Below are 288,358 nucleotides of genomic sequence, written 5' to 3'. Positions count from 1 at the left end.
TTGTCACCACTAGAGCCCAAAGCAGCACTTCTTTTGTCAGCACCATGTTATTAATCAGAAAGGCAGCGATGGGCTCTCCTGGAGTGGGAGCCAGGACTGGGAAGCCTGTAGGGGCTGGCCCTGTGGGTCCTGTCCCTGCAGGACAGCAGGAGGCAGGAGGGCCAGGAGACCAGCAGGGGGCCAGGGTCAGGGCTCAGCAGGAGGTGTGTGCCGTGCACATGGGAAGGAACCTCTAGTCAGCAGGAAACTCTGCCAGCTTTCTCATTCCCATCCATATGCCCCTCCCCTATGTTCCTATAGAGCGCCCCAAACAATGACAAAACTTCTGCCGGCTTGAAAACTGTCGGCTCTAATTGAGACCTTTGGTCTGGCTTGCATGGCATCTCTTAAACCCTGAGTGGATCAAGGGAAGGGCATAATAATATTCAGCCACCCATTCTATCGAGTTCTGCCTCAGAGCACACACATTAGCCTGACCTGACGTATTGTTTTCTTTTTGTTGTCCTTGTCACCTGTTTTTGGACTTTCCTATCAAGCTTGGCATGGCAATCACTCCATGTTTGAGCTCTATTTTTCAAGCCATCCAGCATTTTATTTCTCTATTGGAGTGGTGGAGAAGCTGGGAAATGTAACATCAGCCAGTGAAGAGTGGGAGGTGGAACCTGGGACATCTTTGGTTTGCGTTTGCATAATCTTGGTAGAAATGGTGCTGTTGTCTATCTTGAGACATGTTTTTCCCACTCGAGTGGTTTCTTCCCAAGTCAGGGCAAGACTTTCCGCTTCTGTCATTCTCCTCTTCTCTTGTGCTGTCCCCACCTCTCCCCTCCACGCCCTCTGGATCCTTCCATGGCCCAGGAAGTCCTCCAGATGTTGTGTGTTCCACAAATAGCCAACCTGTGGCTCATTCAAGGAATGCTGAAATTCAATGTCATCTGCCCGGCACCTTCTTTTTTTGCCATGAATGAATGAATTGCTTCACAGTTTAAACTTAATTTGAACTTGTATTTGAAAATACATTTAAGTCAATTTTTTGTCCTTTGTATTGAGTTTCTACCTGAAAAATATACTCATCCCTTTTCACACTGTTGACAGTTTTGTGTGGTTTTACTTTTCCCCTTTCTCAGATTTCCTGGTTATTTTTGTCCAAGCGTGGAACCATAAAAACAGTGTAGAATTAGAAATCAGGCTGTCTGCACGTTAGTCCCAGCCTTGCCCCTGACTGGTGGGCCAGCCCTGAGGACGTCATCACTCCCTCCAGGCAGCCTCAGTTTCTCCAGGCTCCCGTAATTCGAGGTTGTACACGAAAGAGCTTTAAAAAGATGTCATGCAGATGTCTCTCTCCCTCTATTTTTCCTTTTCTTTCTTTTTTTTTTTCTTTTTTTGGTTTAATTCTCTACTGTGTTATTTTCCTTTGCTTTCTCTAATGTTCTTCTTTCCCTCCTCAAAACTGGCATTTTAAAAACTGTTACTGTTGAAATGAGTACTTGCCTTTTAAAAATCTTCAAGTTGCTAAGCAGCATCTACTCCCCCCTTGCCCCTTTTATGCAGCCTGGTTGCCATAGTATCAGCTGAGCATGGTAACAAGAAGCAAAGAGCAATCACTTTTCGCTAAATAGGGTTGGGCAGACAGATAAACATGCTGAAATGTTTCCTTACAACCCATCGTGAACAAGGGGAGAGACTGCTCTATAGTACACAACTCGGATTCTTTCATCAGTTACTTCCTTAATTTCCTGTTCACTTATAGCTGTTCCCCTCACCTGCCGCTGGGCTCAGGCATGTCACACCACCCTTGGCACGATGCTTCCTAAAAAAGCTTTGAAGGGGATGCTGCTTCTAAGCCCTTATTTGTAGCTATTCAGGGCTAAATGCAGACTCAGATCCTTCTTAGATAGTTGCTAAACATAGAACATTGAGCGTGAATCAGTATTCTGACTAAAGGTACCAGTGTCATAGCAGGTTTGGAGAAATCATAAATAAACATCATCAGAGTGACATCAAAGGGTGGTGCTCTTAAATGGAAAGGATGAAGAGAGACAGGAAAATACTGGAAATTTAGCATGTATATGAGAAACGTAGACCCCAGACTCCTGAACTTCAATGCAAGGCCCACAAAGTCAGACACTTGATTACCAAGTTTATGTATTGAAACCCTGAGTGGCAAGTGGGAAGTAAGTTTCCCCCTTGGGCCCACCTGCTCCTGGATGGTCCACAGGTACAACTTGACTGGTTGTCAAGACATTGGGACATTTCTCCATTGGTTGGTGCTACCCCCTGCTGCCCAGCCACCCGTGTTCCAGCCCCCAGGACCCCAGGGTCTCCCCACAACATAGTATCTAAGTGGTCATGGCCATCACAGCAAGGGAGCTCCAGAATCCTGCTCTGACTCGGAGTCCGGCCACTGTTCTGACTGGTCAGACTTCCGATCGTACTCGTGGTGAAATATTTTGAATATCACCTCATAAAGCTACCCCCATGTACTCAATCCTTTTTCTAAATCTTACTTCTATTTTTCCTGAGAAAGCAAAATGTGCCCTTCTGGATTAAGCCATCAGCGGAGTGCGCCGCCTTCTACAAACGCTCAGCTGCCTTTGGGATGATGTTCCCTTTGAACATGGGTCACAGGATTCAGATGAACAAGCACCTTGCTCTCACACTTAGCTGCTCTGTGCAATAACATGCAATTGCCAGGCAGCCGGTTAGAACAGGAAGCGCTCTCCCCTGCTCCAAGGTGCCATGCATGTGGGTCCCCTGAGCTGATCCCCTACAGCTTAAAACACACATGGCTTAGAAGGACTTTGAAGAAGGGTTTCCAGGCAAAAGAAGGGTTATCCCCAGACTCACCCACATCAATCAATTTCTCCATCAAAGTGGAAAGAATTTTCCTTTCTTCAGTATTTTTTCCAGGACCTTTCTTATTCTGTGTTTGATAGTGACTGTTCCTTTTCCTTCCTTTTCGAAGCCATTTAAGGGTTAATCACATGCTTTGTCATAAGAATCTTAGAGCCTAGGAAAGGAGCAGAAGAGATTTCCAATCTTTGCTTTGGTCAGGCAGGACCCCCAAGTATCACAGATGAATGATGTCCCTCCAGCACCTCTCAGAAGGAACTTTGGCTACTGCATTCAGCCACCTGAGCCCAGGGTCTCTGACCCTTGTTCTAGGAATGCATGTTGAAGCCCACTTTTCTTTTTCTGGACTCCAGTGGAAGCAGAGGTTAGCTGTCGGAGGCCCTGCAAATCTGTCCTTCTGAGTGCTGACTAGGAAGGCTCTGGCACATTCCAGGAGTCCAAGTTCAAATGAGAAAGGTCCCCCACTCCAGGCGTGAGCAATGCCACCACACCACACGATCCTTTGCATGTTGACTCCCTGGCCCCTTGCGTACAACCATGTCTGTGACTTCTCCCTCCCCCTTTCCAGATTCTATAGACTTCCACACAATCCTTAACTTGACTGTGCCCAGAAAGCCATTGGTTAATGCTTCCCAGGGCTTTGGCTGTTTTGCTGGCCAAGTTATCTCTGGATTGAGTTCCAGTGGTATGCTGATAAATGTTTTATAACTGGTTCTCTGGAGGGAAAATAAAAAGCAAAAACCAGAAAATAAAAGCCGTGATTTGTGGCATCTGCCAATTTTTATGGTGTCCGTACACCATGGCCAATTTTAAATCCCAACATGGAGTCACCAGATGCTGAACTGGGAAGAGTCGTGAGAGTTGTGCACTGTTGGTTCTTGTGAGCTGGTGGAGCTGGCTCTGTCACACCACTGAAGCAAGTCCTTCAGGAGAGTGTGACTGGCAATCTTCCTGTATCTGGTTCCCACTTAACATCTAATTTTGTCCAGTGTACCAATCCTTTAAGCCAGTTGTTTCCAAATGGTTTTTGAGCAAATGTCTTTCTTTATGTTTACATAAATGAATGGAGTACATAAAAACAACAGTGGCCTGACTGGGAAATTGAGGAAGGTTCTAGACCCCACACTGTCCTAGAGTTGTGGAGAGCTCTAGGTATCACTGCTTTAGGGTTTCTTCCTCTGCTCTTTGATGGTCTGAAACATTCCAGAATTCTAAGGGACACAGGACATAGTACTTAACCCATGGTGGTTTTGTTGAACTTTGGGGGATAGTCAAAACCAGCTCTACTATTGGTTCTATTTCACTTGGAACTATTTGTCAAACCCATTGCTTTCAGCTGGAAGGGGCTGTTGGAAGTGCTATTTATCACCCGCCCAATAGTGACCTCATGATCTATAGGACAGGCCATTACAGTGGGAGCCATTACTACCAGGATGGCTAATTTAAGTGTTTGTCTAAAGCTCTGAATGTCCTCTGGCTTCAGCTGTCTACCAAAGCCTGAGAGCTATGAGTCACACCACTTAGCTGGCTGCAGGTTTTCAGGCCTGATTTCTTCTCCGTGAATACCTTTCTCTGTCTCTTGTTTTTCTCTCTGTGTTTGGTCCAATATTATTTTGTGTTACCACAGAGAGCCCTAAAAGATTCTTTTGTCTATTTCCTGTCCAGTAGAGTGCTTCCATTTTTATTAATCTGTTTTATGATGTAAATCACGGTTTAATGGAGATGCACCATTCAATCTTAATGGACTCGTGATTTTTATCTGATGAATTCCTTTCATTTTGAGGGGAGAAATAGCTTGGGATTTCCTGAGGTTTCAACAATCAAGTTATTAATATACAAATAAAACAGAAATTATAATGCAGGAGAGAAGACAGAAGTTGCAGAAGTTTCTCCCAATCTACGAAACCATCACTGGCCATCACTGCTGTGTGTTGAATCCACAGGTTCTTCTGCTTACAGGTTCTTCTGCTCTGAGCTCTGAGACCAGTTATAACTGGGACCCGTAAGTGTTCCGACTGTCTTCAGGCTAAATGTGACAGAAGCAGCAGCACCAGGCTCCCATGCTGTGAAGAGGCAGGCACACAAGTGGAAAATCTTAAAGGGCTTTTCTTCACGCTAATAGTGGGAAGTGCTGATAGTTGGATTTCAGACATCAAACTGGGTTAGGACATGGGACTAGGAAACAGCTTGTTTGAATGGATGGCTCTTATTACAGTCTCCACAATCACTCGGGCAGGTGATGGTTCCTGCCATTTGTATGTAAGGCCAACCTTGTTGGTCCATCGGGGAAAGCCAGCCTTCCTCACCTTCCCATCACTGCTGGGCTTCCTCATTAAGACATCCTAAAGGGCTTGTCGCTGAGCCTATCCAAAGTGAAACTACACGAGTTCAGTTTTTGTTCTTCGCTCCATATCTCAATGTGTAGTTCCTACTATTCGTGAGATTACCCGGACCAAAACTGTGGAGTCCTGTTGGATCTCTTCTCTCTGTCTGCTATCCATTTAGTTATCAAGTTCTATCCACTTTCTCTTCAATTTTCCTTCACAATTCTCTCTCTTTCTAGCTCCAACATGATTGTCCTAATTCAGACTATGTTAATTTTTGCCTCGTATGAAGGAATGTTTCATTCACAGAATGCTTCCAATAACTCTCAGCTAAACGGAGGGGTTGCAGTAGAATACTCCTCCTACCTGGCATTCTCTCAGTTAATGGTGCTTTTTATCTTCCATTTATACTCTAGACTCCAGGGAAAGTTCTGAAACATAGTAAAATGGATGGTGTCCCACTTGTAGATTATACATTGCACCAGCCATGTTCCCTCATCTGGCCTGTGTTTCATGCCCCCCACACTTTCTAATCTGTCCTCTCAGGCCCTTTCTTTGCTCCTCCCGTGTCCCTCCCAATCTATGAACCAGTGTGACCCAGCCCTACAAAATTCCCATTTCAATCGGACCCATTTCAGAGAATCATGTAGGGTCACATTCTCACCTAAAAGTAGAATATTATTATTGTTTTTCACTTTTCTTTTCCCCCCTCGATGTTCTGCTTCGGTCAACCACAGGGCCTGCAAAGTCTGGAAACTACATTTCCCAGAAGACCTCCCAGAAGTTTCCTGCTTAGATTCTTCCAATAAGAAAATCTCAAATGAGATTCAGAGGCAGAAGAGAAATGAACAGAAGCGTTGTTCCTGTGGCGGCCACAGGCAGGATTGGAGGGTTGTGCAGATTCCCTGAGTGAGATTTGACCAGGAGTTCCGGGAGTCCTTTTGCAGATCACCTGTGCCGTTGTTGCAGTCACCTCAGATCACTGATGGAAGTTTCTTGCAATTCTGGAAAGTCCTAGTTTCCTAAATTCTTTTTTTGTTAATTTCTATTTTTTATCATAAATTGACAAAGTATAATTGTAAGTTTCCTTTTAAAAAAGGAAGCTCCCACTCATCTTTGTTCCTTTAGCTCCCCCAAAGGTTTTGTGAACTTTGAACTCCCTCTGTTAAATCTTTTTTACTGGAAATATCTGCAGTTGCTTCTATTTTTCCCACCAAACCTTGAGTATCACAAATGATTTAACTGGTGACTTGGAAATATGCTGAAGTTAAGCCTCAAGTTCAAAGTCACCGAGATGCAGCCTTTTTGTTCCACTTCTGCCTCAGTTCCTGAGTTGTATTTTGAACACTTTGCAAGAATTAAATCCCTATGGTTGATCCCAGCCCACTTGGCCAAGACCCTGGTATCTTTCCTAAATTTTGCTGGCCCGCCACGTAAGGACTTAACTCTCACCCTTTGTCACTTTACCTCATGAAGTTGTACTCTGAATTGGATAACCTTAATGGCACTGCCCGGCTGCCATCACCCAATTTTGATATTCACTTCTTCCTGGAAATTTCTGCTCTTGTTCTTTACTCATGCATTGGTTCTAATTTGCTTTTGAGCTCCAATCAACATTGATTAACAATTGAGTTCTTGCCCCACCTTCCCACGTGACAAATCATAGGCCACATTTGCTACTGTGCCACAGGTCCCACCTCATCCCTGTTTTGTCCTGGTCTCCTGCCTTCTACTGTTAGTCTGGATGTGAAGTCCCAGCACGCTCCTCAGTTAAGCCTATCATAGTTACAGCATTAAGCTCATAAAATATCAATTGAAAGGATAGCATTTTTCTAACCTATCATTCTACTCCAAGTCCTTGTTGTAGCTAGCTTCAAGTTGGGGTATAACTTAGAAAAGGAAGTTACTAGAGTCATAATGCATAGGTGTTTTTTATTTGACATGGAACCTTACTCTGGTCAGAACCACTCATGACAGAGCTTCAAATTCTCAATGTTACCTGCACTTTTCTTGCTACATACACTGTTAATTCCTGGTAACTTGTTTTACTTTGTCCTGATATCCACCATTTCTAAGAGCTTATTTGCTGCCCCAAAGAATCTCTTAGTCCATATTTCAAGGGTCAGGCTTATGTTCGTCCTCTGCTTTTCAGTCAGCCCTCTCAAATTTCTATGTGATGCTGAAAGACTTCTTTCTTTTCCCTGCCATTCTCTGTCCTTTTCCTCTCTGGAAAATTTTTTGTAACCACATGTGTACATTTGGTACCACAGACTCTTCTTTAAGAGGTAATTTATGTAAAACTAACCCATGTGTATTTTGAATGCCAATGTTATAAGTCCACGTAATCACAATTTCAGGATCTGTTTCAGCCAGAAAACTGAGAAATCAATCTTTGGTATGCCCACACAAGCCTTGTGCCCACATTCAGAAGGGACCACTGAGTGGGAAAAGTCACAGCAGCAATTGTTTTCTCTGCCTCTACTCTTTAATATTTCTGCTAAAAATTAGATACGGACATGCTACCTATTCTTCTTGAAAATATTTTAAAAGAGATTCCACCCACCTATCACATGGTTCTGCAGCGTGAGTCATGAGCACCATAATGCCACAACAGGCAGACTCTAACACATTTGCTCACAGACCTCCTGGCTGGAGAGATCAGCCTCTCGCCTGGTCGTGAATCACTGGCCCTGTGGCAGCGTGACGATGCTTTTCCTCATCAGCATCTGACTTCATTTTAGGGTTTCATCCTTTCCCCCTCTCTCTTGCCATCAAGTCTTGCTTCAGTTTCCTAAATCCAAATGCCTGTTTTCCAACGAGGGTTTCCATGACAACTTCCATCTGTGGCATTGTTGACTCCGTTTCTCCATTTGGTCTCGCCTTCGTGGTACTGAGCTCTTCTTTCCATGTTAGACCTGAATGTTCCTGGTTCCCTTTCCAGCCTCTGTGCTCTCACATTGTACCTGACTTTGACTCCAGCCTCTCTGAGCAGTTTCCATACTGAGTTTTGTTCTCAGATAAACCAGAGAGGATCAAAATCAAAATCATGTTTTTAAACAGCAGCCTACCTCAGAAGACCAAGAGCCTCCTGCCTGTTGTAAAAAGAGGTAGTCATTATGTCCTTCCGTGGCAAACAAGGATTAGATAAGAAAGAATGAAGAGAAATTCACCTTCTTCCAACAATAAAAATATACACATACAAAGTCACCTTTCAGAATAATTCTGCATGTTTAATTGAGAACTCATTTAATCCTCATTTCTTTTTTTATTTAAACACACATGTCTTTTTTATAGGTATATTCCTTTACTTAGAAATATCTATCAGTCATTCACTCCTTAGTGCAAAGTGACTTTATCTCCCATTGACAAACCAGCAGTTCTACATAAAGGCGGAAGATTGAGGAGAAGTGGAGGTGAGGGTCAGGGAGGTGGAAAACTGAGAACCAAGAAGGGAGACAATTCTGTAGGGAGATGTTCTAAAAACATAAAGATCTTAGAGCCTGAGGAAATAAGACAGCACTTTGTAAGAGCTGGGGTACTGTTGACAAAAGAAGGGAGGAGGGCAGAATTTGCAGAGTTCTTCAGTACATTGGTGGACACACTGACCACTGTGAAGCCTCAGCCTTTTGCCCTTCACATGTGCTGGTGAGTTATGATGCCTGTGTTTGTGCTGTATGTCACCAGAGGCAACTTAAGTCTCTGTACAGTACATATTATAAAAGGAATAGTGGACACACCAATGCAGATACCTCATACTCTACTTAGGACACGGATCGTGTTCCTTCCACTTTCCCATCTTCTCCCCTCTTCTCCACTTTAATCTTTTAATAAATAGGGCTCATCAGTAACCATTCCCATGAGGTTCTGTTGGGTGCCTTACCAGCCAGAGGTATGTGCTTAAAGACATGAACATAAACAGGAGAAATAGACACATAGTCTGCATAGTCATATGGGATAAATAGAAATTGTGAAATCTTTAAATATTGGAGAGAGTAAAGGTTCTGGACTTCACACAATCTGAGCGTGGTTCTCTTATCCTGTCTCCCATCTGTCCAGATGAACTTGAGGAAGTTATTTAACCTCTTGGAGGTTGAGATGACCCAAGAAAAAGGAGAATTAATAAAAATAAAATAATTTCCCTCTTGAAGTTAAGATTATGAGATACGGTTGGTAAAGTGGGAGAGTATTAAGCCAAATTAAATTTCAATAAAAGTTATTTTTAATATATAAATGGTGAAGAAAATGAAGATATTTTTAGTTCTCTAAATCTTTTGTCTAGAAAACTTTCTATCAATATTCATCCAACAATTGAGTGACTAATACGTCCCACCAGTGTAAAACTTGCTATCATTTCTTTCTGTGGATTCCAGTTGAGTATATGACTTAGACTTATTTTGAAACCAAATCATTGGGACAGAGTCATACTTACTAGATTTGTGGTATTTGTGCTTTTGTTGGCTGGTTTGGCATTCTGTGCTTGCTCGTTGTATTTGAAAAACTAATTGTGACTCATCAGGTAGTCCAAATTGTCTTGAGAGTCCTCAAACCCATTCATTTCAATGCCATCAATATTTATGTGCCACTTCCTGTGTGTGCAGTGAGTAGCACCAGACATGAGGAGGCCGGGCATGGTTGAGGAAGAATAAAACACTGCTCCATTTCAAGGAACAGTAAATATGGATGAGAGCCAAAGCATTGAGCAGATGACTAAGGGAAAACAATGAAGTGAATACAATGAGCAAGTGCCATAAGAAATGCGGGGAGAAATGTTCATTCCGGCTGGAGAAATCAATTGGTGGATAAGGCAAATTTCCTACCTAGCCTTGAAGAACAAGAAGGATCTGACCTGAGAAAATAGAAAGAGAGAGACCTGTGTATATAAGTAAGGCAAATTCTGGGAAACAATGAATTTGGCTAAAGTTGTAGCTTTGGAAGTACACATTCACCATGTTTTATAGCTGGAGGGGATCCTAGAATCCAATCCACCTATTTTAATGGTATATGTTCAACTAAGTTATAAGAGGTATGTTGAGAAAGCCATGGTGGATTGATTCATGGAGAGCATGGGATGTCGTGTGAAAGGTCTGGACTTCCCTTCATGGGTGATGGATATGTTCTGGAGTTTTTGAGTTGTAGAACTGAGTGTATTTGTAGCTCTTATTTCTGTTTGGGATCTTTCTATAGCAGTGGTTAGTTCTCAAATCTGGACAAATCCCTCAAGGGCTTGTTAAAATACTGATTCCAGAGTTTCTGATTCAAGAGGTCTAAGTGGGACCCAGGAATCTGCATTTCTAACAGGCTTCCTTCCAGGTGGCGCTGGTGCTCTGTGGTCCTGCTGCTGGTCTCAACTCTGATGCCCATTCCAATCCTCTGAGGAGCTTGAGGGCTGTGCCCCACCCAGAGCAGTTGACCCAGAATCCCTGAAAATGGGAAATAGCTAGATGTAATTTTGGAAAGCTCCAAGGCGATACCCTAGGTCAGCACTTTTCGTGTTTTCTTGTGTGTAGGAATTGTGTCAAGATGCAGATTCCTTTTTGCAGTTTTTGGCTGGGGCTGGGTTTGAACCCGCCACCTCCGGCATATGAGGCTGGCGCCTTACTCCTTTGAGCCATAGGTGCCGCCCAGATGCAGATTCCTTTTTAATAGATCTGGGTTGAAGCCTGAGAAGATGCGTTTCTAATGAGCTCCCAGCAGATGCCAATGATGTTGGTCCATGAACCACATTTTAGCAAGGCTCTAAAAATTCCATAGTTTTCCTTTTTTCCTTCCTTCCTTCTTTCCTTCCTTCCTTCCTCCCTCCCTCCATGCTTCCAGTCCTTCCTTCCTTCTCACTTTTATTTCCAAGTTTCCATGCAGTGGTTGACTGAATCTGTTACTCTCTGCCCCTGATGCAATGTAACAGCACACCATCCCTGAATCCTGATTTGAGTTATACCTAAGTGTTGCTTCTTGGCCTTTTGGCTAAGAATAAGTGAATTATGCCTAAAAGCACACCACAGACTGAGTGAAGCACTTGGAATTTGGTCAGCCACAGAGCTGACCTGGAGAGGGGATGCCGGTTATCACTGCTCAGTGACAGCCACAGCCTAATGCAGCACAGGTAAGTATGCCATCAACAGCCCAGGTCCGGACACATCCTTCTGTCCCTGCCACCAACTGCTGCCTCCCACCCACTGTCCCCACAGCTCTCCCCCACATGCTCCTAAGCTACACTGGCCCAACTTCTCTTAGCAAGTTACTTTTTTTCTTTTTGTGCACAAATTATTCTTTGTTATAAGCATGATTCCCAGAGAGACAGAGAGAGAGATTAAGAAGCTTTCTGATATTTCTACTAATCATGAAGGAGATTGAAAGCTGGGAGTAAGGAAAGGGAGAAAGAGACCTAAAAACTAAGTGGAAAATACCATTCAAAATGAGGATTCCCGACATGCCCCCTGGTAAGACCTGCACTCCTGTCCCTTCCCTTAAATGTTTCTTCCCTTGTCTTGTGGGGACAGAGCAGATGATGGGGAGAAGAGGGTCTTTTCACCCTTTTATTTTCTTCTATGAATTGGTTTGAAGTGCTCTTGGCTAGAAAACTATACTCAGCGTACTAAAACCGCAAACATTCCAAGGTTGTAGGGTGAATCTCCTTCTCTTACAACCTTGGGTAGATCAACATTAAGATACCCAAATTATTTCAATTAAAAGAAGATATGTGAGTACAAGCTGCACTGGGCTGTCATTGAACAAAGAAAGAAAACAATAATTGTTTTTGCTAAGCTGTGTTTATAGGAACAAAAACCTCTGGAAGAGCTTAGCCCTTGAAATTCTTCCTGAGACCTTATGACATTACCACTTAGGAGAGGAGAACTGATAATTTATTTACAAATTATATGTGGGGTAAGGAAATTTTTGCGAGAATTCCAGGAGCAACTTCCAAATGGACATGAATGCAGATTCGTGCAGAGGCTGCCGGAATTCAGGCCAATTGTGATTTTCTGTGATACTCACAAATTTGGGTCACTCTCTCAATTAGTTTAGCTCCTCGTCTGTGGTGAGTACAGAAACAAAAGCTACTCGGAGCCCTTGAGGGCTGGCAGAGCCTCTTCAAATACCCTTCTAAAGAGACAGGGCTGTAAATTAAAAACAGGCTTTCAGAATAAGCACAGCAGGGCAGCACACTGGGCGCTTCCAGAGCCAGGGCACACCCTGCCCCTCTTTCCCAGTTCTAGGTGTTTGAAACTTTAGTACCCTTGACTGTTAGAATCCTCCTCTGTAAGCCTGATTCTCCCAGGAGGAATCAATCATTCTGAAATACAGTGGAGCTTTCTCCTGTTCCAGATACAAGCTTTCACAAGCCTCTATGCTTCCTTCTGTGAGTCATAATCAACCTTCCCGTTGTGGTGGACAGAATGAGTGGTCAGGGGACAGCCAAGCATTTGACATATGCAGTTGGATCAGGACTTTCTTCTTGGACGTCATCTTAGACACAGAGTGGTGTGTAGTAATCAGGACAGTTCTCTCAGAACTAAATCCAAACTCTGTCCAGTTTGTCTCAGGCATTTCTGCTACCAGAGCAAACTTACATACAGATCCTCTGTTGTGCTTTAAACTGTGTGTGTGTGTTTTTAAGGAGCTAATTCTGTTGTGCAGTTACCATCCAGAGGAACCACTTTTGTGAATTATATTTAGGTGTGTGTATGTTTCTCCACTCACAGCAATTATGAATCATACCCATCTCTGTCTCACTATGTAACTCTACTCTTACAAGAAGGGTGACCAACCTGTGCCTCATGTGGAGGCCCCTACCCATCTATGCCCTGCCTAGCCAGATGGTCTCTGCTGTTCCCCATTTGTGTTGGCCTTTCTGTGGGGAAGAGAGGAAGTAACCAACTGTTCCTCATTTGCCTGCCTAGGACTTTTCTAGTTTTAACACATTAAATGTGAGTTGTATTTAACTCACACTAGTTTTGAACCTAGGGGCACATGAAGCATGCAGAACTGATGGATAGACAGGAAGGTCCATCGTACCTTCTTGCTATGAAACCACTGCTCATCGTTTTTGCTGTCAATCAACATGTCTCCCCCTCTCTCCTGTGGCCCTGCTCCTGCCGGCCCACCCAAGCATGCCACACCCATATGTGCTTGACTATGTTCTCAGATTAACGTAACTTCCAATTGCATGTTTCCCCTTGAATGTTTGCCTGGTGGATTTTGGATAAAATCAATACATCCATGAGAAAACATATAGCAATGTGACCTTGTTGCACGTACTTAGGGGGATGATTCAGAAGTCATCATCCAGGACCACCCAAGGACCACTCCAAATAAAACTAAATACTTGTGGAACGACAAAAGTTTCAATTCTCAGAAACAAAATTCATTAAGTATATCGTGAGTCACATACAACTCATGGGGTGTGTGGTGTAAAAATTGTTTCTGGAATCAAGTGAGTTGCATGTAACTCACTCACAGAAAACAATACAAAATAATAAATTTTTCATTACATTAGAAAGGATCCTTTTATTTTTGAAGTTTTTATTCTATTTTCCTAAGGAAACATTGAGGCCCTGAAAGGGGGAAATGTCCTGGCTTTAGTCTCCTCCAAAGCTAGAGTTCATATTCAGTTAGGGAAAGTTCACCAGAGTTCATATTCAGTTGGAGAAAGCTAGTCACATGGCCCCACCTAGCTGCAAGAGAGGCTGGGAAATACCATCTTTGGTTGTGCAGCCACTTTCCAGCCACAATTCTAGATAGGAATTGCTCTTCCACAGCTAGCATTTCTAGACTTCTACAATGTGTAGGACACCTGTCCAGGGCAATGAGAATTAAGAGGCAATTAAGATACACCCCTTGCCCTCAAAAACCTGTCTTAAACATTGCAAGATGGTTAACATTTCCATGCTGCTCTTCCCTGGCTTAAAGCAATAAGATTCATTCTTTTAGCTTGTCTTCATTGATTGATGTATGAGCTAATGAATACAGGGTTAAAGGAAAACAAAATCAGCTAAAAACCAAATTCAAAGCTGAGAGGGATCTTGGAGGTCATCCATATAAAAAAATTTTGACCAATATAAAAAAACATGAGACCTAGAGAATTTAAATGACTTGCCCAAATTCTTCTAGATAATTAGTGACAGAACCAGGTTAGAATTAAAATTCTGCTCCTTTAACCTCTTAGTCCTAAATACTTCCCAATATATGAGGATCTTTCTGAAAACTTATAACATGTAAAAGTCTTTGGGCTAAACATTTTTTTAATATGTGTTTAGACCAATGGGGTTTGTGGGGAATGGAATTTCCCAATGTGGTGCTATTTGCAGATAACCCAGTCAGCATTTACCATTGTACATGTGAGAAATACAGGCATCATTGCTTTGTGGGAAATGATGGTGCCTCTTTGAAGTACTCTCTTCCACCCACCCACTCAGTGAGTTTCACTGCATTATCCAAAGTATAGTGCCCTGGCATCAGCCTACCTCACAGCAACCTTGAACTCCTGGGCTCAAGTCATCTTCCTACTTCAGCCTTCTGAGTAGCCTTCTGGGATTACAGGTGCCTACCACAATGCCAACTAATTTTTCTATTTTTAGTAGAGATGGGGTTTTTCTCTTGCTCAGGCTGGCCTTGAGCTCAGGAACTCAAGGGATCCTCTGGCTTCAGCCTTCCAGAGTGCTAGGATTACAGGTGTGAGCCAACATGCCCATTTGGAGTATTATTTTTATATCCACCTTGGATTCTCCCTGCATTCAGCAACACCTCAGCTGACATGCCCAAAATCTGTCAACTTCACCTCAGGCAATAATATCTATCAGGTTTAATTTGTTCTGCTGGAAGTCTGATGAGCTTTAAGAACTTTGAACAATGTTTTGTTTCAACATACGGTGCTCTCTACACTGCACCCAAAGCCACTGGTTATTGGTTTAACCTGAATTTAAAAGCTAATTATTGAGATCCTTCCCAGAAAGCCCAAGTGCATTGGTCCAAATGGCCAAGTCAGTCTGATCCGTCAGCTCTGGCTGAAGAGGTAATGTCAGAGATATGAAGGGGACGCAGGGGCCTCTGAGAGTGAATACTATCCTGCCATGCAAGTCCCTGGACAAGGGGCACACCCTGTCTGTAAGGTCACATCTTCCTTTGTGGAGATTCTGTTCATGAAGTGTGCCTGACCTGAAATCTTTTACCTCCAGAAACTCCCAGGCTAGTCTGTACTGCTCAGATACACACTACCCTGTGAGGCTAGAACTCAGCCTATTCCTGAAGATTCTCCAGCTCCATCCTGGAAAAATGAAAGTATCGTAGATAGGTCAGAATCAAGTGAAGGAAAACAGTTTGCCAATATTTTAGGAAAACTTCTTGAGGGTAAAGGCCATGTCTTACTTACCTTTTTATTCCTAATGCCCAGATTGGAGATGTTCAATGAATTCCATTTCTTATCCCATTGAGTCCAGCAGGTGAAACCTCGGAGAAGCTTAGTGTACGGTTCTGAAACTAAGAACAAGTTATAAATAACCTCACAATTCCCAAGATACTCTTGCCAGACAGCAGGTCTGCTTTGTACCGGAGCACATGGAAGGACATTGCAGTTGAGCTTCTAGACTAGGCTAGTTTGGGGACCTGGGTGTAAACACACATACTCTGTGCACATACACACACACCCCACATGCACACACACCACACACATACCCTGTACGCACACACACCCCCCACATGCACACACACCACACACATACCCTGTACGCACACACACCCCCCACATGCACACACACCACACACATACCCCGTATGCACACACACACCCCCCACAAGCACACACACCACACACATACCCCGTATGCACACACACATACCCCACATGCACATACACCACACACATACCCCATATGCACACACGCACCCCCACATGCACACACACCACACACATACCCTGTATGCACACACACACCCCCCACATGCACACACACCCCCTACATACCCCGTATGCACACACACACCCCTCACATGCACATACACCACACACATACCCCGTATGCACACACACACCCCCACATGCACACACACCACACACATACCCCGTATGCACACACACACACCCCATATGCACACACCTCACCATGCACACACATACCCCCCACATCCACACACCACACACCCCACACACACACCACCACACACGCACACACACAAGCCCAAGAGTGGCTCATAAACAACTGAGAAAGGCTGAGAACTCCGTAGCCAATATCCCAGCCTATAGATGTGTGTGCTCCCAGTTTATGTGGCTGAGTTAAAATTCCCTGGAGAGTCTCAGGTACTCCTGCAGTCTAAAATTCACATCCTCAGCTGTTTGACTGGAAGAAACAGTGCTGAATGGGAAGACTAATTTCTTAATATATAAATACAATAAAGTTTTCCTACTGTCTTAGACTTGGTATTTTAGCTACAACTAAGTATTTACCTATGTTTCTCCAGAAAGCTACCAAGACACACATTTATCTTCCCTGGACATATTTTAGATGGTGCTGAAATGGCCAAGTATCTCCTAAGTTGACAAAAAATCCATTCCATGTGACTGGAATCGGGCCCACCACAATTTTCACCAAAAGCTAAAATACCTTGTATGTGTATCAAAAACAGTTGGAAAGAGCTGGCTATATTTTTCTGCACCAGCATCGTAAGACTAATGGCATTCCAGTCAACTAGCAGCCTCGTTCTCTTTGGTGTGTATCACCCGAAGGGCCCAATGTAAGCTGGCCCCCAAAACCTGTCCCTTCCCCTGATTCTAAATCTGGACATAGAGTTTTTGTTCTTGTCCTTTTCACATGCAGATTCCCGAAGACTTCATCCTACTGTGCATTCAACCATTCAGCAACCTCAGCAAGTTAAGCAGAGACTTACTTGAGCTTACAAGTTGTGGGATGTTGTGTTGGGCATTAGAAATTCAAAGATGAGGGTGGCGCCTGTGGCTCAAGGAGTAGGGCGCTGGTCCCATATGCCGGAGGTGGTAGGTTCAGGCCCAGCCCCGGCCAAAAAAAAAAAAAAAAAAAAAGAAATTCAAAGATGAATAAGAAAGACATGACCTTGATATTCAAAGAGCTCCCCTTAATGTCCAGAGAATAAGACAAATATGTCACCAGATTTTATTTGTATTGGAAGAAAGATAGAGCTCATTTAGGATGGCATGCAGGACTGCCCTGCTGCACACTCCCAAGGAGGCAAGTGTACAATGTTCCATGGGACTGGCGGCCCCTAGAATACAATGTCAATAACACCTGGGAGATGGCACCATGGCTGCTCTGGGAGGGAACCCAGAAACACTTTCTGGAGGTTGGGTCGCTTGAATTAAGCCTTGAAACAATGAGGAGGTAGACAAAACTTTGGAGGATATTGCAGAGTATAACCCAGGCAAAGGAATAGAAATATAGAATTATCAATAAGTAAGACTTTATTTAGTGAATTTAGTGAAAAAGAGGAAGTGAGGTGGGGGAAAAGGCCTGCACACACCAAGCAGGCTGTGTTTTGCACGCCACGTGAAGGCATTTGAAATGCATCTGGTTAGCAATGCATCTTTAACAGGCTTTAACTGTGGGAGTGACTTACATATTTTTTTTATTTATTTTTATTTATTTCTTTTTCTTTTTTTTTTTCAGTTTTTGGCCAGGCCTGGGTTTGAACCTGCCACCTCTGGCATATAGGGCCGGTGCCCTACTTCTTTGAGCCATAGGCACTGCCCTGTGACTTATATTTTTGAAAGTACATTTTGGAATCAGCGTGGAAAAGGGACTTGTGTAGGGAGGAAACGAGAGATGGGCATGCTGGAGAACAAGGTCATTAGTTAGGAGGCTATTGGAATGGCTCAGTAGAAAAGCAAAGGAAATTGGAGTTAGGGTGATGAGCTGAACATTGAGTTAAAACATTGAGGAGGTGAAATTCATAGGTCTGTATGACCAGTAAAATGTGTAAACTAAGCAAAGGGATTGAAAACCCTACAGGTGAATGAAAAATCCTTAACCAAAATGGAAGACCAAGAATGAAAGAGCCAGGAGTTTTTGAATGTATTGAGTGGTGAATTGGGACCACCAGGGCTACAGACACGAGCCTGGAGCAGAGGAGAGAGGTCTGGGCCCCAGAAAGTGATTTAGAACCATCAGTGTTTAGGACATGGTAGATGATATTCTCCTAAATTCTTTCTCTCTTCCCTCCTCTTCACTCTAAAATAACCTCTAATGAACTTTCCTGATGGTTTCACTTTTTCAAAGCCATCACTGGGAATCTTTTCAGTCCTAGCTGTCAGATTGAATTACCACTTACACAGCCTTTCGCTTGATTATTACAACCCCAAGTCCCTTCCTGAGGTTTCTCTCTCTCTCTCTCTCTGTATGTTTTCCTGATTGCTTCTAGTGAAGTAGTTGAATAGACTTTCTCCTGGGCTCTGGCCCAACAAAATGCAGTGAAAAGATCCCAAGTCTAACTCCCTGTGCTCTTCTCCTTTGGAGCATGTGGTCTTGTGAAGATGATTAGACTTCTCTGAACCTCATTTTACTTCGCTTTACAAGCAACACTAATAAAAATCTAAGAAAGATATTTTTTGAAGTTTGCAAGAGATAAAATGTAATAGTGTTTAGCATACCTACGACATCATAAGTCCTCCGCAAACATTAAACATATTTGTTCAATTCATACATCATAATCTATTACAGTTGGAAGAAAATGGAGAGGTATATCACCTAATCCTATTTAATTAAAGAAAGGAGAAGTGGGCTCCAGAGGATAAAAATGATTTGATCAAGGTCAGTGACAACTTTGGGCTCCACATTCTCATTGCTGATATATCACCACAACCTCATTGCACTCTCTGTGGGCATTCTGAAGGTGAAGGTTGGGTTTGTTATCTGTCACACCATAATGAATTACCACAACAGGTAGCTATTGTCTCATAATTTCTTTATGTAAGAAATCTCAGCATGCCTTAAGGTTGCCAATAGAATTTATCTCCTTACAGTTGTAGGACTGAAGTGTCTATGTTCTTGCTGGTTATTAGCTGGGACCACTCTCAGGAGCGAAAGGTCACTCATCCTTGATGCCTTTCATGGGTTCTCCATAACATGGCAGCTGACTTCTTCAAGGGAGTGTGTCAGGGGAAGTTTAGGGAGTGACATTCCATCACCTTTGCCATATTCTATGGGCTGCCAGCAAGTCCAAGTGCCACAATGCTCAAGGGGCTGGATCATATGGGATGTGACATCAGTTAAGAGACCATGGAGCCATCTTAGGATTCTGCCCTCTGCAGATGCCATGGTGGGTTTTATTGTGACAGTGTCATAGAGCAAATTCTCATTGGCCTTTAGCCTCCTCTGACTATAACCCAGCACCCTGCATTGCATTCAGAAAGGCTGGCTCTTCAAAGGCTTTGCAGCGACTGAGGGAACAGACCAAGGTGTCCTCAGGAGGACCTGTCAGGGCCACGGTGATTCTGGTACCAGAGGGGGAAGGAAGGGTTAGTGTACCTGTGTGTGCATGTATGTGTATGTAGGTGTACACACATGTCAAGTGTCGGGGGGAGTCCTCCCTGGAAGCTCATCAAGTGACTCTGCCTGCCATGCTGGCATTTTCTGAAGTGGCTTTTTCCTGAATGGTTGGTACACTCTGTGACATGAGTCACACTGCCTCTTTATTAAAAATCCATCTTCTCCAGCTGACGCAAAGCAAATATTTACCCATATCTGCCTCAGATCCCAGCTTTGGCAAAAGTCTGTGCTTCTCCATGGCGCTATCCACACCCCCAGGTATGGCCAGAAGAAGGAGACATTCTGCTTTTCCTCAGTTTCTCTAGGGACGACTGAACAACCGGAAGGCGCTGCTTTCTCTGCCTCTAGGCCCCCACCTGGAGCGAACCCTGCCCACTGCCACCTGAGGGGCCTTCTGGGAGCTCTGCTTTCACAGCGCCACTTGCTTGCTCGGAGTTCTTCAGTAGCTCCTCCCGCCTCCAGCCTAACACACCAGACTATCCTTTAAGGACAGCCAAGCTCCACTCCCCCTGCCTGCTGCAGTTCCCCACTGCTACTCAACAGCCATGCCCTGGCCAACCCAGGTGTGTTATGCCAACACCACTGTCCCCTCCCCACCCCACCGCAGTGCTCTCTTTACACTGCCCTCCACCATGTCTTCTAAAGCCCACCAGAAATCTCACTGCCTCCCTGATCAGGCCATGATGAGCATAATCTGCCCCAACTTTGACCTTGTCTTAGCACTTTCTAACGGAACCTTAAGTGCCTTTGTTGCGTCCTGTCTTACATTATTATTTGATTATTTCTTGAGAGTATATCTTGCCTCTCTGGTGAGATTATAAATCTGTCAAAAAATGTTCATATTTTCCCACTTTCTCTTTCTCTTTCTCTCCCTCCTTTTCTTCCGTGGTGTTTAAAATTGGGACTTTGGGCCTTCAGGGGCCTGAATTTAAATCTCAGCTCCATCACTTTTTACCTGTGCAAAGCCTCCATGGAATTCATTTTTCTTGTGCTTATGTAAGGATAATCACTACCTCATGTTATTGGTGAGAGAAGTCAATGAAGTAACACAGGTATAGAAATTGCTATGTGTAAACTATGTCCCCAGCACATGGACCATATGCAATAAATGACAGATATTATAGAATCCTTCATTTCACAATAATGACCATTTTTGTTCAGTCCAGGAAGAAATAGTTGAGCACCTTCCCGTGAGCCCAGGAGTGTGATTAGGTGATGGAGAAAGACCGATATGAAAAATGATCAGCCCCTTATGGACCATAGCAGCTACTAAGACTTTAGAGTCTGCAGACTGTGGGACCAAAAGCCCTGAAAGAGATCAAAACAGATAGTAATTGTTTTTAAAAATTGACAAGAATACATTAAAAATGATTTCATTTAAAGCAGCCTTTTGTGGGTGCCATGTGCCCCGTAGCCATTGGCAGTCCCGGCTAACATGGCATAGGGCTCCTGGTACCGGTTCCCCCAACTTCTGTTACTTGCTTTGCTTTTGACAGACAGTGAAAACGGGGGCTGCCACTGCAAAACAGGTGACCAGATGGTGCTGCTTTGAAAAGTTGTTAATGAGATGAAGACGGATGCCTTCCCGGGCTGCTGCAGGTGTGTGGGGGCTGGGGGATGATCACCTTCAATGTCCCCTTACTCTCCCCCGAGCCCTTCAGCTCTCCCCACACACCCATGCTGCGTGTTTTTCCGAGATCAGGGAACTGTCTCGTGATTCAAGTGCCTTCTAAACCTCCGGCAGGCACTCACTAAGGCTGTCACTAAGGTTGGTATTGCAGGAAGTGCCTAATAAATAGGGGCTGTGTTGAGCGGCCCCTTCTTTTGACAGAAGATCCCTGAACCCCATAGAACTTGCCCCAGTTGAAGGGGGTCAGCCATCCTGACAATATTCTTCTGCCCTTGAAGTTAAAAATGGGGCCAGGGAAAATTATCTGAAAGCTGAAATGCAAATGTTTATCTGGTTGTTTTGCGCAGATATGGACTTTCAGAGGAACTTGGGGCTCTTTCCTTCACCTTTAGTGGATGCTTCATAAAACAGGAAAACCTTCCCCATGAACCCCTATCACAGCGAAACTGTAAGTGGTAGCATGCATTGGTTTTCCCTTTCATGGAACGCAGAGTGCCTTGATTATTGACTTGAAATATCATATTAGGAAAAAGGAGACGGGCCCACTGAACCAAGAAGCCTGCTGCTGGTTATCATGGAGGAGAAAGCAAATCCTCCCACAAAAATTGCTGAGTGCCCCACAGTGGGGCTGCCATGCTTCTCCCGGCATTTGGTCATGTTCTGTTTAGAGCCCTCGTCTGGACTGATTACTTTGTGCTCTAAGTTACCTATAGGCTTGCCGAATTCAGGACCTTGTTTCCAAGGCACTTAGCACAGAGCTTTCAGCCCTTGCACCCAGAGGACAGAGAAGAGTGAAAGGTAATTCTGTACCGAGACAGACCCCAGCCCTGTGTCACTAATGAGAAGATATTTTCAGTTTTAGCTGCTTTCCCACCCATCTCTGATCCATACTTGGGTCCGGCTGGATTGGAGGAACTTGGGACCAACGGTCCTGACCCTCACGCAGGTACTGTTTCTAATGGCTCTCCCTCACCCCAGACTTCTCCAAGAAGTCTCCTGTAAGAGTTTAATGAACCAAGTGTATGGTGACCCATGATCATACTAATGTACACAGCTATGATTTAATAAAAAAATTAAAAAAAAATGAGTACATAGGGAAAAAAAAGAGTTTAATGGGAAAACAGGGACTGGCAAATGGCTCAACTCTTGATAAGATTCAGCAATAGTAGTAACCTCTATCTATGGTTCCTTTCCTTGTTCCCAGCACTGGGCTAAGAACTTTACACACATTGATTTGTAAAGGCACCTCAGGGAAGCATCTTTATCACCTGAAGTTACAAGGAAACAAGGCCCAGTGATGTTAAATTACATACCCAAGAGCACACAGCCAGAAAATAAGATAGCTGGAACATCAATCCCTATCTCCTAATCCCAGAGTCTTAAGTCTCAGGTACCATACAATATTGCTCTACAGGTGTTTTAAAAAGTCTCCCCAAATGTTTATTCTTATTTTGTCTTGTCATTCCTCTATTTCCCACAAAGTTTCGATTCCTTTGTGTTCTCTTTCCTGCTTAACCCTCTGTCTTAGTCTGCTCGGCTACTATATCAGAAACACCACAGGCTGGGCGGCCTCTCACGGTTCTGGAGGCTAGGAAGTCAAAGATCAAGACACTGGCAGGTGTGTATTTGGAGAGAGCTCTCTTGAGAAGTCCTGAAGTCAGCAAGCCTTTAGGTAACTTACAGCACATGCATTTCCCTTCAGATGCTTCTGTTTGAAGCTTCATCAAGCATCAAGCATCTCACATGGTGCAAGAGGCCAGGAAGCTCCTGGGGTCTCTTACAAAGGCATAACTCTCAGCCCTCATGACCCGATCACTTCCCCAAGTCCTACCTCCAAATAAGATCATGTTTGGTATTATGAACATATGAATTTTGAGGGGACACAGACAGTCTATCCACCCTCCCATCTAACCAAAGATTAGCTGATTATTAATTAGTTTATTCCCTAAGTTTTGGCACACTAGGTGCTGGAAGTCTGTTAGATGGGGGGTGGGGGGTCTTTATGCCTTCCTCTTCAGGCCAGCACAGGCAGCCTCGCTGGTCAGTAGTTCACTTGGTGAGTTTGAGTGTCAAGGAGTGGGACTTTGCCACAGCTGTGTAGCTCAGGCTCCACCATCATAACCTGGTGATCACATTTAGCAGCACAAAAAGTGGGACCTCCTCTGGAATCGGATGCACTTGGCTATGACGTGTGCAGCAGCAGCAGTGGAGCCCATATGCCAAACATGTGAACCAAACCTTGTCTAACTCCAGTTTACAGGAAATGTAGGTGTTAGAGAACCCAGGTAAATGTCATCTATCTGAATGTGCAAATAATCAAATCCAGAAGGCGGAGCCCTCCCTAGATCCCTGCTAGTCTCTTCTGCTTATCAGTAACATGAAAATAAACATTCAGGTTAGGAGATGGGGGTGGGAGGCTTTTCGAGATTAAAAGGAGAATGAAGAAATACCTGTATAACAACCAGATGCAATTTGTGGATGTTGATTGGATATTGCTTGGAAGAAATGAGTCATAAAATACCTTAGAGGGACAATTGGGAAATTTTGAATATGGAACAGGGATTATATGATATGCAAGTCTTATTAATTTTTTACATGCAGGAAGGGTATTGCGATTACATAGAAAAATGTTAGTTTGGGGAGATGTTTCTCTGTCTTCAGTAGTAAAATGTTACGATGTCTGAAATTTTTTTTTAATTTTTATTATTTTAAATTTTCTGATAAGGGCAGTGGGAGTGAGAGGAGAGTGGAGAGAGGAAAGAAGAATGAGGGAAGGAGAAAAGGATGCTGGTGGAAGGGGATGAGACCAGGAGGCTCAGCCTGCCTAGGGGGAAAAAAGAGAAGGGGGAAAGGAAAACACAATAGGAGGCCAGACTGTGGGAAGGGGGCTGGGCTTAGGCCCACGATGTCTGAAATTTAAATACGTGTACTACATTGAAAAAGAAAGTATTGGTGGCAAAATGTTAACATTTTTGACTTCTAGGTGATGGGCACACGGTTCATCATACTATACTATGGTAACCATAATACACCTAATGAAATGGAAAATTACAATCTTGGTTTGGCAGTGTAAACGCAATGTAGTGATTTATTAGACCTATTTATGGGGTGATTGCCCTAAGTACAATGGCCAGTAGGTGTGTTGTGAATGTGCCAGACTCACGTGGGGGAGGCCTTGAGATTCCCAAACCTGATGTCCAAGAGCACCTGGAGAGCTGCTGTAAGTGGAGTAGAAAGAATCTTCTGGGTGACACACTCCAGCTTAGAAGTGCACAGAGGGTCGTGGCCTGAGACTTTGAGAACACCCACAACCAGACACCTCCACTGGCCAGGTTCCAGACGCTGTTCTGCCCAAGCCGCCTCCACATTCAGCACCTCTCGGGCTTTCCCCTGAGGCCGGCCTATCATGTCTCTGCCTTCCACAGAGGCTGGATCTGTCACAGGGTGTGAGTCACTCGGCACCTCTCTCCCTTAACCTTTCCAAGCCCACTCCGTGTGCTGATCTTTTCCGCAGTTTTGCTGGTCCTTTCTTCCAGCTTTTCTTGTTGAATTCTGGTATGACTCTTATCTTGTTTTGACCTCACCAAGGATTTTATCATGACGTATACTATGGTTCTCTTTTTACCACTTATTTTTCCCTAGTGCTACCTGCTTCTCTGTAGAGGACTGGTGATACGCAGGCGTGTTCACACATGTGCTCGCGCACGCACTGACACACACCCCTTTAGTGCACGTCACGTCAAGTTTGAATTTGTTCACGTACTAAGTGATGCTTCGGAAAATGCTTGGTGGAAAGTGAATTGTTCTTTCAAACCAGACCATATATTTAGGATTTGGACATGTTTGTGGATTTCGTTTTTGTTTGTAGTAACAGTATTTTCCTCCCAGTGGGAAGAGTAGCTCAAATTCACCTTCCCCTATTGCCGAATTCTCCACTTACTTCCCTTATGTTCCATTCCGCTTTGTTTGGGGTAATTTCAGTTTTGTGCCATTCTTCTCTTGTTGGAGCCTATAATGCCTCTTCTAAATTGAAATTCTTCCTTCGGGGAGCCAAGAACTCCAATGCTTCTAAATTTACATCTGGGTAACAGATTTGCTACAAAGTTGGACTACTGGGGAACAAATTCAATGTTTCAGAAATTTTACAAAGAGTTGCATTCCTCAAGGTCTCATCCAGTGAGCGCCATCATTGGAGACAGATGGTCTACTTTAAGTATAATCAGGAAGTTTCAGAAACATGACATAATGTTTATCTCTCCTAAGATTTTTCTCTTTGGTTTGGCTTCTGTGAAATACTCCCTATGCCCATCTCTCTTCTCTCTCTCTCTCTTTCTCTCTCGTTGGCAGATTCTTACAAAAATAATGTCTAGAAAGGCTTTTGCATTGTCTTTTTATAAAAAGAATATATTTGCTTCTAATAATATATATTGGCTATACTTCAACATTTTTAGATTATAAAGCTGTTTCTTTTTCTCTTATGAAAAATAATATGCTTGATTTTGAGCAACTATATAGGCCACAAGCTCTCTGAAAAGAGATAATTATAAAAGAAGACCCCAAAGGTAATAATTTTGACCCAGAGTTGTGATCAAAGTTGTCCTTTATCCCTGTCCTACATCTGACATTTAGATGCAAGCTCTCGCTGCAGGGAGTCTCAGGAACCTGCTTCTAGGATGTCAGCAAAGGATGGCATTTCATAAGGACGGCTCTGACTACATGATGTATGTTCAGTAATTTACAAAAAAATAAAAAATCTGAAATGCAGATCAATTTTAAGCCATATTCATAAGAGTGGGAAAAGGCCTCCCCACCAAACTGCCAATTCCTTTTGAGAAAGTATTTATTTAGAGGAGATGATACGTGTTAGAATTCTTTCAATTGCTTTCTATGCTGAATATTCTTTATTTAAAAGCAGCACACATCTTTTTTTTTTTCTCCTGTCTTAAAAATGTCAAATGTATTATGCCTACAATATGTTTGGCGTGGGGTCCATGAATGAATACTACAATTTGCACACATACACTTTGTCACTCTGCTCTTCTGTTCTATAGGATCACATAATAATGTAGTTCAAAGTCCGCAAAGCTCTCCGGGTGGAAGGAAGGCCAGGGAAGGAGAAGACTGTGCTTTGTCTGAATGTAAACTCCTCTGGAGCACAGAATGACTCACATGCTTTGTGATGTGAGTCATTTCCATGCAAAACTGAAGTTGTTGCAACTACAGCCCCTGTGGCTGTTTGTTTGTTCAGGAGGCAGATGGGAAGCAGAGACTTCTGCATGACCTGGAGAGTTTGACTGAGGGTATGTGGAGTGTTCTCTCCAACAGAAGAGGCCACAGCCAGCTTACCGGTTCTGCTTGGGTTTTATTTCTCAGAGTCTTCAATTCCCTAAAAGAAGACACTGCTAATATGTTTTACCTAAGGAATTGAACCAGAAAAAGACAAGGGGTTAATTAGCCAAAAAAAAAGGAAGAAAATTGACTAGCAGTGAGTAGATTGTTGATAGAGAGGGAAGCAAGGAAGAAAAACAAATGGAGTAAAAACCCCCAGGATCTTAGCTTTCTCATTTAATGGGCATTGGTGCATATAGCTGGACTTATTTATTAATAACTGTCTATAAATAAAATAATAGAAAGTGGTTGACCTAAGAGGAAAGTTTAATAAAGGTAAGGTATTATTAATAATTCTGTATTTCTTTCACTCACTAATTAGTAGTACTTAATTTCCAACAAAGAATTAAACTTAGCTTGTCATGGTGTTATTGACATAATACAGACACCTCTGATTTCTCAATTGTAGATAGAATCATCAAATGCTCAATTGGAAAGGTTTGTCTAAACAATTCCCACCTGGGTCGTATATGTGACTGTGTTTGGAACTACTGTGAAAACTCAATAGTCCTCAGGCCTTTGTTACCCCAAATCAGAGCAGACAGGGCCAGACTCACCTCCACATACCCTGGTGTCCACCTCTACGCTCCCCTCCTCGCTACACAAGCCCCTTTGAGACTGACTTGGAATCGTCTGACTCAGCATGGGTCATGCCCAGCTCCACCTGCGTGCCCTGTGCCGTCAGCTCCATACGTGTCTGCTCTCAGCCTCATTGCCACCACGGCAGCCCTATCTCCAACCAACAATTTGGAGGGATATTCCCCAGGGACTCACTGTGGACTTTTCCCAAGGGGAAAGCTGGGATATAGCTAGTGCCCCAAGAAATAGGGACAACCATGAAGCTTCCGATTGGTTGATATTCATCATGAAACATCAGAGCTATTCCTCAGGAAAAACCAGAAGGTGATAAATCTTGTCTTTGGTCCTTCTATTTCCCAAGAAGCACCAATCCCATCCTCTTAGGACCTTCTCTTCCCACCCAGTTGCTAGGTCCAGATTGATGCTGTCAATTAACTCAGTAATGTAGTGTTAGTCCGTGTCACCCCAGGTTGTGCCCCCCCAGTTATTTCTGTATTGGTTCCTTAAAAAAAAAAAGAATCTTTATCCCCCAAAGAAATATTTCTTTTGTTGTAAAATTGTGTCGACATAGTCAACATTGAGGGAGACACTAGAGCAGCTTCCCCAGGGCTTTTATGATCTCAGAGAAGCAGCCATTGATTTGTCCCTACTCCAGACACAAGGTCAATCTGTCATGCCATACAGTCATTCGCTAACTGAAGTCTTAGCACCTCAGGCAATATGACAGAAGTGATTGACAGACCTTCCTGTGATTCATACCTCCCCAATCCCTTAATGTTTCAGTGCTGTTTAGCTCCCAAGGAAGGGAGTAAGCCATGCAAAACTGCATGTGGCTCTCCAGAAAGGCAGCAAGGAGGCAGGTAGAACAGGCCCCGGCTACTGGTGAAATGAACAGCATGTACACTCAAGTGAACGCACCGGCCTTTCTTCCACTCCCAGATAATGTTTTATTGATGGCTAAGATTTGGCTTTAGCATGGGGATTTCCACATAATTTTACAATGCAGCTGTTTCTTAGTATTCATTCTATAATAACTATGATTGATACTAAGTAACCCCTTGAATATTTTTGCTTTGTTTCTTTACTCTGTATTTGTAAAGTAGATTGGGAATGACTTATTTGGGGGAAGCTCAATGATTGCTACTGGGGAAGGGAGTTTAATTGACTATTAACATGGAACATGTAAAGGACATGCATGAGCTAAGTGAGGCTGAGTGGCAGGGCCTCAACTCCAGCAGCTTCTACCAGGACTGTCCTTCCGTGAGGAGGAGCCTGAGCTGCAGCCAGATAACTGACAGCACCTTCTCTTCTGCTAAGACAGCGCTTCTAAACCTGTGGGTTGCACAGCATTAGGAAGGTTGAGAACCACTGTGCCAAGAGAACCATTACCTTATTACACCAGAAATTACGCATTAAAAACCATAAAGCTCCTCTGTGTGACTCTATAGGATACTTATAATTAGTTTTGGTGCTACCACCACAAAACAGGCTGAGGATGAGGGGGAAATAGGGACACATAAGAAGGTTATGGGATAGGACTGGAGAGGAGGAAATTAGACGTAGGGTATAGGGAGAATTCTGAAATAGAACTCTGGAGTTCACATAACAACTGTGGTACTCAATATGGGAATTTCTGTGTATCTCTGGATTCTCTCCCCTTATAGGCAATAGTAGAATTCTACTTCCTTCACCAGTTTCAAGTTCCTCTCTGTAACTTGCTTTAGCAATTATATGAAGAATGTGGTATGTATTTCATGTCTTGGAAGAAGCTTTAAGAAATAATACATGCCCTCTCCCTCCACTCTAGCAACATTTGAGAGAATGGCTGCTCCCTCAGCCTGGATACCTGAGTGAGGGACATGTGGAATGACTCAGACATTAGCTTTAAACATCTGAGATTCAGGGGATACTTGTTATTGCAGTGTAACCTGACTGGGCCTGACTGATACAATGCAGAGGAACAGACAGAAGCTGAGAAAAGGCCAAAAGAAAACTTGGTAAGAAAGAAAGTTAAATAATTAAAAATGAAGAAAAAGGCTCATCACCTGTAGCTCAAGCAGCTAGGGCTCCAGCCACATACACAGGAGCTAGCAGGTTTGAATCCACCCCAGGCCCGCCAAACAACAATGATGATAACTATAACCAAAAAAAAGAATAACCGGGCCTTGTGGCAGGAGCCTGTAGTCCCAGCTACTTGGGAGGCTGAGGCAAGAGAATCACCTAAGCCCAAGAGTTGGAGGTTGCTGTGAGCTGTGATACCACGGCACTTTACCCAGGGTAACAGCTTGAGACTCCGTCTCAAAAAAAAAAAAAAGAGAGAAGAGAGATCATAGAGGATATAGGGAAAGGAAGGAGTGAAAAGGCAATGTAAGAAAGCAGAGCATGAAGAGAAGAAAGAGAAAAGTGACCAGGGAGAAAAAACAGAGGTGACCAAAAGCATAGTTGCCCAGTATATCTGCAGTGATACAATATATTATTGATATAATAACTTGTCATGTGAGTGTGTGGGTTTTGATATTAATTGTGTACTTTATTTATTTCATAAATAGTCGTTAGCTGGTATGCCTTCAGTTATGTTTCAATCTGTATATTTGAGGCTATCCTTATTTTTCCATGGAGAGAAACTAAAAGATACGAGCATTGGATGGTGTTTGTAACTGGCTAGTTGTGAAATAATAGTTTGTTGCACATGAGAGCCTGACAAATTATCTGAGCTCTTCAGACCATGCCCTGAGGTGCTGCACACCTTCTACTTGGCTCTCTCAGTGGCTACCACTGAAACAAGACAAGGTAGACCAAGCTATTGATCTACCTTGATCCTCACCTGAGCAGTTTCATTGATAGCTGATGTATATAGCAGGCTACAATAAAAGATTTTATTTGCAGGAAACCTTCTACTTTCTGTCTGGCAACAGTGGATCTAATCCACCATGAACAAGATACCCCAAGACTTCCCTAATGTTCCATCCAAACATGAGGTATAAAATTAACCTGTTCATTCAGAATGAAATGATGTTTGCATCTTACAAATACGATTTATGAGTGTAAAATGAATGCAGAAGGATTGCTGTTGCCCAGAAATCTGACCTTGGCCTTCAGGATGGTCACAGAATGGCCTTCTGAAATACCTATGGAGAGGGTTCTATAGATATAGGACCCCTAGTAGGAGTAATTGAGTTAGAAAATTTGCTTGAAGCTCTAATTTCTAGAAACCCATTTCCCTGTTCAGATTTCAAAGCCACATTCTAGAGTTTTCCTCATAACAGGTGGATAATCATCCCTTCAGCCCAAAGCCAATAATAGCCACACATGGTGTCCAGGATGTGTCTGTCCCCTGGGGGTCAGGACCAGTCACACAGAAATCACAGGAGTTATTGATGTCTAAAGATGGACAAGACCAAAAAGAAAATACATGGGATACCTCTGGCTTGGATATTCCCTTTTCTCAAGCAACATTGTCCATTGTCAGTTCAAAAGGTACCTTCCTTTGGGGCTATCTGCAAACAAGCTCCGACAGTTCTGGCCATGCTGCGGACTGTGGCAGACCCCTCTTTGTTTGGTTTACTTTGGTAGGAATCAGGTAGAATCCAACAGTATCTAAGAGAGAGTATTTGATGCCCAATTGCATTGGAAAGAAGACATAATGGCAGTTATCTAAACAGAACAGGGACAGGAACAGCATCTGGAACTTGGAAGTGCAAATGAGCTAACATGGTTGGCTTTCTTGGACCTTTGATTGCTGGGAAAGTAAGCAAGTTGCAGGGAGTTGAGAAGTAGCAGACAATATTTATGGGGCTGAATGCACCATCCGTCCACTTTATATCATCCCAGACTTAGATGCTGAGAGAAATGTTTTTTTGTCTGTGGATTTGTGAAATTTCTAAACTCAAAAATGCATGAAGTTCATATTGGCAGTTGTCCTTATCTCTATTTTTTTGACCATCTTTCCCCACCCAGCACTGTAATTTTGGTTAAGTACAAAGCAAGCCTACCAGTGGCTGGGAATGGTCCCATTTTGACAACTTGGAATGATTTTCCCCCCACTAACTAAATAAAGAAATGCTCATATGTAACCAATTCTTTGGTTTGTAACTAAAATAATCTACTTCATACTCATTTTTCATTTTACAGTATCTGATACTGTAAAAATATAATAGAGCCAATGAAAACTATAGCTTCTTCAACCTTAATATCTAGAGAGGAAAGAAACAACATTATAACCAGCATCCATTTAGGTAATCAAGGACGGATGGCATTGTGCTAGCACAGTGAAAATACAAGTCATGGGTCACCTGGTGTCCAGAGCTTGTTTTCATGAGGAAGAAGACAAGAGAGGTGCCTGATGATGAAGACAGAGGTGATCAAATGGGTCCCAGAGATCAGAGGCAGAACAAAGGGCAGGATCCACGGTGAGTGGGCCAGGGGAGAGGTGGACAGGGAGGACTGAGGACCTGCAGCTCTGGACAGTGGAGGGGGAGGACAAGGAATGGTGGCGGAGGCAAGTGCAGGTCAGGGTGCTCAGTCTAAACCGCCAACACTCAGGGTTGCCCTTGGAAAGAACCGGAGCCACGTGGCTGAGGATACAGGTTGAGAGTGCTGAGCAACTGGTTACATAAGAGGAGAAAAATAACGAAGCAGCTTCAGTTCCTGGCAAATACATTCCTTTATTGTCAGTATTCAGTGGAGATCTCTGCGAAGGAAACATTTTTTTTTAAGGTGGAGCCTTTTTATATCATTAGAAAATGTTCTGAGCTGAGACAATTCTGCCCCGGAAACCTGTGAAGGAGGTTCTCTGTGTTTCCTATTCCTCCAGTTTGGTAAGGACTGGAGAATTAAAACAACTCTTGGTTATGTGACATTCATGGCACCTCCATCCAAACCGCTAGAACGTACGATGCCAAGAATGAGCCCATATGTCAACTCTGCCCTTTGGCTGACAGTGACGTGTCGGTGCAAGTTCATTCCTTGTAACAAATGCATCACTCTAGTGGGGCTGTTGAGAGTGGGGGAGGCTGTTGTGCATGGGAGTAGGGGTTAAATGGGAAATGTTTGTGCCTTCAGCTTTATTTTTCAGTGAACTTAAAACTGCCCTAAATAATAAAGTCTATTTTAAAAGAAAGAAAAACCATGTTCACACAGACTAAATGATGGCATTGTACAAAAGTTTGTGGAAAATTTGGGGATGTTTATGAAGAGGTATGTCTTATATTTTCAGAGTTAGTAAGCGTTGTCCATTGGATGTGATGGACTCCAAAATGACATTCTGCATAATGGTTGCTATTATTAAAAGTAAAAGTTGGCTAATTAGTTCTATTCTTTGTAAGAATACATGTGTATGCACATATGCATTAAATACACACATTTCCCATTCCAAAGCAAACTAACAACGCCTAGACAGGAGGAAAGGCTCCATTCGGACTTCCCATACAATATGTTTGCTGAGGCCAAGATCCACTGTGGCTGTGGCTGTTTATCTCGCAGGTACAGGGCTTTGCCAAAGAACCCTGTGGGTGTAAAACAGGGGGTAGGAGGCGACAGGGCAAGAGTCAGCCCTGGCAGGCATCGAGGGGATGTAATAGGATGCTTCCCAAGGCACCTTCTCATGAGTGATTAAATGAGGATGTGCTGGTGCTTCAGAGGGAGGTTTAATGCCCTGTCTTAAGTGAAGTGTTCCTGCAGACAATTCCATCTGCTTCCTTGTATGCTGTGCACGATTAGTAAATATTTAATGTCAACTCTGCGTCTTCCTTGGGTTCACTAAGTCCTTCTCTGCTTGCTAAGGGAGCAGCCCCAGTACTTCCCGTGAAAGCAGACTCTGCCTCCTTGAGCTATGGCTTCACAAGCAGCCACCTTGGGGTGGCTCCGAGCCCTCTAGGAGCAGATATGCTCCCCACATAAAACCCATGACACCAAAGTCAGCCATGGGCTAAGAGCGTTGCCTCCTTTTCTGCCTCCTCTTCACAACAGCTGCACCGGCTAATTCTCCATTTAACAGAAGAGGAGGATGAGGTTTGGAGAAGGTCAGTTGCCCAAGGACAAACAACTAGACACTTGCAGAGCAGAGGCTGAGACCTACAGGTTTCTAAGTCCAAGTACGTGGGTCTCTATTATGGACAAAGGACTCTTTCACCTCTGTAAGCCATTGCTTCCTTCCAATGGCATCATTAGTCTTTTTGGCTCCCATATTTGGAAGTTATTTTCTAAGAGAATAGATGCCTTTCCTGTCTATCTCTGCGGAGGTGTTGTTCTCCCACAAGTGAAATTAGGAAATCTATCTAAATGATTGGCTTTAAATACACCACCATAGTCACACACCAGCTCTCCATGAACAAAGTTACTTGGGAGTCTGGGCCAGCAATTTTTTTAGATTTAATTTTTAATTAAAATCATAACTGTATGTATCTATGGGATACAATGTGATGATTTGATATATAATGTGGAATGCTTAAATCAAACTGATTAACATATCCATTTAGAGCATGTTTTCTGATTGTACTTTGGCACTGTGCAGCTGCTTGCAGCAACAGGTATTTTGTTTGTTTGTTGTCATGGAAATAGTTGACAGTCTCATAACCCAAAGTAGAGAAATGTTCAAATCCACAGTAATCAGTCATCCGATGCTCACTGCTGGTAGGGAGTTACACGGGGCAAAGAATAAAAGGAATCAGCAAGCTTTTTACTCGCCCACCACACTTTTGTGTTAAGTGATCTACCCAGAAATGCCATTTGTTCTTTAGAGTTACTCATGCTGAGATTCCTCCTTACTTCTTGGAGCTGAAAAACTGAATTTGACAAGATAAAGAGTATGAACCCCGAGGCTTCATGATGTAGGAGTAAGATGATCTATGTCTCAGTTGCAAAATCAATTCTTACAAATTTATAGACCTACAGTTAGTGGCTGAAATCCACATGGTCTCTTCAAGTGATCCTGATACTTGGAAACTTTTCCAAAAGAAAAAAAATACATTTATTTTACAAAGGCCAAAAGAGTGAATTTTCAGGAAGTCAGAGTTACCATGTTTGTAGCAGTTAACCAAGCCTTAAAAACTGTCGGGCAAATGTTTAACTACAAGTGGTGATTCTCTTAATGTGGCTCTGCCCCCACCCCTAGGGGCAGTCTTGACCAATAATTGGAGCTGTTTATTTGCCTCCCCTGACAAAGCTACAAATTATTAACACTGGGGAAAAGAAGGCCTATTCAATCAATAGTGCTGGGAAAATTGAACAGCCACATGCAGAAAAAAAGAAACAGGATCCACATCTCTCACCATGCACAAAAGTTAATTCAACATGAATAAGAGACTTTAAATGTAAGGCACAAAACCATAAGAATTTAAGAAAAAAATTGTAGGAAAAAACTCTTCTAGATATGGCCCTAAGCAAAAATTAATGAATAACAATCAAAGACAAATCAGCAATAGCGAAAATAAATAAGTGGGACTTGATTAAATTTGAAAGCTTTTGCACAGCTAAGAAAATAATCAATACAGCAAATAGACAACCTATAGAATATGAGAAAATATTTGCAATGTGTGCATCCAATAATGGGCTTCTATCCAGAATCGATAAAGAACTTAAGAAAATCATCAAGAAAAAAAATCAAACAACCCTGTTAAAAAGTGGGCAAAAGACAAACAGAAGCTTTTTAAAAGGAGATAGACCAATAGCCAAAAACACATGAAAAATGCTCAAACATCAGTAGTCATCAGGGAAATGCAAATTATAAAAGCACAATGAGATATCACCTCACCCTAGTTAGAATGACTTTTAACAAAGTCCAAAACCAACAGATGCTGGCATGGATACAGAGAGAAAGAAATGCTTACACACTTTTGGTGTAACTGAAAATTAATACTACTTCTATGGAAAACAATGCAGAGATTCCTTGAAGAACTAAAAGTAGGCCTTCTATTTGATTCAGCAATCCCACTACTGGGTATTTGTACAAAGAAAAATAAATCATTTTATCAAAAAGACACTCGCATGTGAATGTTTATTTCAGCAAAATTTACAATTACAAAGATGGAATCAATCCCAATACCTAGCAATTCATGACTAGATTAATGAAATGTGGCATTTGTATACATGGAGTACTACTCAGCCATAAGAAGAATGAATTAACGTCTTTTGAAACAATTTAGATGAAATTGGAGACAATTATCGTAAGTGAAGTATCTAATGAATGGAAAAACAAATACCACACGTACTCACTATTAAATTGGAATTAACCAAGGAGCACACATGTGCACAGAGGAAAGTAAAACTCAGTAGAAATCAAGCAGGGGAAGTGGATAGGAAGGGATGGCAAAGACCTATCTAATGGGTACAATGAATACTATTTGGACGATAAGCACACTTTTAGCAGTGATTCAAGAATTAAAAAGGGATTCATGTAACCAAAAGCATTTGTACCCCCTTAATATTTTTAAATGAAAATTTAAAAAACTATAGTCCAAGAAAGATGACTTTGGTTATGGGGCTACCCAAGGTCTTTAGTGTTATTTCTGGGTAGGCCCAGGGAAGTAGAGGTATATCTGGACTATTCAGGACTCTAAGCCTGCCCCTGACATGATAGGAACTCTTTAATTAGGGTTTTGGGTAAAGAAACCAGATTAAACTGTGTTTACATGATTCTTCCATCAAACCATTAAAAGAACCAACTATAAAGAGTTAAAATGTAAAGATATATACCCTCAACAAAGAACAATGGATAAAAGAAACCTAATTTTGTAAGTTGGAAAGCAGGTGGATGAATGGTCACTGACTTGGCAGATCCCAGAAAGCTGAAATCTAAGCCAACAGTGGGTGAAGCCAGGAAGCAACCTGAATTGTGCTTCAGAAAATCAGGAATGATGCTGCTAGGTGCTTTTCAAAGTGAGGATAAAGAGCAGGCTGAAAATAGGAAAATTGTTTGAAGGTCTGTTTAAAAGGCAGCAAAATCCTATTTAAATTAGTTCTCCCACTCTACACAACCCCATGATCATGCTTCCTTCCCTGGGGCAACCCTGGCACATGACTAAAAAGTGTATTTCTTGGAGTGGGTAAAAATAAGAAATTCTAGCATAGGAAAACACCATACATAGCTAAAGCAGAAGGAGTGTGTTCAATGATTACAGGTTATATTTCACAATCAGTTTGGAAGGGGGAGAAAGGAGGTTATAATTTGTAGTTATTGCCAATTGCAGTGGTGTAAACACTCTCACCAAAGCTAATTTCAAACTAACAGTATAAAGTCTCTTGCTATAGAGTTGGGAAGAGATAATTACAATCAGTTCTTTGTGAACATGGGTTTGCTGTCTCCAGGACCAGAGTTTGCAAAAAATAGAGACATTAAACAAAAGTTTACACACCAACTTGTGAGATAATCTCCACCTTCCTCCCCTTTCTCTATTTGATCTCCATGTTCAGGCAGCCAGGATAGTACCTTCTAGCAGTAGACTGGAAAGTTTATCCCTAAAGAATCTGACTGCTTAGAAGTAGATAAGGGAGACCTGGAAATATTTATAGTCATGAGTAGCCACATGAAACATTCATCCAGATTACTCCATAGTGAATTTCACCTAGCAACAAGCCCACCCCACAAAGATCTTTCAAGGCACATTATGAACCCACTCAGATGTAAATAGACAGTCAAGGATGACTGATAATTTCAGGAAATCTACCAACTTGAAAGTTAGAGATGAAAAAAGAGAGAGAGAGAAATTTGATATAAAAAATGATAATTACGTATCTCAAGAATGGAAGAAAACGTATCCAATGTACTCAGCCCTACTATGAAACTAATTTATGACTTTCATATGAAAGCTATAACCCAGTTATAACCTAAGAATATGGGGAAGGGGGAGAGGGAGGAGAGGGAGGGTAGAGGGTGAGTGGAGGAAGGGTGATTGGTGGGATTGCGCCTACGGTGCATCTTACAAGGGTACATGTGAAATCTAGTAAATGTAGAATATAAATGTCTTAACACAATAACTAAGAAAATGACAGGAAGGCTATGTTAACCAGTGTGATGAAAATATGTCAAATGGTCTATAAAAACAGTGTATGGTGCCCCATGATAGCATTAATGTACACAGCTATGATTTAATAAAAACAACAACAAAAAAAACATAAAAAACGGTATACAAAGAGAAAAGCACTTCAAAAAGATTGACAATTATCTCTACATTCATGAAACAAGAAGGAATCTTTTCAAAGGAACATTCCCGATGTAGAAAGGAATCTTAGAAAGTAAGAAGGTATACAGGGAAAAAAAGTCTCAATAGATGAGTTGGAAGATAAAGTTCAGAACACCTTGTAGGGTTGGAAAAAAGCAAATAAACCAACAATGTTAAAAGAATATTTTAAAAATAGAATGCTAATCCAGCAGTGTCAAAATCAAATGATGGGTGTTTCTTAGTGAAAGAGAAAACAAAGATGAGAAAAATATACAAGATATGATAACCATAAAATTTTAAAAACTGAAGCACATGAGTTTCCACATTAAAACTATACCAAGTGTGAACACAATGAGTAGAGAAGGCCCAAGACCAAGAACATCATTCTTAAATCTCAGAATACTAGAGATAAAGAAAGAACTTCATAATGCTTTCAGAAAGTAAAAACAAATGGCCAAGATATGGCATTGGACTTTGCAATACCAAACTGGAAAACAGAGCAATAATCAGCACATGCCTCCAAAATTCTGAAGGGTATATAATTTTTAATTTATTATTCTATGCTAAACCGGAGAATAAAATAAAGACATTGTCAGATACTCAAGATCCAAAAATTTTCTTCTCTTATACCCTTTCTCTAGAAGCTATTGGAGAAGAAGATCCTCTAAAACAGTGGTTCTCAACCTTCCTAATGCCGCAGTGTATTTTCATTGTTAAAAAGGGGTTGCAACCCACAGGTTGAGAACTGCTGCTCTAAAACAAGGGAGCGTATCGACAAAAAGATGTTGGGTCCAGCAAACAAGTAACTGAATACAAAAGCATCCAAGGGAATCCCTCAGGACAATGACGAAGAAAGATCCTAGGATGACACCTAGATAATGTTAACTCCAGATTGGAGCAGGAAGGCAGAAGGCTCTGGAGAAATATCTCAAAAACAAGAGTAAAAAGAAGAAGAAGAATCAACAGTGGGCCAGCTATGGCTGCTACAGGGAGATTTACAGAATGGCAAAGAGTTTGGGGATTAATAAGTAACTGGTACACAGGAAATACTGCAATTCCCCTCGTAAGGGAAGGGAAGAGGAGGGGAGGGAAGGGAAGGGAAACCAGTCACTAACTTCTGGCACATAAAAATTACAGTATAAGAAAGGAAATATAATAATAATGCAGTACATGGCTCACTATGAACAGTGTTTTCCAATCTTATAGCAAGTAAAATACTGAAAAGCATCCCAATAAGCATCATAATGTAATTATATAGGACAGATGTGTGGAAAGGAGCTCATGCATGTGTGTAGGGTGTAAGTGTGTTCTGGGAAAGGGTGCAGAACCTAAATTCGAGTCTTCTATAATGATTTGAAAGGCCAGGGGTGGTGGCTCACACCTGTAATCCTAGCACTCTAGGAGGCTGAGGTGGGAGAATCCCTTGAGCTCGGGAGCTCAAGACCAGCCTAAGCAAGACCCAGTCTCTACTAAAATAGAAAAATTAGCCACGTGTCATGGTGGGCGCCTGTAGTCCCAGCTATTGGGGAGGCTGAGGCAAGAAGATGGCTTGAGCCTAGAAGTTTATGGTTGCTGTGAGCTAGGTTGATACCATGGCACTCTAGCCTGGGCAACAAAGTGAAACAATGTTTGAAAAAAAAAAAAAGAATTGAAAAACTAAGAAAAAACACTGTGAGTAAATTATTTGGATAAATGTAGACATAAACCAAAGAAATAGCTAAAAGCTGAGGTAGCTGGGCCATAGGAGAAGATATTGTTGGGATTATTTAAAAGGATCCTTGTAGAACAATTTTTATTTTTAAGCCATGAACACATATAATTTTGATTAAAAAGAAAGAAAAAGATATTTAGGAAACAAACCAAAAAACCTTTCACAAGGCTACAATTACCTGTGAATGCCTAAATATTTTCTGAAATGATTAGAGCGAAGGATAATATAACTCCAGGAGGAAGCAAACCTTACTGTGCTCTACCCAGCCCCTGAGGCCTGGCGTCCATTTATTTGTAAGGAGGAAGGAACAGAGTGGGCAAAAACATGACCATGCCCACCTTACCACGACATTTCCTAACATTTGATACTTTTTCAGTGAGCTGCCTTTCTGACAATTTGTGCCTAGAAATTTCTCCAATGTGCTACCATCATTCCCGGACATGCTCTATGAGGGAGAGCCTCGCCAACCTCTTCCAACCATCAGTTCTAAGTCTGTATCATTCACTAGATGTTGACTCTATGAACTGAGTTCCATGTAGTAAATGTTTCTGTAGGGTAAATCCTCTTTGCCAGGCTGTGCAGTGTGCTCAGGAATGAAAGGTATTCCTTCCTTCCTTCATTCATTCAGCATTTGTGTCTAATAAGTCTAGAAGCTACAGAAACTTGGTAAGTGAAAGAGACACAAAGTCTAAGCATCACGTCATAAAAGGGAATTAGATGTGTCAAAAAAATTAGTCTGGAGATGGACTGACCCTTCTGAGTCTCATAAAAATCTTGGATAAGGCTTTTGGCTTTCACGAGAGGATTTAAGCCCATTTTTTGCCTGCTTGATTATTTAAGCAGGTGGATTAACACCCACACCACAGAAGAGGGAGTGATTAGATCTGTCTGGATGTAGCAGGGAAGGCAACACAAGAGAACAACAGCAAAGAGAAGTTAGTGTTGTTCTACTTTTATCCTTCCTGCCTAGAAGAGTATCTGGCACATGGCTGGTACTAAGGAAATAGTTCTTGAATGGATAAATGGTGGAAGAATGGATGGAGAGATGAATGGGTAGATAAGCCGGCCAAACTGAAAATCGCTTTGGCTGAAAGGGGATTCTAAGACTACATGGACCAGTGCTGGGGATCGGCGCTAGAGACTGCATAAATAAACTAGATTTATTTAAGAGGGTGATTCTAAAACTTTTTTGATTCCAAAAAATAAGACTTCTTTCTTTCCTTCCTCCTAGGCCATGTGATCTATTCTTCATATGAAAGTGTGAGTGATTGTAAATTGGTTTCATAGTAGTACTGAGCACACTGGATATTTTTTCTTCCATTCTTGAGATACTTTACTAAGAAACAGGAGGGGAGGGGGGAAGTCAGATTGAGGGAGGGTGAATGGTGGGATCACACTTATGGTGCATAATGCAAGGGTACTTGTCGGATTTATTAAGTATAGAGTATAAATGTCTTAACACAATAATTAAGTAAATGAGATGAGGTTTATATTAACCAGTGTGATGTAGACGCTCCTAATTCTGTATGAAGTCAGAACATTGCACCCCATACATGCATTAATGTATACATGATCTATGCATTTATGATTTAATAAATAAAAACAAGTCTTTTGGACAGACCTGATTCTATGGCTCCAGTGCAATCAGGGCAGGAGTATCCCAGCCCCTTAGCTTCCATAGCACAATTTCAAGATAAACCCAGACTCCCAGGGGCCACACTTTGTAAAAGGGCTCATTTTTAGAACTTTTTGTTTCCTTGGTTTCGATTTCAGGGAAACAAGAGACTAATCACACACATGGACTTTGGGATTTCTTTAGCTATTTTTACTTGAGTTGGAAATATTATTTTCCATTCTCTCATTCTAGGTTCTTCTTGCCAATGTCTAGTGTACATATATTTTTTAGATCCAGGTTTTTAATCATTTTTCTGTCCCAAACCAAGTCCATTCAATCTCACCCTTGTGCCAAAGTCATTACATTTGGTGGGAAGAAAGTTATTTTCTTAGGTTTAAGAAACACTATTGCTGTTAGGGGGAAGATCTCTGTGATACCATTAACCGTAGGGTGAAAGGGCTCTCCACAATTAAATGACTATCTCCCAAGCCGGTCATGTGATTTAAGATGGGTTGTAAGGAAATTCCCTATGAACTCACCTTGCTGAGCCGGCTACTTACATGTTTGCTATGAAAGGCAAGAAGTCCCTCTAATAACTCAGACTGCTCTCATGGAGAGGAATCATTGCCACAAGGTAATTGTAAATATATGTCCACCACAACAGGATGCCTCCTGCTTCATAGGGAATGTCAGACATGGCTGGCCTAATTTCTCTGTTTTTAACTGCATCTAGTTCGCACTTACCTCTATGAAGATTCAGTGTGGAAAATGATAGTGCTAATTTAAATAGCTTGATGATGAGGCACTTAAACAGATACATGCAAAATTAGGCAGGTGAGCTCACAAATTTGCTTAGAAATCGCATGGCTGCTCCTCTGCTTTCTTAGAGCTGAGCTAATCATATTTAGTGCCATTGGCGTTTCACACTTAAAGATCAACTCCTTGGGATGAGACTAAGGAATCTGCACTTTCCAAACTTGATCAGCATGGGTGCAGCCAGGGATGTGCTGGCTTTGCAGACTGCTGAAAAAGGATTTGTCTTATTTCCCTAAACAATAGTTTTTCCAACCCATTTTTTTCTGACACCACAGTTTAGGCAAATATGAAAAGAGTTATTTCTCACTTCACTTTCAACCGAGAGGGATAATACCATGTAAAATTCTGTCTGAGATTGAAGACGGAACTTTCTGTGATTTGTTGAAAATGTTTGTTGGTTCTTAACTCCTCAAATAGAGGTCTGTGGACAATAGCATGGGCATCACCTGGGAACTTTTAGACATGAGGAATTGAAAGGCCCATCCCAGATGTCCTGAAGAATTTTAATTTCTTTTAAAAGAAAGCCTCAGGTGATTCATACATGTAAGTTTGAGAAGCACTGGTTTGGATGTTGTCTTTTGGTGAAGTCAGTGCAAACTGGTTTTCAGTGGCACTGAGAGGAACAGTAATCCAGTTGGACTTTATATGCCTTTGCTGCTAGGAACCCAGTGTATTCTTTTGCCCACCACCTTCAGAGCAGCAGTTCTCAATCTATGGGTTATAACTCACAGGAACTGTATTAAAGGGCCACAGCATTAGGCAGGGTGAGAACCATTGCTTTAGAGGCTGGTGGGCCTGTGGCTTGTTTCTCATTGTTTATCCGTTGTAATTGTAATTTCAACTTCTTTTGCAGCTAAACTATAGCCTGCTACTGGGGGTGAGGAAAGTCCATGCCATGTCAGACTTCGAGTCTGAAATTCCCAAAGTGTGTTGAAATTTCCAACTATTCTAATGGCTGTTTTGAATCTTGGGCTCAAATCGTTTAAGGAAAACTTGTACAAACAACTCTGAGTTTTCACGATGATTAATACTATGATCATAATAATTTTATGAATGAGCAAGTTTAAGCATCACCTTGAAAGTGTCAAAAATACCCATTTGTAATAGAGTAGCATACTCCAGATGATAATAAATTATCCCATTACGCTGCTAGAATATAAACAGTTCTGCTCCATGGGAACTTGAGAGCAGCTGGTGAGTGAGTGCTTGCCATGTCTTTGGTTGACTCAAGCTATGCAAATTACCTGGAATTGGTGGGCACACTTGCATGGTGTTTGGAATCCTTTTTTGGATACACTATAAGACAGATTTAAAAAAAAAAATAAAAATAAAAACTCTATATTTTAACATGGGGATACAAGGTCTGAAGAGTACATCCAACTTAAATCTACATCAAACCAACTCTAAGAAAAGAAAGATGCTGGAGGAGAATAAGAAACAGACTGCTTACCAGATTCCAACCTTGCATAAATGGAAATGTTAGGTGCAGAAGCAGCGCTCGTAGAATGCTCCTATGTGGAGAGCTGAGTGTATTTTGTACTTAACACCTGCTATTTTTAACATGTGCATTCATATGTGTAGGTTTCTTTTGTCTCATGACTGCAATTCCTGCTGCTTACAGCAAAGGGAAGTTATAAAAATATGAAGCGTGGGTTCTAAAGTCCTGGGTTGATGGGTGTATAAAGTTCCTCGCTGTGTCTTCCCTGTCCTCAAGAGGAAATCAGTATAGTCATTAAGAAAGGGGAAAAAACCATTGTGTACCGCACCCTCTCCACCCCCTGGTTAGAGCTGCCACACTCATCTACGCATGCTGCTCACAGAATGTGAGGCCACAAAAGATAATAATTTTTACCAATTTATCTGTTAAGATACAACATAAAATACTGTTTTTTTTATACCCAGCTGAGATCTGGGCAATGAGAGAAGACTTTGGGGGTGGAGAGCATGGGAGAGTCAGAGGAATGGGGAGGAATGATGGCAAAAAACAAAGGTCTTGAGAGTCTTTGGCTTTCTAGGTGTCAGATTCTGACACTTAGAGAAGAGGAAGGGCCCAACTGAGGTACAAGAAAAAGCCATTTCCTTTTTCTTGTACCACATCCACCCTGAGTGCAGAGTGATAATATTTATAGGCCACCATCACTACCACCACTGACCATCAATACCACCATCATCATCACCACCATCACTGCAGCCATGACCATCACCACCATCACCACCATTGCCACCACCATCACCATCATCACCTCCACCAACACCACCACCACCACCATTGCCACCAACATAATCATCACCACCATCACCGCAGCCATGACCATTACTACCACCACCACCACCACCACCACCATTGCCACCACCATCATCATCACCACCACCATAACCACTACCATCACCACCCTCACTATCACCACCACCATCATCACCTCCACCAACACCATCACCACCATGACCACTATCACCATCATCACCACAGCCATGACCATTACTACCACCACCACTACTACCATCATCACCACCACCCTAACCACTACCATCACCACCCTCACTATCACCACCACCACCATCACCACCACCATTGCCACCAACATCATCATCACCACCATTACCGCAGCCATGACCATTACTACCATCACCACCATCGCCACCACCACCATCATCACCTCTACCACCACCATCATCACCTCCACCAACACCACCACCACCATGACCACTATCACCAGCATGACCACTATCACCATCATCACCACCATCATCGCCACCACCATAACCACTACCATCACCACCCTCACTATCACCACCACCATCATCACCTCCACCAACACCACCACCACCATGACCACTATCACCATCATCACCACCATCATTGCCACCACTATCATCATTGCTACCACCATCATCATCACCACCATCATTGCCACCACTATCATCATTGCTACCACCATCATCACCATCGTCACCATCACCACCATCACCACTATTACCACCACCATCACCATCATCACCATCACAAAGATCAAGAAAAGCACCACCATCAACAAAAAATGTGCTTCATACCTAAGATTGGAGGGTACACAAAGCAATAAGCAGAAAGGGCATTGCACATCCAGGGTGAAGTGTCTCACTTGAAGGATAATAATACTTGATCTGGCTCCATTCCCTACTTTGCATCTCCAGGCTATGGTATTCATGAGATGGAACAAGAGGACAAATGGAGTCCAGATACCATCTATTGAAACTTGTAAATGGTAAAAAGAGAAATATAGTAGCTAAAGGAGCCACCTTCCTCCCTGGAGTGGGAAACGACTTGCCCTCCTCCAGGGCTTGAAGGGGGATTGCCTTCATCTGCTGGGGTGGGGCAGGGTGGAAGCCCGTCCATGCACAGGACTTGCCGAATCTGAGAATCTGACCTGCAGAACTTGCCGAATCTGAGTAACTGACCTGCAAAACTCCACAGGCTGCCAGGCCAGGTATGTGCCCCTTCTCCAGGCCTCACATTTTGATCTCAGGATTTTGCAAAACTTTACCACCTGAGCAGATGGCAGGAGGAGGGATGTAGTCTCAGGGAACCCAGTTTCTGTAAGTCTCTACCTGGGTGATTTGGGGTGGCCAACTTTAGACAAAAGTGCCCTTCTTCCTCCCCAGAGTATTTGCACATGCTTGCACACTGTCACCAGCATCCTGTGTCCTCTGTCTGCAGGTCTGGTTGGACTCCCACATTGTTCTCAGGAAATTCCCATTTGCTCAACTGGTCACTAAACGTGCAAGTAACTTCTGAGGCCAAGGAGGGAAAAGGCTTTGTGGTGCAATGTTTCAAATAAGCAGGGATTCGGAAGTGTGGGACCCAGTGCCCTGCTGCTCCACACGTTCAGGGAAGCTCTCTAGTCACATCTTACACTGCCAACAAATGCCAACAAAGGCTGGTAGTATCGCCTTCATTTAGAATGCCCGTCACCATCACCACCACCACCACACACAGACACACACACATACACAGTTGCACACACAGATGCACACATCCCTTTCCCATGCTCAGCCATTTCTACTCATCTACTAGGAACCAGAATCGTACCCACTTTTACCCTATCCATAAAGAATCTGTTGAAATCCTAATCCCAGCATCTCAGAATGTAACTTTATTTGGAAATAAGGTGATGTCACATGTAATTAGTTACAGTAAGATGAAGTTATAAGGGTAGGAATGGACTCTTAATCAAATATGACTGGAGTTCTTAGAAGACAAGGAAAGTTTGGACAAAAAGAGAGACACAGGGAGAAGATGCCCTTTCGCCTCAGATGCAGCTATCAGGATTCGCATCCACAAGCCAAGAAGTGCCCGGGGCTGCCAGCAGCTGGAAGGCAGGGAAGGCTCCTCCCCTAGAGGCTTGGGGGAGGCATGGCCCCGCTGACACCTTGGTCTCAGAATTCCTGCCTCCAGAACTGTGAGAATCAATTTCTATTGTTTAAGCAGCTCAGTTTGTGGTACTTTGTTACAACAGCCCTGGTACTAGTACAGTAACCACTCCCAAAACCTCCTATCACAGTTCCTTGGATATATTTTCTAGAGGCACCGTTGGCTTTGGCATAGTAGGGACTCGTGTGCATTATGGTTCTTTAGGGGGCCACAACCCTGCGTATTCACTGGTATCTCCTAGCACAGTGCCTGGCACACAGGGCTACTTAGCAGACATGGAAGGAGCAGGTGGATGAATGAGGGGACAACTGCGAAGATTCGGGCTAAAAGACAAACATTTTCATACTTAAGTACAAGTCTGGGTGAGGCAGTAGCCATCGTACAAGGGAGATTGTAGCACAACGTAGATCTTGCTACCCTGTGAGAGCATAAGAGGAGCCTTTGAAAAAAGTCACGCATTAATTTTCAGATCCTCCCTCTTTTAGAAAGAGCCAAATGTGGACAAATGTTCACCATTAAAAAGCAGGTGATTAATCTTCCCTGTTTCTAAATAATACCAAGGAGGGAGAATACCTCTTGGTTCTAGGGAAACCAGTTCTGATTTCACCCCTGATCTAATTCCTGTACATCAATGACCAGGTCTTCTAAGCTGCATAGAAGGGTCAGGTGGGGGCCTCCTGGGAGGTGGAATTAGGCAGTTCGCATTAAGTTCCCACACTTAGAAAAAGAAAACAATCTCTATTTCCAAAACAACTGTAAGGGGCTCTGCAAAAATATAGCCTGAGGGGAATGTGAAGAAATGAATGTTTTTATAGTAATCGGTTAAAAGGGGAAATGTCACCTTAATTTACTTGAGGCTTTGCTATTACATTTCATCTTTACCTGTGACACAGTTAAACTCTATTATCTAAAAGCACTGACCCAGGATGAGCTACTTTTTCTCAAAAAAAAAAAAAAAAAAAAAAAAAACCTTTCTGACATCATTTTTTCAACGTCTTTTGTGAGTCCTTCAGTTTAGAATTAATTATTCAGAAGAAGGGAGAGTGAATCAGAATTTCAGTTGGAAGGTTTGGAGCATCCACGGTTTGAAAGCATATTCACATTGTAGTATGGATTCATTCCTAGAAAAACAATTTAAATCTTTTAATAGTACAAATTATGCAGTGTAAAGAGTGGCAAATCCTCATTAATAGGAGCCCACAACAGATAGGCATCTTCTAAGGATCAGGAACTCCCTGGAATCTAGGACATGCCCCCCTACCCGGGTCTGCTGTTTCAGAATCTTAAGCTTGAACACAGTATATTTTTATGCATGTTAAAAAGAGGCTTGTGCTTCAGAGACTATACCACCTTGTCTAATCTTCTTATTTTTTCTTCTTATAATTCATACCAGTGACATACAGAGCAACGTTGCAACTCCTTTTGCAGCTAAACTATATCACCAGCACCACCATAACCACCTGTGGGTAGGAAGAGTCTTAAAGTCTCTTCCCAAACCTGAAGCTGTGACTTCTGACTCTGAGTAGACAGACATACTCCATCATTGAACTTGTGCTGGCTTCCTCTGTGGCTACTCTATCAGTGTTTTCAGATAAGTAAACGAAAAGCCTTTCTGATCTTAGAGAATAGTTGCCATCCAAACCCAAGGTAACAGTTGCAGTGTTTGTTAGACATCTAACAGGAGTGGGGAGAACTTTGTGTCAGTTTCTTTGGACTATAAAAATGGTACCTGTGGCTCAGTGAGTAAGGCGCCAGCCCCATATACCGAGGGTGGCGGGTTCAAACCCAGCCCCGGCTGAACTGCAACCAAAAAATAGCCGGGCGTTGTGGCGGGTGCCTGTAGTCCCAGCTGCTCGGGAGGCTGAGGCAGGAGAATCGCGGAAGCCCAAGAGCTAGAGGTTGCTGTGAGTCCTGTGTACATCATGGCACTCTACTGAAGGCGGTAAAGTGAAACTCTGTCTCTACAAAAAAAAAAAAAAAAAAATGGTACCCCACTTTAGTTAGAAACAATAGTAGGGGCAGTTATGGTAATGTGTTTTTTTAACTTAGGAGATGTATTATATGGGTTGTTTTCTTCCGAATTAAACAAATTATCAGATATGACATGAATATTATGAATTCAAAAAAGTCCTCTTAAAGAATCGATTAGTATATCCATGCTCTTATAGGGGTGAATCCTTTTCATCATAACCTTAGTACAGGTGTGGATGAGACGGGTAGATAAAGCATAGGACAGCCACTAAGGGAGTGGACATAGTTCTTTCCCATTCTGGACATTTCTGATTGGTATCATGGAAAGGAGAAAAACTCAACCATTGTCCTAAAGGTTTCACTGTCCTAAAGGTCTTGTTCTACCCTGATTTTCCCCCACTGGGCTCTGTTTCTCGTGACAATGTTGAGATAAGAGAAATACCTGAGTGTTATGCAATACAGAATACGTGCTCTATAATATTTGCCAATCTAATGAATCAGTTAATATTACAATATTAGGCGGCTACCAGCCTCTATTAAGAATAGTAATTGATAGGATAAAATAGCAAAGGGTCATCCAATTTAAAATTCCAGAAATTGAGGCCAAAACTGAAATGGCAGAATAAATCAAACAATATACCCCTAGTTTAAAAATATAGATAAATTCAATTGCTGTAAGAATTGCCTTTTGATTACACGAATTTACCTACATGCTCTGAAATATTGTCTTACCATTGTCCAAACATGGAAAGATAAACTAATGCATTATTTTAAACAAAGACAAAAGGCAGGTCTGAGAAATGAAAATTAGAAAGTAAAATTGTTATAGGAAAACATAAACAGTAAAGTGGATAATACATTAAAGGGGAAAAAACTAATGCATTATAGAGGGAAAAAATTAATTTTCTTTATTTTTAAAAGTCACAATTTTATGTCACAATTTTCCAAAGAATAAAATTAATCTCAAAATGGGCTTTTATATTATACTTTCATTTTTCAAAAAAATATATCAGCTCATTTAACATATTTAGATAGGTCACAGCTTAATTTTATATTTAACCATAAAGCTAAGGATTCTACTAAAGAACCTCATTCTAAGCCATGGTCTTAGAAGAAATATTTTTCCTAGACTTCGGAGTTCTTTGTGCCCCAATGAGTACAGACCATTTTGAAAATAGAAAATGAGGTCAGAGGACCGAGCACGATTCACCCTGTCTCAGAAAGGATCTGTATTAGCTTGTATTATATGTCTCTTATGTGAAATTGTCAAGTTTAAAACCTATGTGAAATTGTCAAGTTTAAAACTGATTAATTACTTGCCACATTAGCACACATCGTGGCAGGAAATAAAAAAGGTTTCAAGTTTTTGTCTGCACGTGTTGTAATTTAGAAAAAGAAAGTGGTCCCGAAGTTTTAAAAGATCAGTTCCTAACCTCATCAAACCCAGTTAATTCGCAAACTAACTTTCATTTCCCTTGTGGCTCCCCAGAAGTGCCAACAAATGAAGAACAATGAAGAAAGAACAGACATTATGTAAACAAAAAAGAAATACTATATGTGATATTGCATTTCTTTTTGACTTTATTTTTTTCTTATAGAACTTATTTCTTTTATGTAAGTTTTAACTTTGTCCACTTTCCTGTACCCCCTGCTAGAAATTCAGCTCCATGAGGGTAAGGAATTTTGTTATATTTTCTGACACGTCCACAGAGCTTAAACAATGCCTGGAACATAGTGGGCACTTTATAAGTATTTGCTGAATCAAATAAGCATAACAAAGAGCTCTGGATATCATGTAAACACATGACCACTCAGAGTCCTAATTTGCTATTGACATTATTTATAATAGGATAAACAAGAGTTCAGACAAGACCACCTAATTATAATAATAGCTAGAAACAATAAATTTAATAACATTCCTACAGCATTTGTACAATTTACAAAGTGCTTTCTCATGCCTTGTCTCATTAGACCTCCCCGTGGGGAGCCTTTCCCAGTCTGGCCATGTCAGGGGTTACTGACATGGGGGGTTACTGAAGCTTAGACAGGTTAAATGATTTGTCTCAAATCACCAAAGGCAGAAGGTGCTGGAGCCCAGCCCTGAAGCCATGTCCTTTAAAGGCAAAGTTCATCTACTCTCCCCTCTGCCCATGACATCTCATTTCACCATTCCTTTCTGGCTTGTCCAGGGTGTGCCCAGAGCTGCCTGACACAGACCATCCCTGTCGATGGCCATTTCTGCAACCCATAACTTTGTACTGACTTCTCCAGGTCATCTCCATAAGCTAGGATAGCCCTACTATGTTCTTGGAGTTCTTAACAGATGCTAGTTTGCTAAATGAGATGACCAAGCTAATATCTCAGGTGGTTTTCTTTCCTTTCATTCATGTCCTCCAATAGTTGATTGGAAAAAAAAAATGTATTGCAATAGTGCATCAGACACTCTCCTGGACACTGGAATATGGTGGTGACCACAAAGGGTGTGAAAGACTTACAGCTTCATTTCCACCCACCAGTGTTTGGTCTCTTTCCCCAAGGTACTCACCCAGAGGTAAATTGAGTTGGAGATTTCACAAAGGCACGATTTCTCTGATCTCATAGCTTTTCTGAGAAAACTCAAGCTGGCTAGAGTCAAACATTTTACTGTATTTTGAAAGCATTTCATGTCCCTAAATGGCATGATGAATTCAAAATGACCATGTAATTTTCTTTTGTACTTAAAGATCTCCATCATTCCTGAGGTTTATGGCTGTGGTGAGAAGGTCAGGTTGGAAAGTGTACACTCCTTCTGGGCCCTGCCCTCCCACTTATGGCTGGGCCTCCTTCTCAAACCTCACATAATGCGTGTGCTTAAAAGGGACTCCCTGTTTCCCTTGGCTGCTGATGGAGCAGCTACCTGGGAGGTTATTTCCCTACCATGTTGCCACGTTGCTGGATGTGGCCCTTCAGCACGGAGCTCACAATGGTGCATTCAATTTCATGACTTCAATCCAATGTGATTTCTTCAATTTAGTACATTTTGGAAAAGAATCCAATTGCTAATAAAAAAGCATCTGGTCATTCTTTATTTACATTGCAACCTCATCCAAACAATAACCACCATAATGCACTAGAACTCCAATCCCAAAGTTCTCATAATTTTGACAGTGGCTGTTCTGGTCACTCTGACACTGCACATCGTAGGGTTATCCTGACCCCTTTCATTTGGGATACTTGTCTGTGACGAGGATGTCATTTTCCTGACTTGCCTGAATTCATTCTAAATCCTATGGCCTGAGAGACAATTAAGTCCTATGCAGGTTTGTGACAGTACTGTAAGCATGTGTGAATGATAAGAACAATTACCACTCCCATTTACCAAGAACTAACTATTGTACAGTCATTTTGGAGGTGCTGCACATGTGCCATCTCATTTAAAAAAACTACTAATACTAACTATGGAAGACAATTATCCCCAGACTTAAGTAACTTGCCTGAAGTTGTGCAATGAAATTACTGGAATTCAAATGTAGGTTTGTTTTGATCTCAAGTCTTTCTCTACCCCAACCCTAGGATTTTCTCCAGAGTTCAAACAAGACCACCTAATTATAATAATAGCTAGTGCACAGCACTTCCTGTGAGCCAGAAACTACTAGTGCTTATATATTATCTTGTTAAATAAGGTAGGAGTTAGGATTATAGTTAGGGAAACGAAGGCATAGAATGGTTAAGAATCTTATCCAAAGTCACACTACTTTTAAGTTAAAGAATTAAATTTGAAATCAAACAGCTTTGGGCCAGAGTCTTGGCTGATAACCACTATGTTATATTAGCTTCTCAGCTTATCAAATACCTTTGAAGGCAGGTATTTGCAAAATGATCAGTTATAATTTGGGGGAACTACCTAAGTATATTTGTGGGTATGTACAATACACTGCACACACATGTTGGCATACTTCTTCCACTTTTCTTGAAATCCTCAAATCATTTAACACTGAAACCTTCCAAGCCAAATAGATCCCATCTGCCTACAGAGAATACACCTAGAACTCCCCTCTTTTTCCTGCCCAACAAATCTACACAGATTCCTTTGTAATCTATCTGGGTTGGCTTGGCCAAGAAAGAAGAGTGGACCTATGTAAAATTTATTTTTATTCTGCCACTTTACTTTCATTAGTTCATTTTAAGATGAGTTCATTTCTGTGGCATCCACCAGCATCATAGACAGTAGATCAGAAGGCAACTGGGGTGACTCAGGCACAGAGTGCTCAGTGGGGACTCTAAACAGTTCTGCTCTTGTTCCGGGGTCCTCTTCCCCCTTGCCCTGGGCACCGTTCTATTTCCTCTATGTTGTTCTCCAGGTAAAGTGCTAACAATCTATTTAGGGCACAGCTCTGATTTGGATGTCAAATAAAACTGATTGATTTTATGATTCTGTAAAGGTCACCTGAAAAGGTGAAATGATTTCTGCTGCAGAAGAGCACCCATAAATTCAAGTTATTTGTGACAAGGTTGGTCCCACCACAGGAAGATGGATTCTTGGATTTTTGTCTAAGATCTAGAAAATTTTCCATTGGACTTGCCTTAGGACCTCCTGCTCTTTATGTCTGGAGGAAGCTTATATATATGAAGACAGCATGGTTACATGAGAGTTTAGTGTCAATTTATCCTAAAGTAAAACTGTAAGAACAGAAAATTAAATTACCACTCTATTCCTTTATTATTCCTTTGGCAAAATAAAAGGACATCTCTCACACCTGTTGGTGACCTCATCACCAATGGGTAAGAGCCTTGAACATAAAGCATCCAAATGGCTCAGAAGGTCAGCGTGTGGCTAGAAGTCTCCCATCTCTTACAGCCCTCCCAAAGCTCCATAAGGGGAGGGAGCTTTTTTCTTTGATGCTCGGCATTGTGCCCCAAAAGTTCTTGGCACAGAGTAGAAGTTAAAAATAAAATGTCAAGTGAATACATGAGTGTTGTGATTGATACATCTTAAATTTATGGGTCTCATCAAATCTCCTGGAGATTCTTGGCCCATAAAATGGAAGAAGGGAGCAATGGGAAATGAGTAAATATGGTAGAAAAGTCAGGGAGGAAAGGGATGTGTTGTGTGCATGTGTGTGTACAAGCATCTGTAAAAATAATCTAACAAGGATGTAGGGGGCATGGTGTACACTCATCTAAGCAAGAAGACCACTAATCCACTGAATGTGTTTCCTTATCATTCCAAGTTTCTTCCAACAACTACCAATCAAAGGTAAGACACTGCAGGAAGCTGGAAGTTCCTTAAAATACCTCTCACCTCCATAAACTGGCTACTTTATAGCTTGCCTCTGGAATATCTGCCCCTCCTATCTCTACCCAGCTATAGCAGCTTTGCCCTACAACGCTTAACAGAAACCTCAGTTCCTCCAAGAATCTTATCTGACCCCCGCCCCCAGTTGATTTAAGGACACACTTGTGTGTTTCTACAGGACTCTCTAAATTCTTCCTGCACCATAAAAATTTACCACAGTCTGCTGAAATAGTCTTTTTTCATCATTTATCTCGCTCGTTTGTAGGTGCTTTACAGATAAGAGCCAAATGCTGCTCGTTGTTGTACCTACAGAGCTTTGCCCAAAGTGCCCGTAATAAAGTAAATCTTTCAAGGTTGCTTTTCTCTATTCTAGGGAAAACACAAAGAAAAGGGATATTTTTCTTAGGCAGAATGAACAAGTTGTCCTTAATATAACTGCATGTGGAAGGATGCTGGTGTATGGGCAGGGAGGTAGGAAAGAAGATACAGCCTTCAGGAGGGAATGGGTTCAACTTCCCAACTCTGCAGCCATGACTTGTCCGTTCATTTTGGCTTCCTCCTGGTCCCATGGAAGAGTTGACCCTTCCCTTGCCTAAGGTTGCCTATATTCTCTACCTCCACTATCTCCCTCCCTCAACCCAGTCAGAACAAAGGAATATAAATGATGCCAACCTATTAAGATGAAGAAAAACAGGACAAGAATCTAAGTGGATGAGAAATGTCAACCAAGTTTGGAAGATGGAAAGAGGATGGATAAACTGTCAAATGGTAGTTGATGCAGTAGAGGAGAAGAGCTGAAAGCTCTATGTCTGCACAGGGAAACGCTAACAACAGGCAGATCAATCTGAGCGGCAAGCCCTAACCCAAATCCAGAGATTGGAGGCATGAGATGCCTCGAAAGGCAGGCTCATAGAATATGGTTGAAAACAGAGCTGGCTGGAAGAGCAGACTCCTAGGTCGCCTCTGCACACTTCTCAGCCAATTAATTATCCCTCTTACTCAGCATCAGAAGATTTATTTTGGGGAAAAATTAAAGCAGAGTCTTTAGACTGGGAAACACTAGACCAGTGGTGAGAGGTGGTGAGTCACTGCCTTGGAAACAAGAGGACTCAGAAAAAGTCCACAAAATGACAAAAGCATCTTCAGTCTGTTCTCCTACTTGGCTCACAGATTCCGAGCAACCAGATCCAGGTCCCTAGGCAGGAAGGAGACTAGAATTCTTCTGTTGAGAAAATAATTTCCTGTGACAACCATGAAGGTATACCTCAGATTTCTTCCAAAAAAATCTGCAGAGAGCAAGGTCCCAGTGAGGCCACATGTCCCTGGAATGCATTCAGCCAATGACCAAACACTTCGGTGATAGGGGACTCTTCCAACAGACAACATTTGGGAAGCCACAGGGATTTCCCAGCAGCCTGGCCAAGACACTCTCAACACTACACTGTGATTGTGAGTACTTCCTTTCCTTCCTTCCTTCCTCCCTCCCTCCCTCCCTCCCTCCCTCCCTTCCTTCCTTCCTTCCTTCCTTCCTTCCTTCTTCCCTTCCTTCTTCTCATAGGTGCCAGACCTCATTGTAGTCAGAGGCTCTTTCTGCCTATCTACTCCTTCTCCCTCCACCCTTGCTAGGTGTCTCCCCACAAATCTCTTCTACATCTAATCTTGACCTGAAGTCTTCTTCTAAGAGGACCTGAACTGACCAAGTAGTATTAAAAGTAATCTGAGAAAAGAGGTGCTATGGTGTTTGGGTGGTGAGGGTCTGGCACTAATCCATTCACCACCTGGATGGCAGAAAAGACCCCATCCTGAGTAGAGCATGGAGCACAGATAGTCCCTGAAATGAGGTGGTGGTCCAACTGCTGAAGATTTCTACTGGTGGTGACCTGGAAAAATGTCCCAGGAGAAGTGAATATTCTTTGCTAGTGCAAGGATTCTAGATAATTAGATATTTTAAAACTGAGTGAGGAACAATGCCCATCACCATAATGTATTGACACTCTACAGTAGGATGATTAGAAGCTGCAGGGAATAAATACATTGTTGGAGGCTAAGCGTGAGAGCCGGAGGGACTCTCTCAGTAGCTTAAAAAGAGGTACTTATCTTCCTCCATTGGAAGAGCAGACACAGCTAAGGAGCAGACTCAGGAGCTGATAGAGTGCAGTCTCCATCAATGTCTCAGTGCACAGCATGGACCTGACAGAGCTGCAGTCTTCCAGGGAAGTTTCAGTGCACAGCTGAGCCAGGCTTATAATGTTCAAATCAGAGCTCTGGACAATCTGAAACCGTGAAACATGGGATGGCGGGAATATGTGTATGAATGCCTGTCCAGATATTGGCTCTGGATTCCCCGAATACATAGAACCTTCTGAGGTGGCCCTTGCATCCCTAGTAAAAGATGCTACTTCTGCCATGCTGGAAGATGCTAAGGAAGCTTTTCTTCTGCAAGGCAACACATATCTCCTTCCTCTTCTGTCTGCCAGCAGAGAGCTGAAGTTAAAGCCCCCTGTGTAACATGGGGACATGCTGGGCCTGATAAGGTAAGGAAGACATTACTCACCAAAGAAGCTAAAAGAATTAACAGGCATACATTGAGAGGAGCCAGCAGAGTACTCTAGGGTTAGACTTTGAGGGTGATTGATCAAGGAGGCCCAAATATAACTCTTGATAAGCAAGAACACATAACTTGAGGGCACTTTCTTGAAACACATAATTAAATACTTTGGCCAGAGTCCTAGGGCTTGGGGAAAACTCACTGCTACAGCAGCCTGTTTATGCTTGGTTCACAGTGAGTAAAGTGGAAATGCCTTCATTTGGCTGGAAGATGGTAGAGGAAGGCATAAAAGATTGAGAAGTATCATCTTGCTCGTGTGAGGACCAAAATCACTCCTAAGGATTATACTCTCATAGGGAGTTCAGAGGATGTAGCACCCAACTAGACCTTCAGCAATTCACCAGCAAGGGGTAAAGAGCACCATTAAGAAGCACAGCTTGTGCCGAATAAGAATTTGTAAATACTGGGGTGGCACCTGTGGCTCAAGGAGTAGGGCGCCGGCGCCATATGCTGGAGGTGGCAGGTTCAAACCTGGCCCCAGCCAAAAACTGCAACAACAATAACAAAAAAGAATTTGTAAATACTTTAAGGGGAAAAGACCCAAAGAATGGAAGGCTAACCTCAAGATGTTTCTCTTCAGTCAGAGATCTTGATCCCTCAAGTCCTGAACACTTTAGTAGTCGTGTGACTACTCCTCCCAGCAGAATTTTTTATGTGTGTTTCATGGTTTTTCAATAACACTTTGCAAAAGGAGTAGTCTGCATAGAGCTACTTTGCAGCTACCAGCAATGGACATCCTTCCAAACAACTGTTTTAGTATCACTGTCAATATGAACCAATAGTCAAGGATTCGTAGACAACAGAGAAAACTCCCTAACTTGGAAGGCAGAGGTAAAGCAAATAATGGGGGACATGCAGAAAGGGATGTATGAAGCAGGGACTAAAACCTTATCATGGAAACAAAAGAAGCTATTGCAGCCATGAAAGAAAATAGGATACCCCAAAATGGAATGCCTGAAGAAGAAGTAGAAGGTTTTGACTTTGGAAATTATCATAAGATGAATCAATAACTCTATAGAAGTTACAGAAGATAAAGTCCAGGATAAAGTAGAACAAAATGTCAAAAAATAAAAGTTAAATAGAAGAGAAAAAAGTAAGAAAATAGGACATCAATTCATTAGGTTCAATGTTCTAGGAAGAAGAAATGGAGAAAAGTGGGAGAAGAAAATTATTAGCAAAATAGTATTTTTCCAAAATGAGAAGAAATGTGCTTTTAGAAAATGCCTGTCAAACACCGTAAATGAAAATATAAACAAGACACGTCATAATTAAACTTTAAGATGCTAGGGGTAAAAACATAATCTCAACAAATTCCAGAAAGATCAAATGTGCCACATATGAAAGGTCAAGAATTAGAATGATACCAGAATTCCCAATTACAATATTGAGAGCTAGCAGGAAATGGAAAAATATCTTCAAATTTCTGGTAGAAAATGATTTTTCACCTAAAATTCTCTTAGACAAGCTATCAGTTAAGTCTGAGTGTAGCCTGCATCTATTTCCAGACACCTGAGATGTCAAAAATTTACCTGCTACGTATGTGTCTTAGAAAAGCTACTGGAGATGTTATACGACCAACATGACAGAGCAAACCAAGGAAGAAAAATACAGAGAATCTGGAAGACAGGGGATGAATATAACATTTTTTTAAAAAAGCACTGGGAATAAATCCACAGGATTCTGGCAAAGAAAATGCCAGAAAGATAGCCCTTTAGCATGAGGAGAGCGCAACTAGGGTAGATTTGATCAAGAGGCCAGATGGAGGATGACAGTAAGAATGGCTTCAATGACAGTCATAACTATGAAAAGGGAATTGATTTATTTGCATGTGACTATATGCAGTGAGGAAAGTTTGCAGAATAATTAATGATCAGCACGGGGAAATATAATGAAAAAAGCTGTACAAGAAAGAAAAAGCAGTAATAGTGTATTTTGTGGCTCAACATGAATAATAATTACATGGTAAACATTGAATATTTAAGTAAAAAATTGTTATTCCCAACCATTTTGTGAAAATAGAGAAGAAATATGTCTGCGGGCCTGTAGGATTTCTCCAAGAGTGCTTCAATCTTCTCTTTCAGAATCAGAACATCAGTAGAAATATCTAAAATGAGTAGAAATGTCAAAAATGAATACAACTGAGAGAAACAATGGTAGATATCAAAATAGCTAAAAAAAAAAAAAAAAAGCAAAGAAAAAGAAAGAAATGAAAGGGCGGTGCCTGTGGCTCAACAGAGTAGGACGCCGGCCCCATGTGCTGGAGGTGGTGGGTTCAAACCCAGCCCTGGCCAAAAACTGCAAAAAGAGAGAGAGAGAGAAAAGAAAGAAAGAGAGAAAGAGGAGGGAGGGAGATAGGGAGGGAAGGAAGGAAGGAAAGAAAAAGAAAGCAAGCTAGATATGTTTCTGAAGAGAAGGTTTTGGAAGTTTGACTTTGTAAAATTTAGCACACATGCATTTATTGCTTTGATAAAAATAATCAAAAACCTGATCACTTACACGGCCAGGGAGAACCAGGACTAATTCACACGTGTGTAAGCGCATGCCAGGATCTCCCATCTCAAAACACATAACACAAGCCACCCTTTACATTTTGGTCTTGGCAACTACTACGTCATTTCCTTCTCTTTGCAGACCAGCTTCCTTAGTGATGATTGCTCACTGTCTCCCCTTCTCGCTGGCTGCTGATTTATCCACCTGCCATTGTTACTGACCTCTTTGTTGCTCAGCTCCATGAATTCTCTTCTCTTATTTGATAATGTTAAATCATCTTGTCTTTTGGTTTACCTAGCATGATTTCTACTCCTCTGTGTTTCCCCTCTGGCCACTCTTTGTCATTTATTCACACCTCCTCCAAAAGTTTTGCTTTTTCTATTTGACATGAAGATATCCTCAGACAAGCACAGTGAGGCTGCAGCAAGCTCATTTCCGTGGTAGCATGGCAGGGGCCAGTGGGTTAGTGGGGGCGGGGGGGTTCCCATTCCATTTCCCTAACCCAGGTTCCCCTCTGGACTATGTTCTGGAGCTGATCTTTTAGCAAAATGTTTGATCCCTGTCTTCTTGGACTTAAACAAGAGATTTGCTCACTGTCATACAAGATGAGGTTACCAAGTTCCCTTGAACTATACCCTGAATCTCTGGGCTTTGTGGTCACTCTTCTGCCCAGCCCCACCTCCTGAGAATTCTGCCAGGCCAGAAAACCCAGTCCCTGCTTGTCCTGGCAGAGAAACAGCATGTGTGTGTGCTGGCCCTAAGGAGGGCAGGAACATGGCATGTCAAGGGGACAAGAAGTCTAGGGAGCCTGCAGAAAGAGGCGTGGGGGACAGTGACCAAGGATGGTGCTGGGACAATGGGCAGGGGGTGGAGTACACAGGGCCTTTTGTTCAGGTTACAGATTTTTGTCTTGAAAACCAGTAAAAACCTATGGAATTGTAAGGAGCATGGACTATTTGTGATCATATTTCTATTAAAAAATGAGTTTGGATATGTACAGAGAATACATAAGGTGTGTGTGGGTGAAAACCATTTATAGAGGGTGCAGATGAAATATTGCTGCAGTTGGATTAAGGAGGTGATGGTGGAGACGATGCATTTGAGCAAAGAGGTTTAGGAGGTGAAATCAAAAAGACCTGGTAAAGGCTTAGTTAGGGGTCCCGAGGGAGGGACATCAGAGATGATCCCCAGCTTTCTGCTTTGTGTCCTGCACAAATACAGCACATACTACTGGAAGAGAACCAAATTTGAGGGAGAAGCTACCAGTTTCTGAGCTTGAGATCTGTTTGAAACTACTAAGTGATGATTTTTAAGATACACAATTCTGAAACACGTAAGAGTGGTCTGAGTTGATAGATAAATGGGGACAATCTTCTCTGAGCAGCTTAAAACAACACAGATCTATTACCTTATAATTCTGGAGGGTAGGAGTCCAAAATGGGTTTCACTTGACTATGACGAAGGTGCTGGCAGAGCTCCCTTCCCTGGGGGCTCTAAGGGAATCATTCCCTTGCAGTTCCCAGCTTAGAGGTCACGTGCATTCCACACTCCTTGGCCCCTTCTTCCATGTTGCCAGTGCCACAGTGTAGCATCTTCCGATCTCTCTCCCCTCGCTGGCTTCTCTCTCTGACTTCTACTTGCTTTGACACATCTAGGGCCTTCATCTCCTGACTTCCCTCTCATAAGGACCTTGTACTTACATTGAACCCCTCCAGATAATCCCCCAATTGAAAGATTCTTAGTTCAATCGTATCTTCCAAGTCCCTTTTCCTATATGAGGTAACATTCTTCTGGGTTCGCAGGTTAGGATGTGGACATCTCTGGTGACTGTTGTTCTGTCACAGGTGTAGGGACATAATTCTGCGAATGCTTATTGAAGAAGAATGGACTGACTAGGGAGACTTTGGGCCACCTTCCCTTTGAGAGAGGAAGGTATTGTGCTTTTGATATGTTAGAAGAGTTGACTTAGGTTAACTCATTTTTGAGCATTTTTTAAACCTTCCATATGGAAATAAAGATTTAGTGAATTTTAGGCAATAACCAAGCAGCAGGCTACAGGGACACCCATCAAGTTTGTGTTGGTGGTGGTGCTTGTTATTGTACAGAACCCATGACCCTTCTAAGAGCACCCTGAATTCCTTCTTGGGAATTATTCACCTTTCTTGTGTATTCAGTCTTGGCGAGGAAACTGGGCTATCTTGGGAAGGGGGAAACAGGAACAAACCTTCTTTTTAAATTACACCAAGTATAGATATGTTTAGTGCTATATCTGGAGAATAATTAAACCCACGATTTTTATGATGTCAATAAAAATGTTTGAGTTAACTACCAAAGATTAAAAGTATGTACAGTTTACCAAGCAATTACCACATAGGTAAGTTGAGCATGAATGCAGGGGTATCAAAGGTTAAAGAACAGAGCTCTGTTATCAATTCTAATACCTTTTCAACAAGAAATCAAGGCTATCTTAAGCTACATGTGGCTCTGAGACATTTTTCCAATTGGATTGTCTCTTCTGCCTTCAGTACCTTTGATCTTTTTGTGTGTTTCTCATTTCAGCTGTTTAGTCTCCTTTCTATTGTAATATTTAGTAGTTATTGCAGCAAATTCTCTCATAGTAATTACTCAAAATTCAGCAGTCTCAAGCTCAAGTTATCTCTGTTTCCATGACACAGAACTTAAGAAGAGTTCTTCTGTTTCCCATCAAATTCCCTCCCCTTCCTGCCTGAGATGTGGACCTATTGGGAGGATGCAGTTTGGCAAATGCCTTCTCACCATCCTACTGATCTCTCCCTCTCTCTTCCTCTGAGCCCTGTCAAGCTGCCATCAGACCGTGCCAAATGCCCAGCTACCCATTTGCATTTTTCCTAAGCCCATAGTGGTGAGCACCTGTGTCCCACTGTTGGGCAATTTCACTCTCACAGTTGGGCACATCTCCGAAGGCACTTTGGCCAGCTCTGACAGGGAGGTAAAATGTGCATTCTCCAGCACGCCTTTACTTTTTCCACTTTAACTTTTCACTTAATGATAATTTTCAGTCCTTTGCCGAGGTGGATGGCATGTGTTTACCTGCCTTCTGATACCAATAAGAAGGAGAATTGATGATCCTACCTCCTTCTGCATTACCAATCTTTTCTCAGCTGCTGAATTGCACAAACATGCTTCCAGGCCCGTGAGCTGATTGGGCTGTATAGGAATGAGGCATGGGGATATGAAGCCAAATCCCCAGTCTCTGTGCTTCATCTTGATGTCTTGGTCTCATCATGCTGATGAGAGAGTGAAACTAAGATGCTTTCAATCGAGCTGGTGGTTTCAGAGATGGGTATAAAATATAACAATGTAAGTGACCATTAGGAACCATCAGGTCCAAACCACACAATTTAAGAATGTGGACACTGATGCTCATCATGTGGAAGTGTCTTTCCCACAGCTAGTTAGGGAGAGGAAAGGCTATTCTCACATTTATCCCACTGCCAGGCACTGTTTCTCTTTCCTACAAGATGAAGTATCCACTTAGGAAAATTTAAAGTGTTGAGTATAGGTTTGCTCTCATTACACAGATCTGCCTCATGTTTTGGTAAGATGTGAGAATAATCATATTTCTCTTTTTGAAAACAATTTACAAAGGGGTGGCACCTGTGGCTCAAAGGAGTAGGGTGCTGGCCCCATATATCAGAGGTGGTGGGTTCAAACCCAGCCCTGGCCAAAAACTGCAAAAAAAAAAAAAAAAAATATATATATATATATATATATATGTGTGTGTGTGTGTATTTACAAAGAAAGAAAAATAAAAGAAACGTAAAAACAGAGCTTCACTTGACCTTGAGTGGCCTTACTGCTTCCTGGCTTCCTGAGAGCATGGGGAGGTATGGTAAGTTTGATTCTTGCTATTCTTCCCCGAGCAGTGATTTCCAGCTTTCGTCCCGATGGTCTCCAACACAACCCCTCAATCTCTTTCCTGCATTTCCATTTCATGCCTGAAACTATTCTCTCACCACCAATCACCAGTGACCATCAACCTCCAAATCCCATGGCTCCCCGTGCTTGTTGCTTTTTCTACCTTGTTTCTGCCCTTGGCATTAATGACTATTCCTCCTTCTCTTCCCCGAGTCAGACACTCATTAATTCTTTGGTATGTTCCTTTTTAAAAAGAATTTAAAATTTTTTAAATTATAGAATTCCTGAGAATTAGAGAAAAGGACCAAAGTGTGACTTATATTCCCATGTTTCTAATGAAATAACAATTATTCCCTTGCTATATTTCCTTTTGGGCTATTTACATGTTTCACATAACTTATCTCAATTATTTTGTGTATTTCTGCACATTTTCATGCTTTTAATTGTTTCATAGTATTCAATAGCATGTTCATATGTTAATTTATAATGACATTTGATATCTGTAATAAGAAACAAAGTCCATATCCATGATACCCTGAATTATTCTAAAATTTCTAAATTGAGAGTTAAGTATAAAGTATGATGACCTGAAGTTGCCCTGCAATAAATAATTCAGTTCACTGAATAAATAATAACTTAAGTTTCATAGTAGAAATATTTATTAAACCTGGAATAACTTAGAATGGGAATCAGGTTTTTCCAGACAAACCCTGTCATTCCTACAGTGGGCTGCAACTTGCACCCCCCAAGGTGTCCATGGCCTAATCCTTGGGATTTGTGACTGTGTTACCTTACATAGGAAAAGGGAGTTGGAAGATGCAAGTAAGGATCTTAGATCAGGAGATTATCTAGAGTCATCTGTTGGGGCCTCAATATAACTCTCTTTACAAGGGTCCTTATAAGATGGAGATAAGAGAGTGTGAAAGGTAATTGAAAGGTGAGGTTGGCATGACATGGTTCGGAGATGGAAATTGCTGTAAGCCAAGAAATGTGGGCAGCCCCTCAGAGCTGGAAAAGACAGGGGGCGGTGCCTGTGGCTCAAGGAGTAGGGCGCTGGATCCATATACCGGGGGTGGTGGGTTCAAGTCCGGCCCCGGCCAAAACTGCAAAAAAAAAAAAAGACAGGGTAAGAGATTCTCCCAGAACCTCCAGCAGGAATGCAGATTCTCCAACACCTTGATTTTAGCCTATGTAGTGCATTTGAACTGACCTCCAGACTACAAGATAATAAGGTATATATGTTGTAAGCCACTAAATTTGTGGTGATTTCTTATAGCATCCACAGGAAACTGATACAATCTCACTGAAGGCCAAGGCTCTGGGACATCCTCAGAAAGTGCCTCCAGCTCTGCTCCAGGGGCCCTGAGTTACCCTCAGAACTCCGCCTCCCTCTGGTCATTTCTGTTCTCATGATACTCCAATAATAGCATTTAAAACGATTACTCTGTATCATGACATAGGCATTGATAGTCTGATTACATACCAAAAAATAAGGAGTGGTATTCCACATTTGTCACTTCCAGTGCTCAAAAAGTATTACCAGGTTAAGACAACATATTACAACTGGATCCTAAGGGCTCCCTCAGTGACTCTGTTTTGTAGGGACCCAGTGGCTTCCACTGACTTATTTCAATTAAAATGGAATTCTATCACCAAAAGATTTCACATACTGTGCATTTTTTTTCTACAAAGGATGAGATTCTTAAGGACCCTAAGGACCCTTAAGGACCCAATTTTAACTAACAAGTGAAGACTTAGAAAGTGCAGACAAATGGAAATGTACAAACTATGTTCTTTGTGGCACGTAGGCAAGGGTATGGAATTTTTATTTTTCCAGTCAAGATCCAGTGCTATTGTTTTTCTGTTTATAAAAAACATAAATTCCCATTACCCCCCAAAATGAAGGTTAGTACAAATTAATGGACAGAGATATAAAATAAATATCACCTTAAATTCACCACTGAGATTTTGTTTTTATTTGGTTTGTATTCTTCTATGATTTTGCCTGACTAGCAAGTAACTCAAAGGCTTTTTTTCTGTGCCACAGAGGAGAAAAAAGAAACAGAGAAGCTAAAAGATTCAAAAATAAGAGTGGCCACTCCCATTTGTGCTGTGGCACCAAATACAAGGGAAAGAGCCCAGAGTCGTGAGGTATGCGCTCTGACACAATTAGGAGGCCAGACCTGTCTGGTGCCTTCTGCCATTGGGAACCCTGAAACTATGCAGAAGAAAAAAAGAAAGAAAGAGAGAGAGAGAGAGAAAAAAGGAAAGGAAGGAAGGAAGGAAGGGAGGGAGGGAGGGAGGAAGGAAGGAAGGAAGGAAGAATGTCTTCCTTTAAATGCACAGAAGACTGAAATATTAGACCCTAACCCACAGAGAATTGATGTAGCCCTTGATTTACTAGAAAAATTTCTGCTGGGGAACATTTTTCTTCATCACCACCACTGACAGATTCATGCTTAGAACAAGGCTGTTTTAGGTTTCAGAGGGAATATGTTTCCCTAAATTCACCCACAGAGTAATTGTCTTTAAAATGAAGCCAAGAAAGGTGAGAGGAGACTTAGGAGGCACTTAGGTTGACAAATGTCCCAGCTGCAGCCATTATTAAGGAGACGGAGTGACTCTGTCTCCTATTCAGACCATGGTGCTCCCCTCTGTGTGGGGGGTGGGAGGGTGCTCGTCATCCCTGTTCAAGACACCACACCAGATGCTTCCCAAATAGCATTCCCTGAGTGGGCATGAGGGCACCCCAGAGTGGTACAATTATGAACAAATATCAAGAATTATCCCTACTCCTGGGGCTGTAATCATAATCATCATCTCTGATCCTCCCAGCCCCCGGCACTTCCGTTTGGATCACAGACCCCACAGCTGCCACGCCTGCCTCCTAAAATGTGCATACCTTGTCCTCAGCCTGGCCTACGGCAGCTTTCTGAATCAACCGGATGAATGAACCCAGTATCTGCACAGGATTGACGCACGTACACTCTCCCTGGAGCGCCGACCCCATGAAACTGAGTCAAAAGAAATGAGAGGCAAGGAGAACCCTTAGCTTTGAGACTTTCTTTTTCACTCAGCCCACCCTGATTTCCCTCTTAGGCCAAGAGGGCCTGAGGCTTTCTCAACATCAAGTTTAATCTCCTTATCCTGACATCTGAGTTCTCCATTACCTGACCCTTATCAATCTCTTCTGGCTCATCTCCCACCATCCCACCACCCTGTCCACTTCCCTCAACCCAACCTCAGTACTTCCTTAGTTCCTGAAATTTCTGAAAGAACCATGCCCTTCTGGACCTCCACACCTTTGCCCACACACACTCCTCTGTCACTCTGGGACTCTTTATCCCCATAAAGACCATCTTGTCCTTTAAACAACTCACGTATCCCTTGGCCAGAAGGTCTTCAGTCTCTGCAAGATTGGTGGTCCCCTGCTCTTCTTGTATTTACTGGTCAAAATCACCCTCCACTGAACTCTGCGATTATCTAGTTGCCTGGGTCAATCCCTCAGTGTTGGGGCATGGGGTCCTGCTTCCCGTCTTCTCAATGTGCTCAACACACACTGGAACTCAATAAGTGTCTACCTCAAAGATGTAGGAAGGAAGGAGGGAGAGAGGGGAAAAGTTAGGTAGTTTGAGGTGGAAGAAATTGCATTTTAGCTTTGTTTCCATGAAAGTGAATGTTTTGGTAGAAGAACCCAAATAGTTCCTTGTTTCTGTTGGGAAGGAAACATATACATATGTGTGTATGTATGTGCATGTCCATGTGGGTGTGTGTGTGTGTCTGCATGTACATCCATATATGTCTAAGTCTGCACAAGTGTGTGTGCATATACATGCGTGCACGCGTATGTGACTAAATTCCTGTATAGGCATGCGCACACCTGTGTGCTCGTGTAAACGCATGCCTATGTGCGCACATGTAAATGTGTATGCAGGTATGTAGACTTTATACCTTGGTACACATATGTATGTGTATGGACATGACCCTATTCTGGTCTTTCTGGGTCATCTATGAACCTATGTCCAGAACCCACGGTGCACATAAATACAATTAGTATGATCACTACTAAAAAGGACAGATAAGGACTTTTAACCAATTTTCAGCAAACGGTTATTGATGTTTACTTTTAGAGCCACATGCACAGCATGTGCAGCTGGTGACACTGCTGGGCCACCTGCTACCTCCCACTGTCTCAGTCATGCCTGATTACAAAGACCAGGGAGAAAAGCACCAGCTCGCTCAGCCTGTATGCTCCTTCACACTCGGTCTGGGTTGGGCAGAGGAGCTCAGACCACCAAGGTCAGCAGCGTGCGAGAGGGCCTGGGGCGAGGGCCGCCTGCCGCAGCAGACCCCTGGCGGAGCGTCCATGTGCTCTGCTAGCGTGAGGGAAAGCAGGTTCCAACTGGCCACAGTGGGTGACAGGATCTGAAGCTTGGCCCTTCCACACAGCCCGTGCCCCTACCCATGCATGCTCACAGTGCTCAGTCGATTTTCCAGGTCCCTTATTCTGTGTGAATGAATTTTTAAGAAAAAGCAATCAGCAGCAGTGATCCAAAAACACGTCCTGAAGACCAGGCCATTTATACTCCCTTCCTTTGGAATGGCACCTCATAGTTTGTTTGATGTCTTGAGCGGGGCATTTTGTTTGCTCTCTACACAACGGGAGGGTGGGAGACAAAATATTTCCTCTCTCTGTTTTTTAAACAAAAGAAGAAAGCAAGATGGGAAGTAAAGTTAATTTCCCAGAATTATCCATACTAAGCCTTGAAAAGCCATACAGACCAATATTGCCTATAAACAAAAGTGAAAACCAGTAGGAAAACAATGGACTTGTAGGCAGAAGGTCTGTAAGGCTGTGCACACGTGTCTAAGTGATTCTCAGCTGGTCCTTTGCTTTCCCTGGAGCTGCTAGTCTCAGGGGTAAAATGGAAATGCTGCCTTTGGCATAGCCCAGGAGACCGTGCGTACAGAGGAAGACTGAGAGTTCCACGGTACTAACTCCTGTAAGGGACGGCTACCACCACGGGGGCTGCTTCTCCTCCGCTGTGCTCTCTGCTCCGCTGTGCTCTCTACTCTGACAGGACTTGAGGCTGTCGCTGGGTTTACACTATCCCTAGACTATCTCAGCCCCTAACATTCATACATCAGGAACTGATAGCTTTTCTTATAACTGATTATCTGTTAGCTAAATTTAATTCCAGACAATACCATTTAAAGTTTTAATGAAAGAATGAGCACTTTCATTAAAAATAAGTCAACTGAAATTGAAAAAAAGAAACTGAATTCATTTACTTGGAGGTCCATGCCTGTAATGAAGTCACACTATTGTGGATGCAACAGCAGGACGATTAGCTCTGATAAAAGTGCTGTCGCCAGCACCCTAAGTATGAACATCTTTCAGTTTACATGAGGGTTGTGTCGCAAAAATTCACTCATTTGTGGGTTGTTAGAAGAATTTGAAACTCAAGTTACACAGCAAAACATGTTATCCACACTGGCCCAGCCTCTCCATGACCGGAATCACAGTGTGGGCAAAATGTAAGCATAACAATTCTTCTGTGTATTGCATTCTTGTGGGCTAGCATGGCTATTTATTCACCACATCTATGGCCAACATAGTCACAACTGATAACTCAGGAGGCTGCGAGTAGACACCAGATGTTTTCAGAACGGTAGAGGAAGATGTCTCTCAGCCCACGGGGACAGGCTGGAGAAGGGGGTCCCTCTGCAGCTGCACTGGGTTCTGGGCATGTGACCAGAGGGCTTACCCACCCTGCATCTGCCATGGCCTTTCAAAGTAAAAGAAGGAAACATTTGGTCCACACATCGGGGCTCAGTGTAGGACACGTCTATATATAACAGTCACAATTTCGGTGTTTGTAGGTCAGAGAGTGACTGTGCAGCATTTCCTGTCTTCCACTTGCCACTGTAGGTGTGTACGCCAGGCAGTCTCCATAGGACCTGACACAAAGAACTTACTCCACGATGATTGGCCCTGTTACTATGGCAGCTCCCTTGGCTTTTAGAGGTTAACATTCAAATCCTCAAATGGAAGAAAACAGTACAAGAAAATAACACCCACAGATACTGAGGCAGAAACGATATTAAAGATCATTCATTCAGGAAAAAGAGAGAGAGAAAGAGTTTCGAAACCTTCCCTATGAATGCTTTTGCACATATGTCCCAGCTATTTAATTTAGCTGTGGTCTGACCTCACCTCTACCCAAGTATTACCTTCGTCAGTAGGATGGAACTGATTTATCTCTAGAGGAGATAAGATGAGACCTGATCCACCTGGCAGGTGTCAAATGCAAACAATCAGAGGCAGCATGAGACTGCATAATTGGAACGGGGAGGCTGGACTAACAGCGGAGCTTAAGAAAACAAGGACTGCTCCAAGGATGAAGCCAGGTGGAAAGCAGAGGGAATTGAGCCCCTTAGTATAGACAGGGGGTGCCTGAGAATAGTTGAATCTGAACCGTCCGTGGGTGCCTGGGTGAGCTGCCCCATTCACTCCCATGGCTTGACAACCAAGAAACGCAGGATCCAGAGAAGAGACTGGGCAGAGGCTCAGCAGGTCATGAGCTGAACGGAGTTTGCATCTTGATTTTACCACTTCTTTCCCTGGCAGTTATAGGTAGAGGCTACCTCAGGCAGATCCAGCTGTGTTAAGGAGTGAGTCCCTTCTACCTGCTTGGCCTTTTTCCTGTTAACCCAGCCTCCTTCCGTGCACATGCTCTCTGACTGTTGACTTATTCCTCTTAGCATGCACTCCTGCTGTGATCAGCTCCAGGTTTTATTTCTTATTTTTTTTGAGACAGGGTCTCACTTGGTCTCACTCTGTCACCCTGGGTAGAGTGCCATGGTGTCATCATAGCTCACAGCAACCTCAAACTCTTGGGCTCAAGTGATCCTTTCCCTCAGCCTCCTGAGTACCTGGGACCACAGGCGCCACCACAAAGCCTGGTTAGTTTTTCTATTTTTAGAAGAAATGGAGGCTTACTCTTGCTCAGGCTGGTCTCAGAATCCTGAGCTTAGGCAATCCACCTGCCCTGGTGTTCTAGGATTATAGGTGTGAGCCACCACACCCCACCCAGCTCCAGGTTTCAATGCTGCAACTCACCTTCACTTCAAAATGAAGCTGCTTGCAACAGTCCTATCTACCTATATCTATCTATCTATCTATCTATCTATCTATCTATCTATCTATCTATCTATCTATCTATCTATCTATCTACACTGAAGATTTAATTGCCCAGTCTACAGGCACCGCTCAGGAGGTTTCATCTGGGGCTCTCAGCTGCCACTGTGACTCACCCTTTCCCTCTGTCTTTGGCCTCTTTCCCACTTTGCTGCCCACCCTGATGATTTGCCTGTTTCTCCTTCCCACAAGCAAATCATGCCTTCTCCATATGTCTTGAGAGCAGCCTTCCACTGTATCCACACGTCCACTGGTCACTCATTTCTCACCCGCATTTGTTTTCATTGCAGTCATTTCTGCAATGTGTCCTGGTGGCCTCCTTAACTTCAACCCGCATTGATAAAATTTTCCAGTGTTCAGAAGTGTCCTTGTCCTTTCCCACCTCCCAGACATGCTCCCCAAAGCTTAGATAATCCACCAAGTCACAAGCAATATTTTGTTTCTAAACTGTAAATTTATTTTGTTCCCTGTCCCACTCCAACCCCAGTTGTCCACACTTTAGTAAATGGTCTGGGCTGTAAGCTAGGACTTGCTGTGGCTACACGCTTTCTCCCACAACCAACATCTAGTCGTCAGAAGACAGAACAGGGCTACCTTCAAATATACCCACTTCTTGTGATTCCTCTGCCACCATCAAAGTTTCGGCCATCCTGACTTCCTCCCTGGACAATTGCCACAGGCTGGTGTGTCTGCTGTCTGCAATCTGTTGCATACCTACCTGCAATCTGTTCCCTACCTCACAGATGCCCTGTCACCTCACTGTTTATTGCCTTTAACTGTCTTCCTAGAGCATCTCCAATGAACTTCAAAACCTCTTGTCTTGGATGTGATCTGATTCCTGATGAATCCTCCAAGGTCGTTTTGGGTCACTCCCTTCTCTCTTGCTATGCTGAAGCCTCACTGGTCATTTAGCGTCCAGAGTAGGTTAAGCTCCTCACCCATCTCGGGGCATAATGTTACTCGGAACATTGTTCCAGAACATTCTTCTGTCTGCAACATTCTTTATCCTACTCTGTGTATAAGTGGAAATTGCTCAGCTTTCAGATCTTTCCTTCAATGATAGCTCCTTAGAGAGGTCTTCTCCAAACAAGCTTTCCAAAATCCATTCCTGGGACCCAGAATTCTCAATGCCAGCCCTGTATTTCTTTCATAGAGCTAATACAAATTATTTTTATTTTGTTCTTTAAAATTGTTCGACTTTCAACGTACACCCCATTCCTATCCCTTTGGAGTGAGAGGATGAGACCCTTCCATTTGCATCACCTGTATACACTCATTGCCTATTTCCATGCCTGGTTCATGGGTAGGCCCCTGAACTCATTGCTACGTAGGAAAATGAATTATACTTGTTAAACACATCAGTGATCTCCAGAAATTATAAAGCATGGGTAGATGCCTTCAGCACACAAGGCCTTTGTCCACCCATCCAGCCCCTTCTCCCAGAATCTCTCTATATAATCCTGGGACCATAGCCATTTCAATCACTAGGAAACCTCGAAACAGAGCATCCTCTGCCAGGGTTTTACTTCTGGAATGTGCTGCCTGTGCCTGTGCTCCTTGAAAACTCAGGCATCTGTGACTTCCAGGACCCCCCAGGCTACCTCAAGGGGTGCCAGCTCACATGCTCAGGACCCCCATATTTACTCCACTATGTCACTTCCCTCTTTTTTTTTTTTAATTTTTTTTTTTTTTTTTTTTGTAGAGACAGAGTCTCACCTTACCGCCTTCAGTAGAGTGCCATGATGTACACAGGACTCACAGCAACCTCTAGCTCTTGGGCTTCCGCGATTCTCCTGCCTCAGCCTCCCGAGCAGCTGGGATTACAGGCGCCCGCCACAACGCCCGGCTATTTTTTTTTTTGGTTGCAGTTCAGCCGGGGCCGGGTTTGAACCCGCCACCCTCGGTATATGGGGCCGGCGGCCCCACTCACTGAGCCACAGGCGCCGCCCTCACTTCCCTCTTTTTAGAACTATGTGTCTCTCCCCAGCCCTGCTCTCTTTTGAACTGCAGTGCCTCAAGGACATATTACTTGCCACTGTATGGGCAGAATCATAGCACATAATTTGTGCTCAGAAAAAATTTACCAAATAAATGAAACAATGACTCAATATGCTTCTCTGTAAGACTCTTAGAATAACTGTCTTGGATAACTCATTTTTAGTCTTACTACAATCAATATGTTGATAATTTTAGGCTAGAAATTCAATACAGATACAGCATATAGGGTGAATTAACGTGATGTAAGCCATGATACTAAAATTATACATAATAGCATAATCATACCTGGTATCAGATAATTAGATGTGATAAGTGACTTTAAAAGGTTTTAGGTGCATTTCCACTAATGGTTGATTCTTTGTAATCTTGGACATTTTTAATATTGTCCATTGACGTGCAACTTGGTGATGATCCATTTTAATTACCAGAGCCTGGCATTTCACAGCATGCTGCTTCTCTCACTAATTCGACAGCAAGTGTTGCTTTATGCATTTGTTACACTGGACAGCACCAGCTCAAGGTAACAGGAGAAGAATCTCCCCGGACTTTCATCATCCCATCAAGACAAATAGGTGCCAGTGACTATGTTCATGTTCGCCTGGAGAACATTAGTTTTCAGATAATTTTGGCCTTCATCTTTCCCTTGCCATGTCCCATATCTAGCCCATAAGCAATAAGAAATATAAGTGACTTTTGTGTCTTGTAAGGTTGAAACTCCACCCCCTGGGATATCCTTCTGTGGACATGACAGAAAACCTTATAGGCTGAGAAATTTCAATGGAAATAAACATCTTTACATATATCCTGGAATCACCAACAATCTCTATAGGGGCATGTTAAATTGCACTACACTTGAAGTATCATAGAAGGTATTCTGGGGATTATAAGACTCTACCACCCTTCAACTTCTTGTTGCCACTTAAAATTATTTAGCACTCCTGTGCTATTCAGGAAGCAGAATCCAATCTAAATGGTTGATAACATTTTAAGGAAAGAGCTACTGTTTACAGAGGCGTGGGCAGGGTAAAGGCGACCTCTAAGGGGTAGGCAGAGATCAGCAGCAGTAAAAGGCCATTATCACCTTTAGGCCTGAAGGAGGCTAGCCTGAACGTTGGGCTTGAGCCTTGGAGGAGGGCAAGGGTAGGGGCCCCATGACAACACCTGCAGGTATGGAGGGTCCCAGTGACTGCCTGTGGCTCAGCGGGTAGGGCGCCGGTCCCATATGCCGGAGGTGGCGGGTTCAAACCCAGCCCCGGCCAAACTAAAAAAAAAAACAAGAAGTAAAAGGAAAATACTTCCTCCCAGGCTTCCAGGTGATTCAGTCCATAGAGGATCAACTTCCTTGACTGGGTACAGAAGGGTGGACATGAGGGAGAGATAAAAGGAGAATAACCAACTAAGATCTATAGTTCTAACGACTAGAGAGCCCCTGTACACGTCCCCCTCAACCTTCCCATTTCCAAGGTGTCTTTTGCCACCATATGGTTCTGAAGATCCATCTTCCAGAACAGACAGCCTAGAAAGATACAATTTAAATTGAACACCCCTCTAATATCCCTTTTGTGATCTTTGTTATTCAGATTGTTTATGTAGACCAAGGGTCACCAATTACTTTGCCCCTAGAGCTAGATTCTGGAATGCCAGGAAATTGCTTTCAGTGATACTTCAAATTAAAAAGCAGAGTCACAGAACCTCAAAAGACATTGATTATTCAGCCTGCTACTTGTCAGGGGAGGTCAGATGCCTCCCGTATTAACTCTTCTTTCTGTAAACTCAGCTAAATGTTTTTCTCCAGTTTGAGTAACAAATGCGCTTTATTTCTTAGGTAGATAAAACTGTCTTAATATTGTGCTTCTACTTTTATTTAAAAATTTTTATTCTTTGTGTGCACAATTATTCTGTCTTACATTCTATCCTGTCCCTAAATCAGAACAAACTGAAGAATGAATTCATAATCTCTGCCACAGCTTCACATTTTTGTAAATGAGACTATCCATTACACATCTTTGGTTAAAAGATGATGTCTGGTTCCTAGTTATTGAGTTTCTATGTTTATTTTATTTGTGCGTCAAACTTGTCTTTATGTTTATTCATTTTCCAAGAAAAGTATTGATAGTCTCTTGAAAGTTTTGTGCTGCAGCCGGTTTTCTTTTCATTTGCCTGAAGATCATTTTTCATTTGTTCGAGCAGTTTTTGATTAGCTGTTTTTTTCTAGACGGTTGGGCTCATTTTCTATGCTTTCTTTCTAGTATTTAATTCTCTTGATAAAAATCGCATGAACAATATGTTTGCATTCTTTGATCTGCAAATGCACCACTACTTTATTTGAAGTATTCATAATTCCCCTAATTTTGATTGCAGTAATGTAATGTTTCTCTAGAGAATACTATTATTGGGTATTTGGATTATGTTAAGATCCAATTAAACTAGTTAAGGTTATTAACTACTTAAACATTTGCATGATTTTTTAAATTCTTAGTTGATCCCCCCAACTATGGCTGTGCATTGAGCCCCTACTTCTATTCTGAATACAAATGTTGAGCAAGTTCAGGAAGATTTCAGTATAAACAAGACTCCCAAAGTCATGTCTCCTGTCCAGGCCACTCTTATGAACCCCAGGCACACATGTGGTTGCCTTCCTTGGGGGCATCTAAAAGGCACCTATGACAGTTAGTGTGTGTGTCGTCTTGAATGGGCCATGAGATGCCCAGGTATTTGGTCATACATTATTCTGAAGGTAATTTTTCATAAGATTAACAGTTAAATTGGTACACTGAGCAAAACGAATTGCCCTCTATAATGTGGGTGGTTTTTATCCCATCTGTGGAAGTCCTGAATAGCACTCTCAAGTTATAGAAACGTCTGCCTGCCTGCAAACTGGAACACTGGCTGACTCTTCTCTTGCCTTCAGACTCAAGCTGAAACTCTGGCTCTTGCTGGGTCTCAGGCCTGTTGGTCCTCAGGCTGGAATGACACCATGGGCTTTCCTAAGTCTCCAGCCTGCCAACTTACCCTGCAGGTGTTGGCTGGGACTTGCCCACCTCCATAACCCTATGGGCCAGTTCCTTCTAGTAAACCTCTGTGTCTGTATACACATTCTACTAATTCTGGTTTCTCTGGTGCATCTAATAAGCATCTCAGACTTAATGTGTCTTTAGCTGCACCCTTGAATCCCTCCAGTGACCTTCTCCTCCCATTGTCTTCTCTCTCTCAGCAAACAGCAATCCTTCCAGGTGCTCGGGCCAAAACCCTTGGAACCACCATTGGCTTCTTTCTTCCTATTGCCCTCCCCAGAAACCCTTCAGAAAGACTTACTGGCTCTACCTTCAGAGCACATGCAGAACCTGCACTTTCTACCGTCTCTACTGCCACCACCCTGACCCAAGCCACCATTGTCTCATGCCCATGGCAGTCACCAAGAACCTCCTAACTGACATCCTGCTCGTCACCTCTCATGTGTTGTGTCAACGTGTGAGTCTTATCAGTCACTCCTCTTCTCAAAAACCCTCCCGTGGCTTTTCAGGTGACTCAGAGTATAAGCAGAAGACCTCCCAGATGGCTCATCCCACTGCCTTCCTGACCCATCCACTTCCAGCCTCCTCCCCACCTTGCTCCAGCACACTGGTCACACTGTCTCCTTGCTCTGTGTCCTTTTGCCTCTGGCCTTTGAATGTTCTGTTCTCTCTTCCTAAATAGTCATTCTCCAGACATCTGGTAGCTGGATCCCTCTGTCTTTCATGTCTCTACTCAAGTACAACCTTGTCAGATAAGCTGCCCTCAACCACCCTTTGGAAAAGATCTCAGTGACGAGGTCTATATATCTCATATCCCAGCAGCCGTCAGCACCCCTCACAGTACACATGTATGTGCTCTCTTTAAGGTCTCCCCCACTAAACAGAAGCTCTGTAAGGGCAAAGATTTTGTCTGTCGCACCCCTGCTGGATCCCCAGCGTCAAGATCCACACCTGACACAAAGTCAGAATGAAAATATTTGTTAAAAGAATGAATAAACATGCACATAGATAGCCATTATTAATGCAAAACGTGTAATTGCTAGGCAAGTCATAAATATAAATGCTGTGGGTGTAGAGAGGATAGATTATCTCTTGTTAGAGAGACCAAGATAGGCCCAACCCTGGAAACATCTGACCCACATCTCAATGGATGGGAAATCTGAGGCACAGGGGTTGAAGGCTCAGGCTTCCATTCAGACCTGTATGCAAGTCCTGACTGTGCCATTTACAAGTTTGGTGACTTTTGGTGTCTCCCTAATTTGAACTTGAGCAGTTTTCCCACATCATAGGGTTGTTATATCAGTCAAGGTTTGATCAAGAAGCAGACTCGCTGCATATGATCAAACATAGGGAGTCACAGCAGTTAGACCTTCATGCAATTGTGGGAGCAGTGGGGCAAAATCTGCAGGCTGTAGGCCCTGAACCTGATGTTAAGCCTTAAATGTGGAACCTTTGGGTCTGCCAGACTGCCAAGTGGGAAGGAATCTGGATGTGATTCAAAGCAAGGACAGATGAGATCCTTCACTGATGAGCTGGAGCCCTGAGAAATCAACTAGAACCTGCATCTGTCCATCACTACCTCTGGCCTCAAGGCTACTGGCTACCCACGGGAGAAGTGGGGACCTTTCAGCACAGAGCTCTGCGTGCACCTTCTTCAGGCCTTGGAGAAGATCTTTTGGGATCTGGAATAGCCAGGAGTTGGGATGCTAAGCCACACCACCCAGGCCAACCGGCAGATCAGCTTCAACGTGTGCAATCTCCCACGGCACCTGGAGCCTTGCACCAGCCTACAGCCTTTGGCAGCCAGCTCACTTTCACGTCAAACGTCTCCTGTGTCCAGTACCAGCCCAGAACCGTACAAGGAAAAGAATCTGAAGAAACATAGTTCCAGCTTAGCTAAGTTGACATACCATAATTGTAAGAATTTCTACTCATAATATTTACATTTGATAAGTTATCACTCTGTGTAGAATATTATTAGACACCAGACAACCACAAACCCTCTAGGATGACATTTTAGGATTTTTAAGAAATTTTAGCCACATCTCTTTAAAATCTCAATTTACTTAATCCCTCAAACATTCCTTGGATTTGAATATTTTATTTCATATTCAACCCCCAGAGCCATGATTTTCCACCTTTTTAATCTCATGGCACACTTGAACCTATAGACAAACTCCTGTGGTATACTTAATTTAGGTTAAAAAAAAAAATAAAAAGAGTAAAAAAGGAATATATTTACTGTGCTTTGAACTTCTTTCAAAAAAGGTTTAATTAATGATCTTTAAAAAATTTTGAGGAACACCCAAGATCCTGTCATGCTGTGGTACACTAGTTGAAAATCACTGGCCTACAGACACCCCTCAAAGATGAATGAAGGAATCACAGCACATGTCTGAAACTGCTGTGAGCTGAGGAAGCACAGGGCTCTGCCCTTCTGTTCCTGGAAACACCTTCCAGTTGCTTCATAGGGAGGTGGACCAAATAGCCTTTGGGGGAACCCAGGCTGTCTGGCTTTCTCTCCAAGGTCCTTCAGTATACACTTTCACTTATTTCCCTATAAACCCAGCCTCTGTTTACCAAAGTTCATTTCTCACCAAACATCTCTACCCTCTTTTTTCTACTATGACCTCAGACTGTCTTCTCCCTCTGAGATTATTTCCCTCTCTCTCACTCATTAACCTAATGGACCAGAAAGAGAGAGAGGAAAAAAAAAAAAAAAAAACAACTTTCTTCGAAAGCCCCTTCTTCCTTGGAACCCTTGAGTGATGAGCTTTTAATGATCTATCACTTTCTTCTCAGTAAAATGAGAGGGGGTTGGTAGTAGGAGTCTGCCCGTAAGAAGCAAAGTGAAACTTCAAAAGACCATTTTATCTTTAGAAATGCATAAGCCCTCCCTTCTGATTCTCGTCTGAGTTTGCAATTATTTCTCTTTTTTCCCTCATATCACATAACAAAGCAATCACACTTAGAACATAGAATCTCACATGCTTGACTGTGTTTTCTGTTGTGAAGAATCCTAATTTCTCTTCTCATGCTATTTAGAAAATACTTTGAGACATGCACCTTGCTAGCTAGCTAAGTGGGAACATAGATGGAAGAATAAATGGACTGTGTGGATGGAGGGATGGGTAGATGGAGTATTGTCAGAGAGGAAGAGGCTATTTGAAATCATTTTACTTATCATTCCTTTCTAATGATTCCTTTTTAATGATTCTTTTAAACGATTATTTTCCTTTTTAATGATTCCTCTTTTCCAAATTTCAAAAGCATTGTCTGAGAAGAAAAATTTATTTGTTAAATAAAATTCCTTGTTATGCAACAGCAGTTTATATTTTTAATCATTGCCCATTCATAGACACAGTAAAATATTTTTGAATTTGCATTGCATTAAAATTATGTTTTGTACTGTAAGTTACTATAAATTTGAATATTTTATCAAAACTGATCCCCTGTGCCTTTATAATATAAAATTGTTTCTACAACTTTTAATGATTTTAATAACGAGAACCTTAAGAATCATAGGCTGGACATGATGATTCATGTCTGTAATCTCAGCATTTTTGGAGGCTGACGCTGGAGGATCACTTGATGCCAGGAGTTTCAGACCAGTCTGGGCAACATAGCAAGATGCTGTCTCTAAAAAAAAAAAAAAATAGCCAGGTATAGTGGCACACAGCTGTAGTTCTAGCCACTCAGGAGGCTGAGGCAGGAGGATCCTTTACATGCAGGAGTTAAGGCTGTAGTAAGATATGGTGATGTCACTGCACTCTAGCCAGGGTGGCAGAGCAAGACCCCATCTCAAAAATAAATAAATAAATAATTTAATTAAAGTCTTTGGGGCTTTATTCATGGACATGTTGAAATTATAATATTCAGAAAGTTCTATAACTAGTTCTATCTAGTTATCAATCATCAATGGTTTAAACCACTCTTTTGTATATAGAAAACTCACTGAGGCTGTAAGAGTATAACCTAGATGCTTAATCACAGGAACAAAAACTTGAACTTAGACTTTATAAATCCTATTGCTTTCTACTATGACACAGGGGGAAATGTATGGTCTAAGCAACTTGCATTTGAAATAGTCTCATTTGATCAAACACCATTTAAGTGTTAATGCTAGAATACAAATGATGTGATTAGTGAGTTGCTAGATTTATTTTTTCTTCAATATCAAATCATATTACACCTATGAGATTATGGTCTTATATTTAAATCACAGCTTGAGACTGGATATTTGCAGCTGAAAGCTTTTAATGAAATATTGTTGGGGCGGAGACAAGACGGCTGACTGAAGCCAGCTTTCCACAGAGGCTCCCATCCAGAAGGAGAGTTAAAGGACAGAAATTTAGCAAGTGACCTGGTGGATTAGAGCTGCGCCAAGAGAGAAGGTTGAAGAACGCACATCAACCCCACTGAAGCGAACTGCGACCCCAAGGATACAAACAAAAGGTACAAAATCCATCACCAAGTGGATGGGAGTCCCCTCCCCCATGAGAATGGCTCGGAGTGCCCACAAACAAATGAGCAGAGTTCAAAGTTCATCCCACTACACTGCACAGGAGAGACCTACCTCCCCTACTAGGGTGCCACAGCGTTCTCCTGACAAGCATAAAACTATATAAAACTGTATATATTCTCTACCTGCAACTCTGAGCTCCCAGCACTCCCCTCCACTCTCATTCTGAGGTCTGGAGGCCTATCCCCCAGGAGTCCAGATTCTTGGGTGATTTCTTGAGGGGTGTGGACAGTGCCTAAACTGCAGCTGGTCAGTGCTGACTCTGGGGTACGGGAGTGAGGAGAGGATGGTGGGCTGAGAGGGAACCACACCAGAGCAGCGGTGCTCCAAGGCGCAGAGCAGCAGCCATCTTTTAGCAACAATAGGGCTCACTCCCGGATATTCTGAAGACACACCCCCTGTCTCCCTGGGCAACCAGAGGAGGCCGGGCATCTACTCAGGTGGCAACCACCACGGAACAGATCTGGGATAGAAATGCAGGCCCTGTGAGTAAAGGGTTTGCCTGAGGCGGTACCGGCCTGGGTGGAGCGCGGGGACTAGAAACACACACGCACAGCCGTGAAGTTCCTCTGGCTAACCCAGAGGACCACTTTATTGAGCCTAAGACCCACCCGGCCCTCATGGGATCATCAGCCTATAGACAAAGGAAGACAGGAGGCTAGAACTGACAAGTAACCGAATACAAACCTGCAGGAGCAAAGACAGGGCCTGAGGTGCAGGCTCTGGGAACTCAAAACAGCTTCTCTTCTGCAGGGGAATTTAGCAGGGACAGAAACAAATTCCCGCAAAATTGTTCTGTTCTGTTCTGTTAGTAACATCAATCAGGGGCGGTGCTAGAACTGAGTGAACACACCCCAGCCTCCATCAAGCGCCGGAGGTTGTCAGGCCTCACCTCACCCTGCAATATAGAGGCAAAGCGCAGCGGCCTGGCTGAGCAGAAATAGATTTCCTTGTGATTCAGGCAGGTGCAAACCCCTGGAGTATCTATTCACTACAGGCAACTGGGTCAAAGTCCTGTGGGGCTATCAGTGACTGGATGTGACAGAGGTGCAAGGTAGGGAAGGAGGCATCAACCTTCCCAGACTGATCTATTTGCTGGGTGGGTCCTCCTGACTCCACGAAGCACTGAAGCAAGCCATATCAGAGTAGTCACCACACTCCTGTGATCCAGTTGCCAGAGACCTTTTAAACTATCCCACCTGAGACAGGTGCTGACTGAGACAATTGATTTGGACTTTTTGAACTGAGCCAGTCGCCCAAGGACTATTCAGGTGGTGCCTGGGTGTGTGGTTGTAGAAAGGTTTGATTTTCCTTTTCCAATTGTTGCCTGTGGGGGACAGGGTGACTTAATTGCTGGTATTTCTCCACAGCTGAGACTTCAACCCAGAGTAACTGTTTCACTAGGGTTGAACAGAGACCAGCTGAAAACAAGACAGAACCACTTAGCCCCACCACACCAAACAGGTCCCCAGTTTCTCAGGCCATAGCACTGTATGGATCCTCGACAAAGCTCCAAGGGAAATATCAAATGGTGTAAAACAATCATGGGGCGGAATCAGCAGAAAAACTCTGGTAACATGAATAACCAGAATAGATCAACCCCCTCTGCCCCGAAAGAAAGATATGGCAGATGTAACTGAAGATTCCATTCATAAACAACTGGCCACAATGTCAGAAATCGAATTCAGAATTTGGATTGCAAACAACTTTAATAAAGTGGAGGAAAATTTGGAATTAGAAATTCGAGGAGCAATTCAAAAGTTGGAATTAGGAATTCGAGGAGAAATTCAAAAGTTTTCTCAAGAATTTAACAAATTTAAAGACAAAACCACCAAAGATTTAGACACACTGAAGGAAGGATAAGAATGGTCACTTCATATTTGTTAAGAGTAATACTCAATATGATGAGATTTCAATTATTAATATCTATGCACCCAACCAGAATGCACCTCAATTTATAAGACAAACTCTAACAGACATGAGCAACTTGATTTCCTCCAGCTCCATAATAGTTGGAGATTTCAACACTCCTTTGGCAGTGTTGGATCGATCCTCCAATAAGAAGCTAAACAAAGAAATTTTAGATTTAAACCTAACCATCCAACATTTGGATTTAGAAGACATCTACAGAACATTTCATCCCAACAAAACTGAATACACATACTTCTCATCTGCCCAGGGAACATACTCCAAAATCGATCACATCTTAGGTCACAAGTCTAACCTCAGTAAATTTAAAGGAATAGAAATTATTCCTTGCATCTTCTTGGACCACCATGGAATAAAAGTTGAGCTCAGTAACAACAGGAATCTGCATACTCATACACAAACATGGAAGTTAAATAACCTTATGCTGAATGATAGCTGGGTCAGAGATGAGATTAAGAAGGAAATTGCCAAATTTTTGGAACAAAATGACAATGAAGACACAAATTATCAGAACCTCTGGGATACCGCAAAGGCAGTCCTAAGAGGGAAATTTATAGCACTGCAAGCCTTCCTCAAGAGAACAGAAAGAGAGGAAGTTAACAACTTAATGGGACATCTCACGCAACTGGAAAAGGAAGAACATTCCAAACCCAAACCCAGTAGAAGAAAAGAAATAACCAAAATTAGAGCAGAATTAAATGAAATTGAAAACAAAAGAATTATACAACAGATCAATAAATCAAAAAGTTGGTTTTTGGAAAAGGTCAATAAAATAGATAAACCTTTGGCTAACCTAACCAGGAAAAAAAAAAAGAATAAAATCTCTAATCTCATCAATCAGAAATGACACAGATGAAATAACAACAGACTCCTCAGAAAGTCAAAAAATCCTTAGTGAATATTACCAGAAACTTTATTCTCAGAAATATGAAAATCTGAAGGAAATTGATTTCCAATACTTGGAAGCATGTCACCTTTGAAGACTTAGCCAGAATCAAGTGGAAATGTTGAACAGGCCAATATCAAGTTCTGAAATAGCATCAACCATACAAAATCTCCCTAAAAAGAAAAGCCCGGGACCAGATGGCTTCACGTCAGAATTCTACCAAACCTTTAAAGAGGAACTAGTACCTATATTACTCAACCTGTTCTAAAATGTAGAAAAAGAAGGAAGACAACCCAACATGTTCTATGAAGCAAACATCACCCTGATCCCCAAACCAGGAAAAGACCCAACAAGAAAAGAAAATTATAGACCAATATCACTAATGAATATAGATGCAAAAATATTCAACAAGATCCTAACAAACAGAATCCAGCAACACATCAAACAAATTATACATCATGACCAAGTTGGTTTTATCCCAGGGTCCCAAGGCTGGTTCAATATACGTAAATCTGTAAGTATAATTCAGCACGTAAACAAATTAAAAACAAAAACCATATGATTCTCTCAATCGATGCAGAAAAAGCTTTTGATAATATCCAGCATCCCTTCATGATCAGAACACTTAAGAAATTGGTATAGAAGGGACATTTCTTAAACTGATAGAGGCCATCTACAGCAAACCCACAGCCAATATCCTATTGAATGGAGTTAAATTGAAATCATTTCCACTCAGATCAGGAACCAGACAAGGCTGCCCATTGTCTCCACTGCTCTTTAACATTGTAATGGAAGTTTTAACCACTGCAATTAGGGAAAAAAAGGCGATCAAGAGTATCCATATAGGGTCAGAAGAGATCAAACTTTCGCTCTTCACAGATGATATGATTGTATATCTGGAAAACACCAGGGATTCTACTACAAAACTCTTAGAAGTGATCAAGGAATACAGCAGCATCTCAGGTTACAAAATCAACATTCATAAATTGGTAGCCTTTATATATACCAACAATAGTTAATTTGAAAAAACAGTTAAGGACTCTATTCCATTCACAGTAGTGCCAAAGAAGATGAAATATTTGGGAGTTTATCTAACAAAGGACATGAAAGATCTCTATAAAGAGAACTGTGAAACTCTAAAAAAGAAATAGCTGAAAATGTTAACAAATGGAAAAACATACCTGCTCATGGCTGGGAAGAATCAACATTGTGAAAATGTCCATGCTACCCAAAGCAATATACAGTTTTAATGCAATCCCTATTAAAGCTCCACTGTCATACTTTAAAGATGTTGAAAAAATAATACTTTGTTTTATATGGAATCAGAAAAAACCTTGAATAGCCAAGACATTACTCAGAAATAAAAACAAAGCAGGAAGAATTACGCTACCAGACTTCAGATTATACTATAAGTCGATAGTGATCAGAACAGCATGGTACTGGCACAAAAACAGAGAAGTAGATGTCTGGAACAGAATAGAGAACCAGTGATGAATCCAGGTGCTTACCATTATATGATCTTTGACAAGACAATTAAAAACATTCAGTGGGGAAAAGACTCCCTATTTAACAAATGGTGTTGGGTGAACTGGCTGGCAACCTGTAGAAGACTGAAAGTGGACCCACACTTTTCACCATTAACTAAGATAGACTCTCATTGGATTAAAGATTTAAACTTAAGACATGAAACTGTAAAAATACTAGAAAAGAGTGCAGGGAAAACCCTTGAAGAAATCGGTCTGGGCGAGTATTTTATGAGGAGGACCCCCAGGGCAATTGAAGCAGCTTCAAAAATACACTACTGGGACCTGATCAAACTAAAAAGCTTCTGCACAGCCAAGAACACAGTAAGTAAAGCAAGCAAACAGCCCTCAGAATGGGAGAAGATATTTGCAGGTTATGTCTCCGACAAAGGTTTAATAACTAGAATTCACAGAGAACTCAAACATACAAGCAAGAAAAGAATAAGTGATCCCATCGCAGGCTGGACAAGGGACTTGACAAACTTCTCTGAAGAAGACAGGTGCATGGCCTACAGACATATGAAAAAATGCTCATCATCTTTAATCATCAGAAACATGCAAATCAAAACTACTTTGAGATATCATCTAACTCCACTAAGATTAGCCCATATCACAAAATCCCAAGACCAGAGATGTTGGCGTGGATGTGGAGAAAAGGGAACATTTCTGCACTGCTGGTGGGAATGCAAATTAATACATTCCTTTTGGAAAGATTTTGGAGAACACTTAGAGATCTAAAAATAGATCTGCCATTCAATCCTATAATTCCTCTACTAGGCATATACCCAGAAAAAATCACATTATTACAAAGATATTTGTACCAGAATGTTTATTGCAGCCCAATTCATAATTGCTAAGTTATGGAAAAAGCCTAAGTGCCCATCGATCCACGAATGGATTAATAAATTGTGGTATATGTACACCATGGAATATTATGCAGCCTTAAAGAAAGATGGAGCCTTTACCTCTTTCATGTTTACATGGATGGAGCTGGAACATATTCTTCTTAGTAAAGTATCTCAAGAATGGAAGAAAAAGTATCCAATGTACTCATCCCTACTATGAGACTAATTTATGGCTTTCACGTGAAAGCTATAACCCAGTTATAACCTAAGAATAGGGGGAAGGTGGAAAGGGAGGGGAGGGAGGGGGAGGTGGGCGGAGGGAGGGTGATTAGTGGGATTACACCTGCGGTGCATCTTACAAGGGTATATGTGAAACTGAGTAAATGTAGAATGTAAATGTCTTAACACAATAACTAAGAAAATGCCAGGAAGGCTATGTTAACCAGTGTGATGAAAATGTGTCAAACGGTCTATAAAACCAGTGTATGGTGCCCCATGATCACATTAATGTACACAGCTATGATTTAATAAAAAAAAAGAAATATGTTAATAGTTTTAGATGGGATAAACGTATTGTGGTTATATATTTTTAGAGTTCTCTTTTAGGTATACATATGGAAATGTTTGCAGATGAAATTATCTGGTTTCTTGGTTTTACTTCAAAATACCATTGTGTTAGGAGGTAAATAGATGAAACAGGACTACCCTTATGTACTGTTTACTGAATCTAGGGCTTATTATGCTATTCCAACTACTTCTGTTAAGGCTTGAATTTTTCCATTAAAAAAGTTAACTTAAAAAATAAAAACACCTGTCCCTGTAGCATTAAGGTGATGAGTTTAGGTGTTGGAGTCAAAATGAACCAGATTTTAATTCCATATCGCCATTTACTAACATTCCATCCTATAAAATGGGTATAAAGCACTTACCACCCAGAGTTGAAAAAATTAAATGAGATAATACATGTAAAGCCCTTCAAACAGCCCTTAACACATTTTCAGTGACTCAAAATTTACCTAATTACCATTACATTCTCCTGATTTCAAGCTATGCCTCATCTTTATGACTTTCTGTTCCCTTCTTCACCTACTGCAGTGCCTATAAAACAAGTATTAAATGAAAGAAGTGAGTACCATTATCCTCGATTTTGAAATAGAATACAGATTTAAAAAGGCAAGAAATGCTCTCGACTGTAAAGATGAACTCGTTACCAAAATCAAAGCAGCCTGTGTCCTACACTAGCTGCCGTGTGGGCCCACCCGCCAGCAGGTTTGGCCCAGGTGATACATTGTCTGTGGCTGCCTGCACATTTTGTTTGTTGCCAAAGCAATTGTTCAGTGTTGCCTCCCTTCCTCTTCCTGTTCTGGGCTTCTTTTCCTTCCTCGGTTTTCCTTTTACCTCTAATTTTTTTGTCCTTCCTTTAGGCAGAAGTGTCATGGTGACAGGAACGGGTAGACCAGAGGGATTTGTCTCCCAGGGCTCTGCTGGACATGGGACAGCTGCATTGTGCCATTAATCAGAATTAAGGGTCTAGCACTTTATTCAGAATATAGACCACTTGCAAATGAAAAGATCAAGACTCATTGCTTTACAGATGACATTTTTGAAGGTCATCAGAATTTTGGCAGTTCCCATTTTAAACACTGTGTACATGTACAGATGTAGAAACAAATCCTAGGATTGTTAATTCACATATACATTAGTGAGAGCAAATGGGTTAATAATCCTGTGAATAGAGGCCAAAGTCTTCAGAATGGTCTGTGGTCTGGATATGGTCTGGATACCACTGGCTGTCACCTCCACCCCTACATTGTTACTAGTCTGGTTTGTTTCTTAGCACTTTCTTTTCCATCTCTCTGTGCTCCAGGCAAGCATGCCCCGACTCCAGGGCCTTTGCTCTTGCTGATTCCTTCACCTTAAAAACAGTCCTCTCTTCTTTTCCTCCTTCCCCACCCCACATGAATTTAACTGTGTTTTTCTCCTGTGTGGGTGTGTAGTTGTTTATTCTTTCCATATTAGTATTGAGCACACTGGATGCTTGCTTTTCTGTTCTTATGGTACTTGACTATGAAGAACGTGTTTCAACTCCATCCAGGTAAATACATAAGATGTAAAAAAATAAAAAATAATATGACCTCTCAGGTATCCCTGTGGCTTCTTTCCCTATTTCCTTTCAGCATTTGATTAAATACAATCTTGGTGGCACCTCCCCTGGCAACAGATAGATACTGCAAACCATGACCTAACTGCATTCTTTTTTTTTTTTTTTTTTTGCAGTTTTTGGCAGGGCTGGGTTTGAACCCGCCATCTCCAGCATATGGGGAAGGGCGCCCTATTCCTTTCAGCTACAGGCGCCACCCCCTAACTGCATTCTTTATCCCTTTTTACTGCTTTGTTATTCTACAGAATGTTTATTATCTTCTAACACATGACATTACCTATTTAGTTAATTATCACTCTCCCTCTACCTCACAAAAGCATGTGCTGGTAGCTAGTCAAGTCTTTGATAGATTCTCAGTGCCTCAAACACAGCCTGGCAAATGGTCAGTATTGAATTAATCTCTGGTTAATTGAATGAATGATGAATGAATGAATGAAAAGGGAGGGTGAGTACTGAAAGAAACGCAAACCTTGTGATTGCAAGGTTTAGTTTATTTATTTTTAACTGGCAAAAGCATCTGTTTAACTGATTACACGGCATCTTTCTTCTAAGTCCCAGCTGTCTGTCCGAAGACCTGATTTATCCCTGACACTAGCAGTAGTGACACATATATTCTTTCTGGGACAAAACTGCCATGTGATCTCCTCGAGGCCACAGCATAAGGTCACCTTCTCAATGCAGTGAGCCCCACTTTCACATGAAGGACACACAGCTGGGCTGAGGGCTGGGGTTTGTCATCAGGTCCCAGAGCTTGTCTATAGAGAGCTTTAAGGTCTGGACTTGAATTTGGTGTCTTGGTTGCTTATTCAATGTCTTAAGAAAAGACTCATGTATAATAATGAATTATCCATTTAAAATATTTTATAAAATACATTCAAAAGAACCCAATTTTATTCATGTAAGTACATACAAGCAACTGGAGCTGTTAGCAAAACATAATATTATGAAGAACTCCTGGCTTTGTTTCCTTAAATACATAAAGTTTATTTTTGTAGAAGCATTTATTTGCGTGAATTATTTCAATGTAGTGTTTCAGCAAGAAAAAAAAAAACCTATACCTTCTTAAGAATGTTGAAAAGATTTTTAGATTATGTAGCAGTTAAACGATGTATCAACTTAGTTAAGAATCTTTTCTTTTAGGGCGGCGCCTGTGGCTCAAAGTGGTAGGGCACCAGTCCCATATGCCGAAGGTGGCAGGTTCAAACCCAGCACCGGCCAAAAAACCCACAAAAAAAAAAAAAAAAGAATCTTTTCTTTTAAAGTGGGCTGCTATCCAAGCCATTTCAACCTGACTCACCAAACTTCCTGAGGTGCTGGGTCCCCAAGTCAATGCAGTTGTTTATAAAGCAATTCAGCAGTTTCTGCAGAGCAATGTTCTGCATAGAGGGCACATGCCAGAAGCAGAGTGTTCCCCTTGAACTTCTTCCCTGGTGTCCCTCCCTAACAGTAAGTGGAAATCTGTAAGTCCTGCACTTTACAACAGAGTATCTTTTTTAAAAACCCTAAATAGGACGCTTCTGTTGGACTACAACTTACATCAATTTTTCCTTGTAAGAAGAAAACTCTCATTCAGAATAAGATCTGTCAGAACATGACAGCTGTTTTTTGTTGAATGTAGAATTAAGTAAACAGTTAAGACAGTTGAGCTTTTACTAAGATGATTTAATAAAGCTCATTAATGTCGTTGATTACATAGCTGACCCAAATAGAATACAAAATTCAACTCTGGGAAGCAGTAATACATCATCAAAATATATTGCAGTATTAAATGCACCAGATAAAAAGGTCAAGACATCAATTTTAATTTTAAATTTAACCAAATATGTTAAAGCAAAAGACTCATAAAGGGAAAAATAGTAGAAATGCTGGGAAATGTTTATCATTTCTTTTCCTTTGTTTTCTAACCCCTGTAAAGTGCTCAGCCTCTCTCATTAGGAAAGTATGAATAGCTTCACAATTATGAAAAAAACCCAAAACACTGAGTTTTTTTTAGATTATAGATCAAAGCTATTAAATCAATCAATGTAAAATCCAATGAGCAGTGAGAAGAGCTTTAGCTCTCAGTAAATATCCCCTTGTCTCTGTCAGCCGTATCCACAGTAATGAATCAGCAAGAAAGCATTTGACCCAGCAAAATTCACTGCCATGTCTGAATCGTGACTGATACAGTTCTCATCCTCAGAGTGCAAGCCACTTAGATATTTCCTATTTTCTACTTTCATGCCCAATTCTTTCAATCTCTGGAGATCCATGTCATGACTGAGGACATCATACAATCTACCCGATAAGTATGTCACTCATTTTTCAGCTATTAAGATCTCTTAGCTCCCCTTCAGCTTTATGGGAGCAGAAGGGAAAAGGGATTCTATTTTACTTTTGATTTCAGCAGCCCCTAAGTGTTGGTATTTGGACCTTGGTTGTGAAACTTGTAAAATGTGAGAATTAAACTGTGTGTTGTAATAATAAAAACAATGGGCATTTATTATTTATTGCGTTCTGAGCACTAACTCCTTTAATCCTCTCAGCAATCCTATTTCCTCATGGCAGAGATGAGGAAATTTCAGAGACAGGGGAAAGGCACAGACTAATGGTGAGAAAGAGGGGATTTGAACTTGAGAACCAACTGGAGTTTGCTCAAGCATGGTAATAAGGTGCCTCTTCAATAGTAATAATCTTAATAATAGTGTAATATTACGCCAATGTAACAAAGCTTAAAGAGAATGGGGAAAGCACAGCGATATGGGTCCAGCTTAACCTATGCACCAAACTAGTAGTATGACATTGAGCGAGTTATTTAACTTGCCTAAGCCTCAGTTTCCTCATCTGTAAAGTAGATTTACAGGTACAGGTTCACCTTCCTTAAGTGCCTTTTGTCACTCTTGTGGGTCCCCTTTGCCCTCTACTCACCACTTTCTCCCTAGCCCTTTAGACCCGCTTCTTCCCTCCCCTGCATGCAGTCCACTGCAAAGCTTAATTCACTACATAGCCAAAGTGCTCGTGAAAACCAGCAAATGGTCAAGGTTGTGCTGTACCACACTATAATGGATATTAAAACCCGGCAATCAATGAGAGTGAGGTCAGGGAATAGACTTAAATGAGCAGAGAAGTATTGCTTGTTGAACTTGTTTTCCTGCAGATTTTCATTTCCCAAAATGCATTTTTTACAAATGTTAATAGGAGCTTCCAAAAAAGATTAAGTTTAGAGATTAATAAAATTAAACATTTGTTTCTTGCAGGACTTCTTGGAGCCTTTACTATGCTAATGTGAAATGTGAATCTCCAAGTGGACAATGTAGTATGTGATGATTCCTAAGTAAACAGAAAGGGAATTCCTTCCCCACCCCAGATCATCTTTTGAGACCAGTATTTAGCAGGAAAAACTATGAGAAAGGCTTGGACTGGGGTTGTACCAACTTATGAATGTAGGAAATTGATGATTGAGAACTGTCTCTGTGACTTACAGAGATGGGCAACATACCTCTGATTCCTTTGTAGATGTGGAATTCGAGCCTTTTGTGGAATCTGCAGCTTGGCCCAGTTTGTACAATAGAACTGGGTTGTTCCTAGAACTCTAGAAGTAGAATCTGATTCATGGATTGATCACATGGATCTCCTGGGGCATAGAAACCCTAGTCACTAGTCTTGACCTTATTGGTGGCAGGGGAGAGAAGTCTCAGGGGTAGATGCATGTGGGTCAGGGACATGAGGAAGATTGGAGAAAATAATGACAAGACTAGAAAAGGGCCAGAGGAGTCACACAAAGTTTAGCCACAGATGGTAAACCTGTGACCAGGCCCTAAGAGTATCTGTCTACCTGCCCCAATCTGAAGATACTAACGGGGCAGATGTGTATGGTTGAGCAGGTTGTGAACTCTACAACTCCACAGGTGCATAGACTTCAAGGATGTTGACTGTAGCATGGTGGGTAGGGCCTGCATAACATTCTGGAGATTTGCCACGTGCAACTTCCACAGTCACGTACAATGGCCCTGGACACGAACTTGAGCAAACTAAGTAGACTAAGAATGTGTTCTTCCAAAGTATTATTTTGGTCACTGACTGGTTTTTACACCAAGTGGAGTTCTTAGAGACAGGGGCAAAGTGGCCATCCAACCTGCTAAAAAAGATGTCAGAAATGAATTCAAAATCCCATAAAGATATGATTTTGGAAGATGAATGATCTTTTCCTTTATAATATTTCAGAGATTTATCTCTCTTTCTATGTTTCCAGAACAATCTCACCCTACATTGCTTTTTCCCATGTAAACAAGAGAACCCAGGAAAATTTCACTTACCAGGTCCTGCCAAATCGTGTTACTAGAATATGAACCTTTGCTCAACTTTCAGGATTAGAGTGTGAGCATTTGTCCCACGAAGAGGCCTAAATTTTACGTAGAATTCACCTCAGCCACGAGGTTCTTTAGAGACCCATGATTAAGTCTTCAACCTGGTATGGCTCAGTTTCTCCACTTATGAAATGAAAGTAAAGAAAGGGACCTTCTACACTAAGTAAAAAGTGACAAATTATTGTCAAGTGCCACTCAGTAAAGAGTGTGCAGTTAATGCTTTATAATAATCTTTCTACTATTACAGACTTATGGATAAATTAGGCAGCACTTTTGTCTCCTTTGAGAACAATGACAGAATCCTTATGTGGGTGTCAGTCTAATTAAGGCAATAATATTTATTAGTTGATTCAAGATGAAAAGTGTGTACTTGTCGCCTGTTAGATAAAATTTTCGGTTTTCTAAAAGTTTGGAAATCTTTCTGCGTGCCTGTTTTCAATATTACAAAGTTCTTTTAAAAAGAAAAAGACATTGTTTTCTAACCCAAAGATAATTTCTTTATTGTATTTAAACATGAAACCTTGAGAAGGGAGAATTTCTTAAAGTGTGGTCCAAAGTATTAGCTCAGTGATGTTATATAACTCAAAGTATGTATATATAAAGCAAAGTTATAAATGCTTAATTATGTTAAAAATAACTTTAAAATAGATTAAAAATATCATCTGTGTTTCTTAGTCAGGGATCCAGCAAACTGAGAACTTTTAAAATGACTTTGGGAACATGATGACGGTTAATGTGTGATGGAAGCTTATCAAGGAAGTCTGTCTTTGAGGCCATAGCTTGTGGTTTTGAAAGCTGAGAGCCCGATTTGTCAAAGGGTAATATGTACTATTCATTAACAGTGAGTTTTTTCTGTCAATATATATAAGTTTTAATAATGATAGATAATACAATTTAAATGATTCTATACAACTGTGATTTTATCAATGTTAATTACTTAATTTGAGACCAAAGCCAATATTGAAATTTCTAAGTGGAAAAGTATCATTCATATTCCTGGTACAGAAAGAATTTCTGGCTGCTATGATCCAATGACTTGAGCCCGTGGAATTTTTGTGTGTAGGGGAGGAGAAGGTGGCTGGGAGAGAGAGGCAGGGATTGGGTGGGGGGTCGAGGCATTGTGTAATATGTGATGCACAATCACCATGCAAATCTTTATTGGCATTTTGGGGAACTACAGACTTCCAGAAAGGTGAAATCTTTCTGTCTTTCATAAAAGCCCAGTACGGTGTTACTGTCTATTTGCTTGCCTTCAAACAAGGGGCTAGAACCTCAATGAAGAGAAAGATTTCTTCCAGCCTGGGATCTGTGATTATAACTCACCATTGTCTCAGGATTAGACTGCTTTGCAAAATAAAATTATTGCATTTGTAAATGACCAGGCTTGTTGGAGAGGCTGGCAGTTCCCCAGGCTGGGGACATGAAGGATGTGTGTGGGCCTGAGCTCAGGAGACGCAAGGGTTCAGATAAAGCTGTAGCAAAAATTGGAGCAGGTAGAAAAAGAACAATTTCCATTTTCTTTTTCTGCAGAAGAGGGACTTGCTAACAGAGTTCAAGATTAGAATGACTCAGTGAATATTTAAGTATGATTCTTTCTTTCCTTTTTCATTAAGCCTTTTAAATGCGGAGATCTCTAGAGCTATGTGGCTTGAGATTGTAGAAAAAGAATGCAGTGACAGGGGACCGAAATGATGTGAGGTGATGACATCAGCATCAGAATGCTGTTGCTAAGGTGAGCCTGTTTTTCTCTCTAATCCAGCTGGAAGGGGAAATAATTGCCCATTTCTGGTAAAGAATGTATCCATGGCATGATCCCTTTTCGGTAGCAGATAAAACAAAGCCAGATGCTTTCTTTTTACACAAATTATTCTTAAAATAAAGATAAAAATTTTGTTATAAAACATAACACATGTCCTTAGGAGAATGGTCATCAGAACATTTTATGTAAGTTTGAAATTTGAATGTATCAAGAATATATAGCAAGATGTAAACAGATGTCAGAAGGAGGTAGTTTGATGTATCTACCTGAAAAGAGGCAGAAGTATTTTACATTTGGTGAAAAAGGAGATAGGGAAATACCTGGAGGTGAAAAAGAATGATCTGGAATTGTAGTTATTGACAAAGGAAAGGCAGCGAAGGGAGTCCCGGAAAGGAGCGCCATGCCGTGGTCTGAGTCAGCACTTCCTGCAGGCAATGCTTGGGACAGCCCAACACAAGGACGAGGAAGCATGACAGGGACTCAGTGTCAAACTCGTGGCCAGAGCAGTGGAGGGCAGAAGTCCCTCCTGCATGAATGTCTTCTGGAGTTGCTCTTGGGTTTGTATCTTCTGCTTGGAACATGCTCGTCCAAGGATCCTGGGACATGTTCCATCACCTCTGCAAATCTCTGCTCAAAGGGCCCATTCTTAGGGTGCCTGTCCTTGGCTGTGTAACTGAAGCCACTACTGTTCCCTCCCAACTCAGGCCAATGGATGGCCTGGTACCCTTCACCAGGCCCTACTTTCCCTTTCTCTTTTTTGTCTTATCTTAGCACCTAACACCTTCCAATTTGCCGGATAACTTTTCTGTTCTATTTAGAGCCAGTGTGGTATCCTGGTGAAGAATATTCTGAAGCTGGCCTCCCTGGAGCAAATAGACTCTACTCTCTACAGGCTGGGTGACCCTGGGGAGGTCATTTAATCACTCAGATGATTTTTTTAGTTGGTACAATTAGGATGACAACAGCCTCATATATTTTACAGTAGTATTACTGTAGTAATACCACTTATAGTAACGCTATGCACACGTTTCATAGATGGCTCTCTCTGACCTCAGTGCAGTGTGAGCTCACCAGAAGCACTTGCTATGAGTAGCATTTGGTGGAAGAAAGAAATGAGCATCACATTTTCCAGAAATTGATGCTTTCACAGGGACCTAGAATAGGGTTAATGTTTGAATGGGTAGTTATGCCCATAGGTCACTATGCGCCCTCTGCTGGTCAGGAAACCCTGGGCAAATAGTCTCCAAGGCATATATATGAGGAGAAAGTCTGCTGCAATGGACAATCTGGTCTGGCCAAGAGGTGCTGGAGCCACAGGTCCTCCAGGGTAACTGTGGTCCCCAGAAAGAAATGGAAGGTAGCGTTGAGATGTGGCAAACACCTTACAGGCTATTGGCACAGCTGAGGACCTTGGTAAAGTCAGAAAATACACCATCAAATAAAAGACATTGAGTTGAATGAAGTAGGGACATGGTCCAAAGAACAGTTCATCCAGGCTGGTGTTACCCCTGTGCGTCCCCCAGAATACCAGATGCTTTGGATGTTTTTTCAAATAAAAGGGAATTTGGTAAATTCTCCAACATAGGAGACCCCCCTCTTGGAGATTTACAATGCCCAGCCCCAGAATCGAAGCTCCGAGAAGTACTTTGGTAAAAGCAACATTTCCTTAGTAATTTCAATAGTTTCCAAACTTACCTGGCCATGAAACATTTTCTTAGGAACACTCTGAGATGAGTGTCCCAGCATCTTGGTTTGGGCACCTCCAAGTAATTCTTTGAGCTTCCAGTGATCAAGTCTGATCTGTATCTTGTTCATCCTTCAGTGGTGAATGTCTCAGTTGGGACCAAAACACAGCAAGTATTTGCTAAATCCGAACCCTATGAGTGAAAAAGTGGATCTAGGTAGGTTGGCAATCCCAGAAGAAACAAAGAGATGGAGATGGGAATGAGAGCCCTGGAAAGTCCTTCCCTAAGGAGGATCATATTGTAGTAAATGCAAACCAGTTGCATTTATTTTTAAATACAAACTTGTCATCGCGGCTGTGATCATACACACGCCACTCTCCACCTATTTTCCCAGACCCATTTCGGACTCTCGCTCAGAGATGACGACATCTTCTCTAGTCAACAGGCTCACAGACGCCTGCTGTGACAGAGACCCACCCACGATCTCACTGAAATCTTTTTTCTGGAACCCACCCACTTCTGAGCCCTCTGGAGAAGAGTTTATTCCCATCTGTTAAAGACCCTCTGTAGGAATCTGGGCTGCCTATGAAGCATCAGAGAAATATATCACCCGACCCTGCCACGGCACATGCTGTCTGGCAGCACCGAGGATGCACACTCAGTTGGTGGGTCTGACTTCTTCATGTTCCCTGGTTTCCAAATGTTTGGTTTCCATTGCCCCTAGAAAGCCCTTGGGAGAGTCTACTCCAACTTAGATGCCAGGCCATCGGTCTCAAACACAATTTCCTACTCGTCCTGTTACCATATTTTCCATATTTTAGTTCTCCCCAGCTTTGTTCATTTATTTAACAAGTATTTATTGTCAAGACATGAAGATCCCAGCCTGGGGGATGGGAGGGTCTACATACTCATGGAGGAACAGACAAGCAACAGTAAATATAAAGTCGATCATGCATTTGACAGAGGGTAGTAGGTGCCCCGAGAAAGAAGGAAAACGCCCAGGGAGAGGAGCTTATCTCCCCCATCTGAGTGGAGTGTCCCTGGGCCTCTGCTGGGCTCAGTCCCTCAGTCAGAAGAGGGGAAGAAGGTTGTGGATGGAAAACCTTTCAATGGCCCCAAGAGAAGGAGACAGTGCTACCCACTTGCAGCGCCTCAGGTTCAGAGGGTCTCTTCTCTGTGGGAAATGCCACTTCCACATAAGGAGGTGGAGGAAGTCTGAGAATACCCAGCCCCCACTGGAGAGAGGGGTTGAGTTCTACCGAGCACAGCAGTTGACACGAGGGGCGCAGGGTGACCCCCCAGCCAGCCCAGGAAGAGAGCAGAGATGTGCTGCAGAAGGGGCCTGTGGTCTTTCTGCAGAGGCATGACAGAGAAAAGCTTGACATTGCTCCATCTCAGCATTGCACAGTTCACCATTCTGAAAGGTGAGCAGTCACTGGCAAGGTCCCCTGCCTGTGGACAGCCGGCCGGCGGGTCAGCATTCTTCTGGCCTCGTCCTGTTCTTCTCTTTTGGCCCACAGGCATCTGCAACTCTGGAGAACCAGGGGTTGTGCCCACACCCCAGAGGCTTGTGACCACAGCTTAAGGGCTGAGCACGTCCAGTAACCTCTTACCTGACCTTCTCACTGCAACCTCAGATGCCTGTGGGCCTAAGAGGTGTGATGCAACCAACTGTCACACCAGCAAAAACAACAAGACATTGAAGTTGGCCAACCTGCTGGGATGTTTGGCTTCCCAACTCTACTCGCAGGCCCCCTGGAAGCTCTAGAGAACTTGCAGGGCTCCAGGGGCTATTTGTCCCATTTTCCAGAGAGACATGGCAGGCCCAGCATGTGTCAGACACTGCGCAAACCAGCGCAAGGTGGTTCACAGTTTCAATAGTCACAGCTTTAGAAGAACCACTCTATATTCCTTTCCATGATTTCACATATCTTTGCAAAGTGGGATTTTTGACAGTTGCTAAGATGAGAAGCAAGCACTACACAAAACCATCATGGGAGAGGAGATGGGAACGGTGGCTCAGCTCTGATTTCAAGCTTTCAGAGTTGCATGCAGTGATCACCAGCCACATAGAATCCATTAATAACTCCGTGGCATTACGCATGACATAGAAATGATATTTTTTCTTTCAAACGTTTTGTATTAACTTTTCAGACAATTATTAAGTTGTTAAAACACAAAAACTAAGATATTGGATGTAACTATTTAATAAATGGGACAATCAGGTATTTCTTTTGGCTTAGGAGCACAGTGAAAAAAAAATTACTGAACAAGAGTGTCCTGAACCAAGAAAGTTTGAAAATCTCTACCTCAGTTCATTACCACTTTTTTTTGGCGTGCAGTAACCATTTTTCATTGACATCTCACTGAGGTTCTAGAACCTGAGAATGATGTTGGTGTTGCTGAGGATAATAGCAGTAGCAGTCACAGGAGTGTTTAGCATACACCAAGCACTACCATGCGTCATGTTCAAGGCTAAAGATTTCTCAGACATTATTTCATTTGCACGCTTTGTTCAATTTACTTAATTCTATTTTTCTTAACCCCAAAAACATTAGTCCCAATTTCTCCCAGAGACTTCTGCCCCTAGAACTGTTGAGAAAATTTAGAAACTAGTCAATATTTCTTGCGATAAATTTAATAGAAAACGTGGTAACTTTTTTTTCTGAATATTATAAAACCAATTTTCCATTCCCTGTGCATTTTTAACAACACACACTTTTTTAAAAAAAAATTACCAATCTCTTCTAAATTATGTAAATTTTCTCCATAATCCTAAATAGAAATCAATCAGCCAAAATTAATTTAGCACTAGTCCATGCTATGCATTGTGGAGAATAAGAGAAGACTTTAATAGGTGGTCTCTACCCTCGGGGGCTTACGTGGAACATGTAGAAGAGAATAAAGGCCAGTAGATACTGAAGACCTGTGTAAGGAGGAACAGGCTAGGGACCTACTGAGAGACACACATCCTAAGACTGAATTGTCACAGAGCAGGTGCGTTGCAACTTGCCTTGCTGGCTCATGTCTCCGTTCCTATAAACAACTTTCCCCTCCTTGGTAAGGCCCAGGCTATCTCTTCTGGCAAGTGAAACGTTTCCATCTATTTGAAGACACCTATCATTTTTAACTCAAAAGGAGACTTTATTTATCAGGAAATCACTACCACTTTAAACATCATCAAAGATTAGTTTTCCCTCTGCCTGTGAACTTACTAACTTTGATACGCCCATAGCTGCATTGTGCCTTAGAATTTTTATACTCTTTCTCCTTTCCTTTCTCCAGTCCAACTTTAAATATATTTTATATACACACACATATCATGACCCTTGGTCTCTCTGGTTTCACGATCAATTTTTTGCTTAACACTAGCATCTGTCCTTGTCAACTTAATTACTAGTGCCATTTTCAAGTTTACCTGTTTAACCATTCAATAATTATTCAATAAATGCCTGGTGCTATGGACCAGAAAGACATGGCCACTTCTCTCACAGAGACCAGTGAGCTACATAAAAAAGGAAGACATGTTTGCTATGTACTGGGATCATCACTACAGTGACTGAAATGTCAAGGTTCTATGGCTGTAAAGGTGGTCTGGGAAGGCTTCCTGGAGGAGGTGATGTGTACCTTGAACATTGCTGGACGGAAAGATGTTAGATGAGTGTGAAAGGAATTGAAGATGTTTCATGCAGAAATTCAGACTCTAAATCAGAAAGAATATGACACATTCCAGACAATCAAAGTAGTTTAATAATGCTAAATGTAAAGTAGGAGGGAAGTGACGTCAAGAGGAGGGTGCGAGAATTTACTCACCTGATGTTCACAATGCAAGGGTACATTTCAAAACAACTAAGAGTCTAGTATAAATGTCTTACCACAAAAAATAAGGGAGGTGATATGTTAATCAGTTTGATTTAAGCATTTCACATTGTATATCAAATCACCACATTGTATCCCATAAATGTATACAGCATATGATTTAATAAAATGACAGAATGCAGTTATGATTTTAATAAAATCACAGTTATGATTTAATAAAAATTAAGTTAAAAAAAGAATTAGGCAGGAAAGATAAGGGGGAGACATGGAGTGACTTTATATAGGTAATGGCATAGTAATATGTGGTTTTGTAGAAGATCATTTTGGCTAAGGTGTGGTGAGTGGAGGGAACGGTGAGAGATGACATTGGATACAAAGAAATGAGCATTAGGCAAAAAGTGCTGGTCTTGGATTAGGGATACAGTGGTGAAGAGGGAGAGGAGTGGATGGGTTGGAGAGACAGGCTTTATAGGACCTGGAAGTATCTGGATGATGGCAAGGAGAGAGGGTTAGGCATCAAAGGTGGTGGTTCCATCCATCAAAGTAGGAAACGTAAGGGAAATAGTGGTTTCCATTTCCAGATTAGAAAACAGAATACAAATTATTTTTGTTTAGCACAAGGTAAAAATGAGTTCTCTCTAGGATGTTAAAGAGAAGAGTTGGGCCTGGAGGTCAAGAGAAAGGGACAGAATTATAGACCTTCAATCTGGGAACCTGCGGAAGCTAACTGACAAATCTATTGAACAAATCCAAAGGAGTTTTTTTATTGTAAACTCCACCCCCAACCCCCGGCATCTCCTTGGCTTTGGACACACTGATCATCTCCTTGATAAGTGTCACATGTTTGGTTTCTCAAATGTTCTCCTTTCTGTTCAGCATGTCACAACCTTGACAAAAGTTAAACTTCTTTCCAGAGTTTCAAGGCTCTTCTGTTGAGCAAAAAAAAAAAAAAAAGAAAGAAAAGAAAAGAAGGAAAGGAGAAGGAAGAGCAAGGGGAAGAGAAAGAAGAGGAAAAAGAGAAGAAGAGGAGGAAAGGCGAGTCCAGTGTGGACCTGCAGTACATCGTACAAATCAATCAATCCATTTATCATATCCAGGTATTTGTCATCAGGCAGACACATACTCAGCTGCCGGAGAGGTGAAGGTCACTTATGATGCTCACAAGTTGGTTCAGAAGGTAGACCCAAAATAAACGATTAACCAAATTAATCTACAAACATCCTCATTTTAAGTGTTACGAGGTGAGCCACATCTATGAAAAGTTGGGTACTCAAGGAGTAGTCTGCATGCGCAGGGTGCAGGTACCACCTGGGAGCTTGTTAGGAAAGCAGAATCTCAGCCTCCAACTAAGAACTACTGAGACTGGACCTGCGTTTTAACAAGATCCCTGGGGGATTGCCTGCACGTTAACAATGCAAGCACACTGGTCTAGAATTCACAGGGCTACCAGAGAAAACAACAGGAGACAGACCTGAGCCCATCTTGGGGAAATGGCCTCTGATCAAGCTGGAAAGGCTGACGGGGGACAGATGGTACAGAACCTTGCAGGCCATATTGAGGACTCTTATCTTTTTCATAAGAGCATCCCCAAATATTTAAAGGTTGTAGTAGTCAACTAACGGTGGCTACCATGACAAAGTGCCACCGAGTGAGTTGCTTACACACAGACACTTACTTTCTCACAGTTCTAGAGGCTACAAGTCACAAGTGGAAGGTCAAGGTGCCACATGGTCAGATTCTGGTGAGGGCTTCCTGGCTTGCAGAGGGCTGGTTTCTAGTTGTGTCTTCATGTGGTAAAGAGAGAGAAAGAGATTCTTTCTGGTGTCTCTTCTTATAAGATGCAGATCTGATCATGAAGGTCCCATCCTCATGACTTTTTCTAAACACCCCCCCCCCAAGGCCTTGTCTCCTAATGCCATCACATTTAGGGTTAGAACTTGAGCATGTACATTTTAGGGAAACACAATTCCAACCTTTGATAAACCAAAGCTTTTGCCAAAAGCGTGTGGAAATCAGGATTCTGTTCTTGAATTCATGTTCTAGCTGAAGTTTAGAAAGGGTTGGAAGGGGTCAAAATGTATTCCTGAGACTCTAGGAGGCTATTTCAATAGCCATGGTGAAAGACACTGAAGGCTTAGACAAAGCTGTTGGTACAGAGGGAGCAAAGTAAAATATTTCTAAATATTTAGGTGTTAAATTTGACAGATTAGATAATGGATTTCAGATGGTGGTTGGAGAGGAGGGCCTGGATTGACCGCCAGGTTTTTGGCTTGTGTAACTAGATGAAAATATTATCAATTCTTGAGATAGAAATCCAGAAATTGGCACGTTTTCCCATGGCATCTTGCTAAATGCAAATACCAGTAAAAGTGGACAGCTACCATTAGTGAGCATTTATTATGTGCCAGCCAGCTACTGTATAGATGTTTGGGGTGCATTACCTTAATTAACATGTGACATAAGCGTTGCCTTCTGAGATGGAAAGATCGACTCATGCAAGCTAGTTACACAAGACTACATTGTTTAGGGCTTCAAATGGCTCAGTACAATGAACAATGCAGGGTGCTTTCAATGGAGAACATCAGAGAAAATAACACAGCCAGGAAAGGCAAGACAGAAAAGCAAGAGAATGTGAGCTGAGGTCTGAAGCATGAGTGGGGCAGAAATAAGCATGACATCGTCCAGAAATTCACTCAGGAAAACAGTGGAGGAGCAGTTGAGTGGAGAGGGAGAGCTCAGATTATGAAGAGCCTTGAAAGACTATAAATTTTATAGAGAGAAAGACTTGAATGTGGAAACAACATGACTTTACATGACTTAGGAAAACCGGTCTGGCAACAGGGGAGCTGGAGGATGAGGAGGCTTGAGTCTCAGAGGCCATCTTACCACATTTGTGTTATAACAAGGTCAGAGTTTTGGACTGGCTGGGAGGGAAAATCAGAAAGATAGTTTCATTGGGTTAGAATGGGGGAGCGTGTCAAAAATGACTCAAGTTTTAGGATTGAGATTCAGGGAATGGGAGTTTCAGAGTCAGAAACAGCAGGAGATGAGGAGTAGAGAACCAAATTTGTGATTACCTGTTTACATGCTGTATCATATGTGCATTAAGGATATTAATATTTTAAAATAATTTTCTGTCAATTTGACCACAGAACTAATTTAAATTTCCAGAAAAAATTACAGTAGACGAAAGCCCGCACATTGATGATAGATTCACGTGGGGAGGAAAAAGAGTTTTATAAGTATAAAACCAAGAGGAATAAATATTCTCTTGAAGACCATGGCCTACATGGCCGTTTTTAAAGATGCAATTGGCAAAATAAAAAGAAACCATTGCAGGAGGCTGCCCTGTTACTTTGTTACAGATGCATTTTTATAACAGTTACTTACAACAAGAGTGCATTGCCTTCAACCTGGAGGATGAATAGGGGCTTTGTTCTGCCTTGGTCTAGTCATGTAACCATCACGCTCAATTTTTTTTTAATTGAAAATGTTTTGTTTAGTCGAAGGAAAATGTATACTTATTGTGTTTTCTAAATACCATATGTTTTGATTCTTGTTTTGAAAGCAGGCAAAGACACTGCTGACAGGGAAAAAAATAAGTAACTCTTAACTAACCTTTCTATTTTCTTTCTCTGGCTTATTTTAGAGAACTCCCCTAGCTCCTGGAGCATGTTTTGTGGAGTGGCACCTCATAGTGGCCCTCAGATCCTGGGCCATGTGTATTCACCAGTGAACACCTTTCTCTAATCATTGCTTCATAAACGACAATGTGAACCAAAGCACAGCATTTATCGAATGACATCTAAGTCTCTAAGACGGTTAGGGCACACCTAATCCTCCTGTGGGTGCCTGCCAAGAGCAGAAAGGGGTATAGTATAGATATCAATTTTATTGTTCAGCATTCCCTAATTGAAGTCCCGAGTGGTCTGAAAACTTAGATGGAAGACAAATGGGCTACAGTAATTAACCACTGCCATAACAGATGTTCTATAAGGAAGTGTGTGTGCTAGTGGTAGAAGCATGTTTTGATTTTGAACATGCACTTAGGCCAGCTCATTCTCCCTCGATAATGGAAATCATATGTAAACGTTTTAAAGGTACTAATTTCCATGGCAGACACTGTATTGTTTTTTATTAAAAAAAAAAAAATACACACACACACGCTTTGTCAAACAGTACGACGATTTCAGTTTCCTGTACAACCTGGATGTCTTTTGGAATCTGTGGAGTTTTGTATTTTCAGAAGTGTTTACGCCGCAGCTGCTGGCTCTGAGCTGGCTGTCTTGAAGGGTGTTTCTCGCGCTACCCCTCTCTCTGGTCTGCCAATTATGTGCCACTTTGTACTGGTGCTCTGATTGCTTTCTTCTGAGAGGGAAATTCCTCTTTCATCAGTATGGATGCACTGTTTTCACACACTGCAAGTGCTGTGTTGCTGTGTCAGTCATCCTATTAGGGCGGGTTTCAGACCAGAAGGGCTGACGAACTGGCTGCGGATTGGCTGGCCCCGCGTGGGCGGGGTTTGCTGGGAGGCAGGGCTGCAGCTTACAGCAACAGAGTTTAGACTGTCTTTGCTTCATCATCTGAAGGTAAAATTTTCCAGACACGGCAGGCGGCTTCCAGAGTACAATAAACAGGGAATAGGAACTATTTACATGGACATTTCTTCCTCATGATGTAGTGGAGAAGCCTCGGCCACTTGATTCTGCCCAAAGCTCCTGGGGTTACTGTAACTGAGAAGGACAGGCAGAGCTAAACAAGGTAGGAGAATCATCATCACCCCCCCCCCTTTTTTTGAATGTTTAAAGAGTTTGCTGCAGTATGCTGCATTCCATGTGTGTTGCTGAGAGCAGCCAGGGAAACTGGATTCCACTAATTCAGACGGAATACTTGCGGGGGACCCTGGAGTTTTACGTAACGTTCTGATTTCAGAAAAGGACATGGCAAAGCTTGAATCTATGCCGCCTGTTTGGGGTGAGGCATCAAATCGAGTTTTTAGTCAAAGCATAGATTCATTTATCATTCCGAAAAACGTTTGAATTCTCAGGAGCATTCTGATTTTCTTCTTACTGAAAATTGTCATCCTGACACAGTTAGCTCCCAAACAGATGAAGTTTATATGCATTCTGTTATTTGGAAACAGATTTGCAATTAAGAATAAATAATAATAAAAAAAACTTCATGGTAAATAATTATCAATTAAATGTTTAGCCAAACATATGTCAATTCATAAAAAATAAGGGACTTCTCTAGCTCTATAATACTATGGCTTTAATTGAGTTTCAAAAACACCTTCTTAACAGCCTAGCGAGAGGCAGCTTTCTGGCAAGTTTTTGATACTGTAGGTCAATGTTTACATTTCTTTTTCTGGCATGTCTCAGCCTTTGTTTCCAGCTTAAAAGTGGAACCATTATATTCAAAAGTAAAGCTGGGTTAATAATGCTTACTGCAATTATCTGATCTTTATGCATTTTTAATGAGAACACACAGCCAGCAGAATAATTTAATGAGGGCAGGCTAGCTTTTAAAGCTGTGTTTTCACTATGCCGAACCATATCAACTTTCTTGCTGAGAAACAGCAATGAGAAATGATGGAGAAGATTTATTTTTAACACACTTGGCCCAGGAGAAGCAAAGGATATATTTGCTAAAGAATTCTTTCTGCCCTTTTCCGCTTTAAATTTCTGCCAGGCATGAGGAAACTGTGCTTTTTTGTTAGGCCTCGGAAGCATGTGTTTACAATAAATGTGTAACATTTTTAGAATAGTTAGCAAGCGCTGAAGCCAAGCAGAAAATCTGACTTGCCTAACCAGCACCACCTTCAAACATTACTGTTCCTTTAAAAGACAAAGGTGAAGTGTTAAAGTATCTGTTAATTGGGTGATCTGTGCATTTGGGGGACAATCTGGCAAAAAAAAAATATGCAGAAGGACATTTTTATAATCTTTGGATACGAGGAAGTTTCTTCAGCAGTCTTGCTTGTCTTATGTAGAACAGTAGAAGCAAGCACTCATGTAAATAAGGGCAATGCCACGTAGATTCTTCTAGACTCACTGTTTTACTTTCAAGGAGAAGTGCAGGACACTAGCCCAGAACTTCTGACGTCACCCCCCAACTATTTCTGCTGTGTGTTCCTTTATTCGGGCTTGTGGAGAGAAATATTTCTTTATGTCCTGGCCGAGAACATTCTAACTCCCTGTTGGCAGGACTTGAGTTATGTCTTCATATTTTGTCCTGTCCTTTGTCAACCCTACAACCATCCCCCTCATAAATAGGGCATCTTTTCCTACCTGCCTCGTGGTGGGCTGGTCAGCACAGGTTTTCTGCAGAGCTCTGGCTGGGCTGGCAGGAAGCATGCTTAAAGATCAGATAACTACAATAAGCATCATTTTTTTTTCCTGACCTGACTTCCCCTTGGTGCACCCCACACTGCCACGTGTGTGGACAGACCCCAAGACCCCATTCCTAGGCCCCTCAGAGCCATTATTTAGGATCCAGGTTGTGCAACCAAGTTCATGGCTGGTTTTGATGATCGGAACATCTGTTTTCACAGAAAAAGCACCATACCCTGGTGCAGATGGCCCCAAGGAAGTAGAACACCGCAGGCTGTGAATCCCACGTCACAGGTGGCAACCTTGGGCTTGGCGATCAGGGGAAGGTTAATAATTACTAAAGAGCCTTTTAAGAAAAAGAGAAATTTTGGTTAGAACACAGGGAAGTTCTCACAAGTTCCCAAAGGTAGTCTTTACCCTCCTTCCGACTCCTTATATAGCCTTGAGCAAGAGCCTACTTCAATTTTCTATCTCTTAATAGAGTTGAATAATACTTGTTACACTTCCCTTCATAAATTAGCATTTTGAGAGACCTTGACCTTGTACTAAAAAAAAAAAAAAAGTTGTTTGTCTCTTGGCACAGTGAGCTATTTAAAGTACAAAGGGATAAAACCTCAGGATTTAAGAAACTGTTGGCGAATGCCTTAGGGTATTAAGGTACAGATGTATATATGTGTGTGTGTATATATACAAACACACACACACACACACACACACAGAGAGAACCCTTCATTCTACTTTGTGCTCCTGCACATTTTCTAGGGATATTCATCCTTAGATCCACAACGAAAATTTCCAAGGAAATCAGAACCTTGCTGTTTGCATTTTCCCCGTCCATCCCGTCTAATACATTAAAAGCTGTGCAAACCAGACTATTCTAGACACAAGCTTTGCAGTGCCCAAAGCACTGAGTGTTGTTTTCCCCTTGACTTTTGTGTTAAATTTGTGAAAGGGCAGTGAATAAGAGAGGACACGAGAGCAAAAGAGAAAAATATGCTTGTGAAATACACTGGTGATGTAGCATTACTGGTTAACAGCCTGCCTTCTCTCAGCTAGTTGTTTTAATTTGCTGTTGCTATGGTGAAAACAAATCAATATCACATGGCTACCAGCCAGTCCCGCGCTCCGGGAGCGCTACAGAAATTCAAGATCAGGTACTCGAGATTCCAAGCAAGAATTGGGAAAAGAGAATTTCGATCATAAGCTTCCGAGAATTCCTTCTGTAGAATGAGTAGATTCAATCTGTCTTGCATTTTCTCTTCCTTTCTTCCTTCACTTTCTTACCAATAACAAGAAAAAGAGGTAGGAAGACAGGCATGTCGATGTGTTTACATTTCCAAAATAACAAAACTCATTATCAACATAGAAGTAGATTCATGGCCTTGCAGGGGGTAAAAGATTCAGATTAATGAAAAGATGGTGCAACTCCAAGACATGTTGGTAGTTGAAATCACGCTTTGGGAGTCTTTGACATCTCCAGGTATAGCTGCGTGTCAGAACCGGCTGGGTCATGCCAGGCAGAGAATCCCAGGAACTTCAGGAAGCAGGTGGGCAGTGGAGATGGTGTCTTGTAGAAAGCTTGGGAGGCATGGGCATCAAAGTCGGCAAGCAGTAAAATCAAGATAGAGCTGTAGGTGAGGAGTCAGGCCAGGTGAGCACAGAACCCCAGGGGCAGCAGAACAGGAGAGGACATTTTGCTCTTTTCACAAAATCTGCCCAAGGCACAGCCTAAAGGCCTAGCAAGGAAAAGAGGAAATGACAAAGGCAGAGAGAAGTAGAGGTGTCCCAAGCCCAGGCATCCTTTCTGGGATGGCCGACTGAACCGAACAGGCAATGGATGTCCACTGCCCTGGGAGCCAGGAACTTGATATTTCAAGCTTTGGTTTCTCTCGGAAGAATGAGGCGGGAAGACATAGCCATGCTTTGCAAATTAGTTACGATACTATGTTTTTTTCCTCCAGTTTTTTACTGGGTGTAATTTTTGTTTTTCTTTCTAAAAAACGTTCACAAACTGTGCGTTGCAGCTGCAGTAATATTCATAGTAAGGAGTCAGAGGCGCCGTATGGTGAGGTCTGCCTGGGGCCTGCGCCTCCACCGCACAGTGCTGTTTATGGAGACCGGTCTCTGTCTCCAGGGCTGAGAGTAAAAACAGGTGTGAAAGGTAAGGCCCCAGGGATTCCTTTGTGAGGCTGATGGACAATATTTCAGCCAGCCTGTTCCTCTCACTATGGCCGAAACATTCAGTAATAAAACTGCAGTCACCAATTTACCTTAGCATTTTCACAAAGAATGCATTGTCTAAGTTCTTGTAGGTAGCACGTTCCATCAATCAGTCAACAAGTGTTTATTAAACACCTCTGGGGTTCTCTGGCTTTTGTTACTGCGTTAGAATACCAACTCCGTAACCTAATACCTATCCGTCTCTCTGTGTGTGTGTGTGTGTGTGTGTGTGTGTGTGTGTGTGTGTGTTGGTGGGTGCCTGTACACAAATGATGCAAACTTGTAAACTTCAAAGACTGCAAATAATAACTTTATTGGCCAATATTGATTTAATATTGTTCACCGTCAGACACTAATTTTAGGCTTCAGACAGTTTTGGTGTTTGGGGGGAGTGAGCAAGAGAAGGAATTTTGAGTTTTAGATATCTTTATTTACGTACTTTCTTCACTTCTGTTACACTGCTCAGGATAAATGCTGCTTAAATAACATTTAAAGACATAAGACGAGAAACAGACAGATGAGCATGCTGCAAAAACATCCAAAATATAAGGCTCCGGAGAGCAATCAGAGTCTCAGCAAACACAGTAGCAGTCTCGAAGTGCTTGGGGAACAGGATGCGTCTAGAGAGCCTTGACCCTCAGTGTAGGGCAGGAAATCTAACAGCCCCTCCACGCTTCAGAGCTGCCAGGTGATCATCCTCTTGGTGACATGCCACCTCTGCATCTCCCAGTCCCCACCGCCAGCAAGGAAACCTGAGACTCTGGGGATTGGATTATGCTTTCCCTCTTTTTTTTTCTTAAAAGCAGAGTTACTTTACAAAATTCGATTTTCCTTTTTAAACACTAAGTTTTGGGGGGTGTTTTGCTTGTTTGTTTGTTTGTTTTGCTCTAACATCCCAGTTAGTGTGTATGCTACCGACAAGCTGGGGGTGGTTAGGGCCCCAGTTTCGGGGAGAGCTGAAAGAAGCTTTTTGGCATGAGGACGTCAAAAGAATTCTTTTCAGTTATGGGTCTTGGCAGGCAGATGGGCAGGTCGGAGGTTTCGCGCATGGCAGGCAAGCTGGTTATTGTAGAAGAGCCTGAGGCCGGGGAGTGGGGAGTAAGTGACTTCAGAGGAAAAAGGAAGGCTGCAAAACCCTCAACCAGCTTCTGACCCCGCCGCGCAGTTTGCAATCCACAACAGCTAGGAGGCAAGGCATTTGCAAACAAGATAACAGCAGTTAAACACACAAAGGTCTTCAGGAGGAGAATTAGCATATGTGTCGTTTCTTACACTTTCCAAAGGGCTTTCAGAGGCATTACCTCAATTAACAGTTCAAATGCAGAGTTTAAAAGCAGGAGCCTAAAGTTAGGGCACTCTGGCAAGGGTGCCTTAGGGAAAGCTCCTTGAGGAGAGGAGTTATCAACTGGGTTTTTACCACTTTTATTCATCTATTTTTTTCCAGTGCTTAATTGACTTGAATTTTGAAAAGGAAAAACTTTCAGAGGCCCCTGGTGTATAGATATGTGTCACTATCTCTTGTCCCCAAGCACTTTCTAAGACAGCACGTGCATTTGCTATCTACGTTGAGGCCCGCAGGTGCCAGGGTGGAGCAGGAAGAGAGGTGGGTGAGCTCCACTTTCTCAGCTCAGGTTCAAAGGCATCAGAGACACACCCCAGCCCACTCACAAAGCAGCAAGTTGCTTCTAGAACACAGCATTCCCTAATGGTTATAAATGGTCTGCAGGCCTGGGGAAAACCAAAGTCAACAATGAAACCAAAAATTCATGGTGTTTTCTTTTTCCCATGAAAGCATCTCGTTGAGTTCTCTTGAGCCTGCTAGAAGGAGAGAAAGAAATTAGTATCCTAGGAGCATCTGTTCTAAAGTAGGTGCTTTCCATGTATTATTTCATGCAGTCTGAACCTAAGAAGAGCAAAAGAGCCCCACAAAGTTAACCGCATCCCCAGCTGGCTGACAAAAGCAGAAGGCCCCCAAAGCTCACAGCACCCCGAGATCCCTCAGCTAATACGTAGCTGAGCTAATTTTGAAACCCAGGCCCATCAGAGCCCCCAAGCCCTAGGGGTAGGTGGCATTTTGTTTTCATCTGAATAAGTAAAATTGGGAAAATAAAAATCATCCATACCAGAAAGAATAAAATCTCCTACTAGAGGTAAATCAATGTTAGTGCTCTCAAAGGTACTTTACACAATTTATCTTATAATACTGAGTGTTGGAGTAATAGTGACCTCTTACATGTATATATATCACTTCAGATTTTGTGGGTATTATCTCTTTTAATAGTCACGAAATCCCTTTTTTGTCCCTGCTTTATAAATGAAATGAAAACTCAATTTGAGTGAGGTTAAGTAATGTGCTAAAAGTCTCATTAGCCAAAATGGGGAAAAGTTAGTCCTCAAACCTATGAGAATCTGTGCACGTGACATTTGACGAAATCACGCTGCGGCCCAACTTGGAATTTTCTCAAAATGGATGTTGCATAGTTGAGTAGAGCCCAGCCCCAAGCAATTTTAGGAAGACAGTAATAATTTTTAATTAAGATATTGAGTTATTCTAAAAATCCATACATTTCTGGCATCCTAGATGCATACTTCACTTAATCAAACGTTGAGTACTGGCGAAGCATATATTCTATAAATGACTTACTACTTGAAATTTTAAATGTTCTGAGAGTTCAGGAGCTCCATTTGGGCTAGTGTCATAGATAGGGCTTCTTGAAGGAAGAGCTACCTCCTCCACCTGCCTCCTCTGGATCTGAATGGATGTATTTTGTCTAGATTAGTGTTTCTCGTGGGGTCTGTCCACACCCCAGGCCAAGGGCAAGATTATTCACTAGGTAAGAAAATAGCTGAACTTTTACATCTTACGTATTATTCAGCTCATCATTTTAAAATGTCAATTTTCCTGCATGTTTGGTAATGTATGTAATGTACTAGCAGCATTGTATGAGTTCTAACTCCTATAAAGAAGCAACTGTCCTTATAATGGTTGTTTCTCCTAAATTTATATATATATGTATTTTTTTTTTCTTATAGGAACATATGATCAAAAGAGATTGGAGAAGCCATAGGGCAAAATCTCAGGATGGAGGGACAGTGTGATGTGGGGTAGGGGCCAGGGAGGAGCCTCCACTTTGGAGAATAAGAATGCCATGTTAGGGAGTGTAAGAAATCAGGTCAGCTGGGGGGCCCGGTGGAGTTCAATTTCACTACCTATAATGTCAAGTCTAATCCCCAGGTGTGAGGATCCAATTGGGACCTGGCAGATAGGGTCAGGGATTATGTAACTAGTGATGCCACTGGCCAAAAAACTTTTGCAATAGTCCGGGCATAATGTGCAAAAGGGTTAGATTAGCATGGTCATGTGAGGGCAGAGGAGAAAGGACAAATCCGAGAGGCATCTTGAAGGAAAAATAGCAGAAACTAGCAAGAACTTAGAGAGGTCAAACTGACATCAGAGTTTCTAGCAGGAGGGATATCTGGTACCCTGACACGAATTGGGGTAGACAAAGAGAGGGGCCTATAAAAGGGAACAGAGTTGAAGGAGAGAAGAAGGGAGGGAGATGATTGAGTTTTTAGTTTTGAGAATGGTGTTTTTGCCTAATGATGGGACATCTAAGTGGAGATATCACGCAGTTATTTGGGGATACTTTGATAATGTGGAAATGCAGAATAGCCCAGACACCAGAGTATAAATATGAGCTTGGGACACAACTGTGGTGGAAGCCATCCTTGACCCCCTTGATGCTCACGCCTCATGGAAGAAACAGGCTGGTAACCAAGGGTGAGCCTCGGGGGAAACAGCCAGGGGCCTGGAAGAGAATAGTGGCCAGCAAAAAATCAGAAAAATAACTACCTCCTACAGAAGCAAAACAAGTTTTTAAAAAGTAAATAGTCGGTATTTATTTTTATTTTATTTTATTTTAATTTTTTTGGAGACAGAGTCCCACTCTATGCCCTGAGCAGAATGCAATGGCATCATAGGTCACTGGAACCTCAGACTCGGAAGCCGCTGGGATTACAGGTGCTCACCATGGCGCCCAGCTGGGTTTTTCTTCTTTCAATGAGTCGAGGTCTCACTCTTGCTCAGGCAAGTCACAAACTCCTGATCTCAAGCAATTCTCCCTTCTCAGCCTCGCACAGTGCTGGGATTACGGGCGTGAACCACCGTGCCTGGCTAGTCCCTGTTATTTAGCACCATAGCCCAGTCTCCATGATGCTACGGGGAAAATGGTGTAGCTCCCTGCATTGCACCAACCTCCTGCACACAGCTCACCCTCACTGGCGGGAGTCTCTGGCAACAGTCCTGTTGCAGGCAAATATTGATTCAACATCATATTTAGATCTACAGAATATTGGATGGATAAAGGAAACTTCTTGGCTCTATTTTTCATAGGTACAGTTGAGTTTTTGAAAATAGATCCTTATTAATAACCAAAGAGAGCATTTGAAATCAGTAAGTATCAAGACTTCTGCATCTATCCCTCAAAATGCATGTTTTAAGGATGTAATTGGTTAGAGCAGTAATTGTAAAGTGGAGATATCACTAGATATTAGTCGTCCTGCTCTCTAAGACCCTGGGGATTCATGCATCCCTGGGTCTAGCAGGTGTCAACCCAGACATAAGGACCTCTCTAAAGAAAACAACCTTTCAAGGTGAGAAAGTGCTTGAAGTATGCAAATTGTTGATGCCTTCATATCAGATGCCTGTCATGAGTAAACCAGCCAGTGTTCCTCAAACTTGCATGGGCCTGCCTGGGGAGCTTGTTGAAAATGTGATTCTGGTTGGTAGGTCTAGGGTGGGGCCAAGATCCTGGATTTCTAACAAGCTCCCAGGTGATGAAGATGCCGCTTCTCCTTCTGGGAGGCTCTGGAATACAGTGGCCACTTTGAAAGTAGCAGCAAGTCAGTGGCATCACTAGTTACAAATGGTCTAATTCCTGACCCTATCTGCCAGGTCCCAGTTGGATCCTCACACCTGGGATTAGACTTGACATCATAGGTAGTGAAATTGAACTCCACCGGGCCCCCCAGCTGACCTAATTTCTTACGCTCCCTAACATGGCATCCTTATTCTCCAAAGTCGAGGCTCCTCCCTGGCCCCTACCCCACATCACACAGTCCCTCCATCCTGAGATTTTGCCCTATGGCTTCTCCAATCTCTTTTGATAATATGTTCCTACCAGAAAAAAATATACATATATATATATATATATATACACACACATATATACACACACACACACATATATATGTATATATTTAGGAGAAACAACCATTATAAGGACAGTTGCTTCTTTATAGGAGTTAGAACTCACACAATGCTGCTAGTACATTACATACATTACCAAACATGCAGGAAAATTGACATTTTAAAATGATGAGCTGAATAATATGTAAGATGTAATAGTTCAGCTATTTTCTTACCTAGTGAATAATCTTGCCCTTGGCCTGGGGTGTGGACAGTGTAAGTAGCAGATTTGGGTCTGAGATAGCTCCTTTGGGGATTCTCTGCAGAGCATAGCAGGCCTTTCCGGCTGCTCAGGCTCAGAGGACAGAGCTGAGGCCGAACCCCACCTGCCTTGCACCCACACTGCTGGTGGCGAAGGTGTGAAGGCTGGTCCTTTAGGGCTACAAGCAGCTCTGTGGCTCCACCCAGCCAGCCAGTGGGTGTCTCCCGCTCCTAAGATGTCTGTCTGCTCTGAGGACACAGGCCCTCATAAATCCCCCAGGAGATCTGTTACCACCTGCAGGGAATAATGGTGTGTTTGTTGACACATCTGCTCCTGAGGTTTTTTAATTTGTCCTAAGGAATATAGGTGTTCTAAATCCAACTTGGATTCTTTTATTTCTAGCCAGAGGTCAGAAATGGAGCCTGGAAGTCTGATAGTCCTACTTCCCTCAATGAATTGGTTCCAGGAACTCTTACACACTCACTCACCCCCTTCAGATGTAAGATAATGCCACTGTCTCCTCCTCTCCAAAGAACTAGAGGAGTGTAGAGGAAGTGTTATTTGCCATTAAAAGTGCACTTATTTAAAAGGGCTAGTTTTAAAGTCTTGTGATGGAAATGAAGACATCATTAGATGAGGTAGCTGTGGAATGAATAGCTTGAGGGAGGTCCAGGTGTGACTGAGTGTGGGCAGTCTCATATCTCCTTGGATGTCCTGTATCCAGTGTCCCTTGTCTGTCCTCCCTCCTTGGATGCTTCATGTGCCTGTGTGTCCTGAACATGGTCCCCTCTTTCCCAGAGCCAGGGGTCCAGCTAACCTGATTTAGAGGAAGTCTTCCTTGCCCAGATGCCCATTTAGTCCACACACAGATGGCCATTTATTTAAATGCATTTTTAATGTACCAATAACCTTTTGGAAATGAAACAGAACAAATGTCTAGGGGGGTTACTGAGAGACTACTATGTGGCAAGCCCTCTGCTGAGAGTTTTGTGTATATCAACTTAGGCCTTTTCACAAAGGAAAGGAAGCTTAGAGAGACTGAGTTACTTGCCAAGGTCACACCCTGACCAGTGACAGAACAAAGGGTGAAACCTTGTCCAACGGTGTTTACTTGGAGTTTGCCACAAAAGGGAGTTTGCTTTAGAAAAACTTCTTTCACAGTTGCAAGTTCTGTGAGCAGAACTCACTAAATCATTAAATAGAACATAAACAAGTGATTATTGGCGTACTGTGCAGGCCTGAGTTCCGTTTCAGCCAGAAGTCCCTCCTCACAAAGGGACTTGGTGGCTTGCCAGGGATGGCTTGGGCAGCAGAGCCAGATTTGGTGTCATTCTTGGTTGACCTTTTCCTTGCTTTTGAGTTGCCTTGCAGTGCGCACGCGTGCATGCTTGGGGCCTGAATGAACCTACAGAACTCGAAGCTTCTCAACTTCTAGATATTGTAAATAGACATGCCAGGCAAGAGCTCCTTATCTATCACCTGCAAGACCCATTCCAAAGTGAGAGGTTTTGCGCTGTTGTGACCTGGCTGCCCTCTCCCAGATCCTTTCTTCTTCCTTGACCTCCCCTCCAGGGGCAGCGCTATTTCCTTTCAGACCTACCCTACACTCCTGGTGGGCGCTTCGCTGGGCTGCTCCTGTCTGCCTCCCAGATCCTCTCTCTGCAGCCTCCCCTGTCTGTGCTAACCCCTGGTGCCTTCTCCCACCTGCTGTCCTGTCTGCCAAGTCTGTGCCTGGCATCCCTGTGTATGGCACACAGAGACCCCATGTTTCCGAGGTTCTCCCACATCTGACGCTAAGCTGGTGGGGGAAGCTATGCATTTCCCCCTTAGGAAACCAGTCCTGTGAACCCGAAAGGATCAGCTTCCTGGCAGCCACCACAAAGACCATCCCCTCAGGAAACAAAACAAAGCCTATCTCTAGAGTTTCCCTGTTTCTTTTCTTTAAAGTTCCCTGGTGCAACTAGGCTGCAATTAAGAGGCAGGATCAAAGTGACTCCTTGCCTCTGGGGCTGCTGGGACCAGGGAGAGCTTCAGTCTTTTAACTATTTACTTCCCATGACTTGCTACTCCAACAGCTTCTTTGTTCCTCCGGGTATCCAGGTACTAGAGCAGTGGTTTGCTGTGGCAAGACACCTTAGTGTCTTAGAGTTGGTGGGGGAGTTTTTCCCATTGCTCAAGATTCGGAGAGCCCCTTCTCTTTGAGATCCACCTGACCAACAAAAAACACAAACATAAGATGAAAATTAGACAGGAATTCCAAGGGGGAGAGCAGCAGAGGGAAGGTCTCTTGTCTAGCGCAATCCATGGCTAACCTCTACCATAGGCCTGGCAAGCAGTTTCTGGCTGCCGCATGTCTTCCCTGAATAATACATATAAGCCGTAACATGTTGCTAGAAAATTCTTTCTCATGCCAAAAGGAAATGTGGCTTCTCAAACCCTTCACCCTTCACCCTGTCTGGGCCTCAGGAGGAACCCTAAGCGGGTCAAATGCCTCTTCTGTAGACCAGCCGCTTCACATATTGAAGATGTCAGCTTCCTTTGACAGGACCAGTATGGCACCTCCCTTATTCAGGAGATAATATCTTCATTTATGCAACCCAAGACACTCAGTTTTTCTAGCCGTGTTGACCCATAATGAACCTTAAACCAGCTATGATACAAGAAAAAGTGCTGGGACTTTCCGCTTTTCCTTAGTGTTGTTCAAGCCTGAGCTTGGGAGCAGGTGGGTGAGGGAAGCTGATTGAGGAAGGACAGACAACTTCTACAACTGCACAGGATGCTTTCAAACTGTCTTTAGTCCCAACAACAGGCTAGCAACCTTCAGACATACCCAGCATATGCTGGACGCTAGCTTGCCAACTGACTACAAGGAGGACTGGTAGACCGACAGGTAGGTTGATAGAGATTCAGATAAACATATACACAGCAATAGACGGATCTTTTACATAAGGCATCTTCACATAAGCAATTTGAATAACACACATTAGAGACAACCTACATATTTGGGGTTTCTTTTATCATTTTTGGTTTCTCAGTCAACAGAACAGTGACCATTTTAGCAGCAGCACATAGTCCTCCTGGGTTTCTCTGTGGGTCTCAGCAGAGTCCCCAGCAGCTCAGAGACACGCTCTGCCATCAGCAGTGCCAAGGTCACTGAGGGAGCTAATTAATCCCAGCTCCAGTCAACAGCAGACTGCGCTAACCTGCCCTCCTTCCTCCTTCCTCGGAAAGGGAGCCATCAGGAAGGATTTTTCCCTCAGTTCTGCCCAGGCCTACTCAGGAACACGCTGAGCAAACAAGGACGGGTGAGAAAGGGTGTTGAAATATTTCCCCATGAGGAGGCCAGGTTTCAAGCTCCAGAAAGCCCGGAGCCTGCTTGGAGGCTTTCAGACTTCAGTTGCAACAAGCCCTCTGGTTTTGCTTAGGAAAATTCTCAGGTTGGTATTTAACCTCAAGATCCCTCTACCGCACACTCTGCCTTTTTTTCCACTCTCTACTACTGCTAGTTTTATTAATGCCCTATAAACCTCGCTAGTATCGTTGCCATGCTGAAAACTTGCCTTTTTAATAAGAACTGCCAATTTTCTAGCTGACCACTAGAAAGCCATGGCTACCTACCCCCTCAGGGTGAACTTTATGTTGTATAACCCAGACCACACTAAGTAACTGAGCAGAGAATGTAACCCAGAGGAGTGATTATTTTGGTAAACACTGACAAACAATAATCCAAGATTCAAAGTTAGAGGACGTTACCATTTAAAACCTTGTAATCCCAGAGTTCACATTAGTCCCTTTAGCCAGATACATGTCGGGTCTTGAGCTAATTGTTCTAGGGCTCTGGATTGGTACTGAAGGCGCTGATCTCTTCCTTCCAGTTCAACACGTTAGTGCAGACAGTCGGGGAAAACACTGATGTCGCCTGTATGTTTTGTCAGGTCAACAGAATGGTGTCCACCTCCGAGAACATTTGGAGCCTTCAGGGCAATCGTGAGTGGCCCTCCACGGCCCCTTCCTCCCTGGGGCCTGCAGCTGCAGAGGCGGGGGGGCCTGGGCCTGGGAGTGCATTTCCTATTACAGTCTGGCAGAACCCAGCAAATCCTGGAGTTAGATTTGTGACACTCCCCATCTTGCTCCTTGGTTAAAAACAGAAAAAAAAAAAAAAAAATCAAAACCTTATGTTCAATACAATATCAGGCTTCTAGTGAACATGCCGCTGTTAAATAATAACCGTCAGCCTGTCCACCCATTAGAAGGTTATGGGCTTCGGAACCGGCCGGGTCTGGACGAGGCTGTCTGCTTCCTTTCTCAAAGTGGCCTGGAATGGCGCTGGAAGCCTTCCAGCTTCTAATGGAGGCAGCAGAATGAGGCCTGACTGCATTTACTGACTTATTTCCCTCCTTCACGTATTTCTTCTTCCCCTCACATTTTCAGGACTGAAAATTAGAAACACTTTTCTCCTACACACAAAATTACTCCCGCACAACACTTTCTTTTCTCCTTGGTTTGAAATGGCAGTTGCTGCCAGAAAAGGCGTCTCGGAAGAATGCACGCCATCCTGGCCGGGGTGGTGGGGGCTAAATGCTGCCAGTTAGGTGGTCCTCAACACAGCGGCTGTCCACAGGAAAGGGCTGGTGTCTCAAGGGAGCCTGGGGATAGGGTCGGGTGGGGTGGGGTGCGGTGGGGTCTCTGCTAATATTTTATTTCTTAATCTGAGTAGGGCTTAGGCAGATGTGTTCACTTGTGAGGTTATAGGGCCTGTTTCCATCTTTGATAAAAAAGTTTTTAAAATGTAGCTGGCTACCCTGATATGGATTATAAGACAAAGAGAAAGCAGAGCTGGAAGGCATCCTATATTCCTATTCTGTCTCACCTAGGCCTGCCCTTCTGACCTGCTTCTCTCCTCGGAAACTTCCTGGGATTTCAGCAGTGGATCTCTGTGTCCACCTATAACAGACCCACGAGGCACCATACAGCCCGTTTAGCGTCCCACCCTTGGCCATTGGGAAGTTAATGCTGCAAACGTGGAACCTGAAAAGAAAGGAAATGGTCCGTGTTAAATACTATGGTCTTGGCAGTAGCAATGACAACAATAATCATTGTCACTTTGTCATCCCATACAAAATATCTCCTTCTTGCTGCTGCTTCTTCTGTTTGTTTTATTCAAACCCATGAATGTTTTGCTTAAAGCTTCTTTTCCTCCTAGTTGGCCGTGGAGAAGGAAGGCGAGCATGGGGCTGCAGATGACAAAGTCCTTTGCCCTTTCTTGCTCTATAGTCCTAGATGCTTCTAAGTCTGTTGAGGTCAAGAGGGGGCATGCAGATCTCAAAAAAAATAAATAAGAGTGGGCAGCTAAGAATGGTAAGAACCCAGAGCTTGTGGGTCAGTGATAAGGATTTGAATCCTGGACTCCCATAGGCTGCACACGAGTGTCACCAAATAGCTTGGAGCTGTGGCTTCCTCATGTGTTTAAATAGAGGTGACCGTGCCCACCTCTCAGGGTTTTTGTGAAGCTTTGGTAAAACAATGTACTGGGGACGCCTTGTGCAAGGTGAGGAACCCTTTGTTGATGGGAAGGGGTCGATGCCATTGTGAAATTAATCTTGGACTGCTCTGCCAGGGCAAATGTGTTCTCTGGAAGGTTTCCCTGCTATAGGACAGTTTGCAGGAAAAAAAATAGCACTATATGAAAGGTATAGGAAGATGAGGAAAGTATTTCTTCAATTTCCCCCATTTTCTTTCTCCTCATGGAATTTGTACTGTACTGTGACTAGTAAGATGCGTGAATAAATCACCGTGGTGACAGCACTCCATGCCACAGGGGAGGTATAAAGTGCCTTGTGAGTAGAATTAGCAGGCAGGGAAGCTGCTTGCAGGAGTCAGCATCAGAAGTGGCCTTGAGGATAGATAAGACAACAATGTGTGCACTTACAAAGCCGCTACACAGCCTTCTCTGGAACATAGGGTGCAGTCCAGAGAGCACTTGGCTTGACCTAGATTGTTAATGACTTTGAATGCCATCCTATGGATTTCTAATTTCATTCTGAATGCAGCAAAGAGCCACCAGATATGTGTGAGCAGGTAAATGATGGGCTCAGACATTGCTGTAGGGAATTCATTCTGTGAGCACAGATTAGTCTCAAGAACCGCAGATGCTCGGGCTGGTGGTGAAGGCAGGAGCTGGGAGAGCAGCAATGAGAATTAGATGAGAGGTGATGTGTAGATGCAGGGAGCCACCTACTAACAGCTTGGGAAGAGTGTATTCAGGCCAAGGAAAAGGGAGGGAGTCAAAGATGACCTGGTGACCACGAATTTAGGGAACAGAAGTATCAATGACACCAATGACAGACACACAGGAGGATGGGGGAAGATAGGAAGGTTGGCTCTTGCAGTTAAGTTGCAATGTGTAGGTCTCTTAGAAGTGTAGGTCCGAGGCTTCTGTAATGTGCAAAGCTGCATGTATGTTCGGGATTCATCCACAGAGGACTGATATTTAAAATCATAAACATAAAAGGAATCGAGATGGCTAAATGTAATCCAGACACAGCCTTGGGGACCACTTACATTTTAGGGAATTTTCTGGGCTCACTTCCACTGGCATAGAAACCCAGGGTGAAGAGCATTTTATCCAAGGTGGAGGCACCATGGACCAGGTGCATAGGCCTATGACCTCTCTGGCTGCCTTTGGATCTGTGACAAAGAAGCGCACTATTCACTATGTCCTAGATTAGAGTTTCCTAAACCTCGGAGAGAGTGGGAAATAATGCCAGATCATAAAGAAAGCTCAGCACAGATGAAGACTTAGCCGGGTACTATGACACGGAGAAGCTAAGACAACACCCCTGACTGGGGGGAGGCTCTTAGGGAAGAGTAGTGAGTAGGAAGCTGAGCTGCAAGGCACTGGGGGAGTAGAAAGTGAAAAGGGTTAGGGAGAAAAGCTGGGCTAGACAAGGCAAGAAGAGGGCAGTGAGTGGAGAACAAGCTAGGGGAAGGAAAGGCAGTCAGATTAGGAGGGGTGAAGACTGGGCTGGCAGGTGGCGCCTGGGCCGCTTTGCCCAGGGAAGGGGGTGGGCTGGGAAGAAATGGTTTTTGAAAATTTTTAAGAATAAGGTTTTCTTTTCTGCTATAACAGAAAAGGTGAAAAACATCAGATACATTCGAAAGAAGGTGGCAAATTGAGGTCTAAATGCTTTTCTAAGAAAGCTCCCAGAAGTCTTTGCCTTAAAATGAATTCTGCTGTATTCAAAATAACTCTGCTGGGGAGAGGCTAATGTCCTGCCTCGGTTCCTATCCCCAGTCAAAGACGAGCTCTACATCCTTACAGGCCTAACTATAACAATGACTGCTCTGCATTCTAGTTGTTGTGCTTTTGCTATTTTATTGTTTCCTTGGCTTTTTCCTTCATAGCACCGAATTGCAGAAAAATTCATGAGTCTCGCACTTTTACTCTAAAACACAAGATCATATGGAATATTTTAATGTCTCCTTAGCTGAGTAATCTCTACACGTTTTAAGCTTGAGCCAGTGTCTGGTAAGTTGTATATGCTCAATAAATGTTTCTGGAATACAATTGAATAATTGAGATGTTTTATTATCCAGGCAGGCATTTCTGTAGTTATTAGCCATGAGTTATATTAACAGAAATGCTAGTCCATCATCTACACAAATATACCCAGAAGTTTCTATTACTACAAAAAGAGAAAGTATATTTCCCCATAGAACTGTACACATCCCTATGAAGTCATCCTTTAGTACTGACAAGACCGTACTCAATCTTTTTTTAGTTAAACTTCAGAGAAGAAGTTTGGCTGATGAATGCAATGGGCAGAGAGAAACTAATGGTGAAGTGTCTAACTGAGAGTTATCTCGAGCCTCCTAACTTTTAAACTCAGTTTTAGTTGCTTGAATGCCGCAGGAAAACGTTCCTGTTAACGTTTGACGGCACAAAGTGTGCAGCACATCTCACAAAGTGGATTGGCCTATTTCTTCACCCTTGAGGGCCACTTGAAAACTTAATAAAAGACAAGCACATCCACAGTCAGGGCCAGAGTGAGACTTGCAGTCATGGGTCAAGGTCGTATTTCTGCACGATATTCACTTCTCCACCCAACTCCATACCCATTTCAAAAGCTCTTCACAATTACTCCAAAAGTTGGAGTTTTTTAGCCACCTAATCTCTTGGGAACCTTGTTAAAAAGTCAGAATCACAGGCCTCCACTCCCAAGATTCTGACTTGGGAACATCTGGGGAGGGGCCCAAGAATCTACATTTATTACAAGAACACACAAAAATTTAGACACAAATTAGTCACAGATCCCCTCACCCCCACCCCAGCACAAGAGTTAAGAGACCATTTAAATTCTGGCTCTGCCACAGATAAGTTGTACAACTTCAGGGAACATTTAGAAATGTATTTTAATCTTAATTTTCTCATCTTTAAAAAGGGGTAATAATACCCACTTCTTTGGGTGATAATTAAGATTAAATGAGATCACCTTTGTAAAAAAAAAACTTTCTATAACTGCACAGAATATGCACTTAATACATAATAAATAATATATGTTTCTGTGGGGTGAACATAAAATTATTGGAGAATAACTACCAATTAATGCAGACCTTCTGAGCAATTCCAGATAAAGGAGGGACTTCGGCTTGACTATTTCTACAAGGTCTTGCTATCACTCACAAAGACCTCATTGTTCTTTTAGCAAAATGCAAGAAGGCTTTATATTTTACAAAAGCCTTTTGGGAATGTTTACATTTGAATGAGATGGTAAGGCACTGGAGCATGCTACCCCAGACTCAAGGAATTATAGTATTTCCAAGATGATTGAAATGTAGTTGCTTTTGAAAACAGCAGAGCTGGGCTACATTTGGAAAGTTTCATATAGTGCATGTGTGAAAATGGAGCACTTGAACAGGCTCCATGATTGGCCATGCCTTGAGCTGTTTTGGCACAGATAAAATTGTTTCTGTCCTCACCCGGGCTGTTTTTAGGTTGTTTAAGCAGACGTTAACTGGTTCACATTGGGACCAAACTCCTGAACTTAAACTTGTACAGATAAATGAATGAATGAATTTCCTCTGGGCCCAAGAAATACTGTCATGACATCTGCCAGTCCATTCTGGCTGTCTGGTCCCTGAGGAAAGGTTAGCCTCTTTTTTGCTCAGAGAATGACTAAGTAAAAATTGCTTCAAGGTGTTTCCTGAAGCTAAACTTTCCTTCCTTCCTGGATATGGTGACCTACTTGTGTTGGGAGACTCAATATCACTTGTTCTTTTATCTCCCCTCCCACCTCCCATCAGCAGTAGAGATACTTTCACAAGTTAGGTGTTTGGTAGAGCTCTGGGTCATAAGATTTGGGTCACACACAAAACAAGAGGAGAGAAGTGTGGTACGGAATCCATTTGATCAGCACACAGGGAAAAATAAGAACAGAAGAGTGAAAAAGACATTCAAAAATAGAGGAGGGAACACAACGGAAAATGTCTGCTACTCTGGGAGATCTAAAAGTCTAAGTTTCAGCTTTCACTTCAGAAAGGGATTTCCTAATTTTTCCAAATCAACATAGATCTGCAAATGTTCAAATCTATTATGAATCGTTTTTGAAAGGCCCAGGCTCTCCATTCAAAAGGCGTTGATTAAAACCCAAACTGTGTGCTTCATAGCCTGATGCTGTGTAAAGGGAGGACAGCAAAAGTGACCGGTAGCCAGCAACCGAAATTGCAGTTAAGACACCCGCGTGCAAGCAGCATGCACCTCTGCACACAGGCAGGCACCACAACACCTGAGACCAACACCATTCGTCGTGGGACCCAGCTATTCAATGCGCAGTCCGAGGTGGGAGGAGAGAGAGTTGGGTCTGACTCTGACTAGAGTGGGCCTCGTGTGGAGCTGAGAAGGATGCCTGGGTTTAGATAACTGTGAAGGAGAGTGGACTAAATCCCATGTCAAAGGAAACTGCTCAAACAAAAGCCAATGGGAGGAAATGAGCTCTTATTGTGTGTACACATCGGGTTCCTCAGAAAGGAAATTGCCTGATTCAAGACACTTCCGATGCCTCTTACAAGGAAAGACTGGGCCTGTGTTCCCACATCACATGTCTCCTTCAACCCTGAGTTAGTTATAACGAAATGGGTAGGATTTGAGCAAACTCATCCATACTCCTAGACTTCTAGAAACTCCAATCACACAATGTATCTTTGGAACCAAAAGGTAATTTCTTATGTTTGTCCTTGCGCTTTGGGGTGTTTGGATCTAGGAAAGAATGGGGAGCAGGTAGTAGGCTCAGATATTTTGCTTTCTTTGGAGCCAATGTTCATCCTTTCCTCAGAGTCCATCAGCCAGCTGAGGCACAGCCCATGCCCAGCAGGGCCACCATCCTCCAGGGCCCTGTTGGCTTCCTGGGATGGGTCAGGTCAAGCCTATCTGCTAGACAATAGTAGCATTAACAATCCTGTCACCTGCTAGCTTTCACTGGAAATATAATCCTGACCATGAGCTTTGGTTTTACAGGGCACAGCCTTGTGCCTGGGACTTGCACTGTGCCCCATGTGGGTGACTGAGACATTCTCAGTCCCTAAGCATGTTGGAGTCTAGAAGAGAAACACACACCCCAGTTGACATAATAAAAAATGGGAACTTCCAAGAGCCCCTGGGATGAGGGGCGGGAACACCTAATAGTTATTAAAACAGCTTGGAATAAGCACAACTTACTGGTTTTGTTCCTCCTTTATGTTGCTTGATTGACAGTTAAGCTTGAGTACAGTTAAGCTTAGATCTATGTAGATGCTACTATAACTGGCAATAGAGAGTTATTGTCCAATGACATCATCGTCTGAGAGTGGTGCTGGTGGAAGGAAGGCTAACACAGGCAGGGCAGGCACCATGGGCCGGGCCCTTTACTGTCATCTGTGCTGTTGTGACGGGGTGAACGTCACACCCTCAGTCTCAGCCCCAGAGCTTGGATATGAGCTCAGGGCCTTACCAGCACAGTCAACCCCTCTGTTACTGCTTCACACCCTGTGGTGATTGTTGCAGTGGCCACTGGCAGGGGCGGACAGTGAATAAGGAAGAGAGAGGTGATCAGAAGACAACGCTCTTTGGACACATCAAGTCCCCTGTACCTGAGGTAGAGGCATTTTCAGTTTATTCTAGAGGATGAAAAATCAAGGTCTTTACATCTTCTTAGGGACTGCTCTTGGGTGGTTCATTTCTTTAGTCAGTCAACAAACCCTAGGCGAGTAGCTAGTATGTGCTGGGTGCTGGGCTACAAAGATGCGTTAGCCTGGCCACTGGGCTTGGCTGGCTCATGTTCTGGTTCTAGCCAGACTCAGTGGCAACAAGGTCGACCTCAAAGAGATGAAGAAGAAAGGAGAGTGGACATGGGGGTCAGGGAGGGCCGGCCTGGCTCTCCAGGGCTGTGGAGGTAGGGTGCAGGGCTAGGAATGATTTTCTAAAAATAGATGAACTTGGCCTTAGAGGAAGTGGGGAATGGCAGCAAGCGAAGAATGGGGAGAAGGGTGTCAAAGTTCCCAGCTTCTCTCTAGTGAGATGCTTCTGAGGCTTATCTATCCTTATCTATAAACTGAAATCATAAGCAACTGAGCATTGTACCGTTTCTTGCTTCTTTTCTTTTTTTTTTTTTGCTTCTTTCCTCCTTATCCTTGGAGGAAAAACAAAGAAATTAAGAGGTAATTTTGCCAGTAAACAACATAATGTGTATGCACAGAAACAAGACTATGTTACGTTATTCAGTCTGGACAGGGCTGGGTACCTGAGGTTTCTAGCCTCCAGCATGGATCTTGTTTTATTATCATTTATTAGAAATGGAAAGAAAAACAATGAGTGGGTAGAATAAAACTCTGTGGATTCCTGCTTGCTTTCCTTACACTTGTCTTAAATCAAATCAGAAAGGCAGGAAAAAGAACCACACCCTTGTTCACAGGCACAGTCCGGACAGTAGTTTACCTTTCCCTCTGGCTAAAATGACTAAATGAAAAACAACTCATCTCACGTAACATTGGATAATGGCGGTTTCAAAATTCCTCACAGTTTCAAGGCTAATTTATAGGATTAGGTCATAGAAATGCTAGTAAAATTCCAATGTGATTCTCATGTTCTATTAGTTTATGTCAAATATTATCACATACCCAGAAGAAAAAAAAATTTTTTAAAACCCACTAGTGAAATATTTCCAATGAATTTAAGTTTTCATGCATTTCAAAAGTGACTTTTGTAGCTGTCCTGAATAAACACAGGCTGTAAGTTTCAAAGCAACAAATTAAAGAATGCAGAGAGAAAACTAGGCCAGCGCCCAGTCATACTGCTGAATAGGTCAAGAGCAGAAAAGCTAAGGAGAACATGTCTTCTGCTAAGAAAAATATGTAAACGAGTAGAGACTCATCGGCATGCATTCAGGACGATCCTCCAAACTACTAAAGTTCACTGAGAACCATGAAGCTTATTTTTTCTTTTTTAAAATTTAATGTCGTTTTTCTTTTTTATTTTAAATTAATATGAGGGTACAGATTTTTAGGTTACATTGTTCTCACTTCCAAGGTAATGTTCAAGTTATAGTTGGTAAACATAAAACTTTGACTTTTTCGCATATTAACAGCACTTTTGGGCCTTTGTTTTACAATGTGAACCAACTGATAGATAATGTGCATTGTTCCTCATTGACTTTGTAATCTCTTTCTTTGCCACAAATATAATAGCCCGTTTGTTTCGCTGCTGGTGTACCCTGGTCAAAGAATCAGACATTTGTTTCATAGTGCTTGTTTTGAAGAAATCAGTTCTGGGTACATCTTTACACTGCCCTTAAAAACAGAGGCTTGTCTGGGTGAGAGATAGGACTGGTCTGCTCTGGAATAGGGTTATATTTATCCACTACTATAGAAAATGAAACAGAAATATAATAAAACTTCAATTTTATCTAATTACTTAAAAGCCTGAATTATAGACTATTCATAAGGATGTACAGTTTTATTAATTATAATGGCATGCAGCAATTTGACTGGCCAGAAGTATTTTATCTAATAAAGACCCTTAATAAGTTCTTATTTATAAAGGTACAAGAATTATTTGTAAGTATTATTATAGGTATTTCCTCTAAATAAATGGTTATAAAACTCCTGAGAAGCTTGATCTCCTAAGTAGGGTAAATATTCTCATTAGAATTATGTTAAGATTGCTACTTTTGCATAAATGTATTCATGATATATGTACAACTTAATAAAATTATTTTTAAAAAATAAAAATGTAAACATGAAAAAAAAGATTGCTACTTTTCTGCCCTTTTATTTCATAAATAGTTCGAAAGTAAACTTCAGCCTACTTTGGGGATGGTTTCAACTCACAAGAGAATTCTGATCAGTTGGTGGTGGCTGCCTGCCTTGAAACTTGTTTTGAAAAGTTTTTGGTTGCCAAGTCTAGACTCAGAGGGAAAAATGCTGGGATCAATTAGTGATGCCTGTCATGGGCAGGAAAGGGGGGAAGGGACGACCAGATGACTTTCATTTGCTGCCCTTGGCATAGGCCCTTCCAAGTGGTTTCAAAGTTAGGATTCTCACAAAAGTGGTCCCCAATTGCCTACAAAATGATAATGAACTTTTATGTTGCTGGTAGCAAAGTTTCCAAGTGTCACCACAACCCAGCAGGTGAAGGTTCTTTTAAGAGGGTGATAGCCATTTAGCTTTCTTAATTCACTTAAACCCTGAGTAAAAAAATTGAGTTGCATTTAGTAAATGTACCTATGTAAAATTTATTTTTATTATTTCTAACTTAGAGGAACAAAATTATTTTACAACTCTTCTTTCTCCTGAATGTGATATTTAGGCAAGGGGAGAGCTATTACAAGGTATCTTAATATTTTAACTTCCTGTGTAATTATTACTGCAATTTTCAAAAGAAAGTGAGTTAAGTGCTCATACCTTTCCCTTAAGACAAATTCAGGGTGAAGTCCACACAGCAGCACAATTTTCCTTCATTTTGAAATTAAATAACAGATAGTGAATAGTGTAGAAGGAGACAATGAATGCCTTTTAAAGAACCTCCGATGGTCTAGGCAATTTACTTTCAAAAATTTTTTTTTTCTTCCTAATGTAATGTTCCCAGTTACCTAAAGAGATATATAGTATTGTCCCATTTTATTGATAAGAAAATTGAGAGATTATTTGTTCCATGTGGATCTTAAATTGGAACTAACCTCTAACCTTGGCCACAATTTCTATTTGAAGTTCAGAATTTAAACATATACTGCTTATCCCAACTTATAAACAGGACTCTCACATCTCTGTTTTATGGATCAACTGAAAAGAATTTGAGAACTTCAGCATTTTGAGAGCCCTCGGTAATCTTTGGTCCTGTTATTTCTCTCATATATATATATATATATATATATATATATGCACACATGTACAAATCTGTCTGCATGTGGGTGAATGCCTATTGAACTTCAAACATTTACTCCAAACCACTTTGTGTCTTTATTGCAAACAAAATGTGAATGACTAGTCTTTATGTTAAAAAATTATCTAAAACCTAGGAAGGGGAAAATTTTATATGAGGATAAAAACTATAAAGTATACAATAAAATCAGCAGTGTGTATAAGAAACCAGAATATTGTTCTGACACTTTCTACAGTATGTAAATTGAACTTCTGATCTGAGAAGTCTGCTTTTGGTTAACTACTGTGAATAAACTTCTGTTTCCAAAATTCCCAGTCTCTAGCTTTTGGTGGCAGGAGGGCAGCAGGATTGGTGGTAGAGAGAGTCTCTCTCTCTCTCAGAAGGCTTTTTATTAATTTCTCTTGCTGAATTTTTGACCCCCGTACAGAAAAAGAGATCTATTGTACCAAACCACATACAAGACCAGCTCCCCCAGATGAGCTTTTTCCTTCCTGCTGAAGGACACAGTTATCGGCTTTATGAGCTGATTACAGTTGGCTTTATAGTAAAGCCAGTAGATTTTCTTAATATACTTATTACTGTTCTGTAAATAGCACCGAGGCAATCATGAATCTGAATCACTTACGGGGTCACAATGAGACTGATACTGGTAATCTTGGGAAGAAAGTGTTAGGTAACCTAAATAATGAAACCAGTAATTGGAATTCTTTCTTACTGTGGAGGCTGACAGTCTAAAAACCAATCCATTTGGTACCTATTGTTTACTTCTGAAACCTAATGAGATAATGCATGCTAAAAGCACTCTGTTCACTGTGTAAATTCTATGTAAATGCCAGCTGATAATATTATTAATAATAATTACATTAAAATTTTTAACTAAGACATGAAGAGAGCTCCGAGATTGTGCAGCAGGTTTCCCCAAAAAGATGATTCTTTAAGAACCGCAACATGCTTTACTTGTTTATTTTCAAAAATATTTGGAGAAACAAGCACCGGATCCTGGCTTTATCTTAATAACGTAAAAACTGGCAGGGAACTGAAGCTTTTTTTATTTTTTTTCTTAAAAATGGTATACTCTTCTCATTTTTTACATTCTGAATTATTCTTTGATTCCCTTTAAAAGTAGGACGGAAGAGTTAAAGGGAGCAGAAGAGATACGCTCTAAGTTTAGGAAACAGCTGGATTTGAAGTCTGATATTGTTAGGTCTTCATTTCCCTCAGACCTGTTTCTCTTGTTTATTGATCTTATTAGTAATTTATTTATTTATTTATTTATTATTATTTTTTTTTTTGTAGAGACAGAGTCTCACTGTACCGCCCTCGGGTAGAGTGCTGTGGCGTCACATGGCTCACAGCAACCTCTAACTCTTGGGCTTAAGCGATTCTCTTGCCTCAGCCTCCCAAGCAACTGGGACTACAGGTGCCCGCCACAACGCCCGGCTATTTTTTTGTTGCAGTTTGGCCGGGGCTGGGTTTGAACCCGCCACCCTCGGCATATGGGGCTGGTGCCCAACTCACTGAGCCACAGGCGCCACCCAGTAATTTATTTTATTACAGTTAATGTTACAACCTAGAGCATTAATGTATGTATATGCCAACGTGAAGGGTCATAGTTGTTAAAGCAACAGTGTTACTTAAAGCAAAATAATTAATTAATGACATCGTGATTTCAAATCACGTTTTGGTTCAGTGGCATCGTTTTTATTTTATACAGCTTCATAAGCACTGCCTAGTTGAATCCGCAAACAAATTCATTGCTCTACATGTGAATTTTATCCCTAAATATGGGTTTACTCAAGCCTAGGAGACATTGAGTGTGAATCAAAACAGATATGGCAAATCTTTCATCATATGTTCTAAACTTACCTTGATGTATCATTCCAGCTAGTGTTTTGTGATGCATTATAAACAGTATTTCTTGGCAAATATCCCTTCCTCTATTTATTACTTCTGGATTTAATACTTGCTTATTTTTTGCACAACAATTTACTTTTCGTGATATTTTATAGTCCTGATTGAGGGTCTTGGCTTAGTTGGTTAAAGCATGATTACAGGTACCTGATACTATAGACTCATGTTTCACCCCAAACCAAAAATATGTGCTGAGTCTCCAAAGGGACCAACCCGTAACATAGTATCTCTAAGTATTTAAAATACAGAAAGAAAGAAATTCTATGTTCACTACTGCTGTTAAAAAAATAAAAATAAAAATACCTTTTTTTCTTAGTATCTTCCCTTTTTTTCTAAAATCCTATAAAATCAAAGGAGGCAAAGATCAGGTGTAGCAAAATCCTAAATGTAATGTTCAGATGGTCATATATGGTCTCTTAATGGTTAATTTCTATTAGTTATGCTTTATTATTAGAAGCAATAATAAGTAGCTATAATTGAACATCTTTACACCAACTCTATGAAAAGTGTTATGCAAATTTTGCTGTTATTAGAAAGCTACAATTTGCAAGCCATTGTCACTCTATTGTTCTTAAAAGTTGGCCATGCCCCACCCCTCAACAATCCACTCCATGTGAGATGGAACTATTCATATTGATATCAAGTCATTTAAATAGTAAACTGTATTTTATTTTGAGAGTTATTTTTCAACAGCACATAATTTCTGCTACACAATTTGGACAACAAATTATAATATGTAATATGCCTATATCCTCTAAATGAGCATGGTTCATAGTAAAACAAAAATTCGTCTGGACTTAGTAAAATAATGTGATTTCTCCTATTTCTCAACTTTCTTCCATTTCAAGATGTTCAGCCTGGAAAATGTACCCATATTTGATAAATGCTTGTCCCTGGACAGTAGTAACATTTGACCCATAGTATAATTTTAAAGGAGAAAATGACATGTTTACAAGAATAAAAGCCCAGGGCAGTATTTTTAGAATTTTTGCCCTAGAATGTTTGCTTTATTTTATTTTCTGGTGACAAAACATTTGCTTTCTCAAGAAAAAATATATAATATTTGATGTCATATGATAAACATTAGGACCTAATATTCTACATTGCTAGAAAACATGATTTTTAAGAGCTGCTTAGTGTCTGTTGATAGGAAAATATAATCTATTTTAGCATTTCCTGTTGCTTGACATTTACATGGATTCTAATGGTTTATTTTCATAAGTTATGCTGTGACCACATTCTGATACGTACATATTTAATCTCATAGCTGATTTTCTCCTTTAGGATCTATCCTTCAAAGTGGGATTCCTGGGAACTGTTATGTTTTTACCTTTTGTATATCTGAGAATATTTTTCATTATCATGTTGGAAATATAATACGATTGAATATATTATTTTGATTATTAAATTTTCACCTCAAACCTGTGTAGATATTTTTCTATTGGCTTTTACTGATTTTGTGCCACAGAAGAGAAGTTGGAAGCCACTCGATTTGTTTGTAGTTAACTCTTTCCGGGGGAAAGGGCTAAACAACTTTAGAAATCTACCATCATCTTCATGATGTCTAGAAGGTTCCGGGTTCACAAAGCTTTTGACTGGCTTTGCCCAGGATGTGGAAGTCTGCTTGGGTCTTTTTCTCAGCTCTTTTTGGAACTTCCCAAGATTCCCTTAGTTACACCTTTTTATGGTTGCTTCAATTTTATTTATTTATTTATTTCTCAGCAGGAACATTAATAGTTCTTGGGTTACATCTCTGTTTTCTGATTTCCATATCTGTCAATGACTCTCTGATCAGTTTAATCTCTTTCTTACATTTCTCTCTATTGTGTAAATAAATATGTCTCAGGTATATTTCCCATTTCGCTGACTCCACTTGGATGGTATACTTTCCTGCGTCGAGTCCAGATTTTGATTCTGCTACGGTAATGTTGGTTTCCTATCATTTCTTTCTATGTCAACCAACCACCACTTTTATTTCTGGCTGTCTTTGGGTCCCTTTCAGCTCAGTCTGTCTACTTGTCATCTTTTCTTTCCCCTTCCATCGCTTCATGAAGAAAGAATATGCTTTCTTGAAATTTGTGGAAAAGACAAAGCAAGATGTTGTCTGAACATTACTTCACGTTTCGATGATAAACCGTGAGCTGCCTTTTTGACTCCACTTTTAGTTTGTAGATATTTCCATGGGTCATATTGGATCTTGGTTGCATTTCTGGCTATGGTTTGTTTGTTTTTATTCATTCATTGATCTTGAAGGAAGAGATGTTTGTCCAGGCGTGGCTGTTTCTGATTCGAGGCAGGGCAGGGAAATCTTCTTACAGCTCCCCATTCACTTGCTGACTGTCAATATAATCCTCCCCTCAAATATTAAGTAGAAGCTTCCTTGATATAAATTTGATTTAGTTCAGTGGTGCAGTCACTTCAGTAGTGTGTGGAAGGAGTTCTGGCCATGGTATATCCAGCAGGGGTAGGTCAGCTCTACTGAGTTTCTCTTATCATAAGGGATTACTTTTCGCTACCCAACTTTTTCTTTGCTGAGCCCTGGATGCCAAATCTACAACCCAGCCGTGCCTCTTTACTGCTGCTGTTTTCACTGCACCGGGAGGAAGAACTATTGAACTGCTAGTTTTGAGTTTGGTGTAGATACTGGGCAAAATTCAGGAGTTTTCCCAGCTGAATGTAACTATGCATTGAAGCATTTAAAGATTGAGTTTTTGTTCTGCTTTTTTTTGTACTGTTTTTTTATTTATTTTTTATTTTATTTTGGATTAATTTGAGGATACAATTAGGTTACAAGGTTTCATTTGTTGGGTAACGTTCATGTTGTAGTTGTGCCCTCACCCAGGAGATGCGCCACATTCCTCTACATTAGGTGGGAGCGCACCAATCCCCAACCCTCCTTCCCTCTCCCCACAACTTGAATTAAATTGAATTTTCCTGAACAGAGTTGGAGAACATTATCTTTAGTAAAGTATCACAAAAATGGAAAACCAAGTATCTAATGTATTCAATACTAACCTGAAGCCAGTAGATGAACTAATCCACACCCACCCAAGGAGGGGAGAAAAAAAACTTGATTTAATGCTTTTGATTCTTAGAAGGACCTGCATGCCTGTTATCAATGAGAGATTCACTTATATTTTCTTTTGATTTGTTGTGGATTATCTTTTTAATTAAATCAATTAGTGAATCAATTGGTGACTGTACAAGTTGAATTTATAGAGCACATGTTTTATTTATTAATTTGCATCTTAAGCTGCAATATACAGTGGAATCTCTTTCAATACATTTCTAGTCAGTTTCATTGATTTATCTGTCTATTCATTCCGAGTAACAGTTTTCATTGTTTTAATTATTTTAGATTAATAGTACATGCATCCAGATACGTGAAGGCCAATCCCACATATTGTGATTCTTTTTCAGAAATTTATGTTCTGTCTTCATCTGCTGCTATTTCCAGAAAAATGCCAAAATCATTTTTCAAAACTTCTTCCATGTACTCATACCAACCTCCTCAACAATTAAAAAAAAACCTTGAGATTTTATTAAAATTGTCTTGAATCTACAAATTAATTTAGTAAAACATATATATATATATATATATATATTATTGTTGGGGATTCATTGAGGGTACAATAAGCCAGGTTACACTGATTGCATTTGTTTGGTAAAGTCCCTCTTGCAATCATGTCTTGCCCCCAGAAGGTGTGGCACACACCAAGGCCCCACCCCTCTCCCTCCTTCCTTTTTAAATGACAAAAATGCTAATCTACAAGTATCTCTCAGTTTTATTCAAAAATTGTTTCATATCTCTAAGTAAAGTTTATTCATTTTTATGCCAATCTCATACATTTTCCTTTAGCAGTATTCCTATCTGTCTTAGGTTTTATGAAGCAATTATGAACAAAATATTTTTCTAGTATATATTCTGCCCAATTATTGCTAGAAAACAAGAAAACTATTGGTTCCATTTAACTTTATTTCGTTATCTCATTTCTGGCAACTTAACTCACTTTTTCCTTGTGAGAAGTAAATTTAATTCCCATGACTTTTCTGGACATATAATCATATCATCTGAAGATAATGATAACATTTTCTCCTCTTTTCCAATAGCTATGCCATATACTACTATTACATGTTAATGCATTAGGCTGCACCATTTCTTGACTTTTTGAAAAATTTGAAAAGCTTATCTTCTGAAATTCTTAAAAATAAATGGCTGGTGACAGAGGTCTCTCTATATTTTATATCCTGTTATGCATGCAAGTTTCCCACAGGGAATTTAAAACTAATTATAGCAACTAGCAGCAGATTTTTCATCCTACTAACTGAAATCTCAGACATTTAAGCATCTCATAAATATTAGTTTTATGATATTAAAAACAAAGTTCAGGGCAGTGCATTTAAGATTAATATGCATGCTGGTTTCCTGCTTCTTAGGAAATACAACTTTGATATATAAATTTGAAACAGAGATAGCTAAATATTTTTTTTTTTTGCTTTGTTTCCTCCATCCATCCATAGAGCCATTTGTCTACTTAACAAATATTTATTGAACTCTGTGCTTGAAGAAAAGAAATAAAAAAATATAGTACTAGTCCTGCAAAACCCTAGCCTATCCTTTTTAGGGATTCATAGTCCTGCTCACATAATTGTGTCCCAAACTGTTCATGGCTTGAATGACAGGTGGACATTTTGGTGTGCTTTCATTTTTACACTTTCCACTTCAGGGAAAAAAACAAAACAAAACAAAAAAACGTGGGTTGTTCTTTCATTCTAGAAACTTCCTGGGCCCTGAAAGTCTTCAAGTGAAAATTCATATACTCTTTAAGATCTCATTATATTCCAACATGCTTATGAGTTAAAATTTAGTCCTTTGAGATAAAGACACAGACATCCTTTGTGTACTATTCATTTGTTATCAGAAAGCTCTCCAGTTTCTTGAATTCTCCTCAAGTTTTATCAGTGGAGGAGATTTTGGAGACAGATGAATAATGAAATATATTTCAAGTGTACTTGTTTTCCCACTCATTGAAAAAAATCCTCCAGCTAATTTTCCCTTCACCAAATAATAATGACACTGTACTTGTTAATACATATTATAGAAATTATCACATTGTGTTCTTAGGAAATGTACACTTGTACACTCGATAGCTTTTCTCAGGAATTTTCAGTAAATTTTTTTCAAATGTGAAATTTTAATTATTAAATGCTGTTGATAAGCAAAGAGGGATGGAGGGAGGGGTGTGGGGCCTTAGTGTGTGTCACACTTTATGGGGGCAAGACATGATTGCAAGAGGGACTTTACCTAACAATTGTAATCAGTGTAACTGGCTTATTGTACCCTCAATGAATCCCCAACAATAAAAAAAAAAGAAAAAAAGAAAAAAATATATATATAATATTGAATAGTTTTCCAGGGTATTAATATTTCACATTTTCCCAAATGTGTTAATATTTCAAAAGTAGTTATTTTTATAAAATAATAATTCACACCTAAAGATACAAAATAAAATAATTACCTCCCATTTTTTGAAGCATTATCAAGGATTTTGATATATTATGATTGAAAAGGAAAGTATGTAACAATGTTTTGGGAGTAACTCATGAAAATTTTGGTTGTAAGAGTTTTAGTTAAAACAAAGGCCAATGTTATTAAAAGTTATTAACTTACTTTGTCTCTAAACTGTCCTCTGAAAAGCATTGGCTTCTATTCTGAAAGTTTTTTAAATCTAAACATCTGATGTGAATTTGCCTTTTGATTTCTAACCCTAAACCTCGGCCCTGTTGTTCCCCCCTACCTTTTATATTTGATTGTTGCAGTTCCAGGGATATGAGGTCCTCTATAATTCTAGTAATTGAGGATAATTGCTGTATTATCCTCAATCATAGTGTAAATTCTTAAGAAATATAGTTAACTTGATGGATTTCTTGAAGCAAGATTGAGTCTTAGCCCAGCATGGTGGCACACATCTATAATCTCTGCTACTCAGGAGTCTGAGGTGAGAGGATCTCTTGAGGCCATGAGTTTGAGACCAGCCTGGGCAACACAGCAAGACCCTGTCTAAAAAATAAGATAGAATCTCAATAAGTATAAGCGAATACAAATAAAACCTCCTTCATGCTACTTTTTAATGGCATGGACAGCCCAGGTACTCTTGCCTGGCCTTGTTTTTCCAGTAAATAAATAAGTCCTTTGGATTTCCCAGTCTCAGCGGTGACATTAAAGCCAGAGTATACACTGTGACCACTTCAGTCATTTAAACAGGGAAATGCGTAATTTTCTTCTCCAAGGAGGGTGAGTGGTTCAGATGAAATCATTAGCCTTAATGAACCTGTGCTTTTGCTGCAAGGTTAACAAACCAAACCCCATGGGTCACAAATATGCCTCTAAACATCTCTCCCACTACAGGCAAGAAACATGATTTCTAGCAAGTCCAAGGTCATTCAGTAGTTCCCAAGTTTTTCCACTGACACATCCTTATGGCAGGGGACTAGGAAGTTGGTCTGCCCGGGGTTAGGAGTACCAGCCTGTGAAACCACTTACTTATCTAAAAAAAGGCTTCTGTATCTTGCCATTTACATCATTATATATCTTTGCTCTATTTACTTAAAAAAGCAATTCAGATTACTTACCTCTTCAATGATTTGACTTTCACTTCTATCCCCAACAAATTATAAAGTAAAACCGATGCTTTCCTGAGGTGCACTATGCTCACTTTAGGACACGTAGCCACTCGACCCAAGTTTGAAGACCACAGCTTGGTCCAGAATCTTCTTTTATGGTTGGGTAAGCGAAGGCTGGGCAGGAATGACGCGTCGCCCAGAAGTTCCCAGGTGGCCTGTGACTGTGCAAGAGCTAATATTTGGTTCTTCTAACTTCCAGCCTCGTCTATTTTCTAACAAACAGTGAGGCTACTCCCAAAGGGCAGCCAGGTGTATTTCACAGTGCTTTCATTTTTACACTTCCCACTTTGGAAAAAAAAGTGGGTTGTTCTTTCATTGTAGAAACTTCCTGGGCCCTAATGAGCTAACTGTGTTTTTGGTGGGGGATGAGGAGAACTAGCCAATTATCCGTGAAGTATCCATAATCTGTCCAGAGATGTACACATGCACCAACTTTTGGTAACCACAGTGGGGTTTTTTTGTTTTTTGTTTTTTCTGAAGACCATTAGGGAAGCTAAAAGCATCAACTTAAGGCATATAACAGTAAACCCCTAGAACTGCCAGCTTGGAAACAGGGATCATTTTTATCAGTTTCCTCTGAATATATTGGAATTACTGTTTTTGAAGCTCGTTGGAGCTTTTAAATGCCTCGTGGCAGGCTTGATGGGTGAGTTGGTTATAGCAACTAGCGTAGTGAAGAACTCACAGACACGCTGAAAACATATTTGCTGCTGCTGAGTCATTCACATTGCAAAAATTACTGCAGAGTAGCCTTAACCAAAATGTCCCCTCTCCTGTTGCAATCTTCCTACCATACCTTGGCAAGGACCCCAGGAATGATAATGCCTGTATACGCAGGTTCCGCCTGTGTCTTCTAAATCTTCCCTGGGATGTCACCAGAGTCTTCCCAACAACCTAGAAGCAGTGAGGAAACTGAAGTTTCGAGTTCAGTGGCTTGCCCAAGAGTACACAGTTATAAAAGCTGTATATCTTGACTCTCTGCAGTGCAGATTTAAGCAAACATTCCATTTCTCCTTTAGAGGCCCACTTTTGTTAAACGCTAAGCAAGTCATTTTTTGTTGTTGTTTGTTTGTTTGTTGAGACAGAATCTCACTCAGTCGCCCTAGGTAGAGTGTTGTGGAGTCATAGCTCACAGCAACCTCAAACTCTATGGCTTAAGCAATCCTCTTGCCTCAGCCTCCTAAGTAGCTGGGACTACAGGCGTGTACCACTAGCCTGGCTAGTTTTTCTATTTTTAGAAGAGACAAGGTCATGCTCTTGAGGCTGGTTTCAAACTCCTGAGCTCAAGCAATCCACCCACCTCAGCCTCCCTAGTGCTAGAATTACAGGCATGAGCCACTGTGCCCAGCCTTAAGAAGTCGTTTTGATCACCACCACCAAGACACATTTCGATAAGCAAACACATACAGAGAGTTTCATTATAATCCTAAAAATCATTTTGTATTTATTTTATCCCTAGTTAAAAAGAGTCCATGTTAGCAAAATAATACTTTAAATAGAAAAGTATTGCTGCATGGTCAAGTTGCTTTTTTACACACAGTGTTAACGACAAAAAAAAAAAAAAAAAAATTCAGTTATTGAAATATACAGAGCCCAAGTAGGGAGCCATGTGGAATCTGCATGCCAGAGAAAGGCATTACTCAGAATGTACCTTTGTTTTTTCTCTCCTCTCATTTTATCCTGTCGGGTTTGGTTTGATTCAAAGCTACGGGTTCTCTTAGAGAAGGAGGTCAGACCAGTTTGAGAACGAGGAGCAGTAGAGAATTGGAGTGTGCACGTGGGAACACAGATGATAAAATCGTTCTGGAAAATAATGAACAAGTAACTTGAGAGCTTGTCTTGAGGGTGGTATCACAGCCAGGCCAGGTTATTAATTTCCCAACTCAGCAGTATGCCTCTTAAAAAAATACTTAAAGGGAGATGGATATGTTTTTTGAAAGAAATGTCATTGGTAGAGGGGAATTACAGGACTGAATGAAGTCCACAGGCCAAGGGACCCGAGCAAGCGAAACTACGTACATTGAAACAAGAAGTGTGTGTTTGAGAAAATATGCAGAGTATCTAGTGACGAGGACAGTCTCGTGTGCTAACGGAGATGTGTAAAGATTTCCTGGTTCTCTGCTTGTCTTGGTCCCGGCAGATGCTTGCTGCAAGGGCCCGGCAGCTCCATGCCGTCAGCCAGCACAGCCTCATGGGCAGGGTGTTGGCCTCGAGTTTTATGGGAGCATTGGCTCATTCCTCAGTTTCCCCTCCCATAAAATGGGAAGAACCACGTTTGCAACCTCAGCAGTTGCTCATGCCAAGGGCAGATCAGCCGGTGGCTGTGATTTTTCCTCTCTCCCTATTTCAGTGTTGCACTCCTCAAAGTGGTGGCCTGTTGTTACCATGGTGACACAGCACTGGGTGATGTTGCTTAGAAATCGTGACAACTGGTGGTGGCTGGGAAGCAGAACCAGGTGGTGATTAGCCTCTGTGCCGTGTCCTGTCTGGGTGGAGAGGTAACAAAGGAAACTGCTGGCGGAGTAAAGGAAGGGTGAGGGGAGGCCCCAGTGTCACAAGTCCAGCCCGATGCTACCTGCCACTTGCGATCAGCAATAATGTTCCTCAATCAAGTCCGGTGTCACCAGGCTTAACGTTTTTATAGAATACACACTTTGTTGCCAGGGTTTCTTAATTCATCACAGCTCAAGGCTTTAAACACTGTAAATATTTGTTGTTGATTTCAATATTGAGGAGTTAGCTCAATTTCCTGAAAGATAAGAGGGATTGTTGACTCATTTCTGCAGCCTCCTTCAGCTTGTGGCTTGAGTCATTCCTTGTCAGTGGCCATATTTAAAAGTATGGCAGGAAATTGATTTTTTTTTTTTTCCACTTCTGGGGTGAGGGAAATAACAACAAAACAAAATCTTGTTTCAATAAATTGACCTCTTCCTCATCCTGAATTCCTGGGTTCTGCTTTCGTGCTGAAGTCGATAGTGGGCTGCAAGGAAATTGTATTGTGTTCAGTGTGGAGGAAATACCATCTCTCATGTTGTCTGACTCTGCTGATGTATTTCCTGCGGTGTTCAAATAAGCCAGTCGCATCTGTGTCCTTCTGGAGTCTTTTGAACCTTTGGATGCTTCCATCCACATGTCCCCTATCTGGGTCTGTGTTCTGCAAAGGTGGGGGGTGGACTTGGATGTAGAAGGTTATTCCAGGCAGAAGATCTCTGGGATATACTCAACAGCTGGGTCACACATCTCAAGAAGGAGTCCTAAGGCCACTGCCTTCAAGGACCAGGCCAGAGGAAGGCCTGCATTCTCAGGCCTGCTTTCGGAGATATGCTAACACCCAGAGTATGCTGCGCAGAAGGCTCAGGTGGCTCAAAAATGGAGTCCTTACTTGCTAGAGAACACCAAGGTCAAAGGGCCAGGCCTTTTGGAGCCCAGTGTTATTAAGAAAAACACATTCGCATCCACTCAGGCTCCCAGCAACCTTTGCTGCTGGCAGCCTTCGGGAGCTAGCAGGCACTGCTTCCATTGAGAAAGTTTGAGACCCTCCTCTAGGTCTGGGACCATAGCCACACGGTGAAGACTGGGCTTGGGGTGCTTGGGAGGTGTTGGTGCATGACAGCATTCTGGCATTCTATAGGTTGTGCTAGTAAAAATTATAAAGGGGAAGAATGAAACCTTAGGTACCAGGTCCCTAGATCTTTGTCCTTTGGGCAGCTTCAGGCTTACGCATTCCACACATACCTTCACAGTTTTCTTCACCCCTGCTCCTCCCAGGTGCCGAGTGCTACAGGCAGACCCCAGCCGCCTCCCATGCCCCCTGGCTCCTCTTTTGGGCTTCCCCCTCTAGTTTGGACTCTGGAGCAGGAACAAAATGGGCTCTGCAGATGTCCCCTTTCCCCCAATACAGATGCTCCTTTTAGATCTCACGGCTCTGAAGGCCTGCTCACAAATCTAGGCCAAACCCAGCAGAGCTGATAAGATTTCCAGAAGAGTTCCTAAAAATACATTTCTCCTTAAATCAGCCTTGCCAATCACTGTACAATCACAGAACTTTCAGGACAGGAATGGCTTTAGAAATAGTGGCACTCTCTCTGTTTTAAAGATAAGAAACAGGAGTCCCAGAGTATGGAAATAATAGCAAGGACCACATGGTTGAGAAATATTTTGAATTATATCACGAAGACGGAACATACCATAAAGGAAGACACAAATTGTGAGCTATGTAGCATGTTCGTTCATTTTTTTTTTTTGTCCATTCATTCACTCATCCATTCAACAAATATTTATTGGGTGCTCACTGTGTCTTAAAAGTTAGGCTTTGGTCTAGATGTTGGGGATACAGATATATCCCACCCTCACAAACATTATTTTCTGTTTGGGGAGAAAATGAACAGATAAGCAAGTAAATATATAAATGTGAAATGATGATAAGATCTTTGGAGGGAAATAAATCACTGTGAGCCAGAGTTAGAAGATAAGACTGATGCAATATTACATCAGGAACAGCCTCCTCAAAGGCCAACATCCTGTAACTAGGTGGGACAAGAGTATTCCCAGTAGAGGGAACAGCAAGGTCAAAGCTCTGAGGCAGGACTTGTTTGCTCAAGAAGCAGTCAAGGGCCAGCGTGGCTGGAAGGAAGGCAGAGAAGGCATAGGGCTGAACATGGAGGACAATGCAGGCTGTCGGAGATTCCTGGGCAAAGAAATGACATGATCTGAGTATAGAGATAGTTTGTTGAGATGTGAGAGCAGGGGTACAGAGAGAAGCATCAGTTAATGGTGAGGAGGTGAGTGCCCTGACTACTAACCCACGTGGGAGACAGAGGTGGCTTGGGGGTTGCAGTGCAGTCGGGGAGAACTGTGCAGACTGCTCATCTATTAGGGAGGGAGAGCTAGTGGGATCTGCCAGTGGATCGGATGGAGGGGAGTGTTAGAGACAGGGAGGGAGGGAATGAAGAAATAGGGGAAAGAAAAAACAAAGAATACAAATTTGGGAGTTGGTTATCAAAGCCATAAAACTGGACAAGACACTGGTTAGACAGAGGCCCAGTGGATTTTGCTAAACTGCCTGCACTCCACAGCCTCTCTCCCTCCCGTCCACATTCCCCAGGCAGAGAGGTTAACCCCCTCCTTTTCCAATTAGCACAGGCCACCAGGCACAAGACCTTTGATTGCTCTCATTTTTATTACTTTCCACCTTAAAAACATTATCTCAGATGGTTCTGAGTAAATGTTTGTTCTGAGCTCTATGTGGGTCTTATCTCACCTCCTTCCAGTAATCTACCCATCAGCTCTCCACGTGGCTTACCCCACATCCAGCATTCCCTCTTTCTGCTCATTGACACAGGGGGGACTCCTTGTCACACTTTCTATGTGGTAACTTAGTCCCAGAGGAGGGCAGATACTGGCTCTTCACCCCGGTGCAGAGTACATGTCATTAGCACATGCTGAGCGCACAATTGGACAGACCCCCTTGGTCCAGAACACCAGCCATGCCCACTTCTGACATCTCTCTCCTCTGCAACTTGGCATGAACACACTCACACATGTGCACACACATCAAGGTAGTATGATATGATGCACTCGGAAACAATTACATGATCACAGATACATCTTCATCCAGGAGAGATAAGCCCTTTCTTCTATCTCCTTAACCGCAGTTGCCTCCTAGTATACGATCATCATGCCTTGGGATTTTTTTGGTCACTTTATTTATTTATTTTTATTCTCTTGTTCTTTTTGTTTGTTCATTTTTTATTTTATTTTAGAGATGGGTTTCTCTCTGTCCCCCAGGCTGGAGTGCAGTGGTGCAACCATAGCTCACTGTAGCCTCAAACTCATGGTCTCATGTGATCCTCCTGCCCCAGCCTCCCAATACCTGGGACTACAGGTGCACACCCCCACTCCTGGCTAACTCTTTAACAATTTTTTTTGTAGAGACCAGGTTCTTGCTGTATTGCCCATTCTGGTCTCAAACTTCTGGACTAAAGTGACCCTCCCAGCTTGGCTGCCCAAAGTGCTAGGATTAGAGGTGTGAGTCACCATGCCAGGATGCTTTTTGTCATTTTCAATTGTTCCATCTCCAAGACTTGATCTTTGAAATTGGCAACACCTTTTTTTTTTTTACTCTGTTCTTGGCTGGCCAAGGGTAGATAGAGAATGACAAAACCATAATCATTAGACTCAGAGTAAGTTCATGCTCTTTCATAGATGTTGTGCTTCCCGGACCACTGGCTGTTCCCTGCCTCTCTCTCTGCCTAGCATCATCTCCTCACCAGGGATGTCTCAAGCTCCAGGCGCTCCCTGGAAGGCTCCAGCCCCACCTTGCCTGTCTCTGCTGGTAGAATTTTGCCTACTTCACCGAGAGGGTAGAAGCCACAGGACAGAGGCTTGCCTGGCTTCCTCTCCCTGCAGTCCAGCTGCCGGCCAGGCTGCAGTGCTTCCTTCTTCTTTGGCTCCTGTGAGTGGAGTGATGCTGGGCCTTGCGGGGCACTGGCCACCTTGACCTCCCCTTCTGAGAGCCAACTCCTGTTCTCTGGCCCAACCCTGGATCCTGCCATTTTCCTGAGCTCCTGTCCTGTTTCTCTCCTTTCATTTACAAAGAAAGGAGCGTGGGAAGGGTAGTGGGAGAAGCAGGTGCTCACCTACCTGCTCAGGTGGCGTGGGTGGCGCAAACCCAGGTTTCAGAAAGGGCAAGCTCTTGGGAGCACACCGACAGCCCAAGTCTCTCTGACTTGGGAGCAAAGAGGGGGGAGGCTTGCCTTTCCGCTCTGTGGTGATCTTGCAGCACCAAAGACTGCAAATTCCCCAGGTCCCTACAGCTCCTTCCCCTGCTCCCCGCAGCTGTGTGCTGCACAGCCACCACCCAGCAGCCAGCAGGCTTCCCCGTCACAACATCTAACCACAACATCTAACCGTGGGGAATTGCCATGGGCCTTGGTCTCTGTGTGGGGGACTCCTTGGTCTGCTCTCCTCTCTTGAAGCTCTGAACATCTCTCCTTTAATGCCACACTATTCAAAGGAGCTTCTGCCTCTTTTATTTATTTTTTCCTGTGTTTTGACACCTCTAATAACTGTCACCTCTAAATAACTGTCCTTGGCCCGGGACAAGTGCAAGTGCAAGTCGCACTGTGCAAGTCGCTTTTCTCTCACCGATATATGCACAGAAATCTTATCTCTATTTCTCCCCTTCCCCATGTGTGTCTTTCTCATTTTAGCCGTTCCATGGTGTTACCTGTCACTGCCATGAACATGAACTCCAGCTCTGTAACTCGGACCACACCTTCCACACCCCCACTTCTATCCACTTTCTCACTGTCCTGCCCACACAGGGCGCACGTTTCAAAGTCTTCTCGGACTCATGTCTCTCCTGCACTCCTCACTGCCAGGCCCTACAGATGACCTGTTTCTGATGAATTGACCTCAGCAGAGATCTGCAAGTACCTTCCTTCTTTTCTTTCTCACCACTGCAATGTCATTTTTGGCCTCAAATATTTCTTTTCCCATGGACTGATGTTGTAACCTTTAGCCAATCCCCACCTCTACCCCAAGAGCTCTGAACTCTAATATGTCCTGGCTGCTGCTTCCAGAAAAAGATTGCCCCAGCTGGAGTCCCGTCGAGTCCTGCCTGTTTTCTCCAAGCCCACTGTGCTCATCATGCGGAGAGTTAACACTCAAGTTCTCTAGTCAGACTCAGCCTCCTGAGTCTAAGTCACTGCTTGCACTGAGGACCACACTGTCCTCAGAACACTGTGGAAACGTAAAGGTACATTTTGTTTTCTATCGTCCAAATGCCTGGGCAGCACCTCTGGACTTCAGTGGACAAGAGTAAAGGATCTTGATATCTTGGCAATGAAGGAGACTCCTTCAGAGCGAGGAATCAAGCTGTATCTCATGTGACTTCTGAGCGTCCTGCTAGACATGCTCATGATCTTAACTCCATATTACACAATCACACCAAGTTTTGTTTTATTTTAAAACTTCTGGACAGTCTTAATATAACTTAGTTTTTCAAGAACATGATAGGCTGGTGGGGTGCAATGGTTCACACGTATAATCCCAACACTCTGGGAGGCTGAGGTAGATTGCTTGAGCTCAGAAGTTTGAGACCAGCCTGAGCAAGAATGAGACCCCATCTCTACTAAAAAGTAGAAAAAAAGAAAAACAAAACACTAGCCAGGCATTGTGGTGAGCGCCTAATAGTCCCAGCTACTCAGGAAGCAGAGGCAAGAGGATCGCTTGAGCTCAGGAGTCTGAGGTTGCTGTGAGCTGTGATGCCATGGCACTCTGCCCAGGGTGACAGCATGAAATTCTGTCTTAAAAAAAAAGAGAGAGAGAGAATAAGAATGTGAATGTGATAGGCTGTGTACATTGAGATAAGACTGCTTTAAACTAATAGGAACTTCATCAGAAATTGCTCAGCATTTTGAAAAGCCACATCACTTGTCATACCTGGCCAGTCTGCATTTGTGCCCGCCACACTCGTAATAGGGCTACCAACATACAGTGGCAGCTGCTGGGAACTTCATTATGTCTTCTAGTATGCTTGTGCTTTAGCACTGAAATTTTAAATGGGCATATTATTTATTTTATAAAATTGCTTGCTTTTGATATCTTAGTGTCTACTGTAGTTATAGTCATGGAAATATATTAATTTAATTAATTAGTTATTATTAATTAAATTATTATTATTATAAAATAAAAAGTGTGTGTTACTCTATAATTTTTATTTACGTCAGAAAAATGTCCACAAAGGGGTATCAGTATCTGCAGGTGTATAGACAGATGAAGTGGAGGGACAGAAGGACAAAGCAGCTGTGTCCACCACAGCCTGTGGCCGAGGAAGGAAATGGAAGTTCTAACAAAGATGTCCCTGGGAATTCAGAGCTCAGTTTCAGCCGGCAGATCGATAACTGTTCTGTCTGGCTGCAGCCATTGGTTCCTGGACCTCCAGGAAACCAGCCAGTTCAATGTCAGTCTTCAATGGTATCTAATAGAATTGCTTTTATTCTAATAAGAGCATCTCCTAAGTGAATTATAAATATTTGGATAGAAAACACAGATGCAGTGAAAAACAAAATTTGAATACAAAAATGTGTTGAATATGTTACATCTGGCTGTAGTTTGAGAAGTATATTTAGAAAATTTCCCTCTTCACACTGAAGATAAGATTTTGTCCTCCACCCATTCCTGGAAATGGCAATGAAAATAGGGAGGAAAATTTTCACATCTTAAAATGAGCCTGAGATTTTACAGATTTTTCACTTATATTTTAGGATATAAGACACACCAAACAAAAATTTAGTTGGCAATTTCTCCTTTAGTTGCCTTTAGCATGAAACAAATGGTGTCTTATCTGGCCTCATGGTGTGGCCCCGGCATCCCTGTGCTTTGTTTCCCCTACAGAAATTTATTTAAAAATATGTACAAAATAAATAAATAAATAAATAAAAATATGTACAAAAGAACAAAGTACCATTACAATGAAGACAATGAGTGTTCGGAGTTAGTTTCAGAAGAGGACTTGTGAAAGGGAGTCTCTAACTCACATTCTAGGCAGCACTTCATAGTTTGTACTCACCTTTGGAGAAAGAGCCTTTCTACTTTCGTTCCCTTACACTTCATTGATTTTGGAGAAAATGATTACTTTTAGTGAATAGCAGTCATTTTCACCTGTCATGTGTGATTTTGTGTGTGTGTGTGTGTGTGTGTTTGTGTGTGTAGGCATGCACGTAGAAGTCTTTTAAGAACTACTGTTGATGATACAGGTTCGCTACCACATAGAGTCCTGATAATACACTACTAAAGATATTTTGATCACGATACACGTATTTAGGTATTACTTATCTCCAAGGAAACTGAAGCTCAGACAGGTTGGGTCACATCAGCCGGCCCTTCAGATATAGAGGACAGATTAGAATCCAGGGTAGAAAAGTTAGTTCTTTTCTTACCCTTAAATGAAGAAGAATGGGCAAAGCACCATTGTACTTGTATTTCCAATAATTTTTTTAAAAAGCCAATTTAAAAGTGTCTAGAAAGAAAAATGCTTTAAAGGACGATCTCTTTTGCTGCCCGCCTCAATCGGGGTCTTTATTTCATTGGCATTGGAATCTTTCTCATGTTTCTGTCTTTTTTGGTCCATTGAGCTTCCTGTGGGAGTGCCCACCGCTTCTCAGTGGCTGTGATTACAGGGCAGTGTTACACCCCACTCCTGGAGGTCAAGTGCCTCTCAGCCCCAGCTCTTCAGCTGGCAGCTTCTCTGGGTCCCTCTCCAGCCCAGGCGTCCGCATCTGATAGGCTCAGGCTGCACCCAGTCATTGATGAGCAGAGACAGCACATTAAGAGCTATTTTAAATGAGGTTCCAGAAATAGAGGTGGGGATGCTCGAACATCCAGCCATTCGCAGGAAGGAAAAATTATTTTTGAAAAATGTATTTTAAGAATTTAAAAATTAAAAATAGGAAACCCAGAGATTCTGAACATTAGAATTAGGAAAGTTGAGGAGATAAGGTTTCTTTATTGTAATTAGATTTATACCAAATAAAAGGCATCTTCTAAATTACTTAATGGATAACGAGTCCTTGACTGTCTGACTTGGAGATAGGTTTGTTTTTCAAGGATCCTTTAATCAGCTCCTTAGGAGGCCGCAGTCTGGCAGACAGCAAAAAATATCCTCCATGACCCAAAAGTAAACTGCAAGGGCTATGTGCTGCAGAATTATTTCCCTTGAGGCAGTCTTTAATTTTGATCAATCTCTGTCTCTAGATCAGACATGATTGATGTTTTTCCCTTCAAAAATGTGCAAACTATCTACAAAGCGTTGGCACGGCAGGTGGGGACACCTGGGGTCCGCAGCCCAGTCTTGTCTGAGGGCTGTGGAATGAAGGGAGGTTGCCTCCTTGCAGAGTGCAAGGCCAGGCTTTCCAAACTCTGCCTGCATAATTTAGCAGCTATAAAAGAACGTGAGCAATAAATTCCTTTATACAATGAAAAGTCACAGCTTTCTGAAAATCTAACACTTAGATTTTCAAGTTTTAAATACATTTTGAAAAATGAAGAGTCGCCGTAAGTAAAACCCCTAAAAATAGCTGGGGATTATTTTGTAGAGTTGAACTGCAAGTCCTTTGGCATTTCAGGAAATACTACAGAGCCTTGTTTCTTTATGTTTAAAGTTCAATTTCAATCTTGCCTTTCCTTTAAAGATGAGTCAAGCAGAGAACCTGGATCTTCCCTATATCAAGAGCTGTCTGGAGAGAGTAGGGCACACAAAGCCCCCTCTTCTGACTGAGGACCGAGCTTCTGGTCACCAGGTCCCACTAGTCCCTTTAAAGTGGTCCTTTCTCAGGCAAGGGTCCATAAAATAAGGCCTCACCTATCCCTACCAAAGGCCTGCCTCATCCGGAATCAAGTCTCCAGGGCTATGGGCTATGGGGCTAGCCCCCAAGCCTTATCTGAAACAAACCTCTCAGGTATTTTCTGTTATCTAGCTTTGTTTTGTTTTGTTTTATTGATCAGAAACACAGTCTCTGGGGGAACTCCCAGCCAGCAGCCAGCACACTGTAGCCGTCAGGAGCTCTGGATCCTACAGGCAACTCAGAGCCACCCTTTGGTCTTCCAGCAGCCAGCAGGCCTCCTCCTGCATATAGAAGGAGACAAGGGATGCTTATCCCAGGGTTCCCAAACTTGAGCATCCCACCATGCGCAAACTCGAGCGTGTATCAGTCACCCCCTGGAAGGCCTGTTAAAATGGGGATTCTGGGCCTCACAGCTGGAGTTTCTGGGTTGGGACCTGGGAGTCTGCATTTAAGACAAGTTCCCAGTGGCTGCTGCTCACCTGGGTACTACACTTTGAAAATTACTGGGCAAAGGGTTCTGGGTTTTGAGGCACATACAATTCATTCTTGGGGCAGCTCCCCACCCTCAAAACGTACTTGGCAGCAGCAGGGTAAGCCAACAGCATCTGCTGGAATTTTCCTACATGTAACACCCAAATTCTCCTTTCTGAGTGTTATTCTTTCAGCTTAGACTTTGGTCCATAGTAAAATGCAAATGTTCCTTGGGGGAGGATCAGGAGCTCATTCAGCAACCATTCGTCCAGTGCGTTCTACATACCAGGCACTGAGCTGAGTTCTGGGGATTCAAAAATAGTAGAGAAAGTCTATTATCAAATATATACACTAGGCCAAACCCTGTAGGTATAGTGGGGTAGGGGCAGTTGGAGAAATCAATATGTACAGCTCTTGTGAATTAAGGAGTAATGATAAAAGTTTAAAAATAACTTCTAGGCCGTGTTGAGAGAGGAAGAGAGACTCAGCTGACCCTCCCTGGGCAAGCTCCTGTCCTCGGCTTAGCTGGGAGTTTCTGAATGCCCAAAGAGGAAGAGGAAAGGGCATGCCCAGGAAGAAACGGAAGTCCAGAGAAATAACCAGGGGCAACTACTTCCGAATTCTGCTGGAGTCCATGCAGGATGTAGCTAATTAGGGTGGGATTATTTGGGACACTGGAAATAAAACTGAAACACAAGTCAGAAGAACTGAGAAAAACAGATGAATAAGCAAACCAGGGAGAGAGATTTAAGCAGAAAGAATTGGGAAATAATGTGAGCAGAGAGCAGGTTTCCCAGTGCCACCCAGAAACGTCTGAGAAGGGTTAATGGTGACTGCGGTATAACCAGGGCCAATGTCATGATACCTGGGACGTTTATGGACATTAGTAAAAGGTGCCCTCTCCCGGCAGATGCATTGTTAACAAGGGCCCCTCTGTTGAAAACACCGCCCCTTTCTCCCTGCGCATCCAGGGCACATAGAATGGAAATAGCAGGAAGCAGGTCCCCAGCAGAGCCACCAGAACATTCCATGAATGCTTCCCAGCCAGCGTGACCACTCGGCTGGACCACGCTCATTCGTTTTGGGGTTAACAGTAACTGGAGCAAGGAAGCAGGCTGAGGGTCCCTCAGGATATAGGATAAAGGAGGCTGAGAAGTGAGGTTCCAGACAAGGGACCCCAGTGCCCCATGCGGTCAGATCTTTGATCTCTCGGCCCTGTCCTGCTCTCAGAATGTGGCTGGAGCAGATCCAGCCTAGGCACAGTCCTGGCTGTCCATACAGAACTACTGATAAGGGAGGGAAGCCCCAACGTGGATTCTATTAATAAATACTTACAGAGCAACGTTTTTGTGTCACTTTGCATTGGGACACTTCACTGTTTAAAAAGTACTTTTATATTTCCCCCAAAATCTGTTTTTCATGATGGTAGGAATTATTACCCGCATTTTGCAGATGAAAAAGTTTGATCTCAGAAACTTAACCTACTCGATGTTGTATGACACGGAAATTTGGCAGAAGAAAGGCTTGGAAGCTGATTCTTAGAACAGAGTACTTTCCATCATTCCAGAAAGTTTTGTTGACTGATAGAAGAAATGCAAAAGGCCTGAGACAGTGCTATCAATAGAAATAGAATGAGAGCTACATAGATAATTCTGAATTTTCCAGTGATAAAAAACGAAGCAGGCGAGACTCATTTTAATGATATTTGCCCTGATGTATAAAAAATTATCATTTCACCATGTAATCAATATTAATAAAGATATTTTCATTTTTTCTCATAGTAGGTGTTTGAATTAGAGCACATCTCAATTGGAATGCTACATTTTCATTGTAAATACTTGATCTGTATTTAGATTTCATAAAATTTGCGATTGAAAAGGTAGATTCATATACTCGGATTGGTCTCCTCATACTTGAAAGGTTTTCAGTAACTGAATCAAGGGTCAGTTTTTAAGTTAAATTTAGATCAACTAAGAATAACTAGAAATGTAAAATTTAGGTCCTCAGAGCAGTAGGCATGATTCAGGTGGTCTGTAGCCACCTGTAGCTGGCCGCCCTGTATTGGACAGCGTGGCCCCAGCATACCCCTTCCTCCCAGGAACTTGCCATATTCAATTATGTCTGTGTGTTGGCAGGTTTCAATCCTGCCCCTTAGCGACCACATTCAAATGTGGCCTTCCCACCCTCCCCCGCCTTTGTCCATCTCCTTTGGTGACCCCACGCTAGCCTGATTCAAGTTGGCTCTCTCTTCCTCTTTGCTACGGCCACCTGCCTGTTCCCTCTCCTTGTGTCCAGCCAAGGGCGGCCGTGTCTTTGACAGCAGTAGCTATAAAGCTTGTAGGATGGGAACAGAGAACAACCGGGGCAAAGAGTGGGTTCAGGAGAGGGTGGGAGAGTGATATGTTTATGGGTGCTACAAGGCACACCCCTTTTCTTGCCTGGATTCCTTTGACTTGTAAGTGATTCTGGTCATCAAAAGGTTGGGCTTCATCTTCTAGACAAATACCACACAATCTCACTAATCAATTTGAAATGTTCTTGCAACTAAAATATGATAAGCATGTGAGCTAACACACCCGTTGATTAGCTCCTTGTACCTATTTCACAATTTAGACCTATATTCAAAGCATCGTGTTGTACACAAAACACAATTTTTATCAGTCAATTAAAAGAAATACATACTTTGTTTTGTACAAGGCAAGTTTACCTTGATACAGTCAGACGATCTAAATTCTGGTGGGATTTTCATAGTAAGTAGAAATGAGAATCTGTTTGGGGGGTGGGGGTGGGAAATGCCCCTTTAATCTAAAAATACTACATATAAGCAGAAGCATATACTATTCACTGGATCACATTGAAAGCACGGTTCTTGTGTGGTTTTCAGGCATATCTGAGGCATTATTCATGCCATCCATGCAGAAATGCTTACATTTTCCTGCTTTTTTCCTACATGTGGAGCCTGGGGAGAGACTCCACTACCTTCAAGGAAGAGCATTATCCATCTTTGCTATCTTGTAACCCACGTTGGGGCCTGATGCATAGGACTCAGGGACTCTTTATAATATTTTGCAAATACAAAGTAAGTTCAGGCCATCATTGAAACCCCCATCCTGGTGCCTGATCTCAATGGCACAGGCAGGAATGTTTCCTGGTCCCTCACCCTTTGTTCTCCCCAGGGAGTAGAGATGGGGGTGGAGGGAATGGAGATACAGGTCCAGGCTGGTCTAGGAAACCTGACCCAGAGTGGATCTGGTTATTAAACTCATCTTCTTAAGCTCCCTAACTTAAGCTAGTTGATGTTAGCTGCGGGGAACACATTGCTGCCAAACAGACATGCCGGAGCCTGCCTGGATCCCTCAAATATTTTATAATTGAAGTGTGAGCTCTGTGTCACAGCTTTCAAAGTTGCCGGTTTCCTTAAATTATAACTCACACAAGCACTTTTACTACGTGAAAGAATTGTTGGGATGAAGTAGTTATTACCCACCTGCTAAAGAAAGTCCCTTGATCAGAGAGGCTTCAGACCCCATTGCAGCTTCCCCTTTGTCCCAGGCTCATCAGACACTGCCCCCAAGGACAGCCCTCATGCAAGGAAGCCTATCTGGCAGGATTTGTGCAAAGTCAATTGAACTTGACTGATTTGGGGGGTACACATTTTGGGGGAACACTCGAAAACCCCTTAAAAATGATTGCTCTCTGAACTTATTTGGTATGTGCCAATTTTAAACAATTGATTTCTTGTTTTCATTAAATTCTTCTTAGCTATAAACTCTCTAGAAGGACATCAAGGCTGAGCAAGTATTAAGGTAGCAGATGGCGTATACATGAAGTACTTTACGGAAATGATCAACTCTGGACTTTAGCCTTGTCTTCATGCTTGAAAAATTAAAATCAATTGAAGATGCTTAGCTCAAAAATCTGAACTCTAACTGTATTCATGTTGTAGACATGTCTTAACACCAGCATTCCATGTAATGGAGCATTTTTAGGTGACTCAGTTAAAAACTAAACTGAACTAAACTACAGCTAATTTCCATTCATTTAGTTATCAGTTAAATCAGTCAGTCAGTATTTCTTGACAATCTAATATAAGCCACAGACAAAAGTACTAGGAATAATAGAAATGAAAGCTACCAGGATTAGTTCTTACCCTTGAGAGAGCTTTCAGCATAAAGGGGACAACTAGCATTAAGCGGGTAATAATGGTAGAGGATGCAGGAAGGTATCTGAAAATGAATAGAAGGAGGCTCTTACCTCTCCACCTCTAAGTTCAAATCCCTCAAATCCCACTGAGAGGATGAAAAGAACCAGGAGCCCACACTTCCTCCCAAATGATAATATCTTTTTTACATAGGAGAGACACATCACAAATAATTGTTTATAGTATCCCTAACAATAAAATCAATAGCCTAAATGTGAAAATAATTGGAAGCCACAGTTCTAACACACTGTTTTGGCGATTAAGCACATTAGATTGAATTGTTTCAGAAGGCCTAATTATTGTGTCTCCCACACTCATCTGTTTGAGTCATTCCTGACTTTTGGACTGCTGCCTAGATCCTTCTGCAGCACGGTTTCAGTTTCGTATTCTTTTTCTTTTTTTCCTTAATGCATAACTTTTCTCATTATACTCAATGCCCAGAGCTCTGAACTGCACTTTTGCAAATTCTAGATAAGAGTTAAATAGTTTGTTGGAGCGCGGATGCCATTGAGTTTGGGTGTCAGCTGACATTTGACTTCTATTTTGCAGGTTCATGATTTAAAAGTGCCTGTGTGAAGTCACTTTTGCTGGAAACTGCAGCCTCGGAGCTCTTTTTGTGTTCCCATCTTGTTTTTCTGTCAACTACACTTTACCCTGACCCTATGAGCGGATGAAGATACCTCAGTCGTCTGACTTTGCCAATTGCTTGATTAAAGAATTTTAAAAGGGGGAAGAAAAAAATTCTGCTAAAATATGAACATCTGAGTGGCTTATTTTGCAGCATTGTCAATAGCTGTAAGTGTCAGAACTAATATTCTCCCAAGGAGTGCCATGATATTGAAGTCACTTTATTAAAAACAGTTATATCTGCAAAACAGTCAAGAGACTTGGACATTTAAAGCCAGAGATGACACTGAGCATGCTTTTATTGCGGCCCGCCGTCTTCAAGTGGGACAAAGTGATTGATGAGTGACCACCTGCCGATAAACCCTCTCTTCACTCTGCTCCCTGGGTTGGACTTCGTTAAGCAATTTTATTGCTTTATCTTCAGACTTACATGTGGGAGTTTTCACAACAGTAGTTTTGGAATCATTCGATCTTGGGTTGATTCCATCATTCAACAGAAACTTACAGTCCAAACTACTTTATCACCATGGCTTTGAACGTTGCCCCAGTCAGAGATACCAAATGGCTGACATTGGAAGTCTGTAGGCAGTTTCAAAGAGGAACCTGCTCACGCTCCGATGAAGAATGCAAATTTGCTCATCCCCCTAAAAGTTGCCAGGTTGAAAATGGAAGAGTAATTGCCTGCTTTGATTCCTTAAAGGTAAGAGCATGCGTTTTATGTGTCATTTCAATGCCACTTTGGACTTTCAAACAGAAAGCTTGCCCTTGCTCTTTGACCCGAGGTTTAAAAATCACTTTTAAGTTCTGTTTTCTTGTTTGTGGTAACTGTTGAAAGACTTCCCCTCAAATTTTTTCTTACCAGGCATATATAAATTTTTTACATATCCATGTTTAAATTAAAAATACATGATGATGTATTTCTGGTCTGGGATGACATTCATGTACCCATGAGTTTTAAATCAAAGTCTGGCTTGTGACAACTGAAGATAAATATTTTATTAACATTTGATCTTCGAGAGGTTATGGAAAGGTGAAGAAATTGAATGTGTCACTTTCATGTGCCAGTTATCTGGACTCACTTCTTGGGGAATTTTCTGCTCTTGTGGCTTTCTTTCTTGACCAAGTACTTCCTAAAACGCCTCTTTTGAAAATTGGTCATGGCTAACAGAAATTTTGAAGTACACATTCAGTACTTGGTCCTCAAGAACCTATTTCATGGGAGTTTTATAACAAAAGAAATGGGTGTGATTCAGAAACACACATGGAGAGCTGACTTTGTGACCAGGAAAATACAGCACATCAGCAAATAACTATAATCCAGGAAGAAAGAGACAGTGTCTTGAGGGAGGAACAGAGAGAGAAAATGATGTTTTTGGAGGCCACAGCACCTGAGCCGTGTACTGAGTTGAGTAGAGTTTGGACTTGAAGAAATGAGAGAATTTAATGAAGTATCTGTTAAGTGGTATGATTTAACCCATAATGGTTTGGGGAGGTTAGCCTAAGATTTTTTTTTTTAGATTCGCTGTCTAATATATATATATATATTTTTATTGTTTTAGGTTAATTTGACGGTACAAAGAATTAGGTTATGATGTTTGCATTTGTTAGGTACAGTTCCTCTTATAATTATGTCCCATCCCCAAGAGGTTTGCTATACACCCTAATATTGTGCCATTAAGTGGGAACATATCCATCCCCCTCATCCCTCCCCTCTTCCTGATCCCTGGTTCCCCCACCCCCCACCTTGACTTGATTTGAGTTTTTCTCTTATGTGGGTGTGAATTAGATCATCCACTGGCTTTATATTAGTATTGAGTACATTGGATTCTTGCTTTTCCATTCTTGTGGTACTTTACTGAGAATGTGTTCAAACTCCATCAAAGTTAATACAAATGATGTAAAGTTTCTATCTTTTTCATGGCTGAATAGTATTCCACAATATACAAATACCACAGTTTGTTAATCCATTCCTGGGTTAGTGGGCATTTAGGTCGTTTCCATCTTTTGGAGATTGTAAATTGAGCTTTGATAAACAATCTAGTTGTATCCCCAATTTTTGATGTTATGAATCCCAGATTGTCCAGGGCAGTCTTGTAGTCATAATCTGGTTTTCAATAGTGATAAATAAGTAATAATGAGCATTAAAAAGAGCTTAATAGTTACATCTCTGCAAGACTTCAATACATTTACAGTTAACAAAATTGTTTATCAATGCTCTTGATATATAATTTGAGAAATTATAGTGCTGTGAGTTTATAAAATAGCAACCTTATCCTATGCTTAGGTATTGAAGGGAATGGATATGTCCTTTGAGAGAATGTCATCTTAAGTAAAAAAATTTGTCTTCTAAGACTCTTAAGTCAAATTCATCACTCTTATAAAGACAAGACTTTGAACTATATATTTAAGCATTTCTTAAAGGGAAAATGTGTCAATATACTCAAAGCAGAAAAATACATTTCTAGCACAACAAAAGTCATTTAAGAGTAAAATTTTGAAAAATTAGACCTGTTACCTACATCAATAGCCACCCCTATTTTATTTCTTTTTATCATAAAATGTTTATTAGACTTGATTTTAACTTTAAAATGTGAATCATGTTGCCTAAGATGGAAATGGACAGATAAATCACAATTCATAAAAAAGCAGTACATTTCTAGATCAATATTTATTTTGGTCAAAAAAGTAAACCAATTCTGTTTTTGCCTCTATGATTATCATCTTAGAAACACTTACTATAAAAAGCAGTGTGGATTTAAAACTAGATCAGAAGAGCTTCAAGTTAGAAAAACAGGTCAGAGATGAGAAATTAATTTTCCAGGTCACTCCCCACTCCTTCACTTTATTAATCCAAGCCTTCCCTGGTTGGATATTGAATATTAAATATCACCATTTTTTGCAAGTTTCTTAAACCTTTATATTCTTTAAATTAGGTAAATATGGGGAAAATATTCCCAACCTGATAAGGCCAAGTATTTCTTGAACATCGACAGGGCAACAGTTTCCTAATGCTCATTATTCTGTACGACTCATTATTTCACTGCGGATGCCCTAGGACTGCAGGTGTTGGAGGAGTCCAGCCTAGAGTATAAAGGATAAGGAACATGTTACCATAAAAACATGAATGAAGCCGTGAGAATGTTGGACACCAAGTTAAAAGGCACTTGAAAATCATTTTCAGGAGCATCTAACAGAACGTTTTGGGGTGTTAAAGCATAGTTATAAAGAGTCTCAGGTTATCAATCCACTTTTAGAACTGTAAAATTTTAGGTTATTCAATTTGAGTGCAGTGTCATATATGGTAGGACCTCCATAGCTGACCACCTCCTCCTTGACCTAATTTTCATAGTCCAGACATGCACCACATGTGCGTATCAGTACAGTATTACTAGTTCCTTACGTTGACCACTTCCATATATTGACCAATTTATTACAATCAATTTACAGAGGTTCTACTGTATTTTTAACGTTGTCCAACTAAAAAGAATGTGAAAGGAACCCACTGACACGGGAGTAATACAGACTCCAGTCTAAATACCTGCTCAACTACTTCCCGGGCTTGGGTGGATTATTTATAATCCATTTTGTTGGATTTGTTTCCTCATCAGTAAAATGAGGATATGTACCAGGGAAATTGGCTAAACTACGCACAGTCCCTAGCACCACCTCGCTGCCAGATTCACCTTGCAAAATTGTTGTAAGGATTGCACCCTCTGACGACAGGACTGACAAATTAGAAAAATGCTCAAAAAATAGCAGCTAAAAAGAAAAGTAGTGATGGTGATAATTATGAAGCTATTTTACTTAATATATTTAAGAAAGACAGTCCTCTCAGTGGAACCAGTCTACAATAGAAAAAAGAAACAAGAGCCTGTGAGTCAGATCAGAGCTGGGAAGAATCCTGGCTGCTGGAGCATTTGGGACCAGTTATTTTACCTCCTTGATTTCAATTTCCTCTTTCTAATATTGGTATCCTAATTCCTACTTTATAAGGTAACTTCAAGGAATCCCTGGCTGATGGTATCCCATATGAACACGGTAGGAACTGGCAATGTTGGTTTCTTTCCCTTCATGATAAACTATCCCAGCATGTCATTTTGATGACAAGCTTAAAAGGAAAGAAGTGTCGGGTGGCACCTGTGGCTCAAAGGAGTAGGGCACCGGCCCCATATGCCAGAGGTGGTGGGTTCAAACCCAGCCCCGGCTAAAAACTGCAAAAAAAAAAAAAAAAAAAGAAAGAAAGAGATATCCACCTCTTAATGTGTCCCAACTCTTAAGAATCAACTGTGTGAATGATAGTACCTCAGTCATGAGAATTAATCCTGACAAAAGAAATGAGATTGGAGGCAGACATTATTTTTGTCCTTATTTATTACAAGACATTTTCTGCAAACACTGTAGGGTGTTCATTTATATACATGCCTGTGCAAGGAACTTGTGTTGGCTTATCAGTGGGGAGACCAGTCAATGTAAGTCTTTTTTGTTGTCATCACACGTTATTCGCAGATAAGCATAAAGCTTCCATAAGTATGTACTGAAACAAATTGGTAAAGAGCTTTGCTGAGGTCTTTGGAAAGAGAACTGTACATATATAAATGCATTTCTAAAAAATATTTTAGAAAATAGAGTGAGTTCTTTTGATGACATTTGTGCATTATGTACAACCTGTTACCTTGTTGCATTTTCTGTGAAATACTGGCCATCCAAGCAGCTCTGATTTTTTTTTTTTTTTTTTTGAGCTTCCAGTTTTATAATGAACAATAGACTGTGTTTAACTATTTTCCGGAAGGCCAGTTTACATTCCAGAACAGTGTGTTCCACAAGTTAGGTTAACTTGATAAAATGCAAATTATTTCAAGAGCAGTCAACTCCCTGCAGCAAAAAGGCCTTGACTAAGTTAACTCTCTGTGATCCTCGAAACATTTTCCCTCACAGTTAAGATGTTTGAGATTTTTCTTTTCAGATTCTTTCTCTCACCATTGGTAGGAATGAATCTGGACTACTTGGCAAATCGGAACATCTGGAAGAGAAAACATGAATTACCTTTACTGTTTACTGAGGCTAAAGGTTTCAATATTTACCACTTTCATCAAGTATTTATTCAAACAGCCTGAAAAATGGAAAAATTTTTAAAATCATATTGCTCATTTGGGTTAAAAAAAACTCTTAGAGTAATTGAGACAACTTTTAGAAATGTAGACGTAACCTTTCATAATAAACATTGGTTCAGAGACATTGGGATTCTTTTAACACCTAAATCAGATGATGCTTGTCCTCTGTTCCAGACCTTTCAGTGGTTTCCCATCTACCCTGAAGCTTTGCAGGCCTGGAACCCGCGGCCCTGCCTCAGGGTGGCCGCCTCCTCTTTGCTCTGCTTGGAGCATTCTTGCTGGGTTGCGTGAACAGCTTGCTTCCTCTTTTTCTTCAGGCTTCTGATCAGAAATGCCAACTTACCAGCGAAGCCTTTCTGCCGGTCTTATTTCAAATGGAAATTCCACCACTGCTGGGATCTCACTGCCTCCTCACTTTGCTTTACTATTCTCCCCCACTCCAGCATTGGATACACTAGCTACTTACTGGTGTATTGGTTTATCATCGGCTCCCTCCTCCACTCTGCTGGAGCGCACGCTCCATGTGGATATCTGTTGTGATCGCTATTGTATTTCCAGAGCTTAGAACAATGTCTCGCACATACAGAGACTCAACATTTGTTGAGTGGCATATTCAGCATGATCATCAGGAAAGTATTCAAGCCTGTCAGACAGGGCTGCTGCACTAGGGGTGCACTGCACTCTCATTGTAGTCTATGAGATCAATACACCCTGGAGTTGTGCAGTGCACAACCTGTGCAACCATGTGCTGTGGCCCCATTGTCAATATTGCAGTAGGTATCAGAGAGCTCCCTGTAGGAACTTAGAGACCTAGGTGTGACTCCAGCAGTAGAATGCCACCCTGACAACAAACTGACAAGTCAATCATTTGATTTTCTCTGCAGGTTAATTCAAGCTGCATGTGAGGTAGAAACTACTTTTTTCCTACTCTCCCGTCTTTTCTAAATTTCAAAGACATCAAAAAGTAGATTTTGCTTATTTACCTATAAGTTAGCTAATAGCAAATAAAATTCAGTCTTAGTATTTGTGGGTGACAGTTTCCCAATTAAAAGCAGTAGATGTGTATCATTTTGGACAGTGCTTCAACATATCAAGAAAAGGTATCAAAACATGTAATTGACCTTGACTTTAAGTTCACGTTCCTGAATTGCTACTGGGCTCTTAAAGAGAGGCTAATTCTTTGTAGAAATTGCTTGAATGTTTTCTAAATTATAGGTCTAATTTTTGCCTGATTTTCAAATATAATCTCAAATTTTGTATTATCGGTAGTAAATCACTGTAGCCAGATAGGTCCTCTCACTGCCGGGCACTTTTCATGCATTATTTCATTCCTTCCAATAACTCTGTTGTGATTAGCTTATTAAAATGCAAAACAAAAAAAACTAAAATAGAAGCCCCAGCAACAAACCTGTTTAGGTACTAGATATTTAAATATTTTAAAAAGAGAGAGACTACAAGAGAAAGTAGGGCACATGTTGCATTTATTTCTGTTTGCCTCTGTGTACAAACATTATACTATCACTTACTGGATCTCTAAAACAAAAATGGTTTTGTTCCAAGGTATTGGTGTGTGTGCGTGCCCATGAGATTCTGAGACGTGTAAGTGAGCTTTACACTGTGTTAAGTCCCTCACTTCATGTAAGAGAGTACAGGAAAGGTTTAAGGGTTCTTGGACCCATCCACTGTGCCTTGTCATAGCAAGTCCACTTTCCTGTCATTAGGCTTCTGCCCTGTTGGGTGAATCAACTGCTTCCCCTGTGTGCCCTCCCTGGACACTACTCAGATGTCCATGTCCCAGTTTACTGCTGGAAGTTTGTGTCCCAGTGTACAAGCCAAAGAGCTTCGGAAAGATAGGACTGTGACTTATTTTTGTGCCCCAGCCACTATTGTGGCTCACAGCAGGAATGCAGTAAACCCCCCAGAACACAGAAATTAACAAAGAACTCCTCACATCCTTTCAAGATGGACTTACTGATGATCCATGACTGCCAGACCCCCAACTTATTTACATGGCATTCAGCATTTTCTTTACCATCTCTTTTTCATTCAGCAGGTGAGGTCATCCAAGAACACCCAGTGGTGTTCCCCTACCTGGTACTTCTACTGCTCTCACCTCCCTGCCTGTTTCGCCTCTAATGCCGCCCCCTGCCTCTCCTTTTCCCCTAACTAAGCGTCTCTCTAAGACTCAGGATTGGTCTTGCCTCTTTCAGGTTGAGTCATCCGCCCTGAAAGCTGAGCTGTGTTCCTGCATTCAGCTCTGTTCTCTATGGCAATGAGTCCTGAATCTGATGTGTGTCCTTTCTCGCCACCTCGATGGCTCCAACTATCTATTGAACACCCCTCCCCATCGGAATGACCCATCGTTACCTCTAGTTCACTAAATCCACTCTTTCACCTACCCCCACTATAAGCCATCACCTCCCCCCAGAATGTCTTGTTCCTCGGGCACAAAAGCTCATCCCCACGGCCAGAACTCTTAGTCTTTTCTTTCCTTTTCTTTTTTTTAAAAAGTTCAGGTTGTAGGGAAGTATAATGTGTTTAAGGATTAATCAAAACTAAAGACCTTTACTGAGAAAAGGGCCCATACTTACAGACCATTGCAAACAATCTCACAATCTCTAGTGTTTCACACTTGGCTTCTAAAAGCTGTCTATAGATTCCCAGTTAAGAAACCCTCATCAAAGGAGAGATCTGAAACATTAAAGTGGGTACAAGAAGGCCGAAGGATCATCACAGATTCTTTCTTGGTTATTTCACAAATTTGCCTAGAGCCAATGGTAGCACCAATTCCTCCTAATATTCAGGATATTTTCTGCTAAGGAAGCAGAGACATTTAGCTTTCAAGACAAGAGGCGATCCATCGTTCCCCATCTACCGGCAGGTGGAATCAGTTTCAACGCCTTGAGGGAGAGGATTTTCAGGGGATCAAGCATCCACTTATATGTCTTACTCAGGGACAGCACCTACGTGCCAGGGGCAATGCCCCTTTGCCAGATGCCCACATTCTAGCCCCGTTTAAAATTAGGAAACTATCTGTATTTTTTGCCTAGGGCTGTCGTAACAAAGCACTGCAAACTGTGTGGCTTACAACACCAGGAATGTATTCTCTTGCAGATCTTGAGGTTTGAAGTCTATATCAAGGTGCTGAGAGTGTCATGCTCCCTCGATGAGAGCCAGGGTTGGGGGATCCTTCCTCGCCTCTTCCAACTTTGGGCGGCCCCGTGGGTGCCTTGGCTGTGGCAGCGTTGCTCTGATTCCTGCCTCCCTCTTCAGATGGCCGCCTTTCTGTGTGTCGCTCTTCATGTCACCTGTTCTCTGGGTCTGTGTCCAAATTTCTCCTTCTCCTAAGGACATGAGTTATATTATATTAGACTAGAGGTCTGGTATGACCTCATCTTAACTTAATAAATTATGCCTGCAACCACCGTATTTCCAAATTAAGTCACATTCTGAAGAACGGGGATGGGGGTTAGGATTTCAACATACGGTGTGGGGCATACAGTTCAACCCATAACAATAATATATCAACCTAGAGAACATCAGGTCTAATTCAAGTCTAATTATTGGAGTTGGCAAGAGAGGGAAGCCTTCAAAAACCCCAGAGGGTCCTGCAGAAGAAAGAATGATGATAAACTGTCATTCTATGATTGCAACATTCCTGGTTAAAATATGTGGAAATAATTTCAAATAATTCATGGAGAAAAACAGAGAAACATATTATCAGCTAAAAACTAATGGAGTACAATATCCATTTAAACTTTAATTACATTCTTTTAATAATTACATTTGCTTACACGAATTATTCCCTTCCTTTTGGGCAGTTGCTAACTTTTGTTAGTTTGTGTATGAGTTCTTAGAAAACTATTTCTCATGAAGGCTTAAGGAGAAAGAAATTTATCATGTTGGAGGAGTTGTTTACTCTCGTTTTTTCTAAAAATGGAAATAGCATTTGGTCAGTACCCATCTTCTTGAGTTCAAACTTTTGTTTTTATCTTAGGACTTTTTAAAAAGGCGATGGCATGATAGAAAGCGAAGATTTTAAAGGCAAGGCCCTGGCCTGGCAATCCTTATCTGAACCCTGGCTTTGCTGCATATAACCTTACATCATTTCATCTCTCTGGGCTTTCAGTGCCTCACTGGTAAATATTCCTTAGTTCATTTATTCATTCATCCATTCCCTCTTTAGACAAGCAAAAGGTGAAAACTGAAAAGGAACTAGCAAGGTCATATGAATGAGTAACTTGGCTATCGGTGTTGGGGAGACTGAGGGATTGCTATAAACTGCAGAAAATTCAGTGGAGAGCACATAACTGATGACAGGGGCCACTCAGTGATGACAGATGTTGCTGTCTTTGTGATAATCCAGGTGATTTTGTTGGTTTTTTTGTTTGTTTCAGATAGAGTCTCACTAGAGTGCCCTGGCATAATAGCACACAGCAAACTCAAACTCCTGGGTTCAAACGATCCTCCTGCCTCAGCTTCCCAAGTAGCTGGGACTATAGGCGCCCATCACAATACCCGGCTGATTTTCCTAGTTTTGGTAGAGACAGAGCCTTGCTCTTGTTCATGCTGGCCTTGAACTTCTGAGCTCAAGGGATCCTCCTGCCTCAGCCTCCCTGAGTGCTAGGATTACAGGTGTGAGTCATCCTGCCGGCCCATCCAGGTGATTTTTAAAAAGAACCAGGATTTAAATTTTGATGTGAAGTTTCTCAATTTCTGAATTTTGACAACTAATTAAAGTATTTTTAAACTTTAGGGACTCCAAACCAAAGATAGCTACTGGATTCAGCCAGCAGACCGCCATATTTACTCTATGAAATAAACAAACAAATTCTGACCAGGTGGTGCTACCCGCTAGGAATCTTACAGCATATACCGAGTCTTCCACCAGTAGGGATTATTGAGAGCACAGTGAATTTCTAAACTGCTCTTAATCCCCCTTGAAAGACATTATTCTCTCTGCTCTGGTGATTCACTCTCATCTGGTTTTCCCCTTTCCCCCCCCGGCTACTCCTTCTTTGTCTTCCTAAATCTTCCTCCTCTCCTGACTTGGAAATGCTGGTGTCTCCTCAGGCTCAACATCTGCTCCACATTTCCTGACACCTCCATCTTCCTCTTCTTATCACCAAGCATGTTCTTGCTTGAAAGCTTTTGAATCTGCTACCACAGGTGTCCAATCTGCAGCCCAGGGGCTGCATGCAGATTATTTGAGACCTGTTCTGCTTACGCGATATCATGAAAAGCATGCATGGACCTTTTTCTCCTTTTGCTCATCAGCTTTTGTTAGTGTTTGCATATTTAATGTGTGGCCCAAGACAACTCTTATTCTTCCAAAGTGTGGCAGAAAAGAAAAAAGATTGTGTTCGCCTCACTAGACCATCTACAAACTTGACATTCTAGATAACCTCATTCAATCCAATGACCACAGACATTTCCTACATGATGAACATTGCTTAAGTCCTATCTCAGCCTCAATTTCTCCCTTGAACCCTAGAATCATTATTTAATTGCCCACTTGACATCACTGTCTGGATATTCAGGCGACATCTCAAGTTTAATAATCCCACTAACCAACTTCTTAATTTCCCCATTAAAACTACTGTTCTCAGGGGACCCATTCTCAGTAGATGGTAGCATTCATTCAGCTGATTGGATCAAACCCCTTGAGACTCAGCCTGATGCTTCTCTTACCATTACTGCCATAACCAATGTATTATAAGTCCTACTCTCTGTGTCTTCACAATATATACTAAACTTGTCATCACTTCTCTGACAACTACCCTGACCCAAACTACCACCATGTCTCCTATGGACTCTGTAGTAGCCTCCAGCAGCCCTCACTGTGCCATACCCTGCACCTGCAGACACAGTGACCCTTTTAAAACATGTCATAGCATGCCAGTCTCTTGCTCAAAACTTTTCAGTAGTCTCCACTTCATTTATAAAATTGAAAGTCCCTTAAGGCCCTACATGATCTGGCACCTGCTGCATTTCATAGATCAGCCACTTCCCACCACCCCATGCTCCAGTCACACCGGTCTGTTTACTCTCTGAGGCCTTTGCACTGGCTGTTCCCTCTACCTGGAATGCTCCTGCCCGAGGTAACTGCAAGCCTCAGTGCTTTGCATTAGTTTTGTCTTTGTTAAATGTCACATATCTATCCATGAAAACGGCACCAAGTTATGGTTTTTATTTATTTACTTATTTTTTTACATAAGCTCTTGCTATCGCCTAGGCTGGAGGGCAGTGACATCATCGTAGCTCGCTGCACCCTTGAACTTCTGGGCTCAAGCCATCCTCCTGCCTCAGCCTCCTGAGTAACTAGGATTATAGACATGTGCCACCATAATCGACTACTGTTTCCATTTTTTGTAGAGACGGGGTCTTGATATGTTGTCCAGGCTGGTCTGATACTCCTGGCTTCAAGTAATCCTCAGGCCTCAACCTCCCAAACTGCTAGGACTACAGGGTGCACCACCACACCTGGCCCCAGAATTGTCTTAAAGTGATATTATCTAACTACCTGTCTCTCTACCATCTATCTCCTACACTGGAATATAAAACTGTAAGGCAGAGGTCTCACTGCTGTATCCCTGTACTTGGCAGCTATTGGGTACACAATGATATTTGTAAGTGAATAAATATTACCTTTGTATTCTAAACTTTTATATGTAACTTCTAATAATTTACAAACATAAAAACACCAGCGTTAAGGGTTTTGTATAAACAGGGAGGACTCTGGTTTACAATTCAAAGGGTGTTTATGAGTCATGTTCACATTTATAGTTGTCGTAACAGGCAGGTCACATGAAGACGTGTTCACAGGTGTCAGCTAAGTGCTATTAAAATCCATGGAGTGGCTTACTGGGCTCAAAATGTGGCCATGGACTGATGCTGATATTTGATAAAGTTTTCACTAATATATTATAAAATAAGGATGCTGAAATATGCTTTTCTCATGAAGGTAAATTCATTCAACTTGAAGTGTTTTTTTTTTTAATTGACATACAATAATTGTATGTCTTTAGGGGTGCATAGTCATGTTTCAATACACATAAGGTATAGTGATCAGATGGGGTAATTAGCATAGTCATCATCTCAGATATTATAACACAGTTTCTTTGCATTGGGAGCATTCAATATCCTTCTAGCTATTTGTAACTATGTGATGCATTGTTGTGACCTATAGTCATCTACAGTGACAGAGCACTAGAAGTGACATTATCCCTCTCTTACTGTAATTTTTTAACTAAAGGTTGCTTTCATTCTAAGACTTTCTTATTTTTCTGATTAGCGTAATGTTTCTTTCTTTTATAAAATGGTTATCTTAACAGATGAGTTTTGTCGTTCTTGTTTCTTAGTGCCCTTATTTGGCAGAGGAAAAGTAGCCACTCTATGTCAGTTTCTCCCTCTTCTCCTTAATTATTATTGTTCCCTAAAATTCAAAGACAGGGACCTGCCTATGGATACTACTCAGACTGAAACCCACACCAGCAGGCTCACTCCTTTAAGTCATGGAGTCACCAGAAGAGCTTTGTCATAAGCAAAGTCACTGTTAAATCCACAGATTACCTTACAATACCCGCAAAGTTCCTCAAGCCTTTTTCTGTTAGCAAATAAGGACAGCTTGATTTATCAAATAAGCTAATTCCCACTTGGGGGTCAGGGAGGGAAGAGCCTCACCAGAGACTTTGAGACCTAGAATGCTTTCATTTCAGTGCACAGGACTAAGGCCCCAAGAAGCCAAGAGAGGCCGACAGACAATGCCAAGGACCAAACCACGGCAGGAAAACACACCCCTGGGGCCCGGAGACGTGCTCTGCAGGAGCCAGACCAATGATGAACTTCACCTGTTTCACAATTTCCCCATGAACTGACCCTGCTAATGCCAAATAGCATACTCTTTCCACTTGGTTTGCTTCAATTTCCTCTGGTCCAAAGATTATACTCTTTCTCAGCACAGTCATGACCAAGAGGAATAAAACTGATACTCTGAGGACAAATCCCCCCTGGGCACTGACCTTTGGGATTCAGGGAATGAGTGGATATTGACATATTTATTTGTGATCAAACTTACCTAAGCCATCCTGCCCGACTAACCAGCGTTTGGGGGATTTGACTGATGAGACCATTTTCTTTTCTTCTGACTGAGGCTGTGCACTCACGCTGAATATTAAGCCATGTAGATGATGAGGTATGGCCGGAGAAGGAGAAAAAGAAAATGACTAGGAGACCTTAACCTAGTTAAACCAAAACAAAATGACTGGACCCAACTTTAGGATTGTTTAGATTTCATTGAGATGACTATCGTCTTAGCAGAGCATTTTTTTATTCTTAAAAAAAAAATACATTGTGTCTAATTTTTGACAGAATAAGTGATGCGGGTACATTAGTAATCAATCTTAATATAAAAACTTATTTGTTGAAAAGCAGAATACAGTAAATATAGGCTTTTTAAAAAACACTCATCTGATCTACAACTCAAATCTCATTCAGAGGAATATAGTTCAAGTGTTCCCAGCCCTTAGTTAAAACATTAATAATCACACTAAAAAGATCATTTCTATACCTGCCGTAAAGCTAAGCACTGACCCAGATGGTTAGGATCTAAAATTAATCAGTAGAGCCTTCATTTGAGACCTTTAATTCACATAGCCTCCCTTCCACGCCTGCTAATGTTCAGTTGCTAATAGGAGCTGTGATATCTGAAAAATATTGGGATAATGGGATTCTTAATGAAGAATTCTAATAGATAGGGAACTTTTAATAGCATTATTAAGTCACTACTAAGTGCCAAGCACTATGTTTGGTCCCTAAACAAGTGTCATGGAACTTATAAATCAAGGTAGCAGCTGACATTCCCAACCAGGTATTACCCTCAACTCGAATGGAGACCAGGCCCAAAGACATCCTGAGCTGACCAAGCCAGTGAGGCCTCATATGTGACCTCAGTCTTGTTTGATTTGCAAACATAAGCAGAACTTAACTTGAGCTATTTCTTGTAAAAGCCCATATTAAGGAACAGAACTTAAGCTTAACCAATCAGAAGCAACCAACCAACTTATAATTATATAACTTTCCAACAGGATAGACCAAATAAGGCAGCTGTAGGAATGCAACTAATCCAATATTTGCTTTGCTTTCCTTCTGCATTCACCCCATCAAAGCCACCCCTTGTGTTCCATCGGTAGAGCTTTCTTGAGCCAGTTCTGGTTTGGCACTGCCCGATTCGTGAGTCACTATTTGCTCAAATAAATGCTTTAAAATTTTATTATGCCTCAGGTCACTCTTAAACAAACAACCTTTTTCTTTTTACCAAGTTTATTTAAAAGCAAACAAACTAATAAAATGTTTACAATTCATGAAAAGTGCTATTTATTCACTTAATCTTGAGTATCCACAGTATGGCAGGCAGTGGGCCTGGCCCTGGAAATACAGCCTGTTATAAAAATAGACATGTGTATTGATCTCATTAGGCTTTCATTCTAATGGGAGTGACCAAAACAAATCGGCAGAAACAGCCCTGCTCTTCCCACCAAAAAGTTGTTCACTAACTGTGACAAGTCCTAGAAAGGAAATTAACAAAGTGCTCTGATAGAAAACAATGAGACTGGGGCGATGTCTATGGAAAGGGCGGTCTGGGATGCTTTCTCCATCCAGTTCTTACAGAGCCGAGACCCGAAGGAGGAGGCAGCCGTGTGAAGACAGAGAAGAGAGAACAGCTTCCCAGGAGCAGGGGGAAAAGCTCTAAGCTGGGAGATGAAAGGGCTTTGCCAATTCCTGGAAACAAGAGGCCTGACATCGCGAAGAAGAGAAAACTGCGTAGGAGTTTGAATGTTCCTCTCAGCACTGAGACTTGAGACGGAGATGACATGCTCTGACTAGTCCCTTGGGAAGGCCGGTCCGCCTGGGGAAGGAGTTACAAGAACAAACAAGGCCCAGAGATCTGTTCACATCCCTGGGAATGCACCTGGCTCACCTGGCTGGGTGGCGGCGGCAGAGAGAGACGTGTGCAGACTGAAAATGTATTTTGAGGTAGAATTATTAGAAAAGAGGATGCGTTGTGACAGGCTATTAAAAGGATCACTTAATATGCACGCCGCCTCTATTTGTTCTTTCCTTTTGTGGCATCTGTGCTGCTTTCTTGAAGAGGGAACCACCCATTCCTCTGACAGAAGCAGCTTTCTTGGCCCCACTTGCCCTTCCGGTCATTTTGTCCTTAATGATCTCAAAGGTCATTCTGTCCATAGTCACTGAGGAGCTGGGTGTAAACCAGAGCTCACTGGAGAACTTGGTTTATTATCTGAGCAGACGTAAACAGGGCTGCTTGGTTAGAAAATCCCTCTACACGTATCTGGTATAATTGAAGCTCCTATGATTTATGGTTTTCCCTTGATTAGTCTTGATGTTGGGTCCAAACTCATTAGCTCTTTCTTACACATTTTGAAAAGGAAGTTCTATTTCTTCATTTGTTTTCTGTAATTATTTTTTATTTCCAATTTCAATCCTAAATAAAAACCTAGCTTATTCATGCGTGGAATTTAAACCCATTTTTAAAATTATATTATAGAAACTGTTGCCAATATCCAAATTCTTCTCTCAGAGAGCCCCAGGTCCTCTCAAAATTTCTCCTTTGTTTTTCTATTGGTTTTCCTCTCCTTAAGTTGATCATGATCCATATCTTTCTCAGAGAAGTCTTTCACCAAGCTTTCCAATTTTACCACTCAAAATAACTTATTTTACTATTATGAATCAATCTTCTCTCTATTATTAAATATTTTATCTGAAGACCCTGTTGTGGGTCTTAGCTACCAAGTCTACAAAAGGTAAACTTATTTTCTCTAATTATTACATTTCTTTTACCTTTTTAAAACTTCTATGTTTATTATTTCCTTTCTCCAGCTTTCCTTAATTTATTTTGTCTCCACCCCCCACCCAATTCTGAGTAGAATATTTAGTTCTATTCTCATTATTCTTTTTCTTTAAAGTATTTAGGACTGTAAATCAACTACTTAAGGGAGCTTTGGCTGTGTCCTATACACTTTTGTTCCATAATATTCTCACATTTGTTATTTTTTAGTTTGCTGACTGCAGTCATTATTTATGTAACTACATCTAAAATATCTAAGTAATTTGATTGTTTTTCCCTTGGAAATTCTACTGGTAGTTTGTAAAAATATTTTATCATGAAGACGATAAACTTGGGCAGTTTTCATTTTAGAAATAAACTAAAATAAATTTCGATCCACATTGTGATCACTGTTTATTCATGGTACAGGACACTTGAAGCATTTTCTATTCTTTAGGTACAAGGTTATATCACTGTGAGATATTTATTCAAACATTCAATAATTCAAGTGCTTGGTATCTGTGATTATTTATTTTTGTTCTCCTTGAGAACAAAACCCTCTCCTGGCAGAGGGTTATGGTAATGCAAACATTTTTAGTATTACTCATGTTTCTGACAACTTTTCACAGAGTGATACTGTTGTTCCCTGCTCAGCGTTTCCCGGCTCTCTGCCTAGTCATGGTTCTACCCTGCAGCAGTATGCCATCAACCTTTTTTGTACAATTCATTCTTTGACATAAGGGTATCACACCTGCTTTCTTTCTTCGTGCTTCCCTGATAGACCTTGTTCCATTCTTCTATTGTCAACACTATTATATCTTTTTCCATCTCATGGAAGCACCATTTGTTTGAATTAGATTTTTAATTTGAATTAATCTTGAAATGTTATGGTTCTCTGAGATGTATCTTTTTTGAAAAGATCTATGTAATTGTCTAAGGAACTTCTTCATCTTTATTTTGGAACTTTTATCTAGGTCATTTCCCTGATTATGTTAGGTAATAGAATTGTGCCAAAAGAGAAAGAATTCATTTACCTTTGGTGTTTCGGATGGGCTAGAATCACCAAAACTAACAGACCCAATGTCCATAGTTATGGAAGGTTGTCTTGTAGATTACTGTCCAACAACTCCAAAGACCAGTTTCCATGGGAGAAGAGACATCAAAGGGCCTGCGTCAACTCTGTCACTTCCATATGGCAGCAGGCTGCAAGTGCAATGTGAAAGGAGCTTCTTTCAAAAGAAAAAGACATCTTTCATCTCCCTAATCTTAAATATTTCCAGCTAAGCTCCCATATCTGCCTTCCCTTTTTTCTCTCACTGCCTTCAAAACTTCTCCCCAATCAATGAGTGACTCTGTGTTCAGTATTGTGCCATATTTCTTGAGAGATACTTGGAAATGTAACAACACTCAGTTCTTGTTCGTAGGGATTTTATAAACTAACTGAGGAGAAAAATAGCCATGGGAAATTAACAATTAGATACTAAACTAGTTGGTACTAATTTACTAGCAGAAGAGATTTTCTAAAAAAAGAGGAGATGTGTTAGTTGCAATAGAAAGTAAAAAAAAAAAAAAAAGTCAAGGCAGAGCTCTTTAGGCTAGGTAGAATTTAGCTAAAAGGAAAGACTGTTGTGTTCCTTACATCAGTGGCTCCCAAACACTATTCCTTTAGAGATTTACAAAGACACCTGATCAGTAGGGCTGGATACAGATACTAGTAATCTGTATTTTTAGAAACTCTCCAGTGATTCAGATACACGGCCAGATTTAGAAATCACTACTTTATCTGATTTCATCACATAGTCTGAAACAGTTCTTATGCTGAAAAAAATCTATTCAGTTTCCCCAAAGATATTACTGAAAGTTTCCATTTCTTACAATGTTCAAATAAGGCACAAAAACTGTTTTAACTCATCAATACCATTTTCCAAGTCAGGATGAAAAATGATCAGGCACCCTTCCTTACACCCTTTGACTTCTGATTCCTGTGCCAATTTTATGTGCAGTGTCCAGCATTGCACTAGCTAGTAAGTCATTAACTATCAACTCACCAATCACCATCAATCCCAGTTATTGTCACTTTGAAATGTCATGGTGCCCTTGGGACAGGACAGCAAAAAGTACGTAGAAAAAATGGAAATGAATGAACTGGATCTGTTTGTTCTGGAGAAAGAAATATTCAGAGAAGACATGGTAGCCCTCTCCAAATAGTCAGGGTTGGCCTGTTGAAGAGGAAAAAACATGCTTAGCGTAAAGAACAAGGCTAACGTATGAGATCCGTGAGGAGACACATCTTGTCCAATAGGAGGAAAAAGTATGTAGACATACCTTGCAGAACCAAGGTTCCTATTTCAGCAGCTGCTCAAATAGATGCAAGCCTGGTCTTTGGATTGTCTTTTAAGGTTTTTCCCAGACCAAAGATACTAAGAGACAGTCCCACAATGGGAGTTTTCCCTAGTGTCACTGTTGGGATATATGGTTGCCTAGCAACCAGTAAATATCTATGATGCATTGGAAAATCATTAGTTCATGCCTGGGTTGATTGTATCATTCTTAACACCACGCTTGGTTCATGTCATCCATAACAAGTATTCCTGTTACAGCTTGTTATATATCAGAACGGTGTTGAGCTGCCTCTTGTGCAGTTGTAATCTTTGTCAAACACTAGCCAGCTGCTCAGCTTAGCCATCAGGAGCACAAGAGAAAAAGATGTTTGATCACATAGGACGTGGCAGCACAGGATGGCAAGAGCACGGTAACAGTTTGAAGATCTGTAAAGTTGTTACATACACTTAAATCGAGTAGAGTTCTTGGAATGATGGTACAAGTTGGATCGTGAACTCCTTTACTCTGAAGTCTGGTGAATTTTTAATAAGTGACTAATACCAGAATTTAAGGTACAGAACAGAGTTTAAATACACAACATACTTGAATCATAACTTTTCATTCACGGTCTCCTAGGAAACCAACAAAATATCTGGACAATTTAAAAATATGATCTCATTTGCAAAGGGCTGTTTTACATTGTAAGAACCAAAGAACTGTTATTTGTCAAACTTCCACATGAAATATCTGCCAAGATATCTTATTAGGTTTTCTTAGTAATAATGACCCAGGACATGAAATAAACCATGGCACCCTGTCAGAGTCTATCCACTCCAAATAATTGAGATACTCAGTTCTTCTCCTTTGTTTGATCTTTCAAACCCAAATCATAATGTTAAAAAGTGATTGATTTTTATTAATTTCTCTTTCTCCCTGAAAGATTTAGGACTGCTTTAGGTAGCTTTTTATTAGCCAGTCCAAGACATTTGTACAATAATATAATTAATAGCATTTTTAATGAAAATGATGGCATATTAATTGGTAATTTTTGGATGAGTGTTCTTCCTAATTACTTATTAACCTTTAAATCAGATATACACAAGGGAAGAGAACAAGATTCACATCTTTGTGTGTTTGAAGCTTTTTCAAGGTGCTTTTTATAAAAAGAATTCAGAGAAACTGTTTTTTCCCCAAGAGGAAACTTAAAATTATATCAGGAGCTAAGTGTGGTGTGATGCACGTTAACATGCGATGCTATAGAAGTTTTCAGAGTATCTATTCTTGAAATGTCAGTGAATCATCATTAACAGAAATGGTTTAATAAGATAGTAAAGATGGTGCTATCGATTTTTCTTTTTCATTGAAATTTGTAGCTAGATGCAAAAGGTGCTGAAAGTAGAAAAAAATACTATTATTAGTGGAGATGGTCTATTTGAATATTTTAACATACATACTAGACGATTAGGAAGGCTAGATCCTGAGGTTTCCAGGTCTTTGGCCCCAAGCATTAAGTCTGACTTGATGAAGTTGAAAAGAGTCTATAAAAAAGGCACAATGTCAGCCTGACTCACTGCCTTTTAAATAGTGGACTCATCCGAATGGTTGAACATAAACTAGATGAAGAGACAGAAAAGTGAATTTCAGAAGACAAGAGGCCAATTTCGTTTCCTCCGATGGAAAAGGGCATCCCCCTCTGGAGATCTCTTCTGTGGCCCCGGCTTTGTCTGAATGTCTGGTTGGCCTTTTTGGTTTTGTAGTGCAGTTGAGTGAGTTACTATTTGAAGATCAAAGTTGCTTTTTCACTCCTTCTGGAGATTTCATTTTCTCCCTGTGCCATACCTCTGGGCCCTGGCCAGGCTGACTTGTCTGCTTTCTCCCTCTGTCTGTGCCTCCATTCAGTTGCCTAGAAGGAATGTACTGAGGGCCTAAGGCACACCAGGTTCTGTCTTCCAGTGCAGAGGGCGCAGCGGTGACAATGCTGCTCCTGCCCTCAAGATGCTGATGGTCTGAACTGGATTGAGATGAGAATGAAGCACCCATACCAGCAGGATAAGGCCCTGAGGGGGTCTCTGTGGGGTTAGGAGAGATCACGAAAAGCATCTCCCCAGACTTGACTTGAAGAACTGGGGCTGGAACTGAAAAGGGGGTCAAAGCAGCCATCTCTGCCTCCACCTGCTCTGCCCTCACAAGCTGCCTGTTCTCTCAGCCGTCCCATCTCTGTCCTTCTGTCTTTCCTCCACGTCTCCCTGTTGGATCATCATCTGCCTAAAGATTAGCTCCAGCCAGGACCGTCCATCAAGCCAACACATAACAGTAAAGGCTGATACGTTGCTCAACGGCCTTGCTGCACAATTGAAGAAGCCTGCAGGGTAAATATCCATCCTTCTACCAGGGTTTACCTCCCGGTTCCAAGAGGTTCTGAATGCAGGTGCAGACCAAGTCGTGACCTTGGTTCTGCACGTTACTTCATACAAGCAAACGCTGCCAAAACTAAGATGCAAAGACAAAATACCGAACTGTAGCTCGAGCAGAAATAAACAACAGACACATAAACAAAGAAGTATCAAAATAAATAAAGAAACGAAATCTTTCTTGCAAGGAGAGGGAGAATAGACAAATTAAAAAAAAAAAAATCACTGCCATGTACTGACTATATTCCGGTGTTGGACATGGAATATAGGGCATCCCACTCCGGAGATCTCTTCTGTGGCCCCGGCTTTGTCTGAATGTCTGTTTGGCCTTTTTTGGTTTTGTAGTACAGTTGAGTGAGTTACTATTTGAAGATCAAAGTTGCTTTTTCACTCCTTCTGGAGATTTCATACCTCTGGGCCCTGGCCAGGCTCCCTTGTCTGCTTTCTCCCTCTGTCTGTGCCTCCATTCAGTTGCCTAGCAGGAATGTACTGAGGGCCTAATGCGCACCAGGTTCTGGCTTCCAGCGTAGAGGGTGCAGCAGAGATGATACCACTTTTTGGTATATTACATAAAATTCTTAAACAATACTGGAAGCCAAATTCTTAAAAACAAACTTCTGGAACAGTCTTTGGCACGAAGAACTCAGTAGCTATTTCTTGAACAAATGAATAAAATCTATTTGCTTAGTGTGAGTCTCTTCTCTCCCTCTCTCGAATGTAATTTCCTCGAGGGCAGGGGCCTAGTTTTGACTTCTGCTGCATTCCAAGCACTTATAAAGGAGACTGGCAAATGATGGGCACTCAATAAGTATGTTTTCTCTAGAAGATGGAAAAATGGAGACTCAGCAAAATTCAGTACTTTATGCAAAATCACACATCAGGTGGGAAGATCTGGGATCTAATCAAGTCAGCCCACGTTCTTCCTCCCTCTACATAACACCTACCTCACCTTTTCCTTCCTCCTCCCCCAAATCATTCTGTAATTATCTCAAGCCTGCTCATACCCCAGATATACTTTCTGTTAATTCTCCACTAAGGATTTAAAGGATTTAACGCAATAGTATTCACTGGCGAATATTTAGCACATGCCTATTACAGTGGAAGAAATGAAAAAGTTTCCTCCCTCCAGATTGTGCTGAAAAAGCACTAGAGAAACGCACAGGCATAAGGGACTCTTGCCCCTTGCAGCTGCAGTGGGGATTCTGCTACACATGACAATGCGGGTTAGTCCTAACAATGCAAGGTCAAGGTCGCCGATGCATCACTGTCCCCTCTCATGATCAGCTAAAATCATTATGGTAACCTGGTGTGTGCAGGTAGACTGTAATCTCATAGTGCATTTTGTGAAGCGAATATCTTGTAATGTACCTGGCTGCTTTGGTAGGAAGGCATTAGGAAAGCAATGGCACGTTAGAAATTATAGGATTAGGGCGGCGCCTGTGGCTCAGTGAGTAGGGCGCCGGCCCCATATGCCGAGGGTGGCGGGTTCAAACCCGCCCCGGCCAAACTGCAACAAAAAAATAGCCGGGCGTTGTGGCGGGCGCCTGTAGTCCCAGCTACTCGGGAGGCTGAGGCAAGAGAATCGCGTAAGCCCGAGAGTTAGAGGTTGCTGTGAGCCGTGTGACGCCACGGCACTCTACCCGAGGGCGGTACAGTGAGACTCTGTCTCTACAAAAAAAAAAAAAAGAAATTATAGGATTAGGACTGAAAACTGTTGTGTTTGTCTGAAGAGTCCAAGTAAATTTCACAAAGCATGAGCATGGATTATTTTCCTTAGTACTAGATTCTAGCTACTTTTATTTTTCTAGTTTTTCTCCATTCTTTCTGTAATAATTTCTTCTCTCTATTTTTCTCATTAGCTGAGTAAAATTGAATTATTGCTAATACTGACAATGTTATGGGGAACTATGCACTCTCATATACAATGAACGAATAAACTGCTTTAGACTTTTTGAAGGACAATTTGTAAATATATACTATATCCTTAAATGTTCATACTATTCAATTCAACCATTTCATTTTTAGATATTTATTCCGGAGAAATACTTGGCTATGTGCACAAAGAGGCAGGCCCATGGATGCTCATGAGCAGTATTATTAATAGTGGAAAGTAAAAACAATCACAGTGAGAATCAATAAGGTAATCCGGGGAGGGAATTAGTTAAGTGAAATATGGTTCATTGATACTGTGAAATACTACATATTTTTAAAAAGGTAGAATTTATCTATCATCTATATCAAACATGTATACACGTAACCTGGAAAAATCTCCAAATCATATTATTTACTAGAGCTAAAAAAGCTTGCTGCAATATTTTGCACATTATTATTTGTTTGTATTTAAAATACATTCCAAGAGACACATTCTATTGGTACATATATAATGTTCTAATCAGGTTTCAGCAGCAAAGCTGTACCAAGAGGCCCAATAGTTATTCAGCTATTAACCATAAGACATAGACCAACGAATAAGAATTTTTTTTCTCTCTTATCAAAGGATATAGTGGGTGTTCCACCATCATGCAGGACCCAGGTTCCTTCCATATTGTGAATTTGCCTTTCTTTAGGCCCCAAGGTACTTAGAATTGCATGGTTAAGGCTAGGTACCAACTAGCCTTAAAGGAAAGGAGAAACTATGGGGGTGGCCTTCTCACCATCTCAGAGGTTCCAACTTAGAGACTGCACACCTCACTTCTACTTACACCCTATGGTCACATAGCCACCCTTTATAGCACAGAGGGTTGGAAACACAGGCCCTGCCAAGATCATTTACCCAACCACGGCTCTACTATAGTGAAGGTAAAATAGAATGAATTTGGGTGGGTGGCTAGCTTTGTCCTCCACCATATAGAGAACATAAACACAATTAGAAACCAGAGAAGAACATGAAGATCTATTCTAAAGTGAGGATGAGACAAGATATTAAAGGAAATCTTACTTTGCCAGTGTTCTTTGAATTGTTAGATGTGAGTGGCAGGGATTATGACTAAGTTCACATGCCTCTACTTGCCTAATCTCCTAATTCAGAATCAACAATAGCTCCGAACAGCCCAGTGAACCTTCCAGCTGGCCTCTCATAACTCTTGCAATGTTGCCTTTCTCTTCATCTGACTCTTCACTTACAGCGTCTTTACTCCACTACCCTCTCCATGCTAAGCACCTTTGAGCTCCTTCACAAATTGGGATGCTCGGTGGCTGCTGGATTGTCACTGTCAGAAGAAGTCATGTTGGCACTGGCCTTTTACCCTTGCACTGGGAGTTGTTCATTCATGGCTTTACTCACACAAATAAATTGGGTATTTACAACAATGATTGATAGATACAGTAGGAAGTTGGAGCAGTGAGACAGAATCGGCATCGACAGTAGCTGTCCCTTCCAGAAACATCTATCTAATTGGCCATACAAAACATCTACATCAGAATAGATGAGTAACAATGGCAGTTGATGTGTCCACGTTAGTGGCAGAGCTTTAAGCTAAGTAGGACTTCAAAATGAGAGCGGATGACTAGGTTGAACTGAAGGTCCTCTAATGAGATGGGACTGGGATTGGGCTCCCAGGCATATGTGATATCTGACTAGGTATAAAGACATTCACACATCCTGGGGGGTGGAGTGAACACGCATTGGTTGCCTTCTATATGCTATGCACTCTGCCAGGCATTCTGCCTGTGTTTTTCCATTTATCCTTACAATACATCATTAAAATAGGTAGCCTGATTTTATAGAGGAAGAAAATTAAGCAGAGAGAGTATATGTGAATGCTTCAGGATCCCAAGCTGCCAAGCAGAAGAGGTGGGATCTGTGTCCAGATCTCCTTTCCTGACAGACCTGGAACTGTCCGGTTGCTAATTACCTCCCTGTGTCTCTGAGCATTGAGGGAGGAAAAGCAGGGGCTGCCTGGTGGAAAGGAGCTGAGTGTGGTCAGCGTTTGTCTCTGGACAGGTGGAAGGGAGGAGGTTGGGATGGCGGGTGGGATGTCATTCCATATGCTTTTAGGTTGAGGTCACCCTGGTGTCTGAGGTTCTGGTACCAGAGAATCAAGTTACTAGCAGGAAGTGCTGTCTCATGCTTCGCTTGGCAGTGAGCTCTCACCCAGCCCTGGGGGAAAGAAACCCTACAAGTCAGTCCGGCTCCACTGGCCCAGTTTAACAAACCAGTTCAGATGTGGGGTTTAGTCAGAATGCACCAGCACTGGCCTATATTAGTTCATCAATAGCAAATGCTGACCGGGAGTCCTGCACCCTTCCTGTCTCCTGAGCCTGGGTCTCCCTGGATTACTTGTGGTTACTAGAAACTAGGGCAGGCGGGTCTTTCTGGTCTCAGACCTCCATGGTTTTAGGGCGTGAACTCTAGTCCTCTGGATTTCTTCCTGGTACACTCCTTCCCAGCTCTTCATGAGGTGACAGTGATCAGTGTCTTCTCAGCCATCATGCCCTTTAAAACTCCTTGAGATTTCTGCAGCACTGCTTGGCTCATCCCAGGACCTGGAGACGGCCTTCTCCCCGAGGCTGCAGCCTTCTCTTCTTGCTTCTTCCCCGTGAAGCTTCTCTCCTCTGGAAAGCCAAAATAAAAGTTGTCTTTCTAGACTATTTCCTCATCTTTTATTCTCTGACTCAACTTTCTTTCTTTCTTTCTTTTTTTTTACAGTTTTTGGCCGGGGCTTGGTTTGAACCTGCAACCTCAGGCATATGGAGCCAGTGCCCTACCCCTTTGAGCCACAGGTGCCACCCACTCTGACTCAACTTTCAAATGAGTTTTAAAGAGCTTTCTTCTAGAAGTATCTCATCATTTTGATCAGTCAAGTGAGAAAGAAAAGTCCCTTCAGTTAGAAAGTCTGGTGGGTAACGCTCTGTGTGGCGCACCAGATCTATCTGATGGGGAGGGACCTGAATGCCAAAAGAAGTGATTTGTCCTTCTTCCTAAGGATGTTCTGGAAGTGGAGTGTGGTTCAATGGGAAAATCCCTGGAGTTGCCTGAGCAGGAGAATGATAGGAAGGGAGAAAATGGATGTTTATGATGTATAATCTGGTGATAGGATGTAGGACTGATTTTAAGTGGAAAAGAAAAGCCTCACTACCGTAGAGTGTTAACATATGCTCAGAACAACGGTGAGTACTTTCAGAGTGTCACTTCACTTAACCTTCATGTCAAACCTTACGAGATTGTGCCCATTTTGTGGATGTGGCCGCTGAAGCAAAGTGTCATGAAGCCCCACAATGCCTTTATAAGAAAGTTCTTGTTTCACCCATTTTGTGGTTGAGGAGACAGGTTCAGAGATCTGAGATAACTCGGCAGCTCCCCGGTGGCTGAGCAGGATTCGAACATGGCCCTGGGTGACTTCCAGTCTGCAGCACTCTGCTCCTCCCTGCGCTGCTTCACGATGGTTTCAAGCTTGAGCCCTGGGCATGAGGGGGAATGACAAAAGGCACATCGTGTCAGGGGTGACAGGTGTATTGATGGGGAGGTGACAGGAGTCCACGCAGATAGACATTCCTTTAGTATCAAGGGACAGGCACATGGCAGTGCCAATTTGGGATGCAGAAGCTGTGAGGCAGGTGCCCGCCCCAAGGGAAACCAATGGAGTCAGGAGGACTCTGGGGACTGGGTGGCAGGGGTGGGCATGCCTACCATAAGGGCTGGGAGAAAGGATAGGCACCAGCAGAGATGGGGAAGGGTTGGCACCACAGGGGACCAGAAGAGGGAGCCAGCCAGGTCAGACACTCAGAGCAGAGCCCCCGGGAGAGGTGGTCAGGACCACAGCGCACCTCTGCAGCCAGCTGTCACTCATTCCCTCAGCCTGCCCTGGCTGCTACAGTGATATTTTGGATCACATCAAATTTATTGGGATACATTATGTCCCATTACATGCTGTGAGCATGAAGGACACTGAAGTATGAAGCTCTGGCTTCTTGCTCTGGTGGCAAGACACCCTGTTTTTACAGTGGCTCCCTCTGACTGGTTGTTGTTTGCCAATAAAGCATTTGCTGAACGTTTGCCTTCCATAAACAGAAAAATAAGAACAGCCTAGACTCCCTCGGAACATTATAAGAAAGTGTAGACTGTCATTTAATGCGATTTGAAGACAATACAGCAATTGCGATGTCCTGTCAAGCTTAGTAAATTGTGATTCTCCCAGGATTTTGCATAGAGCCAGAACCAGAATGTCCCAGGGTATAAATTAGGCATAATTGGATATGCACCAACTCCTTCGGTCACAGGGATGTAATTTAATGACATAGTAGAATAAATGATACGGTTGTGGCCTGACAGGCCCTCTCTCAAAACTTCCAGCTCACTTTCAGGAAGTAATGGGGAAGGTCGAGTCCATGGTACGATTTCATAACAGTGTTTTCCCATCCTCACCCCACATCTGAAGAAGGGCTCCACATAAGACCTATCAGCTCATCTTTTCAATTGAGGGGATAGGAATTTGCATTTTTAAAAATGTCTATCTGATTAATTCATTTGGAAAGCCATATTTCAAAAACAGTGTTATGTTATTCAGGGAGAAAACCTTTGTCACATATTTTATTCACCTAGATTTTGTAGGGATTGACTTGGTGTGGCCCAGTAAGTTACTGTAGGCAACTTGATCATTGCCTACAGTAACCATTCCTCTGAGCTAAAATTTATATTAAAAGTATTTCCTTACCTTTTTACACACATCAAAATGTAAAAGCCAATTTATTTACTTTTTACTATTTAATGATGTTTGCTATTATCCTTTGGTATGTTATTCAGATCATCTTACATCTCCTAACCCTGAGCAGGAGTGCGATGTTACGGCAAGTGAGAATTTTATACTGTATCATAGAATAAGATCTCTGAAGCCCTAGTTTTGGATCCCGGATGTAACATTTATAAGCTAGATGGCTTTATTCAAGTCATTTGCAATGTGGCAATAATCATGGTGATATATAGTCTGTCTATAGAATTGTTTCATAATTCAAGTGGTATGATGAAATCGACAGGGCTTTGCTAACTATTAAATGCTTATGAGCATGATGCATTATTATATAGCATTAAAACAATAAATTCTATGTTGTTACCTCCAGGACAGTCCCTGAGGAGAGGAAGTTGGAGGAATACCAGTTCTGCTTAATTTAGAGAAACTCTGTTTGACCTTTATGCCTTATATCTGATTTATTTGTTGACTTCCCAAATAAGGGTTCATTGGAAATCTGCTGCTTAAAAAAAAAGCTTGAAAAATCGTTTTTCTATGTTTTAGTGGGCTTTCTGCACATAGTCTTCCCTTGTTTAATTGCTAGCCCACTTGTAATCAGGTAACTACTAATTATCACCTTTACAAAAATTTTTAAGAGGTAAAATTCCAGTTAGCCTCCTGCCTTGACTTCTTGTCAGAAATTCTGGTTAAATTCTTTGGTTGAGTTTAAAACTAATGACTAAAGCTTAGTTTTAGATGAATTACCCTCATTTTCAAATTTTCTCTCTACTACCCCTATGTGTAATTAAGGCATTGCTGTAATAAGAGAATTTCTATTTATAATATACTACTTGGAAATGAGTGAAATCTAAGAGGGGTACACATGTATCAAGCAAATAGAAACAAGTCAGAAAACAACGGATCAGTCCCTGTGCTCAGCTACTCATGGGTTGACAGAATTTTAAATTAGCTGCTTAAAAGCCTAAACATTACTTTTTAAAGTCCCAAATCATATATTTGTAGGATTTGTATATACTTTGTCAGATTCTTATGATAGGTTTCTTGTGAAAAGTTCAAGACATTTGACAGAAAGCTACCCAAGTAATAATTATTGCCAAGAGGAACTGACCAGGAGGGGAGGGAAGAGAAGAGATAAAAATAAAGGGATAGAACAAATCCGTTAAAACACACACACACACACACACACACACACACGTTACAGGAAAATAAATAAATAAATAAAATAAAACAGATTCTAGTTGGGGCTTTCTCTGCCCCACCCCACCCCCATGGCGGCATACTGCTAATCTGCACAGATGCCCTTTTTTTCTACTTACACAGAGAGAAGGTAAAAAAGTGGAGAAATGTTCTACGACATTAAGCACCGTTTTCTGTCCTCTTCCCCCAACATCTCCTATCAGAAGAGCCTAATATATTAGGCTATTTCCCATGAAAGGCATGTCCAACTTTCCTTCCCACCACTTCCCAACCCTTGCTCGCTGCAGTCCAGCCTGGCTTTTGCTCCCAACTCTCCACCAACACTGCCCTTGATGGAATCACCAAGGACTGTTTCATTACCATATTCCGTGATCATTTTTTGCATCCTCTAATTTTCCTTGACCTCTCAGTGGTATTTGACACTGTTGGGCACTCTCGCTTTCTTCAAGCCTTACCTTCTTTTTTCTTTCCTTTCTTGTGAGATGTATATTTCTGAAGCCTTCCCTGACCCTCTGAAACTAGACTGACAGTGGCCTCTTCTTCCTACCGCCATGACTTAAATGACACCTGTTACATTATACTGCAACAAATTGTAGACACTATGAAAAGTCTGGGCCTGGGACAGGGAAGACCGGGGACATAGATGGGAAACTCACTGCTTGGTGGTCCTCAATTTGCTTGCTCCATTGAGCAAGGAACAAAGGAGAAAATCCTTCTAGAAACACCTGAAGTGCATTTTGCACCAGAAAGGTAGGAGTTGGGGGAGTAGGTGTCCCACTTATTAGCTCATTTTTCATAGAGAAGAAACATGCATAGGAAGGAAAGAGTCTTTGGACATTGGTCTCCTGGGGTTCAGCAGAGCCTCATGTTGTTGCCAAGGAAAAAGCAAGGTTCAAAGATTATAAATTCATGTCTATTTGGGAAGCAAATGTGGATGGACTCTCAAGAGAATTTTAGAAACTTATGCAAGCTCAACCTTGGTTTGATCAGTCTTCATGAGGTCTTCCTGCCTGCCTATTCCTGTAGACTCTTGATTTTTTACCAACACAGCATTTTATTCATTATTTTCTTGTTGTAGCTATTTTTCTGTTATCTCCATAGTTAAGTTGAAACCTCTTTGAATAGTAAGGAAGCCTAGATCTTACGAGACTGATCTCCCAGTATCCAGCCTATAGTGTATCTTCAATAAAACCATATTGATATGATTGATTGAGTTATTATTTGACCTAAAATCCTAGTTGGTTGTCAAAGATCCTCCTTTTATTCTTCTTGTTGGACACAAGTTTAGTGACACTTGTAGAGGCAAACTTTGCCTTTCAACTTTTAACTTCCACTGATTTTTCCACTGTGTGTGCCAGAACCTTAAATTGATTCCAGTTGCTTAAAAGAGATGTATATTTTTCTTCTACACATTTTAAGGAAAAAAGACCCTTTGAATATATTTTCCCTAGACTAAACCAAAACCAGATAGTTTTCCCAGAAATGTATAAATGAACAACAAAGTGGTTACTTTGGAAGCTGACATACCATGATATTGGATTTCAGAAAAATCAAGTAATCCCATAGTTCATGTGATTCCAGGTGAAAGAAAAAATATTTAGTCAGCAGGAGGAAAGGGGAAAATGAATTCAAAAGCTCTCTTGTGCAGATACGTGATATAAAAGCTGAGCAATTTAATGTAGAAGCAAGATGATAAATGATATTAGTCAGTGAATATGAATTGCTTTTTAGACAAAAGAATATTCATGACATTTTGCTGTTTAAAGATAAGATATTTCTCTTTCTGGATCACAGAATCACAGTCTTAGACCTGGGAAAGACTTCAGAGAATTACATTATTTTCCATCCAAGTGCCAAGGCAGTGACTCCTCTAAGGCAAGGATCATATTTTCTGCTTCCCTTTTCAAAATGTCCACAATGCTGAGTCAAAAGCTGTGCTCACTTCCCTTAAATAACAGCCAATGATGTGGATGCTGTTCACAGCTATAGGGGGTAAAAGAAAAATCTCATCCTCGCTTTCTGGAATTGTGTTTCTCTTTGATAACAGCCCATTTTGAGCCACAGAGCTATTGTAATAATAGGGATTACATCTTTGGGATTTTCCCCGTGTCACTCATTTAAATGTCATGCAAAGAGCTACACTGGTGCTTTTGTTGCCTGATGAGCGTTGGCTGGTTGCCATATGCCTGCAGGTCCCAGTTCACAGAGGACCTGCACATTGACCTGCACATTCAAACACTGCTGCAAGGGCCTTACCTTTCTATCACCACACTGCAGTGACTTACAATGATTCCAGATCAATACTCCTCTCAGAGTTGTCTGGGAAGTCCTACCAGCTGCCACAGAAGGGTAATTAACACATCTCTCTCAATTATGCATGCTGGTGAAAGAATTTCAAACATTTGGCTGGATAACAAAATCCATCTCTTCTGTTAGAGAAAGGTCATCCCTCTGGCCATCTGGATATTTACTTTTCTTTAGAAATGAACTTCATGGAATTTTCTGTTGAAAGGGGAAAATGATGAGGACAAAGGGAATTTCCTAGAAAAAAAATGGTATGTCCCATTCAACACTGACTATCCTACACACCAAAAACTTAAATCTGATGCTCGGCCTTATTTATTCTACAGTCCATTAACATACATTATGTTTAGTCCACATGCTGTTAGGACAAGAGCAGTCTTAGGAGACCCTAAAGTCTTACGATTATTCATCGCTCCAGCAGGATATTTCTTTTACTTCCTATGTGTTCATAAAAGGTACAAGCAACCACATTGAGGAGAGCTGAGGCAGAACAGGCACCGAGAAGGATGGGGCAGTGTCTACTCTTAGGGAAGATGCCGACTGGGAGGAGGGACACACCAGATGGTGATACACTTGGTCATAGCTGGGTGTGGTGGCAGGCACCTGTACAGAGGCTGCTTGGGAGGCTAAGGCAAGAGGATCGCTCGAGCCCAAGACTTTGAGGTTGCTATAAGGTATGATAATGCCATGGCATTCTACCCAGGGCAATAGAGTGAGATTATCTCAAAACAAAAAACAAACAAAACATTGATCATATCCAAATTGCCAGCAAGGTAAGCAAAACAGAGCCCTTTAGAGCAGTAGTTCTTAAGGGCATCTGTGAAGGGCCCGTGGGTGTAGAAGAAGTTGGCGTTCTGGGCAGAAGGAGCCCACAAGTCCAGGCACAGAGGCAGGAGAGTGTGGGTGTGTTGGAATCTGAGAGTAACTCAAATGGACCGTGGTATAGAAGATCACAGGGCACATAGGGAGATAATAACAAGGACACATGGGAACAGGCCTGCGGGAGAGCTTGAATGCCCGAGAGAGGAATTTGGACTTTATTTGATAAGACAGGACAATGAAAGACTTTGAGCGGGGAATTGAAAACAATTTTAAATGACCTTTGCAACCAAGAGCGAGTGCACAGCATGTGCCCCCAAATTCCTACCTTGACGTCCACACCGCCATCCCTAAGAATGTGACTTATGTAGAAATAGGAACCTTACAGAGATAACCCAGTTAAAGAGAGGTCACTAGGGTGAGGCCTTATTAAAAGGGAAAGTGGGGAAATGTGGGCCCAGAGACAAGCCTAGAAGGAGGGCAATGTGAAGAGACTAGGGAGAACACTGCCGTCTGCCGCCCAAGGGAGCTGGAACAACCTTACCCTCACCTCCCTCGGAAGGAACCAACCCTGCCAACTTCTTGGTTTTGGACTTCTGCCCTCCAGACCTGGGAGAGAAGAGATTTCTGTTGTTTGAGCCACCCAGTTTATGGTGCGTGGTGATGACGGCCTTGGCAAACCGGTAAGAGCTAGGAATGAACTGATGTGGGCCTCACAGAGGATGGTGACAATGAGCAAGGGAAGAAAGAGACGCTTCCTGACCGAGGTAGAAGGGTCAAGGGCTAAAGCACAGAAGATAGCCAGTTCCCCACACTTCCATCAGGATCGGGCATGCAAAAGCCTGGCTTCCAGTTCTGGCTCTGACTGCAAATAATTCTGTGATCCTGGACATGTCCCATTCTCTCTCCAGTCTCAGTGTCTCTGTCACGCTAGGAAAAGATTGCCCTAGATCATTTCATAGACTCCAGTGCCAAAAATTTTTCATTGCATGTTGCTCGTTATATGAAGTTTTATGTTAGGTACAATAAATATATGTTTGTATGTATGGCTGTGTGTGCTTGTGAGATTTATAGCCTGCCCGTTTATAAAAGGAATTTAAGGGAACTATTAAAATTCAGCATCTTTCTCTTTTGTTTTTTTTTTTTTAAAGGAACAATCAAGTGGAAAATTGACCTACAGAAAAAAAGAAACATATTACAGGTCACCTGAGATGAACTCATTATTGGATTGAATTTTAGGTCTGAGTTTCCTAGCAGTTAAGGCAAAAAGAAAAACATGTGCTCATTGTCTGATAAAATCAATATAATATGATTAGTTCTTGAGAAAAACATGTAGATATGCTGAGTGCTCAGATAAGATTACACATGAGAATATGCCAATTCAAGGTACAGTAAGAGCCGCGTAAAAACGCATACTCTTTAATCTAATCATTCCACTTACACCGGGGAAATCAAAAAGAGGGGAGGGGTGCGTCGTGGACTGGGGTCTGGTGCGGAGGGCCTTGCGTCCTGGGAAACGGGGTGCGGCCGCCCCCTCACCCGTCACGCAGCACACGTTCGTGGGGAACCTGGTGCTAAGCCATTCGTAGACCACCTGCTTCTGGGTCAGGGTTTCGTATGTCGCAGAGCAGCTCCCTGGCTGCAATCTATTGAAAGTCAGCCCTCGACACAAGGGTTTGTGAAAAAAGATAAAACAAAATAATTTTAAAAAGAATAAAAAATAAATTTAAAAAAGAGGGGAGGGGCATTGTGCCCTGTGAAAATGCTTGTCACAGAATTATTTATCAAAGTTCAGAACTATAAAAATCCAAAATGGGATAAATAGTTCATTGTCGTGAATTCACTGAAGCAATTAGAACACAGACATTGTAAACAAGAAGGCGCCACAGTGGCAGAGAGGAACAAGGTGGCAATAATTAGGAGACAAAATCATTTATTCACCAAGATTATAACTATATAAAAATACGAATCATGTCAAAAGTGAGTCCTCAAACATAATAGTAATTATAGTAGGGTGGTGCCCTTAGGGTGAATTCCTCCTCCCCCATGTTTTCTAATTTTTTTTTTATAACATTTACAATTAAATTTAAGAGTAAGTCGGCTCACATAAGCTTTTTGCTCTAGCTACGCTTTGTGGGATTACATTTTTTAATTAAAAGAAAAGAGAAAGATTTCAGAAATGCAAAATTAGCAAAGTGAAATTGTATTACTTGGAAAGAGCAATTAATCAATTTCTTGCAATAGCTTTGGTTTTGTAGAAGCGATTTGAAACAAAAAAAAGTTGTAACTGTGTGGTGGTCCTCAGAGGCCCTCCTTGTGTGCTCTGGGATCATTGAAACTGGCTGAATGAAACGTGTTGAAATACTGTCAGGGCACTAGTGAGGGGCGGGGTTCAGCAGTCCCCAGTCCCTAGCACCCTCCCAGGCCGCTACACTTCGATTAAGTCTTTTCAAGTAAATGCCCCCATGACAGTGTGTCTCCTTTTGCATAACCTACCCCATTTTCCATTATAGATAATTCTTCTCTGTGCCGTTCTCGATCTTGTTATTTCTTTGAAGGAAAGAGCTACTACTCTTGGTATTAATTTGAATGAAACCAACTAATTATGACTAAGAATGAGCTGTTAGTGTTGAGTTGAAACATTATAAAGTTTAAAAATTTTTTATAGCCATGGCATGTGAGAACATTCTGGAAATGATTCAACCCAGGAAATAACTTGAAAAAAAAGTCATACAAGAAAGGTATAGGTGCACGTGTTAGCTATGGCCCCAGCCTTTGGCAAAGTGCTTCCTAACACATGAAAATAAATCAATGCCCTATACTATATTAATGGAATGAGGAGAGGAAACACATCATTTTAACTGATGCATAAAAAGTGTTTGATAAAATCTAATATCCTCTCTTGATCAAAACAAAGACGTTTTTCTTCCACTTGCAGCACTACTCCCATTTCATGTCCCTTTTCTGGGCTCTTTTCCAGATTTCATATTTTTTAGATTTTTTTTTTCCATGATGTCTACTATTTTCTTTTGACTTCAATATCTTCTTTTACTAGAGGCAAGTGATTAACGAATTACTTTGCACTGAAGCTTTAATGACTTCAGGGTAATTATCATTTTTAAAGGCCTCTGCCCAGAAAAAGTAGAAAATAATTCCAGGAAATGAGTCTACAATGGTAGACTTCTAGACTAGGAGATCTTAGAAATGTCTCTTTTTCCCTAGAAATGACTCATAGTTTGCTCTAACCGCAGTCATTATGTTTAGAATCCAAATATCAGTAGCTCACACCTTACATTCATTTTTATTGCTTATTGTTAACTCCTTAACGGTTTTTGAAGAATTAAAATTCCTCTTCTAAATATTATAAATTATCTCTGGGTGCCTATACTACTAAGTATGTTTTCACTGTCTGTTGATTTGGAACACATCCTACGAAAGTCACTGTGAGTTCAATTAACAATTGTATGTCAGAATGGGCATTTTATTCCTCACAGCAGAATTCATAACTTTGGAAACTGCTGCACACAGACTTGCAAGGCCCTGTTTCTTTAGGCTACCCGCAGCGTTTGCTGGGACCTGCGATCATGTTTCCCTGGGGAAAACTCTATATTCACCATGGGGTAGCCATGGCCTACAGAGGAAAATGCTGAGAAGATCAGCGGGAAAAAATTCTAGAAAATTCTTAGGAGGAATTGCATGAAGATATGCCAAAAATAAGCAAATGCTCCAATACCTGAAGACCAGGAACTTGAAAATGCTCCCAAATTTCGAGGCCTGTTTGCATCCTAGCATCTGTCAGGCTAATCGCAGGTCCAATGTATTAACTTTAAATTCTTAAAATAGAAACCAAGAGCTATCAATTTACTTATTTTGAGGCAATTTTCCATGCTCTTTCTTGCTTTTTTCTTCCTTTCCACACATCTAACTGCACTCCTGCCCACATACGCCCTGTCCCTCACAGAAGGCAGAGCAGGGGCAACTCAAATTCGAATCAGCCAATGCTTTCTTTGGGCCACACCCCATTAAATATTTAAAAAAAGAAAATCTTACTGAATTGAGGACTGAAACCAGATGAAATGGGGTTTGAGAATGATCCTACACAGTAAGACCTAAATGGAGTTGGTGGGAGTTTGACCAGGACTCTTCCCGGCTCCTTTCCTCTCTCCTGACCACTCCTGCAGGCCCACCTAAGGTCGGCAGTCTGAACAGCCCCCTGCTCCAAAAAGGTCATAGCAAAAAAGGCCTGATCCATTCCCAGCTGTTTAGGTTTTAAGGCTGAGGCTGCAGGGAGAGCCACCATCTCCTTTTGAGGAGGACAGACACTGAAAATCGGGTGGCCGGCTCCATCTGGGCTCCTTGGAGTTAAGCCCTCTGCACTCTCCCAGGCTCTGGCCTGCTCCCTGATCACAAGGGGAGTGCTAAATGGAGATCCATATGAGATCAGCAGTATTTAGCAATCGGGAGTTTGACATAATGCACTTTCTCATAATTTATTAAAGTTGCTAATACATTTTAAAAATATGTGAAGAACATAGAAACCTCTCGGTAATAAGGTCCAGTGCATTAACCCTCCATTGATTTTGCATCTCAATCAGAGTAAAAGCCAAAGTCCCCATGACAACCGGTTTGGTTCACCATCTGGTCACCTCGCTGCCCTCAGCCCTCCAGTCTTAGGTGCCGCTTTCACCTTTGCTCATTCTGCTCCGGCCACACTGGCCTGGGTGCTACTTGCTTCTGCCTGAGGGCCGCTGCTCTCCTGTCTCCTCTCCCCTGAACCTGCCTGGCACGCTGCCTGCCCCCTTCATGTCTCAAAGGGCATCTTCTCATGGAGACCTTCTTTGGTAGCACCCTATCAAAAGTTGCATAGCTGGCTGTTCTGGCTGTCAAGAAAAGCCTGAGATGGAATCTGATACTGACACGGATATTGATGGTGGTTACAGCAGTCATTAGGGGTTAGTGCCACTGCAGAGGTGCCGATTGGTAGAGATGTTCAGAGAAGAGAAAAATACCTTCTCAAGGAGGGTCGGGAATCATTCATACAAGGGAAGTTCAGTGGAGCTGGTCCTGCTTAAAGAGGTGGAATTTGGATGATTCAAAGTGAGGATAAAGGTAGAGGAATGGAAATAGCTTGAGAAAACTCACAGAGGAGGCAAAAGGGTGGAAGGCCAGTGGGCTTGGATCAGGTTGCATGAAAAGGAGCTCACTCTGAACACCTGCACCTGGTTCAGAGACTCAGGGGGAAAGAGATTCTCTCTCTGTGGAGGAGAGAATGGCCCCAAGGGCCATACCTGAGGACACTGGCTTGTGGCTGTCAGTCCCTTCCATATGCCAGTGACTTTCAAGTACACTCTGTCAGGCCACTCTGCTCTCTTTGAGATTCCTGCACCCAACTGCTCACTTGGCACCTCCCTTTGGTGTCTTAGACATCTGGAGGGAGGAGGGTAGGTATCATGGTGTGTGACACACCTTTTGGGGGTGGGACGCAATTATATGAGGGACTTTACCTAACAAATGGAATCAGTGTAACCTGCTTCTTTGTACCCTTGATGAATCCCCAACAATACAAAAAACAAAATAAAATAAAAATAAAAGAACCTTAACAGACCTAAAATATGACTCCTTCCACATTCCTTCCACCTGCTAGACCACTGTTTTTCAACCTGTTTTAATCTCATCACACACTTGAACCTATAGTTAAACTTCCGCAGTACACTTAAATTATGTAGATTCAAAAAAAGGTAAAAACAACAACAAAAAAGAAAATACTTAACTGTGCATTGAACTACTTTCAAAAATAATTTAATTAATGGTCTTTAAAAATTGTCATGGCATACCTAAGATCCTCTCACGGTATACCAGTATACCTGGTTAAAAATCACTGTGCTAGACCCAGGCCTTCTGCATCTTGACTGATGACAAGTCCATCCTACCAGTAGCCCAGGGCCTCTGAGTTATCCTGACTGGTCTTTCTCATACTGCATGTCCAGAGTGTCGGCAAACCCCACTGGATCTACCTTCCAGACACAGCCAGCACCCCACACCTCTCCCCTCCTCACTGTCAGCAGCTTGGTTAAGCCGCCATCATCTAGCCCCAGACGATGGTCACGGCCTTGCTGGTCTTTCCATGCCTACCGCCTACTCTGGGCCCTGCTGTCTCTGCTCACAGAGCAGCCAGAGCCATCTTCTAGCAGCCAGTCAGATCACACCACTCCTCTGCTCAAAATTCCCAGTTCCTTCAAAGAAAAATATCAAGTCCTTATGATGGCATGCAGGGTCCCCACCCCTCTGCCTGCCTGGGCTACCATGACCAAGTTCCCAGCCTGCTGGCTGACCCAAAACATGCCAGGCACACTCCCTCCTGGGGCTCTTGTGCTGCGGCTCTCTCTCCCTGCCACGTACTTCTCACAGCAACAGGCTGGCCCTCTTCCCACCTTCTCGAAATGCCGCTGCCAAATCACCATGAGGCTGGCCCTCCCTCACCCCAACCCCTCCAGCATGCCCATCCTGTTTAACGTCTCAGCCCTCCCCAACATTCTCAGTACATCTACCATGCAGCTCACACGGTATCCTCACTGATTATCCTCACTGCATATGGGGCGTGCGGGGGTCTTGTCACTCCCATATTGCATGTTCCCGGAATACTGCCTGGCCCATCGTGGACATACAGCACGTGTTTGTTGAGTGACTAAAGGGCCGAGAGCATGGTGGGAGATGGATGTCGTATCTATGGTCAGCACTGGCCCACATCTGAGGGGCTGCCCTGGTCTAACAGTGCTTGTGGGAATGAAAGAGAAGGAACGATGCAGGGGCTGGGCGGACACAGATCTAGGGCTGGATACCTCAAGATGCTGGGCTCGGGATAAATGAGGCACCAGGCATGGCTCAGCCCTAGAAGGGCCTATAAAGAATCACTAAGTTCTAGGTCCAGAGACCACTTGCTTCTCACTGCCCAACCATCCTTATGGATCACAGAGGCCACCAGATGAAACTGGGTAGCTAAAAACGAACAAAAACTGGTCCTGCAAAAACAGTTTGAAACTATATGTTCTCCCAGTGGACCCTACAAAGTGTGGGGACCCCAGGAAAGGCAGGTGTGTTCCATGTTGGTGTGGACAGTTTCTCGCCCTTCATCTTGCTGTTCCTAGGGAAACTTCTCCCATCTGTGGCGCTAGACCTTTTCAATAAGCAAAGCATTTATATATGCCTAAAATATACATGCATAACTCTTAAACCATAGTCTTATAATCCATTTATCTCCCTGGAATCCAGGTACTTATTTGCATATTTTGAAAGCCCATGATCTCCTCTTAGCAGGGTAGTCCCTGAGGGTCTCACTGGTACCGCCTTCTGCCCTAATAGATGGAGATACGCTGACAGTGGCCTACTTTGGGTATTTCTTCAATTATTAGTTTGATGTATTAAAAGTCAACCATATTTATAAAATATACTCAATCACTTTAATTGGATTTATAAAAATGTATGAGTTATGAAACATTACATGGTTCCTTCTGGCTAATGTTTGACTGAAATATGACTTATGACTAAGATTTCTTCTCTTACCTCTATTCACGTATATACACATTGCCAGTCTACACATCTAGAGTTTCTCAAAAATAGGCATTAAGTATGTTTTATCTTTATATCTGCTTGGGGCTAGCACAGCACCGGACATATGGGAGGAATCCATGATCTATATTCAGAGTAGGGCAGTTCTGGAGTTGGGTCTAGTTCAAATCTTGGATCTTCCTCTTATCAGCTGTGTGATCTTGGGCAAGTTGCATAACCTCTCTGCGCCTTGGTTTCCACATTTGTAAGATGGAGATAAAAATAAGAGCTACCCCAGGAGTTTATTGTGAACACTAATGAAATCATTTCTGTGAAGCACTTTGCATCATGTTTGGCACATTGTGAGAATTTAATAAACTTGACTTTTATAATTATATGAGCAAGTGAAGGAAGTGTAGTGATTGAGAGTGGAGGCCTTGGGGTTACACGATCTGGATTCAAATTCTGGTTATATGTCCTGCTCCTCATGTACTCTAGGATAAGGTAATCTCCCTATCCCTCAATAGTCCCATCTAAAAAACAGAGATATGACTAGTACCCCTCTCTCATGTATTTGTCTGATAGTCTGCATTTACAACACTTAGCATGGTGCCTCGCATCCATAAAGCGATTCAATAATAACAATATTGATGTTTATTTGCATTCAATAAATACTACCAAGTATTATTACCATATATGTAATTCTTTTTAGAAAAACTAGAAAACCATTAGACTCTCTAATAACAAAGCAATTTGTTTTATAAATAAAATTGACCAGAAGTTTTTAGACTATCTAGAGCTTAAGTTTCTAACCAATAGGGATGAATAGGGAACACTGGGGAGTTGCTGAGGGAAAATACTTCTTCCACAAACAGTTTGTAGATAGACCCCCCAGAGGGAGAGCAAGTGATGTCCTATCCCACTGTAGGCTGGATTTATCAGGAGAGACCCTAGAGCCTGCAGTTAGTTTGCCCACAGGCCGGAGAGAGGCCTGGGGGGTATTATCTCAAGGTCTCCATCCTCTCAGCAGGAAGTCTGAGGAAGATTAGCAGGTATCCACTCAGGGTGAATCACAGTGAGGACAAATCTAGGGTCGTGATCCTCAGAAAGTCTAGGGCTGAGCACCCGATGTGCAGCAAAGGGTTTATGGATGCAAAGTGCAGCTCCACTCTGGGAAGGAGCAGGGAGGGAGGTGGGTCTCCGACCTTGAACTTGGAGGCAAAGAGAGAAGCCCTGGGGACCCTCGGGCATAAGACTTGAAACCCAGTAGGTGCAACCATGTAGTTATAAAAACTGAGACTCTGCATTCAATCAGTATTTTTCCTGGAAATATGGGCCTAGGTGGAAGAGCTGGGCCCCAGCTGTGGAAGGAAGAAGGGCACTCAAGGCCCGGATGAGAAGAAATGCCTGGGTGGGGTAGTTGGCAGGGTGGAGACCCTGACCCTCCAGAAACAGAGCAGGCCTCTTTTCTACCATTGTCCCTCTGGGCATCAAAGTGCCAATAAAGGTGGCTTCAGTTCATACGTGGGACCACAATAAATGCTTATCTACCTTTGTAAAAGCAACCTCAAAATGCTGGCCAAATTCACCCATTTTCATTGACTTCCTTCCTGCTTGACTGAACGATTTTTTCCCATCCATGCAAATTTTAATATCAAGGACAATTTTCATCAAGTCATTCTCTATAATCAGAATATAAAAATTATCCCAACATTTCTCTTTGAAAATGAATCTTCAGAGACTCAGTAGGCCTTTATGCATTACTAATGAGTTCTTTAGTGAAACATTTTGTCTTTTACGAAAATAAATCTCTCTTATTAAATCTTCCATATGAACAATCTGATAGCATTTAAGCTGACTAGCTTCATTGGTAGAAAATCATTATACTTGTTAAGGATTTGGGGGTTGTTTTAGTTTATTTTTGACCAAATGGTGGGTGAGGGGAATTTTGCCACTTGAGTTCGTGAAGAATATCAGAACACACATTCACAGAATAAAATCTTCGTGTTAGAAGATATTGCAGTGTTTTACCAGGGTAACCTCCAATCTCATGAAAAAATAACGTGATCTAGCATTTCTTACAGGTAACTGTGTTAGTGTGTTAGTTTTCTAGGGCTCCTATAACAAGTATCATAAACCACATGGCCTGGAACAAGAGAAATTCATTCTTTCACAGTTCTGGAGGCTAGAGGTCCAAACCAAGGGGTCAGCAGGGCCATGCTCCCTCTGAAGTTGCTAAGGCAGGACCTGTGTCAGGCCTCTCTCCTCCCTCTAGTTGGTTAAAGGTGGCCGTCTTCCACCCGTGTGTCTTCACATCATCCTCCCTCTGTGTATGGGTCTGTGCAGCAGCCTTTTCTGCACCAGGAACTGGTTTCATGGAAGACAATTTTTCCATACACCAGGGTGGGAGTGGAGGATGGAGAGCAGCTATAAATACAAATGTAGCTTTATTTGCTCCCCTGCTGCTCCCCTGTGGTCTGCAGCCTGGGGGTTGGAGGCCACAGGATCTGTGTCCAAATTCTCCTTTTCATAAAGGTTACTAGGGGTGGCGCTTGTGGCTCAAGGAGTAGGGCGCCGGTCCCATATGCCAGAGGTGGTGGGTTCAAACCCAGCCCCGGCCAAACAATAAATAAATAAAAAAATAAAGGTTACTAGTCATACTGGCTTAGAGCCCTCCCACCCCCAATCATCTCCTGTTAACTCGGTTATATTTCTACAGATCCTAGCTCCAGCCATGGCTGTATTCTCAGCTACTAGGGGTTAGGTAGTATATCTTTGGCATACCTTTTTGGGGAGACACATTTCAATCCAGAACCGTGACCACTCACTGTGACCTCCTCTAAAGCTCATTATCACACAAGGCCACTCATTCTATTCTAAACAAACCTCACATGTTGAGCTAGATATCTGTTACCCATAGCTTCTCCCATGGACTGCAAGGGGCAGCGGAGAAGGCACATGTAGAGAAGACCAGAATGTAGCACTGCTAGACTTTAACAACATAACCTGGGAAAGTATCTTTAAATCTCTCGGAGCCTGCTTTCCTTACCTTTAAATTGGAATAACCTATTACAGGAATGTTGTGAAGCTCTAATGCACGTAAGATACTTGGCGTGAAGAATACTTTTTAAGGTGTGACATGAATGTCCTCTTGGGAGTTTCTGCACGGGGATGATGGCACAGACTTCGAGGCCAGTGCACCAGGCTGACTGCCCAGCTGACTGCCCAGCTCAGTTGCATACTAGCTGTATGACCTTGGGAAGTTACTTCCCCTCTCAGTGCCTGCGTTTCACCCCATAAAATGAGACTATTGACATTATAGTGAAGAATAAATGGGTCTGATCTTTAAGAAGCATTTAGAAACTACCTGGTACCTGAAGTGTACAAGATTATGTAAGTCTCGGTGTGGCTTAGTGTCCCGTGTGCAAGTCCATCCCAGTTTCTGGTGTGGAGCAGATGCTCCAAAACTGCCTGCCAGATAAGTAAAGGAACAGAAGCATGGCACCACCACCTGCAGAGACACGGGTGAGCCCCACATCTTTTCCTCAGAACTGTCCGTTTATCCCTCCCCAACCAGTGCATCACAGGTGGTGCTGGGGTGCAGGACTCTGCACCTCGCCTTCCCAGGCTGCTTTTTCTGGGGAAGTGCAGCTTCCCCTGCTGCAGGCCCTCAGGTCATTCTCAAGCCACAAGGACAGATGGCCCCTCACTCAAAACGGTTGGATTTACAATTTTATTTCACTTTGCTATGAAAGTGATATACATTTGACTCAAGATGGGGTTAGATGGGATAAACGCATCATGAATTGAAAATAATGTAAGTTTAAAACATATGATATTTTCCATTTACCATGGGTTTATTGGGACATAGCTCCATTGTAAGCCCAGGAGTGTGTGTAAATGACAAGCAGCCTGAGAGGAATGTTCTTTTTTGTGTGTTGCTCAAAATGCACTCTTAAAAGAATGCTCTGTTTTCCCACTTCTTCCGCCTCTCCTGCCCTCCCCTTCCCTAAGACCCCATCCACAGGTACCAGCCCTTTCCCCACCCCTTGCTGGAAGCCTTCCCAACTCTAATACTGGAATACTGGCAATGAGGGGACTCAGGCTTAGTCATAGTATATTTATAACTGGGTGTAATATTCAAAATATTTTATGTTAAATACCTTCCAGGTGAGCAGCAGCCAATCAGAATGCACCACAGCTGGGGCTTGGAAACCCCTTGCTGTGGGGATTTAACTCTTTGATCACTGAGGTCCAGGAGGGGGAGATGCTGGGATTTGGGAGGAGAGACTGGAGTGACCACGGAAGGGGAGAAAATACGTGACACTAAGCAGGCTTTGGACAGCAGCTATTTTCTACCTGAGATAGCAGTATTTCCAGGATTGTAATAAATGACACAGCTGTACAGGAGCACAGATGCTAAATGTCAGCCTTTAGGGCCAACTGTCTGTGCCCAATTCTAGGCAGCCCTCAGCCTTTAGGGCCAACTGTCTGTGCCCAATTCTAGGCAGCCCTCTGCAGGGGTAGGTGATTCACCATCGGTATTTCAAATCAGATATTTAAAGACTATAAAATCACAGAAGTACAATAATAATTTTTGTCTATGGATAGATTTCACCTATTTTAAAAATTGCCCAGCCTCTGGAATCACAAATGATGACTGACAATAAACATAGAAGCCAACATTTACTCAGCATTTACAGTCAGCACTCTGTCCCTGGGTTCTACATCCATGGACTCAACCAACCATGGATTGAAAATATTAAAAAAAAAAAAAAAGAAAGGCATCTGTACTGACCGTGTATAGACTTTTTATTATTACTCCCTGAACAATACGGCATAACAACTATTTACATAGTATTTACATATATTAGGTGTTATAAAGGGAGTCATCTAGAGATCAGCTAGAGTATACAGGAGGATGTGGGTAGGTTATATGCAAATACTACACCATTTTTGTATCAGGGACTTGAACATTCTGAATTTTGGTATTCGTAGGAGGTCCTGGAACCAATTCCCTACAGACCCTGGGGGACAACTGTACTTTGTTCCAGATGCTATGTGAAAGCCTTTATAAGCCTTCGGGAATTTAACCCCCATAGAGTGGTTGTGAATTACCCTGGCTTGTTTTAATCGTCCAAATGGCCAACTCTTATTCCTCCCACGCCCAACTAGATAATATGATAAAGATCTGATTTTAGATGTTAAATGTCCCTTCCTCTGGGGTCATTCCTGACATTTAAACTGGGGAGATCACTCTATCTTACTTGACCATTTAATGTCACAGGACTTGGTACCTAGAAAGGTTTCAACATATATTTGTTGAAAGAGAGAAGAAAAATCATTTGATGACACCCACTGAGTGTGAGTGGTCCCTGGACCATGGGCTTCAAAGAGAAGAACAGGAAGGAAGCAGCAAAGGCCTGCCCTCCCCTGCAGGAAAAATCCTAAGGCCATGATACTGATATTTTATGGACCTTCTGCTTCACCCAAGCGCTGCTCATATTTATGAATGTGGTATCAGAAAATCCAGACACTATGAAATAAAACAGCCACCAGACTGGTTTTGTGTTAGGCTGATATATTATCATAGTCCACACTAGCCAATGTACCTCCATGACTCAGAAGACATTTATATTCTACTTAAATAAAATAATTTTCAAATGAAGCATCTGGTGCCTGAAGTTTGTTTCCTTGAATCTCTAGAGAACCAAGGGGCTATTTTTGGCCTCTCTGATTTCTTTTAACTGGCTACTTGCAGTTACCATATAAGATCAAGAAGATGAACAATTCCTACCAGTAAAGACGGGGGTTAGCCCCTTCCTCAAACCAACAAACAGTTCCCGTCAATCACACGACAGAAGTAATATGAGAAATCGAAACTGCTCAGGCAACCAAAATCCAATTTTTTTAAAAAAGGCCTAAACATATTTTGAAATGGAAAACTACAAACCATTGACCTACTTTGCCTTTCGTCCTCATTTGTTAATTTATAGGTTTTGTTTATTCAAAATAGTCACAAAATTAAATGTCAGGGGCCTACACCAATAGTGCTTCAAGAAATGGGGGCAGTTGCATCGCCTAATAATGCGTGAGTCACCTATTTTAAAAGCACCTGCACTGGCCTGAAGGTTTTTCCCAGCCCTCTGCTGGTAACAAGGTCCCCTAAATGCAAATCCAGGGATGATAACCCTCAGATGCATTTGCAACTCCCTAAAAGAAAGGTAGGAGCACCCACTTAGGAAGAGAATTCTGGGCACCATCCCAGCATCCAGGTGAAGCCGGAAAGGATCCATTAGACTTATTTGTATGGTTTTCGGGGAAGAAAATGCAAACTGACTTAGGCCACGCACCTAACTACTTAACTTAATTCCCACTTTTCCTTATCCTCCCCCAAACCATAGCTATGCGATTGATGGTACTGGGTGACATTGGAGGTGGTGGTACCTGCCAGTCAGCATTTGTGATTTCCCCTTATTTCTCCACCAGCTTGCATTGCCAAATATTCCATACATCTCCCTACACATTTTTTCCATACCAGTGTTTTTCAACCTTTTTTTGTCTCATGGTACACTTGAACCTGTAGTTAAACTTTCACGGCACACTTAAATTATGTTGATCCAAAAAAAGAGTACATAAAAGAATATACTTACTGTGCTTTGAACTTCTTTCAAAAATAATTTAATAATGATCTTTTAAAATTTTTGTGGCACAGCTAAGATCCTCTCATGGCACACCAGTTGAAAATCACTACTCCATACCACAGAAGCAATAGAGCCAAAGGAACATAACCCTAGAAGAGAGGAGACTGTAAATATTATGCTGTTTACCAAAAACATCATTATATATCCGGACTATAAATGATAAATGGTAATATAAAGTGAACCAAATAATAAACAGAAAGAGCCCATTAGAGATTCACGAATAATATCTTTGATGTGGGCAATTGTTCATTTTGATGGAAGTTCTGATAATCGTTTGTTTACTACGATTCCCTGAATCTACAGTTCCCTTCTAATTCTCATGCCCTTACGCGGTACTTTATTTACTATGTTATGTAGTTGGAACTAATAATATGAGGCGCTCATGTGACTCAATTCGTTTATTTAAATTCAAAAGACGCCTAAAAGCCTAATCTGTCACTTGCCGTAGAGTAGTGCTTTTTCGGTCCCATAGTTGATGTTATAAATTAAGCCCTAATGGAAATAACCATTTTATTTCCCTAGACTTTCACTTGCCCATATCCTTCTGGAACATGTTGGAGGAAGAAGAGGAAGGTCAGGCCAAATGTTAAACTCAGCTTTGGCCTCCATGACCCAGACCCATAAACTCCATGGACCAATAAAAATCACTTACTCAAATCATAGTCTTTATTTTCCCCTACTTTCTAAAATCTTCAGAGGTTTTGAAACTGGAGGGAAAATGCGGCTGGGAACATTAGATATGCCCAGCTACTTTAGTCACTTAGAAAACAGCTGCTAAACAACTTACGCAAGAGGAAAACAGTGATCTGTTTGATGGAATTTTTTACTTCCATGCTATGTGCTCTGCAGGCACTTAATAAATCCTCCTAGACTTCATCGATTTGGACTTAATTTTCCACTTGTGCTGAATCTCCTCATGCTTCCTCAAGTAGATGTCTCATAATTCTCAGAACGTACTTGGACTGTTACCAACATACATCCCTGGTGTCACTTTTTACAGTCACTGTTGTTTTATGTGGCTTTCCCCTTTACTAGATTAGGAACATTCAAGGGGAAAATAGATGTAGGAGAAACATGGATAGCAATTACATGTTTTTTGCAGGCATCTTCGGCTGTCTCTTGGGCTCTAACAACACTCAGAGGAAGTTGAGGGGGGGAACAAGATCAGCACCATTTGACAGATGAGAAAACTGAGGCACAGGCTGTTATAAATCATTTGTAAAAGTTCATAGAATCATTTTGGGATGAAACCATCACCAGAATTCTGGGATTTTCCAACTGTAATATACAGCTGCTTCACACTCTCAATGAGTCATGCCGTGTTGATCAGCACTGGCAACTTTAAGCAGGGAAGACATCAAAGAAAAACAGATCTGGCACTCTTTGAACAGATAATGACCGAAGTTGGCACAAAGAACAACAATAACAAAGGGTTAAAGAGTGTGGTAGACAGGCCGGCTAGAAGGACAGTGATAGGGAAATTGAGCAAGTTCCAAGGAAGTTATTTAAAGTGCCAATTGTAATAGTAATAATGATGGTGACAATGGTAACGTTTAGAGAGTGCTTACTCTGTGCCAGGAACTATCCAAGCACTTTGTATGCATTAACCCTCCATCCCCGTCACAAGTCTATGAGATGGGAACTATTCCATTTTACAGATGTGGCAACTGGACACTGCAAGGCCCTTGGCCTGGCTCAATGGCAAGAACAGGAAAGCTGAATTTTAAGTCCAAGTCGTACAGTTCTGAGATTGTGTCTTCATTCATTAGTTTAAAGTGCTTCTCCAGGAGTGGCTCCAAGACAGGACAGGCTTCAGGAATGCAACCCCAGAGCAAGACCATCTGTCTGGACTACAGGGTTTCACTAAGGTGGTCTTAGGTGTGTGGAAGGCCAGAAATCTGGGAGGCTCTTCCATGACTTCTCATGGTCAGCTTTGGGGTCCAGGGCAGGTTTCAAAGTGTCCCTGAAGGTTGATTTTGGAGCACGTTCCATCTGCCCTTGATCATAGAGTGGTGCTTGTGCACCACAGCCTGGCCTGCTTGCTTGAAAACATGATCATGTGCTGAAAGCAGCCAGTGGCCGAGACAGAACTGAAAGAGCCCAAATCCAGAAGATGAGGCTGTGAGTTCAGCTCCCAACTGCAATTATTTTCCCCCTAAAGGTTTTATTTTCAGTCAACAGATCAATGATTGGGCTCACACAAAATCACAAGTCAAATTACATATAAGTAGTATATACAGCGGGGGCCTATTTAACGGTTTGAATTGTAGATCATATAAAATCCATTGCTTTTCCCAAGGAAAAATAATGGGATATAGTTGTCTGATAGCTATTCCTATGGGCAAAATCCCCTGTCGTTAATGGGAGATTCTTTAACAATCTTCTAATTAATCTGTTTTCTTTTTTTGCTTCCATATTTTACTTGACTTTTTCAATTAGGAGCATGCTAGGAAAAAATTCTAAAAAATTACTTGTTTTAAAATAAGCAATTAGAAAAGCTCATTTCTCAATTATGCGTCTATTTCTCACACCAACCTGATTCTGAAGTCTTTTCTTAGCCAAAACTGCATTTATTCTATCCCACACCATGTAATTTGAGGGCCGTGCATTTCTAGTAGCTCTGATCTGTTGTTCTGCCAAGTACATATTACAGTTATTTAGCATCTTTCTCTATCCAGTTGAGAATTGACACAAGTACTCTGTATTAGAATCTTCCATGGTCACTTATTTTAATAAACTTAATTCAGCTTGAAATTCTAACTTGATTCTAACCATCACCCCTAATCTAAATATTCCTGGAGCACAGATTATTCTTGGAGGTAGACCAAACTGCACAAATCCAATGGAGACTCCATCAGACCTCTGTTATTATTTCAAACAAGTGATCTCCAACCAATAGAAACTATGATAAAGTTAAAAATACATGGAAGATCAAATAAGCAGGGCAAGATTTAAACATGGCACTGATAATAAATCAGACTTTATTATTCTCCTGCTTTAAAACTTTCAAGTCCATACCCCTTTCTCTGGGCTCTGAGAGTTCTTATTGACAGGTTTCCGCCCACTACTTCTTGCCTCATCCCATATCACTCCTACTTACACCCCCTTCTGTGCTGTAGCCTTAAAAAAACTGCTTGCCAGTCCCCAGATGGGAAACTTCTTCTAGCACACTCTCCTCCTCTGAATGTTCTCATCTTTTTAATCCTCCCCAATCCTTTTGACACACACACAGATAACATAACACACACGCACGCTTTGGACACCATTCACTCCCTTGCCAAGTTTCTACTTATCCTACACTTCTCAATTTATTTATTTATTTATTTATTTTTTTTAGAGACTTTCTTTTTTTTTCTTTTTTATTGTTAAATCATAGCTGTGTACATTAGTGCAATCGCCTGTACCCATTCTAAGATGCACCATAGATGTGGCCCCACCCATTACCCTCCCTCCACCAAAACCTCCCCCCTCCCTTCCCCCATAGCACAAGACTATGGGGAAAGGCCACTTCTCAATTTAAATGTCACTTTTTCAGAGATCTTTCCTGACCCACTGATCACTATTCCGACCCCTACCCTCGACCCTTTCTTGGCATTCTCCTCTAGAACATGTATCACAATGTGCAATTAGGTCTTGATCTGTGACATGATTTGGGTAACATCTCTTTTCACTGCAAGAAGGGGGATACTGTGTCTTGCTTTTGCTCAAATTTGTTTAACTAGCACTGAGCACAATGCCTTGAACATAGTAGGATACCAATAAATATATGTTGAATGAATGAATGACACAGACTAGAAGAATACAACTACCTGCTGACGCATACCTGGTATGTCCTAGCTGGGGTAAGCAAAGCCCCCAAGGACTTAGTTGACCCATGAGCTAGTCCCTGGTGTGGGCCCATCTCACTGGCTGTGGCTGGGTCTTCTGTCAGGCTCCTCACAGGCCCCTGGCAATGGCACGCCCCCACCTCCAGCCTGCAGAAGCTACACCTGTCTCTATCACTAGACACTAGACTCTACTTCCCTTATCTCTCTAGAAACAGTATTTTCTGAAAAACTAAAAGGAAGAAAGGGTTAAAACAAAACAAGCAAAAAACACAGCAAAGAAACAAATCTCAGAAGCCACAAGGAAGATTTTTCCAGGACATTTTTGTCTTTATTTCTTGGACTAAAATCAGGAGATACTATTTTTGACACCTCTGTTTTGTTTCACAATGATGTACAAAGATGCTTTAGACTTCTGCAAGCTGCCCTCTCCCACTCCCTTGTGACAAGTTGCTTTGATAATCAACAGTTTCTGTACAATGATGCATATCCTGGCAAATCTCATGCCTTAACAAAAACTTCCTTGAAAATTGTTGACTATATCAGGTAGCTTGTTATATTTTGACAAGAGCTTTTCCATTTTAGAATCCTGTAGGATCCTTTATTAAAAATCTACTACCTAGAGTCTCTTAGGTTTTGAAGAGACATCCACAGCACAACATTCTTCAATATATTCATACTAGATTGAGCTGGGACTCGGGGCTGTCTCCTTCAATGTGGACACTTGCACAAATGCCCTGTAGTATGGAAAATAATTTAAAACATCAAGTGCCCAAATCAAGTACAACTAAGTAGCTTTTCTGTTTTAATGTGAAAGTTTATTCTAAGGAAGAACTGAAGAGTCAATCAAAATACTACGAAATCAGTGTTCTAGAAACAAAATACCACATAGAAACATTTTTCTTTCTTTGATAATAAACAACATTTACTCAGTGCTTATTATGTGCCAGGCATTTTTCTAAGCCTTATGCTTGTGTTAACTCATTTAATCACACAACATCCCTAAGAGGAAAACACAATAATTATTTTCATCATACAGATGAAGAAAAGATTCAGGTAGTTACTCAGAGCCATGTGGCTAGGAAAAGGCAGAGCCAAGTTATGAGCCAAGAACTGTGAGCTTAACTATTCCTCTGTCCCCCCCCATGTAGGTCCAAGCAAGTATTTGGTTTTTTCTCCCCAAATTCTCAAATATAGTGTATTATATTTAAATTTTCATTATGTATTTTCTTATGTAATGGAAGATAATGCTAGATTTTTATCCTTCCTGGATTTAACTATTGCAAATAAATAGGTTGGCATGGTGATATAATTGAGTCGGGTAGACCAGGATTTAAAATCTAGTTCTACCACTTACCAGTAATATGACCCTGGGAATGTTCCTTAATCTTCTGAGCCCATCTGCTATTTTGTTTTTTGTTCTTTTTTTTTTTTTTTTTTTTAGATAAGGTCTCACTTTGTCGCCCAGGGTGGGGGGCAGTGGTCTGATCATAGCTTACTGCAGCCTCAAACTCCTGTGTTCAAGCAGTCCTCCTGCCTTGGCCTCCCAACATGCTCCTGCCTTGGGTAGGAGCCTTAGCACCCAGCCTGCCAGCTGCCATTTTGTAAAGTAGGGATCATTACTGATGTTGTAAAGAAAAAAACCCCACACAAATTGCCTATGTCCTATGTCGCTGATCAATAATACTCCTTACTACAAGTAAGGACACTAGGAAATGACACTAATTTTCATGAAAAAGAAAGTTCCATCAACTTGACATTGTAAACCATTTGACATTGTAAACCATTCTCTAATAGTGTAGCCAAAGTAGTTTATATAGTTGCACCCTAAGAGTCAAGGGATAACAGCATTTATAAGAAAATTGTATTTTTCCTGCCAAATCAAAATTTGTATGCGCAGTTACAAAGCTATGTAAAAAGACTAACGATCAAATTAACAATTATATGAGCAAACATAGTTTAATACCCATATGGGTAGAAATGTGGACATTTCACTAATTCTACTCCCACTCTGTCTTATTCTGCTTTCCTCAATCTCTCCCCTGGACCCATCTGTATGTTTGTGTAGATACCCCCATAAGTGTACCTTGTGGACATGAGATTTTCTGGGTGTCAGCTTCCAAGTACAATGTTTGTGGCTAAAGACAGTGTGAGTTGAGGAGAAGCCTGACATGGCTTATCCTCTACACAAGAAATGCATTCTGCCATACCCTCCCACAACACAGCTTATGGCTATAGGTATATCTTGTTCCCTGTGACCACCTCCCATCATAGATGGTCAGAGTTATTTGGTCACCAGACAGAATGGCAGGCATTCCGGAGACCTGCTTTGTAGGTGCTGGCTCTATTCAAATTCTCTCTCATCTATTTTGACAAATGAAAAGATGGAGGCAAGTGTCAAGGGAGGGGAGAAAGGGAAGTAAGGTAAGAGATGCCTGAAGCAAGTCGATGAGCAGGGGCTGGAGGGACTGGAAAGTCATGAAGCAATGAGTAAAGTCAGAAGTAAAAGTAAAAAAGATCAGATTTTCAGAGGGAAGCAGATAGAGAATCCAAGGCTGCTTTGATTTAGATGCGGTCCCAGTGACAGTTCCAATTTACCTGCATCTTTCTGCTAGACCTTCCGAGACTTGCTCTGGGATGTCTGTTCGTCCACGTGCATAGGAGGCTGAATGAAACATCCACAATGTGAACTTGAGACTAAGGAGACACACTGATATGGCCCATTGTTACAGACCGTTATTAGCAGAAAGCGAGGGCCTATTCCTTTTGATGTCCTTGGCACCCACCTGCTTATCCTCCCTGAAGAGGGGGCTCAACCGCTAATGCTGCTAACAGTAGAACCTCAGGACAGCATCGGGCGATCATCACAGGCCGTCAGGACTGAGAAAAGGGCCTCTGTCTGCCCTGCTCCACAGTGGTGGGGGAAGACTGAAACTCCAGAGAGGGAGCCTGAGCTGCCAAAAGTACAGCTGAAATTAGTGGGAAGCAGAGTGAGAACTGCAGATGTTTAGAATTAGGATGACTATAAACAAATTCATTTCCCCAGATCCACCAAGCTTGCTTTTTAAAATTATTTTTATATCTGGTAAACAAATCCATATTCTCTTTTCTTGGTTGCAAATAGACTAATTCTCTGGGGAATGATAATACTCAAACTGGTTAACACAGTTTGCTATTCTTTCTTCAGAAATGATGTAATTCACACATCAACATAATTCTCTCTACTTGGGGATTAAGTATTAATATAAACACTGCCATAGGCAATTACTCTTCAAGATTGGTTTTATGCACATCCTGTTACCTAATTTTTTGTTTGTTTTGCCCGCTTTAGTGTCTGAATGTTACTCTAGCCATGAACACTCTTCACTAACCAGAGCACACAATGACATCACATTTGATACTCCTGCCATGGAGCTACAGCTGTTGTGTTATAAAGTACCCGGTTGCAATAAGGATAAGCTCAGGCCTGAGAATTTCACCTGTGCATGTATTACCAAGAAACATCCACCCCAAGATAATTATTGCCTCTTCCTCAATAAGTTGAAATAAAGGATGTCTTCAGCTCATCTGGAACACACATTTAAAATTCTTATTACTAACCCCACTGCATACATTTGTCATGTAATTATTCATACTTGGAAAACACTCTAGCATGCACAGACTTGTGTGTAGCAAGTTCAAAGGCTCCTTTTGATGGGTCACAATAGATATGCCCCTCTGATTACTTTCCACACATCATAGAAGGACCTTTCTCTTACACTCAGCAGCCATGTTTCTTTGGAACCAAATCCATTTAAAAAAAAAAAAAAGGAAGAAAAGAAAAGGAATTAAAAAAAACAACAAAAAACCAGGAAGCTTCTCTGCCCCACAGTCTCAAGTCACCTCAATAATCAAATAAGGTTTGATTCACTCCTCCCAAGAGTGCGTGCACACACGGAAGATCCCTACCTTTGTTCATGTAGAAGAAGCAATTGTGAAATGGTTGATGTTGAGATGCAAGCTATCTACAACAGTCCTAAAACCAAACCATTCATTTTACAGGGCCGTTGTTCAAGAGAAAACTGCAAGTATCTTCACCCGCCGACACACTTAAAAACTCAACTAGAAATTAATGGGAGAAACAATTTGATCCAGCAAAAAACTGCAGCAGCCATGCTTGCCCAGCAGATGCAATTTATGTTTCCAGGAACACCGCTTCATCCAGTGGTGAGTACCTCTTACCTAGTGAGGGGCTGGATGATTAAAGCATTGGTATGGGCCAAGCCACATTGACCCAAGGATATCCTTCCTCCACTCTGGTTACAATTAAAGCACCTAGCTTTGAAGCTCAATAGATGCTGGAAAATAGGTTTGGTGTTTTTTCTTTTCTTAAGTTTTTAACGAAAATGTATTTGTGGAAACAGGAGGCAGAGACAATTCCTGAACAATTGGAGAATCTGTCATTCCAACTCTCTCTCCTTATTAATTAACCTTTATCTCTGAAACATCTTAGAATGGAGATAATTCTTCATTTTCACTTAGAGTGTCAATTGATAATCTATGTATTGAAGAGAGGTTGTGATGCCTAAAATATTTTTAGCAATGTGGCAAATAGATTATTTAGTTCCATGGCACCATTTTAGGGGTGAGGAAAGTAAGAAACCAGAGAATTTTGATGATATCCCCAGTGACATGAGACTAATAAATTGTGCAGCTGGGACTTCACTCAGCCATGCTGGCAAGAGCCTGGCAACAGCGCCCCCAAAAGGAAGGCAAAGGCAGCACCACAGACAGAAGTCCTCCCTGAGCCGCCCAGGTCTACTGTACTTCAGAGGCCTGCAAAGGTGTAACAGTTGTGACAATGCCCACGGGAGTGTGTGCTATGTATGCATATATGTCACATGTGTTTCCTTCTTGATTTCACTGTGTTCCAAAGTACTTCCTTAAAGAACTGGAAACTGTTTTTGGAATTGACACCCTTGGGAAAAGGAATGCATTTGACTTTCGTGGGTTTCATTTACATTTTTGAATTATTTGTCAGAAATAAGCTAATGGTTATTTTAAAAAAAGTAAAAGTGAGTGAAATTTGCTTTCTTCTAAAAAACAAAAAAAGTACATGCATAAAAGACAATTGTTTAAAGCTCAGTTTAAATGCCAGCTGCAGAGGGCTCCAAGATAAATAAGATACAGACGCATGAAAATGGCAGAGTAAAATTCAAGCCCAAGAAATGAGACTGGGTGAGGAAAGGCCACCTGGAGGAGGTCTCAAATAAGGGTATTGTGAAGGATGAGTAAGAACTCGCCCAGCTGTAAGGCCTGAGCACAGAATGCTGAACACACTTCATACCCAAAATAGGCATTTAAATGGTTCTATTTAAAACTACACACATGTATAATTTATGGCTCTCTTCATTGATGCATGCATATAAATGATTTTATTAAATTACCTAAATGCTAAAATAATTCAGTTATACATATAAACAATGTTTCTGGCAATCAATTTAGAACCAGCAATGTCGACAGAGGAACACTGCGTGTGGGTCACACTCATTCGACTCATACACATCCTATTTATTTAAAGCTCTCTGGATATTTTTCCCACTCCCTCCTTCCTCCATCCACCTCTGAACCCATTCCACTGAAATCTCTCCTCGGTGGAAGAGATTTACCAAACTGATGGTCACCTTTTGCCTTCATGGTTGGTATAGTCTGAATCTTTGTGTCCCCTGCAAAAGTCATATGGGGAAGTCCCAGCTCCAAGGTGATGGCATTAGGAGATAGGGCCCATGAAGATAGAGCTCTCATGAATGGGATTAGTGTCCTTGCGAGAAGAAATACGAAGGAGACCTGTGACCCTCCTGCCATATGTGGGAAAAACAGTGAGAAGGTGCTATCTATGAACCAGGAAGCTGGTCCTCACCAGACGTCGAATCTGCCAGCACCTTGATCTTGGACAACCCAGACTCCAGAACTGTGAAAAATAAATTTTTGTTGTTTATAAGCTGTCCAGCTCATGGTATTTTGTTATACAGCCAGAATGGACTACGATGATTAATTTGACCCTTGGCTATACTCAACACATGTAATCTATCTCTCCTCTGTTAAATTCTCCTTCCCTCTGAGCATTCCTTCCTCCTGTCTCCTTCGCCCAGTATAGTCCTCTGCTCTGTGTCAAGGTGCCCAGAGTTGGGTATTTCTTTCCATCTACCCGCTCCTTTGTGGTCTCGTCTGTTCTCTTGTGGCTGCAAATCATCTGCAGGCCATGAACCCCCAGATCTATGTTTCCAGCCCAAACCTCTCCTTCAAGACTTAGGCTCATATATCCAGCTTTCTGCTGGACACACCTTTAAATCTCCCACGGGAAGCTGACATGTTCAAAGTCAAATTCTTACTCCACTGCATTCCCATTTCAGTAAACGGTACCATCAACTGACAATCTCAAACTGAACTCCAGTGGATTCTTTGCTGCATTTATTTGACATCATCAAGTCCTATCGTATCTGCCATCAAACCCTTCTACTTCTCCCCTTCTCAGCACCCTTCTCTGAGCCACCATCAACCATTTTTCAAAATATAAACCACATAACCATTTTCTTCCTTTCTCTCAATTTCTACTCTCAAGGTACTCCGATATTTCCTGCATATAACAACCAGAGGAATCTTTTTAAAACATAAATAGGATCATATCGCTCCCTTAGTTAAAGCCCTTTCAATACTTTTCCTGTTTCACTGGAAATAAAGCCTAAATTTGACCTTGACATGATCTCTAATGGCTTCTGAGATCTGGTCTCCATGAGCTTACCAGCTCACGCTGAGCTACTCTGTCTGCCTCTGCAGAAACCAAAGCAGACCTTGAGCTCTGTGTACACAGAGCTCGTGTGTGCCTCCTGGCCTTTGCCCTTGCTGGCGTGTCCCCGTGCTTCACACAGGTTAACTTACATTCTTCATAGGGCCCCAGATTGGTCCTGCAACCCATCTCCAATTCCCACCATCCTTATCAATGATACCACCTCCTCCTCCTCTGCTTATCCACGCCAACGAACTGTAATTCTGTTTGTTTTATTCTTTCCTATTAGGCTTTCAGTTCTATAAACATACACACTGTGTTCTGGCACCATGTCTGTACCAATAAATATTTATTAAATGATTGAAAATGCCAAGCATTCTTTCTTTCAACTCTTTTGTCTCACATTCCCTGTGTTTGAAAAGCCCACCCTAGCTCACTCCTAGTAGTTTCTCTCCCCCAATTCCTGTTAGGATAGAGCTGGAATTCTTCTCTCCCATCCTTCCCAGAACACACACAGCCTTCACTCGTCCCTGCAAGATAAAGAAGCCGGATGGGTGGCTGTGAGTCCGTGTGGAAGTGTGAGTGTATTTGTGTATGACTGTGTCAGTGTGTGAGTGCCTAGGTTGTGTGTTATATGTAGTGTGCGTTGTGCTGTGTGTAGTGTGTTGTGAGTGTACTATGTAGTGAATATGTGTGTGTGTGGTCTCTGAACGTGGATTACTGACGTCACGTTCTGGGAAGGAAGAGCAGAGACACAGGAGCCCAGGGAGGCGAGGATGGAAGGAGGGGTCAGGAAGAGAGTGGACGTCACCAGGCCAGCATTTCAGAAGTGATTTTCCTCAAGACAGCTTCCTGCAAATCTTGTCCTGCGGCCTCTTTCGCTGTGAGTTAGAACTGCAAGATGAGATGACAGGGACCAAATGGAGGCTGTCTCCGCAGCCTGGCAGCAGCGCTTCTGCGGGAGCCCTGGGCTGATTCTCCCAGGCTGGCGCTGGTGTGCTTCCAGAGAGAGGAGCCTGGAAAATGTTACCCTCCTTTACTCTGAGCCGCTGGCTGAGAACTGAATTCAGTCACCAGGAGATTCTACCTTGGGAGTTTAACTGAAATCCAGGAGCTGGGAACTTACCCACCGCGTTAGGGCCCCACACAGACAGCGGGGGCAGCCAAGGGCCATGCTCCTGACCAGCTGCCCACTAACAGCTTGTTTGCTCCAGAGACATACGGGCACCTGGCTTCTGGATTTTTCTTTCCTCTTTTATTTTAAGAAATTGCCAACAAAATCCAGTGAGCACAGAAGAGTAGAAAAGTTCAGCCTGGGAGCCAGGAATCGGGTGCTGTGCCATGACTCCACCTGGATGCATTGACCTTGGGTTATCCATTTAGTGTCTCCACTCTAAATTGTTCTCACCTGTCAGACTCCGTAATTCTTGCTGCCACATTTGGTTTCCATGGATTTGAGAAGATTAAAGAAGACAACAAGTGTGAGAATGCTTTGAGAACAGCTAGAACCTTTCCCAGATGTAAAGTATTATTGTCCATAATAACAATACTGAGTGCACATCTCTGCAAATCTCCATAACTATGTATTTTTTACTAAACACCTTCAATGAAAAACACTCTATGTAAAAAAAGGAAAATATCCGGGTGGCACCTGTGGCTCAGAGGAGTAGGGCGCCTGCCCCATATACCAGAGATGGCGGGTTCAAACCTGGCCCCAGCCAAAAACTGCAAAAAAAAAAAAAAAAGGAAAATATCCAATTGAGTCTATCTTCATAGGGCCCATGAACTTTTAACTTTTGGTTTCACATGATAGAAAATATATAGTTTCTTTGCCCATATTTCAAAAAAAAAAAGAGTATTGTTATAATTTAACTCAGTTTTATACCCCTATGCTCATTACCTTCCTGTTATAGGATCATTGGATAATTTGAGGGAAAAAAACTTTATTAATACTGATTTTTTGCAGTACTAATGACAGGTGCTATTTATTACATTATGACCATGGGAAGGAGGAGATAAATAGCCCCTCATTTGGCCCAACTACTTTAGCTAAGCAGTTTTACCTCCTTATCACAAAAGAGAAAATTAGGGCAGCAACCTGTGGCTCAAATATAATGGCACCGGCCCCATATACTAGAGGTGGAGGGTTCAAACCCCGCCTCAGCCAAAAACTGCAAAAAAAAAAAAAAGAGAGAGAGAGAGAAAATTAAAGCTCAGGCAGGGCCGGGCACGGTGGCACGCCTATAATCCCAGCTCTCTGGGAGGCGGAGCCGGGTGGATAGCTTGAGCTCACCAGTTCGAGACCTGCCTGAGCAAGAGTAAGACACCCCCCCCCCCCATCTCTAAAAATAGCTGAGCATTGTGGCAAGGCACCTGTGGTCCCAGCTACTTGGGAAGCTGAAGCAAGAGGATTGCTTGAGCCCAAGAGCTTGAGGTTGCTATGAGCTGTGATGCCACAGCACTCTGCTGAGGGCAACAAAGTCAGACAGTGTCTCTAAAAACATAAAAATAAATCTCAGAGGTTAGTTTCCTCCCAAGATAAGAATAAGTTAAGTGGCAGAGCACTGCATTTGAATTCAGTTCTCTCTGAATTGAAAATCTGTGGTTTTACTTTTAAATCCTACTATTTCTCTGTAATCTATGTGGCAGCACCATTCATAAAACATATTGGAGCATTCATTTTAGATGAGTAAAATCAGGTAAACAAGTAACCTACATTTCAGAAAAGAAAGTTTATTTATTTATTTTTATGGATTTATTTTTTTGGAGATCAGTCTTACTCTGTCACCCTCAGTAGAGTACAGTAATATCATAGCTCACAGCAACCTCAAACTCTTGGGCTCAAGTGATTCTCTTGCCTCATTCTCCCAAGTCACTGGGACTATAGGCGCCCCCTGAACCCCGGCTAGTTTTTCTATTTTTAGAGATGGGGTCTCACTCTTGTTCAGGCTAGTCTCGAACTCCTGAGCTCAAGCAATCCATCCATCCATCTTGGCCTCCCAGAGTGCTAGGATTATAGGCATGGGCCACCACACCCAGCCTGAAGGGAAAATTTAATTAACTGGAATAGATTTTTTGATATCCAAAGAGGTTTTAGGAAGTGAGTTTTGAGATTCTCACATCCTATGAACAGTAAAGGCATAGGCTATGTGTGTTAGTACCACACTAACCGGACCTCAGATGACCTGGGGGAAGGGAGGATTGGGAATTTACTCCCAAAGAAAATCAAAATGGAGGTATGAGGGAGGAATCTTTTCTGTAAATGTTTACTTAGATAATTTTTTAGGCGAAATTGCAAATTACTGCAAGTATTTTCACTCCTTATTTCTAACAGTGGTTCCCCAAATTTGGCCACGTGTCAGATCACATAGAAAAAAAATTTAGATGCAAATTTCAAGGTCCCTGCTAGACCTATTGAGTCACATTTTACCTCTGTTCTTAAAAGCTGCCCCCCCAGCATTTCCAGTATAGCTACTTTATTAAATTCCTGATGTGTTGTGATTTATGACCTTTCAGAAATGATCATGTTTTTAACAATCTTAACATCACATAGTCCTTAAGCCATTTAAAGCACTTATTTTTTTTAATAATACTAAATTATAAAAGCTACCGTTGCCGAGAACCACAACTTTCTATAATTATGACTCAAAAGGATAAAACACACATATAAAATCTTGTAGAAAGTCAAGGAAGAAAAAATCCTAACTGCCTTCTACATATATATTTCCCATATTGAGACATCACATTGCAGCTGTCTCCTGAAGTGAATTTCATATCTGAGCCATACAGATCTAGGAGCTCCCCAAAGGGGTAACTGACTTAGCAGCCCTTTAAGACCATTAAAATTGCCTCTCCCAGCCCCCAGCCACTTCAATAAAGATTTACCACCCTCTCTAAGGACTCCCTGCATCAATTATCAACAATTTACTGTTTTCTATCATAACCATTTTTAAGAGATATTCTTCTCTTATTGCTGTGAAGAAAAAATGTGTTTATTAGATATAGATTGTTATTTTTTCCTATATGTTAAAAAACTCACCCAGGATCAAAAATAGACAATAAGAATGTCACTCTCAATGTATTCTGAAGAGCACAACACTGGCAACATCATAGTTCAGCGTCAAAAAAGGGCATTAACTGGTCAAAAATTATCTATCATTAAAAATCAAATAAGGCATTCAGATCCAATTCAATATAAAATTTTATTCTAAGAAAAATGTGTAGCATTTAAAATGTCTTCTTGGGCCGCGCCTGTGGCTCAGTTGCTGGGGCGCCGGCCCCATATACCGAGGGTGGTGGGTTCAAACCCGGCCCCGGCTGAACTGCAACCAAAAAATAGCTGGGCGTTGTGGTGGGTGCCTGTAGTCCCAGCTACTTGGGAGGCTGAGGCAAGAGAATCGCTTAAGCCCAGGTTGCTGTGAGCTGTGTGAGGCCATGGCACTCTACCGAGGGCCATAAAGTGAGACTCTGTCTCTACAAAAAAAAAAAAAAAATTTCTTCTAACAGTGGTACTTGAAAGGTAAAAGGTTTGTTATTCCCTTAAATGTACACTATTTCCTTTCTGAAAGGTGGAACTATTTATTTACTTTATAGGTGGAGCTTTTAAAAAATAATCAGACCGTCAACCCAGTCCTTATCCTTAGACTAGGCATACGGTGACAGGGAACAATTTTAATAAGGTACGATATGCCCTTGTTGCTGCTGTGTTGATTTGGTGACCTGGGAAACCAAACCAACTTTTAACAGTCAGTTGAGAAATTAGTCAATTCAAAAGTTGAAGTTCTTCAATCTAATTTTTCAGGAAGGGAAGGTTGGATCTAGACATGATTGAGTTAGAGCACAAAATAGTTTGTCTATCAGGAAAGTGCATGTGAATTTTAGGAACTTACATCCTGGTGATGGACTATGGATGGAAACATGCCAGAAAGTCAGACCAAATAAAATCCCAAGTAAGCCTCACTTTTTGAGAATCAGTAAACTTCGTCAAATTCAAAATCAGACTATAATCAAGGGTTTTCTTTAGTCTCCTCCCCTTCAGAAACAAGTAAAAGGAATCAAAGATTGTCAATCATTATTCCATAGGTTTCACTACTTCAGTGTTCTAACACTCCAGTGTTTGGAATGTTGAGTAGAATAGAAATTAACTATCTTCCTTTGCAGAACCCTTTCATAGGAAAAAAAAATTAATCTGTTTGCCGTAGTTAGATTTCTGTGATGTTCTGTTATATTTTACATGGTTTTGGGAAAAAAAGGGATCTATGTGGATTTAAGTTCTATTACAGTTTCAGTATTGAATTATGCAACTAACACAAAGAGTGTATGATGAATATGTTTTGCTCAAATGACATTTGCCAGTGATCTTTAAAAATTTCATTCTAAAGAAATCTTTTTCCTGTGTTGTCTTCCTTTAACAGCCCACTTTTCCTGTAGGTCCCGCAATAGGGACAAATACGGCTATTAGCTTTGCTCCTTACTTAGCACCTGTAACCCCTGGAGTTGGGTTAGTCCCAACGGAAATTCTACCCACCACACCTGTTATTGTTCCTGGAAGCCCACCTGTCACTGTCCCGGGCTCAACTGCAACTCAGAAACTTCTCAGGACTGACAAACTGGAGGTACTTCAATTATATTTATGTTTTGAGATGCATGTGTTGTAGGAGTATGGTTCTGTGTAAGTGATTGTTGGGAGATGGTAATTCAATCCTGTAAAATGGCCATGCACACCTTCCTGTACTCACACAGACACACACATACACACTCATCCAAAACCGACAGGTTCCTAATTCTATGGTTTGAAATAAAGCCAAGTATAATGAAAATTGGTTGGTGGGAAAGAAATAACTTTAATACGATCAAAAATCAGCTTGACTGGGATGTATGTTTAAGGACAAAATATTGAACAACCAATAAAATATTGAATCAATCTCTGTGCAGGTCCCAGAGATGGCTTCAGGTTCTGAAGGACTCCCGCTATGCCAGGCACTAACCCTTGCTAGACCCTCAAAGGTTCTGGAAACTTGACAAGTCAAGAACCCACTCAACCAGGGGAACCCGGGACGCTCAGGGACAGTGGTGGGAGTGAATGGACTACAACTATTTACCAGCTGGTGTGACCAGATTTCAGTATTTTAAGAACAAGTATGGCTGTTCTGGATGTCAGCCATGACTGTGTTTTTGGTAAACATGGGAGAATTGGAAACCGGGTAAATTTAGTTACTAATTGAGACCTAAGTTTCTCAGTTAACCTAAGATCAAGAAAATAAGTCTATATATTTATAAAACATAACTCTTAGTTATGAATCAAGTCAACCCTCCTGTACCTTGTTGGGTAAAATTTCTCCTTAATCACAGCTGGAGAATTCATCTATTTATCTTACAACTACAATAACTACATCCCTACAATATTTAATAGAGCATATAAGAAGGGTATGTAAAGATCCTCATGGATTTTTCAGAGCATTCCTTTAATTCCATTATTGATGAAAGTTCTTGGGGGACACAAGTATAGTTAGGACATACACTGTGCCTTATGTTGGACCTTTAGAGAGTGTTCTTTCAATGTGCATTTGTTTACATCTTAACCCAATAAACTTTGAGGGCAGTAAAATGTTGCTGCTGAATTTCCTGTGAATGTTTTAAAATTCAGAATTTCAAGCTGCAAGTGTTTTTTAAAATATACATTTTTTTTCACTCAGCTCCAATCTGGAGTCTATGTATCCCCAATTGAAGAACATGTAAAGTCTCATTGCTGCTGTTTTGAAAAGCCATAGCCCATCCCTGTCAATACAGAGTAGACCTTTCATGGAACTGGAAAAGTGTTTTGGGCTCCACCTGCTGGATCCACAGAGCCTTTGTGTTCAGTATGTGACTGTTTTGGAAAACAAATTAAATCAGCAGAATTGGGAACAAACAGTCCTTCCCAACAGGGCCAGCAGACAAAGACACATGTAAAAACTATTCACAATGACTTTAGCAGGCACCTTGTAGTTCATTTGAAATCAGGAGTGAAGTCAGCTGCACACAGAGAGAGCCCTTTGGTAGGTGCTTGATGGCTTTTCTGCACCTATGATGCTGTCATGGACAGGAGTCCTTCCATTTATAGAGGAAGGCTTACTCAGAATCTGTGGGAATATCTTATTTTGATTTTGTACATTTTATGAACTAAAGATAGAATGTTATCTAGTATCCAAAGTAGGAGGAAATAATTAACAATCTTATAACTCATGCTGTTTACCCTTCAGCCTTGCCTGGCGACTGGTCAGTGAAACAGTATTTCCCAAGTATATTAGACTTTCTCAAGACTTGAATTTCCTGTCAGTGACTCTTCATAAACAGCACTAATGATAAGCCAACACTTAACACATATCAACTTTGGAATCGTAGGCTAAAAAGAAAGAAGTTTACATCTCTCATGTTTTCCCTGCTAATGATATGTACAAGCAGGAAGGCTTATATAAACAATACATGTTATTCATATTATTTCATGTTGTCTATATTCAGGATGTAATCAAGAATATTTTTCAAATTCTAAAGAAATCTTTCTTTATAAGCAAAATCTTTATCTACCAGAATTCTCAGAGGATGGACAATTCTAGCTACTAGAGATTTCAGGATAATTTAGGATTACAAAATTAAAATATCAACACTTCCAACTCTGTTCTATTCCCCTCAGTTTATTTCCTTACCTTTGCCTCTTGCCCTATTTCTCTTGTTTTTATCTTTACTTTCTTATCTTCTTTCTGTGCTGTCAAAAATAATAATACAATGACCTTGAAATCAAAGTTCTGGTGTCTTAGATCCTTCTGATGTATGATTACAAGTTCTCTTTGTAGAGTGGGGAGGAGGAGAGGGAAGGAAGCAGGAATATCCAGATTCACCCACTCCCCAACCTCAGAGGAAGGAGAAACAAGTTTGCCCTTTCTCCTGATTCTTTTTGGCAAGTTGTACAGCTAAGACCTGGTAGCTTATCTCTCCAAGCAAAACAAAAACAAAAAACCCTATCCTACAGTATCTCCCAAGTTGTTGTCTAGATAGGAGATTTCAAGATAAGGAAAGATGAAGATAAATCTGTGTATACGGATAAATAGAGAGGGAGAAGGATGATTGATGGATAGATAGAGAGATGGATAGATAGATGGATAGATGGATAGATAGATAGATGGATGATATGCTACTCAGGGGCAATGAAGGCCTTGTTGATTTTTCTTATTTTAGCCAAACTGAAGTTTGGGGATTACTTTCTCATACAGATTTTCATCCTAGCAAAGGGAGCAAAACAAAGCTCAAGGGAGTTTGTCAGAGATTCTGGTTGCTTGGGTTCCAATGGCACCCGAGCCACCATCCACAGCCAAGGCCGCCCGTTTTCCGTGGTGAGCGGGGCCAGGCCCCGCGCCGCATCGCGGGCTCTCCTCCTCTGTCTTAGCTGCACCGCGGGCTCTGCTCCTCTGTCTTAGCTGCACCGCGGGCTCTCCTCCTCTGTCTTAGCTGCACCGCGGGCTCTCCTCCTCTGTCTTAGCTGCATCGCGGGCTCTCCTCCTCTGTCTTAGCTGCATCGCGGGCTCTTCCTCCTGTGTCTCACGCAGGTCTGCAGGGAGTTCCAGCGAGGGAACTGCGCCCGGGGCGAGACCGACTGCCGCTTTGCACACCCCGCAGACAGCACCATGGTCGACACGAGCGACAACACCGTAACCGTTTGTATGGATTACATAAAGGGGCGTTGCATGAGGGAGAAATGCAAATATTTTCACCCTCCTGCACACTTGCAGGCCAAAATCAAAGCTGCGCAGCACCAAGCCAACCAAGCCGCGGTGGCCGCCCAGGCAGCCGCGGCTGCGGCCACAGTCATGGTAAGTGCGGCGCCCGCCCCTGCACCTGCCGCGGCGCCCTCCGCCCGCCCGCCCGCCCGGGCCGCTCTCCCCAGCGGTGCGGGACCCTGGAAGGCTGCTTTTCCCGCTGCTCTGCTGCCTAAGTTTTGTTGTTGTTTCCCCTTTTTGTTTCATTTCGTTTGGTTTGGTTTTCCCTTTCCTTCCCTTCTTCAGCACAATAAGTAAATCCTTCAGGTGCAGGTCTGCGGAGGCTGCACTGTTTTAACTTGGGGTCTTCTGAAGAGAAGGCTCAGGGGCGTTGGAATGGACAGGAAGGTGGGCACTGCAACAGGCCTTCGGAGAGTGGCCAGGGAGGGTGGACTCCACCGCAGCCAGTTGCTGAGAGCCGCCTCCTGGGAGAAGCCCCGCAGTGGGGAACCTGTCAGTGGCCGGCCTCTCCCTACTCCCATTTTCCCCTCTTGTTTTCACAGGGGCAGTTTCCCCACCGAAATTTTATGTAGGACAGAAACTGCAATGCATGTAACAGATGAAAATGGAACTGTACTGGCCGGCTGTTGCAAAACACACACACACACACACACGCATGCGCACACACACACCTGTGACCAGGCTTGCTTCCATGAATTGCCTTCCTGTCCTTTAGAGATTAGCAGCAATCTCAATAGCATCACCTGGGAGCCTGCTACAGCTCCAGAATCATATGGAGCCTAACTGTCCCTTAGGGACTAAAGGCTTCTCCATCATCATCATCACCACCACCAGGGGGCCTGTTAACCCTCCAGAATCTTGGGCATCAGAATTTGAATTTTAAAACATCTCCAGGTGTTTTGTTTGTACTGGGGCACTTGAGAAGCCCCAGCCCAGACTCTGCTCATCCAACTTGGCTATGTTTTGGAATTACCTGCAGGGCCTAACATGAAGTTTCTTATTTAATTGGTCTGGGAGTGGCCTGGGCAATGGTGTTTTTTTTTTGTTTGTTTGTTTTTGTTTTTGTTTTAGAAGCTCCCAGGTGATTCAAATGCACAGCACAGTTTGAGAACCACTGTGCTAGACTTCGTGTGTACAAGTTTCTAACTACAGTAATTTGTTTCAATGTGAGCTCTCCAGCTTGTCATAAGTCTATTTTGATATGTGACTGGCACCGTGAATTCATTCACTTCACACATTTCATGAGACCATAGTCAAGCACCTGCTGGGTAGAATAAATAAGTTAAGCAGGGTCCCTTGCCCTCGAGGAGCTTGTGCTTTAATGAGAGCACTAACGCTGGTCAGTGTCACGATCAAAGTGCACAGTAGGCTCCAGTGGGGGGCAAGGAGGACTCAGGAAAGATAGATGTGACTTCAGAGATAAAAGGTATAGTTTAAAAAGGTACTATTTTCACTGGCAATCACCACCTCACACACTGACAACTGACCAAAATGGAAGTGTAGTCTCCACACAAACAAGTTCGTCATTACTCAGCATTCTTTTCACAAATGCTTGTTTAGCCACGGGCCTGGGATAAGCAATGGGGATCCAGGGATAAAGGCGCAGAGCCCGTCCTTACATAATCATCACTTGGGCAAATTTATGGTTCTAGAGACCTTTCCCATCTGAACTTACTTCCAAGATTTCCAGGCATCTTGGGCACTGATGCTTCTCTGTTTCACTGTTTTTCTCTCGTATCTTTGTCATTTTAGTGTCCTTTCCGCTCATACTTCTCATTCTTTCATCATTGACATAACATTGGTTTTCCTGAGTGTGGGTGGCTGTTTCTATGTAGGTAGCGACCCTAGTCACATAAGCCACAGCCACATCAGAGGGTCAGAAAAAAAATAGAGAAATTCTCCCTTTTGGGGTTCTAGGGTAAGAGTCGCTTCCCAACCTTGCACTGTAATTGAGAATTTGGAGAAGGGAAGAGAAGAGGAAAGTAAATTGATAACATAGCAAATGAGGTCCTTTGTGTGTTTCTCCGGTGTGGAATCCGTTTTACTATCCATGTGGTTAAAGTCTCATCCTATAAGAAGTAAGAAGTTTCTCATTGTAATCATGTTAGACCAGCCCCAACTTATCCTAATAGGTGTGTTGATTGATGGGCCACTAAGAAGGTGCCTTTCCATAAAATTCATATTATAAATCATGACTAGCTGTGTAGGACATCCTCAGGGCTAGTCAGAACTCTGGTCACAACAGACAAAAACCCAACTGAAGTAGTTTAAATGACAAAGCTGATCTTTACTGGCTCATGCAGTGCCCTCCAAAGAAGGTAGAGACAGAACAGGGTCAGGAAGGTCTAGGTCCAGGAACTTAAGAACCAGCAGCTTCTCTTCCTTCCTTGCTCCTCTGGGAAGGCAAGCACCAGTCTCTAAGGGCAGCTTCTCTGCATGACCCAGACCATGGCTTTGGAAATCTATAGGGACATGTTCTTACATCTTTTGGCAAGAGAGAAAATGTAATATGTCTTCTACACCAGCTGTAATGAGAAAAAACAGTCAAGAGTCACTTGGCTGTCTCTGTCATCAGAGGAATAGGATGCTGGCTTGGCCTGGGTTACAGTGGCCATCTCTGTCTGGCACTTGGGTATGAAAGGAGGCCCTCGGAAAATAAAAACATTAGTCCCTAAAACTCAAATACAAACATATTCTGCAGATTCTGCAGGGTGAGTTTCAGATCACCACAATGAAACTCATATTACAATAAAGGTACATGAATTTTTTTCTTTTCAGACTTTTTTTTTCAGCACACTATAGTCTATTAAGTATGCATTGTCTAAAAAAACCAATGTACATAATTTCATTAAAAAATACTTTATTGTTGGCTTGGCACCCGTAGCTCTGTGATTAGGGTATTGGCCACATACACTGGGGCTGGTGGGGTTTGAACCCGACCTGGGCCTGCTAAACAACAATGACAACAACAACAAAAATAGCTGGGCATTGTGGATGGCGCCTGTAGTCCCAGCTACTTGGGAGGCTGAGGCAAGAGAATCGCATAAGCCCAAGAGTTCGAAGTTGCTGTGAGTAGTGACATCACAGCACTCTACCAAAGGCGATATAGTAAGACTCTATCTCAAAAAAAAAAGGCAAGAAAAAACTTCATTGTTGGAAAAAAAAAGAACATCATCTGACTCTTCACTTAGTCATAATCCTTCTTGCTGGTGGAGTCTTGCCTCAGCATTTGTGTGATGGATGCTGACCTGATCAAGGTGGTTGCTGAAAACTGAGGTGGCCATGGCAATTTCTGAAAATAAGACAACGATGAAGTTTGCCACATTGATTGACCCTTCCTTTCACAACATAGTCTCTGTAGCATGTGATGCTCTTTGATAGCATTTTACCCATAATAGAACTTCTTTCAAAAATTGAGTCAGTCCAGGCAGTGACTATGGCTCAAAGGAGTAGGGCGCCGGCCCCATATACCAGAGGTGCCAGGTTCAAACTCAGCCTTGGTGGAAAAAAAAAAAAAAAAAAACTGCAGAAACAAACAAACAAAAAAATTGGAGTCAGTCCTCTCAAACCTTGCTGCTGCTTTATCAACTAAGTTTACATAATTTTCTAAATCCTTTGTTTTCATTTCAACAAAATTCATAGCAACTTTACCAGGAGTAGACTCCATCTCAAGAAACCACCTGCTTTGCTCATGCATAAGAATCATTCCCTTATTCATTCAGTTTTATCTGGAAGTTGGGACAATGCAGTCACATCTTCAGGCTCCACTTCAAATTCTGATTCTTTTGCTGTTTCCCCAATACCTCAGTGACTTCCTCCACTGAAGTCTTGAACCCCTCCAAAGGTACCCATGAGGGTTGAGATCAACTTCTTTCACACTCCTATTCATGTTGATATTTTGGCTTCTCATGAATCATGCATCTTCTTAATGGGATCTAGAAGGGGAATTCTTTCTGGAAGATTTTCAGCTTACTTTTGTCAGATCCATTGGAGAAATCATGGCAGCTGTATCTGTGGCAGCTAAAACCTTACAAAATGCATTTCTTAATTAAAATAAGACTTGAAATTAAAAATGTATCCTTTTTCCATGAGTTGCAGAATGTGTATTGGGTTAACTGAAGATGGAAAGAACATTCACCTTCTTATACCTCTCCATCAAAGCTCCTAGTGACCAGGTGCATTGTCAGTGAGCTGTAATATTTTGAAAGGAATCTTTTTGTTTTTTGAGCAATAAGTCTTAACTGTGTGCTTAAAATATTCAATAATCCATGCTGTGAACAGATTGCTGTCATCCAGGCTTTGTTGCTCCATTTCTGGAGCACAGGCAGAGGAGATTTAGCACAATTCTTAAGGACCCTAAGATTTTCAGATGGAAAACAAGTTTGAGCTTTAACTTCAAGTCACCATCCGCATTTACCTCTAACAAGAGTCAGCTTATCCTTTGAAGCTTTGAAGGCAGGCACTGACTTCTCCTTTCTAGCTACAAAAGTCCTAGATCGCATCTTCTTGCAACTGAAGACTGTTTCATGTACTTTGAAAACCTGAAGGCCCCCGTTAGCTGGATCTTCTGGATAACTTGCTGCAACCTCTCCACTAAGCATTTGTTGCTCACTGTGGATTTTTATGTTGTGGAAAGACCTTTTTTCTTAAACCTCACATATGCACGTCTGCTAGTTTCAAACTTTTCTTCTTCAGCTCCTCACCTCTCCCAACCTTCATAAAATTGAACAGTTAGAGACTTGCTGGAGATTGGACTTAGGCTTCTATGAATATGGTGGCTGGTTTGATCTTCTATCCAGACCACTCAAACTTTCTCCACGTCAGCAGTAAGTCTGTTTCACTTTCTTACCCTTCATATGCTCACTTGAGTGGCACTTTTAATTTCCTTCAAGAACTTTTACTTTGCATTTGCAACTTGGCTAACAGGCACAAGAGGCCTCGATTTTGACCTGTCTTGTCTTTTGACTTGCCTTCCTCACTAAGCTTCATCATTTCTACCTTTTGATTTCAAGTGAGAGGTGTGTGACTCTCCCTTTCACTTGAACACAAAAGCCATCATAAAGATATCCATTGGCCTAATTCAATATTGTTTTGTCTCAGGAAATAGGGAGGCCCAAGAAGAGGGAGAAAGACCTGGCCAGTGAGTGGAGCAGTCAGAACACACAATTATGTTTATCAATTAAGGTCACCATCTTATAAGGGCATGGTTTGTGGCACCCCAAAATAGTCACCATAGTAACATCAAAGGTCATCAAAGTAACATCATTTATGGTGACCACAAATCACCATAACAAATGTAGTATAATAATTAGGTTTGAAACATTGTAAGAATGTGACACAGAGACAAAGTTGGCACGTGCCGAGGGGAAAATGGCAATGAGAGACTTGTCTGTTGCAGGGTTGCCACAGACCTTCAATTTTTAAAAATACACATTAGCTACAAAGTGCCATAAAGCAAATTGCAATAAAAAAAAGACGTGCCTGTACCTGTTAATGCAACAAACCATGCTACTGATGGTGACCTTATGTCTGAGCCCTGATTTTATCTGCCTGTTTCCTAGAAAACCAGTTCTAACAACTGCAATCACTATATACTTCAATCACAGGAAGAACAGGGTGGCATATGGCCTGCTCTGAAGGGGGAAAAGGGAGAAATTGCCCATCTGCAGAGATAGGTCATTCCTCAGCTGCGTATCTTTAAGTCAAAGCAACTCTATTCTCTGTGCCCTCTGTACATGTTAATGTCACATTCTTTACATTGGTCAAAATGCAAATAAAAAAAAAAAAGGATGCACAAAGATTATTGAGACTGTCACACCATGCCAAATTTGGAGTCTGAGAAGTCAGATGATCTTGCAGCATCTTCAAAGACAGCCCAAAGGAATGTAGTTTCAGAACAAAAGCCAGGTTCTTTCTGACAATGACATGAAAATTACTGAATCTGTTATTGTCTTTTGAGTTAAAGTGAGAGGTGCCTTTGAAACCAGCCAAGGTGCAGTTGGATGAAATCAAAGAATTCTTACCCCAGTAGTAGGATTTACTCTTCAGAACCTGAAGAAAACTATTCTTTTATTACCTTATTTAAAGGGACAAATGAGAGTGATGATCGCAGTTCAAAAACATTGCCATTTCATTCACCTGCCTTTCCTGTCTGAACCCAAATCATTTCCATACTGCAATTTTTATTTTTATCTGGGGAGTTCCCCATTATGTTAATTAATTGGACCCTTAAACAGAATTTAAAGCTTTAACAAAAGAGGCATTTGTTTCTGTTAGAGCATTATTCTTTTAAATACCTTTTAAAACATAAGTGTCATGCTTACAGATTTTTTAACATGTGAGAACAAGCCAGACAGAACTTCTCTTTGATAGCATTAAATAGAAAGCGTGTCTGATCTTCATATAAGCAGTCTTTTCTCAAGTATACCAAAACTGGAGGGACACAGGAAAGAACTATTTTGCAAAAAGAAATGGGACAAGCTGCCATTGGCTAGAGAAGTTTCATTTGTTCCAGAAAATCTGTACAGGAATCCCAACCTTCATCCTACTTGTCCACATCCTTTTACTTTTCTATTAAAATGGCAACTCTGATTATTGCTGTTAGCATTGCCCAACCTCTCAGATTTGGTCTTTGCCACAGTGCCTGGAGTGGGCCTTTGGTTTGATTGCCATAACCCATGGTTGGATTATTTCTCAATCCAGAAAAGAAAACATACTTGGCTGCACATAGGGTCTCCTCCCATTCATCAGCCAGTACATGAAGCTGGATGGGCCCAGAGGGGCAGCAGATCAGAAGTGTTGGTGAGGCTGGCAACAGTGGATTTCTAGGGCCTGGCGCATACTGAGAGCACGATTAAAATGAACCTTTTTCTCCGCTGTAGTGCCCAAGGAGGCTTCTAGAGCCCACTGCATTTGGGCATCTGCAAGGTCCGTAATACTAACCCTGAAGATCTTTCAGTGTAGTAGACATATTCCCCAGTATCATCTATTGATAAAAAGCCGTATTATGATTATTCATCAACATAGACTTTAAAAAATTAATCTGCACGTTTCACCGTGTGTATAAGATGTAACGTGTATGTCCTGCCCTCCAAGACCTCAGTGTTTATTTGAAAAGAAAATCTTTGCGTGTAATAAAGAAAACCCCCATTAAAGAGTGGTAGGAAGAGGTTATGTTGTCACTGTCCTGCTTACTTTACAGTTCTCAATATTTTTTTAATCCTTGATTATTCTAAATTTTATGGAAACAAAGTTTCATCAAACTAAGGCAGGAAATGGGAGAAAATTAACCTTCCAGGTGATAATCTTAAGAAGTAATATTTATTATTTCTTATTCTACTTGGACACTTCATTAAATGATGCTGTGTTAAATTAAAATTTTGTTCATAAATCCCAGCCTTTGGACTCTTTTACTTAGCATGTTGGGAAAGATTAACCCACTAGTTGATTCATTCTATAAATCTAAAGGACTAAAAATGTGAAGAGAAAAATTGAGCCAGGAAGTTGAGGCCAAAGTAAATTTGAGTTTAACCACCTAGCTCATAGGAGAATAGGCTATGCAGCCTTCTTTAGCTAACACAGATTAAGCTAAAAAACAAAGCAAAACAACACCCCCACACACAAACCCTGCATTACTTAACAATGTAAAACTGTGCAGGGATGAAAGATTTTCAACAAAAATGGCATCATGGAAATTACACGATGTCAAACTTGCACAAAAGATTATCCAGTACACAGCAGTTTTCTTATTGAGCTCCTTGTTTTTATTAAAGTTTGCAATCCGACTTTCACAACATTGGTTTTATATTGTTTAATGTCCTCTGTCAAAACTGCCTTCCCAACATTTATTTTCCACTGGGCTTTCTAAATCTCTTCTCTACCTTTAGTCCTTTCCCTCTTATTTCCAGTCCTTTTGCCCTCCCTGGCTCTCTACCTCCTATCAACTTCATACTTTTTATCCTGAATCATCAAATGCTAATGAACATCCTGTATTTGTCAGGGAAAATGTCACTGATTGTCTCCCATTTTAAGGGTTTAGTACTATCCCATTTTATTTCAAATGACGAACTTTAGACTACAATATTCGCATTTATTATACAAACCTTAGGGATTTACCTATTGTGCTAAGCATAGGAAAGAGGTATTTCATTTTTTATTTGCATTGGAGCTATTCCTTTGAATTTCTTTATTTTCACAGAATTCCAACAGAATTTTTAATTTTTTTTTTTTAACAATTAACAAGGAATAGGAAAATTTTTCATTGTGGTCTGAATCAATCCATATTTGTTATTATTTCAGTGGTTTAAGTGAAACTATCTTCCAAAGAGTATGGTTATAAGTTAAAGATATTATTTGACTTCTAATCTTTCAAGCAGTTCTTTGCTGTTTTTAGCTGTTTGCTATTTTTAGCTATTGTACTTGTTCTAGCCAAGAGTCCCACTTCTCGTTAACGGGGTTGGTCACCGATCATAGCTAAAAGCACAAGTAGAATTGCTAAATAGAAATTACTTTGATACCTGAGGGCAGTAAAGTCTCTTTTCAAAGGGTATTTTCTTAGTGTAATCAGGTAAGTTGTTTGAGATCAATTAAATTATAATTTCAAATGTAGTAGAAAAGGGAATGGATGATAAGTTAGTCATTAGAAACAAGATGATAGAATACAAGTGGGAAATTCTGGAAACTCAACGATTGAAATTCAAGACAGTAAATTTGGAACCTTAGTCCACATTGCAAGACGCACACTAGCAGAGTGAAGAAAAGAATTGAGACAATTATCCATATGATTCAGACAAAAAATAGAGATCCAAACTCAAACGGTTTTGCCTCAATAATCTTGTGTTTGAATATTTTTTTGCCTGAATTTTTTGTCTCAGTTCACCACTTCATTTTGTTAGGCTAGATCTGAATTAAAAATTATCTTCATGAAAAATTTTAACTTGGACCTTATACTCACTTGATGCATTCATTGTTTTATATTTGAAAACTAACTTATCAGAAGTTCTCCAATCCTATGTCCCCTAAAAGTTTTGCATTTTTTCTGAAGCAATATAAAAAATGCTTATGGTGTGTATGCAAGCTGCTGTTTTAATTAACTTTCCTGAATTTCAAACATCTATATTTTACTCTCTTATATGCTTTTAACTAAGGTATAGTAGATGCATTTTTGCTTCAATACTAATTTAAGGTGTAATATTCATTTCTTTAGAGAACATTTTTGTTGTTGTGCATGCCTAGTGTTTTGTACGTTGTATATTGCATTCAGAATATTTTTTTCCTTCTCACCTATCCACAATGCAATGCCGTTCCCATGATGCACCTCTGCTTGCTGTTTACCTGTATGTTAATTCGCTTGAATCCCATTGGCCCACTGCCATCATGTGCTCGCTGCCTGTTATTAAAAGACTCAGTCGACTGCCAAAGCAATGAAGCGACCTCTCGAAGCAACTGTAGACCTGGTACTTTGACCTTTCACCTTTCGCTTTGCATGTAGCTTTTCAGAGAACCATCTGAGATTTGTATTACTTGTAAAATATTGGTTGCAAACAATCATTATTATTAATTTACGGAAAAAAAATCCAATAAGGTGTTTAGCCATCTCATTTTCATATGTAATCTGTGAAATAAATTAATCCTAACAAATTTTAATACCTTTTCCAAAAGAGTGAAGCAAATTTAAATTACTTGACTCAGAAAAATGTTCCTTATAATTCTTACTTAACCTATTAAAATTCAAACCACTTGCCATTTAGTTAAAGCAAAGAATAGGTATTAATAACACAATGCTTCTTTCCCCCTTTAGAATAGTTTAACTCGTTTTAAAAGCTGAAGCCATTTTTTTTGTTGTTGTTGCTTGATAGTTTTTCTTTTCCTTAGTTGAGATGCTACTGTTTTGGGTTACAGAAATCATGCTTTCGCTCTCAATAACAAATTCTCACTCATTCAACATTGCCGCTGTTTAAATTAAGGTGCATGGCAGAGGCATCTCCTTAGCTGTCATTTTTTTTTTAAAAGAATGTTGCGATTGATGATCTCTGTGGACACGGAGGTGTGTTTGCTTTAAGTTAGACATATCTTATCAACTTCTTCATTTCTAGGCCTTTCCCCCTGGTGCACTTCATCCTTTACCAAAGAGACAAGCACTTGAAAAAAGCAACGGGACCAGTGCGGTTTTTAACCCCAGCGTCTTGCATTACCAGCAGGCCCTCACCAGCGCACAGTTGCAGCAACATGCCGCGTTTATCCCAACAGGTAAGTGCCCTACCGGTCCACGTCCTGTGCCCTCGTGCCCTTCTGGTCATGTGCTTTCTTCTCATTCCTTTAAGCTGTTGGGGGCATCTAGTTTGCTTTTAAAGGTACAGTACAGCTTGTAATCCATTGTTGCCCTAGCTATCTAGACATATCTACTTTGCTTGGAATGATAGCTAAAGACTATTAGGATTCTAAAGCCAAATACTGGATAGAGTTAAGAGACAGATTTAAACCAGGAGAAGCAGAGAGCAGTTAGGGCTTTGGATTTCTTGTATTTACACAAGCCCTGTAAAATTGTTTATGTAAATAAGACCTTTTATGTGTGACAATTGAAATTTGTAGTTAACTCTGAATGACTTAAAAATAGCAATTCCAGTAAATACTAACCATTTTTTTTCTGTTTCTATGCAGAGCACTAAAAATTAAAAAAAAAAAAAGGCTATTCAAATTAAAGCAATCCTCTACTCATATTTTTATATCCATTCTCTCTCTTTCTTCATCCTTCTCAACTTTCACCAAGTTCACAAATATATAGAGCTCTTACCCTTGGTTTCTAAGCCAATGTCTGATAATATTAGGTGCTATGGTGCATTAACTCTATTATTCCACTGAGAAATCAATCGTATTAATCACAGAATCTGGGAGTTTAAAGGATTCTTAGTGATCTCTTTACCCAGATGATTGTTTTACAGATGAGAAAACTGAGGCCCCCTAAACGAGAAGTGACTTTCCAAGGTGGCATAACTCAGGACAAAAAGATTAGGACTTACTTTTCCTGTAACCAACTGACATAATATTACACTGTCCATCCCATCTCCACCTGTTGATTCCACAGAGTTCTATTTAAAAAAAAAAAATAAAAAGAGAGAGGTGAAACTCAATTTTTTTTTAAGTGGCAAAGAATGTCTGATAATAGTGAAGAAACAAAAGCGTAATGCACATTAGCCCTCCCCACTTTTGGCCTGCACCCCGACCACAAACACACACACAACATATACACACAAGCACAGTCACCCTAAATTGACTGTGGTTTTCAGCTTTTAGTCTGTTAAAAGCAATAGATGACTTAGCCCTTGGTGGGAAGACCATCCATTGACTTTTTCATTTCTAAGTCAAATTCTTCATCCCATGACAGTAAGTTGAAGGTAAATAAATAGAGGAATAGCAATTTTAACAAAAAGAGATCATTGGTCCTAGTCTCCATGTTTGGACTTTTCCAGTTGATTATCCATTTCCTTAAATCCCATAGCATATCAAGAGTTAATATCTGAGGGAGCTGAATAACTATTTCTGTGATATTCTTTGTATAAAATGTATACTTTGAAATGAATTAGTAACCTGTGGACAATATTTATAATAGTAAAAATATAAATTACATAAACAAAATGTTTTTTAGTGTTTAGTTTTCTTATTTTACTTTTGCATCTATCTTAAAATAAACAAACTCATAGACCTGGAGAGGGAATCTCTAATTCCGTACTTACTAGGGCTTCATTCTCGCCCTATTACAACCTTAATTGTGACATTCCAGTGCTGCTAAAGCATAGAAGTATTTGTATATGACATCCATGTGAAATATCATTTGTGAAATAATTACTACAAGATAAACTTACCTCGAGGCCCAGTGTGGTTCCTACAAAATTTTTCTCTCTTAATTTTGAGTGAAAAAAATTAAGTAAGAATAAGCTGAAGGGAAAAACATGAAAGGAGCAGTCTTTTTTATGAAGAATGGATGATAATACCATTCTCCTTTCCTGGGATTACCTATGGAACCAAGGACTAACCCTAGTAAGAGTCTGAAGCCCTCTAACACATAGTTAACACTCCTGTCCAAGAACGGCTGACTTGTGGAATCAATGAAAGAGTCCTCACTTTGAAATATTTCACCCTGAAACCATTTAAATATTTCCAAAGCAAGAATGAATAACATCCCTTATGCAACGACCTGATTTTTGTTGATGAAACATATTATATGAAGGACCTATTGGCTGCATTGGCTGTATGGTTGTGTACTTCCGCCCTCTGGTGGATTCCTTAGAAACAGCTCAATTGTGTCTGGCAACCCTCAATACAGTGGGCCTTGAAAGCAGAAAAGTGGGTCCTAGCCCACTTAATTTGGTGAATTAGAAGTGTTTCCATCTGTTACATGATAAAAATACTATAGTGGACAAATATGTGGATCCCCTGCTCTGAAATGGTATTTTAATTTATAAGAAATTTTCACGTTTCTCTTAAATAAGGAAAGAGAAAATAATTGTATTAAAAGGAAATGAGCATAATCTTTCTCCCACTTAAATCCATAATGGAAAGTTTAGTGTTTATTTTAGCCCAAGTTTTTTTTTACTTCAAACTTTGTTTCTTGTAAACCAGATTTTAACCTTATTTTAAAAATGATGATGATAATGATCATTCTTTGTTAATCCTTATCGTTTTTCTGTAAATCAAGTGATGATGTTCAAATATAATTTATGCTACTTGGTAAATAGTGGGCCCATTATTTTTAAGCAAACAAGTTTTAATTATTCTATAAATGTTTTATGTAAACAATTATCATAAACATAAAATGAAAAGTATTTTATGTTCACCTGGTAGTTGCCCTTCATTGAAAGCTCATTCACAGTAAAGCTTTGGATAGGCTGCTAACGTTCTAGCATTGACACACGTGAATTTGAATTTTAGGAATTCTGCCTCCATGCTGCAAAGATATTAATATAAAATTTTATGCAAATTATGGGAGTCTTCTCCAAAACCAAGCAAAGATAATTATCACTCTATTTGATGCCCTAGCACATTTGCAGTGGGTGAGATTTTTCTCTTTTTTTAAACTTTTTTCATAGAGATTATTTTAACCAAGTAGTTATACTTTTTCGTTGCTATGTTAGGAACATGGCAAAACCACACACACTTTCAAAAATAGCAGAATAATTCTTGGCATTTCTCTGACAGGTTTATTCTGAGTTACTGTAAGTGTTCTTATAGACATTATCTCATTATTCTTCGAGATGTTGCTATTCTGTTAGGGTTAGGCATAGTTATTTGCATTTTACAGATGGAAAAACTGAGGCTGTGTCTGCACTGCAAAAGTGGAATATTTAGTTAATTGAATTATCCAGATAATCTTTGCTCACAGATACAAGAGCTAAACAGAAAACATTTGAGAAGGCTTTGTTCATAGAATTAGCACTTTTGCAAAATGCTTCAGCTGGTCAGTACAGAAGCAATCCCCAGAAACCTCCCATGATTTATTTTGCTATAAAGGAATTGCAGACTAAGTAGAACAGGGGAAAGTACTAGCCCAAATACTGCCTAATGATGAAAAACCATAAATGTTACATAAGGTTATCATACAATGTGGAGAAAAGATTTATCAGGGTTTGGTGGAAACTGTGCCTGCATAACCACAGTAAAATGTATTTCTTCCATTGAATTTAGCAAGCATTTCTTGAACAGACACTATATTCTGGGATCCAGAGCCAGTAATGGGAATACATAAGAGTTCAAAACTAGGTGAAAACCACGTATCATTTTAAGCTTGAAGGACCAGCTGTGGGTCTGAGCAAAGCTACTGGCGAGTGAGGGAAAGGGAGGCGGTGCATTCTACCTTCAGCACGTGCAGTGGGTGGTGGCTCTGAAGGATACAGACAGAGAAAGACTTTCCCAAGTAGGAGATATTGTCTTAGGACTTTGAAAGAGAAGCAAGATTTTTCCAGTGGGAAAGAGCAGCCCAGTCAGGGGATGGAAAGAATGTATCTGCAGAACAGGAAGTAGTACCTTTACAACAGAGTGTAAACTCCTTCCAGGGTCTGTGTGAAGAGGGGAGGTGAGTCGTGGAGTGAAAAGGCAGAGATGCAGCTTGCAAAGAAGATGGGGACCAGAATCTGGCATTGAGTATGAAAGCCATGCATAGCCAAACACACAGTTATGTGTTTCCAGTATTCACGTTGTTATTTGGCCGAGGAGGAGAGAGAGGCTCATTGAATTAACTTGGTTGAGCATTTCAGCCACATCCAGGGCTGAAACCAAAGTGGCATGACTAATCCTAGCCTGGTGTGGCTGTAGGAGTCATTGATTATTGCAATTCTGATGACATTCACTGCATGACACAAGAAAGCCATTCAAGAAAGCCTTCCACGCTGAAATGCAAAAAAAAAAAAAAAAATTAAAGTGGATTTTTGAAGGGGTAACTTTGAATCCAGCCATGGATGACTTTAAAATAAAATCATTCACAAACTTGGTACTTTAATATAATAAATTTTAGGAACAAATTGTTCCCAGCATGCTTCTTACCAATGGCTAAGTATATTCCTTTAATACATTGACCTCTTTCTATGGCCCCCATAGACCTAGACAGTCAGGAACTCTGCCTCCCTAGAGTTTACAGGACAGCAGGAAAGATGGATTTTCAGCAAATATCCTTACAATATGTAATTAAATGTTTTATGTGTACAGGTTGAGTATCCCTTAATCAAAGATGCTTGGGATCAGAAGTGTTTTGGATTTGGGAATATTTGCATTACACCTGCCAGTTGTCCATCCCAAATATGAAAATGTGAAATTTGAATCTGAGCATTTCCTTAGAGGACCATGTCAGTACTCAAAAAAATTTCAGATTTTAGAGCATTTTGAGTTTTTTAATTTGGAATGCTCAACCTGAAAAAGTCTACAAAGTTTAATGATATTAAAAATATGAATGAAAAAGTAAAGAATTCAATTATATTAAAAATAAAGATTTGACTCAATGGCATGGGTTAAGTAGGTGAAAAAACAAGTGAACAACTTCTAAAGAAGTGGTATAGACCTGAGACCTGCAAGATGAAAAGAGTGGGATGAAGATTATTCTAGGCCAAGGCGACAGCTTATGGGAAGCTCAAAAATAGGACAAAAATGTGATGTGTTCAGTTCAAAGAAATGAAAGGCTAACCTGTCTGGACCATGGTGCTAGAGAAGAGAAGTGTAGGTCAGCCTGGGGTGGATAGTCAGAGCCTGGACCACAGGGCACCTCAATCCTCAAAGCAATGAGAAGGCACCAAATCCTTTCCAGCAGATGAGTGGCCAGCCTGCATCTGGACAATGAACAAAGGGAAGAAGAAAGATGGAGGGAGGGAGACCAGTTTGGATGTTATCACATAGAGCCGAGCCTAGAGAGATGGTGACCAGGACTTGCAAAGTGGCAGTAGTGGTGGACAAGCAGCACTGTGAAAACAGGATTGCTCTGGATTATTGGTGAATTAGGGCAGAGAATTTCACCAGGGGAGGTGGAATCAGGCATAACTTTCAGTTCAGACTAGAGCTCTATAAAGATGGTGACGTCCATCGGTATTTCCTGAGATGGAGAAACCGATTCTGTGAAAAAGATCAAATTTGAGACACTTGTGAGACAACCATGTAGAGAGATGAGGTAGCAGTTAGCTGAAAGGATCTGGAGCTCAGTGAAGACGTCTAGGCAGGATACACAAATGTGAAAAGCTATGGTTTCACAGATGGAATGTAAATCCATGAATTGAATGATATATTGGTAAAAATACAGGGTAAATAAGGAGGACCCATAACTGAGTCCTGAAAAACTTGCACATATAGAGATTATAGAGTTCAGAGAAGGAAGAGAATCCAGCAAAGTAAATAAAAGGGAGTTAAGAGAAAGAAAGGAAAAGGGAGAGAGAGATCAAAAATCTAGGGAAAGAGAGTGGCTTCTTAAATAGAAAGTGGGCAAGCGCCAAATGCTACTGAGAGTCAGAGCAGGTAGGCAAAGATGCCTACTGATCACAGAAATCTGGAGTTCTTTGGTAACTGGCATTTGCGGTTTGAGTGAAGAGGTAAAAATAAATGCCAAAGTGGAGAAGATTGAACAATAAATGGGAACAAGAAAGTAAAAATGTATGTGTAGTTAACTTTCCAAAAGTTTGATTGTGAAGATGAGAGAAATAGGCTGGAGAAAAATATGGTGTCATGAAAGGTGTATGTGTGGGTCCATTTTAAGTTGGATTTATTGGTACTTGTTTATTGCAGAATTTTATAGTAGCCCAGTAAAGTAGCCACTTTTCCTGACTAGGTAATGTTAACCTGATCAAAATGTAGATCAGGAAAGAAGCTGCCTGGTGTGAACGGCTCAGCAGAGAAAATAAAGACCTACGTGTATCAGATTCTTCATCTAATATCTCAGAAGGCAATTCTGAAACCCTATGTGGGTATACCTATATTCATTACAAACTTTTTTTTTTAGAGACAGAGTCTCACTTTGTTGCCTTTGGTAGAGTGTCATGGCATCACAGCTCACAGCAACCTCCAGCTCTTAGGCTTAGGCGATTCTCTTGCCTCAGCCTCCCGAGTAGCTGGGACTATAGGTGCCCACCACAACGCCCGCTATTTTGTTGTTGCAGTTTGGCCGGGCCAGGTTCGAACCCGCCACCCTCGGTATATGGGGCCAGTGCCCTACTCACTGAGCCACAGGCGCCACCCCTTCATTAAAAACTTTTCTGGCACTCACAGGATACCCAGTCTTCAGTTGTCTAAGTCCATATATTACCTTGATTTTCATGGAACTGAATCAGTAGCTGGTAATTCCTCGAAGCTTTCAATACAATTATTTTTCAGTTCTCTGCAACATACATTAATATCCATGGTCAGAATTTTCTAATTCCTGCACATTAATAAAACCACCTCAGGTAAGGCGACTGTTTCTAAGGAAGGGCTGAGATCCCTCCTCCCTACCTTTTACCGACCCACTTAGACACCTACTTAAGATTTCCGAGGAGTTTTGCCAAAGTCCCCCCTCCAACCATATAACAACCATGACAAAAGTCTCTACCTCAGCCACAAATCATTGTTTAGGCTCTATGGCTAGGTACTACTCCATAACTACAGTGGATTCATAGCAGAAAATAGATCACATACATATGCACACCCAGGTCATTCCATCTGAGAATCGCAATCCTCCTATGATATTGGACTTCAAGCAGTAATCTAAAATTCACTTACCCTGCCCTCCAAGACTTTGATTTGGAGAATATGAATTCTTAATTGCTGTTCTTATTTTCATGTTGTTGCTGACATCAAAGTTTTATAGTCAAACAAGTAAACTTTTAATGCAATAAATTCAGCATAATACTGTGAATATAAAACCTGACCTGGATTTAGGAGCAGAGTTCTATTGCTAGAATAGCAACCTGACTCACGCTACGCATGACCTTGGAGGAGTTACTATGCCTCAGATTTTTCATCTGTAAAATACTCACTTCCTATCTTGGAGGATTAACCTGATAATGTATGTAAAATACTTTGAGTCGAGGAAGGACAATATGGCATTATCACATGTCATTCTTATTTGATTCATGTTGATATATATGAATAGAAAGTGTGAACAGAAGTCTAAGGAGTGAGCTTGGAATAATATTGGCTTAAAATAAGTTAGATATATTTGTGTCTGTACTGACAATGTGAATGGCCCTAAAGACTGTGTTAACTAACCCTACTTATTTCTGGTTGTGCTTCAATCTCACTTTGAATGTTAACTCTAAACCGCTAACCTGTTTCTTTCCCTTTATTCACTTTTTCCACCCACCATTGCATGACATCAGGGTCAGTTTTGTGCATGACACCCGCTACCAGTATTGGTAGGTTTCAACCTTTTTTATTTGTCTTTTATATGATGTACGATACCTTCACTTGCTTGAATTTTATTTCAGAGATTGGAGAAATGCTTTAGGAAATAGTAGATCTGAAGGCTTATTTGGCTTTAGAGTTAACATGTAGGTTTTAAAAAAAATGTATATTTAAGAAAATGATGGTTTTAACGTGACCTCTTGTGCTAGAACAATCACTACAAAAACATAAAACCACAAGTACGAGTCTGCTTTTTAATGATTTGTGCTTTGTTTCTCTTTATAGTTTCTATGGTGTAGCACAAGGGAATAACAGGGCTTCCTTGATCAGAGAGGCAGGCTAATTTCATCAATGTTTTAAAGTTTCATAGTGGTGTGCCTTTATCTCCTCTTTGCTGTGTGTTAGAGTTATCAGAGTTTCCCAGAAGTATTTATTTTTTAATAATTATAAATGGATGTATTTTGAAATCAAGTGTCTGAACTGCCTTATTTGATTATCTTTTTAAATTTTAAGTGTTGATTTATTTGTGATGATTTTTTCGTGCCTCAGCATTCCCTTAGCTGTTAAATTTTAACAGTATGTAGTTATCCTCACACATTTTAATGCCTTGATACAAAAGTCTGTCTTTAGGACATATGGATTCGTTCTACTTAGAGTCAAGAAAAATAAACATTGACAAAATTTGTCTGGCTATTTCAGAGTAATGGTGTTTAGAATTTGCATCAAGGCCATGATTTTTGCTCCATCATTTATTGGTCCAAACAAACCACTGTGCACAACAGTTCCATTTTATATAAGCAGTCCCAAACTGAAAAAAAAAAATCCAATTTAACTATAATTAATTCCAAGAATATTCTATCCCAAATTAAGCCTGCACGTGGAGCCCTTATGTTTTAGCATTTATGATTAAAAGTGAACATCATATTTTCTTGCTTCATTGGACATTACCTTTCACATTTTTGGAAACAACCATTATTACTTACGCGATAGACTCTGAATTGGAATGGATCTATTCTTAGCAATAAAATGTTTATAAATACATCAACCAAAGTAATCTGCTTTGGCCTTTCTGGGAATCACTGATTATGTTTTAAAACTTCCTTTAATTGTACTTGTAATAAGCTATTTTCCCTTTTTTATTTCTCTCCCATGCTTCCTTGCTTTGCATTGTGATTGCATGCCATCTGCTGGTTTAACCCATGATGGCTTGCTGCTCTGATATTCACCATGCCAAACGCCACTTCTATTACCATAATGCTACACCCTCCTGTTCATTGCTCCCATGGTCCCCTCCTGAAAGTACCCATGATGCACAGCGCTACGTCCGCCACTGTCTCTGCAGCAACAACTCCTGCAACAAGTGTCCCCTTCGCAGCAACAGCCACAGCCAATCAGGTTTGCTCCTTTTAAAGCTTTCTTTCACGAATCCCAAACTCTAAATGAGTGCTGATATTTAAAAAAAAAATTCTCAGTGAGAATTTTTTTTTCATGTTTATCCATCAAATTTTTATTTTTTTAATTAGTTTCTAGCGAGCATTTATAGACAGGTTGCACTTATTTAGAGTTAACATTTACTGCCAATAATGATGTAGCTATGTTTTGTGTTGCACTGTTTGTTTTCGTACCTAATATTGTGTAATTAACCTGACAGGCTTCAATTCCTTTTAGTACAGCGTTACCTATCCAGTGGTTTGTGAATTGCCACATAAAAATCATAGGCATGCACCCCCACGTGCTTCAGAACTGGCTTTATTTAAAAGTTCATTCAGACCCTATCATCTGAGTGGAGAAAAAAAAAAATCTCCTTTTAGAAAGTCCCCTCTTTTGCCTAAGTGTCAAACTCGGGATCTGAATAATTCATATAAGCATTTGACCATGGTCTTAGGTTCTGCCAAACTCACTTGGTTCCCACTTTACAATCTGTTCGGGTACTGGCCTAAGAGCCAAACCATCCTGGAAGAAGAGTCATGTGCCACTGGGCTCACGAAGGCTGGATCCGACTGAGCAGGAGCCCTTGACTCTGCTGGTTTCACGCATGTGCCAGTAAGACCATGGATATAAGGCTTCTTCGTGACAGCCAGCGGCTGTTTCCTACTCTGTGGTCACAGCTGACTGTATCCCTGACGCTAGCCTACCAACGTGCAAACACATGCGCCTGGTCACAGGGCTTCCAGTGTGAGGGGGAGTGAGCATAGAGAAAAAGACCTTACGGTGCATGCCTCCCTTCATAGAAGAACAATTTTGGTTTTGTTTTTAGTTTTATTTCATGTTTTTTTTTTTTTTAAAATAAAAACAACCATGCTAATAAAGGGTGACAACAGATTTAGGAGTAGGCTAGAGGGAAGGGAAAGCTAGTAGGAGAGATGGGGGCATTTGTGTCAGGGCATAAGTGACTATTAATGGCAGATTCCAAACTGCAGTCTGCAGGCTAGGAGGGCTGAGTCATGCTTCTTTCCATGTTCAAATGAATGCACAATTCCAGGCTATGGATTTTGTCCCCGCAAAGAGAGGAGTGAGTGCACTAGAATGCAGAAGGCAGGTTAAGCCCTGTGAGAGTTCTGCCTGTGCCCGCTGCATCGTGACGAAGCCGAGAAGAGCAAAGGGGGGGAGGAAGGAGAGGCTAAGTGGGCAGTGAGAGGCAAGTGGAAATTCACTCCCATCGTTAAAAGGCCGTCCATCCTCCAAGAAGAGCCGGCTCAGCTTCCAAAGTATAGAGCAAGGAATAGCAAGGGGAAGTATTTTAACTAGGAAGGTTCTTTTTTTAACAATGGGATGTGAGAAGGAAGCGAGACTGTTTGCATCTTGCCATTATTAGCTCCAAAACGCCTCGGCTCAATTGCACACTCTTCATAGAGAAGCTGGATAACGTTTTCTCATAAATCTAAGTCTTGCCTCTGTGAACTGTGTTCATGTGATTTTTGACTCAATTTTTGTTACAGAGTCCCTTTATAAGTAAACAAGTTTGAAGTACAATATAGTAGTATTTTTTACAGTGGAATTTTTACCTATACCAAATGGTAAATTGAGCATTTTGGACAGTTAGAGATCTTTTCTAAGAAAGGAAAGACAGCCAAGATAATAAAATACTTAAGGATAAATTCCTTTATAATAGGATAAATATTAGACCATGGGTCATATATATTTTTGCAGCCTAGTGATCCTTTGGTTCCATTTGGTAAAAAAAAACCTTCAGAGACGTAGGGTAGGTTTGTATGGGTGTCAGGAGTAGAGGTAGGAAGCACCTCTGACAGTCAAAAGCTGAAATATATCTCTTTAAAACAGGGTGTGATTGGTAAAGGAAGTGACAAGTTGAACTGAAGTTTCAACTTGTTTGATTACAAGTTTTACTGAAGTTCAACTTTGATTTAATCTAAACAGATGTAATTAAAGTAGCTTCAAGAACCCCAGATTCTGTGTTTTGCAATTATCAGATATAACCATTGCTGCCGGATTACACTTCAATGATAAAAAATAAAAATCTTTTAGCAACTCTTGATGAAGATCTGTTTGCACATGAAAAGCACAAAAAAAATAAGTAAATTAAACATACATTTTTGGATATGATATTCTTTATGTATTTTCAACAAGTTTCAGAGAGCAATGCACCTGCAAAAGAACTCGGGGATTCTGTTAGCATCCAATAACAGGAAACTTCAAGCTTGTTAATGACTGTGAAATAACAAGCTATCATCTTGTTAAGGTTTGATTCTTTAAACTCAAATCAGATCATATCTGTCTGAATTATGTAAGTAACTTACACATGAGGAATCTCATTTTTGTCATTTGTAAAAGGAAGACTAGAACGAGGTGGCCTCTGAAGTCCCTTCCAGGTCTGAGATTCAGTAAACCAACGTGTCTGTGACTATTATTTTAGGCCCCAAACATGAAATTATAAAGATAAACACCAATGGAATGGCAAGTGGGGCTGATGATTCCAGAGTTCAGTAAATGATAAGCATCCTGTCTTCTTTCTCTTCACTGAATAATCTGTCAATGCAGTAGAGTTTTGACAATTTTTCAGTTGATTTCATCAATTCAGACTGTCAGTTCAAATGTTTCAAATCTCATAGGCATTTGTAATTAGACAAGTCATTCACAGAAGAAAGAGGGTAGGTTAAAACATCTCATGTCAACTTCTCCAGTCCAGTGCTCTTTACAGGCTACCCCATAGTGAGCCAAGCTGAGCAAGCAACAGAGCTGTACATTCTCTCCTCGGGGTGAATCAAGGTGCCACCGAGGAAAGTTTTCACTGGTCTTAGATGGGGGTAGTTTGAGATTAGATAAAGATAGAACGGAAATACATTTGGGAAATATGCATTTTTTATGGTTGTTTAGCTCTTGGAATAGATGTGGGAGCAGAAATACAATGTGAAGAGCTATTTCCAGATACAGTTAAGATCTTTGGGCTGTAAGAGAAAAATTGCATATAACAATAACAGTAGTATTATTACAAACCACTTATTATGTACTAGGCATGATTCTAATTGGCCTCGCTCCCAGATATAAATACTCTATTATATGACATATGAGAGAGGGCAGTTAGGTATAGAAATACTCATTTAATTTTTACAATAATTTTATGAGACAGATACAATGATTATCATCCCCATTTTACAGATGGTAAAACTGAAACAAAGGTTAACCACCTCACAGTTACACAACTAATAAATGGTCTAGGTTCAGACCGAGGCAGTCTGGCTCCAGAGGACTTGCTCTTAACCACCATGGTCCACTGCCTCTCTTCATAATTATAAAGACACAAATTCACTTCTTCCTCAAAGAAAACCATCTCTCAAGTGATGCTCAATGACAACAAGCTCTACTGTTACAGGGGAGAAGGAGGTAGTGTTGCGAATGCAGCTCAGAGAACAGAACTCCTAGACTGGGAAGATGAGCTGAGTTGGGGCGTAGCTTCAAGTTAGCTATGAGAAATAGCCTGGCCATGCTTAGAAACCATACGGGTGGCCTCACTGACTCTGTGTAATATTATAACTAGTGAAAATTACTAATAATTTCTATAGATTTAAGATAACCTTAGCAAGAAGTAGCTATTCATCTTACTAAAGCAGGTTTATGGGCTTCTTTTGTCACAGACTTTACTTCTAACCTCTACCAATCATCTCACAAATAGCTTGTTAACAAGGAAATGGGGGGGAGGGTGATGGTAACATGTAAATTAGTCAATTTCAGCCCAGGCACAAAGGACCAGCTTGTGTAAATCTGGATGCCTATATTGAAACACCTTTAATCTTAGATTATGCATTAAAAGAGGTAGAGGCCAATAGCTCAGTATTCAGATCACCTAGTTTTTTTCAGAGTATAAGAAATATTATTTAATAAAATAAGGATACAAATTAAAATCCCTGTACCTTTAATTATTATAGTACTCTATACTGTAATTGCTCTAGTTTTTTTGACTTCACACTTAACATTCTTACATTCTATTTCAAAAGAGGAGAAAATAATTTCCAAATAAGTATATTTTAAATCTTAGTTTCTTCGTTTAAATACAGAGATTATTCCATTTACTTAGTAACATTCTTACAGGCGTAATTAGAATACAATTTATACTCAGACTCTTTCCCAGAACATCCGCCTCCCCCCTCCTCTGGCTGCAAGTACTTTTCTGGTCCTCTGCATTCTACAAAGACTTTGCCCAGGCCTTAAACTTTAAAGCATCCTTATTAGATAGAAAGGAAGGCAAGTTCACGTGGGACATACCGATTTTAGCTGGAAAAGAGCTACCACTCTCAGAGCGATCAGAGCATCTGCAGTGTAAGTTTGATGCTGGTTGTGTGGGACCTGAATGCCAAGTTCGAGGGTTTAGTTAGACCTCATTTGGCCACTAAAGGATTTTCAAGCAGGATAGTAATGGGAATGGAACTCTAGGAAGGGTGAGCAGATGGAGTCGAGGTGAGAGAGTCTGCAGCAGCCATTAAGAGGTTTTAACAAGAGCCTAAATGGGGACAGTGGCAGCTGGCAAGTGGCCTACTTTGTCTTGCCTTTGCCCATCACATAGGGAGTGTTACTTATAGCCAGAGAGAAACATAAAAATGATTTCATACTATGGCAAAACCTGTACAAATAAATGTCCCATGGCAGGGAGAGAGATTTGGGTTGTTGTAAAGCGCTAACTAACTTCAGGAAGTTGCCTCTGTAGGACCTGGACCCAGTCCCTTCCAGGACAGCAGTTGGGTGGACCCACTGGCCACATCCCTCTAGTGAGTCTGCCGTAATGTGCAGCTTCTCACTCCTACCTAAAGGTGAACTCAGAGCTATATAGAAGCTCAAAGACCCCCAGGCCTCTGATTGAAAGAAGGGCCTTCAGACATGGAGTGAGGGAATATGTCCATATCTCCAGATCAGACCTCTGGGGGCAGCGGCAGTGATTATTATTCTCCTTCATTCTGGTTCATGAGTCTGTGCTGGGAAAAAATATCCTACAGATAGACATTAGGAATATTTTTATCGAGCACCCCAGCAGTGCCTTAAAAGCCAATGAAATCAGATTATATTTCAGTCAACATGTTAATTAACTCTTACTCACACCTCCAAAAAGTGACAATTTGTGTTTAAAATTATGACCTGAAGGTCTTGTCACATCTTCTGATCCCTTCTCCAGAGAGAAAGTCCATTCTTAGCCACGTGTTACTGTGGGTACCTGCAGTCCCAGCCACTGGGGAGGCTAAAGCAAGAGGATTACTCAAACCCAGGAGTTGGAGGTTGCTGTGAGCTACGACACACAGCCTTCTACTCAGGGTGATAGAGTGATACTCTGTCTCAAAAAAAAAAAAAAAAAAGCCCATTCAACAGAGAGTTGGCCTTAGGGAACATTTATGAAAATTCGTTAATAATACACACACATAGCCCCCTATTTATTGGCTTATTTGGTAAGTCAGAAAATCGCATTTTTCAGACATGACTGATACAGGTTTACTGTATGTGATGATCTTTTCAATAATATCTTATCCGAAAGATAAAATAGTCACATGTAATAAGATTCGTATGTTTAATATTTTATCTGGCCTGCACTAATGTACCAAAAAGGAAAGAGAAAAACTCGAAGGCAACACACTGATTTCTCACCTTTAAGTGTGAAGACAACTTCAAAGCTATTTGTATGTAGGTTCTCGGATAAATAAGTCAACCTATACTAACTAAGAAAGCTAGAAAGGTAGGGTAGAGTTTTACTTCATCTCTCATCTCAGAGTTTTCTGAAACATCTATTATTCAATGCCATCTGTCAGAACTATATTCAGACAACTGTAGGAGGCATTAAACATTCCCCACTATTCACCACTTGACCCATTTTGGGCCTGTGTTTGTTTCACAAGAAAAATCTTGGTTCTGCCAGGCCCCCGTGTGGGAGGAGTAGGCTCCTGTCATCTCACGCTCCCCAGCGCAGAGCAGTGGCTGGCCTCTGCGCAGGGCTGAGCAAGCTGTGAATCGCTCCTTCCTCGCAATTTGCTCATTCCTTGGAACAGAAGAGAAAGCAGCTGGGCCCCAAGTAGGTTGTTCTCCAAAAAAGCAGAGACAGCAACTGTCGGAATCTAGCCCTTGTAAATAGTACTCTGGGCTACAACATCACTTGCAGCATTTTCCTGCTGAAGTTGCTTAGCGACCTTTAACTTTGGTGTACCTTCTAACTCTGGGGAGGGGGGGCTCAGTTTGGTGATGAAACTGGTTGCTCTACGTGAGGCAGACTTGGCATATCAAATATTTTGTGGAGAAGTCAGGAGAGAGAGTGTGTGCCCGTGTATATGTGAGTATATACACAGAGAGAGAGAGAGGCGGATTGAAACCGAAGCCTTCTGTATCACTTTGACCAAAAAAATGAAAACTAAGAAATTGCATCTTTTAATGCTTTTTAGTTAAGGCTGCTTGGCAATTTGGGTCTAAATTCCATTGTGTGGCATGGCTGGGGCATCAGAATCCACAGACTTGCTAATATATGAGGTAAAAACAAAATTTTTAAGTGAGGAAGAGGTGGGTGGTTCTCCGTCTGTCTTAGGTGGCCTTGTATCTATGGCAGCAATATAGAGGCAGATCAGTTTTTCTTTTCTCTTAGAGAAATTAGAAAATAGGAGGACAATAAACCTTTTATTTTCCTGCCTCAGGAGCAGCTGCTTTGCAGGACTGCCATGAGGTTTTAATTAATAAACGTATTTGCAGCTTCTCTGAGGAAAGGCTGAGTTATGTAAGTATTGTAATCTAGTACATTTTCATTTTTCATGAATAATTTACACCTCACGGTGAGAAACTTGGGTGGAATTCCTCTGTATATAGCACCTAAAGACATAATACCAGTTCCAATTTGTGCTGCTGAAGAGAAAAATGTCAAGAGCCCTTTGGTGGTGCTTTCCTGCCGAGGGATGGAATGGTCCTTCCAGCTCACCTCCCATCCTCCTTTGCCTTTGGATGGAATGGGGGGTGGGATCATTTTCAGATTGAAAAGCCATATTCCCAGTAGTATTCTGGCTTTTGTTAATGGTAGTGAATTCATGCTCCCATTTCTCTAACCTTAGGTCTTCTCATTTGAACGGAATGAATAGATAGTCCATCCTAGATGTGTGTTTATTTCCAGGTCTAGATTTGTAAGGAAAGAGAGGCTAGCTGCAGTGCAGGAATCGGATCCTTTTTCAAGGGCTAGACGATGACTAGGGCCTCCTTTTTAATGAGAGTCACTCTGCACAGGAAATTTGTATCCATGGACACGTCTCCCTAAGCTCATCCACCCTCTCGTACGTCTACCGGTGTGTTTGGGGAAGTTACTGGCCTTCCTGTGGGGGCAGAGGAGGAGAGCACACGAACCTGACTGTGGCTCCACTCACCAAACACGATGCTGCCCTACATCAAAAACAAACTGGCATTAGTCCTGGCCGCCCAGCCCCTCTATTGTCCCCTGGAGCCAGCCTGCTGCAGCCAGTGACTTCCAAGGTCAGACCTTGTCTGAGGGGGCTGGTCATTGTGCAGGAAGGTGCTGAGGATACTTGGGAATTCAGGGCATGCTGGGAATCATAATTGGAGAAGGTTGTAAAACCAAAAGTCCAGGAAGCACATGTCACTGCAGGGGAAGTCAGCTCCAATGGGACTGGGGTCAGAGGGGTGCGTAGGAAGGAGTCAGAGAAAGGACAGGCAAGGTTGTTCCTGACACCATGACCAGTTTGACATTGGAGAGGTGAAAGTGAGGTGGAGTAAGGAGGGAAAGGAACTCAGGTTTACAAACACCACACACCAGTATTCTGCTTTGCACATGGCAGCACATCCAGTCCTCACAGGGGGCTCAATCGCCCCTCTTTTACATGTGAAGAAATCAAAGCTCAGATCTGATCTTGGCTCCAATAGGTGGCCAAGCCTGCATCTGACCTCACATCTACCTGACCTTGAAGTCAATGCTTTTCTCCTGTCTTACATTCTTCCCCAAGGGCATGTGTGGTTTAGAAAGGAACTTCAGAATCAGTCTCAGACTTTATCTCATGATAGAGGCAGATGGAGCAGCTACAATTACAACAGGTCTAAAGAGGGCAGACACTGGCTGGCTGGTGCAAGCAATGTGAAGAGGAGGATGTAGGGACAGACCCGGGAAATGCAGCTGAGTAGGTAAGGGGGGTGAGGTCGCAGACGGCCTTGAATTGCAGGATGAGGACAGGTCAGAGGCTGCCCTCTGGCTTCTGCAGTGGCTGTGGATTGTAAAACCTTTCTCTTCTCCCTTGCATAACCCTCCTGTGAGACAGCTCTCCCACTGACTTTCACTAAAAGAATGGCTGTTGTCTACACATCTTCACTTTATACTATGAAGGACAAACTTGACTGATTTTTCTAACATCAGTTTATGACAAATTATAGCTCTTCTAGCACTTAGAATCTATCATGCTTTGGCATCAAGTATAAGCTTGAGTTTTTGGAGCTTTCTGTTTATATTACTTTCAATAATCAAATTATATTATTCTTATCATCATTCCCCTTGCTCTAAAGTATTCAAAGGCCTCAAAGCTTATGTGCAGAAGCTTCCTTCAATCAAGGACAGACACCAGGCACACTTCACTATTCTCCACAATACCTTTCTGGAAGCAGCTTCATTAAGCTGATCATGGTGAAATGTCACTCGTTTTACCCTAGTCACAGATACAGTGGGCCTTCCTGGTCTCACCCAACCAGCATCCAGTAATCACAGATATGGAAGGCAGTAAGTTATAAGAACAAATTCATCACGCTTATGCCATACCTCTGTAATAACATACAAAGAAAAATTATGACACGAGTTACATTATAAATTGGAATAGGTGCACCCATCAATGAAGTAGTTTACCTAAGTCACATAAATAGCAAGATAACCAGAGTTAGAACCCAATTATCTGTGTCCTGCCTAGAGAAATATATATTTTTTGAGACAGAGTCTCACTATGTTGCCCTCTGTAGAGTGCTGTCAAATCACAGCTCACAGCAACCTCAAACTCTTGGGCTTAAGTGAGTCTCTTATCTCAGCCTCCCAAGTAGCTGGGACTACAGGCGCCTACCACAATGCCCAGCTATTTTTCTGCTGTAGTTGTCATTGTTGTTTAGCTGGCCTAGGCTGGGTTTGAACCTACCACCTTTGGTGTATGTGTCCAGCGCTCTTCCCACTGACCTACAGGCGCCTCCTGAGAAATGTTATTTTAAAGTTCCTTTTCACCACACTTCATTCCTGATCAAGTGCTACAAATAATCATTTCGGGGGCCCCAAATGACTACAGACCATACAGACAGCACAAACGTAACTCAAGCAACCACCCTCATGAAGCACACTTCATGTGCCAGACATTGGGCCAAGCGTTTTAAATGAACTATCTCACTGGTACCTAAACTGGTCCCATAAGGCACTATTATTACCCCCACTATAAAGATGGAGAAACTCCAGTTTATAGAAGCTGAGGAACTAACCCAAGATGATACTATTAAATAGCAAACCTAGATTTAAAATCTAATCCTTCATTGTACACCAAAAAGGGCATAGGGTGGCTTAGCGACATACCCAAGGCTGCATGAGGGGTTAGAAACTCAGTCTGCTAACATCTTGCTTAGCTGTCTTTCACCTCCATCAAACCACAATTCAGCATGGACATGCTTGCTATATATATATATATTTTTTTTTTTTAACTAAAAGAAAAGAATATTTTTTCTTTCTCCTTAGAATTTAGAAAGGTTTTTGAGGTATCAAAAAAATGCTCAGAGAAGTTAAACTTGATTCTTTCTTTGTTTCCAAGTATTTTCCCCATTAATAATTTCATAGCAGTTCCTTTAATCATTCTTCCAATATTTGTCATTATTTTGCTGAAATATGCAAAAGAAACAGAGAATCACTTTAGGTGAGAACTCAGGAGAGAAGGAATTACTTGAATCGATTCCTATTGTTCATATACTTCACTTTTCTCTGATTCCTGTAGCACTAAAAATGGCCTGGAGTAAAGGAAAAAGTTAGAATAGGGAAATCTAAGAAGTGTGTAAAGAATGAGAAAAAAAATTCCATTGCATTCTTTTGTCTTTTGGACAAAGATATTTCAGAATTGCTTGGGTTTACCTTTTTTGTTCAGTTGGTTTGCTTATTTAACATAAGTTAACAAATTTCTTCCTTTCTGATGCTTATGAGCACCTGTGTGAGAAGAGGTGAAAACTTGGAGATTGAAAGATAGATGTTTATCAGACAAGACTGGATGTACAGATGTGTCCACAAATAGTGGTATACTCTAGGCACAGTGATCTAAAAATTACTAATAAGTAATATACCTTGTCAAAATATTCATATTTTGTGGCTTAGACTAGGAAATGAAAATTGTGGAAATATTATCACTGAACAACAGCATTCATTATATGATTACTCTTAACCAGGCATTTGTTACACACATTATCTATCCTCACGCTAACCCTATGAGCTAGAAATAATTCTTAATTCCTATTACAGAAAGGAGTAATACAAAGAATGTTGAAGATGTTAATAACATGTCTAGTAAGCCTAGTGCTGGCTTTGAACTAGGTACTTTAAAGACTGGGAGAGCCTACCTTTAGGAAATGTTAATTTCTACTGTAGTGGACACTGATCGTCAGGTGCTAATGGCTGCCCATGCTGTCGTAATAAGAAATTTTAGTTCAATAAGTGATTAATAAAAATTGACAGTTAAGACTTTAATGAAAAATCAGAGCAATTCACTGTGTAGTCATCAGTACTAGGTCAGGATATTCTACACCTACAGAATCAAGTACATTTGACATTTTTAAGACCCTAAATCTCATCTAAACCAAGTTTATTTCCAACATATGGAGTGCCATACAAATCAGAGTATTTAAGTGCACAATAGTATTATTTGAATAACTATCTCAAAAGAAGCTGAAAACAAATATAGTATAGGATTATGAATCCTAAAACCATAGCCTAAGGGAAGAGAACCAGTATTCATCAAAACCTGGTATGACTTACCACGGTATAAATATATCATTTCATTTACTACTTAATGTGACTCTGTGAAGTGCCTTATCCATTTACAAATGAGAACAAATCTTAGAGAATAATTTGCTTAAGATTGAAGCAGGTAGTAAATGGCCAGATAGGTATAGATCTCAGGTTCACCTGCCTACAAATCCTGTTCTTTTGGTCAATGTAGGACTTGGATAAACGTCTTTAGATGGCTCCTCTTGAAAACTCATAACTATAGAGTTTAACTAGTGCTTTAAAAAGTTTTGCCCATTTAAGAAGACAGTTCTAGTAGAAGTGAAAACTTTTGAAAGTCCAAACTCAATATAAGAAATAGTCTCTGAAATATTGTTGGTAGTTGAGCTCAGTAAGGAAATTCAGATTTTAGTCCAGTGAACAAGAGCTCTGGAGCAGCGGGGAAAGGCGCCGTTTCACCCTTCTCAAGGGAGGAAACTGGCAGGTCACTTCGGCTGAAAACAGTCTACTGAAAGGAGCCCTGTCAATTAGGACTTTTTAACTTTTTATTTTTTAAACAATAATTTTAAAAGAGAGACACTATTTTTCTCTACCATCCCCACAGAACTGTCTAGTTCAAATCACCCTCAGGCAAACTGAACAGTACTAGTTGAGAATGAAGGTTTAGGAGCAACTAGAAGCTTACATGAGTCGTTAGTGAAACCAGAGAGCTGACCTGGACAGTGAGCAGGAATCTTAATGGTGATTCAGGTGCACAAACAGAAAGAGTCAGGGCTCCCACTTGGAAGCCCAAAATGGGAAGGATAAAAGAAGGGGGAGGAGAAAAAGGAAGAGTATAAGAAAGAAGAGATTAAGGGTGGTCAAGAAAGGGGAACAGGGAGCTGCTATCTAAGGCAGTGGTTCTCAACCTTCCTAATGCCGCGACTCTTTAATACAGTTCCTCAGTTTCATTGCTAAGTAGCAACGAAAATAATTTTGTGGATGAGGGGTCACCACAACATGAGGAACTGTATTAAAGGGCCGTGGTATTAGGAAGGTTGAGAACCACTGATCTAAGGGGTACTGAGTTTCAGTTTGGAATGATGAGAAGTCCTAAGACCAAAGATGGTGATGGTTGCACAACAAAGTGAATGTGCTTAATGCCACTGAACTGCACACTGAAATGGTTACAAAGACATTTGCACTCGATTGTTTATCACAGCTCTATTTACAATTGCTAAGAAGTGGAAACAACCTAAATGCCCATCAAATCAGGAATGGATTAACAAGCTGTGGTATATGTATACTGTGGAATACTATTGAGCCGTAAAAAAGATGGTGACTTTACATCTCTTGTATTAACCTGGATGGAATTGAGGTACATTCTTCTTAGTAAAGTACCATAAGAATAGAAAAGCAAATATCTAACGTACTCAGTACTAATATGAAGACAGTAGACAATCTAATTCAAACCCACATAGGAGAAAAACTCAATTCAATTCAAGTCAGGGGGGCGGGGAACAAGGGAGAAGGGAGAGAGGAGGAGGGGGATTGGTGTGCTCCCACTGAATTGGCACAGTGTAGGGGTGTGTGGCACACCTCTTTGGTGCACGAAAAAACTACATGAGGGACTTTACCTAACAAACTCAAATATTGTGACCTGGTTTTTTGTACCCTCACATGAACCTGAAATAAACAAAAATAAATAATGGTTACAATGGTAAATTTTATGCTATGTCTATTTAACCACAATTTAGAAAAACAGACAAAAGGTCCGAATGGACATTTTTCCAAAGAAAAGACTAAGGGTTGTCCAGTTGCACCTACATTTTTATTTATATTACTAGTATGAGATTTAATAAAATATGTACCATGTCTGTAGCAACATCTATTGCTTTCTCAACAAATTTATATTAGGAGCCCAACATGAGACATGTAGGGTTCAGAATTCTGAGAATATAGCAATAAAAACAGTCCCTGTGCTCATGGTCTTACTTGGTGAGGTGGGCAGGCAATAAGCGAACATGCAAATAGTGGCAGTTGGAGTACTTATATATGACGAGGACCCTCTCAAATGACAGCCATCCATCAGATCCATGCTGCAGGAAGGGGCCTAACTGCGGAGCCTGGATGGGGGACAGTTAGTAAGAAGGAAATGAAAGAGAACGTGGGAGCCCTTTTTCTTTATGTAAGCTCTTCTTCTTTCCTCCTGTGGTTTCCACTTTGCCATCTACAATGCCAGGATATTTTGGCACTTCCCGGGGTGTTACTGGAGAGGACAGATGGCAACCTGGCTTAACTACCCACCACTCTGCAGAGGTGACAGTGTGATACAAGCAGACTGAGAAAGTACAAATAAGATCGGTGGCACAGACACGCCTCCTGAAATCCCAGTCCAGAGCTCTGATTTTCCCTTTGCACCTTCATTTTACACACAATTAAATGGTTTTGTTAATCTCTCTTTCTCTCTCATCCTCTCTCTTTCTCTCTCTTTCTCACACACACACGCACATGCCTATGCACACACATACACACAGAAGCAAAGAAATGAAAAGGGGAAAAAACTAATCTTGCTGGAAAATTCGTTGGGTGGCAGTGTCATCCCACCAATTTGAGATATACAGGAGATGACAATACGCAAACACATACTTCTGTGTCCAGGACATTACATTGATCTTACTGTCTCTTTTACTGAATTTTAACATTTGGTTACTTTTCTGCCTTTGATATCTTAAAAGCCAATTATACATTCTACTCCACTGTTAAAAGGGGTACTGTGGCCAAAATGTGCCCAGTGTTCTAAGTCTAACATAACAGTAGTAGATACAAAGGCAGGGCATTGAGAGGATTGGAGACTTTACGTTAAATCCAGGAAGATCTGGTTCCTGTGTTTTTTCTTGACCTGAATCTTCAATGTATTACTGGGAGTAAAACTTCATTTTGAAAAAAAATGCATATTGCATAATGAATGTTTTGAAATTTCTTTCAGTTGTTACATAAACTGATTTTTTTTTTTTTGTGGAATCTCATTGTTAATTAAGTTTAATTTTTTCTTAAGCACTTTGTGAGGGTGCATGTTTATTAATGTTTATTTATTTTTCATTCCTGAGCTGCTAGTTCACATCCTTTAAAAGTTGAAAATATCTTGTGTCAAAAATAATCATGAGCAGAAATAGATACGTTGAGAAAAATATTTTCAATGTGTACAACCAAATTGGTCTTAATATTATCTCATAAAACTACCTTCTAAAAGTATTTTAAAAGAAGTTTTCTTAGATTAACCTTTCATGTCCGAAGGTCATTTCCAATGTGAAGCAGCCTATTTAACCTCAGATAGCCTCTTTTCCTACACATCTGCAAATATTCTGAATATTTTAGAATATTTTCTTAACCAGTGTGGCTCATGTATGATATGTTGTTTCTTAATGTAGTGGAGAAATTTAGCCTTTTTGATTCCCCGACAATCCCTAATTTTAAAACAGTTTGTTCAAAATTTTGTTTGCCACTTGATTTAGAACTGAAATAATTGCCTAATAGATAGTGATGGACTTGGTTGGCCTCCAATAGTTAATTTAACTCATGACATTGTTAACAGATAATACTGTGCTAAGCCCTGGTACAGGCCAAATGCCACCCATACTCATGATGTTACTATGTCTTTGGGATGCAAGAAAAAACATCAAAAGTATGTATGTGCCTAACTTAAAGCCCTGAAGAGCCATGTTATAGAAAATTTCTTCACCTCTCCATCTGCTGGGGATAGAAGAGCCATAATCCAAGGTGAATTCCGAGTCTAGACTAGTGAGTCTAGGAGAATAGAATCTGGGACCTGTTCCTGGGTAGCCACCATCATTTACACCACACTCCTTCCCATTTTCTTTGACTCTATGGTTTAATGTGCCTACTTTTTCTTCCTATCATGTGGACCTTCCAATCTATGGTTTGGTTTCGTTTTTCCCTTCTCAGGCACCTGCTGTCCAAATACGGTCTCACAACTCCTCTCTTCCTAAATAAACACACAATGCTCTGGAATATGTTTTTGTTTTTAATACTTCTGTGGTACCAGGGAAAAGGACTGGAAATAAAAAATAAATGTCTTTTCATATCCCTTTACCTTCTTCCTCATTTATATCCTATATTCTTGGATGACATATGGATTATTAGATGGTCTGAGGACTAGACTTCTATCTCAGTATGAAAGCACCAGAAATGATTCTCAGAATCCCCCCAGAGGAGTTGGAGCTGGGAGAGGCTGGGGCTGGGACTGAGGAGGGAACCATGACCAAAGGCTCACTGCAGTACTCCAAAGCCTCCATGCTTGCACACAAGGTATGAGCTCAGGCAAGGAGTGGCATCTTACTCAAGTCAAGAATTTCCACTTAGGGATTTTTATCCAGATGATCTAAGTTGTCAGTATGGAACCTGGTCAGTAATCTTCAATGAGGTCACTGTTACTGCTTTTCGTGTAAAACCTCAATGATTACTATTTTCAAATGACAATTTTTCATATATTAGAAAGTATATCTAAAAAAATCTTTCATTTAAATAAAAGAGTGGAAAAGATTATATAGAAATGAGTCATCAACAAAAGATGTCATTGAAAATAGAGGACTTAGAGCTTTGATTATAAACTTTGTACTAGGAACAGAGGACAAAACAATAATCTTGATAAAACTACTCTTTAAGGTACTTCTAAAGAGCATGGATGTTCCAACCAACCTCAGCGTACCCTTGTCAAGATTTTGTGAAACTGATTGTCATATTTGAGAATTTGTTCCAAGGACCCCAGTACAAATAACATTACATTTTGAAAGCAAGTCAAATGCAGTATGACACTGTCTTCCTGCAGAACAACATTACCTCCCGGCCCCCCAAATAAAAGACTATTTTTTCAAAATAGCTTTACATATACCACTAATGGTCACTGAATTTTTTAGTCAACCAAAAGTTTATAGTCATGAAACAGGCCAAAGAAAGTTCTTAAAGTATACATTTATTTGTATATACAATTATCATTGATTTAATTAATCATTTTTCATGATACAATATGTTCACCAAGAGACCAAAGACAATTGCTTTGGGCTTTGGTAATCCATGCTACGATTAAGTGTCCCTCTACCTTTATACAGCTTGCTTCAGCCAAAACGCTAACCAAGTTTTGCCTCTCAGACAAGCTCAGGGTATTCCAGAGAGTTAGTGGCTGCTGTCAAGAAGTGAGGAGCAATAGAGAAAAGATGGACAGAATATTAGACCGTGGAGATATTGGAGAGGAGCAGTGTGACAAAATCAGGGGGGAAAACTGTAAATAAAGAAAAACAGAGATTGGGATGGTGAGCAACAGGCAATCCTCCTTAGCTTGGCCAGTTTTAGAAAATTCCACTCAATTTTCTATTTTTAAATAGAGCCAGGAACCAACATCCTTTCTTTAATTGCCTTCCAAGGAAACAGGGCCTTGTAGGGATGGAAAAAGATTTTTAAGAAATCTTCTACCAAGTCTAGAAGTTTTCTTCAGGTGGAATTGTTGTTTATTTGTCATATTTCCCTCCTCTGTGAGTGATTCAGCCCCCGGCCTAGATTATTTTTCCTTTTATCTGAAACAGGGAGTGGGAGAATTGGGGCAGATGTTTATTTTCTTGGACATTTTGGAATCCTGAAAGGGTGCAGACGCTGATCTCATCCAAAGGGTTCTTTCCTGCCTCCATTGCTGTCTCTCCCATGAATAGTCTGGTGGGTTTCTTCGGATGCCAACATGGTGGCACTGTGTCCTTCTTGTTTATTCAGCCATCCATGCAATCAACAATGAACAGATGCCTCCTTGGGTGTGCAGCCCTATCCTAGATAGTAGAGCTATCAGGATGAATGAGACAATAGCCCTGTTTGGAAAGACTTACCACAGCTTTCCTGCTTGTGATATCAAGATCCATTGTGACTTCTTCATGTTTTACTAAAGCTACACAGATATATTACAAGGTATATTTTATGGGCCTTTCCCAACTCAGCACCACAAAGACAGTATTTAATGGCTATACCCAGGTGGATATAACTAAAACATTTATTACTCCTCATTTCTAATTGTTTTGTGGTTTGAATGAAACAGTTGGTATTTTCACTGAAATCTTTTCTCTGTCAATTAAGCAAAACAGGAAGAGTTCTTACTGAATTTAATATTGAGCTATCACTTCAAATGATAATTCATCTTGATATCCCTGAATCTTTGCAAGGAGCATTTTTGCATAAGAAATATAAACACCTCCAGAAGTCATCACAGCTCCTGAAGTTATGAATATGCACAGTTCCTGGGGATCAGCAACCAGGAGGTAGAAAACTCAGAATGTATTAACCACATGTTGATTATTCTTCTTTGACACTCTCTGCATGAGGATTGGCTAATTCAGCTGTGGAGTCCATGGTGCTGATGAGTTCAAGTTCAGGGTTTCAGTCTCTTTAACACAGACTATTTCGCTTTCAACCTAGTGCTTTTCTCACCCTGGTCAGCTCCCTGCTGAGGGCACCCCATGGGTGAGGGGTATGGACGGCTCAGCCTAAATCCATCATCAGCCTGGCAGAGAAAGACCATAGCTGGTGACTGGGTCTAGGGAGGGAAAGTATTTTCTTTTTAGGTAGCAGGTACCTGTTGGTCAAGCCCCCTCCTCCTCTGGGTGAAAGCCACTTGTCTGAATGTGGCAGCAGACCTTCTCTCCTGACCCCACTCACTCCTACCAGTTACCTTGGCTGCTGCTCAGGAATCAGCAATTCTCACTTAGAGCATATTACCTTCAAGAAAGGAAGGCTGATGGGGACAGAAAGTGGCAGCCCATAGCTGAATTTGGTTCAATTATATATTTGACCCACACAATTTGTTTTCTGTAACGTGAATGGATAGCTGAATTTCCCACTTCTTTTGGGAAAATGGAAAGGTCTCGCTATATGGAGCCCATATAGCAAGTGACTGGAGTGGAGTGGCCGCAGCCACACTCCCCACCTGGCCCAGTCAGGTGCCTTTTCTGGCTAAGCCCGGTAGGCTTAGTATTTCGACATTACCTAATTCAGTCTGCTTTTTAATAAGCTCCACTGCCACTGCACTATAACTCATGGTGGGCACTTCACTGAGGACACAGTAATTATTAAACAGCTGCTTGTAACATATTTTGTAGGGAAACAACCCATTTGATATTCTTTGGAACTATTCATTCTCTGTCTTCAGTAAATAAGTTCAAGACTAATCATGTATTGGGTTCAGATGAGGGTAGCTCAAGGATGTACATTAAGCAGAGTCATCAGATTCTTAAATCCAGCCACCTAGTTCAGTTCATTTAGTATGATTTCCTTTCCTTATTGATAAGTAGACTCTGTTACGGCCAACTGATATTTTCGCATGACAGATACTCTTCTTCCAACGAGAGGGGCCACTAAAGATTTACGAAAGCACTCATGATTTGAGATCAAATGATCAAAATCACAGATTTTGTGGGCTTCAGCTATTCTCAATTCTGTCTGTTCTCCTTTTAGTGGAAAAAAGGAATTGAAAATAATGCTTTCTGTTCAGAATTTTGATTTCTTGTACTAGATCGGCCAGAATCTTATTTTATAGTCTTCTTTCTCCTGTCCTGGTTCTCTGCTCTACAAAATACTACTTACCTGAGAGAATAGTCTACTAGGGCAGTAAATAGAAATGTACCTTGCTGAATATATTTGATATCTTTCCTATAATCACATCTTGCCAGGGCTTCTCAGATGCTGGAACAGTGGTGCTGTGGTTGGGTAGGGCGTTCTGTTGCTGTGAGCAGATGCTTTGGCAGCACCCATTTGTGGGGCAGGGTGTGGTCAGCCATCCAGGCAAGGATTCAGAGATGCCCCAGGAGAAACTCAGCAGCCTCCTGGTTCCCCAGCACTTCCTACCCAGGTGGCTCCTCCAGCAGCTGCTCCTGTCTTCCCCCTGGACCTCTAAGCTGTGTCTGTTCAAGGTCTCAACACCTGGCCTCACCTTTCCCTGGTTTCCAAGCCTGCAGAAGTTCTGGTGAGCTTCTGAGCGCCCTTCTAGCTGGTACCATGGGGTACAACCATGCTCTTTGGAACTTCCACTTCTCCTGGGCCCTGGAGGGGGTGCCTGACAGAGCAAGCAGGGTACCCAACCTCGCTGCACTCATGCTGGCTGATAAAACACTCTGTACAACGCGCAAGCTGCCTTTTCCATGTCACCTCAGTACTGACATAGCTCTGAAGGCTCTAATTCATAAATCCCTAGAGTCTCCTGAAAATCAAGGGAGTATATTTCAAAATTTTAACAAAAATGACGACTTCAGAGAGGAGATGTTTAGGAGACCCTGTGAGATAGCTATCTCTTTCACTTACATGTACTGAGGCAGAACGATGGGTTTTCCATCTCCCCTCTCAAGAAAGTATCAGCTGCCGTGCCTTTGAGGTTGCTTAAGGAAAGTTGGGTATCAGCCCAAACTCTGACCAAATGCAGGGCGGGAAAGAAGCCACTGGTCCATTGAGCTCACTTTGGTGAATTGTGTTTTAATTAACCTTTTTTTTTTTTTTTTTTTAATGGACAAGCTCAAGGTTAGGTTTTGTGCACATCAGATTTGTAGCACATGTCCCAGAGCTACAGATAAGGCTGTTATTTTCAAAATGCATATTTTGAAACTAACTGAAATGTTCAGGCACACTCCGGAGTTGTTGATCCTCTTGGCCACAAAAATTACAATAATGATGGAAAAAGTTATATATATAATTGGTATTAAAGAAAATCTCTGAGGAGAAGCAAGAGGAAAACACACAAAATGTGCCTATTCATATTATTTTAAATTTCGTTTGTTTAATGATAACTACAGCTATAATCTGACTAAAGAAAAACCATAGAAAACTAGACGAAAGGTCCCTCTTTCCCACTCACCCCTAGCTTTTCAGTAGTGCCAGAGATCACTGTCATTTATGTCTTTATTCAGATACTAGTTCATGGGTAAATGAGGCAGAGGGGGAAAGCAGTCTGATTGAGTCTAGTTACTGCTTTCAGTTAACTTTGACGCTGATTTACAGTCCAATTCAACCTCAGTAGTCACTTACTTACATCTCCCTGTCAAATAAAAGTTCAAAGCATTGCTGTACGTGCTTTCTACAATTTAAATTCACTCATTCTGATTTGCCCATTGCTGCGCTTTCTGTAGAAGATTCTTTTCCTAGAAGTTCATTCTATATGGCATTTGAATTGCAGCTAATCAGCAAGGATGTAAATATATTCTAAAATATGTATTACATATCAATTTTAAAAAAGCAAGGTTTTTAATCTATAAAATTTTAGAGAGATTCTTGCTAAAGCAAAAAAGAAGAAAAAAGAAAAATAGGACATGATTTGATGTCTTGGGGTGCATTCTTAACTATGTATTTGGCAAACTTATAGGTAGGATTGAAGCTAAGGGATGAAATAGAAAAATCAAATATCTAAATCTCAAAGTGAAGTTATAAACTGACCATCTGGAGAATTTGAATATTGCCTATTTGCAATGATACTAGTAAAAGATACTGTGATAATAATATTCATATACTAGATGTTATAATATTTACATATAAAACATTAGATATCATTTTTATTCATGTCTATTAGTATATGAGACAAATAATGCTATTTTCCTCAAATTCCTATGAATTTTAAAAAAAGGAATGATCTTACTACCTGAAATTTTGAGTTAACATTTATTATAAATATTTAATGTGACTGAGTTATTTATCTATTTTTATCTATACACACTTGTATGTTTCAATAAAATAAAGGATACTTATATCTACGTCACGAGAGAAAGTATTTGTGCATACTAAAACTGTTGTATATAAACTGCAGGACCTCACTCTTAAAGGGAAAAATATCTACATTTACAAATTCTAATATAGTGGGGTAATAAATTATGCTGTGGAAATGAGGCTTTTATTGGGAATTGAATCCCGGTGTAAGAATATTAGCTGGACCCTTATCATAAAGCATTTTTACCAGTTATTTCCTAATCAAAGACTCTTGGCAGTTTGATCAGTATACATTTTGTTTATTAATTACGTGCAGGAGGGGGCAGGGGGAGGACATGTGGCAGGAGGGAGGGCGTGAGGCGGGATCTCACCTAACGTGCACACTGTGAGGGTGTATAACACGTCCCCCGGGTGAGGGGCTCTTCTACAAATGGAACTTTACCCTGGAAGTGAGAACAATGTAACCTAAAAATTGTACCCTTATATTAATCTGAAAAAATAAAAAAAAAAAAACACTCAAAAAAATTAATTACATCCTGTTTGGTCAAAGCATTAAACAAACAAAAAACATTTTTGTTAGAATGTGTTAAAAATGTGGCTTTTAAGCTTGACTTTTAGTGGACTGGAACACACAGGCCAAATGTCCTCTCCTTTGCATGGAGCTGGAACTAAAGCCCAAACTCCAGGGACCACAATTTACGTTTGATAATTTAGCTTCATCCATGCTTTATCTGTGCTTTTGGACTTATTAAGAATGTTTTAACTGCTTATTAGATTATTATCCCTTTTTTTCTTTAATGTGTGGCATTTAAATATACCCTGAATTTGAAACTGCTTGTTATAATATCTTGGGGACAAAATTACTTTTGTTGGGAATACATCTTTGAGTTATAAATGCAAGTTAAATAATATCTGATGTATTATATGTTTTCAAATATTTACAAATAAGCCTTACAAACAGCTTTCCAGGATAAATTATATGATTAGACTTTTTGATCACCATAACAAATACTAATTGAGCAATAATGTGAACATATAATAAAGAGATATAAAGCAGAACTTTTAAAAAGAAATTGGAGTCTAAACATACTGCATGCTTACTTATATGTTGTCACAGTTTTACAGTAAATCCTGTGTATTTGAATCATTATTCTTTACAGAGGCCACATAGCAGAAGTGTAAAACTGTTCAGTATGAGGGGTGGGGATTGTGCAAAATTACAATTGCATCAAAATTATGAGAAATTGAAGAAAATTCCTATTTTCAAATGTCTGTTTTCAAAGAGTAAAACAAACTCATTATTTTCCCTCATAGAAAGATATCTAAATCACATTTGTCTTTTTCTTTAACAGATAATTCTGAAATAATCAGCAGGAATGGAATGGAATGCCAAGAGTCTGCATTGAGAATAACTAAACATTGTTACTGTACATACTATCCTGTTTCCTCCTCAATAGAATTGCCACAAACTGCATGCTAAATAAAGATTTAGTTCTTCTGGACAGACCACAACTCTAAGAAGCTAGTGCTGCTATATCATATATGAGTATTAAATATGGTATGCTTAGTATATTCCAACCTAAGATAGTTAACTACCTGAGACCAGCTGTGATGTTTAAGGACATAAAGGATACAGTTTACTTTTGAAGGGTTTCTAAACATAGTTTCTGTCCCAGGAATATTGTCTTATCTCCATAACTATAGCTGATGCAGAAAGTCCAACCAGTTAACTCATTTCAACTCAGAATATTTCAAATTTAGCAATAAACAATTAGCACTAGTTTTTTGTTTTTGTTTTTCTTTTTTTTTAAAAAGAAACCTATTCCAAGGGCAGGTTCGAGTCTATGATTACTATCGTTTCATTTACCCACTGGATCAGGGGTATATTTCACTTCTTGACGTGATGAATGCTGCAGTTGAGACGAGAAGTGAAATAAAATCAATACCTGTCCTGCAGGTCTAAAATTTGAATGGAAATTCAAGCACAAGTCCTGGGGACACATCAAAGTGTGGTGTTTGGTTTGCCTGGAGATGCCGCATTGAATCGTGTGATTCTAGAATAACATTAAATAGATTGAAAAAGAAACTTTGCACGGTATGAGCTTCATACCCCACCAAACAAAGTCTTGAAAGGTATTATTTTACAAGTATATTTTTAAAGTTGTTTTATAAGAGAGACTTTGTAGAAGTGCCTAGATTTTGCCAGACTTCATCCAGCTTGACAAGAATGAGAGGCCCAAGCCAACAGTCTAATCCAAGGGATTAGTCTTTCAAACTCACTATCCGGTTGCCTATTGCAGAATAACTCTTCTATACTAAAAACCTAGTCAAACAAGGAAGCTGTAGGTGAGGAGATCTGTATAATATTCTAATTTAAGTAAGTCTGAGGTTAGTCGCTGCAAATTTGACTATGACTTTAATCTAAATTACTACGTAAACAAAAAGTAGATAGTTTCACTTTTTAAAAAATCCATTACTGTTTTGCATTTCAAAAGTTGGATTAAAGGGTTGTAACTGACTACAGCATGGAAAAAATTAGTTCTTTTCATTCTTTCACCTTAAAGCATATTTTATGTCTCAAAAGTATAAAAAACTTTAATACAAGTACATACATATTATATATACACATACATATATATATACTATATATGGATGAAACATATTTTAATGTTGTTTACTTTTTTAAATACTTGGTTGATCTTCAAGGTAATAGCGATACAATTAAATTTTGTTCAGAAAGTTTGTTTTAAAGTTTATTTTAAGCACTATTGTACCAAATATTTCATATTTCACATTTTATATGTTGCACATAGCCTATACAGTACCTACATAGTTTTTAAATTATTGTTTAAAAAACAAAACAGCTGTTATACATGAATATTATGTGTAATTGTTTAAAACAGCCATTTTTTTTGTGAACATATTAGTGATTGAAGTATTTTGACTTTTGAGATTGAATGTAAAATATTTTAAATTTTGGCATCATCGCCTGTTCTCAAAACTAGATGCACCAACCATATCATTATTTGTTTGAGAAAAAAAGAAATCTGCATTTTAATTCTTGTTGGTCAAAGTCTAATTACTGTCTATTTATCTTATATCGTAGATCTGATAACCCTATCTAAAAGAAAATCACATTCTAAGTGTAATCTTACATAGTGCTTATATCGTTGCATTTGTTTTAATTTGTGGAGGAGTATTGTATCTAACTTGTATTATTTTGGTAGTTTCATCTTTATGTATTATTGATATTTGTAATTTTCTCAACTATAACAATGTAGTTAAGCTACAACTTGCCTAAAACATTGAAACTTGTTTTCTTCTTTCTTTTTCATCTTTGATAATTCATTAAAACTCACTGAAAACATAGTATACATTACTAAAAGTTAAATTATGGGAATCACTGAAATATTTTTGTAGACTAATTGTTATAACATTGTCTTTCTTTTGTTCTTTTGTTTCACGATTTTGATTCTAAAATTGTTAGCACACAACTATTTTCAGCCCTTTAATAATGGAGCATCAAAAACACCACCCATATCCCCAAGTGAATATAGAAGACTGTATTTTTTACGATGATATCCATTTTCCAGAATTGTGATTATAATATGCAAAGAGTCATAACTATGCCATTTACAGTAAGGAGGAGGCAAGGCAAATGCATAGATGTACAAATATATGTACAACAGATTTTGCTTTTTATTTATTTATAATGTAATTTTATAGAATAATTCTGGGATTTGAGAGGATCTAAAACTATTTTTCTGTATAAATATTATTTGCCAAAAGTTTGTTTATATTCAGAAGTCTGACTATGATGAATAAATCTTAAATGCTTTGTTTAATTACAAAAACAAAATCACCAATATCCAAGACATAAAGATATCAACTCAACAAATACTGTAGTTAAGAGACTAACTCTCTACTTGTATGGGAACTACATTTCACTCTTAATTTTCAGGATATAACAGCACTTCACCAAAATATTCTTTCAGCCATATCACTGGTAACATTTCTACTAATTTCTGTAACACTTAAAGAATTCCCTCATCCATTACCTTACAGTGTAAACAGGAGTCTAATTTGTATCGATTCTATGTTTTGGTTGTAATATTCAGTTCACTCACCCAATGTACAACCAATGAAATAAAAGAAGCATTTAAAAGTATTGTATGTACCGTCTTCCTCCTTTTTGTGTTGGGGTGGATTGATAAGAAGCCAAACAAAGTGGTTTTACTTTCACATAGATTGAGTTTGATAAGTTCAAAGAAGACCCAACTCCATTCTTCCGATGGGATATTGATAGTTTTTGCTTCTGGATTTGGCTCTTTCACAATAAGAAAAACAATTAAAAATGATAATTTTAGAATTATTTTTAGTATTCTTTAAAGTTTGAAATAGAGACAAATTTCACCACCCATCCCTCATTTTCATGACTGTGACTGAAAATGAAGAGAAATGAACATTAGTCACTAAATGGGAACAAAATATCAGCTTCGTTAACAGACTGTGGCCATAAACCTATGATATAAGCATCTGTAAGAACTTGATGAGGTTTCATGACTCAGACTGGAGGCTACAGAGAAAAGCAGAATGTTGAGTCCTACTCTATACAGAGGTCACAGCCAGGTGGACCAAGGATGGAAGAAGTGTTCAACAAAAAGAGGGTGATGAGGGGGGTCCACCTTCCTCAGCCCTTTGAGACCTGTGGGATTTCTTAGGGAAGTTGCTATTGGCCTTTTTTATGGGAACATTCCCAGTCATGCTGGTGTTGGCAGAAATTACCTCCTGTAAGGACCAAGATGGGAACATAAGAGAGAAGGCTTTCTCCTTGGCAGTTTGAAAGTTTCCGGCCTTCTTTGTGACATCTCTCAGCAGATCAGGTGTATACAAATAAAGTGCTCATGTTTTAAAACTTTCCCATCACTATTTCCAAGGGTAAAAATCCCTCCTTTACACTTTGTGGATATTTGAAAAGCTGGCTCTCTACTTGGAGAAGCACATTTTTTTTTTTTTTAACTGTACTGCAGGAGTGATGCAGAGAGTAAAACCTGCTATCTCATCAGTCACTCCCTACAAGAAAACCTTCTCTGTTAATAGTAAGTTCAAGTTGCCAACTTCAGAGAGCAAGTTGTTATTCTAAGTGAAAAACCTAGGACAAATTGTACTTAAAGTTTCTCACACCTGAGTTTTTGAAATGCAATTTTCATCAGTAGATTGACTTTTTATGATACTACATCAAAATCAAAAGCAAAGCTTAAACCTGAGAGGATTAAAAAAACATACTTTATTCCTTCAGCACAGAAAATATTTGGGTATGAAATATCAATTATTCTGTAATTATCTGCTAGAAGAAAAGTGTTATTTCAATCTTGGGCTGTCTGAACTAAATGTCATGTTTCAAACCCAGAAATACATTCTTTGTATTATTTACCAAAGTTCTATAGCAACTCTACAGATTTGAGGGGCAACTATAAACCAAAGTTCAACATTATGGTATTTACAAAAGGAAAACACCAGCTCCCTAAAGAATGATTTCTTCTCTTCCCCACCACCTCCAAAATATACTAGTGTCTCTGAAATATTAGGCAATCAGTGCTGTTGGGCTGGTTTGTCTCCATAGCAATGACAGCGATACTGTGAGCAAGTATGATTCATTCAGAGTACAGCATGGTAATGACTTACCTCCATGCTCCTGGTGTGGGAGAGGGACAGCAGGGATGGGATGGGTGGAACTGAGAATGTTCACCAGGGACTAGTGACGTGCCAAGATCTACATGCAAAATATTCTATATTGGCTTCTAACTAGCTCTCCTTGAACTACTAATATCTGAGAAGTAAATTCTAACTGCGACAGAGTTTCCCATTCAAAACACACCAAGTTTCTGCTGTGAGGAGTACCATTATTCTAGATCAACACTATCTTTCAGGGACCTCTGTCCCAGGCATCTCAATTGCATGACAAATGGACACATGACTTCACTCTTGTCCTCTGTCAGCTACTTTGAAAAATGACTGTCCATCCATTTGAGGTGTCCCTTCACATATGCTACTTGGCCCAAATTTTAATACAATCATTTAGGACATCCCTTCAAATGCAGTGAAAACCCATATAGCTATTTTCATGAGACAGGTTATAAGCAGAAAGTAACTTGTTTTGTTCACACGCACTTTATATAATCTTCAGTGTTATAAAGACTCTACTATACCCACAACATAGGAGAAATCCAGACTCATAAAAATTAAACAACTCTTTCAAGATCATGTACAGCAGAAATGCGCTTCAAGCCCTGGCTTCCCTCCACAGCCATGTTGAAAGTGAGCTCTGTCTATGGCAGACTTTAGGGCAAAATTTCATGAAATGTTCAGAGTAAAACATTCACCCAGGCTTAAGGTGAGGCTATAGTAAGAATCCTTTACAAAGTTATATACGATAAATATATTCCTCCTAATCACAGAACATAATGTATAAAATACTTGAAGCTATGGACTGCAAAGTATTATTCTAGATTTAGGGCAGAGACTAATTCTTTATTAGGACTAGAAGGAACAGAAGGAATGTTCCAATCGTACCATCTCTCCAGTGCTATACAGATTTTCTTTTTCTTTCTTTCTTTTTTATTTATTGTGAAGCTTTTATAAGTTTCCTCTGAAATAAAATGTGGAAACCATTGAATTCTTCCCAATTATGATGTAGCATTAAATCACGATGCAGCCAGTCACATAAAAGTGGCTCCTGAAAAGATACAGCTTGAAAGTCCTGGGGAAAAGCTGGGGTCACACTTAGAGTGTGCCTCTAAAATCCAATTGTTTCCATTGAGGCTGAGAACTTGGACGTTGCTGTTGTTATTGTTTCTCTCCTAACTTTACTGTGGGTCTTTCTAAGGCATTGTTTATATAAATCAAAGAACAGATTTATATTAGTCCTTGTGTGTAATCTAAAATAATGAAAATTAGGGCAGTCTAACTTCTTTTTTGCTAGAGAAACTTTTCTTCAAATAAAAGCTCACCCCCTAAAAGTTTACAAGCCAAAAGCAGCAAAGTACTCTGCTGTTCCAGGGAGTCCCCCATTCTTGAGAAGCCCCAATGCCCTCTGTGGTGCAGATAGGAAACATTTATTTACATTTAAAATGTGTGGTGTTACAAAGAGAGAGAAATGTATTCAAAGTAGCACGACAGCTTAGAAAAATTGGCTCTTATGCTCCAAATATATCTGAGAAAATTGATCAGATATATTAGGAAGTAACAAACACATTATAGAATAAACATAGTTTCAACACTCACGCACACACCTATTTAATCTGGAGAGCAATCTAAATGCATCATCATCCCTAAACAGAGTTAAAGATCTTCCAGAAACACAAAAAGGAAAGATGAGCATCTGCATAACACATAGTTTAGTTGTGGTTGAGAGCTAAGTTTCTAGTGATGATGCCAGAATATAACTCCCAACTCTACTTTTTAAAAGCTTCCGGGCATCCGTTTTTTCATTAATAAGCTGGGCCTACCCCTCTGATCCACCTCCTTGAAGCATAATGAGAATTAAATGAGATAATCTGTTCTGACCAGGCAGTACAAGGGTGCTCTCACTATTAGTTACTGTTCTTAAAACAATACCAAAATTATCTCTCGTGTTTCCCCATAGGTGTTATTTCCCTGTCATACACATCGCTTGCCAGCTAAGAAGCACCTCTTCTATTTTCTCACTGACAGCTCATGTCAAAAGTTGATGGGTACATTATGGGAAATTTACAATAACAGATAATGAGCCATGCTATTTTTTGTGAAAGCTTACAGTTATTTCAATTCAGCTACTGTTCACTGAGCCCTCAGCTATGCTAAGCCATCCAAGGGATGTGAACGTGAACAAAGTCCAGTCTTCTGCCCGCGAGAAGCTCACAGCGTGGCAGAAAGGAAAAGTAAGCCTGTCAAAAGTAGAGCAAACATGAAGGGGATTGTATTAATTTCCTAGGCTGCCATAACAGGACATCACAAAGATGGCTTAAAACAACAGAAATTTATTCTCTTGTAAGTCTAAAAGCCAGAAGTCTACCAGCCCACGAATGGATTAACCAGCTGTGATATATGTATACCATGGAGTACTACTCAGCCATTAAAAAGGATGAAGACGTAAATCTTTTGTATTAACCTGGTTGGCGGTGGAACACATTCTTCTTAGTAAAGCATCACAAGAATGGAGAAGTAAGAGTCCAGTGTACTCAAGTCTAATATGAAGGCAGTAGATGAGCTAATACAAAGTGGGGGAAGGGGAAGGAGGGAGCAGTGAGAAGGGAAGGGGGTCATGGTGTATGGCACATCTCTTGGGGGAGGGACACAATTATAAAAGAGACCTTACCTAAAAAACACAATCAGTGTAACCTAATTCTTTGTACCATCAATGAATCCCAAACAAACAAAAAAAATTAAAAGTCCAAAATCAAAGTGTTAGCAGGTCCATGCTCCTTCTGAGGCTCAACAAAATACCCCCTTAACTCTTGCAGCTTCTGAAAATGGCCATCAACCTGTTGCCTTCCTTGGCTTGCAGCTGCATCCTTCCAATCTCTGCTCCATCCACACAAGGAAGACACAGACATTCCTTGTGTGCCTCTATCTTCACATCCCCTTAAGAAGACCCCACTCATAACTGATTAGGGCCCGCCCTCAGAACTCACCTTAACTTGATTACACATGCAAAGACTCCATTTTCAAATAAAGCCACATTCATAGATGTAAGGGTTAGGACATTAACATGTACTTTTTGCAGGGGACATAATTCAACCCGTAACAGTAATAAGGTAGCCTGAATAAAGATATCAAAGTATTAATAAAATGGCTTCTGTGGCTTTTTTAGTAAAAAAGCACTACCCACACACAATATAATAACCAAAACCACAGTCACTCAGGAAAGTCCTTGTGTTTTTTTGTCTGTTTGGTTTTGTCTGTAGAATTAGGCAGTTGGACAACAAGATCTCTAATCCCCATTCTGGATATGACAGTCTAATTTATCAAAACCTAGCACTTCCTTGACTTGATGCAACATTTATTTTACTTGGTCATTTTGATTTGCAAGTACATTTATTATTTATAAATTTTCATTGTCTGGACTAACTTTACTTAGGCTATGCTGCAGGGAAAGGCACTTTCTTTCTTTCAACACACATGAGAAAGATTTGCTTCCCAGAGAGTCTAAACTGGGATCAATACGTAGGTTGAATATTTATCAATTCCATTATTCAAACACTTCATTTTCTTTCAAACTGATACAAGAAATATATTTAAATTCACATTTTGATGCTCTTTTGACAAAGGAAATAATTTGCCTATAAAAATGTCTTGCCTAAGATAGTACTAAATTAATCATAGAAGTAAAAGGAAAATGATAAGAAGAAGGAAATCAAAGCTGAAATATTTATCATTGATTTTTAAAAAGGACAAATTTTCACATACTTCAAGGGGAAATATAACCTCTTTTTAGATAAAAAAAAAAAAAAAGCTCTGGTAGAAATCGTGTTTCACTTGATCTAATCTTTTTTTCTTAGTTCTTACATTCCTGATGATTATGCCAATACTTCTTTGAAAAGAAACCAGGAAAAAACTATAAGATTAGTTCTATGGAAGCCAGGTATCTTTGTGTAAGAGAAAAACAAAATATATTACATTTGTATTTTGTAAATACAATCCTGAAGGCAAATTCAATAGTAGAAGACAAGGGGTTTAAAACTCTAAGAAGGTAATCTGCTCAACTCATCAAAGCTAATTGCAGTGATTCCCCTATGTTACTGCATATCATTTGCAAGTTTAAGTGGGTCACACTTAGGAATTAACATAGTACCATTGATAAAAGCATCCATTACGACAGCAAGGAGTAATTAAAGAAACACATACACATAATCAATAATCATATTAGCCCAACTCCTCCAAGAGTCATCAATATGTTTTGAAGGCAAACCACATATAGGTGGTTTTACTCTGGTAGAAATCTTTATAGAGATCACTCAACATATTTAATGCATGCGGTAAATATGGCTGAGGACACTGGGATTATAATTTTTACATGTTCTACGATGGGAGCCACTGTAGGAGATAGGAAAGTGGGTTAACATGGGAGCCTCTTGTTGACCATTGGTCTGGGCTAACACTCACTGACCACTCTTCATTCTCCAACCCTAAAAGGCAAGATGCACAGTGTTTACAAGCATGGAATGGGTAGCCAAGCTAGCTGAATTCAAATCCCAGTTCTCCCACTTTCCAGCTGAGTGATCACAGGGATGTGAGTGAACTTCCAATCCTACCTTTCTTCTATGCCAGAGGGAGCTAATTATAATGGTATCTATCACACAGGGCGGTTGTGAGAATTGAATGAGTTACTATACACAAAACTCTTAGGACTGCCTTTGGAACTTTGAAACTTTTGCCATTCAAAGTGAGTTTCTCTGTGTGTGTCATTGCCCCAGCAGGACAGCTTCTCAGCACCACTCCTGGTAACGTTAACTAGGAAAAATCTGGCTGCCTCACAGCAGAATTAAGTAAACCAGAGGCCAGTCATCAGACACTGGCTTAGCTCAGCTGACAGCTCAGCTCTTTATATCTTGTAGTAATGAACACACCAGCCTACCATTTCTAGGGGCACCATGGAATAAATACATTGAATGAGTCTCCAGAGGATAATAACAAAAGCAACTGGATAAAATATTAAAACTATTTCTTTAAATGCACCAGGGAGCTATCAAGAAAGGAAGAAATACTCAGAGGCTGAAAAAAATAGAAATGTTTTCACATGAGTTAGCACCAACTCTACCCTCTGACTGGTGACATCTGTCCCAACTCTGGTAATTTGGATTTCACATGGGACAAGAAAACAGAAGAACTAAGAGGGGCGGTGCCTGTGGCTCAAAGGAGTAGGGCACTGGACCCACATATCGGAGGTGGTGGGTTCAAACCCAGGCCCAGCCAAAAATTGAAAATAATAATAATACTAATAATACTAATAAAATTACTTAAGGAAAAAAAAAAAAAGAAGGACTAAGGGTCCCACAGAAGAGCAGAGGCTGCCTGAGCGCCAGAGAGCTCCCCTGTCTGCAAGGTTGGGCCGGTGCTCACTCACCTGTCTCAGGTGCAACATTAGATGAGCATCAAAACACTGAGAACTTAAGATAAAGATTACTTTAGTGTAATATCTTTTAAATTAAAATTAACACAAAATGTCCATAAAGAACAAAACATCCAAACTGCAAAGATAGGTTTTGCCACGTTATTTAATTTGCAGTCCACACAAAGCCACTCATAAAAATAGATACACCAACATGTTATCAGTCTCATGGAAGAAAAAACATATCTTCCCAAACACGCAAACATTTCATTAAATAAGATAAGATTTGTTTATGATAAAATCTCTTACCAACCAAGTAAGAAGGAAACTATCACACCCTTCTAAAGGATATATACAAAATACCCACACCAAGAATATCAGTTATTGATAAAATGTTAAAAGAACTTCCTTCAATATCAGGAAGAAGGCAATTTGCAAACCACAGTCGCTTTTTATTAGCATTGTCTAGTAGGTCTTAGCTAGTACCACAGCACGAAAAAAAATAATAATGTGTAAAAATTGAAAAGAAAATAAGCAAAGCTCATTATTTCCAGGTGAAGTCACTTTTTACACTGAGCATCCCAAAGATTCAACAGATAGATATTTAGATTAATAAGTGTTTACCAAATTGCCAGGATAAAAGTAATACGTTTATGCATTAATAAAGATAATCTTATTTGTTGTAATGGTTACATCTCAGTGGCTTAACAAAAGAAAAATTAGTTTTTCAGCGGGTAAAACTAATTTAATGGGGGAGCACGTGAGAGATGAGGCTCTATTCCACAAAGTCACTTGGGGCCCAACTAATAGAGACTCCACTCTTTTCACCAGGTAGCTTCCCGTCTTCTGGGCATGCGCAGCTAACAACTTGCAGGGAATGGAAGCGTAGGGAACTGCAGAGGAGGCATGGATAAGACAGACTTCAGTGGGGTGTGCATACATCTGCCCACTTTCTGTGTGTCAGAAGTCAGTCACATGGCCACACTTAATTGGACAAAGGCCGAGAAGAAAGTTGTACGTACAGAAAAAAGGGCAACAGCTTTAATGAAAGGCAAGTCTCTGCCACACAAGAAATAAAAATTGCACAACTCTGCCCAATAGCAATTTAAAAATCAGTTTTTAAGCAGCACACCAGTGATAACAGCAACAAATGTATAACATACGTAGGAATTAATGTGACAAAAGAGGCACAAGGACTTTCTGAGAAAATTTTCAATCTTTTCGAAAGATTTTAATAAGCAAAGAGATATCCCATGTGCACAAATAGGAAATAAAACAATACAATTACAGGGTCATTTCTTCCCATATTAATTTATAGATTGAATGCAAGCCAATCAAAATACTAACAGAGTTGTTTATGGCACCTGACAAACTGACTCAAAAACATACAAGGAACAGCCAAAGACTAAGAACAGCCAAAATACTGTTGAAAGTGAATAAGGCAGAGGACTTTACCAGCCTCTCCCAGGACTAATTATAAAGCAGTAGTAACCAAGACAGTGTGGAGCTGATACATTAGATAAGGGAGACCAGTAAGCAGAAAAGCCAGAAATAGTCCACACTGGTGTAAGAAAACTTAACTTCTGGAACAGTGACAGATGGGCAACGGAAATCAGTGGAAGTGAGGAATCTATACAATAAATGGTATTGAAGCAATTGGTTATATAATAGATTAAAAAACAGGTTAAATCATTACCTCACTTCATATGTTAAAATTATCAATTCCAAATGTATTTAAATGTAAAGGGGAAAACTATAAATTTTTGAGAATATAGTGCATAAGAATATCTTTACTATCTTTGTGGGGGGAAGATATACATATAAAAATTTTTTAAAGCTCAGGAGCTTAAGGAAAAAGATTGATAAATTTAACTTTTTAAATTAAGAAGTTCTATTTGTCCTGAGGCTCTAAAAGAAGATGACAAAACAAACTAAGAAAAGGTATATGTTATATATACACTGTGTATATAAAAGAGATAAAGTGTTAGTATGTCAATACATAAATGACTCCTATAAATCAATATAAAAAAGATAAATGATCCAATATAAAAATGTGCAAAAGACATGAACAGGCATTTCATGGAAAAGGACATATAAATGGCACAAAAACATGTGAAAAATTCCCACTTCATTAATAATCAAGGAAATACAACTTTAAACCACAACGAGAGATCATGTCACACAGGTCGGATTAGATCAGCAAAGAATATTACCATTGAACAACAGGTACTCTCATGTAATATAATGTTGGGCGTTTAAATTGGCTTCATCACTTTAGAAATCTATCAAGTATTACCTAGTAAAATGGAATATATACATGGGTACAAGGCTAGAGTAAACAGCTAAGCCCCGACTCACCTATGATAACAGCATCCAGGGGTGAAAACAGAAATTGTGACGGAATCTGCCTAAATCAGTAACTCACACCAATGTCCCAGTTTGATGTCTTCCAACATGGGAGTGGAGTGGCTCTGGGGTTAGACTGTTTGGGCTCCAATCTGTCTCTCACCACTTATTAACTGTGAGTCTTTGGTAAACCCCTCAACCTCTTTGTCTCAGTTTTACCATCTATAAATGGAGACAATAAGATTGGACCTTTAGGGAGTGCTATGATGATTACTAATTCTATGGAAATTTCACTGGAGTTGAGGATGACAGTATGCAGGGGGAGGTGGCCCAGTCTGGAAGAGCACCCACTCAGAACACTTAGAGCTCACTCACCTAGGTTTTTTTGTCTCCTCAGCACTGTTCTATAAGCAGCAGGTGCTGAGCCCAGTGTAGGCCAGCATTGGCATAGCTTTGTTTTTTTAGCTAGAACATAGTGCATTCCCAGCTATTTCACACAAGTTGGAAAAAAACCACAAATACCATGTCCAGCTTCCAAGCATAAATGAAGAAAATGAAGTCATTGCTATATTAAAAGCTAATTACTAGTAAAATACTTTGAGATTCACATTTCCTGTGAAACAGAATTCTGTCTTTGAAATAAAGGTCTCTGGCAGAACTACTCAGCAATACCTTTGTTCCAAGCAGGGGTTTTCCTTTAGTACAGAACACACTGTACCCTGCTCAGAAAATAACAGATTTAATTTAAAAGAAGAGACAGCAACAGCATGTAATTGTTAAAATGCATTTAAAAATATATACGCCGCAGTACTGAAGAGACACAGATATTGGTGAACCTTTCATTTTTGAAAGTTTTATGTGAATAAATGGAATTAAATATGTAAAGATACTCAGTTTAGTGTCTGGAATTGAAAATAATAAAAAAGTATTTGACTAAAAACAATATACATTTGAACTACAGATTTTATTTTTTTTTTAATTGTTTGGGATTCATTGAGGATAAAAAGAATTAGGTTACATGACTTGGCAATTATAAATTGGGCTGCAATAAACATTCTGGTACAAATGTCTTTGTTGTAAAATGATTTTTGGTCATCTGGGTAAATACCTCGTAGGGGGGATTGCAGAATCAAACAGTATGTCTACTTTTAGTTCCTTGAGTATTCTCCAAACTCCTTTCCAAAAAGGTCATATTAGCTTGCATTCCCACCAGCAGTGTAGAAGTGTTCTCTTCTCTCCACATCCACACCAACATTGGTAGTTTTGGGATTTTGTCATGTGGGCTAATCTTAGTGGAGTTAGATTATATCTCAAAGTGGTTTTGATTTGCATTTCTCTGATGATTAAAGATTGTGAGCATTTTTTCATGTGTTTGTAAGTCATGCGCCACTCTTCAGAGAAGTTTCTGTTCAAGTCTCTTGCCCACATAGAAATGGGGTTATTTGTTTTTTTCTTATTGATTAGTTTGAGCCCTCTGTGGATTATAGTTATCAGATCTATGTCAGAAGCATAACCTTCAAATATCTTTTCCCATTCTGAGAGCTGTCTGTTTGCTTTATTTACTTTGATCTTGGCTGTGCAGAAGCTTTTTAGTTTGATCAGATCCCCATAATATAATTTTGGTGTTGCTTCAATTGCCCAGGGGGTCTTCCTCATAAAAAATTCTCCCAGTCCAATTTGTTCAAGTGTTTTCCCTGTACTATCTTCTTATTTTTTATATTTTCATGTCTTAAGTTTAGATCTTTTACTCAGTGAAAATCAATCTTTGTTAATGCTGAGAGATGGGGGTCCAGTTTCATTCTTCTACAGGTTGCCAGCCAGTTCTCCCAGCACCATTTGTTAAATAGGGAATCTTTCCCCCGTTGAATGTTCTTGATAGGTTTGTCAAAGATCAAATGACTATAAGTGTCTGGGTTCAAGTGCCCATCGATCCATGAATGGATTAACAAATTGTGGTATATGTACACCATGGAATACTATGCAGCCATAAAAAGAGATGGAGACTTCACATCTTTTATGTTTACCTGGATGGAGCTGGAACATATTCTTCTGGGTAAAGTATATCAAGAATGGGGAAAAAAGTATCCAATGAATTCAATACTACTATGAAATCGGTATATAATCACCCAGAGGATTGTACCCTCCCATATAGCATTCTGCTATGTGAATATACTATAACTTACATCCTCGTTTAATGGTCACCCAGGGAGGCGGGAGGCCTGGAGGATGGAGGGTCTTTGGGGGGATCTAACCTAATGTGCATAATGTAAAGATACATTTCTAAACTACTAAGAATAGAGTATGAATGTTTTCTTACTAAAAAAAATAAGCAAAGAGATGGTTATGTTAATCAGTTGGATGTAAGCATTCCACAATGTATATCAAATAAGCACATTGTACCCCATAAATGCATTAATGTACACAATTATGATTTAATAAAGAATTAAAAAAAAAGAATTAGGTTATACTGATTGTAGTTGTTAGGTAAATTATGTCTTGTAATGTGTCCCGCTCCCAAGAGGTGTACCATACACCATAACGCCCCGTCTCCCTCCCTTCTCCCCTCTTTCCCATTGCTCATTTCCCTATCCCACCCCTTTATTACATCAACTACTGCCTTCATTTTAGTATTGACTACATTGGATTCATGCAGATTTTAAAAGACTTTTAAATCATCAAATTTCAGCTTCTTTGGAAAAATGTTCCTTTTGAATATTTTTAAGTGACTCAATATTTTTAATTTTGATATTTTTTCTATTTGTATACTGTTTTTTCTTCTCAAAAAGCTAGTTTAAAGAATAAGAAAGAAAATGAAGGGGAAAAAATTAGAGCTTGGTGCTTCCTGGTGATTTAATTCAACATAATTCTAAAATGTGTTTGTCATGATTCAAACCCTGTACCTGGTATGGCCCAAATAATAAAAATTACATCATGAAGTCAAATACAGTAAGTTTGAGCACATACTTCTATAGCTTCAGATGATGGTTTACCCACAACATTAAAGACTCTTAAATTCTTCCAAATCATTTGGTGCTGAGTACCAAAACATTCTTTTCTCTTCTTCCCTTTAAAGTAGAAAATGATGGAAAGATTGGTCTTCACTTTCCATTTCCACATATTTATTTCTGATGTACTCTTTTCATTTTAGAAAAATATTATGTAATATTTAGTATACATAAAGGAATACAAATGAAACAACAAATACCCATGTACTTACCTCTAGGTTTAATAAACAACATTTTCAACACAGGCAAAATGCCCTGCGGATGCTTCAAGATCACATAACTCTCCCTCCTGAATTTGGGCTATACTTTTCCATCCATCTCTTCATAATCACACACACACACACCCCTTGTGGACTATTGTTTTTAAATTTTAAATTGCATATGAATGGTGTCATAAAATATGTATTCTTCTGCAGCTTACTTTACTCACTCAGCATTGTATGTCTAAGAATCACCCATGCACACGCACATAGCTTATGTTCATTCCTTTTCACTGCTATATGGCATTCTGCTATGTGTATATATTATAACTTACATCCTGATTTAATGGTCACTGTAAACATTCATTCACTGCTGGGAAAAGACATAAGGTATCTCCAGATTTTTACGCCACATCATCTCCAACTTTTGATATAGTCTGTTAACCTTTTGGCTAGGCTTCTCTTCCATTGTGATTTAATTTGGATTTCTCTGATCACTAGAATAGTTAAGCCTCTTTTTACTAAGTTTCTAACCACTTGAATTTTCTCTTCTTCTGAAAATTATTCTACATACCAATCTTTTGGTTGGAGTTTTATTTTTTTACTTTGAACGTTGTCATATTTATCAAATTTTTCTTTGATTTCATGAATTCTTCCTTACCCTAACGTCATGAAGATACATTCCTATATTTTCTTCTATGGGAATTTTACCTAGAAAATTATTCCACTAAGATTGATTTTTTTATATAGAGTGAAGCAAGGATCCAATTTCACTTTGTTTTTCCCTTGAAGATTGTGAAATGCCCATTCATATATCTTTTCCCACTGGTGGGCAAAACCCAGTCAGATGTAAATCAAATTTCCATATATGTGTGGGCTTCTGACTCCTTCCTTCTGGAAAGAAGCTTCTGGATTCATTTTAATTGAAGGAAATTCCTTAGTAGTTCTTGCTAGAAGAGATAGTAAGTAGTAACCTTTCTTAGAAATGCACAAAAATATTTGCCTTTTCTTGAATGACAGCTAAGTGGATCTACAACTTAGTTTTCTCTTGCATCTTGAAGTTATTACATTACCTTCTGATATCTCTGATAACAGAGATTGTGCATGAGAAGTCAACTCTCCGCTTGACTTGTTCTGTTATACAAAATCTGTTTTATCTCTTGAAGCTTTTTATTTTTTCCCTTTTATCTAGGGTGTTTTGAAATTTTAATATAAAGTTTCTAGATGTAGACTTGTTTTGTTTTTATCTTGCTTGGAGTTCTACATTCCTTTTCAAACTTAGGATTGTTTTTATTTAACTCTAAACAATTTTTAATAATTCTTTTTAAGATTTCTTCTCCATCAGTTTCTTTACTTAATTCTTCCAGAACTTCTATTAGCTGTATATTGATGCTTCTCATTATTTCCCATGTCTCTTCATTCCTTTTTTTATATGCCCCACCTCTTTATCGCTCTGTGGTGCCTTCTATATGGTCTCATCAGACATTTTACATTTCACTAATTTTCTCTTCATCTGCATCCACTCTATTGTTTAATTTATTTTTTAATTTAAAAATAATCATTCCAAATCAATAAAATAGTGAATGTATAAGCAAAAATTCTACTTAGCAAACACTACTATGCCTCCTAGTTCATAATTTGCTATTTTAAATTTTAAACACAAATTAAAACACCAAGTTGTTGCAAAAATTGAAATACTTCAAGTTCCTGTTCACAATCCAATGCTATCATTGTTTATTTCAAATCTAATTTTTAAAATTTATATTTTTAACTGAAATAATAATTGTATATATTTATGGAGTACATTGTGATGTTTGATACATATAATGTACAGTGGTCAGATCAGGGTGATGACCACATTCGTTGTTTCGAACATTTATCATCTCTTTGTGTTGGGAACTGTTCAATATTCTCCCTTTAGCTATTTGAAACCATACATTGATTACCTATAGTCATCCTAGTCTTTCCACCCAGGTGATTCTGCTCTGTGCTTTGAGCTTTTTCCTCTGAGTTTGCCCTCAGCACAATGTCTGAGGTAGCATCTCTCTAGGTTCTACATTCAGGAGATTTTATTGCCCACCCAGCATTTAAGAATGGTGGAGCAATACTAGCTTCTTTCAGACACCAGTGGATGGAGTTTTTTGGGCCCCACACAAGATAACCCCTTTACTGTGTTCTGGATCCCCAATAGATAAGGAAATTATAAACTTCACTCTGGCTCCATGTGGGCTTTATTACTACAATTACTAAGGTATGTTTTCTGTCCTAGAAGCTGAACGGATGGCTTAAGGCATCCTTGACTCTCTGATACACATATTCAACATGCTCAGGAAATCCATTCACTTCTTTGGGCTAAGTAGTAAAATGCTAATGCATCAACTTTTGTTCACTACTTTAACTGAGTTCCCTCCTCAATTCTGGCAATCAGAATATATACCTTAGGATTCTCCTTATTTGGCAAAGTTTATATTTTAGCCATGATTTCCACGCACCTAGATGGAGCATTTCTCAATCCAGCTCATCCACCCATTCCTAAGTCCGCGCTCTCCTTTCTTCCTTCCCTCCTCGTCTCCTTCCCTCTCCCCTCACTCTCCTCAGCATCACCAGTCCCTGGGCTTTACCCTTTCTCTCATGCTCATGGCCTTTCCTTCTCATCTTTTGATGCCATCCCTTCCACTGTTCACACCACAAACTACCATGATCTCAAAGCTTCTGACCTTGGCCCTCTTATCTCCATATTCTACATATACATCCTTGAAAAATACATTCAGTTCTTTAGCATAAGTTCAATTAGTTCCTTGGCATTGTAATATGCTAATGACCAAACTATCTGAGCTCTGACCCCCTGTGTTTACCTCCTACTGCTTATATAAGCAGCCCAATCTCAACATATCCAAAAGAAACTCACAATATTAGTCTAGTAAAAATAACTACTCTCATACTCCCTGTCCCTTTGAGCAGCACTTTCACCTATCTACTCAGTCACTGAAGCCAGAAACCTGTGTAATATTGAAAATCTACCCTTTCTCTCTACAGCTGTGTCTAATCAACAATAAACTATCATCTGTCCTACTCATTTGGCAATTCTCATGCCCATTCTCTTGTCTCCATTTCCACTGATTGCCTGAGCTCTGGCCCTGAGTCTCTCTCCTTGACTGCCACAGTAGGTACCCAGATGATCTTCCAGCCTCCCTCAGTCTCATCTAGCTTTTGTAAATAATCACAGACAAGAAGCATGTCATGAGATTTTCTTACTGTTTATCTTAACCATTGTAACATGAAATCACTAAAAGGAACTTCAAAATATCACATGCTTATTTCTGGTCTAAGATGTCTTCAGGATAACAACCCAGGATTCAGCCTGTCTCAACTTTACACTAAAATATATATGCCATGCAGAGAAGAAGAAGAGGAAGGGGAGGAGGGAGAAGAGGAAGGAGGAGAAGGAGAAAGAGGAGAAAGAAGGAAAAAAGGAGGAAGAGGAGGAGGAGGAAAACAAAGACTGTCAGGCATCTCTGGAGACTACGGGAGGAAATTCCAATGACAGCACTTAACAAAGCTGAAAGGAACGTCAAAATCCATGGGTGATACTGAGTCACACTTTAAGTCTTGAAAAAGAGTACATGCAGGCCTGCAAGGCAGCGGATAGAAGCATTGTTCCTCTTCCAGCTCCCTCCTTGCAGCTCCAGGGTACAGAGTCATTACCAACAGGCCACTGGGCAACCAGTCTCTTCAGATAATATGATTTACCTCCCTGCAGCCAACAAAATCCATGTCTCCACCCCAATGAGATTTGAGTTAAAAACCCTCACACAGTAACAGGACAAGACACAACACCACTAGGAACTAGACTCACATCCCTGGCATTCTCTCTCCACCTCATCAGAAGAGAATTCCAGCTATCTCACTAAGCCACACTAAACAAAAACCTACTGAAACTCTGATGAAGGCAACCTTTCCTTAATAGATCCTATCTACAGAATTAAATCCAAACTGCCTTATACAGCATTCAAGGCCCACACGATTGACTCAATCTACCTTTATAATCTTATTTCTCATCATATCTCCAAATGTTGGTAACCCCAGCCACACAGTATTACTCATTATTTCTAAATCACTCTCTACCCTTTCCCATCTTCTTGTCAAGGTTTCCCTTGTTCCCTCTGCCTACGGGCCCCTTCTCTTCTTTAAACTCCCTGAAATCTTTCCTATTATTAAAGATCCATCTTTCAAGATCCAAATCCTTCCCAAGTCTTCCAAAACCCCTAAATTGGAATTAATCTCTTCTCCCCTAAGCTCTTAAGACTTTTTCTTTGTACTTCCATTTCAATACTTATCACTGTCCGTCTTATATTGCCATCTACAACCTCTCTTCTCCCATTAGACTGTGAATGTTTTATTAGCTAACACATACCATGGCATGTTAGCTAATAAAACACAGTGCCTTCCGTATCAAAGATACACAACAAATGTGTTGAGTTAACTGGAGATGAGATGAAAATGAACTAAGGGAGCTGCTCACTCAGATCCCAGTTTTTACTACCCCACTTTACATTTATTTTTAAAACAATAGCTGGATTTTGTCACTAAGCCAAGCAGCAGATTGAAAAGGAACTAAATCTTGAATTTCCTTTACAATTTTGAAGAGGAAACCCATAGGCGACACCTTCCCTGACAAAGGAAAGAGGAACTAAAGCCCACAAAGAGGAGGGTTGAGGTCATAGCACAAAAGGAAATCCCATTTTCTAATCTCCACAAGATGGTTGAGTTGCTGATCGTTCCTGTTGCATCAGAGCAATAAAACATGTCAGGGAAGGTCCACAGATGTCACCACCATGGGAAAAGCAGGCATGAAACAATCACAGAGTCAAGGTGCTTGGCAGGTCCATTGAAATTTTCTTCCCTTTCTTTTCTAACCAAATGATAGAAAAATGATGTCAATTTTCAAACCAGTTATGTATTTGTTACACAATATTGAACTAACATCGAATGCAAACATCTTCCACAGTTATTACCAAATCAGTTGACACTACTTAAAATACCATGAAGAAATCATCCCTTCGTATTGGTCCCAAGAATAGTGATGCTGTGTTGATTTTAAAAGACACAAAGGTTGGGGGCGGTGCCTGTGGCTCAAAGGGGTAGGGCGCTAGCCCCATATGCCAGATGTGGCAGGTTCAAACCCAGCCCCAGCCAAAAACTGCAAGAAAAAAAAAAAAGACACAAAGGTTGTGTTTTTCACTCCTTTTCTTGCCAAATTCAAAAGCAAAATTGCTCCTGCTTCTCAGTCATTGATTCAAAAAATACTAATTGATGGGCAGCGCCTGTGGCTCAAAGGAGTAATACGCCAGCCCCATATGCCAGAGGTGGCAGGTTCAAACCCAGCCCTGGCCAAAAACTGCAAAAAATAATAATAATAATAAATAAATAAATAATACTAATTGAGTTCTTGCTATCTTCCAGTCCCCCTGCTAAGAGGTAGAGGCAAATGGTAGAAAACCTAACCTCATGGAGCTTACTTACCCTTAGGAAAGACAGACTTCAAATAATTGCATGGTACAAGTAAAGTTTACTACAATCAAAGGAAATTTTTTGGAACAAACATAAGGCTCAATAACAATTGGATCTGAGTTTATCTAGAAAGAGAAAGCTTCCCTAGAAAAGGTTTATACAGTGGGTTTTGAAAGTTGAGTGTGAATTAAATAGGAAAGAGAATGCTCCAGGAAGAAAGAAAATAGCACACACAGATCTTGCTGCTTGAAAAAAAAAAAAAGATTTTTCTTTGCCCATTTATGAACACTGAGGAAAAAACCGTCTTTAAAACCCATCACTGTGATGACAGAATCCCCTTCTCTCTCTACTTTCAGTCTCTACCGATTTAGTGACCAAGTTCCTGGGATTCTATATAGTATTCTATTCAATAAAAGTTAATTATTTAGCTGTTTGGGAAGATTAAAAATTCAGACTATGGCCGGGCACAGTGGTTCATGTCTGTAATTCTAGCACTCTGGGAGGCAGAGGCAGGAGGATCACTTGAGCTCAGGAGCTCGAGACCAGCCTAAGCAAGAGTACCACCCAGTCTCTCCTAAAAATAGAAAAAAAAAAAAAGTCAGGCATTGTGGTATCCTTTACTATTTGCTTTCAAAGGAAAGGCAGCACACAAAACACAACTTAGAAAAGACATCATTATCAATCTTTCTGAGCATTTGGTCTCTGAACATACTAAGCAAGGCAACATTTCCATACACTTTGAGGATCTTAGGATAGAAACCAATATTTTGGCAAAATAATAATAATAATATATCAGACAAAAGGAGGCTGGTTTTTACATCTAAGAGTTTATTTTTTTTGATTTCCAAAGTTTGTTTCCCTGATACAGAATGACTTTGGGAAGCATGACTTAACTTTTTACCTGCTGGTCGGCATGTTCTGATTTCAGCCTTGACAGGGGCAGTTCATTCATCTCTTCCCACAATCCTGACACACAGGATTGGCACAGCACTTACCAATTCACCTCTCCCTTAAACTGGTATTTTCAGCTGCACTGAATCCAACATCGGGCTTTCTATCTTTTTAGCATGATGTAGGATGGGGGTCAAACCTGTACTTCTTGAGCTGTGTTTAATAAATAAAACTAATAGCTGGGATTGATTACCCATTTAGACAGCAAACTATAAAACCTAAGATGGATCATGTAATTTGCAGCTCTATGACATGTATTAAATTTCCAGACGTAAGATAAATAATTCATGTAAATAAGCAAGTGAAGACACCCAAGAATGAATTCTGTGATTACCCTTTTTCAACAGCTAAAATAAATGACAAATTTGATTAACTCTCGTCTAAGAAAGTCCTATAAATGGATTTTAACTTACCACTAATTGAGACTGGTGTAAAGATTAAGAAAATTCTGTTTTCCATCCTTAACCAAAGATTTTCTTAATTAAATATCTAGACTCCTCAAAAAGCGATCTCTGTGTCTACAACTTTCTTACCCTAAAGTCAACCTACCACCTTGTGATTTAGTGAATTAAAGTCCCTCAGATAAATAAAAGAGGGGAAAAGTCAGGCATAAGTGATTCAAGTACTAAATCTCTTTCTAGGGACCACCAAGTAAAACCTAGTGGTTAAAAATATGAAGTAGGCGTTGAAGGTTGTTTATGCTTCTTATACACTTAAATTAGTATGCGTGCCATAATCACCTAACCCCTCAAATTTTTTAACTTGCAAGATAGGAATAAAAAGTTTGCTTCTTCATAGGGTGGCTTCATGGTTTAATTAGATTTGAGAGAGCTAAAATAATCCTGAGATCCTTAGAGGAAGATAAATAAATAACAGATAATATATTTTTTTTTTCCAGAGCCTTTAATGAAGAACTGTGCCCATCTGCTCTGCCTCTGGGACCTTCCTGCCTGGAATTAGAAAGTGACTGAATTTCTAAGCCACCAAGAACAGGACCTGTGACAAGATGGTGTAGATCTTGGCCCTAGGGATGTACAGGTGAGACCATCAGGTCCTTGGCAGCTCAGAGAGTACTTGAGTACTGATGCTCAGTGCTCAGCACTGGACACAGTGCTTTGGTCAGTTAAGTCCTCCCTGAGTTAAGTCTATAAGGCAGCAGACTAGGTTTTTCTGGAATGTTCTAAAGGTAAAGAGATTCCCTGCTTTCCAATATTTACAAGTTTGTGATGGGAACTATAGGCACTTAACTTGATTAGAAGAATTTTTATTATTACTATCATTTTATAGATGAGAAAACAAAGGCACAGAAAAGAGAGCTTGGTAATTTCCCCAGTGCAACAGAGACAGTGAACACAAATGAAATTCAACCTCCAGCTTTTACCTCACTCATACCCTGTTGTTTACAGAGTAGCTAAGAGACTTCCAACTGAGGATGTCTTTTGTGTTAAATTTTGTTCTTCTCACAGGATTAAAAAGGTCAATTCATCTTCATCAAGAATAATGATTTGGATTTTAGAAATTCTTGGGTATTTGTTTAAAAGTGCTGAGATAATGTCAGTTCTGAATATAGAGTCTCCTGAGTAATCATATTTCCCTGGGATGCAATTACTCAAGACAACTAAGTTTCTATAGGAACCCTATTGAGCTACAATGACCAAAGAGCCCCTCACTACATGAAAGCTTTTTGTGATAATTAGACATGAGATAACATTTTGAGTATAAATGTACTATTTAACCTAAATAGATTAAAACAAAAGCTTTGTATTATCTGAGCAGGAAGGCTTAGAGAAATCAATGGAGTGTCTTGGAGAACCTTCTAGCCAGTTTACAGCCACAACAATCCAGGAGCTACTCCTTAAGCCTGGGGACTGAATCACTTACGGCTGCTCCCGCCCCTTTCTTCCCTATCAAATTTGAAACTAGTGCTTTCAGTGTAAAACCCTTAACTCGGAGCTTTTTTGTTGTTGTTTGCAACTGTCAGTGGGTTTCCGGGCTGGGATATATGAGGCAAAAAGAAAACCCAGGGAACTCATATCTGTGTCATTCCTTAGTGTCAAGGTACCTAAAGAATGAGCCCTTTTCTCTTCGCTTTTCAGTCTTATGTTTGTTTTGATACTGTGTCCAGAGTTTTTAGATGTCCTTAATGGGAGAAATAGGGAAAGGTGTGTCTACTCAATCTTTCCAGAAACCAGAAGTGGTAGTCCCCTCAGCCTGCCTTTTTTAAAAAATTGTGTTTAAAAAAAATTATATATATATATATATACATACACACATACACACACACAGGAAGGCTGTCTGGGAAGTATCCAGCCACATGTATCTCTATTAGTATTACAAGGATGGATACTTTCCAGACAGTCGTCACATATGTTAATACACATACACACACATAATGAAATTTACCATGTTCACCATTTTAAGTATATAGTTCAGTGACATTGGGTATATTCTCAATGTTGAACAACCATCATCATCATCTAACTCCAGAACTTTTTCATCACTTCAAACAGAGTCACTATAATCATGAAACAATAACTCCCCATTCCCGCCTCCCCCCAGTCTCTGGTAACTTTCACTTTCTGTGCTTATGAATTTACCTATTGTAGATATTTTATGTAAGTGGAACCATCCATACAGTGTTTCCACTGGCTCACTTCACTCAGCATAATGTTTCAAGATTCATCCATGTTGTAGCATGTGTCGGAATTTTCCTCCATTTAAAGGCAGAAAATTTCATTGTATGGCTATAGCTCATTCTGTTCACCCATTCATCTGTTGATAGACACCGTTGTTACTTCCTAACTTGCCTTTTGACAAGGTAGGACTGAGCTAAAGTGAGAGGGGAGAGTGGAAGTGTGAGAAAATGTCCTTGGTTTAGCCTACTCCCTTCTCTCAGCATTAAGAGCCTGACTTTTAGGATGCAGTCCTGAAACAATCTGCATCCACTTTCCTTCAGGAAGCCCAAAAGAGGCTATTTTATAACTTATGTGGCTGGTAGACTGGTGCTTACTCACTTAAAGAACAATCCAGTACAGATTTATTCACAATATACTCTGATACTTTTTAAATGCCAAAAAGAAAAGAAAAGAATATTATGAGTCTATGCACATCCCTGTTCCTCCAGGCATCATCAGTCCCTGTCAGAGTACAGCCCTGCTCAGCCTTCCCAGCGCTGTCACCAACCCTCAGAAAACCAGCCAACCAAAACCACAGGGGAAACTGTACACATATGTAAGTGTTGGTAAATGCCTTTATACCCATCTATGTTTTGTAGAATGCATAGTTAAGGTACAAACTTCTAAGGGTGTATAATTAAGGGGATGAAATAAAATGCTTGCTTAAATGCTGGGGAACCTGAGGAATTGAGAACAGAGTGACTTGTTGACAAAAACCATGACACTACAAGGGAAAGCGTACATCTGCATCCATGCTCCAAGAGGGCCGAGCTGACGTCACATCCATCTGCATCCATGCTCCCAGAGGGCCGAGCTGCCGTCACATCCATCTGCATCCATGCTCCCAGAGGGCCGAGCTGACGTCACATCCATCTGCATCCATGCTCCCAGAGGGCCGAGCTGACGTCACATCCATCTGCATCCATGCTCCCAGAGGGCCGAGCTGCCGTCACATCCATCTGCATCCATGCTCCCAGAGGGCCGAGCTGACGTCACAACCATCGGCATCCATGCTCCAAGAGGGCTGAGCTGACGTCAGCAGAATTTCTTGTGGTGCCTCCCATACTCTTACTCAAACATGAACATTCCACAAATTCTATCTGCCTTTTTGTGATTGTTCCTAGTAAAACAAATAATCCTGATTCCCACCCAAAGTGTAAAATTTGCTGTCTCTCTGTCATCATAGTTTAAAGTTTGAAATTTTCATTAAAGAGATTAAATATTTTATGGTAGGAAACTGTTTTGTTTTGTTTTCCTAAACAGCCCTGCTATATTGTGACAGACGCAGATTACAGACACAGGTTCTCATATCCTCTGTGTCAAGTGTCAATCCAGTGCATGACGAACATTAGTCGTAGCATTCCTGGAGATTTGAAGATCAGAAATCAAATCCTCATTTGATTCCAAAATCTTGAGACTAAACTGATGAAGAAGGGCCTTTGGTCCCTCCAAAACACTTATAAATATTAGATAAAATATGTCAAATATAATTACATCAAAGTCTAGAATAGAAGATGGAATGGGAAATCACCAGATTCAGAAACAGAGAGGATATTTAAACCTAGAGAGGAAAGGCTGTCTGTCTCCGGGGCCGTAGAATCCCAATTTAAGTCCAAGCTTGGGGGATAGAGCCAGGTTGGTTTTAATAACCATGTTGTTCCCATACATATATGCCCTCCCAATGTCAGGGGGCTGGAAAGCTGGGGGACAGCCAGAGACCTCAAGGAGCTGCCAAATGCATGAAGTAGGAAGACGTTGGCAAAAAGCCTACTCAACCTGGACTTTTTTTCCCTCTTCTTTTTTGTAATAGGGCCTCACTCTACCCCCCAGGCTAGAGTGCAGTGCTGCAATTACAGCTCACTGGAGCCTCAAACTCTTGGGCTTAAGCAATCCTTCTGCCTCAGCTTTCTAAGTAGATAGGACTACAGGCACCTGGCACCATTCTTGGTTAATTAATTTTTTTTTTTATTTTTTTGTAGAGATGAGCTCTTGCTATATGGCCCAGGCTGGTCTCAAACTTCTGGCCTTAAGTGATCCTTCCACCTCCACCTCTCAAAGTGCTGGGATTACAGATGTGAGCCACCATAATTGGCCACTCTAAATCCTTTTTCTCAAAAAGAATTAGATGGTAAACCTTAGATTCAGCTGGGAAAGGCATGAGGAAAGAGTCTCTTGGCATCAGAAAATTCAGAATCTTACTTAAGCAACAGCATTTCTGACCTTTGTCTGAGTCACTTGTTTGTGTTTTTTTTAATTAGGATTTATTGAGATAATGTAGGTAAAAAATCAAGTTGTGAAGTCTGTTTCTGATGCACTTGAGTTGAATTATTTCTATCATCTCTATTTCCAGTCCCATTAAGATCACAATTATTATTCTTTGAATGTGATCATCAATACTCCATGCTGTATGTTTTATGAACAAATTGTAGGAGTGGCCTTCTTCAAACTACAATTCACTAAAGGGACAAATAGGGCTCAGGAAAAATTGGCTTATTACTAATCAAATTTTTCTGCCTCACTAATAAAATGATTAAGAGCAACTTAACATGGTTTACAGAGTCCATTGATCCAAAGCTTTGATTTTGTTGTCAGGAGTAGTATACGGGGGGAAACAAATGGGCAACCCTACCGTAAATCCAAAGCTCTTAGAATCCTTAGGAGACATAAGCATTGTAGCCAGTCTATGACAGATGGTTCAACAATGACCATGAACAAGATTCTGCCTGGTGGAAATAGCACAATACTGATGAAATTCTCATGGGTTTGTTTTCTCAACCATCATTCCTTTGTAGACACTTTTGTAGTCTACTATATAAGCTCTTCTCATGGAAACATCTCTATCCTCTCCCATTAAACAGAGACTTATTACCCTAACAGCAAAAATTGTCCAATATTACCTTAACAGTAAAAATATTAATGATAGTGCATATTATCAAATATACACTAGCACTTGTGCCATGTGATTTGTAGGTGTTATCTCTTTCATTGTTACAGATGAGGGACCTAAATCACCTTCCCGACATCATGTATCTAAAAGGTGAAAGAAGGCATTTGGACTCAGTATTTTTGACTCCCACAATGCCTACAGGGGTCCTCAAACTTTTTAAACAGGGGGCCATTTCACTGTCTGCAGACTGTTGGAGGGCCGGACTATAGTTTAAAAAAAAAAAAAAAACTATGACCAAATTCCTATGCACACTGCACATATCTTATTTTGAAGTAAAAAAACAAAACGGGAACAAATACAATCATACCGCCACATGTGGCCCACAGGCTGTAGTTTGAGAACCCCTGGAAGTGCTTTTAGCCAAAGTAATTGCTCCCTATGACAGTAAAAGCCAATATTGGGAATAGAGAAGCCCATCAGCACTATTCTTAGGTTAATTATAAAAAGGTTCAGTGCACATTTATGAGAAATAGTCAATAATGACATTGACATTCTAATAGAAAGAACTAGCATTTATTGATTGTATACATCTATATATCCAGATATTTGAACATACTGTACATCAATTTATATATTATTTGAACATACTGTACATATTATTATTACTTATATACATATTATTATATACTGTACATCACTTTATCTTCATAATATTACTAAAAAAGTAACTATTCTCTTCCCCATTTTATAGTTGAAGGCATTCAGGCTTGAGCATTGAGGATGATCCAGGGGTCCTCAAACTACGGCCTGTGGGCCAAATGCGGCGGTGTGATTATATTTGTTCCCGTTTTGTTATTTTTACTGCAAAATTAGATGCATGCAGTGTACATAGAAATTTGTTCATAGTTGTTTTTTTTTTTTTAAACTATAGTCTGGCCCTCCAACGGTCTGCGGGACAGTGAACTGACCCCCTGTTTAAAAAGTTTGAGGACCCCTGGTTTAAATAGTCACATACTAATGGGTGGAGGGTCAGGGACATGCAAAAACACGTGGTCTCTGCCCCTCATATCTATATGCAACTTACATAACTCTGGAAAATTCATTGAGGAAATAAGTGGTTAGATTCCGTTGCTTGACACTACACCATGCTGCTGCCAGTGTGATTTTATGAAGAGTATGATACATATTTATTATATTCTTTCATGGACATTTATATTTTGTATTTTCTATTAAATCTGAATAAGAAATCCAAATTTCTCCAAAAGTAAAATTCTTAGATGTGTGTATGATTGATTACAGACTGTTAAGAGCACAAAGTGACTTCGGGGTTACCCACTCAATCTTAAACGAGGCTAAACTGAAGCCCTAAGGAAGTTCCAGTTTATACAACCACAGACTAGTGGTAGAATCATAATAAATTCTCCAAAATGGCTGATAAATCTGATTTGGTCAAAACACATCCTAAGAATCTTGGGGCTTCTCAGTATTAAAGTTGCTCAGAAACTGTGCATGCAAAACCTAAGGGGAAGGTGATGATACGATCCAGTTTTCCTGGGTCAGTCCCAAGGCCTGTTGAAATACTTTTATTATTAATAACATCTCTTTTTACTCTCCAAAGTGTCCCAATTTAGATGATGAATTGTATGGTCTCAGAATTTCATTTTCAAATTGAATTAAAATTTAAATATATGACTCTTTAGAAATAATGTCAAGTTTAAAAATGTGACCTAGGCGATGATCCATGAGCCCTGAATCTCCCTCTTGGCCGGTAGGACAATAAGGGGTTTCCCCATATTCACAGGAGAAATTCCACCTGTTTTCTGGGATTTCTACTGTAGCTACATGATTTTATATTACTTTTCAATTTCCCCAGAAGATAAGCAGGGGACTGTAATAGCGTAAGAACAACAATGAATGGTAAATTAAGGAAAAACTCCTCCTTCCATATTTATTTAACAGCTGCAGGAAACACTCCAATCCTCTTAGATCACCCACTCTTTGGGGGCTGGCACAGGGCTGTGTGCCTGAGTCTGTGAGATAAGCCACATCCCCGGCCTGACATGGCCTGACCTGGCTATCACCTGGAGCTTTTGAACTGCATTTTGTTATTAAACCTATGTGAGTGACAGTATTTCCATCATTCCAGAAAGGACAAACTATCTGCTCCAGGGAACCTGGCAGGACCCTCTAACTAATATCATCACACGGCAGCTCCAGAGGTCACTGCCCTCAGTTATATACAATTAGGTACTGAAAAATTCATGGGCCATGATATGTAATTAATGCTGACAAATTGATAGTAGAACGCTGTTCATTTCCAATGTAAACCTAACTCAGGTATAACAGAACATGTGCTAACAGAATAACCTTGTCCTTGTCAGGAATCTTTGGTTGTAAATAATAGAAACCCATTTACATTAACTTAAAGGAGAATTTAGTATGTTGCTGAGATGGAGGGGGCATCTCACATGCCAATGTACCAGACCTCTAAAGAAGGAAAGCTCTCAGCAACTGAGCTAGCTATGAGCTCTGGGGCTCAGGGGGCCATCACTGCTTTTCTCTGCTTCTCTTTCTATGAATCTACTTTATTCTTTGACATTTCTGAGTAGATTGGTATCCTCTGCTGGTTTATTTGTATACAGAGCCCAAAAAAGCTTCCCTAGTGTAGTTTTCCCTAACTTCCCTAGTTCAAACACCCAGACCTCTGGGTTCCAGGTCTAAATTCCTAGGAGGAAATATATCTAACCGGCCTGTGTGCTAAGTATGATGTGCCAATGGTTAGACCGATGAGAACTCATGTACTACAAAGATGGTCCTATGAAGTAGGACAAAACCCTCCAAAGCAAC

The 288,358-nt window shown here is 40.9% G+C and overlaps 1 protein-coding gene across 15 annotated transcripts; it reads left to right on the top strand.

Annotated features, from left to right (window-relative positions):
- The first annotated feature begins 102,441 nt into the window (after positions 1–102,441).
- On the top strand, positions 102,442–261,013 carry MBNL2 (muscleblind like splicing regulator 2). 15 transcript variants are annotated; one of them, XM_053563085.1, is made up of 10 exons: positions 102,465–102,675; positions 151,491–152,268; positions 205,382–205,546; positions 213,521–213,721; positions 216,689–216,952; positions 226,261–226,314; positions 226,954–227,107; positions 234,682–234,717; positions 236,007–236,101; positions 258,200–261,013. In XM_053563085.1, the coding sequence occupies exons 2-10, from the start codon at positions 152,095–152,097 to the stop codon at positions 258,212–258,214; spliced, it is 1,158 nt and encodes a 385-aa protein (XP_053419060.1). In that variant the 5' UTR covers positions 102,465–102,675; positions 151,491–152,094; the 3' UTR covers positions 258,215–261,013. The 15 variants fall into 15 exon arrangements, with proteins under 15 accessions (XP_053419059.1, XP_053419060.1, XP_053419068.1 ...); XM_053563084.1 differs by lacking the exon at positions 236,007–236,101 and having other exon boundaries at positions 102,442–102,675; XM_053563093.1 differs by lacking the exon at positions 226,261–226,314.
- The last annotated feature ends 27,345 nt before the right edge of the window (positions 261,014–288,358 follow it).

Source organism: Nycticebus coucang, chromosome 15 (genome assembly GCF_027406575.1).
Source record: "Nycticebus coucang isolate mNycCou1 chromosome 15, mNycCou1.pri, whole genome shotgun sequence".
Classification (NCBI taxonomy): Eukaryota; Metazoa; Chordata; class Mammalia; order Primates; family Lorisidae; genus Nycticebus; species Nycticebus coucang.
The sequence above is the reverse complement of the archived record's forward strand: the minus strand, read 5'-3'. Positions and strand labels throughout refer to the sequence as shown.

Coding starts and splice junctions, on each gene's coding strand:
- MBNL2 (XM_053563084.1), top strand. CDS start 152,095: ATGGCTTTGAACGTTGCCCCAGTCAGAGATACCAAATGGCTGACATTG. Junction 216,953..226,260: donor CGGCTGCGGCCACAGTCATG/GTAAGTGCGGCG, acceptor TGTTATTAAAAG/ACTCAGTCGACTGCCAAAGC. Junction 226,315..226,953: donor TCGAAGCAACTGTAGACCTG/GTACTTTGACCT, acceptor CTTCATTTCTAG/GCCTTTCCCCCTGGTGCACT.